The sequence below is a fragment of the Schistocerca piceifrons genome, chromosome 9 (assembly GCF_021461385.2).
Source record: "Schistocerca piceifrons isolate TAMUIC-IGC-003096 chromosome 9, iqSchPice1.1, whole genome shotgun sequence".
Taxonomy (NCBI): domain Eukaryota; kingdom Metazoa; phylum Arthropoda; class Insecta; order Orthoptera; family Acrididae; genus Schistocerca; species Schistocerca piceifrons.
Genome location: NC_060146.1, coordinates 83,078,692 through 83,367,049, shown reverse-complemented (window position 1 = coordinate 83,367,049; position 288,358 = coordinate 83,078,692). Strand labels below are relative to the sequence as shown.

Below are 288,358 nucleotides of genomic sequence, written 5' to 3'. Positions count from 1 at the left end.
GCTACAAGAACGTCGTCCACATAGACTGTTACCTCATTTAAAAGTTCAGGACCTAGTACATGGTCAAGGGCTGAAATAAAATTTCCGGAACTCACATTTAGTCCAAACGGTACAACGTTGAAATGGTAAGATCTACCTGCAAATATAAACGCAGTGTACTTCCTAGACTCCTGCGCAAGTTTTACTTGCCAGTAACTGCTTTTCAAGTCGAGGGTGCTCAAATACTTAACTCCATGAAACTTCTGCAGATGCTCTTCAAGAGCCTCAGGTCTCGTTCTTATGGGTACTATAATTTTATTGATTAATCTTGCATCTAGGACTAGCCTTACGCTACCATCTGATTTTAGTACAGACAATAAAGGACTCTAATAAGGTGAATGAGATACTTCTATCACATTCCAGCGTAACATTTTCCTGATCTCGCACTTGATAGCTTCGTGTCTCGCATGTGGAATGGAATAGCTTGTTCTATAGTAGATTGAATGGGGCAGGACATTCATTCGATATTCAAAGCCTTTTATTAGTCCAGGCTTCTTAGAAAATACTTGATCGTAATCTGTTAACAAATTGTAAAGCTCATTCTTCTGTTGTTTAGATAATTCAGTGGACTCACTAGCTTTACCGTATAAATCATTCTGACCGGGAATTAGGTCTTTATACTCATCGTCATTAACACTTTCAAGATCTGTCATGTCTTCTGTCTGACTGTACTGTTGTCTTTTAGTCCATGGCCGTACTGCTATTTGAAACACACCAAAGTTTGTCTTCTCCTTACTTCTTAACAAATTTACTGTTACTTGTTGCTGATCCGCTACTAGAATACAGATTCCACACTCGATGTCAATTTTAGCTTTCGTCTGTCTCAAGAATTGCGTACTCAGAATACATGGCACTGATAGATTTTTAACAATAAGAAAAATGCATGTTACTGAAATAGACTCTATCTGGGTTTGAAGCTGAGTGTGAAGATTTACACGTTGTGTTAGAGGACCAATTGCTCCCGAAACGATGCAGCCTTGAATTGGAAGTGATAAAACTTTGCATACAGAGGATATTTGCTTAAATAAACATAAAGACATTTATATTAGCTCCTGTACCTACAATGGCTGTTACTGATATGTTGGCAATTGATACTCTTATGGAAACTTGAACTTGTTCGTCCCATGCGGCATCATTGTCTTTCGTCTCATTGTCTGCTTCTAGGTCATCACGAAAGTTTGTCTCTTTGTCATACCTAGTTGCTTTAATTTCATGTGGACTAATGGACAGGGTGCCCCCATTCAAACCTGCAGCATCCTCTAGGAGGCTCAAAGGTGCTGCTTTTAATTTTCCGCTCGACGCTTACTTTCCTACTGATTTATATTTCTTAAAGTTTCTTCCGTCTCGAACTGGTGTTGGTTTTGTGGTACGAACTCGGGTGGAAATGGATCTTGTTGTCCTGGCGTATTCGCTTGCACATAATAAATTTGCGTATTATGCGGGCGTTTAGGCTTCAGACTTCCCGAAGGTCCGTTCGCTTGTTGCGTGAAGTGTATATTTTGTGGCTGAAAAGTATTTTGCTGTGGCTTGTGTTGATTGTAACCGTTACTGAAAGGTGTACGTTGGTCTCCACCTTGATTATGCCACTTATTTCCTTTGCACTGACGATTCGAATCGTAAGACTCATTGTTTTGATAATTACCGTCGATTGGTTGCGTTTTTCCATATTGCTGGGGCTGTGTATTATAATGTGCATTTCCGTATTGATGTGGTGACGAATTATATATTGGATTGTATCTCTGGCCGTTATTGTACTTATTTTTCTATTTACAGTTGGAGTACGTAGTGTGTTTATTCTTGAAACCGTTGTGGGGTTGGTACTGGCCGTCGCTGTGACGCGCTTTCTCTCGGCCACCGTTGTTGCCTGCGTATTCTGTATTGTGCTTGCCGCTGTACTGAAGTGGGCGTTGCCAATATCAACTCTAGCGTCCTCGTAAATCAGATCTAATGAGTCTAACACAGATAGGAAGGTGTCCGTATCGTCCTCAGACACTTTTACTAACTTTTCTCTGATCGCAATCGGTAGCTTGGTTTTTAGAATCATAATAACGTCTTTGGCGGTGATCGGCGAATCCCAGAACTTGATTGTCGTTAAATACTTTTCAAAATATCTCCTCAGACTACCGTGCTTACTGTTAAACACTTCGGCGTTGTAAACCTCTTTTCTCGGGCGCTGCTGCACACCAGAACTCCAGAATTTAGCTAAAAACATCGGTTCAAACTCTTTGTAACTTTTACAAGAGTCGACCATTTCGGTTCCCCAAAGGGCAGTATCGCCTACGATAAATCCAGTAACCAATTGAATTCGCTGGCGGTCACTCCAGCTATTCGGAAAAATTCCTGAAAACTTTCGGAGGAATACTATAGGATGAATTTCTCTTTTCTGTGAGTGAAAGGTCGGAAAAACACGATGTTTGATCACACTTTCCTCCTGCATCAAACTGACAGAAGTGGGTGCGCTGGTACTCTGGTTAAATTGTGCTTCTATAGAAATATGAGTTTGAGCGTTATCAAGTGGTGAACGGTAATGTACCTGCTGTTGTTCATTACATCGTGGTGAATTATTCCACTCTCCTGACACGGGATGTGGGGAATTTTCAACTTGACATTTTAGTGTACGAACTTCATGAACTATTGTCGGCGCCATTCAGGTAAATCTTGAGCTGACGTTCGTCTTAACTGGCCTAATTCTGACATGACCGTGTCTCCTGTTTTTCCAGGGGCTGCCAATATTTCAAAGGTTACATTTTTGACAGTTTCCCTGAGTTCGTTCTTGACCTTGTTTTCTATGAATCCGTCTTTGTTTTTAATCCACTCTTGGTAGTGGTCGGACAATGCTTCAGCATGTGCCTTAACAGTATTCTTTATTTGATCCTCTACAATCTGTTTGGAAAGATCATCAACAACATTCTCGATCGTGTCTACTGCGGTTTTAACTCCCTTGACCTAATCAGAGATTGCATTATAATCTTTTAAGGTCGCAGCTTGTTGTTGATATTCCATCACTTTTGAATTTATCTGTCCCTTGGCTGCTTCTATTTTTTCATCTAACCGTTTTGAAATATCCTCTATTTTTGTCTCTACTTGTGTGTCAATTTCTAACCTCATGGTCGTGATCTGACTACTGATTTGGTTTTAGACATTATCCAACAGGGTATTTAAATCAGCTGTTATGTCTACCTTTAGTTCGGCCGAATTTAACCGAGCATTTAGGTCATTTATCTCCATTTGCAGATCTGTTTTTACTGAATTTATGTCTGCTTTTACTGAATTTATGTCTGCTTTTACTGAAGTGTACAGATTTGTAAGGACCTGATCTTTATTATGCCGTCTTTCGGCCTTCTCTTTTTCTTCGCGGGCCTTTTTATCTAATTTTTCCTATTTTTCACGTTGCTTTCTTTGCGCTTCTCTCTGTCTTTGACTTTCGAACTTGCGTTCCATTACTGCTTCGATCATTACGGCCAAGTCATTTTTTTCTAAAGCGGGAATAGTTTGCACACTAGGACCGGCTTCTAAAATTTCGGTCGAGGCTGCTTCTGCCTCCGCTCGCGTACCTATCGCGCGTGATCGTAATGGATAGTGAGGTCCATTCGCATCACCGCTGTCGTCTGCTTTTGTCTGTGTCCGCTATTTACCGTGAGCCATGTTCTTGAATTATTTGTCAAACGTCAAAATGCTACAGATATTGTTTGTCACTGCCGTCAGTCGTTTGTCTGTGACGTAGTGCTATGACTTACTGGGACCTAAGATGAAATTTTAACTCTGGGTAACAACTGACGTTCACGTACACCAAGAAGACAAGATGGTTCCAACTAATTACAGACAAATGTAATATCATACAATTTTACCAGTTTTGAGCGTAATTATCCGCCATATTGTAAACATTTTTTGATGCACTGACAACTGTGGTACACTTTCACTGAATTTAACTACATAAGAATGGACTATGGACAAATTGAAGTAAAGCTATTTCAAGGCAAGGAAAGACAGGTTTACGTTCTGATCAACTCGAAAGATGCAACGTCACTACGAAAGCTTGGCTACTGCGTATAAAAATTTCGCTTACTATGGCTGTCTTGATGGTGATACGGCTGGATACTCGCGTTTTTTGGTAATTTCATCAATCGTTCTTCTGAATTAATTAAAAGGCTTTCCCACTTCTCTTTCTTGGTTGAATTGCATCCACATGAAAAAATGAAACAATTATCAGAACAAGCACTGAAAAATTTTTAAACACATACATGAAATGATTTCCATTTGAGTCCCTGTTCGGGCGTCAAGTGTAGCGTTGCTCTTGGAGGGCAAAAAGAAAAAGAATTGTTATTTTGCATTTTTTTTGAAAAAATGTCGAAAAAGTGAATATATTGGTGGGCCACTTGACAACAGAATCAGGGATTGATTATACTATTATAATAACATACGTTGCGCATTAAATACCTGAATAAGAGAAACATTATCATTTCTGTGCAACACTAAGGGACCAGAAGATTTATAGACCTTAAAAGAAATGCAACACTACACGATTTAAAAAAATGGTTCAGAAATAATAGGGAAACGATAATGTTCCTTCTGCCTCATGCTGCGTTCGGCGCATCAGCGTGATCGTAATATTTGGTGATGAACTAACACAAAATAATTATCAATTGAGTAAATGAGGAGATGGAAATCATCAAGGTTAATTTACTAAAATAAGCACACTTAACTTTAACACACCTTTTTTTTAATGCTACATACCTTTTCATATTAAATTACAATTGATGACGACTGTGGTTAAATACTTTACACATAACAGTCAAAATGTCCTCTTGATGCTGTCTGTTCGTAATCAGTTACAAGAAACTACATGTTTTCTTATTGGAAAAATAACAGTTAGCATATTCACTCAATATTTTCACATGAAATATAAAAGACCGTTGCGGAACGCAGCAAGTCCGCGTCCGCCTTTTATGGAATACAAACAGTAAAAGGTGAGGCGCCAAGTGCCTCATTTGTCTTGAAACAACAAAATTTCTTTTTTATATCATTGATCGATACATGTACACAGAGATTCACAGGCACCACACAAGAACGGCAAAGATAAAGAATTATAGATTCTGTCGCTGCTATGGGATGGTTCATTTCTTTTACTTTACAATTGTTCGATAACTAGGCCATCAGGCGTGTACTATTGAGCGTATATTAATGTTTGTTATGCGAAAATTACTAATATTACAGCTCCCAAAACGATAAATGCGAAACAACAAATAATGGCTTGTGGTCTGGTTTGAAGGAGCAACGCGCAGCACATTGGTCAGCGGCGCAAACCTATAAAACACACAGACGAAAACACAACTCGTGACACGAATGGGTCCTCTGCTACACACTGTTTCAGAGGTTTTCATTGGAGCCACTTACAGCGCCATGGATCTAGATCTGTCACTGGTACTGTGAATGGCTGTGCTGGTTGATCCTCGTATTCTGGTCTGTTGCTGCACGATCTTCACTACGATAGGCATCATAACTAGTCCCTCCCATTGAAGTTTGGTGATCGTCGAGTGAGTCTTCAGTTTCCTTGAACATCGTACCGCCGATCTACGCTCACAGACTGCAGTTAGGTTTCGAATGGAGGATTAGACATTTTATCTTCTAAATGAAGGGTCATAATCCTTGACTTCACAAACTGAAGAGCCAAAGAAACTGGTACAGCTGCCAAATATCGTGTACGGCCCCCGCGAGCACGCACAAGTGCCGCAACACGATGTGGCATGGACTCGAGTAACATCTGGAAGGAATCGATATCATGAATTCTGCAGGGCTATTCACAAATCCGTAAGAGTACGAGGGGGTGGAGATCTCTTCTGAAGAGCATATTGCAACGCATCCCAGATATGCTGAATAATGTTCATGTCTGGGGAGTTCGGTGGCCGACGGAAGTGTTTAAAATCAGAAGAGTGCTTCTGGAGACACTCTGTAGGAATTTTGGACGTGTAGAGTGTCGCATTGTCCTAGTGGAATCGCCCAAGTCCGTCGGAAGGCGCAACGGATATGAATGGATGCAGGTGATCAGATAGTATGCTCACAAACATATCTCTCATACTCGTATCTAGACGTGTCAGGCGTCCCATACCACTCCAGCTGCACACGCCCCACACCATTACAGGGACTCCACGAGCTTGACCAGTCCCCCGCTGACATGCAGGGTACATGGATTCATGAGGTTGTCTCCAACCCGTACACGTCCATCACCTCAACACAATTTGAAACAAGACTCGTCCGACCAGCCGTAAGTAGGCTGTTTAGGTTTTTATGTTGGTAGCGCCACATAGCGCTCTTTATGAAAATCACTGACTGTGCTGTGTGCAATCTGTGGCTGGTTGACATTGTTGGAATATTCGCTATTGTAGTGTTGGGCAGTTGGATGTGAACAGTGCGTAACGTTGCGCAGTTGGAGGTGAGCCGCCAGCAGTGGTGGATGTGCGGAGAGAGATGGCAGAATTTTGAGAGCGGACGATCTGGACCTGTGTCCGCCAGAAAAAGGAAAGTTGTAAAGATGGATGTCATGCAATGATAGATATGACTTTTGAACATTATTAAGGTAAATACATTGTTTTCTGTCTATTAAAATCTTTCATTTGCTAACTATGCTTATCAGTAGTCAGTGCCTTCAGAGAAGTTAGAATCTTTTATTTAGCTGGCAGTATTGGCACTCGCTGTATTGCAGTAGTTCGAGTAACGAAGATTTTTGTAAGTGATTCATGAAAGGTATAGTTTATTGTTAGTCAGGGTCATTCTTTTGTAGGGATTATTGAAAGTCAGATTGCGTTGCGCTAAAAAAAATATATTGTGTGTCAGTTTACTGTTGATCAGAATAAGTAAAGATAGAAATGTCATTACTTTCAGTTTTGCTCAGCTGTTTGAAAATCAAATAACGTAAGAGGTCTACCAGCACAGTAATTTATAATTTTCCAAAGGGGACGTTTCACAGCCATCATGTTTCCAGTCATCAACAGTCCAACATCGGTGTTGACGGGCCAAGGCGAGGCGTAAAGCTATGTGTCGTGCAGTCATCAAGAGCACATGGGTGGGCCTTTGGCTCCGAAAGCCCATATCGATGATGTTCGCACTCTGACACTTAGTGATGGCCCAGCATTGAAATCTGCGGCAGTTTGAGGAAGGGCTGAACTTCAGTCGTCGTTGGTCCCGTTCTTGCAGGATTTTTTTCCGGCCGCAGCGATGCCGGAGATTTGGTGTTTTACCAGATTCCTGATATGGTTCAAATGGCTCTGAGCACCATGGGACTTAACACCTTCGCAGGTGTCGTCAAAATTCCGAAGGCGACTTTTCTCCTTTTTTTTCGCCTTGTAGTGCTTGTTGGATACGTCGTTCCACAGGCGACGTAGGCAGTCCAGGAGTAACTGTTTAAAATGCCTACACTTAGGCATTGCGGGCCGGCGGATGATTGTATACCTGCACTAATCGTTAATATTTTATTGTTGAGCGTGCTAAGGGGATCATAAATTTGGTATCTTCGTTTGTAAAGTCAGATCGAGCATTGCAAGTCCTGATTCTGGTCTATCAGGAATGAATTGTTGTGGGCGTATGTTCATCTTGCTGCTGTTATCCACTGAACGGCCGTTCTTTGATGCAATAGAAAAGTTCAAAACAGCGTTTTCCTGGTTTTCAACATCGCGTCGTAAATCTTCGATGTGCTTCAACAAAGCGTCGCGCCGATGCGTAGTACTCAGCGTGTCTGCGGTAGACGATACTGAACTGTGCCGCGTTTATTCGTCTACAACGGAATCCAGTATACGAGGTCACCACTTTAGCCGACTACAGCTTATCTCTGTCCACTATAGAGATTCAGCGAAGTAGTTAGGCAATAACTTTTTATTTTAAGCTCAAATACCACAAACTGGAAAGTCTGAGTCAGTACAAAGAACAATTACAAAAATAAAACGGTAAAGGAGATTGTCTGCGCGCTCGTCGTCACAGAATAAATCTGCGCTTCACTGTGCATTCACAGATGTTCTTCTGGGAATTCCTACGGCAGCTTGTGATTACTAACCTTCATTCACGACGTATTGTTTACGCATTTATCACCTTTGTCAAGTACCTACGGATACAATTTTGGTGAGGTCGTGTGTAAATGTGTGATTTATGTTAGTGACTATATTGTACTCACGTGTAGAATGATGTGACGTCCGTGTTACATCGTTTTTGAATTGTCTTATAACTGTTAGTGTTTTGATAAGACAGCAAATGACGTAAATATATTGATATAATATGTTAATTAAGGTGTTAAAGTAGTATAATAGTTCACTCTTACGACGTATAACGTTTACAAAGATTACATTATTTTATCAACTAAATTTTGTCACGATTATTTTTGGTTATTGCCACAGAGTAGAAAACTCTTGCGTTCTGGGCTTGTTGTCAACATACACTAAGGATGGTCATTTGATCTCTGGATACCGCAGTTTGTTCGTGCTGTCTACATATTTCTAAACTTATTACGCGTAATTGTTGCGAAAGGAAGTACACCACACAAGCGTTGTGGGCTTGACTAAACGGAACTTATTGTCAGTCACTTCCAGCCACTCATCCTCCCAGCGACGCATGACTCGTGAGCTCAACAGCGAGTTGAGTGCGTGCGGGGGGATAGCACACTGAAATATTTGTAGATAGAGACACCCTTCCTTGGCTGCTAGATCTGCCCTTTCATTCCCAGCAATGCCGACGTGCTCTGGAACCCAGCAGAAAGCCACCACCTTCCCCAGTCGCTGTAATTGGAGGAGGGCATCCTTGATGGTCTGGACTATTTTTCCTGCTGGATACAAACGTTGCAATGAGTGAAGGGCACTTAGTGAATCGGAACAGACAAGAAATTTAGGACAGGAAGAATGTCTCATCTGCTCCAGTGCCCGTAATATCGCAGACAATTCTGCATCAAAGACAGTAAAAGTCTGAGGCAGTCGAACCTTGAGGACACGATCCGGAAAAACAACAGAGCAACCAACGGAATCCCCTTGTTTCGACCCATCCGTAAAAACAGCTACATTTTGTCGCGGTGCTCAGATAAAATGGCAGACAATGCTGCATTAAAAACGGTGACAGGAGAGCAATCTCTCCTGTACTGCACCAAATATAAAATCACTCTGGGCCTCTCCAGTAACCAGGGTGGCAGGTGGTTAAAACCCAGGATTTGGGGGTGTACAGACTCCACACCGAGGGACTCTAGCACACGATGCACACGGATCCCAAACGGCAACGTAGCCCGGGGACGGTGGGGAAAAAGGCGGTCCAGAGGTGGATGAGCAACAATATGGTGAGCAGGCGAGGTTGGAGCTGCAAGAAACTTACAAGCCTGGCGCACCAGCGGAAGCTGCCGCCGGATGGTAAGTTGCGGTTCGCCAGACTCAGCACAGAGGCTGGGTATGGGACTGGTCCGATAAGCACCCGTGACCAGTCTAATCCCTGCATGGTGGACAGCGTCAAGGATCCACAAATAAGACGGCCTCGCTGACCCATGCACTGTGCACCCGTAGTCCAGCCGTGAACGCACAAAAGCTCGATAAAACCGGAGGAGACGCGCCCTGACCGCCCCCCAAGACCTGGGGATGAGGATGTTCAGTGCCTTCAGGGTTCTGGCTTTCGAGTCTCGTAGGTGTGGCAGCTATGGCAATCTGGACTCAAAAATTAGGCCCAGAAACCGCACTGTATCCCTAAAATGTAAGACAGTATCCCCCATATGCAAGGCAGGCAAAGAAAAAAGACGACGAGGACGATTAAAATGAACACACTTATCGGCAGAAAACCTAAAACCCGTCTTTGCAGCCCACTCCTCTAACCACCGCACTGTTAGATGTAACTGACGGCTAACGGTAGCAGCACTGGAGGAGGAACAGAAAACAGCAAAGTCGTCCACAAATAAGGAGCACTGGACTGGACTCCTCACTGTAGACGTTATACTGTTGATGTCTATGGCAAAGAGGATGACGCTTAAAACACTTCCCTCCGGGGGGGGGGGGGGGGGGGGTACCGTTCTCTTGCTCGAAGCGATCAGACAGTGTGTTACCAACTCGGGTCCGAAAAAACCGCTGAGACAGGAAAGACCGTATGAAAATGGGGAGGCGGCCACGAAAGACCCATTGATGCAGTTGTGCAAGAATACAGTGTCTCCAAGTAGTATCGTATGCGTTACTTACTGATATCAAAGAAAATACCGATACAGTGATGCTGACGGAGGAAACGATACACATGTGGAGAACGGTGGGTAGTGGTATCGGTCACAGGCAGGCACTGTAGCGGAAATGCTGAGCGCTCGAAGGGAAGAGCCGTTCTAACCTCAAGCCTACACTCATATTTTCTGTAAATATTAAGTGGGGGCCCTCCACACCAACACTTGGATGGTGGCTGTTCAACAAGATCTACTGTCACCCCTGCTTTGGTTAGCATCTAAGAAGAATTTCGTCTACAAAGCAGCGATCTATTTTCGCCTGGCATGCTAACCATTTGTACCTTCCAGAGAAGTATCACGAATGGCGAAATCTGAGTAGAACCTACACATTTCTTCTAGCTGCCATGTTAAAATTTGCTTCTTTTGCCAAAACACAGCGGAATTAACACCGTCTCACCTCACTAACATATTATGCAGTTGCAAAAGAAGTCAGACAAACCGGTTTATTAAGTTTATTAAGTGAGGAACTGAGGAAAAGTAAGGTCAGTAGCTAACGAAAAAGCATGTTCTCGGGACAAAAGAAATATGTAATTTCTTCAGTTATGTTGTTCCAAAACCCAAAGCACTTCTGGTTTCACCAGTTGTCAATGAACCTTAAAAATCAAATTTTTTTCATCGAAAAAGTTTGCAGTTAGTGGAATAACACAGAAGATAATCAATTTTTGCACAATAGCTATGTCGCAAAACGCTCTCCTCTTTGCGTGCTACTATTTACCAAATTCTCGTTTCGGTACCTGAAACCGTTTATGAAAGCTGAGGAATTGTAGGTATTTCACTCCGGCTTTATCAGTGGCGCAACGCGATCGCAAAATGTGTGTGCTACATCAGATCAGTTTTCTCGAAATTGTTGACAGATAGAGACCGTAAACCAGGTCTAAAGAAAAATTCAACACGAGGATGGTTTGAAAAGTGCTCGGAATCACCACGAGAGGTCAGCGCTAGGGCAACGAGTTGTTGACGTAATATACACTGGACTGTTGCCTGTAAACACGTGCCACGTCAGAGCTCTTGGCAGACAGTTCTGGCGGTGACATTGCTCTCGTGTTCCCGCGTAGTGATTTGCGAGGATGGAAAAGATCGAGATTCGAGCAGTGATTAAGTACTCCGAAAAGAAAGGTCTGAAAGCAGAGGGCAGTCAAGCTGATTTCCAGAATACACTGGGGGACTCTACTGCTTCACATTCAACTGTTACCAAGTGGATAAATGAATTTAAATTTGGTCAGGAGAGCTTAGATGATGATCCGCGCAGTGATCGGCCAAAATGTGTCAATACTCCAGAAATCGTTGAAAAAGTGCACAAAATGGTCATGGACGATCGCCGATTGAAAGTGCGTGAAATTGCTCACGCTTGCCAGATGTCATCTGAAAGGGTATATCACATTTTAACTGAAGAATTAGAATTGGAAAAATTATAGGTGCCGCGACTCCTAACGCTGTATCAAAAACATATGCCGTCGCCATAGCAAAATCACACGAACTAGGTGTGAATTTTTGCCACCCCTCACCCCTCCTTATTCACCTGATACGGCTCCGCCAGACTTCCTTTTCTTCCCAGAACTGATAATTTTTCTTGGTGGACGAAGGTTCGCACCAAACGAAGAATTGATAGCCGGAGTTGACAACTATTTTGTAGGCCTGGAAGAAACTCATTCTCGAGATGAGATCAAGGCACTGGAACATAGTTGAGCCAAGTGCATTAATCTACAAGGAAACTACAATGGAAAATAAAAAAAAATTAAGGGATGTAAGTACTTTCTTTCTATTCCGTTCCGAGAACTTTTCAAACTACCCTCGTATTTTAGCTAAACTTCGTATGCAAGAACATGTTATGTAATAAGCACCAAACGCAAAATCATAGCGACCTCTACTTTCCATTTCAAACTTTTACGAATTTCATGCAGTATCTTACTTCCGCGTACATATCATATCACCATTAATGAAATGATGGGTTCGCCATAATGAACCTAACATACAAAGCTATACGAAAAGCACAAGTGAATTTTTTTTACCGATTACTTTCTGTAAGGTCGTTTCAGAGAGATTGCAGGGCGTGCGCCTTGATCCTGTCATCACTGACCAGCCGAAATGTTTCAGACATCGTCGACCTTAACTTCTGCACAAAGGAAAGAACGCGCCCAGCGCTTTGGGCGAAAACTGGTCACTGCACACTGGCCACCGCATCCTGCGCAGGCTGTACACAGCAACTGCTTTGTTTTTGTCATCACAACACTGGAATACTCAAGCGTAAATTGCATATTCTGCGGTGGCAATAAGTCAATAAGAAATCAACAGACTGAATGTGAATCGTAATAATGGGGAACAAAAATCTGACAAAGACACACACACACACACACACACACACAACGTAACGAAACTACAAAACCAGCTGCTTTGTTGAATTTTACTTTCGGTTTGTTGCCTTAACGATCTGATCTACCGAGCACAAAGTAATGTTACATAAGATGCCACCCATGTGTATCGCCCACTTCCCTTGATGCTGTTAGATGGTCCGACACTGCAGAGCTAAAATAAATGTTACAGGACCTATGGTTAATAAGTTCAAGCAGTACACGGTGTTTTAAGGGGAACTGCGGGGTAGCTGCGAGAGCAGAGCGCAACTTGTCATATACGAGTGGGATACATCTGACATTGAAGTGCATTTAACCAGCGATCGGATTTTTCATTCACTTATTACTTAGTCTGTAATGTGGTGGGAAGCAAATGCGTGAAATATATATGCCAAAGTGTTACCGGCAAACAGAACTGTAGGCTAACCTACAAGAAAGAGGAAAATAAATCTACAGAAACTAGAAAAAATCGATGAAGCAGATGGTATAATTGTTAATACGTGGCAGATTACGTCGTTTTCGGACACTTTGAAAGTCACTGCCCTGGTATCAAGTCGTTTTGCAATATTATCACATTAAAATATACTACATCAGACTCGGTAATACGATTAAGTGTCTTATAATTCCGAAAAATTACGAGGCTGACCCGGATACCAAAAAATGGTTGCATCCGAGCTGAGAGATTGGTCGCAAAGAACCTCTTCAGACTTCATCTCCTTGGATTCCTTAACCAGTTTATTCCAGGTATAAAATACAAATTTTTGTCATGTTTACGAAACATTTAAGCTAAATCCACGGCACTTAGGAAGATAATCTGCCTGTACTAGTGATGTAATGACATTCTAAACGTACAACGCCCTTCACAGACAAACCTACAGCGTATCGAGATCACTTTACCAGGCTGGCAATGTACGCTAACAACACAAAATCTGTACTACGATTCCGAATTCTCACTATCGAGATATTTGTGCTCAATGGGTGTTGCGCTCGTCATTTCCGATTTATCCATTTTCGTGTTCCAGAAGCTCAATAAAGTATTTGAGATAATACTTCTGTCTCAGTTCTGCATTCTCGTTGGTATTAGTTGTCGGTATTTTCTCGCCCATATACAGATTTCCATTTCTTAAAGAACGACGATTGCTAATCCTTTTAGTATTCTGTGCAGATTTTGGAGTGTAATTTCCATTGAATCAGCACTGCGGTTTTGATTTTGCAAATGTGGAGAGAAGCTAGATTGATTATTCTCGCTGTCTACAATTTATTCCTTATATCTGGCTTTAAATGTGGTGTCACCACCAGACACCACACTTGCTAGGTGGTAGGCTTTAAATCGGCTGCGGTCCGTTAGTATACGTCGGAACCGCGTGTCGCCACTATCAGTGATTGCAGACGGAGCGCCGCCACACGGCAGGTCTAGAGAGACTTCCTAGCACTCGCTCCAGTTGTGCAGCCGACTTTGCTAGCGATGATTCACTGACAAATTACGCCGAGACGATAGTTAGCATAGCCTTCAGCTACGTCATTTGCTACGGCCTAGCAAGGCGCCATTATCAATTGCTATTTATCTTATGATGCATGTACTGTCAGACCGATGTTCACCAATTATGGATTAAAGCTAAGTATTCCAGAAGCTCCGTACTTTTTTTACTAGACTCAACGCCTTTAACTGTTCCAGACCTCACGCGTGAGCTTAAATGCGTGCGTTTCGGCTACCTCCTAGTGGCTTGGCTGTCTTGCCAAGTCACAACATTAAAAATGCTTCCTGTTTGGCCAACGTCATAGCTGCAGTAGACTAGTTAGTAGACTAGTAGTCTAGTTAGTAGACTAGCTGCAGTACGCGAGTGTACTTGATCGGAACATCAACCAGAGTCACAACTACGTCCTACCCCAAATTCTGCATCAACATAAATTTTGTTACTAAACTTGTCATGACACTTAACTGTTTTAAACAGTATACTGCTGTGCAACTGCAATTGAGGTATTATTTCAATACATTTATGTCATTTACTATCTTACCAAAACATTGATAATTATAAGACAGTTCACTAACGACGTAATATGGACATCACATCATTCCAAACATAAGTACAATACACTCACTTTAATATAAATGATAATCACATTTATATACGGTTCCAACAAAATTTTATTCGCAGGTACTTGATAAAAAAATGCAGAAACGTTATGTTGTAAATGAATATTAAATATTATAACCATCTTTCTAATGATCATGTCATTATCTGATGTATTATGCTGCTGGCCCTAAAGAAGGAGAATTGTTGAACTCGCTGATGTGGTTGAAAATTTTTCCGTTCTATGCCTTATGACTTATGAACTGAATCCTGCTCATTATATTACTTCGCCAGGTTTCGTGTGGACCTCCACTGAAAACTACTAAAGCAATTGCGTCTTACTACCAGTACTGAAGAACTTGTGATTGTTGGCGTTACGGGTGGTACTGTCCATTGTTCTTACAGATATGTCGTTGTCAGCAAGGGATACATGGCCACATAAGACGATAAAACTGACGAATCTTACATAACAAGTTCTGATTTGAATAGCCATTACAGCAGACTATTCCAAAATAGAGCACGTTTTGGAAGTGAATGCCCAATATCTTGAGAGTATTCAAGCTATTCTTTCAAATTTGCTCTTATGTCCAGCAAAAATGTCATCAACACTCCACGGTAACAAACCTAAGAAATTATTTTCGACGTTTATTTAATCATTACAGAACTCTGAAACACTGTTTTCAACTTCAATTGATTTCAAAAAAGATTCATCGAATTTTATCATTTAGGTAAGCTCCTTGGGTGAAGTCATACTCTGAGATCAATGTACAAACACGCATGAGTGCAAGCAACAGTGTGTTTCGAAAAATGACGCAAAATATGTGAAACACACAGGACTTAAGACTAGCGACATCCAGAAGGCACATACAAAACAGGTGCATTAACTGCCGAAACAAATTTTCAGAGAATTGTTATTTTTAACGAATATTTTGTCAGAACTAAACTGATCAGGCTTATAAAGTCTCTGATAAACCCATTAGCAAAATGGTTCAAATGGCTCTGAGCACTATGGGACTTAACTTCTGAGGTCATCACTCACCTAGAACTTAGAACTACTTAACCTAACTAAATTAAGGCCATCACACACACCCATGCCCGAGGCAGTATTCGAACCTGCGACCGTAGCAGTTGCGAGGCTCCAGACCGTAGCGCCTAAAACCGCTCGACCACCCCGGCCGGCAAACCCATTAGCATTTTTGGATATTTTGAACACCATTCTTATAGACTGTCATTATCTATGCACATTAAACACGTTTCCAGTAAATCATGTAAAGCTGTGATAGACACTGATAATTTAATCTATCACATTACAACTCCAAATAGTTATGAGGATGTTAGGAATAATGTCCATGCAAGGTCTGATACTTCAAGTATCAGATATGATATCCCGCTGGAGAATAAGAAGGGGTTGGATTAATCAAAAATGGTTCAAATGGCTCTGAGCACGATGGGACTTAACATCTGAGATCATCAGCCCCTAGAACTTAGAACTACTTAAACATAACTAACCTAAGGACATCACACACATCCGTGCCCGAGGCAGGATTCGAAACTGGGACCGTAGCGGTTGCGCGGTTCCGGACTGAAGAGCCTAGAACCGCTAGGCCGCAGCGGCCGGCTTGGATTAATCAAAGACAAAATATATGTGTACCTATTGTAAAATTTGTTGGTCTGTGAGCTAAAATATAGGCACTTGTCACAGTATGGACGCATAAGGTGCAGGGAAAAGGGTATAAAAAGACTTCTCCTAATACATTGAATCCTGTCGGAGGAACATCCTTAACTGAGCCTTATACCAGAGGCTATAAATACCGCTACAGTTGTAAGTTCGTTTATTTAGAACACCACGGGTTTTGGGCTCTTATATGCTCATCTTCAGGGGTCGTACTGAAAATAGCAAGAGACGGGAGATAATTCTTATACGCATCAATATACATGAAAAAATGATTCCATAAGAGTTTTTTAAAAAACCACCGGTCGGTGTAGGTGCTGTAAAACCTAAGACAATGCCGAAGTGACACCAGACAGCACTACAGTCGACTGCCTGGGTAAATAAGTATGCGAGGAATACCAGGAGCAGTCTTAAACATGGTGCTGTGACTCCGAGCGCCGCGGTGGACCAGTACAAAACGCGGTGTACTACCAGCGAGCGCAGAGCATGGAGTAGCCTACGCGAAGGAAGAAGCAAACAGGCAAAAGTACTGCCATCTGTCGATGGGAAGAAGAACGCGGGACCACTAGCCCGGCGGTTCACAGTCTGAATTAGTGACTCACATTTAAAATTTTCATGTAACTTTGTATATAATGTTTCTTTTTTTCGATTTTTCATTTTAAATGTAGATCACTAATTCAAATAGTGAACGGCCGGGCTAGTGACCCAGTGTTCTTTCCATCGGCAGATGCATGGAGGTAGAATAAGGGGAGATGGCGCTAAAGACATCCGCTGTACGTTGTTTTGAAGCCAGTGGGCGGGATCTCTCGCCATCTTAGATCCCCCAAAACACTAGCAGACGCGTGTTTACAATTGCTTCTTGTTCGTTATTTCTGTCGTGTGTACACGATATTTGTTTTATATAGTAAATGATACACTGTTTTACTGAAAAACACAGCCTAAGGAACGCAACTTCAAACGTTTTTCTGGTCTTAAATGCGTATTCGATACAGTGATACGACACGAAAATATGACGCTTCTGGCCTCAGTACTTTAATTGATTTTTGTTAAACTTCGAATAACCTAGAAGAGAAGTATGTGCTATGAAGAGTGTGCTTTCGCAATCTATTTCTATTCACTTTCATTGTGTTTGTGTTGATGATTGATAAAACCAGAACTCCAAAAGCAGTGACTGATAGTTTAGAGGCACCTGTTTGTATTCGTTGCTTTTTCAAGTCAAATCCAAATTTTAAATGTTCAAGAGTGCAAGAAACTTACCTTATTCCCTTAGATATATGCAGGGATTATGTAAACAAGCCAGCTGTCATGTCAAAAAAGTGAAAGAGTCGTGAAATTACGAAGGAAAAGAACTGAATTTAAGCTTGTCAGGTCCTTTGTAGTTTACACGTCTGCTTTGTTTTTAAATTGTACCTACCAAGTGATATTCAGTGTGGCAGATAACAGCCATTTACAGGGTAACACGACAGCACAGCGATTAATGTAATAATCTAAATAGCCTGGACTTAGATAGGGAACTTCGCTTTAACAAATATGTAAAGCTTTAAGTACTTATAATTCAATCACTGTAACAGGCGTTCACCCAGATAGCTCTTCGCGTTGGATTGATAGGAAATCTAAAGTCAAATCACAGAAATAAAACCATACAGTAAAACTTTACAGTGCATTAGAATTTCAAGTACATATAAGAAAATAGCGCTTAAGTAAGTCCAATTACGAATGAAATGTGTTTTGTTTACACTTTAGACTACGATCAGAATGATTAGTACACCCGTAAGCAACGCAAGCCGGCATTTTTTTATCAAAACACTTCACGACTGCACGGAATCAAACTACCAGAAGCAAATGTTTTGGGGTAGCTAACATGGCGGACATTCAGTTGGGTCGGCTTCAAGTTTGTGACGTCATGACAAATCCTTTTATTTTTACCACCGTGGGTAGATGGCAGTACTTTTGCCACTCTGGTTTAGCAGTTCGCTTCCTCCTTCGAGTACGCTACTCCATGCTCTGCCCTCGCTGGTAGCACACCGTGTCTTGTACTCGTCCACCACGGCGCTCGGAGTCACAGCACCAAGTGTAAGACGTGTCCTGGTATTTTTTGGAAATTTCTTTACTCAGGCAATCGTCTGTAGTATTGTCTGGTGCCACTTCAGCATTGACTTAGGTTGTACAGCACCAACTTGTCCTGTGGTTTTTTTAAGAAAAAATTGTTATGGAATATATTTTTTTTGCTCGTTTTTCGTGTGTATAGCTGCGTGTAAAAATTATCTCCCACCTCTTGCTATTTTCAGTATGACACCTGAAGATGGACGTATAAGAGCCCAAAACCAATCGTGTCCTAAATAAACGAACCTTACAGCTGTAGCGGTAGTTTCAACCTCTGGGCGTCTGCTAATAGGTTAACCATTGATAGTAACAGGAAATTTGAGTTGGTTTCAGAAGTTAAAAAAAATTGCACAGTATGTAATTCAATCAAAGCACTATGTAGCTTCTACTTTTATCTACACTGAATGATGTACTTCAGGTTAAGGTGAATACATTGTCTTGGGATCAGTGTCACATGAAAAATGATAGTGAGGAAGGTGACAGATTTTATTGTAAATACATGAAAAAATGCCAAAAATGTTACTAGCTGAAAAATGTAGAAAATTTGAAATGGGAGAGTACATTTAAAAATGTGAATAATGAAAGACATGAAAAACTTGTGTGTGTGTGTGTGTGTGAGCGCGCGCGCGCGGGTGTGTGTGTGTGTGTGTGTGTGTGTGTGTGTGTGTGTGTGTGTGTGAAAATGTAAACAACTGACTGCAGTTGTAAATTTTAACTGATGTGAATTATGTACTTAACCTGATCGACTAGATTAAACTCGCTAATACCAGTTTAATATGGCGTATTTTATCCGTAATGTATATGAGTGAACTCCTTGACTGTTCCTTTGTAGGGTGTTGAATAATAATCACTGCCAGTCACAATAGATGGTAATTTTTTTTTAAACATATGACCGTTTTCGAGCTTGTGTGCATCTTCAGGTGACTTACATTCATGTACATGTTTCCATACTCAGTGTTGGAGATCATTGTTTAAATCCAAAACAAACCCATCATACGACTAAACATTTAGATGTGGCTAAGCGACATGTGTTGTAAAATACAATATTCTAGTAATTACATATACCTGGTGTATCCACATCATTTCCACATTCATTTTTACAAAAAGTGTTTCGTTTTTCACTTATTTATTATATATTAGTACTACGTTAATTATTGGTACTTCCCCTGAGCAGGACTTTGTTACACAATTAAGCATAGCTCTGAAGAATGCTCTTCTGTATTTTATTGGGTGGCAGGAAGAGTTGTTTATGGCAACATGACTGCTGGTGAGTTTTCTTAATTTGAAAGACAGGTTTGTTTTTTACATTTGAGATCTTAAGAGCAAGAAAATGCATTCCTCTATCTTCTTGATGTTCTACAGTGAAAGTAATGTTTTTGTACATGCTACTGAGAGAATTTGCAAGTTTTTCAATCTGTTCGGTTGGACCCCTGTACAAAGTTATGACATCAACATACCTTTTGTTATAAATAATTCTTTTCTTTAAATAAACTTCATGACTGAAGAATTAATTTTCTATATGATTACTGTGGTGTCACCGCCAGACACCACACTTGCTAGGTGGTAGTTTTAAATCGCCCGCGTGTGGCCACTCTGTGATCGCAGACCGAGCGCCACCACAAGGCAGGACTCGAGATACGGACTAGCACTCGCCTCAGTTGTACGGACGACTTTGCTAGCGACTACATGGACGAAGCATTGCTCATTAGCCGAGCCAATAGTTAGAATAGCCTTCAGCAAAGTCAATGGCTACGACCTAGCAAGGCGCAATTAGTAACATTGCATGTATCTAAAGAGTCTCACTTGTATCGCCACAATCTCCAGGTGTACAAAAAGGATGGATTAAAGTTAAGTATTCCAGAAGCTACGTACTTTTATTTATAGCATTCATTACGTATCCTGTTTCAGACCTCACGCCATCCTGCTTTAACTTAGCGCATGCCTTTCGGCTTCCTCTCATTGTGTCTAGGCTGTCTTGTCTAGACACAACAATTACTGTAAGGATTCCTGCCAAATTACTGCCTGTTGCAGGACAATCTGCTTGCTTGTATATTTTGTTGTTAGAAGTGAAATAATGGTGTGTCATGATTGTTTCTAGTAACTCAATGACATCATATGTCTCAGCCTTTGATAACTTTTTCTGTTTCAGTAGGTTGTTTGTAATTATTTGTATTCTGTCATGATTAGGTATGTCAATGTAAGGATTTACTATCTCCATTGAGGCAAATTTTTCATGCACTAGAGTTCGTGCAACTTTGATATCTTCCATAAGCCAACAGTTACTCTCAATTGAGAAACTCTTTTCGTAATTAAAAACATTTCTGAGAACGATTTTTAGCTTCCTGCTGATAAAATACGGTGGACTATTTCTTGAGTTAACAATAGATCATGTAGGAGAATTAGGCTTATGAATGTAGACCATTTGAAGATAGGCACGAGCCTGAAACCAGTCACATGTTAAATAATGTCATTTTCTATTGTGTCTGGTAGCAGTTGTTATTCTACACACAGTATAATATGTTCACATTATCTTGAAACTGTCTGAGTTCAAGTACGTTGTATACATTTGATAAATTGAAAATTTATGTAATTTTGCTTGTTCACATGGGTTTGTGATCAAGAAATGTCCATCATAATTGCTCAGATAGTTTACATGTGAGAAATGAGAAAACATTTTACTATTCAAACTCTGAATATATCTTATCAAGTAAGAGCGTGTGTAATAGGCTAAAATGTAATGTAAAGACACTGAATAAAAACATTGTGTGAAAATTTAGAAACATGTAAAATTTCAACTACTGTGATGTACTGGTACTGTATGAAAATACACACATCAAACACAGTCTTGCATCATCCCGGTTCCCAGAACTCCAGAAGATAGACGTTCACTGTGGAAATTGTATCACAGTACCTTTGACTGTTCAGAGATGCCACTAAACCAGCCCAAAGATGTAAACAACCATGTATAAGCAGCGTCAGTTAGATGGAGGGGGTATGACAGTCATTCAGTTCCAGTCATTCCACCAGGAAGGACGTACACGGCTAGTATTGTCTGTAGTTAAATCATGTCAAGACGGTGAGTAACACGGTTCGATAGCGTTCGTATTGTCACTTTGTGCAGGAAGGGCTCTCAACAAGGGAAGTATCCAGGTGATGTTGTTCGGACATGGAGGTGACACACAGACATGGGAACTGTCTATGACATGCCTCGTTCAGGCAGTACTAGGACTGCTATACAGTGGCTGACCGCTACCTACGGATTATGGCTCGGAGGAACCCTGACAGCAATACCAGAATTATGAATAATGCTTTTCGTCCAGCCACAGGACGTCGTGTTACCACTCAAACTGTGTGCAATTGGCTGCATGATGCTCAACTTCACTCCCGACGTCCATGGCGAGGTCCATCTTTGCAACCACGACACCATCAGCGCAGTACAGATGGGCCCAACAACATGGCGAATGGACCACTCGGGACTGGCATCACGTTCTTTTCACCAAGGAGTGTCGCATATGCCTTCAACCAGACAATCGTCACAGACATGTTTGGAGGTAACTCGGTCAGGCTGAACGCCTTAGACAAACTGTCCAGGAATTGCAGCAAGGTGGAGATTCCCTGCTGTTTGGAGGGGGAGGGGGGGCGTTATGTGGGACCGACGTACGCCGCAAACATATCGGCAGCATATTGGCGAGGCATTCGTCTTCATGGACGACAATTCGCACACCCATCGTGCACGTCTTGTGAATGACTTCCTTCAGGATAAAGACATCGCTCGGCTAGAGTGACCAGTATGTTCTGCAGGCATGAGCCCAATCGAGCATGCGTGGGATAGATTGGAAAGGGCTGTTTGTGGACGATGTGACCCACCAACCACTCTGAGCGTTCTACGCCAAATCGTCGTTGAGGAGTGGGACCATCTGGACCAACAGTGGCTTGATGAACTTGTGGACAGTACGCCATGGCGAAAACAGGCATTCATCAATGGAAGACGACTTTCTTTTGGGACATGCAATGTGTGGACTTCATGGGCAATAAAAAGGGTGAAAATGATGTTTATGTTGATCTCTATTCCAGTTTTCTGTACCAGTTCCGGAACTCTCGGAACTGGGGTGATGCAACACTTTTTTTGCAGTATGTATATCAAATATTATAATAAATTTTACACTCATGTTCAGAAGAAACAGAACACCTTGAATGAATAGAGGGAGGATTATCATATTCGTATGCCATGTGCGTTAGTATGTTCTGTAGAAATGATTAGCATTTGAATCATGTTGGCCCGCAGGTTGAAGGTCAACATCGATATTGCAGCCCAACGTCAGCTACTGGTAAAATGTTCCTCCGACTCATCGCTATAAATCTGATATAATGGATCTGCGTGACATGAGCAGACATGCAGGAGACCTCGCAGACGTATGCGCGAACCGTACCGTCATATCAGTGAGTTTGAAAGAAAACCCATTATTGGCATGAGAGAATGTGATGCGTGCATCGGGAAATTGCTGGTCATATGGGACGAAGTGTTTTGTTAGTGAAACAGTTGTGTGCAGCATGGTTCACGGAAAGCCGTAGAACACGACGTGTCAGGTCGCATCACCTAGACCATTCCCCAAGAAGATGGGCACCTCATCTGACTGACACTGCAGGACAGATCTGCGTCCTTCTCGGCTCTGGCACAACAGTGGAACACTGAAACACTTCGTACACTATCAGGGCTGAGAGTCCGTCGCCATTTATTATGGCATGGTTTACGTGTGCGTCGTCCGCTTCTGCACTTACCATTTACGAATGTGCAGAAACATGCTAGACGGCAATGGAGTATGGGACGACGTGAGTGAGGACGGGAATGGCATCAGAGTTTTCGGAGGAACCCAGGTTCTCTATGTGTGAAAGCGATGGCAGCATTATGGTTCACCGTAGACGGGAGGAGCGGTGTCACTGCATTCACACAAGACATTCAGCACCAACTGAAGACCCTAGGGTGTTGGGTGCTACTGGGTAGAGCCACAGATCACAGGTAGTGCATGTCCAGGGCACTGTCACCAGTGTGACCTACGTGAATGACGTCCTGCCACCTGTAGCCCTGCCCTCTCTACACTACACCTCAGACGCCACGTTTCAGCAATATAATGCAAAACCACATGTTGCAGCACAAACATGTACCTTCTAGGTGTCATAGTGTGTGACCCGCCAGATCACCAGACTTGTCGCCTACCGAAAATAAGTGGGATGTGGTGAAACGACTGGTTCAGTGTTGTGATCCAATGACAACTACTAGAGATAAACTTTGGAGCCAAGTGAAGGCAGCATGGGTGGCTATACCAGAGGAAGCCATTTGCAACTTATACACATTGATGTCATCGCGGACAGAACAAGTTATCAGCGCCCATGGCGGGCCCAGCGCCTACTAAGCAACAGGACACATGCTCAGCTGAGGTGACTGAAATGCTAATCATTTCTTCACATCATACGAATGCACATGTCCTGTGAATATGAATGTCTTATCTCTAGTCGTTAAAGGTACTCTGTTTCTCTTAAACCTGTGTGTGTATCTAGAGGATTCCCTCTGTAATATGTTGCTCATGCTTCATGCGAGAGATATAGATGGAATGTGACACAACATTAGCAGAGTTGACTTCTGTTGTCTCTCTTAGCAGGCTGGCTAGAGATACAACAAGACATATAAACCTCTCTCACACATTAGCCTCCCCAAGGTTTCTCTTTCTGAGGCAAGTAGCAGCACTGACACACTTAGTATATATCTCACATGCGTGTTTGTTTTACTAATGATGAAGCTCATGTACTTATTCGTTTCTGAACATGGGGAAAAATGTTGAAACTTAGAGAGTCAAACTTGTTCCCACACTGCCAGGTGTTGGAGATGTTTACTACCGCAGGTGTAGGGAACTGTGGTGGTGTCAGCTACCAGAGGTGTCAAACACTGGGAGTGAGGAGGTGTCACCTGCATTAAGTGTGTTTCTGGGGAAAGCAGTCCTGCTTTCATTCCTTCTGTAATATAATGTTGTTATTTCTCTAAATTAAGCATTACAGGGAGATAGAGAGAGAAAGAGAGAAAGAGGGAATATATATACTGTGGTGTATAAATCAGAGAGATGTGAAAATATTGTGCATAACCTTTTGATTTTTTTGCGTGTAAATGAGATAGAATTTAATGATGAGGCAGTACAGCATTCACAGAGACGAACGTTGTGCAGTGTGTGTGTGTGTGTGTGTGTTTATGTGCAGTAAAGCTATGGAATAAAGATGCACTTTTACTGGGTTACGTTTACTGAGTTACTTTGTAATATAGAGCGAGGTAACATGTAAAAGCAGTACTGTATTTGACATATGAAAACACAGAAAAACATGAAACACCGATGTGTGCGTGTGTGAGCGCTTGCGCGCGTTTGTGTGTGTCTGTGTGTGGGTGGGTGGGTGAGTGGGTGTGTAGGTGTGTTTGTGTGTTCGTATGTGTGTGATGGCGCCGATTTACACAATTCAAAATCAAATCTCTTTGATCTTAGCGTCCGTTTTACTTACTTCATACGAAGCTTACATAATTTGACAGTAGCTGTTCTGATTGTCTGCTTCATTTTAATCATCATCATCATCATCATTTAAGACTGATTATGCCTTTCAGCGTTCAGTCTGGAGCATAGCCCCACTTATAAAATTCCTCCATGATCCCCTATTCAGTGCTAACATTGGTGCCTCTTCTGATGTTAAACCTATTACTTCAAAATCATTCTTAACCGAATCCAGGTACCTTCTCCTCGGTCTGTCCCGACTCCTCCTACCCTCTACCGCTGAATCCATGAGTCTCTTGGGTAACCTTGCTTCTCCCATGCGTGTAACACGACACCACCATCTAAGCCTGTTCGCCCTGACTGCTACATCTATAGAGTTCATTCGCAGTTTTTCTTTGATTTCCTCATTGTGGACACCCTCCTGCCATTGTTCCCATCTACTAGTACCTGCAATCATCCTAGCTACTTTCATATCCGTAACCTCAACCTTGTTGATAAGGTAACCTGAATCCACCCAGCTTTCGCTCCCGTACAACAAAGTTGGTCGAAAGATTGAACGGTGCACAGATAACTTAGACTTGGTACTGACTTCCTTCTTGTAGAAGAGAGTAGATCGTAGCTGAGCGCTCACTGCATTAGCTTTGCTACACCTCGCTTCCAGTTCTTTCACTATGTTGCCATCCTGTGAGAATATGCATCCTAAGTACTTGAAACCGTCCACCTGTTCTAACTTTGTTCCTCCTATTTGGCACTCAGTCCGTTTATATTTCTTTCCCACTGACACTACTTTCGTTTTGGATATGCTAATCTTCATACCATAGTCCTTACATTTCTGATCTAGCTCTGAAATATTACTTTGGAAACTATCAATCGAATCTGCCATCACAACTAAGTCATCCGCATATGCAGGACTGCTTATTTTGTGTTCCAATATCTTAATCTCACCCAGCCAGTCTATTGTTTTCAACATATGATCCATAAATAATATGAACAACAGTGGAGACAGGTTGCAGCCTTGTCTTATCCCTGAAACTACTCTGAACCATGAACTCAATTTTCCATCAACTGTAACTGCTGCCTGACTATCCATGTAAAGACCTTTAATTGCTTGCAAAAGTTTGCCTCCTATTCCATAATCTTGTAGAACAGACAATAACTTCCTCCTAGGAACCCGGTCATATGCCTTTTCTAGATCTATAAAGCATAGATACAATTCCCTGTTCCACTCATAACACTTCTCCATTATTTGCCGTAAGCTAAAGATCTGGTCCTGACAACCTCTAAGAGGCCTAAACCCGCACTGATTTTCATCCAGTTGGTCCTCAACTAATACTCGCACTTTCCTTTCAACAATACCTGTGTTCACATATCTTAATCTCACCCAGACAGTCTATTGTTTTCAACATATGATCCATATATTATATGAACAACAGTGGAGACAGGCTTCATTTTAATATCCAGTAAAATACTACCTTGTTATTGGCTGTCTCATTTTAGCGCCCCCTAAAATGTAAGGAATTCACTGGCTTTGGAGTAGAAGGGTCGTGCTTGAGGGTCCCACTTGCTGACGTTTTCCCTGTAATAAATCGGTCAGGACGGCCATAGCTGTACTAGTTACGGCACAACTTGATTGAAAGGATGTGGACCTTGAAATTATGTATCCTGAGGCACCCAGGAATCATAAAGTTGCTTGTGGAAGATAGTGTTTGAATGGGGGAGGGGAAGAGTAGATCGAGGCTTGAGCACGACAAACTGGTTAAAATAAACGCAGCTTTACGCAGAGAATAAATTAGCTAGCAGGGCTGCACGAAACTAGTCTTCGGACGGAAGAAAAAAAAAAAAAACTGTTACATCAAAAAGAAGTACTTGAATTTTCAAAGATTAAGTTTTTTCAATACTTCTTGTATATACACTCCTGGAAATTGAAGTAAGAACACCGTGAATTCATTGTCCCAGGAAGGGGAAACTTTACTGACACATTCCTGGGGTCAGATACATCACATGATCACACTGACAGAACCACAGGCACATAGACACAGGCAACAGAGCATGCACAATGTCGGCACTAGTACAGAGTATATCCACCTTTCGCAGCAATGCAGGCTGCTATTCTCCCATGGAGACGATCGTAGAGATGCTGGATGTAGTCCTGTGGAACGGCTTGCCATGCCATTTCCACCTGGTGCCTCAGTTGGACCAGCGTTCGTGCTGGACGTGCAGACCGCGTGAGACGACGCTTCATCCAGTCCCAAACATGCTCAATGGGGGACAGATCCGGAGATCTTGCTGGCCAGGGTAGTTGACTTACACCTTCTAGAGCACGTTGGGTGGCACGGGATACATGCGGACGTGCATTGTCCTGTTGGAACAATAAGTTCCCTTGCCGGTCTAGGAATGGTAGAACGATGGGTTCGATGACGGTTTGGATGTACCGTGCACTATTCAGTGTCCCCTCGACGATCACCAGTGGTGTACGGCCAGTGTAGGAGATCGCTCCCCACACCATGATGCCGGGTGTTGGCCCTGTGTGCCTCGGACGTATGCAGTCCTGATTGTGGCGCTCACCTGCACGGCGCCAAACACGCATACGACCATCATTGGCACCAAGGCAGAAGCGACTCTCATCGCTGAAGACGACACGTCTCCATTCGTCCCTCCATTCACGCCTGTCGTGACACCACTGGAGGCGGGCTGCACGATGTTGGGGCGTGAGCGGAAGACGGCCTAACGGTGTGCGGGACCGTAGCCCAGCTTCATGGAGACGGTTGCGAATGGTCCTCGCCGATACCCCAGGAGCAACCGTGTCCCTAATTTGCTGGGAAGTGGCCTTGCGGTCCCCTACGGCACTGCGTAGGATCCTACGGTCTTGGCGTGCATCCGTGGGTCGCTGCGGTCCGGTCCCAGGTCGACGGGCACGTGCACCTTCCGCCGACCACTGTCGACAACATCGATGTACTGTGGAGACCTCACGCCCCACGTGTTGAGCAATTCGGCGGTACGTCCACCCGGCCTCCCGCATGCCCACTATACGCCCTCGCTCAAAGTCCGTCAACTGCACATACGGTTGACGTCCACGCTGTCACGGCATGCTACCAGTGTTAAAGACTGCGATGGAGCTCCGTATGCCACGGTAAACTGGCTGACACTGACGGCGGCGGTGCACAAATGCTGCGCAGCTAGCGCCATTCGACGGCCAACACCGCGGTTCCTGGTGTGTCCGCTGTGCCGTGCGTGTGATCATTGCTTGTACAGCCCTCTCGCATTGTCCGGAGCAAGTATGGTGGGTCTGACACACCGGTGTCAATGTGTTCTTTTTTCCATTTCCAGGAGTGTATTAATCACAAAACTTCTTCCTTTCTTGTTATTCAAATTTGGATTAATCAGTTTAATTGGCTGGGAACAATGTTAAGTATCACACTTACAGAGATTTTGGAATCATTTTCTCGTAATGATAATACATCCAGTCAATAGTCAAAATAATTATTAATAACATGATGATTTTGTGGACTACGTGATGACAACTGCACAAACAGAATTCTAGTGTTTCTCTGCGCATAACTCGAGGTATGCGAGATCAGCGCACCTATTTTGTGTTTAGAATTGGGCGTGAACACACTCAGTCGCACACTTTGGTTCAGCAACATGGAGGATTTAAATGACAATTAATTGAAACGCTCAGCTGCCGACAGGTGTTATTGATACACCACGATGGGGACAGCTAAAAATGTGTGCTCCGACCGGGACTCGAACCCTGGATCTCCTGCTTACATGGCGGACGCTCTATCCATCTTATTTTTTCATTTTGTTATCTTTACTTCGTTGGTTGCATCTGCTCGGGGCGGACGTCGTAAGACATCCATTTAAGTTCGTTGTTGATCTTTTAACATTTTAAATGTTCGGATAATAAGTTGCCGTCTCTTTAATCTAAGAATAGATGATCAATGCAGCTAGCCGCTATCTCTGTGTAATGTCTTGTCTGTATAGACGTGTGTCTGTTGTCTTTAAGATCCCTTCACCTTCACACATAAGTCTATACAGTAACGTAAGGCCCTCCCAGTTCTTGGCTGATCCGTGATAAGACAAGCGAAAAATTAGACTAATGGAGGATTATTAGTATTATCTCTACTTTCATTCGCTCTTTCTCTTTCTCCCCTTTATCTATGTATAGTTTTTAATATAAGAGTTCATTACGTGATAAATAGAATCAGCCAAATAGCATCTTTGGTGGAGTCCTTCGTCTTGGTAATAAGCGGCTGGCTTGCTGCAAGAGATCTTTACATTTATTATTACTGTTAAACACTGCAGTCAGTCGGGAGAACCAATCGTTTGGACAATTTGTTCCTTTTACGAAAGATTGCAATTTCCAGATGTGTACGAAGCCTTTTTGGACGATTTAACACAGACTTAGTGATTGCAGGCTCTCTTCGACACAGCTGAAACTTCCCCACTAATTACAGGGCCAACGTGATCAACAAATGATTCAGAAAAAAACTCACTCCAGAACAAAAAAGTCACAAACCTTATTTATGGAGGAAATCGTGTATTAAACCCATCTCCATTACATGTCCAGATCTCCGGTGATTCCACGCCCTAATTATTTTCCTTTTACAATCTCTGTCTCTTCAAAACAGACCGCCAACGGCACAAATGTTAATAGTGCTCAGAGCCATTTGAACCATTTTTTACATATATGCACCTCTGTTATTTCAAAGAATAAACGCACTAGAAAATCCTTTGGCGTCGACGAGCTGTCGAGCAGTTCAGATAACTTTTCCAAAGTGAATGAATGTGGATAGTTTGATTGAAAATGATTAATTGGTGCGTGGTAGAGGGTATTTTCTGTGGGGACATTGCAATGCCCCTCGCAGCGAGCGAAGTTTGTGAGCCTAATTTTGATTTACCGAACACGCTTCGCGAGCTATCTATTAGTGTGGTTAACCCGGAAGTGATGAGTGTCAGTCCTCCGACTGGAAAAAGAATAATTATGTTTAAGACAGACGAAGAAAAGAATCATTGAAAACAGAAGAAATGAAGAGACAGGTACCGCGGCTGTATTGCTTTTAGGCCGGCATTACACTGTCAAATTTCTTTGTCCAATATCTTTGTCCAATATCTTTGTCAAAGATTTTTGATAGTGTAATAGGGACTTTGTCAAATCTAGGGCCTCGCTGTATATTTGATCAAAGAAACCGCTTGTCTTCTGTTCACTGCAGTGTGACATGTTACCACATCGAGCGCTAGCATCGCTGCAGCGTTCTGTCGTCTGTAGTGTTTTTATAACCATTGCCGGTAAATACAATTGGTGTGTGCCGACAACTACAAAATTAATAGAGATGTCTGAAGCTGATGAGGCGCTTTACAACGTGTGGCACCCTGAATACAAAAATAGATTAAGAAGATTGGAGACCTAACCTGACCTAACCTAACATAACCCTCTCCTGTAGCAAGGAATCGGAGTGTTATAGTGAGCCTGTCTTCTGAAGATGTAGCAGTTCTTAAGTGAATATTGTGCTTTGTGATATGAGGATACACTTCACTGAGCACATACAGAAATGTATGCTCATCCATTCTTAAGTAATTGATGTACGACTTGACGTCTTCCAGTGTAAGCTCACGTAACAAGTTTTGTTGAATGCTTTTATCGTGTCGTCGTAAAATCCACGGCTTCACCCAGATTAGATTAGTTTTTCGTTCCATAGATCCGTGCTGAGGAGATCCTCGTGGATGTGGAACATGTCGACTTTTTTTAAGCTGAAATAACAATACTAATAGTATGAATAAATACATAATTTGTTTCTATTAAAAATTTCGCCAATGGAGTAGAAGGAGTTGGCCAGTAGTAAGTCTTTCAGGCTCCTTTTAAACTGATCTTTATTTCTAACTAAATTTTTTATGTTTCCTGGCAAATTATTGAAGATGAGTGTTCCTGAGTAGTGGACCCCTTTTTGAACTAAAGTAAGTGCTTTTAAGTCCTTGTGCAGATCATTTTTGTTCCTGGTATTGTATGTATGAACTGAGTTGTCTGTTGGAAAAAGAGATATATTATTTACGACAAATTTCATTAAGAAGTAAATAAACTGAGAGGCAGTAGTTAGTATACCCAGTTCTTTGAAGAGGTTTCTGCAGGAGGCCGTGAATTTACTCCACAAATAATACGTAATACACGCTTTTGGACCTTGAAAACTTTTGTTTGACTTCAAGATTTACCCCAAAATATTATCCCATATGACATTATGGAATGAAAGTATATAAGCTTTTTCATTTTTATGTTGCCTATGTCTGCTAACACTCGAATTGCAAATACAGATTTGTTAAGGCCTTTCTGCAGTTCTGTGGTGTGCTCCTCCCAACTGAATTTATTATCAAGTTGTAATCCCAGGACTTTTAAGACTGTCAACCTCGTATGTATGGTTCCATTTTTTTCCCCCACTTCTTTTCCGCATGTGCACACAACGCAATTGGAGTACGTAGAACTGCTGCGGTTAATAACAAGTTGTTGTCAGCCATCTTGAACTTTGACGAAAAATTTGATGACAGTGTAATACCCCTTGTACCGCTACGTCAAAGATCTTTGTCAAATATATTGGACGGAATATTGGATCACATCTTTGATCAAATCTTTGACAAAGAAATTTGATAGTGTAATACCGGCCTTACGTGCATCAAGGTGTTATGTCTGCTGTGCACAACCAAGGAAGATGATCTTTCATGAGACTATTATCATTGTCTACCCATTCGGGAACTTAATTAAGCAGGGAAACCTTGGAAAACCTCTTAAGCCTAGACTCCCATCCTACGGTACATAGAAGATAGGGAAGCCTACAGAAGAAAAAATAATAATTTTGAAATTGATCTCTAAAGGAAAGATAGGGGCAGATTTATATAACGATTTGGAGCAGAGTGATTTGTGCCTCTAGCTAAAAAAATTTTACAATCAATAACTCGAGTATATTTTTTTTTTTTTTTTTTTTTTTTTTTTTTTTTTTTTTTTTTACAATCTTGTTCCCAGGACAATATCTTGCGGTGCTGAAACTCCCCCGGACCTTGCATGTCCCCGACGTCCACATTTGTAGTCGGTCTTGTACGCGGCCCACAATGGGAAGAGTAGAAGGGACAGGGATACCAGATTTTACATGCAACATTCATTCCAAAAGAATTAGCAATGACCGAAAGGGAAACTATTCCTGTAAAAGAACTGCTTAGGTTGCGCCGTCCAAGATTCTCCTTTTCTTCATGCATCCTTTTTCTTACGATGTGCTGCAAGGAATTTAGCCATTGACTTAAGGTTTCCATTTATCCATTGACTAATACTGTTGCCGAAAACATCATAATATTTACTCTAGTTTGAATTTTCTTTTGGACTTCACATCATCACTTGTGCTTATAAGTCCAAAAATTCTGGCACGTTTTCTGTCAATGATTTATTCTTCGTAATTTAAAGGATTCATGCAACTTGCAGTAGATTTTGGATTCAAATCATCGAATAATGGAAAGTGTGGTTCATTTTATACAAAGACATAATCCATCATTTCCTTGAAAAGTCATATCATTTATCTATACTCATAAATATTTTATCCTAAATACATACATTTCTCCGCTTGATTGCTGTAATGTAAAAGTTATTAGTAGTGAGGAATGTGGATTCACTTCTTTCATTTATTCTCTGATTCATCCGGCATTCATACATTAGTACCTTCTCTCCGACGTGGTACGCCTTTACCCTCTTGATTAATTTGTCATATTGTTGTTTTCTCTGATCAGCCTTTTGCGTTTATTTATGGTGGCTTGTCTTATTTTTTCTTCCCAAGGCATCTCAGTTTCCTGAGCTTTGGGCATATGTTCAGTCCAGAAGTTTTCTTCCTTTGCCTCGAACATCAATTCATGAAGTGTATAACCAGTGGAGGAGTGGGGCATGTTGTTGTATATCTGCTCAAATTCTTCCACATAATTTGCACACGCAGACTGCTTATTATGGAAATAGGTCCTCATAAAGCGATTGAACTCTCTAAAAATTCTCTCAACCAAATTGCCTTGTGGGTGGTAAAATGATGTTAGTATGTGTTTCACACCGACTTGAGACCCAGTTTCCATCGGAGTCTCGTGAATATCTTAGCATTGTCTGTTATTATCGCCTTAGGTATATCAACATGTGGAAGATAATCCCTTGTCAATCTTATTAATATTACTTTGGCTATAGCCGCCTTTGTCGGGTATAGCTTTACGTATTTCGTACACACATCAAGAAATGCCAACACATATCTAACACCTCCTCTTGAAGTAGGTAACGGTCCACACAGATCGCACGGAATTAATTCTTTTGGTTCTCGGACTAATACAGAGCATAATGGGTGCTTACTCCCTTTTGAATCCGGCTTTGACAGATTATGCATTTCTTCAAGACCTCATTGCACTCTGCGCTTTATGTTGGGAAAATAACAGTACACACTTATCTTGTCTGCACATTTTGTCGCACCGAAATGTCCCCAGGTTAAATGGGTGAACCATACGAGTTTCTCTATTTGCGCCTCAGGTATACAAACACACCAACGTACTTTGTTTGGCCTTCCACAGCGGAAGAATAATACGCCACTTACCAGCTTGTAATAATTTGCCATCTGATCCGAAGGTTGCTGTTGTAACCTTTGAATGACACTTCCCCATTGAGCATCTCTATTCTGCAACTGTGCCATAGGCGCACACAAATTGACGTAGTACGTCTTATGTGGCTTTTCCTGCAGCAGCAATACAGGGAATTCTGAGTTATTATTTACTTCGATCTCTTTAGTCAAACCCTGTGGTGACCTTGATAGAGCGTCAGCAATAATGTTTTGCTGCCCTGAGACATGCACGATCTTAAATTGGTATTGTTGCAGTGCGAGAGTCCATCTAGCTAGTCTGGGGTGTAACAGTTTACACATCTGTAAAAACGTTAATGATTGATGATCGCAATATACGACAGTCTTTGACCCATATAGATAATAATGAAATTATTTAAATCCCCAGATGACCGCAAGAGCCTCTAATTCTGTCGTCGTGTAAGATCGTTCACAGTTGGACAAAACACGACTAGCAAACGCAATAGGACAGAAGGTGAGTTGTCCATTTATCTTGCGTACTTGGAAAAGGCACGCTCCAATACCCACATTCGAAGAATCTGTTGACAAGTAAAATTCTTCTTGCATGTCCGGATGGTACAAAAGCGGTGCATTTACTAATTGCTTCTTTATCTCTTCGAATGCTTCTTGATACCCTAATGTTCAGAGCCAGGGCACATCCTTATTCAACAGACTATTTAGAGCTGCTGCGTTCATCGCCTGATTTGTTATGAATCTTCTAAAAAATGAGGCAAGGCCCATAAACCCTTTTAATTGCCTCCTATTCCTGGGTGTTGGAAACTTACTAATTGCAATTAGCTTCTCCTTGGTTGGTAAAATTCCCTTTGCGTCAATTATATGCCCCAGGAACTTGATTCTGTTTACTGCAAAATGGGATTTCTGTAGGTTAGCAGTTTTCCCGTGGTTTTGAACACGTCCAACACTCGGTTCAGTAAGGTAATATGCTCCTCCCAAGTTTTCGATGCAATAAGCGGTGCATTTACTAATTGCTTCTTTATCTCTTCGAATGCTTCTTGATACCCTAATGTTCAGAGCCAGGGCACATCCTTATTCAACAGACTATTTAGAGCTGTTATCCTGCTTCTGAGTTCTGGGCCTATTGCATAATCTAGAGCTGCTATAAAGATTCCAGCACTAATGTTGAGTCCGAAAGGAACTACGGTAAATTGGTAACTTCTTCCGGAATAAATGAAAGCCGTATACTTCCTTGATGACTCATCCAGCTTGACTTGCCAATAAGAGCTCCGCAAATCAATGCTCGTCAAATATTTGACATCCTGGAACCGTTGTATAAGTTCATCTATGTTTTCCGGATGTGTTCTCACTGGAATTATGATTTTATTTATTTCTCTGGCGTCGAGTACCAGTCTAACAGTCCCATTTGCTTTTGGCACGACTAACAATGGGGAGCAGTATGGGCTTGTAGAGGGCTTGATCAAACCCCATTTCAACATGCGATCTATTTCCTTTTGAGCTTGAGCCTTTAACCTCCAGGGAACAGGATAGAACGTTCTACAATACGTTTCGTGCGGCTTAACGTAGAGATGGCATATGTATCCGTTAATAACTCTTGGCCTTTCATCAAAAACGTTTTCATACGTTAATAATAATTTATTGAGCTGCTTCTTCTGATCTTCGACAATGCAGTCAGATTCATTTAACTTTTCAAACACTAATTGACTGAAATCTTCTTTGACTTGGAACTCATTAATTACTTGCTGTTTAGAATTTTGGGCAACAACTCCAACTCAATTTCTTGTTTATTAACTTTCAACCAAATTTTTCCTGTTTTGTAATCTATTTTGCATCCATATTGACGTAGGCTGTCGACTCCGATAATGCAATCTACCACCAAATTTTTCACAACAAGGAATGTGCTTAATATTGCTACATTTCCGAATTCCACACCAAGTAGTGACTACCTTTACATTAGCCGATCGAGCCCCAACGGCACCTATTATTTCGCAATTTTGAACTGGAACGACTGGTACTCGTCTTATATTTCTGATCCTATTGAATAGTGCCTCCGAAATAACATTTGTGGTTGCAGCTGTGTCTAAAACCGGCACTATAGGTATGGTCTCCATAATGACTTGCACTTCGGCTACTGCCACCTGTTCCTTATCCTCATCTTGTGGTTCTAAGTCCTCGGTCAGTTCATCTGCCAGTTATCGTCCATCATTATACGTTAGCATGGGTACACATATCCTGTTGCCCGTCAACCAATTGTTGACCGCACCTCCGGGGCATGAGTGAGTCCTTACGAGTTTGTTGGATTTTGATTTGTCTGCTGGTTGACATCATCCGTCACTTCAGTAATTACCAGTTGATTCGGAGATGTCCGTCCCCACTAATGTTGGCTATTTGAATTCATAACTCCCAGTTGATTCCAATTTCTATTATTGTTATTATTCCAGGCTTGGGGTCTGAAATTTCTTTCGTTCCCCCACACGGGGTTGTATCTTTTCCCGTCCCTGTTGTTCCTTGAATAACCCCTTGCAAGACCATTGCCGGGATTACTATTGAGATTTTGAGGGGTTCCTCCATTATTTAACGATCTCTGTTCATTCCTTCTAAGTGTCGATTGATGGCCATTGGTATAACCCATACTTCCACCTTGCCTACCTTTTGGCAGAGGTTCTATCGCCCTATATTGGAATCTGTTATTACGGGCTTTCTGGTTGTTCTCTTCGATAATATCTATGTGGTCTAACGTCGTGAGGAACGACTCCCAGTCTTTGTCGTTGCCGTAAATCAATTGATTCCGGATGCTAGTTGGTAGTCTTGCCTTAAGAATGTTTATTATGTCTGGCAAGGGCATAGGTCTGTCCCAGTATCTCGTTTTATTTATATATTTTTCGAAATACCTTCTAAGGCTTCCTTTCGAAAAGGGGAAAGGCTCTGGGTAGAGCACCTCCTGCCTTAGGCGTTCCTGTACCCCTTATGACCAGAACTTTGCTAAAAACGCCTTCTCAAAATCGTCATATGTCGGGCAAACAGAAGTCATGTCCGAGGCCCAGATAGCCCCCGAACCTTGTATATATCCTGTAACAAAACTGATCTTCTGCCACTCCGACCAATTTCTGGGTAGCACTCCTCTGAAACTTCGAATGAAAACAATTGGATGGACTCCCCTTTTGTCAGGGTTAAAAATCTGGAATTGCCGATGCTTTATCATTTTTTCTTCAACATGCCAAAGGCTTTCGTAATCTCCGGTAGATAAGAATTCACGCGAACAACCAACTTGTGGCAATTTAATGTTTGCATTACTTGCTCAAGTCGATATTGTGTGCGAATGGGCAGTAACTGGCTCTATAGTCGTTGCCAACTTCTGCTGCTGCCCTGTACTCATTTGTTCTGAGCTTTGTTGTGAAGCTCGCATCGACTCTTCCATCGTTTGTTTTCAATGCTCAAAATCAGCACCTAACTGCTGTCGCACCTCCTCAAGTCCTTTCGCAAACAAATTCTCTTCCTGTTTGCCAGATATATTCGGGAATGCTGCCTTAACATTTTGCTCAACGTTTTCACACATTAGCCTTTTGTTTTCTAATGTGATTTCGGATGATTTACGCGTTAATACGTTAATTTGGTGGTCTATAACGTCTTGACGCTCTGTCAGATGTTCAACGCTTTCCTTTAGGTTTTCAGATTTTCCTGCCCTTCAGTAACTAATTTCGTATTCAAATCATTTTGCCCTTCAGTAACTGAGGCAAATTTCGCATTAATGTCGGTTTTCAAAGTACTCATGCTCTCGGTTATCATCTGCATCTGTCTCATGATAATTACCAATGGATGTAATCCCTGCTGCGAACTTGCTGTTACACCCGCAGCCGTGTCTACAGGGCGTTCTGTTGCGCCATCTGTAGCCATCGGTCCTACAACACTTCTTACTGCTTCATTATTTCAGTGCTAACAGCTGAAGGCTGATGCGTGCTGCTTTGCTCTGCTTGACTCGTCCTAAACATTGCCCTCGTTAAAACTATATAAATGTTCTGCTGCCACAATATGTAACTCTCTTCACACAAGAGTACTTATGTGTCTAATTTGTTAATGTACAGTCGTGCTCAAAAGTATCCGAACGACCTGAACTGCATTTCGCCTGATTCGCATGCAACTGGTATAACGCGGCTGTCTAGCAGGTCCTCTAATCGCTCCTTGGTACAGTCGTTCGACTATTGAAAATGGTTCCAACATGTCACCACTAGAAAACACTGCTCTGTATCGCAGTAACTCAAGATGTAAAGTAGTACCACGATGCTACAAATACCACGCAACACCTTATCACAGATAAGACTGTCCTTAAAGCTTGTAAGCTCACATTTATTACAATAAATGACATACATGAAATGTTACCACTCTCATTATTACGTCAGATAGGTAATGCACGTAGTAAGTTCGTCGTATTCTTGATTTCCTCTTCAAAGTAACATACAGTACTTATTATTTAACACAAAATGACATTAAAATTTAAGTTATTCACGAGCAGATAGTTGAGAATATGTATGAACTTCAAATGACACGACGAACCGTCTCGTACTGCATATGGATTCAAACCCAGGTCAGGCAGACTAAGCAAAGATTTCGTGACCGACGCAAACAAACAGTCATTCCTGATAAGGCATACAGAGAGTGATATATCTCGATTTTAGACAGTATCAGTTAGCAAATATCAACCTTAAATTACATAACGCAAACATTTTTAACGGACACGAATTTCTACCCAGCATCTATTGTCCCTGTTAACGAACTACGAGAGATGTTAAATATTGCTTCTTCACATGTAACTTACTTGAAAGGCCTTGCGGCAAAGCTTTATGTTCGACAGGGATTAGAACCCAGAAACTAATCGGATTGATATAGAAGCACAACCAACTGTGACATATCGGATTTTCTCGGCAGTAGCTAAATGTTTTAACTGAAATGACGAGACGAAATATTAATTTTTTCCTTCCCAGGACTCCAACCCGGCACCTATCGCTGTTATATTCTAGAGAAAACGAACATTAAATATGGGTTTGTTGCACCAGCAGCGACATGTGAGCGTGTTTGAACTAGAAATAATATGACGAAGAGTTCAGTGCTCACTGGGAATAGAGCCCCACACATATCATTGTTGACTGCACACAAAGAGACGTCAGCTACCGAATTTTTCTCCACCAGCAGCTCGGAATAACATCTTGAGCTTGCAGTGATCTCGCAAATAGTTCTGTGTCCCACTGGGAGCCAAAAACGTCAGATATCGTTAGTGCTGAAAACGAATGAAAAAACATTAAAAATCAAAATTATTATCCACTAGCAGATAGGTGTTCTCATGCTAGAGCTTGAAAATACATAATGAAATCTTTAGTGCCGGTCCAGGATTCGAACCCATTCACACGTAATATGTGGAGATGTTGAGGAATCTGCAGTTTTGAACAAACAACAAATTGTTGCTGAGCTGTATTGTCACGAAGGGATCAAATTCTGCGTTAAGGGCGGTCTGAGTTGCATTCTCAGTTCAGAACCAATTTTATCGACATACAGAAGCTCAGATAAAAGATGGAATAAGTGTCCTGTGACCCTACATAGCGTTTCTTTCGTCACTAGAAATAAATAACTAGTATAAGAAAGGTTACTGGTGATAGAGTTTCTACATGTCGCCACTCCAGACTTTATTGTGGTTCAACCTAACGGCAGAGAAGGAATATCATCTTCAATGTGCATTTCAGACCACACTGCCGTTATATCTTCTTCACTTGGTGTAGTCAGAAGAGAATGGAATCTTCCTCTCCCTATCTAAAATCATTGACAGAAGTGGGAATCGAACCCAGACCATAGGTATAAGAAATTACCAGCAGTCCAACAGACCACCAAACACTCTTCTCTGTGGCTCATTTTTCTATCGTAACGCCATTGCGCCACACTGGATGAGAATTCTGACACACAGGCTCCCTGTAGTAAATTGCAGAATGTTCAGTAAATTCATTTACTTGGTTGACCGAATCACCATGAACTAGCTGCCTCGGCTACCCAGTGCATACATTCGACTCTATTTTGTAACCACTGAAATAAAATCACGTAACTGCCACCTACACAGAACTGCCAATAGTGTAGGATGCAGAAATGTAAATAGGAAGTGTTTCTTTCCACTTGAGCTATTCTATTGCGCTATCTGTCTGTAAAAAACGTCATGCAGCGCAACAGAAAAGCTGTAACTGTTTCTCTCAGAAGTCTAGACCCGGCCATTTGCATTATCTCGCAGCGCTGTGGTATGCAGAAGTTCTGGAGGAATTGTTGTTCAGCTCTGGAGCTGTTGTAGCTACGTATCAGCTAGTAGCGGAATGCTAAGTGTCGTACACCATAGATAAAATGTCGCGAGTTCGAGTATATTTACTGCTAATTTGTTTCAAAAAGCAATTTGCTGTTTGCTGAAGTTACCAATCTAATGGAACTTTGAACATAATTCCCTTCACTTCTCAACCCAAAATAGTCACATGTGGAGAAAGGGCTAACTTCTGTGACATTTTGTTCTTTTCAGGTTTAATAGACAGCCAAGCAGCAGATGCATCTCGAAGCTTTTGTATTATGTATGGAGAGCGCGCATCGTGCCCAAATACGTCAAAAAAGTATTTTCTACATTAGCTGTCGTGTGGTAGTGGCATTTTATTCTTCTTCAAACATTGTTTGACAGCTTTAACTCAGAATGAGTTTTCTACATGCATGTAATCGATAAACTGAATGTGCATCGTCAAACTGTTATAGATAACATCAGAGAATTCGCATATATCGTTGATGATTAATTTCGCTCTCATGTTTACCATTGTTTCAACAACACTAAAGGAAACCATACGAAAATTGTGCACTGTAGTATAAGAAATGAAATAAAACTACCCACGATAACCTTACGACGAAAGTCTGTTTTAATAAAACCGAGTATCTGTACACAAGCATGCCTCATCGACACGAGTTAGTAAAATACTACTCACTTAGATTTTGATTGGGTCTGTGTTTAATTGGTATGCTGTTTCATACTCAAAAGTTATGCAAATGTGGCATTTCATAAATATAGTTATGTATTTCTAGAAACCCAAAATTTGCTTGTCAGCAGCGGAAAGAGGCGTTACCTGTTGTGCTCCATTGTAAGTTCTTCACCATTGCACTATGAGCCGAAAGTATTTTCTTGCTATTTCCTTATTGATGTTTGATCTGACTGCTTGTAGCTCTTTCACAGAAGGGGTAAAAATGTTGAAGTCAGTGAAACTTGAACGGCGAACCATAACAGACGTTTTTTCACAGTACAGCACGTTACCACAGAGCTGGCGAAGAGGCATGTCTCTAACCTTCCTCTTACGAGGCCAATAGTGGCTAGAACTGATAAACCGCTATTTAATGTACGAGATTAGTTGCGATTTCCACCTGCAACGACTTTCTACATCTACATCTACATTGATACTCCGCAAGCCACCCAACGGTGTGTGGCGGAGGGCACTTTACGTGCCACTGTCATTACCTCCCTTTCCTGTTCCAGTCGCGTATGGTTCGCGGGAAGAACGACTGTCTGAAAGCCTCCGTGCGCGCTCTAATCTCTCTAATTTTACATTCGTGATCTCCTCGGGAGGTATAAGTAGGGGGAAGCAATATATTCGATACCTCATCCAGAAACGCACCCTCTCGAAACCTGGCGAGCAAGCTACACCGCGATGCAGAGCGCCTCTCTTGCAGAGTCTGCCACTTGAGTTTGTTAAACATCTCCGTAACGCTATCACGGTTACCAAATAACCCTGTGACGAAACGCGCCGCTCTTCTTTGGATCTTTTCTATCTCCTCCGTCAACCCGATCTGGTACGGATCCCACACTGATGAGAAATACTCAAGTATAGGCCGAACGAGTGCTTTGTAAGCCACCTCCTTTGTTGATGGACTACATTTTCTAAGGACTCTCCCAATGAATCTCAATCTGGTACCCGCCTTACCAACAATTAATTTTATATGATCATTCCACTTCAAATCGTTCCGCACGCATACTCCCAGATATTTTACAGAAGTAACTGCTACCAGTGTTTGTTCCGCTATCATATAATCATACAATAAAGGATCCTTCTTTCTATGTATTCGCAATACATTACATTTGTCTATGTTAAGGGTCAGTTGCCACTCCCTGCACCAAGTGCCTATCCGCTGCAGATCTTCCTGCATTTCGCTACAATTTTCTAATGCTGCAACTTCTCTGTATACTACAGCATCATCCGCGAAAAGCCGCATGGAACTTCCTGGGCTTCCTGGGCTGAAAACCGTAAGTTTACAATCTTTTGCTACACCTCAAACAATAATAACTGAGATTATTCAATGGAAATGACAGGTAAAATCAAGTGAACTTTGAGGCTTAATTCCGTGCACACAAGGAAGTAACTCGTCGATCACTGAGTTGCCAAACATACGTTGCCTTGTAGCCAAATCTCAGTCACAGTGCCAGCAGGAAGAAGACGAACCGATGTGATCCTACAGCGGGCTGGGAAGTGACCATAGCTGGTGTCTCCAAGTCGCGGCTGCTACGGCCTGGAATACGTAATGCGTCTGATTCGCATTTCTGTAACTAGGTTTAGGGACTGGAGCGTAGGTACTAAAAAAACTCAGAATTGACTGCAAACTCAGAATCATAAATCAGTAACTCTCATAGTTGTTTTTACTTTTCTTTCGTAAGTGTACTCAAAACTAAGAAACTCATTCACAGGCATTTTCGTGCCTCGCCGATAGTCGAGCACAACAAACAAATAAAAACAAAAAAAGAATGTGTGTGTGTGTGTGTCTGTCTGTCTGTCTGTCTGTCAGAGAGAGAGAGAGAGAGAGAGAGAGAGAGAGAGAGTGAGGGAGAGAGAGAGAGAAAGATAGAGAGGGAGAGAGGAGAGAGAGAGAGAAATAAAAAAGAATGAGAGAGAGAGAGAGAGTGTGTGTGTGTATGTGTAAAAAATTGTTGCAAAGGAATTGAATCATGGTATGCAAAGAAATCTTTCATTTAAAATGACACATTCCACACCATTACGAAATGTCGTATTCATGATCTATGGAACAAGAATTAATCTAATCTAATCTAATCACATCATATTGATGACTAGCCATGAAGAGTCATGAATTACCGATATATTTACCAATACCAGTAACCAAAACTAAACTTGAAAATAAGAGACGACAATTTTTGTAATAAACCGGGACTCCTATCAAGACCCTTTCGTCCCTGTTAGCTAACCACGAAAGATGTCTGATATACCTCCATTCTGAAGTAACAAAGTGTGCATGCATTTAAAGATGAAGTGCATGATGTGAAGTTCTGTGATGGAGATACGAACCCAACACGTAATCGGATTGTTAACTAAGAAAAATGTTACGTATCGTTGTTTCTTACGATCTGATAGGTGTTTGAATCTAAAGTAAGGATAGAAACTTTTGTGCCTAAGCGACAATCGAACTGCACACCTACCGTGCACCCACGAATATAGCGTAAGTATCAGTTGCCTACTCACCAACGGTAAGATGTGTGCGTGTTTGATCAGAAATAAAGACACCTATTGCGATTGTTGGCAACACATGACATTAAAAATGTAGGTTAATTTTCACTAGCAGGTGGGTGTGCACTCGATAGGGCTTGATATGAAATTATGAATTACTGGATCCTTTGGAGTAGACCTAGAGAAGATTGAAATCTTGGGAAAAGGTATCTGTTCTTTCGAGAACAGTTCTATCTTCATATATATGGAGGGTTTAGATTTGTCCCTGTTGGGCCTGTTATCTACCAGGACGGGTCACTAAGCTGTTTTTGGTACTATTCGGAGCAAGCTGCACACAACAAGTCACAGATGGCAGCACTGCGGCCAGCGGCTTCATCCTAATATCGTGCACCAGGTGAACGTAAACTGGAATCATCACACAGAAACTGTTGTGGGCAGGGCGAATGAAAGACTGCGTTTTATGGCAGAGCACCTAGAGTACTCAACAAATCTACTCTACTGTGAAACACTATTGAGAAAGTGCTTATATCTCGTCAGATATAATTTAACAATACAAGTTAGCCAGACATTTTTTCTTGTTTTGGCTCATGCTACCAACTGAAGTTACTCATATAGTGTAAGCTTTCACGGCCTTTTGGGTTGAGAGGCTGTGGTCGATGTATAAAATTTCCACCTAACGTTTCGTCTCCATCTGTGGAAGGCATCTTCCGAGGTCGTCCGGCTACTGCAGGAGGCAGGGGGCAGATGAAGACGAAATGTTAGGTGGAAACTTTGTACATTGACCACGGCCTCTCAGCCCGGAAGTTTCAACTGAAGAAGTCTGATGTTGCCTCCACTCCAATCTTAGCAACAACACTACCGGTACGTTTATTTCACTTTCAGAGGTATCAGAATGGATTACGGTTATAACTTTCGACTCGTTCGTTTCCGGTGCAGAGACCCTTACCTCAAATTGATACATTTCTCCATAATCCTAGAAAGCTTGTAACATCCTCGCGTAATCACCTTGTATACACAGGGTGCCAGTTATTGAACCATATGAAATAAAATCGTCATAATTTCTGAACGGTTTACCTTAGGAGTTCAAACTGCACAGTTGGCCAGGGGGCATGTATGGAATTTGAATGGTTTGGTTTAGCCACGAAGCCTACTTTCATCTGGATGGGTTTGTCAATAACCAAGACTGGCGCATTTTGGGCGACAGACTCCTCATCCTCAATGGGCGACTGTGCAGTGTGCAATGTTCAGTCACGGAATAATCGGTGCGATATTCCTCGATGGCGCGTTGACTACCGAACGGTACGTGAAGGGCTTGCACGATAATTTCATCCCCATTATCCAAAGTCACCCTGATTTGGACAAGATGTGGCTTATGCAAGACAGAGCTCGACCCCGTCGGAGAAGGAGGGGTTTTGATGTCCTGGAGGAGCACTTTGGGGACCGCATTCTGGCTCTGGGGTAACTAGAGGCCTCTGGCATGAGCCTCGACTGGCCGCCATATTTTCCGGATCTGAACACATGCAACTCCTTTTAGTGGGGCTATATTGAAGACAAGGTGCACAAAAATGACTCCAAAACCACTGCTGAGCTAAAAGCAGCCACTGAGAAGATCATCGACAGCATCGATGGTCCGACACTTCAGCGGGTCCTGCAGAACTTCGCTATTCGTCTGTGCCACATCATTGCCAATGACGACAGGCATATCGAACATGACATAACCAAGATCCGAATATCTGTAGCGACGTCTACATGTTGAATAAAGCGTGTGCACCCCGTAGTTCGTAACTAATTTTTGTTTACATATATATCAGTTATTGTCCCTCTGTACATACCTTCACAGACACCTGCGCCTGTAACTTCGACGCTCTGTAGCGCCGTTGCATCCACACATGTAAAACTTGATCTACTCAGTCCCCTCTACAACCTCCAGAAGTGTGACCATGAATTACGGAACACCCTGTAGAAAAGTCTTGCCCGTGAGTACATACTGACAGACTTTTCTCCATGACCACCCACTGCCACGCACTCGTCGCTCTGGTGGCACATAGACCTTAGTCTCATGCTGTTATTAAGCGACTTTGGTTGCGGCACGTGGCAACGGGCGAATATGGGGAGCAAAACTTGGCGAAATACGTAGCAATAAATCTTAGGATAAGTTATGCACTCTTTGATTTACGGAATTTACCCTACATGTAAAAATTCGTTTATTGTTTCATTCACCCGACATAATACGATGATTGCTCGGATTCTTCATTCAGGCCGGCAGCTGTGACCGAGCGGTTGTAGGCCCTTCAGTCCGGAAGCGTGCTGCTACTCCGGTCGCAAGTTCGAATCCTGCCTCGGGCATGGATGTGTGTGATGTCCTTAGGTTAGGTTTAAGTAGTTCTAATACTAGGTGACTGATGACCTCAGATGTTAAGTCCCACAGTGCTTAGAGCCATTTCAGCCAATTTTTAATCTCTCACCGCGTTTTCATCAATCAAACTTTACCAACGATGAACAGACACAAAGAAAGATAATAATACTCGTAACTAATAAATGAAAAATCGAGCGGTACGCTACAGTAACTTCGGATAAAATTTCGCTTGTTCTTCATAAGCATAATCCCTTTCGTAACTTAGCCCATTTTCGTAAATCAATTAGCTTATTCGTCATTTGCATCATTCTTCGTGAGTATAATGACCCAGCAAAGTCTGGATGGAACACGTTGAGGACTCTGTCACCATTACATTGCATCGTAAATTAAACAATAAAAAAATGTTCAGATGCGTGTGAAATCTTATGGGACTGAACTGCTACGGTCATCAGTCCCTAAGCTTACACACTACTAACCGAAATTATCCTAAGGACAAACACACACACTCATGCCCGAGGAAGGACTCAAACCTCCGCCGGGACCAGCCGCACTGTCCATGACTGCAGCGCCTTAGACCGAATGAAACTATAAATAAATTTCCACATATGCGGTACGGTTTGTAAGTCATTTATCATTTAGCTGTGCCTCAGAGTACTTTTTGCCCACCACACGCGCACCCACTACCAAGCACCGCGAGCAAACTACCTTCCTAACAGAATAGCTGCATTCAGAATATCCTTAGCGAGGTGTACGTCTGTAAGCATCTCGTATCTAGAATGCTACTCGTTCCTTCTCTCACGTAATATTATTCTGCCCCAGGCAACTCCCGGTTTCAGAACAAGTTCTCAATAAAAAAAACTTGCTGACCTCGTCTGCCACGCGCCCTGACAGCGATTCCAGTGCACAGTCTCTCTCTCTCTCTCTCTCTCTCTCTCTAGCAGTTCCAAGACTAATTCACTCTCTACGGCCTAACACACGACTGCTCAGATTTTTTACCATACCACGTCAATGATATTGCTAGGTTTCTAGTAGTTCGAAGAAAACACAGATCCCTTCAACAAGAAGGCTAGCAGAAGTTATCCATAAAACTACTGTCCAGTATCCTTGATATCCATTTATTGTAGAATCTTAGAACATATTCTGAACACAAACGTAATGAAGTATGCTGAGGTGATAAAAGTATAAGAAATGTACATATGGCGGAAGTATCGCCTACACAAATTATTCACGGGATAAGGTTTCCGACGTCATTATCGCTGCACGACTGCGATTAACAGACTTTGAACGCGGAATGGTTATTGGATCTAGGCGCATGGGAAATTCCATTCCGGAATTTTAGGCATTATCTCTCACCACGGACAACGCAGTGGCCGGTAACCTTCAGTAAACGACCGACAGCAACGGCGTTTGGGTAGAGTTGTCAGTGCTAACAGACAAGCAACACTGCGTGAAGTAACACCAGAAATCAGTGTAAGACGAACGATGAACGTATCCATTAGGACAGTGAGCGAAATTTGACGTTAATGGGTTCAAATGGATCTGAGCACTATGGGACTCAACTGCTGTGGTCATCAGTCCTCTAGAACTTAGAACCACTTAAACCTAACTAACCTAAGGACATCACACACACCCATGCCCGAGGCAGGATTCGAAACTGCGACCGTAGCAGCAGCGCGGCTCCGGACTGGAGCGCCTAGAACCGCACGGCCACCACAGCAGGCTGACGTTAATGGGCTATGAGTAGCAGAGGACAGACACGAGTGCCCTCGCTGACAACAAGACATTGCCTGCAGCGCTTCTCCTGGGGTCGAGACCATATCGGTTGGACCCTAGGCGACTGGAAAACCGCGGCCTGGTCAAATGAGTCCCGATTTCAGTTGGTAAGAGCTGATACTAAGGTTTGAAAGTGGCACGGAACCCACGAAGCTAGGGACCCAAGTTGCCAAGGAGGCAATGTACAAGCTGATGGTCGCTCCACAATGGTGTGGGCTGTGTTTACTTGGAATGGAACCGATAATTGACTGGAAATAGTTACGTTCGGCTTCTTGGAGACCACTTTCAATCATTCGTGGTCTTCATGTACCCAAACAACGATGTCATCTTGCCACACTTCTTTGCAATTAGTTTGGAGAAGATCCTGAACAGTTCAACCGAACTCCCCACTCTCAACCTTGTTTCCTTGTGTAGCCGCGTCAACTCCTTTGGGGACCCATCTTGCACATTTTTTGCGGTACTAGCTTGTTACAGATAATGTTATGAACTGTACCAAGACTAACCTGAAACTTATCAACTATCGTTTCCACAGTCACACGGCAGTCGGCACGAATCATGTCATCAATTCTACTTTGAAGTCACGCTGCTGAAATTGCAATTGGTCGGCGAGAACGATGTTCGTGAGTCACTGAGTCGCGACCACTTGTGAACTGCTCTATCCACTTGCAAAAATTTGCACGATTCATACAGCCTTCACCATAAACTTTAGACGTTGTACAGTATATATTCACTGGTTTCTCGCCTTCAACATGTTAAAACCGAATAACAACGTTCTCCAACTAATGTGGAAATTTCAAGCGGATTCGCAATCTTGAAATGTATTTATGAGGTTATAAACAAAACAATGTTGACACATTAACTGATCAGGGCTCCTCCCAGTGACACCAACTTAAAGCCATAAAATATCAAACTTGCTCTACTAACAGTTTTTCCCCAGCCCAATTTGTTTCTCTACTTATTGAATGACCCTCGTACAATCGTATGCGGTATATGTCGAAATTTTTGACAGGGCTGAGGAGGTCGCAGTATGTTAGGGATTCAGAGCCAGAAACAAATGTAGAAGTAACTTCAGCTGTGCACCTGAAAAGTGTGTTGGGACTGTTATTGTTCGTGTTGTATATTAATAGCCTTGCAGACAGTATTGATAGCAATCAAATACTTTGCTCAGATGATGTGCCAGGGGGCAGATTTCTGTCCATTGGTAGAATACTTGGAAAGTGTTGTAACTGCGACCGGGACGGTAGCGGGGTAGAAATGACGGAAAGTGCGGTGGGACCCGCGGTGAGGCCCACGAACAACAACACAACGGGGGAGGACAGACACGACCAGCGGAGGACAGAACGAACAACAACAAGATAGAACAAAGGAGTCACAAGGAAACCTAACAAACACGTCCACTCGTACACAAAACAAGAAAGTAGGCTGTCTAACGCGAGGCGATATGTCAACAGACGTACGCGAGATTAGACTGGCTGGCTGAGCTTTTTTTTTATTTCTTTATTGTTAATTTCACACCTGATACAGGTAGGCCAGCAGCGGCATACTACGCCGCTCTTCGTCCACAGATAAAACTAATGATACAAAAGAAGACAATCGCAGAACAGACATGGTGGATATACAAACGTAAACACACAAAATTAAAACACACGGAGCCGTTCATGGGCGCAGAGTCCAAAATAAAAATGTTCAGACGCATGGACACGTACAGAGATGACAGATGACACACGCGAACGGTGGAGCACAGAACGATTAAACACTGTAACACTTGAGCACGAACGCGATGGCACACACAAACACTAGGTGATAATCTCCGGCGCGTGCAAGTTCACTATATGTGTACGAGTCCGGGGACCTGCCAAAAGGAGAAAAAAGGGGGGGAGAAGGGAGAGGTGAGTGTGTAGATGCCAGTGGCAGAGGAGTTGGGAGGGGGAGGAAAGAAGGTAGGGGGGTAGGGGAAGCCTGTGGGAGGAGGGAGGGAGGAAGGGAGGAGGGAGAGAAGGGAGAGAGGGTGCCAACGGGAAAAAACACAGGTTGCGGTAGAGGAGGATCAAAGTTGGTAGGAGGGGATGAGGGCATCATCAGAGAGGGGGAGTTGGTGGAAGCCATCTTGGGCGAGGGTATGAAGAGTGGAGAGATGGAGAGCAGGTGGGATGTGGGAACGCAGGCATGGCATCGGACAGGGGCGGTAGAGGATGGGACAGACAAGCGGGTGAGGGGGATCAAGTTTTTGGAAGGTGTATCTGTATCCATTTGAGGAAGAGAAGGAGTTGCAGGAACGGAATAAGGTCATATAGGATCCACGTGGGGGACAGGAGAGGGATGCGGCACGCGAGGCAGAGCGTATGGCGTTCTAGGATTTGAAGGGATTTGTAAAAGGTCAGAGGGGCGGAGATCCAGGTGGGATGAACGTAGCAGAGGATAGGGCAGATAAGTGATTTATAGGTGTGGAGGATGGTGGAAGGGTCCAAACCCCATGTGCGGCCAGAAAGGAGCTTGAGGAGACAAAGTCGGGAGCTTGCCTTGGGTTATCCGGAGATGGGGGGTCCAGGAGAGGCGATGGTCAAGGGTGACGACAAGGTACTTAAGGGTGGGGGTGAGGACGATAGGACGGCCATAAATGGTGAGATAGAAGTCGAGGAGACGGAAGGAAGGGGTGGTTTTGCCCACAATGATCGCCTGGGTCTTGGAAGGATTGACCTTGTGCAACCACTGGTTACGCCAAGCGGTGAACCGGTAAAGATGGGATTGGAGAATGCATTGGGAGCGTTGTAGGGTGGGGGCGAGGGCAAGGAAGGCGGTGTTATCGGCATACTGGAGAAGGTGGATGGGGAGTGACGGCGGCGGCATGTCCGCCATATACAAGAGGTATTGGGGCACACCGGCGGAGGGGTAGAAGGTGTAGGAATCCGTGTTATAGATGGTGACATATGAAGGACGTTGGGAAAGAAAGGACCCGCTCAGACGGACGTAGTTGATAGGAAGGGGGAAGGTTTGGAGCTTGAAAAGGAGACCGAAATGCCACACATGGTCGTAGGCGTTCTAGGTCGAGAGAGAGGATGATGGCGGAGTGACGGGAGTTGAGCTGTTTGGAGAGGAGATGAGTGAGGTGAAGGAGAAGATCATCGATAAAGAACGACGGTCAAAAGCCACACTGGGTATTGGGAAGAAGGTGCTGGCGGAGATGCTGGTGGATGCGTCGGGTAAGGATGGATTCCAGGACCTTGCTGAAGACTGAGGTAAGGCTGATGGGACGGTAGGAGGTGGATGGCAGTTTGTCGGGTATGAGGATCATCACGATACGGGAGGTATTCCACAGGCCAGGGTAGCAGCCGGTGGACAAGACCACATTATATAGACTGGCCAGGGTGGAGAGGAAGGAGGCAGGAGCATCACGGAAGTGGCGATAGGTAACACGATCGTGACCAGGAGCGGTGTTGCGTTTTGTGTGGAGTGTAGTGATGATATCCTGAGTAGTGATGGGGCCATTGAGTTCAGTGGGTGTAATGTTGTCCAAGTACTGGAAGCCAGGGCGAGGGGAGGGACAGAGGTGTCAGTTCGATCGTGGACGTGTGGGAAGAGGGAGTAATCGAACTGAGGATCGTCAGGGAGGGTAAAGATATCGGACAGGTAGGAGGCAAAGTGATTGGCCTTACTAAGGTTGTCAGGGAAGGGTTGGTCATCATGAAGGAGAGGGCAGTAGGGGGGGGGGGGTTTAGGTCCGGTAAGGCGGCCGAAGGCAGACCAGTACTTGGACGAGTTGACAGGAAGTGTAACATTAAGACGGGTGCATGTCTGTCGTCAGTCCCAGCGTTTCATAGCCGCGAGCAAGTTTCAGATGTATCTTTGTAGCTACCGATGATGTCGTAGTGTGTCCGGGTCACGCGTGTGAAGGAAGGCACGGTAGAGACGGCGGGATTCACGGAGGAGGAGGACGGCCTGTGGGGGTAAAGTGGGACGGTACTGGTGGATGGCCTCAGACGAGGTCTGCTGGAGAAAGGAGGCGGCGTGAGTAACATCATTAGGGTGGTGGTAGGTGAGGAGGTGGCTATCGACCTGGGTAGAGAGGGTCTGGTTGGGCGAGAGGCAGGCGCTTAAGTGCGCTATCGGGGGCGCCGCTACTGGCCGCTGGAACCCTGTGTTCCACTGTGGCGCCCTCACACTAAATGCGGGCCAGGAGGCGCGCCGCCACAGCTTACGGCACGATGGTGCAGATACCTCTATGGGTCTTCGACGTCCATGACGTCTGGCGCGGATTCAAATTCCGCGGCGCGCGCTACCAGAGAAATTATAATCAGCTTCCAAAGGAAACTGCTTACAAAACAATCGTGCAATCCATCCTAAAATATCGTTCAAGCTGGAATGACACAATCGGTGCCATTGTGTAATGGAAATGGCACTTCTGTGCTCGTTCCTGGCGGGCACTCACTATTTGTATGTTATTGTTAGTACAAATTCAGTATTCGTGTGATTAGCTAATTATGGTCTGGCGTGTCAACCCCGACCGAACCCCGTGGAATAAACATCAACATGCCTATGAAATAATAATGGTTCAAAGCGTTTCTTTTACCGAATATTGTGCTCGTTCTGGGCCCTCTTCTCTTTGCTGCTCTATCTTGAAGCATGTAGTCGGGCATGAGTGGTTTTGAATGTGGCAGCAGACGAACAAGAGAGGTGTGGCGGGAATCTGAGTCTTTTATCAACTGAACTTCTGTCTGGGGAAGGTAAAGAAAAGGGCTGTCAAACCAAAGACGAGAGAAAGCTAACGGTTTGGTGTGCAGAGGTCGATAGGAGCGCTGGTTAGGCTGGTCACAGAGAGGTCATCGTGGCCGCTGAGCGGGAGAGTACAAGGAGACGGGTGAATGGTCAGGCGTTCCCTCAGAACGCCTGTGTCGAACGATTGGACATGGGTATCCGAATGCTCTATTCAGTTCCTTTGCCTAAGTATTTATTGTTTTACAGCTCTGTTAACATTCAGCAAAGTGAACAGATGTCATAATTTTAATTACTTTGGAGCAACTGACTTAGGTTTATCGCATAACGAAATCTGAGAGCGTTTTGTTCAGGTTTAACGAATTTTACTTTGTTCTTGTTGTGGTCTGCAGTCCAGAGACTGGTTTGATGTAGCTCTCCATGCTACACTATCCTGTGCAAGTTTCTTCATCCCCGAATAATTACTGCAGCCTATATCTGTCTCAATTTTCTTAGTGTATTCATTTCTTGGCCTCCCTCTACGATTTTAACCCTCAATGCTGCCCTCCAATACTAAATTGGTGATCCCTTGATGCCTCAGATCATGTCCTATCAACTGATTCCATCTTCTAGTAAAGTTGTGCCACAAATTCCTCTTCTCCCCAAATCTATTCAGTACCTCTTCATTCATTACATGATGTGACCATCTAATCTCCAGAATTCTTCTGTAGCACCACATTTTGAAAGCTTTTATACTGTTCTTGTCTAAACTAGTTATCGTTCATGTTTCACTTTCATACATGACTAAATTCCGTAGAAATACTTTCAGGAAATACTTCATGACACTTAAATCTATACTCGATGTTAACAAATTTCTCTTCTTCAGAAACTCTTTCCTTGTCATTGCCAGTCTACGTTTTATATCGTCTGTACTTTGATCATCATCAGTTATTTTGTCCCAAAGAGCAAAACTCGTCTACTACTTTAAGTGTCTCATTTCCTAATCTTATTCCCTCAGCGTCACCTGATTTAATTCGACTACATTGCATTATCCTCGTTTGCTTTTGTTGATGTTCATCTTGTATTCTTCTTTCAAGACAGAAAGACTTCCTCACACATAAATCTATACTCGAGCCGGCCGCTGTCTCCGAGCGGTTCTAGGCGCTTCAGTCCGGAACCGCGCTGTTGCTACGGTCGCAGATTCGTATCCTTTCTCGGGCATGGATGTGTGTGATGTCCTTAGGTTAGTTATTTTTCTGTAATTCTAAGTCTATGGGACTGATGACTTCAGATGTTAAGTCCCATAGTTCTTAGAGGCATTTGAAACATCAATACTCGATGTTAACAAATTTCTCTTATTCAGAAACGCTTTTCTTGCCATTGCTCTTCTACATTTTACATCCTCTCTACTTCGTTAGTGATCAGTTATTTTGCTTCCCAAATAGCAAAACTTATTTTCTACTTTAAGTGTCCCATTTCCTGATCTAATTCCATCATCTGATTTAATTTTACTACATCCCATTATGGTCGTTTAGCTTCTCTTGACGTTCATCTTATACCCTCCTTTAAAGACACTGTCCATTCCGTTCAGCTGCTCTTCCAAGTCTTTTGCTGTCTCTGGCAGAATTACAGTGTCGTCGGCCAACCTCAAAGTTTTTATTTCTTCTCCATGAATTTTAATTCCTACTCTACATTTTTTCTTTTGCTCCATTACTTTTTGCTCAATATACAGATTGTATAACATCGGGCATAGGCTACAACCATGTTTCACTCCCTTCTCAACCACTGCTTCCCGTTCACGCCCCTCAAATCTTATAACTGCTATTTGGTTTCTGTACAAATTGTAAATAGCCTCTCGCTCCCTGTATTTTACAGATGTTACCTTCAGAATTGGGAGGAGAATATTCCAGTCAACATTGTCAAAAGCTTTTTCTAAATCTGCAAATGCTAGAAACGTAGGTTTCCCTTTCCTCAACCTATTTTCTAAGATAAGTCGTAGGGTCATTATGGTCTCGAGTGTCCCAACACTTTTACGTAATCGAAACTGATCTTCCAGAGATCGGCTTCTACCAGTTTTGCCTTTCTTTTATGTGCCTAAAAAGCAAGCTTCTATCAATTAAAGAAATACATGTTAAATATTTCTTGTTCAAGTCATTTCTTCATTTACAGTAAGAGAATTCTCAGCGATTGCTGCAAATCAGCGGGAAGAGACAGAGAAAGAAAGCTTCCATAAATCTGAATGAGCAGTAGTTCTCATTAATTTGAACATTGAACATCTATGTTACTAAGTGGCTAATCCTGTCCGAGTTGCAGGCTGCCTGCCTGACGTCACCCAGGGACAACAGAATTTTGACTTTCAAATAAATCATATGATTGCAGACCGAAAGCGATGTTGTTCGGACATGGAGGATATACAGAGAGACAGGAACTGTCGATGTCATGCCTCGCTCAGGTCACCCAAGGGCTAGTGCAGCAGTGGATGACCGGTACCTAGCCGGCCTGGGTGACCGAGTGGTTCTAGGCGCTACAGTCTGGAACCGCGCGACCGCTACGGTCGCAGGTTCGAATCCTGCCTCGGGCATGGATGTGTGTGATGTCCTTAGGTCAGTTAGGCTTAAGTAGTTCTAAGTTCTAGGGGACTGATGACCTCAGAAGTTAAGTCCCATAGTGCTCAGAGCCATTTGATCCATTTTTGAACTGCTACCTACGGATCATGGCTCGGAGGAACCCTGACAGCAACGCCACAATGTTGAATAATGGTTTTCGTTGAGCCACAGGACGTCGTATTACGACTCATACTGTGCGCAATAGGCTGCATGATGCGCAGCTTCACTCCCAGCGTTCATGGCGAGATCCATCTTTGGAACCACGACACCATGCTGCGCGCTACAGATGGACCGAATAACATGCCGAATGGACCACTCACGATTGGCATCACGTCCTCTACAGCGATGAGTGTCGCATATGCCTTCAACCAGACAATCGCCAAAGACGTGTCTGGAGGCAATCCGGTCAGGCTGAACTCTTTAGACACACTGTCCAGCGAGTGCAGCAAGGTGGAGGTTCCCTGCTGTTTCGGGGTGGCATTATGTGGGGCCGACATACACCGCTGGTGGCCGTGGAAGTAGCCATAGTGGCTGTACGATACGTGAATGCCATCCTCCGACCGATAGTGTAACCATATCGGCAGCATATTGGCGAGGTATTCTTCTTCATGGACGACTATCCGCGCTCCCATCGTGCACATCTTGTGAATGACTTCCTTCAGGAAACGACATTGCTCGACTAGGGTGGGCAGCACGTTCTCCGGACATGAACCCTATCGAACATGCCTGGGACAGATTGAAATGGGCTGTTCAGGAATCACGTACCCACCAGCCATGCCGAATCGCCGTTGAGGAGTGGGACAATCTGGACCAAGAGTGCCTTGATGAAATTGTGGACAGTACGCCACGACGAATACAGCCATGCATCAATGCAAGCCGAGGAGCTACTGGATATTAGAGGTACCGGTGTGTACAGCAATGTGGACTACCACCTCTGAAGGTCACGCTGTATGGTGGTAGAACATGCAATGAGCAATAAAAAGGGCGGAAATTATGTTTATGTTGATCTCTATTCCAGTTTTCTCTACAGGTCCCGGAACTCTCGGAACCGAGGTGATGCAAAACTTTTTTTGATGTGTGTATTTTGCAACCGTTGATTATTAAACTGATAGATCAGTAGTTTTCAAACCTGTCAGTATCTGCTTTCTTTGGAATGTGCAACATGAATTCCTTCGCGTATCACAGTAAGTGTAGGTGCGTCACACACCTAGACATAATTCGCCATAGCCGTCATATGATTAATAAATTTACTCTGGTTGTTTACGCCATTTCAAGGAAAATATTTGTTCACAATTTTGGTCTGTGCTTTTGTGTAATGTCTTTGTGTTGTGGGGGGTACACGAGGTGGAAAGAGGGCACTGGATCTACAGTGTTTCCTTCTCTGAATTGAAACATGGTATACCGCCAAGAGTCATTAATAATTGTTTGCCGCATATGATAAAAGTAACCGAAATAAAATGTCTTTGGTGAATATTCTCTCTGAATCGTCAAGCTTGTCATCGGGTTCAGTATGTGACTCTGGGCTTCATCCGCACGTATATCGCCGTTCAGCATTTCGTGAAATCAATCATCTGTAATGCTTCCACTTCGTCGCGTCTAATGGTCTCCGAAAACGCAAGTCATAATCAAACCAGTGATTTGGCTCTGAGCACTATGGGACTTAACTTCTGAGGTCATTAGTCCCCTAGAGCGTAGAACTACTTAAACCTAACTAACCTAAGGAATCACACACATCCATGCCCGAGGCAGGATTCGAACCTGCCACCGTAGCGGTCACGCGGTTCCAGGCTGAAGCGCCTAGAACCGCTCGGCTGCACCGGCCGGCAAACTAGTGATTCCTGAAGCGCTTCATGCTTATAACCACCACCACCTGCTCAATGCCTGAGCCACTGAATTTTAACATCCGTTATTCATTAATCTTCTCGTTTTTTTTTTTTCCTTTTCGTTTGTCGTTCAGCAGTACATGTGACCGTATGTTAACGAATCCGAAATGAGACCACATGCTGTCTCTAATCCACTACTCTTTCCTGTTAAGAATTGAGCCAGATTAAAGCAACAGTGAGCCACCAAAGAGTTCTTGCTTATTCATTCTCCATTGTCTTATTTTACAAGTTAAAAATACAAGTCATTATTGTGTGAAAAATTAAATCCTCTTCTCGTCTAATCATTTGAACCTCAATGCCTGAAAGAAAATCCTTTGAGCAACTGTGACTAACAATGAGAAGTAGAGATCTGCAGGCTGGTGAGGCACCAGAGTTTTGAACTAACTGTACACGACAGAGAGTGAAATGACAGGCATTGTTTCAGCTAAACAAGTACGTTCCTTTCTCTGATGGCCCTCAGATTTCTTCTGCGCTATCCGTCGAATATCTTATAACATCTGTAGGAACGTAATGGTACCAACGACAAAATTTCAATAAGTTGTAGACTGTACTAATCATATCCACGGGCCTCGTTTCCACTAAAACCATGTTTGCACTCAACTCAGAGAACGGTGTGTCAGTGACAAAGCAAGGTGCCTACGATCTTAGGCATGCAGGTCAACTAAGTGTGTAAGTAAGGAAATCAAAGTAACACGGCCCAGTATAGCCTACCACAATACCTTTGACTATTTTAAAATCAGTGCGGGTGTTTTACGGAGTGTACGGGACCCGAACCAGACAGCACTATCGGGGGTGTCAAACGTAAACACAGAAGATCAGTACGTTTGTGTGACCCATGAGACAGGCCGATGGGACTGAATTGGCATCGAACTACCCCGAGAAAGCCTACCGACAAAGGTCTAAGAAAAAATGTTTAAATGGTCAGTCTAGCATGTACCAAACCTCCTGACATATCACCCTGGCTGTTATGTCTCGTTGTCCACATAATGGTGGAATTACAAAACAACAAAGTTTCACAATTACTTTGCAATATTTATCCAGTAATATCGAACTCGGCAGTTCTTCGCAGTTGCTAATGCCTTAGCTTCTCAAGGCACCTTTTTGTCACAATCTGTCCCAGGTGCTGTCTGACAGACCGCCATATTTAAATAGCCATATGAAAATTGCATACAGCAATTTCAGAGAAACAGTTCAGTTTCATATGCAAAAGGTTGTATTAAAATTCATTGAGTGTTTTTTGTGGTATCACAATTTTTACGAAAAAACGCTCTTAAACAGAAAACTGCACCAAATGCACATAATACTACATGATCTCTACATCTACACCACAGTGTGTGGGGTACCACTATCTGATCCCTCCAATCCTGATCCACTCGCGAACAGTGCGTGGGAACAATTTCTCGAATTTTCTCCTCGTGGTCAACACGCGATATGTATGTGGAGGGAAGTAAAATGTTGTCCGACTCCTCCTGAAAAGTGCTGTCACGAAATTTCAATAGTAAATCTCTCCGTGATGCACAACGCCTCTCTTGTAACGTCTGCCAGTGGAGTTTGTTTAGCATCTCCGTAACGTTCTCTCGCCAGCTAAACGATCCCGTGACGAAACGCGCCGCTCTTCGTTGGATCCTCTCTATCTCCTCTATCAGTCATGCCTGATAGGGATCCCAGATAGATGAACAGTACTCAAGAATCGGGCGAACGAGCGCCTTATAAGCCAATTCTTTCGTCGATGAGTAACATTTCCTTAAGATTCTTCCGATGAATCTGAGTCTGGTGGCCGGCCGGTGTGGCTGTGCGGTTAAAGGCGCTTCAGTCTGGAAACGCGTGACCGCTACGGTCGCAGGTTCGAATCCTGCCTCGGGCATGGATGTGTGTGATGTCCTTAGGTTAGTTAGGTTTAATTAGTTCTAAGTTCTAGGCGACTGATGACCTCGGAAGTTAAGTCGCATAGTGCTCAGAGCCATTTGAACCATTTGAGTCTGGTGTCTCCCTTTCTCACTATCTGTTTTATGTAGTCATTGCACTTAAGGTCGCTCTGGATAATTAAACCTAGATATGTTACGGCAGACGCTGTCTCCAGCTGTTTTCATCAATAGTGTAGCTGTACGGTAGTGGATTTCTTTTCCTATGTACGCGCAATATGTTACATTTATTTACGTTCAGGGTCAACTGCCAGAGCCTGCACCAATCATCTGTAGGTCGTTCTGCAAATTCCTACATCTTCTGGCGTTGCTACTTTCGTATAGACAACTGCATCATCTACGAATAGCCTCATAGAGCATCCGACGCTTTCTATTAGATCATTTATATTGTCACGTAGAAGAAGGTGTAACTACATGAATGACGAACACTAACTTCACTTAACGAAGGTTTATTCAGCACTTGCACGTACAGTATATATACGTATACAGCTACAGAACATTCTAGTCCAACGATTATTGACATTTGTGGGTACTTGTAGAGTGTACTCGAACCAAATATAGAAATTAAAATCATACTGTCCAGGAGCGTTTTGAACTCACGACCCTCCATTCAATAGTTTAGTACCATAACTACTACACCACAGGGCTACTCAGCTCCAGCTTCGACAACATATGTTGTAAACATCAACGGTCCTAACAAACTTCCCTGTGGTACTCCGGATATTACCTTTACACCTGTCGATTTTGTTCTGTTAAGAGCGACGTGTTGACTTCTCCCTGCAATAAAGTCTTGAATCTAATCGCAAGTCTGCTTCGATACTCTGTAACCGTAGCGGTCGCGCGGTTCCAGACTGAAGCGCCTACAACAGCTCGGTATACTGGCCGGCCACTGATTTTACGTACGACCAAAATCTCTTAGGAGTTTTACTCAGGTCGATTGACAACGTCTTACTTTCGAAATCATTGAACGCTTCTCTCATTGCTCTCCTTACGCTCATTTTCGCTTCGTTCAGTTTTTGTTTGTCAGCTAGGTTCTTACTTCTCTTGAATCTGAGATGAAGTGCTCTTTGTTTATGTATCGCTTTTCTAACACGGCTATAAAACCATGGTGGATCTTTCGCATCCCTTAAAACCTTACTCGGAACATACTTGTCTAGGGCGTATTAAACGATGCATTTGATTTTTTTTCCATTTGTTCTCCACATCTTCCTCCTCATCACTGAATATTTGATGCTGACTTCTGAGATATTCTGAAAATTGTACCTTGTCATCCTTGCTGAGCAAATATATCTTCCTACCTTTCGTAACATTCCTTGTAGGACCCGTCGTCATAAATGCTGTCACAGCTTTATGATCATTGATACCTTCCTCTACGTTAACTGATTCGATAAGTTCAGGTCTGTTTGTTGCCATGAGGTCTAAGGCGTTAGCCTCTCGAGTTGGTTCTTCTCAAGGTAATTTTCGGACAAGACATCCAGAACAATGCCACACGATTCCCTGTCTGGCATCAGTTTTGATAGCATAACACTCAATACCTGGTAAGTTGAAGTCACCCCTTATTACAACGGCATGATCATGGAAAATACTAATGATATTCTGCAAGCTCTGAAGCTCTATACAACTACAGATCCTGACCCAGGTGGTGTATAAAAGCATCCGATCACCGTTTTTGTCCGTTCTTTGATACTCAGTGTCACCCAGATTATTTCACTTTCGCGATCCACGGTAACCTCGCTAGATTTTATTTCAATTTTTTGCTGCAATAAACACGCCGCCACCATTGGCGACTGACCTGTCCTCTGCCTTCAGCCGTGAAATAGTTTGAATTTATTGTCATTAAGACCTTCAGCCGTGGAACACTTTTTAATTTATTGCCATTTTTTATTTGTTGTTGTTTCCAAAGAAAGTGTACGTGATTGAAAAATAAAGTAACCAACAGCAATTGATTACAGCTCCGTCCACAATCGTAGCCCAATCGTGCCTTCCTTGGTACCAGGTCTCATAAGCATTCCTATCTGAAATTCGGATTTCGTTGTCATTGGCGTCGGGTTTCAACCAGCTTTCTGTTTCCCAATACTATCTGAGCATTATAACCTTCAGTAAGCGGTACTAATTCTGGGACCTTTCCTTGGATGCTCCTGCAGTTTACTAAAACCATATTAATATTTTCTATCTGGGGGGTGGGGGGTGGGGGGTATTTCTCTGACCTAAGAAACCCCAAGTGCATGCCACACGTTCTCCGCTACTCTAGTAGCCGCTTCCTGCGTGTAGTGAACGTCTACCCTATTAAGGGGAACCCTACAATTCTGCACACGATGGCGGCTACCACCAGACGCCACGACCGCACCAGATTTTACTCCACGGATGTCGTCTCCGTTTTCCTCGGACGGTACGAAAACAGCGTCTTCGACGGCGATTTTAATGGCATACTTCACCACAAGGACCAAATCCCACACTACATGCCCTGTCCGAAACTGTGTGCGATGATCCAAGAACTTTACTTGTGCGACGCATGGGAAAAAGTTCACTCATCTTACCACTCATTCGGCCAGCCGAGTACATCGCATATACACTACTGGCCATTAAAATTGTTACACCAAATTCGACAAATTTATTATACTAGAACTGACATGTGATTACATTTTCACGCAATTTGGGTGCATAGATCCTGAGAAATCAGTACCAAGAACAACCACCTCTGGCCGTAATAACGGCCTTGATCCGCCAGGCCATTGACACAAACAGAGCTTGGATGGCGTGTACAGGTACAGCTGCCCATGCAGCTTCAACACGATACCACAGTTCATCAAGAGTAGTGACTGGCGTATTGTGACGAGCCAGTTGCTCTGCCACCATTAACCAGACGTTTTCAATTGGTGAGAGATCTGGAGAATGTGCTGGGTAGGGCAGCAGTCGAACATTTTCTGTATCCAGAAAGGCCCGTACAGGACGTGCAACATGCGGTCGTGCATTAGCCTGCTGAAACGTAGGGTTTCGCAGGGATCGAATGAAGGCTCGAGTCACGGGTCGTAACACATCTGAAATGTAACGTCCACTGTTCAAAGAGCCGTCAATGCGAACAAGAGGTGACCGAGACGTGTAACCAATGGCACCCCATACCATCACGCCGGGTGATACGCCAGTATGGCGATGACGAATACACGCTTCCAATGTGCGTTCACCGCGATGTCGCCAAACACGGATGCGACCATCATGATGCTGTAAACAGAACCTGGATTCGTCCGAAAAAATGACATTTTGCCATTCGTGTACCCAGGTTCGTCGTTGAGTACACCGTCACAGGCGGTCCTGTCTGTGATGCAGTGTCAAGGGTAACCGCAGCCATGGTCTCCGAGCTGATAGTCCTTGCTGCTGCAAACGTCGTCGAACTGTTCGTGCAGATGGTTGTTGTCTTGCAAACGTCCTCATCTGTTGACTCAGTGATCGAGACGTGGCTGCACGATCCGTTACAGCCATGCGGATAAGATGCCTGTCATCTCGACTGCTAGTGGTACGAGGTCGTTGGGATCCAGCACGGCGTTCCGTATTACCCTCCTGAACCCACCGATTCCATATTCTGCTAACAGTCATTGGATCTCGACCAACGCGAGCAGCAATGTCGCGATACGATAAACCGCAATCGCGATAGGCTACAATCCGACCTTTATCAAAGTCGGAAACGTGATGGTACGCATTTCTCCTCCTTACACGAGGCATCACAACAACGTTTCACCAGACAACACCGGTCAATTGCTGTTTGTGTACGAGAAATCGGTTGGAAACTTTCCTCATGTCAGCACGTTGTAGGTGTCGCCACCGGCGCCAACCTTGTGTGAATGCTCTGAAAAGGTAATAATTTGCATATCACAGCATCTTCTTCCTGTCGGTTAAATTTCGCGCCTGGAGCACGTCATCTTCGTGGTGTAGCAATTTTAATAGTCAGTAGTGTATGTATCGCAAGGCCTCACACAAGGAGTGGTGGCCCCCGAAGTATGGCCTCAGGCCTTTTCCGATCACAATGCCTATATCTGCTCCATACATCTCCTCCCCCGACAAGTCTGGTTCTGCAAGGCATTTTGGAAGCTTAATATAACTCACCCGCAGGACCTGGATTGCCGTCGGCAAGTTGAAGCCACTTGGACTGACTGTGAACGCCGGCGCACCTCGACTACCTCCTACGAGTGATGGACCGTACGGGATTTTCCCCGGGCCTCATTGACACCCTCCGCCGTCTTTGGACCGCAGCCAACTCACACGTCCAGGTCAATCGAAGGACGGTAGGGCCAGCACCCAGTAAGAGGTCTCTACGACAAGGTTATCCACTTTCTGCCTACCTTTACGCAATCACAGGCGAACCACTCCTCGGGGGGCCTTAACCACAGGCTCTCAGGCAGCACGCTGCGAGACGTCACCTTTCGCTATAGGACGTACGCTGACGACCTGCTACTGCTGGTTCGTTCCAATGACGAAGTTGAAAGAGTTCTAACCTGGATGGAGCCACACGGACAGGCCGCAGGCAGTCTTCTGAACATCCACAAGTCGGCGGCGTTGGATATTGGGTGTGGTCTCGGACCGGAAGTCCTCGCTCCCCTCCCGCCAGTTTCTGATCTGCGATATTTGGGACTCACGTTCACGAAGGATGTACGCAAAACAGCAGCAGCAAACTATCAACTGTTACTACAGATCAAACACGCGATGGTGCGCCAGAACCTGCTCCGGGACTTGAATAAACTACAACGTGTTGAATATCTAACCTCTACGTGGCATCAAAACAAAACTATGTGGAGCCAGTCCTCCCACTACTGCTGCAGATAGGTCGCCAACTTCAGGCGGCCTTCAGTTACTACGTTTCTGCAGGTCATATATTTAAAGTACTATACCACACTGTTACCCTCCCATTACACAAGGTGGTGGGGTGGGGGGTGGGGGAATTGGTTAACGTCAAGGCAAGAGTAGTTGCCCTTTGCAAGAGCAACATCTGGAAACGATGGAAAAGCTTCTCTCAAGGGTCGTTTACTACTGGTTCTGATGCCAGTCTCTAACGTCCCGCTGGTGTTGGTTGCGCAAGTCACCCCACAACTCTCCCATGTGTCGACCTTCATTCTTAATTACAGCTATGTCAGCTCGAATCTCCCCGCTGCACGCCCACCAAAGGCGAAAGACTTTTATATCAACCTTCTGCGGGCTGTTCCACATAACGTGGTGGAAACCAAGTACCCTACGGTTCATTGGTCAAAAGTGTGGAAAACGATACACTACAACTTTCTGTCGACCACAGTGCGTTCGAAATGGTATCAGATCGCCAACAAAAATATGCGACACGACTCCAATTATTGACCACATTGTCAGCTCTTGAATACCGATGAACATCGTTTTACATGCGTGTCGTCGTCTGGAGTTTGGCGACATTAGTAATCCATCTTCTTGTAAATAAAATTCGTTATTGAATTGGAAGTAATTTTGTTCTGTTATGAGTTTTATTAGTGTGCATATTTCCTTAATCTGTTCATCAGGGAGTTGACTATAAGATTTCAGGTTCTTATCTATAATTTCTATTGTTACTGGTACCGGTATGTTGGAATACATGTTTTCTATATCAACACTCCTTTCATTTGATTCAGGTCCAATACTGTCCAATATAATAAAAATAGAACCCAACATCTTTACACTCACTCTTCTACGAACCTCTCCACAGAATATTGAAACGAAAAGTCAAATCAGCTGTCACCAAAGTTTTCAACCACTCGCTAACAGCTAGTACACCCCCCCCCCCCCCCAAAAAAAATACCTCATGCACTCTATCCCCCTCTCTCTCTCACTTATACTCACACACGGTATAAACATCATAAATAGAAGTTAGTCTCAAAAATATACTTCGTTAGCTTGGCAACAAATAGGTAAACATGCTAAAGAAGATGAAACACGTAATGGAGTCGAATATTTACGTTGTGAAAAACAGTGTATGACGAAACAGATGTATCGAGTGACAGAAGAACAATAGTCTACCACAAAAAAGAGTGAGAAACATGGTGAACAGTGTATGGAAGACCAGAACACAAAGATACGATTATATGGCAGTGGTAACCGTGGTAGTGCGACCTCCAGACCAGATGTGAGGTAGCGCAGATCAGAAAATCGTAAGTAATTACTTTTTTACAGAAAAATCGCGAAGTGAACTGTTTAATAATCTAACAAAAACGTATTTTCAAAGATCCCACTGATGTCTTAGAACCGGATAAGGCGAAATCTGTATAGGATAAATAAAGTAACGAGCAGCAGGAAAAGGCAGTTTTATTTGTAAAACAAGTATTTAGAAAACTGTTGGTTTGCACATTTTTACATGGTTTTTGCATTTTCGAAAGTACCAGTTTTCACTATGTTACGATGATTTGAAAATGCGTCCCAGCCCGAGAATAGACATCCAGTGTATAAAAATAGTGAAATTAGCAACTTTGACTGGTTCTCCGTTGTACTGATTAACTGAAGTCGCTAACGCACAGCTATTCCAGCAAGATGGAACTTCATGAATGCTAAGCGACGCTTGTTGTGGTGTAAAGAGCGGCGTCGCTGGCAGGTGGGTGACTTGAAACGTGTGATCTGGAGCGATGAATCAAGCTATGCCCTGTCGTGTGTAAGGGATTGCATTTGGCGAAAACCTGGAGACCGCTACCTGCCCACTTGCGTAGTGCCTCACGTTAACCAGGGAGCAGGTGCTGATACGTTACGGAGGTGTCTCGCGTGGTTTAAGTGTGGTCCCCACCTTGCGCTTAACAAAATACTAAATGCGGAAGGGCATGAACACATTTTCCAGTCACGTGCACTGTGTGCAGCAGACAAACAGTTCGGCGACGATGAGTGCTAACGTCAGCATCACTGTAATTATATCAACACTTATATATATTTTTTTAAAGCATCACAGTGCACTCTGCGGTAAAGCAGCGTTCGTTAGGCAATGGTCCTGGAGACAATGTTGCTGTTTGTTGTTATAGTCTTCAGTCCAGAGACTCGTTTCATGCATCTCTCTGTGCTACTCTATCCTGTGCAAGCCTCTTCATCTCCGAATAATTACTGCAGCCTACATACTTCCGAACCTGCGTAGTATATTCATCTCTTGGTCTCCCTCTACGATTTTTACTCTCCACGCTTCCTTCTAATAGTAAAGCCATGTCTCAGAACGTGTTCTACCGACCAATCCCTTCTTCTAGTCAGGTCGTGCCACGAAAGTTCTCTTCTCCCCAATTCTATTCAGTACCTCCTCATTAGTTGCGTGATCTACCCATCTAATGTTCTGAATTCTTCTGTAGCACCACATTTAGAAAGCTTCTATTCTCTTCTTGTCTAAACTAGTTATCGTCCATGTTTCACTTCTGTACATAGCAACTCCACCCAAATACGTACAGAAAAGACATCCTGGCACTTAAATCTATACTCGATGTTAACAAATTTCTCTTCTTCAGAAACGCTTTCCTTGTCATTGTCAATCTACATTTTATATCTTCCCTACTTCGATAGTCATCAGTTAATTTGCTTCCCAAATAGCAAAGCTCGTTTACTACTTTAAGTGTCTTATTTCCTAATCACTCCAATATCATCGTTTTGCTTTTGTTGATGTTCATCTTATTTCCTCCTTTCAGGATAGTGTTCATTCCGTTCAGCTGCTCTGCCAGGTCCTTCGCTGTCTCTGACAGAATTACAATGTCATCGGCAAACCACAAAGTTCTTATCTCTTCTCCACAGATTTTAATTCCTACTACAAATTTTTCTTTTGTTTCCTTTACTGCTAGCTCAATATACAGACTGAATAACATTGGGGATAGGCTACAGACCTGTCTCATTCCTTTATCAGCCACGACTTTCCGTTCGTGCCCCTCGACTCTTATAACTACCATCTGGTGTCTGTATAAATTGTAAATAGGCTTTCGCTCCCTGTTTTTACACCAGCCACCTTTAGAATTTGAAAGAGACTATTCCAGTCAACACTGTCAAAAGCTTTCTCTAAGTCTACAAACGTTAGATATGTAGGTTTGCCTTTCCTTAACCAATACCTTTCGCGAAATGGACTTGCCCGCCCAGACTCCAGCCCAGAACCTAATGGATCACCTTTGGGAAGAGTAAGAACGTTTAATTCGCCCCAGACACCAGAGTCCAACATCCTGCTTCCTCTGTCCTCGTGTCTTGAGGAATAATTAGCAGCCATTACTGCAAAGACATTCAGACATTTCGCTGAAATTATCCATATCCGAATATAAGCCGTCATAAAGGCGAACGTTGAACATACCCCATATTAATATCCACTTATAAGAGTCGACGAGAGCAAGAATCATGGCACAACAGCACATCCATCCAAGTTGCTGACAAGAATAGCACACAGAAGAATGGAAAAGAAACCTGAGGATTTGTTAGATGATGATCAGTTTGGCTTTAGGAAAGGTAATGGTTCCAGAGGGGCAATTCTGACGATGCGGTTTATAATGGAAGGAAAAGTCGAGAGAAATTAAGACACGGTGGTAAGATTTGTCGGCCGGGAAAAAGCGTTCGACAGTGTGAAGTGAAGCGATATGTTCGAAATTCTGAGAAAGATAGGGATAAGCTATAGAGCGTGACTGGTAATATACAATGTACAACAACCAAGAGCGGACAATAGGAGTTGAAGACCAGGAGCGAAGTGCATGCTTTAAAAAGGGTGTAAGACAGGGATGTAGTCTTTCGCAGCTGTTCAATCTGTCCGTCGAAGACGCAATGACGAAAGCAAAATTGTTCAGGAGTGGAATTAAAATTCAAGGTCAAAGTATATCATTGTTAAGATGCGGTGGCCACTTTGCTGTCCCCAGTGAAGAAGAATTACAATCTAATGGTCTAATGACTATAGAATAGCAGGCACGGATCTGGTGGCTGGGGTAAGAGGAGGATGGGGGGGGGGGGGGGGTATCTTCCCCCGGCGGCAATTTCAGGGGGCACCAAATTCATATTTTTGAAGAAAAGAAAACTTTTTTCACAAAGCGCCTAGCATCTACCGTACGTTGGTCTATCGAATGTTCATATGATTTTGAAACGTAATACTGTTGGTTTTTGAACATTTTTGAACACATTCTCTCATAAAAGTTTTCTGGGTGTGGTACCGCGTCATAATGTACACAACTACTGCTGCTGGAGAAAAACCAACGTTTAGGCCTCGGTTGCAGCTGCCGTCTTCTGGGTCTTGACCAGTAGACCTTGAAGAAGGCAGATGCAATCGTGGCCGAAACGTTGGTTTTTCTCCAGCAGCAGTAGTTGTGTACATTATGACGCGGTATCACACTCAGAAAACTTTTATGTCGACTGACTCTGGCCGCGGTAGCGTACGCAATTAAATTGTAAGTTGATTTCTGAACGAATCGTAAGCAGATTTTTGAGTGCGTGATGTCTCTGCCAGTGGAATCTCCGTCGCATCTAGAAATAAAAAACTTTCCGCAGACAAAAGGCGAGGGGGCTGACCGAGTTGAGTCGAATAAACCCGAACGGGTGAATGCCATCCGCTTAATGTGACTGACTACATGTGCGAATGATAAGCGTGATTACAATCATTAGCGAGATACGTAGATTCAGACTACCACAGTGAAAATAAACGACTAACAGGAATGACAGGTAAGAAAGATTACGAATTATCTTCTCGGTGTATCCAAGAAAGTGAAATTTTGACAGAAAATTTTGGCCAGATCGCTACACTACTAATGGGGAGCTGCACAGCCCTTGGTTAGCAGCCGCTTAATTGTATTCTCGGAATAGCGCGGAAAACGCGTTGTACGTATACGTAATAACGTCTACGTGAATAGTTACGGAATTAGTGACGACATGATGGTTTGTTAGAACGAGGAAAGAGAGGACACGGGGACATTACACAAATTACGTGGAAGAATATGACAATTGCCAATTTATATAAAAATTTCGTACTACTAGTATTTTTCGATCTCATGCTTGAGAAACTGGAGCATATGAATGAAATGTAAAACTTTTTCCTAACCTAAAACTTTTTGCATGTAGTATCCTTAACAAGCATTTGATATTGATATTTCGTGAATTATATTCTGTCGTGTTATTTTTGTAAACGAGGTAGATAAAAACGACCATTTGTGCCAAAACGGTTTCGCTTATTTGGCATGTTTTAGAATCGCTGCAATATTAGAAAGACCTATTTCGTTTTATCTAGTTGACAGTGACAAAATAAACGTAATCAAATGAAGAAATCACACTAGTCTTGGGTACTATTCGTTTCGACAGCTTTTTCAGTATTATACAATGACATTTTTATTTTTAATATAGTAAAACGTTTGATGAGATAGTAGATTCTTTCACAGAAAGGAAAGCACGCCGTGTAAAGCTGCAGCATGATTAGATACAAAAAAAAAAAAAAAGAAGGATTCAAGAAATGTGTACTGTTACGCTTTCCTCTGGTTTTTACTGCTCCACCCCCCCCCCCCTCCCCCCCCTTCGCCCTCCCGCCACACGTCGGCTGTGCTGGGGCCGTCTTATATAATGGGCTCCTCCCGGGCTCCTGCCAGCATTAGTTGTGTGCTCGCGTCAGCCGCTCCAAGTATTGCGCAAGTTTCTGTCTAGGCGGCGAGCGAGTGCGTCCCAGGTAAGTGGTGGCGATGGCTTGGAAGCTGCTTGCCAAGCGACCATCTCGCTAGATTGTCGCACTTCTCTGCCTCGCCAGTGTACAAACCAGCTATTGCCTGGGCATTCATTTTGTCGGTTTTCTGTTACATACGGGAAAGAAAACTGGCCAGTTGTGAGTAGGCCTCGCGCTGTGAGGGTTCTGTACAAATTTCGTTGTGTACAAAGACAGTTCATCCATCCCGAGATCCGAGAATATGGAGAATCTTTGCCTGTTAGCGACACTGATACTGGCCAGGTATCAGTCCCGAGAATTCCAAGACTTCCGAGAATCTTTGAATTTTAAGTCTGCTCGACTATGAAAGTAACATTACTGTGTATTTTACTAAAGACGCTTGCAAATCCGTCAATTGCTTGTTGTGAGTCGCGAAATGAGATGAGAACATCATCAACATAATGTTTGTAGTATACTATACATGCGGTAATTTCAGAGCGACGTTTGAAGATTTTTTTTTTTCATATTGTTGACGAAAATATCTGACAGCGTGCCTACTAACGGAATCGCGTTTGAAGGTAGATCTGGTTTTTAAAAGTAAAGCAGATGTAGTTTAGTATAGTTTCTATTAACTCGAAAATTCCTTTAATTTCCCAAGATGGAAACGTCTTTCCTTTAATGACTGCTACAGTTTCGTGCGTAGGATTGATACACATGTTTGGCATGCCAAGCAAAGCGAACGTCGCATTAGTAGGGTTTCATGCATGTCTAATTTCTTCCGCAAATTTGTAACTGTTTTTTTACAGAGCAATTGTTTCGAAAGGTATGACAACCTCTTATAAGGAACCTCTCGAGTGGGGGGCTGCAAGTTCAGTATTTAGGAAAGTTCGTTCTAAAGTGTTGTGCTACTAATTATGAGAGAAAAGTATTCGCTGCTAATGACTCACCATGTGCATTAGGAGAACGACAGAAAATGAGTGTCTGGGAGGTGCAGAGATCAACCTGACGAAATGGACATCGTTGACATTCAAGAAATATTCGGAACAAACTATTAACTTGCACCATAAACACCAAATGAAAAATGGCGCTTCACAGTGATCACAAAGGTTCGCACCATCAACGTCTGAGGTGAACTCCTTGGCAGTTAGTGCAGGACGTCCAGCTGGATATCCACTCCTAAGGACTGCATACAGAATCACATTGGTGTAATGGGGTGACGAGAAATGATGTAATGTGACGGTATGCAACTAAATGCGAAACAGAGTATCGTCGAGTTTTTCGTGAAACTATGCTTTAAGGCGTAGCTGCAGATAGTGTGATAATATGATTTATAGGCACGGAAAAAACGACCATCCAGAGGCGGAATTTATCAAGTGGTTCCAGGTGATATGAACTGCAATGTCGCACTCTTTTTTGGGAGGGATCGCTTGCTCTATAGGAGTATGATTTTTATGTGCAGACCAGTAATCAAGCAAGTTATTTTGACCGGCTATTGGCCAAAAGCAGTGCTCATCCCATTGCTGTAGTTCTCGTATGCCCATTTTCCCACTGTTGCTTGCTGTCACCTAAATACTCCCTACTGCCCTACTGGAAGATCACACACACGAGGAAGAATCGCAGGGGGCAGAGCACCTCCAACTTCTCGCAGCATTATAAATAACTTCGCAGTCAATTTTCCATGCATCTTAACAGTCAGCATATCTGTGTACGAATGTGTTAAGGCACTGATGTTACTTGATCTTGATACAAATCTCTTTGGTACCTCTGATTTCCAGGATTCACTTCGTATGCATTCCTCTACAAACCCGATTTGTCGGAGTTGAAAACAAATTATTTACTGAACGATGGTATAACTTTGTTTATCTCATCTGCCAAATTTCGGACGATTCCGCAGTCTGCTGTGTATCGTCAAGTTGACTCTTTGAGATTTCTTTATCTTACGTCTACCAATTCTGTAGCACTGTTTGAAGTTATGCAACCATCCACTGCTTCCCTTCAAATCACTGTAATCTATATCGCGCTCAATTTGAGGTGCGTAATGTAGATGGTCGCTAGCATTTACACTATGTGATCAAAAGTATCGGGACACCTGGCTGTAAATGACCTACAATTTCGTCGTGCCTTCCGTCGGGAATGCTGAAATTCAATATGGTGTTGGCCCACCGTTAGCCTTGATGACAGTCCAAAAAAGGACTACAGCGACTGTCATCAAGCTTCCACTCTCGCAGGCATACGTTCAATCTGGTGCTGGTAGGTTTCCTGGGGAATGGCAGCACATTCTTGACGGAGCGCAACACTGAGGAGAGGTATCGATGTCGGTCGGTGAGGCCTGGCACCAATTTGGCGTTCCAAAACATCCCAGAAGTGTTCTATAGGATTCAGGTCAGGAATCTGTGCAGGCCATAGCAGGGATGTTATTCTGTAACGACTCCACCACATGCCGTGCATTATGAACAGGTGTTGGATCGTGCTGAAAGATGCAATCGCCTTCCCCGAATTGCTCTTCAACAGTGGGAAGCAAGAAGGTGCTTAAAACATAAGTTTAGGCCTGTGCAAGCACCCTCCGTAAGAAACACGACCACACCATAACACCACCGCCTCCGAATTTTAGTGTCACTACACACGCAGGCAGATGACGTTCACCGGGCATTCGCCATACCCACACCCTGCCATCGGATCGCCACATTGCGTACCGTGATTCGTTACTCCACACAACGTTGTTCCACTGTTCAATCGTTCAATGTTTATGCTCCTTACACCAAGCGAGGCGTCGTTTGGCATTTACCAGTGTGATGTGTGGCTTATTAGCAGCCGCTCGACCATGAAATCCAAGTTTTCTCACCTCCAGCCTATTTGTCATAGTACTTGCAGTGTATCCTGATGCAGTTTGTAATTCCTGTGTGATGGTCTGGATAGATGTCTCCCTATTACACATTACGACCCTCTTAAATACGACACCACATATTGCACTGTCTCATCTTGCAGAAACGCTAATACTTCATCTGCCACTTCTTACTCACTCTCCGAAATTCCTTGGGTTCCTTTCTGAAGGAATGTCAACTTCGGCAACTGTCGTTGTAGATATAACGCAATGTGTGTTTTGTTTATCGCCGCCTTTGCTCTGCTTTGTCAACACCTCTAACAAAGTAGCACCGTCCTGAGTTACTCGTCGACGAAGCAGTTCAACTACGCTCCGTAGCCTAAGGCTGTGTTCACCATTGGACACCTCCGGTCCCGCCCACTGTTGCCATTGGCAGCCAATGTTGTGGTTACCTGGCAGACAATATATGGGGCGTCGAATGCCGTAAACATCATCTGCCTTTTGCGACCGCACACACAAGTGGTTCCTCGTTGGTAGATTATTGATCGTTTTCTGCATGATGTAACTAGGTTTTATCTATAACGTTAACTGTTTGTCTGGCGGCATTGTTTTTGTGCGTTCTAATCTATAGATGTAGAGATGGTGTTTTGAGATTCATTATTTTGAAACTGTCTTTATCTTTCTTACCGCTGAATAGAAACCAGATTCTGTCTACACCTTTCCCGAGTTTATATGCTGGGTTATTACCAACTTCCGTAATATTTTCCGAAAATAATTTGCTAAACGTGTCAGTATAATCGCCGTATGTATATGTACACAGGGTGCTCCAGTTCCGATAGGACCGCTTGTATGAAATTCCTGACTGCAATGCTGTCACATGGTGATTTGTGGCGCTACGACCGTTGAAATTTAATAAAGAGAAAGCCGAAGTGCTAACACGGCTGCAGCACGCATTCTGGTCGCACATGTAAACAGTACGTGTCTAACGCTCGTTGGAAAATGGCACTGCAGCAGTGAGGCCACATCACGTTTATGAGTCCTCCACTGTTTTTGAGTGAGAATTCGCCGAATTTAACCTAAATACCACCGCTACGGTCGCAGGTTCGAATCCTGCCTCGGGCATGGATGTGTGTGATGCCCTTAGGTTAGTTAGGTTTAATTAGTTCTAAGTTAGATCTAAGAAGTTAAGTCGCATAGTGCTCAGAGCCATTTGAACCATTTAACCCAAATACCGAGAGGCAGGTTCCCTGTCCCTCCTCCATGACGACATCCCAGCCCACAAAGCGAAGACCGTGAGCGAGTTTATGGCCAGCATACGGATCGCAGTCCTGTATCACGCATCGTAACCGCTGCATTTGGCCCCAGACGACTTCTAGTTGTTTCACAAATTCAAGTGGGCAACGAAAGTACACTGCTATGACGCAGTTAAGTTCATTCAAGAAAACTGTACTGCAGTACCAAACGCAAATCCAAAAAAGGACTACAGCGATGGTTTCAAAATACTTTTAAAACTATTTCGGCTGTGGTTTGGTGCAGGGGGAGGCTGTTTTGAATGAATAAAGTGATTTTGCGAACATAATCCATGACTCTTTTTATTCATTGCCACACTCCTGGTGCACAGTGTGTAACGACCAAAATTTAAAGATTAAAAACAGTCTTGATCGCAACTTTTTATTTTTATTGGAGTAACCGGTTTCGATTCTATTTAAGAATCCACGGCAACCCTCGATGTATCTTTGCTAGTAGCGTCTCCCTGTCGATTTAATAACCTTTGGTGCATCTTCGCAGAATAGACGTTGGAGAGCAGCATACTTTTAGCTGATCTTAAACCAAGTAACTTTTATAGTTTATATTTTATGACAAATAACCATTTATAATGATGTTACGATGTAATTTAACTATAACGCACTTTATATCTACTTCTTGTGCTTACCTAATCATAGACGTCTTTCTGATTGGCTAGCAGTGATGTCACACTCAGGACGGTGGACGTGACCAGCCTATTTAATAACCGTTCCCTCATTGTTCGATTAGCAGTTATTCCGGCGTCGAGGGTCGGCGCAACTTGCTCGACGGAGTCCACCCACTATTCTGGGTATATTTATTTATTAGTTCTACATTTTGTTGTATATACTTACTATTATAACGAGCCCTCTATCTGGTAATGTGTTTCTTCGGAGTATGAAGATGGTTCTTAAATAGAATCGAAACCAGTCACTCCAATAAAAATAAAAAGTTGAGATCGAGACTGTTTTTAATCTTTAAATTTTAATCTTAAGGGTGACTGATAATGTTTTCAAAAAGTTTGATGTTCACTGCCTATTCAGGTACTAGGAAACCTTAAGAAATTTAGAGGGATAAGAACTAAAATCATGAAGCTCAACATGAAAATAAGCTTCAATAAACAGTGTATTGCAAATTTTGTTGTTCCTAGTTGTGTCAAGATTAATATTAAAGCAAATTCTCCTGTAATTCCATTTGTACAACGAAAGAGCAGCTTTTTATGGATAAAATCAGAAATCCGATATACTTTTAAGACGAAAGATCGTTTAAATAATGAAATGTACTGGTTACAACTATCGCTGAGTAGTCAATTGCCACATCTTTTCTAAAGAACTATTTGTCATTGATGAAAAGATAAATTTTATGCATGAACATGTTCTAGATAAACATTGTACAAAAATAGAAGTTGTCATTAATAAACAACATGCAAGCTCGTTTGATCACCCATATAACTTACATAACTTTTATCCCAGAGTTTCAAATCTCACCGACATCCAATTTACTACAGGTGAAACATTATTACTAAATAAAGGTCTAAAATATAATTTTAAAAAATGGTTCAAATAGCTCTGAACACTATGGGACTTAACATCTGAGGTCATCAGTCCCCTAGAACTTAGAACTACTTAAACCTAACCAACCTAAGGACATCACACAAATCCATGCCCGAGGCAGGATTCGAACCTGCGACCGTAGTGGTCTCGCGGTTCCAGACTGTAGCGTCTAGAACAGCTCGGCCACTCTGGCCGGCAAAACATAATTTAAAGCATAATTTAAATCATGATAATACGAAACGGATAACTGCAGAGGTAAAGGTTGCCACGAAAAGTCCTAGAGCTAACAAATCAGAAACATGTAAAATAGTTTTAAAAACGAAAGATTTCATTACTAATGAAGAAGTAGACATAAAACGAATAAGGAATCCAATATAATTAAATATATTAATAGAAAATTGCTTTCAGGTTATGCTATTGTCATCAAAGCAGATAAAGGAAACACATTAGTAATTATCAATGAAGCCGATAATATTTCGAAAACTCTAGCATTTTTTCAAGAAAATGAAATAGATGAAATCAATAGAGATCCAACCCCAAAATTTCGAACTAAGGTAAGAAAACTGATTGATGACAATAATATGCTATTTTCACCTAGTGAAAACATGGCTTAGAAGGTAATGAATCCACAATTACCCAAATAGCGATCTCAAGTGAAGATTCATACATAAAATAAGCCGATCCGCCCAACTGTGAATAATATGAGTTGTCCCTCACAGAAACTTAATTAAAAATTTAATGAGATCTTAAAGTCCTTCTACGTCTATCAAAAATGCTTAACATTAAAAACTGTTATGAACTGGCATAGGAAATTTACAATATAGATATACCCGATGGTACCACATTTGCCTCACTTGATGTTAAAAATAAAACATATCAATAAATTAAACAATTGGTATTATTAAAAATAATGTCTTACAACACAAGATTATAGATACAGAAGAGATTATAAAGTTTATTAATCTGCTTGAACAAACGTTAGCTTTTAACTATTTCTCCTTTAACAGTAAGATCTATACTCAAAAATATGGCCTAGGAATGGGTAATTCCCAAGCTGGTACTATGGCAGACATTTTTGTCGATCATGTTGAATTACAGTACTTTGAAAAAACCCTGAAATTACCAATAAAATAATCTACTATAAACGATGTTGTTGTTGTTGATGTGGTCTTCAGTCCTGAGACTGGTTTGATGCAGCTCTCCACGCTACCCTACCCTGTGCAAGTTTCTTCATCTCCCAATACCTACTGCAACCTACATCCTTCTGTATCTGCTTAGTGTATTCATCTCTTGGTCTCCCTCTACGATTTTTACCCTCCACGCTGCCCTCCAATGCTAAATTTGTGATCCCTTGATGCCTCAGAACATGTCCTACCAACCGGTCCCTTCCTCTCGTCAAGATGTGCCACAAACTACTCTTCTCCCCCATTCTATTCAATACCTCCTCATTAGTTATGTGATCTACTCATCTAATCTTCAGCATTCTTCTGTAGCACCACATTTCGAAAGCTTCTATTCTCTTACTGTCCAAACTATTTATTGTCCATGATTCACTTCCATACATGGCTGCACTCCATACAAATACTTTCAGAAACGACTTCCTGACACTTAAATCTATACTCGATGTTAACAAATTTCTCTTCTTCAGAAATGCTTTCCTTGCCATTGCCAGTCTACATTTTATATCTCCTCTACTTCGACCATCATCTATTACTTTGCTCCCCAAATAGCAAAACTCCTTTACTACTTTAAGTGTCTCATTTCCTAATCTAATTCCCTCAGCACCACCCGACTTAATTCGACTACATTCCAATATCCTCGTTTTGCTTTTGTTGATATTCATCTTATATCTTCCTTTCAAGGCACTGTCCATTCCGTTCAACTGCTCTTCCAAATCCTTTGCTGTCTCTGACAGAATTACAATGTCATCGGCGAACCTCAAAGTTTTTATTTCTTCTCCATGGATTTTAATACTTAATCCGAATTTTTCTTTTGTTTCCTTTACTGCTTGCTCAATATACAGATTGAATAACACTGGGGAGGGCCTGTCTCACTCCCTTCCCAACCACTGCTTTCCTTTCATGCCCTGTCATCTGGTTTCTGTATAAATTGTAAATAGGCTTTCGCTCCCTGTATTTTACCCCTACCACCTTTAGAATTTGGAAGAGAGTATTCCAGTCTACATTGTCAAAAGCTTTCTCTAAGTCTACAGATGCTAGAAACGTAGGTTTGCTTTTCCTTCATCTTTCTTCTAAGATAAGCCGTAAGGTCAGTATTGCCTCACGTGTTCCAATATTTCTACGGAATCCAAACTAATCTTCCCCGAGGTCGGCTTCTACCAGTTTATCCATTCGTCTGTAAAGAATTCGCGTTAGTATTTTGCAGCCGTGACTTATTGAACTGATAGTTCGGTAATTTTCACGATATGGTTTACTATTGCTCTATAACGGGACGAAAGATGAAATAGATACATTGAAAAACTGTTTGAATAGTATACATCACAAATTGATTTTTACAGTTGAACATGAAATCGAAAGAAGTATACATTTTGTAGATCTTACCATCACAAACAGGGAGAATAAACATCTTTTTGCAGTTTATAGAAAACCAACCACAACAGATGTAATCATTAACGCCACCTCTTGCCATCCATATAAATATAAAAAAGCATTCTTTCAATCAATGATTCACAAAATTAAAAAAAATTACCGTTGACGCCAGATGAAATCCAGAGAGAGAGAGATTAATACTAAATCAAATTGCTGCTGTAAATGATTTCAATCCCAATGACACAGACTTATTGCTTAATAAGCTACAACATTCGTATCACTCATCTGACTCGAGCAATCGAAAATACTCTAAAATGACATACATAGGGAATATTTCCGATAAAATAAATAAATTGTTTAAAAATACTGAACTCACAATAGATCCCACCACCAACAATTTGCTTCATAACAGACATAATATTGATCAAAAAGATACCAGATACCAAAACTCTGGAGTCTATAAGTTACTATGTGATGATTGCGAGAAACAATATAGCGGACAAACTGGCCGCAACTTTGCTGTTAGTTTCAAAGAACATACATCAGGTACTAGTTATTATCCTTATTTGGCCAACATTTGAATGACTGCGATCATTGAGAAGGATCAATTCAAAATAATTTGAAAATTTTTCATAGTGCCCCAGAAGGACCGTTATGAAATTCGTTAGAAGAAATAGAAATTTAACACATTATAAAAACAAGCCTCTAGCCTTACTCAACGAGCAGCTCGACTTCAGAGAAAAATTTTTCTTTGATCTTTTTGAAGACTTATTATAAGTAATACTGTTCTTTCGTTCTTAAATACGTTATGTCCTTGTTCTTTTTATAAATCATGTTGACTCTTGATTTTATCATTAACGCTTTTATGATCAAAAATAATTTTGTTTTTACACTTTTTACATATTTCATATTTTATATTTTGATATAACCATTGCTGTTGCCTCATTACGTTCATGATAAAACTTGGATTTACTGTATGTCAATTCTAGCAAATAATACCCCATTTTTCCTATATTGCTAATGGTCTCCTTGTAATAGAGGTTCTATCCTCTAAATGCTATACGTAATGTAACGTTTATGTCACATATTTGTGTCAACTATCTCTCATTACGGAATTATTTCCCTTAGCGTACACGAATAGTGCCACCATTCTACCTAATAGCATCATAATTCTACTTTTTAAGTTTCTCGTAATTAATACTAGATAGAATAGAACCTACGTCTAGTAACTTTATCTTACCCTATAATATCTATGTCTTCCACTATGCACTAATGTGAAGATTTCCTCCTCACGCACTCATTGTAATGACTGATAAAACCATCACATAAGGTTATTTCCAACATGTTATATCGACAGAGGACGCTGATCTTCATCTATAGCAATCTTTGACAGCTCTGTAGACTGTCGCATCGGAATAGGACGCCGTTTCCACGGCAACTCTCGATGTACCTCCACTAGTACCATCTCACTATAGATATAACAACCTTTGATGCATCTTTCCCAGAACTGACATTAGAGGGCTACGTACATTTGGCTGATCTCAAGTGTTTAACCGTTACAGTTTATGTCTCATGATGAATAAGGAGACTTACGTGATGCTACGATATAATATAACTATAATTCAACATGTTATATCGACAGAGGCCATTGGTCCTCGTCAATTGTAATCTCTGACAGCACTGTAGGCTACCACATCGGAATAGGACGCCGTTTCCAAGGCAACCCTTGATGTATCTTTGCGAGTAGCATCTCCCTGTCGATTTAATAACCTTTGGTGCATCTTCGCAGAATAGACGTTAGAGGGCAGCTTGCTTTTAGCTGATCTTAAACCGAGTAACTTTTATAGTTTACATTTTAGGACGAATAATCATTTATAATGATGTTACGATGTAATTTAACTATAACGTACTTTTTGATCTACTTCTTGTGCTTACCTAATTATAGACGTCTTTCTGATTGGCTAGCAATGATGTCACACTCAGGACGGTGGGCGTAACCAGCCTACTTAATAACCGTTCCCTCCCTGTCCGATTAGCAGTTATTCCAGCGTCGAGAGTCGGCGCAACTTGCATCACAGAGCCCACCCACCGTTCTGGGTATATTTATTTATTAGTTCTACGTTTTTTAATATATACTTGCTATCCGGTAATATGTTTTTTCAGAGTCTGGTTCTTAAATAGAATCGAAACCGGTCACTCCAATAAAAATAAAAAGTTGAGATCAAGACTGTTTTTACTCATTAAATTTTAATTTTAAAGATCGCTGATAATGTTTTCAAAAAATTTATGTAACGACCAAGATATTCACCTTATCCGCTTTGGCGGTCAATGCATTATGCTGTTTCAGTTTACGGTTAATGTCGTGACATACTGCAAGCTCAAAGTAGTTACCTCTACTGCGAAATAAAATTCTTCTTAACTGAACCTACAGTTGCGCAATCAGCGCCCTGTGGACATGGAGAAACTACGAGTAGTAATGTCTCATTTGTCAGAGTCTTCTCTGTCAGTGTGTTTCCCAAAAAGCGACCCGCATCATCGCTCTAATGACTCCCCGTTCCTCTCTGTTAGGCTTATATGTCGTCCTTCGCGCGTCATTTTGTTCTCTCCAAAGCATCGTGGTCCGTTGTGCCACCAGGTGGTTTTATGTCACGTTGGGCAGTGTTCTTAATATTTTGGTTCACTGGCGTACGTAGATGTAACTAACGAAATACACAGGAAAGGGGGGGGGGGGGTTGTCATAACGTCTCGATCCATTTATAACAAATAACATATGCATTTACATAATAAATAATTCTAAGAGATTTCTGTGATAATGTTAGCCTACCCTTTTCTTCAGGTAATTCGTTTAAAAAGTAATTAAAAAGAATCCTTACGATAGATGAACATATGACTGATGTTAGTATGTGATTATGCAGTTTGTCTTATCTGGAGGTACAGCTAATGACAGTAGAAAGAAGTCTAATCGCATCAACGCGCCAATTAAGCAACTAGTTAGACGTATCAAAATCAACGGTTTTGGATGTTTTACACTTTACGCTAAAGAAAAGGGTGTACCACGTTCAGGTTGGTCAGAAATTAGACCACGAAAAGTACGCATCTTGCAAAGCTGCCTGTTAAGATCTGATAGAAGCTGTACTAAAAGGACACCTCACGGAGCGCGTTTTATTTACTGATGAGGCCACATTCCACATCTGTGGAAAAGTTAATGAACGTGATTGTCGCATGTGGGGTACGGAGCCACCTACGCTGCCACTGAACGGAACCAGCCAGAAGTGAGAGCACCACTGGCACTCACGAACATTGCAATCTCTGTGAACTCTTCATTTTTGCGCCGGCCGAAGTGGCCGTGCGGTTAAATGCGCTGCAGTCTGGAACCGCAAGACCGCTACGGTCGCAGGTTCGAGTCCTGCCTCGGGCATGGATGTGTGTGATGTCCTTAGGTTAGTTAGGTTTAACTAGTTCTAAGTTCTAGGGGACTAATGACCTCAGCAGTTGAGTCCCATAGTGCTCAGAGCCATTTGAACCATTTGAACCATTTTTGCGCAAGAGACAGTTACAGGAAACAATTAACCTCGAAATCCTGGAAGCACAACTTGAACAAGGACGCATCGATGGCGATATCGTGTTCCAACAGGATGGAGCTTTCCCTCATTTTACGCTCGCAGCAACAAAGTACTGCTACCCAAATCGAAGATTCGCCAACAGATTGACAGGCAGCGATGCAAAAAGACGGTGGCCATCGCCTTCACATGACTTGATAGCCATACATTTCTTTGCTCGAATGTACGCAGAGTCAATGGCCTACAGTGTTGTGGGTTGGCAGGAGAGCCAACACCGGTATGAGAGGAAGCCGAAAGGCACGCGTTTTAGCTCACGCGCGCTCGCGTGAGGTCTGGAACAGGACAAGGAAATTAGACTGTATAAAAAACTGACGTAGCTGGTGGAATACTTAACTTTAATCCATAAATGGTGAACGTCGCTCTTGACGGTACATGTTTTACAGTATCAATAGTAACTGGTAATGGCGCCTTGCTAGGTCGTAGCAAATGACGTAGCTGAAGGCTATGCTGACTCTCGTCTCGGCAAATGAGAGCGTAATTTATCAGTGAACCATCGCTAGCAAAGTCGGTTGTACCACTGGGGCGAGTGCTAGGACGTCTCTCTAGACCTGCCGTGTGGCGGCGCTCGGTCTGCAATCATTGATAGTGGCGGTACGCGGGTCCGACATATACTAACGGACCGCGGCCGATTTAAAGGCTACCACCTAGCAAGTGTGGTGTCTGGCGGTGACACCACATACAGGACAAAGCTAAGAGATCTCAGGATCTAAGAGCTGAAATCCAGGATCCGGTGTCACCTGTTTCACAGAATGTATTCATTTCCGTTCTTCAATGATGAAAGCAATGCTTTAAAATGAACGCAAGCCCTGTAGAAGTGCTGTGAAAATTTATACATAGACTGACTATAAACATAGGTGCAGAGAGCTATAAGACTACCATACCATCAGAAATAAGCATGGACTACGGTAGTTTTCCTAGTAGCGTCGGTCAGTTAAGATCGTAACCGCGTTACCTATATGTTAGATTGTGTTACATACCTGTCAGGCGCTACTTCGTTTCGATCGTTTTGTTTGCGCATCCAATCAGTGTTTCACTAGATTGCCTTATCAACCGGAAGTAGTAAACTGTCTAGAAACTGAGTGAGGATACCTAAAGGGCTGCGTAAGTTACGGAAGAATTTTGTTCTAGATAGTTATCCTCTTGTCTGTTATTTAAAAATAAATAGCATTTAAAACAAAATTGAAAATGTCATTCTATAATTCAGATTTTATTAAAATTGTTAATTTATAATGGGAAACAGACGTGGTGTAGTAAAAAATACAAAATACATATTTATCATACAGCGCTACCAAACAAAAATTTCTCAAAAGAAAGGCAAAATTGAAAAAGGCAAAAGGGAAACATAACAACCTTTCGTAGAATACATCGTTGAGCTTATATAAAATACACTGATCACCTAGAACTTTGTGGTCACAGATCTGCTATCGATATAAACCAGTCTAGTCGATGGCAGCGTGACCTGGCTAGTCAGACACATAAACAGTGCATGTAGTATCAGTGTCAGCTCCATCCGAGAGCAGAACGAACAACACGCGCGATCGCTCTGAGTGTGACAGTGGGTAGATTGTGATGGCCCGGAGGCTCCGCACAACCATTTCGGAAACTCGTCGGGTGTTCGTGGTGTTTTGTGGTGAGTGTGCTCAATAGGTGGCGTAACAAAGGTAAAATCACGTCCAGACGTCGTGGGGTTGGGCGGCCACCCGTCATCACAAATGTGGGACGTCGTAAGCTGGCCAGACTGATAAAACAGGACAGGCGGCGAACTGTGGCGGAACCAACATCAGACTTTAGTCATGGGCAGAGAACAGGTGTGTCTGAACACACAATGCATCGAACACTCCTGACGATGGGCCCACGCAGCCGACGATCCATCCATGTGCCAATGTTAACACGACGCCATTCAGCAACTACGACTGAAATGGGCACGTGATTAGCAGCACTGCACATAGGCACCGTGGTGAAGCGGTGCACGGTCTGATGAATCCCGATGTGTTCTTCATTCCGATGGGAGGGCGCGAATCTGTCGTCTTCCAGTGGAACAGCTCCTTGACACTTGTACTGCGGGATGGGCAAAAGCTGGCGGCAGGTCCATTATGCTCTGCAGAACATTCACGTGGGCATCTGTGGGTCCAGTGGAGCTCGTGCAAGGCACCATGACGGCCAAGAAGTATCGTACACTGGTTGCAGACGTACACCCTTTCATGAAGACCATGTGTCCCAATGGCAGTGGCATTTTCCAAGAATATAATGCCCCATGTCCTAGGCCACGAGTGTGAAGTAGTGGTTCGAGGAACACAGTAACGAGTTTCAATTGATGTGCTGGCTCCCCCAACTCGACAAATCTGAACCCAATCGAACACATCTGGGATGTGATTGAACGTGGCGTCAGAGCTCATCATCCCCTTCCCTGTAATTTACGAAGATTAGGTGAGTTGTGTGTGTGTGTAGATGTGGTGCCGACTCCCAGCAGCGACCTACCAAGGCCTCATTGCTTCCACACCACGACACGTTGCAGATGTTGTACACGCCATAGCTGAACAGACCAACTATTAGGTAGGTGGTCATAATGTTCTGGCTGAGCAGTGTATGTTTCTGTTATTAATACGTAATCTTCCCACTTGTCAATAATAACAGGAAACACTTGCCCTGATCGTGATAAAGAACGTTTTATTGATACTAAATAACAACAATAATTCTATAGATTTTTTTATGTTTGTTGGTATAAACTGTAGTTGCATGAAAAGTTATTACTTTGGTTACGTAAAAGCTCATAGTTATCACTATTATCTAATTTTTATTACTTACTAGTGAAGCTGGCAATGCTTCGCAATTGCTAAATACGTATGGGAATTGGGTATACGTCATAGTCTTCTTCTGTCGCCCACCCTCTCTCTCTCTCTATCCCTCTGGTGTTGCCCACTCCCTTCTTCCTCTTCTCCTCCTCCTCCTTCCTATTTTTGTTTCACCTTCCCCCCACTGCCAGTACTTCTCTTATCCCACACTCTCTCTAACGCATCTCCTCATTCCTCATCTCTCTGTCCATGTTCTCCTTCCCCTTCTCTCTGACTTTATTCATTTTTATTGCCAATATTATGGAAATGGAAGAGGATGTAGATGAAGATGAAATGGGAGATACGATACTGCGTGAAGAGTTTGACAGAGCACTGAAAAACCTAAGTCGAAATAAGGCCCCGGGAGTAGACAACATTCCATTAGAAATACTGACAGCCTTGGGAGAGCCAGTGCAGACAAAACTCTACCATCTGGTGAGCAAGATGTATGACACAGGCGAAATACCCTCAGACTTCAAGAAGAATGTAATAATTCCGATCCCAAAGAAAGCAGGTGCTGACAGATGTGAAAATTACCAAACGATCAGTCACGGATGCAAATGCTAACGCGAATTCCTTACAGACGAATGGAAAAACTGGTAGAAGCCAGCCTCGGGGAAGATCAGTTTGGATTCCGTAGAAATACTGGAACACGTGAGACAATACTGACCCTACGACTTATCTTAGAAGCTACATTAAGGAAAGGCAATCCTACGTTTGTAGCATTTGTAGACATAGAGAAACTTTTGACAATGTTGACTGGAATACTCTTTCAAATTCTGAAGGTGGCAGGGGTAAAATACAGGGAGCGAAAGGCTATTTACAATTTGTACAGAAACCAGATGGCAGTTATAAGAGTCGAGGGGTATGAAAGGGAAGCAGTAGTTGGGAAGGGAGTGAGACAGGGTTGTAGCCTTTCCCCGATGTTATTCAATCTGCATATTGAGGAAGCAGTGAAGGAAACAAAAGAAAAATTCGGATAGGTATTAAAATCCATGGAAAGAAATAAAAACTTTGAGGCTCGCCGATGACATTGTAATTCTGTCAGAAACAGCAAAGGACTTAGAAGAGCAGTTGAACAGAATGGATACTGAAACTTCCTGGCAGATTAAAACTGTGTGCCCGACCGAGACTCGAACTCGGGACCTTTGCCTTCCGCGGGCAAGTGCTCTACCAACTGAGCTACCCAAGCACGACTCACGCCCGCTACTCACAGCTTTACCTCTGCCAGTATCTCGTCTCCTACCTTCCAAACTTTACAGAAGCTCTCCTACGAACCTTGCAGTACTAGCACTTCTGAAAGGAGGATACTTCGCAGACATGGCTTAGCCACAGCCTGGGGGATGTTTCCAGAATGAGATTTTCACTCTGCAGCGGAGTGTGCGCTGATATGAAACTTCCTGGCAGATTAAAACTGTGTGCCCGACCGAGACTCGAACTCGGGACCTTTGCCTTTCGCGGGCAAGTGCTCTGCAATCTGAGCTACCGAAGCACGACTCACGCCCGGTACTCACAGTTTTACTGAGAGCACTGGCAGAGCACTTGCCCGCGAAAGGCAAAGGTCCCGCCTTCGAGTCTCGGTCGAGCACACAGTTTTAATCTGCCAGGATGTTTCATATCAGCGCACACTCCGCTGTACAGTGAAAATCTCATTCTAGAATGGATAGTCTTTAAAGGAGGATATAAGATGAACATCAACAAAAGCAAAACGAGGATAATGGAATGTAGACGAATTAAGTCGGGTGATGCTGAGGTAATTAAATTAGGAAATGGGACACTTAAAGTAGTAAAGGAGTTTTGCTATTTGGGGAGCAAAATAACTGATGATGGTCGAAGTGGAGAGGATATAAAATGTAGACTGGCAATGGCAAGGAAAGCGTTTCTGAAGGAGAGAAATTTGTTAACATCGAGTATTTATTTAAGTGCCAGGAAGTCGTTTCTGAAAGTATTTGTATGGAGCGTAGCCATGTATGGAATTGAAACATGGACGATAAATAGTTTAGACAAGAAGAGAATAGAATCTTTAAAAATGTGGTGCTACAGAAGAATGCTGAGGATTAGATGGGTAGATCACATGAAGTATTGAATAGAATTGGGGAGAAGAGGTGTTTGTGGCACAACTTGACTAGAAGAAGGGATCGGTTGATAGGACATGTTCTGCGGCATCAAGGGATCACCAATTTAGTACTGGAGGGCAGCGTGGAGGGTAAAAATCGTAGAGGGAGACCAAGAGATGAATACACTAACCAGATACAGAAGGATGTCGGTTGCAGAAGGTACTGGGAGATGAAAAAGCTTGCACAGGATAGAGTAGCATGGAGAGCTGCATCAAACCAGTCTCAGGACTGAAGACCGCTACAACAACAACAATTCCAAACGGAACATTGATTAGGAAAAGAAGTCAAAGTGTGTGGGTAAATCGATTGGGGTCGCTAGTGCACGAGTTAGTACCTTGCCAGCTGCTGAATCTGTGAGGATAATTGCTTTAATGACAGTGTTTCGCGTTGTTTTAATCTACGAAGTGGATCATAAATTTAGCCATAAACACTTTCTCCTGTTTTATGTAAAAAATTGACTGCGAAAAGGAAAACAAAACCGCACATTTCTCACAGCTTAACGTGTTCTTTCTCGCAGACGATAAAACAGTTTGTATTTAGTATTATATGACACCATTGTCTATATCTACAATGGTTGAAGCTGTACCTTGTCTGCCGATAGTTAGTCGCGAAGGCATTCACCCAACCGAATCTTTCCTTCAAATCGTGTAAACTGAAACAAAATAATTTCTGTAACATCATGAATTTATTGAAATAGAATCAATCTGAAATCAAAGTTCCGGAGTCGTAACGGATCGCGCTTCAGATATTTGTATTCCATTTGCCTCCAAGCGCTGTCTACGCTCTTCGTCAGTCTTGTTGACTCGGCAACCATGTAGCTGGCTTGCGCTGCGCGTACACCTTCCGATATTCCGACGTCTCACTGGCGGCATTTTTTCCACAGAAATAAACCACGAACTGAAGTCAATTCAGTGTTCGCAACACCACATTACCACGAAGCTCCATCAGTTCAATCTTTTTTTTTTTTTTTTTGGTCATCAGTCTACTGACTGGTTTGCTGGTTTGTTGCGGCCCGCCATGAATTCCTTTCCTGTGCAAACTTCTTCATATCAGAGTAGCACTTGCAACCTACGTCCTCAATTATTTGCTTGACGTATTCCAATCTCTGTCTTCCTCTACAGTTTTTGCCCTCTACAGCTCCCTCTAGTACCATGGAAGTCATTCCCTTATGTCTTAGCAGATGTCCTATCATCCTGTCCCTTCTTATCAGTGTTTTCCACATATCCCTTTCCTCTCCGATTCTGCGTAGAACCTCCCCATTCCTTACCTTATCAGTCCACCTAATTTTCAACATTCGTCTATAGCACCACATCTCAAATGCTTCGATTCTCTTCTCTTCCGGTTTTCCCACAGTCCACGTTTCACTACCATACAATGCTGTACTACAGACGTAGAAATTTCTTCCTCAAATTAAGGCCGGTATTTGATATTAGTAGATTTCTCTTGGCCAGAAATGCCTTTTTTGCCATAGCGAGTCTGCTTTTGATGTCCTCCTTGCTCCGTCCGTCATTGGTTATTTTACTGCCTAGGTAGCAGAATTCCTTAACTTCATTGACTTCGTGACCATCAATCCCGATAGTAAATTTCTCGCTGTCCTGCCTTATTTGACTGTAAGTCCTCCAAAGCTCTTTTAAATTCTGATTCTAATACTGGATCCCCTATCTCTTCTAAATCGACTCCTGTTTCTTCTTCTATCACATCAGACAAATCTTCACCCTCATAGAGGCATTCAATGTATTCTTTCCACCTATCTGCTCTCTCCTCTACATTTAACAGTGGAATTCCCATTGCACTCTTAATGTTACCACCGTTGCTTTTAATGTCACCAAAGGTTGTTTTGACATTCCTGTATGCTGAGTCTGTCCTTCCGACAATCATATCTTTTTCGATGTCTTCACATTTTTCCTGCAGCCATTTCGTCTTAGCTTCCCTGCACTTCCTATTTATTTCATTCCTCAGCGACTTGTATTTCTGTATTCCTGATTTTCCCGGAACATGTTTGTACTTCCTCCTTTCATCAATCAACTGAAGCATTTCTTCTGATACCCATGGTTTCTTCGGAGCTACCGTCTTTGTACCTATGTTTTCCTTCCCAACTTTTGTGATGGCCCTTTTTAGAGATGTCCATTCCTCTTCAACTGTACTGCCTACTGCGCTATTCCTTATTGCTGTATCTATAGCGTTAGAGAACTTCAAACGTATCTCGTCATTCCTTAGTACTTCTGTATCCCACTTCTTTGCGTATTGATTCTTCCTGACTAATGTCTTGAACTTCAGCCTACTCTTCATCACTACTATATTGTGATCTGAGTCTATATCCGCTCCTGGGTACGCCTTACAATCCAGTATCTGATTTCGGAATCTCTGTCTGACCATGATGTAATCTAATTGAAATCTTCCCGTATCTCCCGGCCTTTTCCAAGTATACCTCCTCCTCTTGTGATTCTTGAACAGGGTATTCGCAATTACTAGCTGAAACTTGCTACAGAACTAAATTACTCTTTCTCCTCTTTCATTCCTTGTCCCAAGCCCATATTCTCCTGTAACCTTTTCTTCTACTCCTTCCCCTACAACTGCATTCCAGTCGCCCATGACTATTAGATTTTCGTCCCCCTTTACATACTGCATTACCCTTTCAATATCCTCATACACTTTCTCTATCTGTTCATCTTCAGCTTGCGACGTCGGCGTGTATACCTGAACTATCGTTGTCGGTGTTGGTCTGCTGTCGATTCTGATTAGAACAACCCCGTCACTGAACTGTTCACAGTAACACACCCTCTGCCCTACCTTCCTATTCATAACGAATCCTACACCTGTTATACCATTTTCTGCTCCTGTTGATATTACCCGATACTCATCTGACCAGAAATCCTTGTCTTCCTTCCAATTCACATCACTGACCCATACTATATCTAGATTCAGCCTTTGCATTTCCCTTTTCAGATTTTCTAGTTTCCCTACCACGTTCAAGCTTCTGACATTCCACGCCCCGACTCGTAGAACGTTATCCTTTCGTAGATTATTCAATCTTTTTCTCATGGTAACCTCCCCCTTGGCAGTCCCCTCCCGGAGATCCAAATGGCGGACTATTCCAGAATCTATTGCCAATGGAGAGATCATCATGACATTTCTTCAAATACAGGCCACATGTCCTGTGGATACACGTTACGTATTCAATCTTTAAAACACACCAAAGATATCACCACTGATAGTGCACTGCAATATCGCTTTCACTCGTATTGTTTGTGGCAAACTATCAATATTCAGTTGTTATTGTCATGGAAACTTGTGACACCAGAACTGTCAAACAGACAGTCATACTTCTATAACTGAGGTTTTCATATAAAAATAACATCCACATTTCCGACTTTGCCGGTGGATTTTGCAAAAATTTTCTTTCATACAAATCTTGTCACGACAATTACAACACAACATAAACAACGACAACAACAATAACAACAAAATCAGCCAGATCGGTCGAGCCGTTTGATACGTGGTACTTAATGCAATTAAGGATAACGTTGGAGGGTGGACCCACCAGTATAACTTTCTTTTCACACAACCTGTTTATTTAACAATACAGGGTGGTCTATTGATCGTGACCGGGCCAAATATCTCACGAAATAAGCGTAAAACGAAAAAACTACAAAGAACGAAAGTTGTCTAGCTTGAAGGGAGAAAATAGGAAGCCCCATTTTTTATTACTTATTTGCGTAGTACGTAAATAAATATAAACTGTTTATGTGATCGCTCTAAGCTTGTTGATACCAGTGCCTACCAATTTTAATTGTATAGTACAGCACTGAGAATGGTCACCAAGTGACCGAAAATCGATTTTGCGGATAATAAAACAAAAAAAAAAAAAAAAAAAATACGACCAATGCTGTTTCTCCTTCCAAATATGTTCTGGCTTTATTTACGGCCAAGAGCTGATTAATTAGAACATTAATTATCGGGAGCAAATGAGAAAGGAAAGGCCATATAATAGCGGGAGAAACCACAAACGACCACTAGTGTCTTAGTACAATACCACTGCCTATATCTACGACCAAAGAGCCGATCGAGTGAAATTCTGATGGTCCAGTACCGATATGATAATAATAAGGAGAATAGTGAAACAAATCACCACGAGGATTACAGAAAGTTGCTCCCCTTTAAAGCAAGCAGTTCCATGGATCCACGGTACGTCGCAGCAGTTACTGAGTGGTGCCGATGAAAGCAAGGCAGAAGGGGGCAGCCAGCGCACGAGCGGTCGTCCGGCACGAATGTTGCCAACCACCGACGGGATGTCGGCCTGCTGCTTGTAGTCGACACTGACCCCGGTCAAGTACCCCGGTATCTTCGCTCTGCGCAGGCCCTCCTTGTGCAGCTCGTAGCTTCGGCCGCTCGGACCTCGTGACCACCTCTCGTCGCGACGCTACCACCAATCCCCAAACTTCGTGCCTCCCTCTCGGGCCAGCGAACGTCGTATATATGTAGGCAAGCAAAGACTCTCTGACTCTCCCCCTTCCATCCTGTTTCTTCCCCGCCTACCCTCTCTCTACCTCCCTTCTCTCCCCCGAGTCCTTTGCTCACCCCCCCACTGTCTTTCCCACTCCTTCTGGCGTCCTTCCAGCCCCCCTTTTTTCTATGTCCCCTCCCTCCAACCCCTTTTCTTCCCTTTCCTCTCCTCCCCGCTTTTACCCCTTCATCGGTCCGGGTGTCCCCTCCCCCCCCCCCCCACCCAAAGAAAAAACTGCCGCCGTGTCGCCTCTACAGTGCTGGTTAAAGTGAGTGTCCAGTGTTATGTATCCCATGTCAGTGTTGCCAACAGCCACCACACTGTCGCTAGTTGTGTTTTTATCTCATACGAAAAGAAAGCAGACTTTCGCCGTGTTTTTTAACTGTGCATGGCTCCTCCCTGTGTGTCTTCACACGCATCGTGAACGCCGTGTTTTTGTATTTTACATTCCGCCACTGTCTGCTATTTTACTGTTTTTAACAAAGTCACCGTTTTGTCGCATTTTTTATATATACCTTTGTTCTCTCACAATTGTTTGTTTAACTTTTCTCTCGTCTGTACAGCAGCGTATTACGCAGCTGTCAGCCTGTTCTCCCATGGTGGGGGGGGGGGGGGGAGGGAGTGGGGATCGAAAATCAATAAAGGAAAAAAAAAAAGACTTTCTGACGACACAATCCACAGATACCAACTCTTCCTCATAGATATTGTCAATGGGGCCCCAAGAGGGATAGTCGATACTACACCTGAGCCAGTGGCGCCAGACAGAACACTCTACTAACTCAATGGTGCCACGGCTCACCGTTCCCAAGTGAAGTTCCTTCCTACATCGGAACTTGATTTTTAGTTATGTAAACAAAATACAACTTTTGTAATCATACAAAATACACAATAATTATGTGGAAAACAAACAAACAACAAAAGAAGACATGGACTCCAAGTTCCTCTCTCACACATTGATTTTTGTTTCTTCCCATAGCAGTACAACCGTTAATCCTGCTATTAACTGCCTCATTTATGTGCTGCACCAAAACTACCGAACCGCACAGCGGAACTGTATACATGCGTATTACACAAGTGGATGGATTATTTTTTAGAAACTGGTCGAGATTTTTTGACCACCGTCTAATACGGCAAAGCAACAGCGACTGTGGATTCGACTGAGGTTCAGGCGATCTTGTGACGCAACAATGTTACCCGCAGGGCGTCCTAACTGGACACCTCAGGCAGGCCCGTGGGCGAAAGCAGGCCGTGTCTGCGTGTGCTGGAGAAACTTGCCAGACGAGTTTGTCGGGTCTGTCGCGTCCGTGCGTTCCAGACCACTTATAAGTGAATAACAGAGGATACATCGCACTGTACCTCGTATTTACCTCCTGCTTTTGCGTACGGAGCGCGAAAAGAATGACAACTGTCATCTTCTTTCGGTGTACTCAGTCGGAAACTTGCCTTCGCAGTCCCTGGAGGAAGGATTTGTTTGGCGTTGTATTACACTCTTACGGCGTATTACTCGCTTGGTATTGGTTCAAATGGCTCTGAGCACTATGGGACTTGACATCTGAGGTCATCAGTCCGCTAGAACTTAGAACTACTTAAACCTAACTAACGTAAGGACATCACACACATCCATGCCCGAGGCAGGATTCGAACCTGCGACCGCAGCGGTCGCTCGGCCCCAGACTGTAGCGCCTAGAACCGCTCGGCCACTCCGCCGGCGGTATTGGTTCTTGCAACATTTTGAGTCCGCCTCCGCGGCATACTATGTCTCTTCTCCTACACGGTACATAAATATACAGAAACATAACTAAATAGTATTACGCACATATATTAATCTAATAAATAAAAAGGCCGGCCGCGGTGGTCTAGCAGTTCTGGCGCTGCAGTCCGGAACCGCGGGACTGCTACGGTCGCAGGTTCGAATCCTGCCTTGGGCATGGGTGTGTGTGATGTCCTTAGGTTAGTTAGGTTTAAGTAGTTCTAAGTTCTAGGGGACTTATGACCTAAGATGTTGAGTCCCATAGTGCTCAGAGCCATTTGAACCATTTTTAAATAAAAAGTTCATGCCGCCATAAAGGCGGAGGCAGGACACAGTACCACTACATTAACATCCGCTAACAGCTGATCAGACACTTTTTAAGCAGACAGTGTAATTACTAGAAATATCTACAAACAGGGATACGTTGTGCCATATCTGCATAAATCAACCCACAGAATTTTAGAATTGGAGTAAGAATTAAAATCCATGGAGAAGAAATAAAAACTTAGAGGTTTGCCGACGACATTGAAATTCTGTCAGAGACAACAAAGGACCCGGAAGAGCAGCTGAATGGACAGTGTCTTGAAAGGAGAATACAAGATGAACATCAACAAAAGCAGACGAGGATAATGCAATGTAGTCGAGTTAACTCGGGTGATGCTGAGCGAATAAGATTAGGAAATGAGACACTTAAAGTAGTAGATGAGTTTTACTCTTTGGGGAGCAAAGTAACCGATGATGATCAAAGCAGAGACGATATAAAATGTAGACTGGCAATGGCAAGGAAAGAGTTTCTGAAGAAGAGAAATTTAGTAACATCGAGTATAGGTTTAAGTGTCATGAAGTCTTTTCTGAAAGTATTTGTATGGAATGTAGCCATGTATGGAAGTGAAACATGAACGATAAGTAGTTTGGACAAGAAGAGAATAGAAGCTTTCGAAATGCAGAGCTACAGAAGAATGCTGAAGATTAGATGGGTAGAACACATAACTAATGAGGAGGTACTAAATAGAATTGGGGAGAAGAAGAATTTGTGGCACGACTTGACTAGAAGAAGGGATCGGTTGGTAGGACACATTCTGAGGCATCAAGCGATCATCAGTTTAGTATTGGAGCGAAGCGCGGAGGGTAAAATTCGTAGAGGGAGACCAAGGTACGAATACACTAAACAGATTTCAGTAGTTACTCAGAGATGAAGAAGGTAGCACAGGATAGACTAGCATGGAGAGCTACATCAAACCAGTCTCTGGACTGAAGATCGCAACAACAACAGAATTTCAGACCCTCATTCCTTGCAGTTCGTGTGAAACAGGTACCTAAGTGCTGAAAAACTGTCATTTACAAGATGGCACTGAAAGATTTCTTTGTACTTTGCTCGCATGTGTGCTGCCCTGTCTCCTACTAACCACCACATCCGCAGGCTAGATCCTCTCCATAACCTTCTTCCACTCTTGTTTTGCTTCTCTTCAACCTGTCTGGCAGTTTTCTTCAGCTAAGGAAGCATCTGATTTCTCAGTCCTGCGCGAGCCAATTTGTTAAATGGTATTAATTGCAAAAACTACGATAAGCGGTCGAGCCTTCTTAAGTATTACGTCTGTTGTCTCCATTATACAACGTAGTTACGTTGATGTCCTATATATCACAGGATGATGTTGTTGGGCACCAAAGCCAGACGAGCTTATTGAATCTTTGATTACTGTGTCGCGAATCGTAAATAGTGGGCATAAAATCGTACTGAATGCTTTCAACGAAAATTATTTTGAACTATTGCACTCGGAATATAAATGGTTGCGAAAACATACTTCACCGCTCAGCGACAAATAATGTTGTGCAAATAGGGAGCACCATGACTGATGCAGGGATCAGTGACCACACGGTCGTTGTAGCAAGACTGAATACAGTAACATCCAAATCCACCGAAAACAAAGCCAATGATATATATATATATTTTAAAAAGCGGACAAAAATTCTCTCGATACCTTCCTAAGAGACAGTCTGCACTCCTTCCAGTCTATGTAAGCGTACACCAGATATCGTTTAGAATTCAGAGAAATTATGTCGACGGCAATCGTGCGATATGTACCAAAGACATTAATAAGAGATGGTACTGATCCCCCATGACACACAAAACAGGTCGGATCACTGTTGCAGAAGCAACGAAAAATACATGCCAATTGAAAAGAACGCAAAATCTCTCAGATTGACGATGTTTTATGCTGAAGCTCGAAACTTAGTGCGGACTTCAATACGAGATGCACTTAAAAGTTTCCGCAAAGAAATTCTGTCTCGAAATCTGAAAAAGGTTCTGGTCGTACGTAAAGTGCACCAGCGGCAAGACACAATCAATACCTTCGCTGCGCTATAAGAATAGTGATGTTACGGATGACAGTACCCCTAAAACAGTTTTCCTAAACACGCTTTGCCGACATTTCTTCGCCGATGAAGGTGAAATAAATATTCAAAAATCCCAATCAAGAACAACTGCCAACATGAGTAACTTCGCGCAAGATATCCTTGATGTAGGATATCACTTAACAAAGGCAACGTCTTCGCCTCGATTTCCATTAGAGTTCCGGAACGTACAGTGTCTTCGGACACTAGGAATTACTCAAAGATAACGGCCTATCGACACATAGTGAGCTCGGATTCTGAAAACATTCTTGTCAAACACAAATAGCTCTTTATTTTCACGAAGTAATGAGTGCTATCGGTAGGGGATCTCAAATTGCTTCCATATTTTTACATATCGAGAAGACTTCGCCCCTCACAAGCGACCTCTAATCAAATTGGTGCCTATGCAGCATCGTCTCAGTTGTGGCAATGGAACTGCCGTTTTGTGTCACAAAGGTTACGGTCCGTAATAGTTTACAGAAAGTCACCGAGGAAAACGAAACTAATATCTGGTGTTCCCGGCGAAGTGTTACAGCAGAGGCCCTCTGCTGTTCCTTATCGATACAAACAATTTAGGAGACAGTCTGAGAAGCCGCCTTAGTTTATTTGCTGATGATGCTGTCGTTTATTGTACAGTCAAGTCATCAGAAGTTCAAGACCAATTGCAAAACGATTTAGATAAGATATCTGCGTGGTGCGGAAACTGGCAACTCACCGTAATTAATGAACAGTGTGATGTCATCCACATGAGAGCTACTGCAGGGAATCCGCTAAGTTTCGGTTACACGATAAATCTCACTAATCTAGAGAATGTGAATTTTTGGTAAACGATTTAAAGTAAATGACTCAAAATGGAACTATAGCATACATAATGTTGCGGAGTAAGAGAAGCGTCGTGGCAGAACACTTAGAAGATGGGGAGAGACTGACTATGCTACGCTTGTCCGTACTATCTGGAGTATTGCTGTGAGGGTATGGCATCATTACCAGATAGCACAGACGTAGGCCGTCAAAAAAGTCCAAAGAAGGGAAGTACGTTTTGTTTTACCACGAAACACCTTTCTTGTATTTGTAAATAATACATTTCAGCTATCATTCATCCTTAGGAATTTTTATTGGCAGATCTATATTTAAGCTAGAAACTAGCCATTATCAATGCACTATCATTTTTGATCAATGCATGTAATGCCTGTAGGACGGACTTCATCGACTGTTCATCGAATACTTTCTTGTATTTCCGTCGTTGCTTCTTCGATGTGTAGCCTGAACAGTAGGAGGCTAGGAATACATCCCAGTCTTACACCGTTTTCAACCCGAGCATTTTGTTTTTGATCGTCGACTCCTATTTTTCCTACTTGGTTCCTGTGCATACTTTATATTACCCGTCATTCTCTATAGCTTACACATATTTTCCTAGGATTTAAGAACATCTTCTACAAATTTAACATGATGAATGCTTTTTTTAGGTAGATAAATACTATGAAGATTCCCTGTTTATTCCTCACTTTTGTTTCCATCGGCGAGCCCAACGTTACAACTGCTTCTGCAGTGCCTTCGTCTTTCCTAAAACCAAACTGATAGTCACCTAACAAACCATCATCATTCTTTTCCGTTCTGATATGAATTATTCTTGTGAGCAACTTGGATGCATAATCTGTTCAGCTGACTATACCATAGTTGTCACATCTATCTGCTCTTGCTGTCTTCGGGATTGTGTGGATGTCATTTCTCGGAAAGTCTGGTGATGTGTCTGAAAACTTACAGGTTCTTTTTACGGATGAGTATTATGTAAGAGTTTCCGCAGTAACATTAAATAAATTTGTTCGTTTCTAGTAAGTAATCATGTAAATAGTTGTCGGTAGTTCCAAAATGCGAAAAGTATTAGACAGAAAATCCAGCGCTTGCGGGTCGCATACGATTCGTGTAGAATTTTTTCTCCTTTTTCCTGGCGTTTGTTGAACATTTCTCTGGTGTTCTCGCACTCGCAAAATAAAATCGTGACGAATAGCGCAGGCCTTATTTGTAAATTCTGTATCTCTCCCACTAATCAACTTGCGAGAGCATTCTGACTGGTTGAAAACACTCAAGAAACAGTCGAAGGAGAAGTTTATGAGCGACTCGCTTTCTGGCTGAATTACGAGTACTCTCTGGCAATATTGAGGACACTCTTGGATGCGTAACAAGACGCCTGTCGTGTGAAATAATTCTCGATCACCATGTAATCATTTAAAAGCTGTAACTTTTGCAGTATCAAATATTTACATCTACATCTACGTGATTACTCTGCTATTCACAATTAAGTGCCTGGCAGAGGGTTCAGTGAACCACCTTCAAGCTGTCTCTCTACAGTTCCACTCTCGAACGGCGCGCGGGAAAAACGAGCACTTACATTTTTCGGTGCGAGCCCTGATTTCTCTTATTTTATCTTGCTTATGTAGGTGGGTGATAACAGAATGTTTTCCCAATGGCAGGAGGAAAGTGGTTACTGAAATTTCATGAGAAGGTCCCGTAGCAACGAATGATTGCCACTCCAATTCACGTATCATGTCTGTGGCACTATCTCCCCTATTTCGCGATAGTAGGAAACGAGTTGCCCTTCTTTCAACTTTTTTGATGTCATCCGTTAGTCCCACCTGATGCGGATCCCACACCGCACAGCAATACTCCAAAGCCGGACGAGTGTGGTGTAAGCAGTCTCTTTAGTAGACCTTCACGCTTTTACAAGTTGTCCTGCAAAGCTATTTTCATCCCAATTCCGTATAGTACTCCTCTTCAGTTATTCGATCTACCCATCTAATCCTCAGCAATCTTCTGTAGCACCACATTTTAAAAGTTTTTAATCTACATTTGCCTCAACCGTTTTTCGTCAAGTTTCTCTTCCGTTCATGGCTACACTCCAGATAAATTCCTCCAGAAGTGTCTTCCTAATACTAACATTTATGTTCAATATTAATTAATTTCTCTTCTTGAGACACGGTTATCTTACTATTGCTAGGTTGCAATTTGTATCCTCTGAACTTCGGCCACTGCCAGTTTTTTCCTGCCGCGATATGAAAACTTGTCCGCTACTTGTATTGTCTTATTTCCTAATCTGATTCCGTCAGCGTCACGTGATTTAATTCGATTACTCTCATTACCCTCGTATGTGTTGATATTGATCTGGTGGACTCGTTTTAATACACCATTCGTTCCAAGTTCTTTGCTGTCTTTAACAGGCCGGCCGGAGTGGCCGAGCGGTTAAAGGCGCTACAGTCTGGAACGCACGACCGCTACGGTCGCAGGTTCGAATCCTGCCTCGGGCATGGATATGTGTGATGTCCTTAGGTTGGTTAGGTTTAAGTAGTTCTAAGTTCTAGGGGACTTATGACCACAGCAGTTGAGTCCCATAGTGCTCAGAGCCATTTGAACCATTTGTCTTTAACAGAAATACAAAATCTCAAAATTTTATTTCTTCTCTTTGAACTTTTGCTCCCGTTTGCAAATTTCGCCTTATAATGGAGAGATCAAATAACATCTGGGATTGGTGAAACCCCTGTCTCACCTTCGTCGACTACCGCTTCCCTTTCACATTTTCAACTCTCGTGACCGCAATCTGGTTTCCGCACAAGCTAAAAACACCTTAGTTCCCTGTGTTTTTCCCTGTCACCTTCGGAATTTTAATGGGCATAATTCGTAGTCATACTTCAATCAGTATTGTCAAACAGACTTTTTCTAAAAGTACAAATGCTATAGATGATTCTTCGTCTTCTGAGATAAATAGTAGAGTCGTATTACCTCTCATGATCCATCATTTTTCTAGAAACCAGACTGGTTTTCACCGAAATCGTCTGTTACCAATTCTTCCAGTCGTCTGTAAATAATTTAGGTCAGTATTTTGCCGTTATGACATATTAAACTGTAGATTTGTCACTTGACTTCTTTGGAATTGAATTTATTACATTCTTCTTCAACTATGAGGACATTTTTATGAATTTAAGAGTTCAGAGGAACTACATAGCTTTGTAATTTCGACACCATTTTTCGGAATATTTGATATTTAGCGATATTTATTAAACACCACATGCATTGATTCGAAACGATCCCAGCATACTATCTCTTTGGTTTTCTCTGTGTGACTGATTCCCTGTTTCATGGGTGTTTTACAGAATTGTTGTTTCCATTTCCTGAACAATATTGCGACGAACGACGCATCCACATTCTGCAGGTTCTGTGAGTTTTGCTGTACTATCCTCACTGCCTGGATCGCAGTCAAACTTCCAACTATTATCGCTTGCGCTCCACTGTTTATAGCACAGTTCGGCTTCCGAAGCCCACTACGCCCTCGGAGCCTTTCTTTTTCTTTTTTGCCAGATCACGCGCTGATAGTCCGTGAAATACACAAGTCTCTCAACGCCTCACAACTATTGTGAATGGGATAGTCGGCGAGATTTTAATAAATTGAATGTCGAATCCACTACTGTGATGGAAACCACGGTCTTGGACAGCGTCGTTAAGAATTCTATCGACATAAAGATTTTTCTCATTTTAAGAGTGGTGAAGGGCAACCCCATTTTAATTGTTAAAAACCATTCAAAAGCCAAGATCGCATAAAATATTTCTTTATCGAAAACAATTGGTTTCAACAGTTTTTACTGTCATCTTCAGCTCTTAAACATCTTTGGGTGGTAAAATATGACCATTTTACCCGTAACCTCACACACAAGATGTCAAGTGGATAAAAGTCATAAACGTTCGCTAAAATATTTAAAAACAAAAGCACCTTGTCCAAAAGACCGTGTCCATATACATATTACTCACAGATGCTTATTACATCATACAAACACGGTACACAATAGCACATCTGTTTACAAATGCTGGACACATGCTAAATAGTGCGAATTCGCAAGATGACGGGTAGTTGCCTGGTTTTTAATCGGCCCATCTTAAGTGCTTAGTGTTTGAGAATGGTATTCTGTCTTCACAGACCTGGCGGTACGAAATGCGTTAGACGTCGTGTTAGTGAAGAGGAATAAACGTGGGGCAGTCTGTTATTACCCTCACTGCTGCGTCTGGCTGAACTTGGATTCTACTCATACGTGTTATGCACACTATACGGCAGCAGAGTAGACAAGTCCTAAAGAAGAACATCGAAGCGTTGTGGTTTTGCGCCACATAAAGAACCAGTCGGCTTCTGTGTGATGTTACTGCGCGATCTCAGTTTTGCTGCGAAGTTTTGTATGTTTCTTGTACGACAAGCTCCCGTCTTGGGAAGCCTTGGCGGTGGAGGACGTGACCATTAAAGGTTCCATTTAGCTTTGCATTCGCCATTCTATTGTGAAGACGAAAGCAGCTAACTTCAGTATTCACTGGACTCGTTGTTAATCTCCACTTTTTGAAATTTTCATGCCCTGGACCACTAAGATGTAACTCTCACATAATATGTTCCTTATGAGCCTAATTATATTATGGCAGTATATAAAAGAGTTTCCTCGTTTCCATACTACATCATAAGCGGCTGTAACATCAATGAAAGCGTCGTTTAGTAGTTGTTGGAGCCCAGCTTTCATGTGTGAGTTTAAGGTAAGTACTTGACATGTACAGCTTCTGAATACTGCTTATTGCATGGGAGTATCTTCACAGACCTTTGGACCGATTCTGTTAAGGCTGCTTCTTTCCAAAATCTTGTATCAGCATCTCAGGGATACGCTTGGACTACAACTGACAGCTTTATTTATTCGCTGATTTGCCAGGCTTCAGTATAGCAATGACTCGTTATTTTGAAGGCTTTCTGAAAGTTACCCAACCGCATAATACTGATGAAGAAGATCGCAAATCACTTACGAGTCTCATTCACACAATTGATGAGGAACTCTGCGTGTATCCCATCCAATTCTGGAGCTTTGCGTTTTCTCGTTTCTTCGAATGCTGCACTGCGTCATCTAAGGTGAAGTCCCTGGAATACTTTGATTTGTTGAATGCCTTGTGCTACAGATTGCTAAGCTTTTACTTAACAACTCTTGTATGTGGTTTATATGAGGGGCTATGGAGGGAGATCTATTTGCAATCTGGTCTGGCGTTACTCCGGGGTCTTTGCAGGTAGGAGATCGACTTCCTCCTACTTTTTAAGAGACTCCATGGCTCTCTGCTTGACCTCGTAAAATACAGACTCTCGGTTTTTTGTTCCCTCATTCTTTACGAGCTTCATCATGGTGCTTTAGTAATTCCTTACCTGTTTCTCACTCATTGGTGGTTAAATTGGACATATATTTCTTCACAGTCATTAGTCCAGTGTCGAATGTATTCCTTCCAGAACCTTCAAGGCGCACACTGTTTGCTATTGGTAAAACTGCTCCAGCGGATGCCTCATAATTTTCTCTTAATGGGGCTGTCCATCTGATCAATTTATCACGTTTTTTGTAGAATTCAGTCCAGTTAGATTTTCTAAAGTTCCATGTTGATCTAGAGATTGATCTAATTAGAGGTATTTGCATTCCTACATCAAGAACTACTTGATCTAATTATAGGTATTTGAATTCCTGCATCAAGAATTACTGGCCAGTGTTTGCTGTTTGGGAATCCTCCAATGATCTTTCTTTATTGAGAAGTGGTCCCTGGTAATCCTGGGTTACAAAACATAAATTGGTGTTGGAACACCCCTTCGAAGTTATATTTACTTTCAATCAAAAACTAGGCTTATTTTGTTATGTTCAGCCCTACTTATACCATTAACACGACTACATCCAACTAAGCTACTCACTGCAGGTTTGTTCTCAGGCGACCACGATAGCAGTTGAGCCATGGCATGGTGGGCGTGGCTGTTGGTGCAGTCGGCGGTGTGGTGCTGCGCCGGCGTGGTGGCGGTGCTGTGGTGGCTGTGGGTCACCAAACCCCACGTCGACATCCCAGGGCCGCCCACACTGCCCATCATCGGGAATGCTCTGAACTTCCTGGAGCATCCAGTGACTCTCCAAAAGATTCGAGACTTCCACCGCCAGTATGGAGACTTGATGAGGTGAGCTCACGGCGTCTGTTGGGAGAGTGATTAAATCCAACATAGCATACAGGCAGAAAATCCCACTGTCTAAGAGGCTGGCCCACACTGGGCATTGCCAGCTGTCTAATCTTTGTATAGCAATAACGTAACAGTGGGCCAAGCGAAACTTCTGCAGACATAGGAGCATTAGAGAATTGGGGCAACAGTTGATCAGTGGTCCATAACACAGGAAACTAAAGGTTGCGCTCCTTCAAGTTACAAAAACCAGGAACACGTCTGAGTGAGCCTGCGGTGCTGTTAAATGAGGTACCCAAAATCCAAGCTGGGGATGGGAAATAACAGGCCAAAACGGACAGGTCAGAAGTCATCAGACTCTGCAAACTTGGACACTGATGTCTTCCTGATGGCACTAGGATGGGTTCAGGATACACGTGGAGAAAGTGCAACTAACAGCGTAGACCAGACCAATGCATCAGAAGCCTCACCTTAAGTTATCTGTTGCCCATTAGCAACGTGGCTACATTCTCTACAAAAAGGACAATCTTAGCGAGAGTGAGCTAAAGGAGGAGTGACTAACATCTACCACTCCTCGCTTCTCTCCATCGCAGCTAGCCTACAAGCAGTCACTGTATCGGTTCTTGTTGGCCATCGGTTTGTAGCGGAACTGAAATGATGTTACGCTGCCAGTAATTTGGAGCCCACGTGTCGGAAACGGGAGCGCTGTCGTGAGACTGTCAGGGAGCACACACTGATGCCATCTATTGGGAATTAGCGTGAGCTGACAGTAGCGGGAACTAGCCGAAAGGCACCACCACGCTATCCATCAGACAATGCACTAAGCTCTCGGACTCAAATGTATTCTTTTTCTTGTTAATTATAAGTTATTTAATATTGTTAAGCGATACTAGTAAATCATTATGACTGGTATGAACTCCAGGGTAATAAATATAAAATGTCTTAAACACTAAATGATTTCGATAAAAATGCAGGGTAAGGGCCCCACTCTTGGTGATACGAGCGTCGCTAGTGGTAGCTGGAGACAGAGGGACAGAACAATAGAATGGCCTGGGGAGTGTTGACGTGATCGGACGTTTGTAACTGTGATCACGCAAAAGTGTGCAATGGCGAAGTGGCGAATATCGTCGCCGTTTGTGGAGTAAAACGCGACGAATGGTTATCGAAGCCGCCTCTAAGCCACTGGGGCCGATTGTAAGAGTTCCTGCACCCAGATTTTATGGCGAACGTGCATTAGCTTGTACGAGTGCTACGGCTCGTGGTTCCAGCCGCCATTAAGGGCATGAGGCGTGAAGAGTTGCGTTATCCACATACATCTCACCACCAGCACCGGCACGTCCATCCAAGGCAAGACTGCTCGTAATTGTTAATTCGAACTTTATAGAAATGTAAAAGGAGAAAACCAGTTTTTCTTTTTATGCAAGTACAGAGGACAGAACACAGTTATGAGTAAAATTACGACGCATGTTGTTCATTGTAAAGTGTAGTAACCTCAAACATAGTATAGTGAAATCAGACTGAGGCCACCATCGCCTCTTTCACTTACAATTATTTTTGTTGTAGAATACTTTAGCGTACAAGAAGGTTGAAAATAGCAATGGTCACATCAGAAAGAGTCGCCATTTTATAGTTAACTTAAATTTTTCTGAGTAACTTTTTAAGTAACGTCACTTAAGCAATTCTACATCAATTGTTCAAAGAGTAATATCCAAAATCATTACATAAAGTCCAAGGATAGAAATTTGTTAACCCAAGTTGCATAAATAGTCTTGGTAGTAATTACCAAGGCAACACACAGAAATTGAAAGAGTATTTGCTTTGTTGAATCACCTTGAATGCTCAGTAATAGTAATATTCAAAATTAAGTTTAAATTCAATTCAAGCTGTTTTACTTTGAAGCGAGCCAAAAACTGATTTATTCTTTTGCTCCTTCAGAGCTGGCGACCGTAGTTATAAGTATTTTCTGGAGGATTCGACGGTAAGTCTGGTGCTCTCGCCGTGCTGATATGATTATCCATTGCTGCTAGCAGTGATGATTGGATACATAACCTCACCACCAAGTTAAGTGGTTCAGGTAGGCAGTGCTACCATGTGAACTATAGGGCACTGTAGGCCGTGGATCGAACCCGTTCAATCATCACAGGCCATTTGGGAAACAGTCCGGTAAGGAGTGTGCTTTAATCATTAGGTAAATACTGGCTAGTAACGGTCAAAATGTACATGCAAGTGAATTTAATAGCTTAGCAACGTCCAAGTAGCACATAGTTAATGTTGTGCAATGGCGAGGGTAGGAGTGGAGTAAAAGTGAACTGAGTGTGTGGCAGCTGTGCTGTATTCAAATATTAACAACTTGAATTCACTAAAACCCCTCACCATTAGGACTGAGCTATTTACCGTTAAAATACGTAGCAGTAAGCGCAAAGGCGTGACAGCTACAAGTCCGTATTGGTGATATACGTACGGAATTAGGAAGTGGGTCATTCTGTCAGGGGTGGGGGTGGAAATGGAAATGAGCGTTTGGCGTCATTGGCCGGGAGGCCCCTCGCGGGGCAGGTCCGGCCGCCATATCGCAGGTCTTATTACATTCGGCGCCACATTGGGCGACCTGCACGCCGGATGGGGATGAAATGATGATGAACACAACACAACACCCAGTCCCTGAGCGGAGAAAATCTCCGACCCAGCCGGGAATCGAACCCGGGCCCAGAGGACGGCAACCCGTCACGCTGACCACTCAGCTACTGGGGCGGACAGGGGAGGGGGTTAAAACAACTGAGTCAGTTGAGAACATACCCCGTTTACTGATGGTAGAGTTCGGCAGTTCATTCGCATTTGGCGACTGTGACAGGACTTACCAAGCTTCTAGAATAGTGGCTGCAATAAAAGTGTTTTATGTAAACTTGTAGTTTCAAGAAAATTTTAAAATTAAAATTCTGTTGTAGACAAATACACCACAATTGATAAGTTCAAGACGACAACCTGTAAAGCAGCAAAAGGAAGTCCAATAGTAGTAGTTAAACAAGTAATACTTGATTTAATAAAAATCTGTATTAGTGAACCCAATGTATCTGTGGATGCAAGTCAAAAGGGAGAGGATATGGAATTAACAAGTTTGTTAAATAGGATGATGGTACAAATTCGAGAAGGGAATGTTAGCTTGAAAGCAGAAATGGATGAAATCCTATCTGGAAAAATAAAAGCCAATTTAGATATTTTGAATACGCAAAGCCAACGTATCACAGAGGTAAACAAATCAGTAAATAGCATTAGGGCTGAAATAACAAATGTTCAGAGAAAAGTCACAGAAATAGAGAAAAGATTTGATACCAAAATCCAGAAAAATAGAGAAATCAGTGGAACCTTTGGTTAGTAAAAAATTAGAACCGATAATTGAAAGTAAATTACAGGTAATAGTACCAGCTGTGAAGACAGAGATTGTAAAGAAACGGCAGCTGATATTGAAACACTGCGCAATACCACGTCGAGTTTTGATGCAGGTGTGCAGAAGCAGGAAAGTACACTGCATAGTGAGATAAAATGGTTAAGTCAGCAAGTTCAGAATCAGACGTTTCCTAACTGAAGTGGTATCGCATTGGTAATGAATAAATCAGAAATACTGAGTAGGGAGGAAAAACACGATCCTCAAAAGAAACAAGGTGGATGGCATCCAATGGATTTTATAAAAAATTGCGAATGTGTCTTATCAACAGACATGTCGGATAAAGAAAAAATTAATTTAGTAATAGACGCTTTAGCAGGTCATGCTAAACTTTGGGGATTGAATTTGGATATGGACAATTTGAAGTTTACAGACTTCATAGAAAAGTTCCTAGAGGAATTCTGGGGCACACAACAGAGAGATAGGTTGTGGAGAGAATTCGTTGTATCCAGAATGCCAGAACTTGGCGTGGGCTCATGAAAGAATACTATGAAGGATGGTTCAAGTATTTGGAGTATCTTAAAGATCATAGATCAGAATCAGAGATAGTGTGGGAGTTGTGGAAAAGCTACGTGACGATTCAAAGCGTTATGTAGGAGGCACTCGTCGAACATTCGATGAATTTTTAGAAAAAATCGAGAATGAAGATAGGTGGCGTGAAACTAGAGAGTTTCGAGGTTTCAGAAATCAGAATGCAATAGTATAAGGTGGTAGGAGTGAACAGCAAATTAGTATGATGAGAGGAAGTGGTCAAGGAGGTAACAATCAGCGAGGGAGAGGAAACTATCAGGCAAACAGGGTGCAATATCAAAATCAGGAAAACTAAATGCCGCGCAGGTCAAGGGCCTAACGCGAGCGGAAAGAAAGAAATGGCCCAAATATAGGGAAGATCGGAGTATTCATTACTATAGTAGGATAGTGCGTCGTTCGCCTGAAGAGCAGTTTCATAAACGAAACTTTGCGAAGTATAATGCAGGGATGCAAACAGAGGAGAGAGAGCGGGGAGGAATTATTAAGGGAAATGATGTAGGAAAAGAATATCGGTCGGATTTGAAGGATCAGGTGAATGGAATAAGTACAATTCGAGGTCAGAGTGACGAATTAATGAGGGGAGAGTCAGAGAAGGGATTGTTTGTCGGGAGGGATGGCAACTGTGCAGAGAGGCAGGGGCAAGGGAGGAGTGATGTTGATTATGGTAAAAGATTCGTACAAATAGCCAACGAATCAAATCGAGAAGTAATTAAAGAGGAAAGGGTGGATAAGAAAAAGGGGCATAGTGCAGATACGCATGCCGATTCAGAAATTATCTTGTATGCAGAATACGTACATCAGCTCAAAAGTCAGCCTGCACAATTAGAAAGATCTTCCGCTCAAGTGATTAATTCGGACGCGAATATGACAGTGTTAGAGAGCCATACCGATTATAATGTGTGTCTAGTGACAGCAAGAGTACACGACTGTGATGAAGATTCTTTTAAAGAAATTAGCGAAAGTGTATCTAACCAAGAGAAAGAGTGTTGTGATCCCTGTAGCACTGAAGCAAATGAGTTGAGTGAGAGTGGAATTCCATTAGTAGGCGAAAATAATGAAAGTAAGAGTGGTGGATGTACTATCCAACGAAGGGAAAGAAGAGAAATGGATTATAATTTGCGAGAATTATTTGAATCAGAAGAAGGTCATATTTCTAAGGAGGAGGAATTATCGTCAAAGTCATCAGAAAGCATCCAGGGAGAAAAAGAAGTAGAGGAAGTTTCCGATTCTGCAACCGAGAGTTCAGGCATGACAGATTCGAATGAGGAAGAGACAGCATTAAAGAGCCTAGATGTAGAATTATTGGAAAAAGTGGTAGAAGAATTTAGGATGAAAAGGAGAAAGAAACCTCCGGATAAAATGGTCAGAATAAAAACCGGAAAAAGAATATGGCAAGACCTAGCAGTGGAGAAGGGTTTATTATGGGAAGATAAAAATAGCATGAAGGAGGACAACAGGATGCAAACAATCATACCCATTAATGTATGTGAGTACGATTTATATGTATTGTTGGATACGGGTGCTCAAATAAGTGCTATTTCGCACGCATTTTTTGAGATGATCAAAGAGCAACGAGGAGTAGTCATGATGCCAGTAACCGATGTTAAAGTGATAGGGGCGACAGGGAAGTGTAGTAAGCCCGTTAAGCATCAAGTGATGATGGAATTTAAGATAAAAAACAAGCTATTTTCGAATGCATTTTTAGTAGTTCCAGAGCTCAGTTCCGAAATCATTTTAGGCATTGACTGGTTAATAAAACAGGACGTAATTATAGATCGTGAGAAAGGGATAATAGTTTGTCAAGTTGATAGTGCAGTATTATAAATACCATTTGAATCATCTAGAGTAATGGAAGAGAACCAGCTGAGATGGGCAGAATTTAGGGATGATCATGATTCAGGAATAGGTAAAAAATTCGATTGGTTTCCGGTGAGGCAGATAGTTGAAGATGGAGATAAAGAGACAATCCTTCGAAAGGTAGTGGATGAAACGGAAGGATTATCTGATACCCAAAGGGAGGATCTATGGCAAATTCTGAAAGAAAATCAGGAGGTATTTTCGGACAAACCGGGTCGACTGATAAATTATGAGCACTGCATGGAGGGCGAGGAACATGAACCTTTCTTTAAACCACCATATAATGTACCCTTGTCTAAGAAAGAAGCAGTTGAAAAGGAAATAGATAAAATGGTTTCATGTGGGGTCATTGAACGGAGTTCTAGCCCATATAATAACCCATTGGTGATAGTAGGAAAGAAGGATGGAAGTGTGCAAATAGTGGTAGATGCTCGTACACTGAATAAAGTAGTGAAGAGGAAGTTGGATCGTCCTGAGAACATAGCTAATTTATTGCAGAAGTTTAATGGTGTAAAGTACATGACTAGTTTAGACCTAATAGCCGAATACTGGCAAATCCCATTAAGTGAGGAGTCTAAGAAGTACACAGCATTTTTGTTCAATGGCAAATGCTACCATTACACAGCGGTACCATTTAGCCTAAATACTTCCGTTTCAGTGTTCATTCGGGCTTTAGACAAAATTTTAGGGAGTGAACTTAGTTCGTTAATCACAGTTTATGTAGATGACCTGTTAATTGCTACAAGGACATGGGAAGAGCACATGGAGTTATGCGACAGGTTGTTCAAAGCTTTAATTAAAGGAGGAATGACCCTGGACCTGAAAAAATGCGAGTTTGTGAAGAAACAAATAAAGTTTTCAGGTCACATAGTAACACCAGAGGGAATTGAAAAGGATCCTGATAAAGTCAAAGCAATAAGAAATTGTTTGACTCCCAAGAATAAAAAACAACTAAAGTCGTTTATAGGACTTTGTTCCCTTTATCATAAGTATGTGGATGATCAGGTGTTCAGAAGCCCACATCTGAACAACCTACTTAAGAAGAACAGTGTGTATATATGGACTGAGGGATGTGAAACAGCATTCAACTGGCTAAAAGACAATTTGGCTAAAAATATAATGTTATGGCAACCTGACTTTTGTGAACCATTCCACATGGAAGCAGATAGTTCAGATTATGGATTGGGAGTATCCATGTTTCAGGAGGTAATGATAAATGGGGAAAAAACTCATAGACAGATAGCATTTGCGAGTAGAACCATGTCTAAGTACGAAAGAAAGTACACGGTTTCAGGGAAGGAGGCCTTAGCTATAGTATGGGGTTTTAGGAAATTTCAACTTTTCTTATGGGGACATAAGACTGTAGTCCATACAGACCACAAAGCTTTAATATTTTTGAAGGATTGCAGATTGTTACATAACAGGTTGACCATACGGGCGCTGTTTTTACAACAATTTGATATAGAGATCAAGTATGTTAAAGGGAAAGAACATTCAGTACCGGATGCTTTGTCGAGATTACCGGAAGGATGTGAGACACTAGAAAGTGGAAAGAACAGGGAAGGTGTTTTTGAGGTGAATTACTTCAAAAAAGAGGAAGGAAGAGAAAAAATTAGGGAATTATGTCGGAATATGCGAAGTTATCAAAGTGATGATGATGCACTCAAGTTGGTAAAGATAGAGTTTGACAATCCGGATGCAACTAACATAAGGGCTTCATATAAAATACATAAAGGTGTACTGTATCTTCAAAGATTAAGTAATCCAGGGAAGTGGAGGGTATGTCAGCCGGAACAACACACTGAAGTGCTGATAGATCATGTTCACTTGGCATATGGTCATTGTGGTGCACGGAAGTGTACCGATAAGTTAGATGAATGCATTACCTTTAGCAACATGGCATGAAGGGTAGCACAGAGGATAAGATCTTGCGATCTATGGCAAAAGGCGAAAGTAACAAATGCCACTAATCAAGGGCCCATGCAATCAATAAGACCTGATGAAGTATGAAAAATAGTAGCAGTAGATATCTTTTGACCATTACTGAAAACCATGGGGGGTTTTGTGCACATATTTGTAGCAGCTGAACTTTTCTCAAAGTGTATAAAGCTATATCCCTTGAGAAAAGCTACTGCCAAAGCTGTGTATGATAAAATGGTGTGCGATTATTTTGTGAAAGTAGGGAAGCCAAAGAGAATACTATCAGATAATGGTGTTCAGTTTTGCTCAAAAATGTGGAAGGCTGGAATGACTGAGAAACAGGTAGAAGTGGTACATATCTCAGCTTATCACCCATCAAGCAATCCGGCAGAAAGATATATGCACGAGATAGGTCAGTTATTTAGGACGTACTGCCATAGAAACCACAAGAAGTGGAGCATGTACGTGAGTGAATTCGAAGAAATCATGAATTCATTTACTCCAGAAAAAATCCTGAAAAAGACAAGAAGTAAAAGTCTAGTAGAAGACCTACTAGAATATCCAGATAGAGTTGAATTACATTGTGATAGTAAAAAGAACTAAGTAAAAGACAAGATGAGGAAACAAGCAGATGCGAGAATTCGTTGTCACGAAGAAAAAGTAAGGAATCCTAAATTCAAAATAGGTGATCTCGTTCTTGTAAAAACACATGAAAAGTCAAGTGAAATTAATAACGTGATCATCAAATTTACACACACACACACACATATATATATATATATATATATATATATATATATATATATATATATGGATACATAGTGGATATCAAAAGGTATGAACCACGGATTCTACCAGATTGAAAATTAAATAAATAAATATATAAATAAATATTAAAGTAAAGCAATATGTAAACAGTTTTGTTTCTTTTGTTCTATGTGAAAGGCAAATGTTCACTAAAATATGCTGCAGTATTCTAATGAATCCTCTAGTTTAAGTAGAGACTAAACAGATAGGGACAGACTGAGCTTCTAAGAAAGCCTTAATGGATGTGTAAATAAGTGTTGTGGAAGATGTAGAAAAATGAGGAGGTAAAGTGAAAAGGACAGGCTATAAAGCAATAGGTGCATTACATGTGTTTTACTTGCCTGAGATAAAAGAAGTGTATTTAAAGTTTTTGTAAAGAAATGTTTAAAGTGTACTGTGTTTAGAAGTAAGAAAATTGGAAAGAGTATATTTAAATCATTTGTGTAATGTTTAGTTGTAAAGAGAGAAAGATTTGGTGTTGAATTTTAAATATGTAATATAAGTGTGGAGGTGTACCAGTAAGAAAGGGAAAAACCCTTTGTAAAAAGCTTAACGATCGTTTTCAGATTCATTATAGGAGAGACTTCATTTTGAATTATCACTGTTAGATACTTCAATAAGATGTGGGGCGTGTGTAACTGAACTGAAATGATGTTACGCTGCCAGTAATTTGGAGCCCGCGTGTCGGAAACGAGCGCGCTGGCGTGAGACTGTCAGGGAGCACACCCTGATGCCATCTATTGGGAATTAGCGTGAGCTGACAGTAGTGGGAACTAGCGGAAAGGCACCACCATGCTATCCATCAGACAATGCACTAAGCTCTCGGACTCAAATGTATTCTTTTTCTTGTTAATTATAAGTTATTTAATATTGTTAAGCGATACTAGTAAATCATTATGACTGGTATGAACTCCAGGGTAATAAATATAAAATGTCTTAAACACTAAATGATTTCGATAAAAATATGGTAGGGGCAGGGCCCCACTCTTGGTGATATGAGCGTCGCTAGTGGTAGCTGGAGACAGAGGGACTGAACAATAGAATGGCCTGGAGAGTGTTGACGTGATCGGACGTGTGTAACTGTGCTCACGCAAAAGTGATTGGGTAACGGCGAAGAGGCGAATATCGTCGCCGTTTGTGGAGTAAAACGCGACGAATGGTTATCGAAGCCGCCTCTATGCCACTGGGGCCGATTGTAAGAGTTTCTGCACCCAGATTTTATGGCGAACGTGCAGTAGCTTGTACGAGTGCTACGGCTCGTGGTTCCAGCCGCCATTAAGGGCATGAGGCGTGAAGAGTTGCGTTATCCACATACATCTCACCACTAGCACCGGCACGTCCATCCAAGGCAAGACTGCTCGTAATTGTTAATTCGAACTTTATAGAAATGTAAAAGGAGAAAACCAGTTTTTCTTTTTATGCAAGTACAGAGGACAGAACACACTTATGAGTAAAATTACGACGCATGTTGTTCATTGTAAAGTGTAGTAACCTCAAACATAGTATAGTGAAATCAGACTGAGGCCACCATCGCCTCTTTCATTTACAATTATTTTTGTTGAAGAATACTGTAGCGTCTAAGAAGGTTGAAAAGAGCAATGGTCACATCAGAATGAGTCGCCATTTTATAGTTAACTTAAATTTTTCTGAGTAACTTTTTAAGTAACGTCACTTAAGCAATTCTATATCAGTTGTTCAAAGAGTAATATCCAAAATCATTACATAAAGTCCAAGGATAGAAATTTGTTAACCCAAGTTGCATAAATAATCTTGGTAGTAATTACTAAGGCAACACACAGAAGTTGAAAGAGTATTTGCTTTGTTGAATCACCTTGAATGCTCAGTAATAGTAATATTCAAAATTAAGTTTAAATTCAATTCAAGCCGTTTTACTTTGAAATGAGCCAAAAATTGATTTATTCTTTTGCTCCTTCAGAGCTGGCGACCGTAGTTATAAGTATTTTCTGGAGGATTCGACAGTAAGTCTGGTGCTATCGTCGTGCTGATAGGATTATCTACTGCTGCTAGCAGTGATGATTGGATACATAACCTCACTACCAAGTTAAGTGGGTCAGGTAGGCAGTGCTACCATGTGAACTGTAGGGCACTGTAGGCTGTGGATCGAACCCGTTCAATCATCACAGGCCATTTGGGAAATAGTCCAGTTAGGAGTGTGCTTTAATCATTAGGTAAATACTGGCGAGTAACGGTCAAAACTAACATGCAAGTGAATTTAATAGGTTAGCAAGGTCCAAGAACACATAGTTAATGTTGTGCAATGGCGAGGGTAGGAGCAGAGTAAAAGTGAACTGAGCATGTGGCAGCTGTGCTGTATTCAAATATTAACAATTTAAATTCACTACTACCTCTTACCATTAGGACTGAGCTACTTACTGTTAAAATACATAGCAGTAAGCGCAAAGGCGTGACAGCTACAAGTCTGTATTGGTGATATACATACGGAATTAGGAAGCGGCTCATTCCATCTGGGGAGGTGATTAAAACAACTGAGTCAGTTGAGAACATACCCCATTTACTGACGAAAGGATTCGGCGGTTCGGTCGCAGGTTGATGGCATTTTCAGCTTACCCGCCAGTCAAAGACGCTCTCAGTGAATCCATTACTCAGCTCCCCGACCCTTTACACCCTGGTGGGTATCTTAATGCACACGAAGAGCTTTGGGGCTCTGCAACCACCTGCCCCACAGGCCAGTGCAATTGTGAGCTTCTCATGTTGTCACTTGCGTGTTTCTTGAACGTGGTGGGAGCACTGTAGTAGGGTTGTTCGTTTAGTATGCTCTTTGATCTTTGCATGCTCCACTTAGTGGAAAACGTTCAATCACCCAAGTGATGAATTCCGGATCTGGATTTACCTGACAGACATGCTGGTGACTGACAGAAAGCCCCACAATGGGCACTTTACGGCTTTCTGTCTTTGAACCCCGTGACAGTGTTCAGAAATGGGTGGATCATATTAGCAAAGGATCTATCCCGCCACCAGGTATCCATTCTACAGTCTTCAGGCGTGCTAGAAACGCAGCCCATTCTATGGTGGAGCGACGAACACCACCTGTCGCCGGTTCTAGGCGCTTCAGTCGGTCGCATGTTCGAATCCTGCCTAGGGCATGGATGTGTGTGATGTCCTTAGGTTAGTTAGGTTTAAGTAGTTCTAAGTTCTAGGGGACTCATGACCTCAGATATTAAGTCCCATAGTGCTCGGAGATCTTTTTGAACCACCTGGCAATCAGGCCCAGGCAGGTGGTTATGCGCAGGCTCAAGTGCCAGCCAGCTGCAGAGAACCTCGGAGACATCTCAGTAGCGAGGGTGAAATGTCGCCGACTATTAGAGACAGCAAAAAGATATCTCGGGGACAGCTTCTAAACGGTATAAACCGTCCCACTAAGAATAGAAGACAAGCAGGAGAGTTCTGAGAGAGGAGGGAGGGTCCCAGTGGCTGACGTGAGGGGAATGTAGGTCTCAGACAAACCTGCGAGACACTGCCCAGACTATGGCCGAGTAGTTTTCCACCGTTATCCTCAACGCCAGTTGAGATCTAGTTTTCTGGCGCAACGCAGTGACTGCTGAGAAGGTCTGCTGGGACTTCAGTTCCACCAGTTGTGAAAGATACGAGCACCTCCTTTCCATGCATCACCTAGATTCTGCATTATGTTCAACTGGCGACAAATCGTCTGGTTACTGTTGGCTCCAGTGAAGCATGCTGTGGCACCTGATAGGGCGAAGCGAAATAATCATCCTCAACCTCTTTAACTTGATTTGAGCGTCACAGCCCCTTCCCACCCTGTGTAAAGCCACAATTTGAATTTTAACACCTGTGAAGGGAAGTAAAGTGCACATAAAATAACGCGGCCGGTAGATGCGCAGTTGGCAGGGTATATGTGGAGAGAGCGGTAGTGGGGGGGGGGGGGGGCTGGGGGGCAGGCTGTGTAAAGGAAATACCAAGCGCTGGAGGGGAGGCGTCGTTCTCAACTGAAGCCTGCGCTCACATTTTTTGTAAATATTAAGTGGAGCCCCTGCACTCCTACCCTTGCATGCTGGCCACTGGAAACGATCTGCTTTTGCTATTACCCAAAAAGAATGCCGCTGAAAATGTAACAAAAGCAGAGGATTATGTTCGCCTGTCTTGATAACCATTTGCAATTTGCAGAGAAGCACCATGAGTGGCGAATTTCGAGTAAAACTTACATTTCACTTGTTGCCATGTTAAAACATGTATCTTTTGCCAAAGCACAGCACCGTTTGCACAATGTCACCTCACATACATATTGCGCAGACGCAACGGCTAGAGAATTCTGAAACACTGGTTTATTAATGTTATTAAGTGAGGAATTAAGTTCAATAGCTTAGGAAAAACTACGTCCTTGGTACAAAAATAATGTGTAGTATCTTCCGTTGTGTTGATCCAAAACACACAGCATTCCTGGCTTCACCTATCCATCATCCTTAAAAATTACAGTCTTTCTTTAGTGGAACGTGACAAGGGAAATAGGGAAGTTTTGCATAATAAGCATAAGGCAAAGTACACTCCTCTTTGAGTGCTATCATGTGTATTGTTTAATTATGAATGTTTATAGACAAGGGACGTTCAATAAGCAATGCCCCATTTTTTTTTCTCGGAACATATTTGTAGTTAAGAATGAGAATTTAGTGACAATACACATCAACACGTCTTGTCTGTGTACTATTTTTCTACGTAGTCTCCATCAGCTTCTATGGCCATGTGCCAGCATCATGGAAGAGCATGTACTCCCTGCTAGTAAAAGCTCTTGTCCTGTAGGTGTAGCCACGTTTTCACTGCATGATTGACACTCCCGTCATCTTCAAGGTGTGTTCCCCGTAGGGAATCTTTAAGTGGCCCAAAGAGATGGAAGTCCGAGGGTGCCAGGTCTGGAGTGCAGGGTGGATGAGGCAATGATGTCCAACCCAATTTGGCGATGTGTTCCTGGATTCTCATTCTTGTGTGTGGGGGTGCATTATGGTGTTGGAGCAAGATTTCTGCTGGATTCTTGTCGATGCCATTATAATGGGAATGATCCCATTATAATCCCAGAAGACTGTCATCGTGACTTTTCCAGCAGAGACGGTTGTCTCGAATTTATTCTTTTGTGGTGAATGATAATGATGTCACTCCATGGACTGCCTTTTTGTTTCCGTCGCAAAGTGGTGCACCCAGCTTTTGTCCCCCGTAACGAACCGTCACAGTAAAACCTCTCTGTTGGTCTCAAAGCGCTCAAACGAATCAGATGAAATGACCTATCTTTGAATCTTGTGGTCCGCTGTGAGCATTTGTAGAACCCATCGTGAACACTTCTTTGTATATCTGAGAGTCTTGATGATTTCAGACGCACTTCCAATGCTGACTGACAACTGTAGACCCAATTGTCGAGTTGTGAATCGCCAGTCGGCATGAATAATGGCATCCGCACGATTCAGCATGTCTGGAGCAGTGGCTGTGACAGGACGTCCCCAGCATGGCTGATAAAGGGGCTCTGTTTCTGCATTTCCTGAGGCTATAACTTTCTTTACCTATCGTCCAACTGTACTCCTACCAACTGCTGCATCGTCATACACTGCAAACAAATGTTTACGGATGTTTACCACCATTTCTTTTTCTGCACACAATGATTCAATAACAGCACGCTGCTTGTAACGTGAGTCGTGTGTAGACGCCATTTTGACGCTGTAGAACGGCCCTGCCATATGTCAGGACGGTTCTAAACTTCACCGGCGAAGAGAACAAACATCAAATGTGAAGCACCAACAAGGACGTTTGTTATGTATAGTCATGGCTTTTTTAAAAAATGTCGGACATTATTTATTGAATGACCTTCGTAAATAACAGGAATTTTTATGAACATGCTGAAGTCAAATGTTTTGCTTGAAAATATACTGTGTTTTTAGTCGCACAATATTTATGGTAATGTGTGTGTTATTTGATTAAAAAGGTGATATGTCGGTCATTTTCTATTATCATTTTCTATTATTTGCCTTTATTCTATGATTCCAGGTTTTGGTATAAGAGTGTATTCTTCCTGATGAGCGTGTGGGAGTAACTATAGGGTTTGTGACTAAAACTGCTCAAGATTACGAGGTTGCTCAGTACATCTCGAAAGCGCCATGAAGCGATACGCTCCTGATTTGACCGCAACACCTCAACTGCAAGCGCTACTCATTCAGATTAAGTGGAAAAAACGTGGCAGGGGCATAGTTCTGAACAGCATACTAAAATTCCTAACCGGTGAGATGTGCGGGTTGCGGTGGAGGGCGGGGGCACCATGTAAAGATCACTTTCATTACATTTTTGCCAACGGCCTTGCCGCAGTGGTAACATCGGTCGCCGTCAGTTCATCGAAGTTAAGCGCTGTCGGGCTGGGCTAGCACTTGGATGGGTGACCACCCGGTCTGCCGAGCGCTGTTGGCAGGTGGGGTGCACTCAGCCCTTGTGAGGCAAACTGAATAGCTACTTGATTGAGAAGTAGCAGCTCCGGTTTCGTAAACTGACATACGGCCGGGAGAGCAGTGTGCTGACCACATGCCCCTCCATATACGCATCCAGTGACGCCTCTATGTTGAGGATGAGACGGCGGCCTTCCAAGGCCTGTTCGGATGAAGTTTAGTTTTTTAGTTTTATTTACATTTTTACTCGAATATCTCAAAACCCGTGACTTCTAGGGAAAATGCTTCTCAGTACAAAATTAGACTACAATAAATATCCCATAAAGATAGTCCAATTGATTTCTCATCTTCGAGTAATACTTTCCGCTTTGCATGCAAAAATCGCATATTTCTGAAAATAGTGTTTTAATGGCATAAAATTAATATCTACGGTTATCTCAAGTGCGTTAAGAAGAAATTTTAAATGGTGTGTGCCACCTATGAGTCCAACAGAGCCGTATTCGTGGATACATGGTGTCCTCGATGTGTAAAAGAGTGAAGGCGGAGCGGAAGGTTGGGCGTCGGATTCTGGCCCTGCGCTCCCCGCCTTCGTAGGTCACAAAACGGAAGAGCGAACAGGTGGTCCGCCGCTCTCGTACCGCACTGTAGCACAAAGAGCGACTGCGCGGTGTTTCAGAAAGCTACACCGACCTCCACAGGGCGCCTTATCACCACTGCCGACGGAGTGACCAGTCATGCCCGGGGAGTGATTTTTTTTTTCCCCACAAAGTGCATCAACACTGCATGGAATACGCACATGAGCTGCCACTGATACTAACGCAGATGGCTGGAACCCACGTAAACGTCTGCAGACTGTTCTGTGTTACTAGAGGCGAAACTACTTCTTTGACTTCTGGTACGGCAGCCGCAGCGTTCTTCAGGGAAAAATAACTTCCCCCACTATCACAATGCTACTCGGTTTACGTTTTGTAGACACACTATACCTGCACAGCATTTCCTGTCCAGTTCTCTTACGTCAGTGGGGAAAATAACGTCACTGAACTCGTGTTTACACAGTGGAGTTACCAGAATAACCAAATTAAGTTTCTGGATAGAACGATCAATAAAACAAAACCGTAAACATATGTTTGAAATTTACCGTAAACCCATAGGAACGGACATTAGTATTCCCAATCTTCGAACCACCCACACTTACAAAAGCAAGCAGCATTTCGACCCATGCCCCATAGACTCAACACAGTGCCACTCACCAAGTAAAATTACCCAAAAGAACTGGACATAATAATGCAGACAGCAAAACAACGATTACAATAGTAACAAAGTCACAAAGCTAAACAACAAAATTAAAAGTAAAACAAAAGCAGAAAGCACCAAACCACAGACAAAAACGCAACAGAACCAAACAATACACTCAGTACCATAACAACAACACGGAATAATCAGAAAAATATGATAGAAAACACAAGATGTTGAACAAAACGTACAAACAGATACTTGCACATAAAATCACCAACATTTTCAAATGACAGGAAATAATCATAGCATACACAACAGACAGTTCTAAACAAAAATACACCCCCAAACCAACAAAAACAGATATCAGGTATATATCAACTACAGTCTAAGTCTTGTAATGGCAGATACATAGAAAAACAGAACATTTGATGCCAGATACAAAGAACACATGAGAGCCTGGAAATATGGGACAAACTGCTCAAAAATTGCAGAAGACTTGAGAGAATGTAACAGCAAACAAGCTGCTAGAGAAGGAGCCATGAAAATAATAAGAATCGACAGTAAGAAAGACCTCCTAACCTACAAGAAATTTACCACATACAGAAAACTAAAGCAGAAATGATAAAGTACACATGTCAAACAATTCATAGTTTACACTAAGAGATAAAATAATAGAATAACAGTCCAAATGAGGATTATTGTCATAATAATAATAACACTTCTTCACTCACTTGTCCATGAACTCCTCCACAGAACATTTAAACCAAAACTCAAGTTAGCCAATCCAAAGCTTTCAGCCAGTCTCTACTAGCTATTACATTCACTTTCAACATTCTACAACCCAAACTATCAATTCCCCGCCCTCCCCATACACCCCCTCCCCACACACATAGACATAAAGGTAGTTTACAACATATACATTGCTGGAATGAGCGTTTGGCGTCATTGGCCAGGAGGCCCATTACGGGGCAGGTCCGGCCGCCTTGGTGTAGGTCTTATTACATTTTGCGCCACATTGGGCGACCTGCGCGCCCGATGGGGATGAAATGATGATGAAGACAACACAACACCAAGTCCCTGAGCGGAGAAAATCCCCGACCGAGGCGGGAATCGAATCCGTGCCCCTTAGGCCAAGACAACACAACACCAAGACCCTGAGCGGAGAAAATCCCCGACCCAGTGTGAAATCGAACCCGAGCACCTTAGGACGACAGCCCGTCACGCTGACCATTCAGCTATCGGGGGGACATATACTTTTTCAGATTGCTAATATGTAGGTTAACAAACCAAACGGGAGGAAACACATAAATAAGTCACAATGTTTACTATCTTCAAAAGCTCAGTGTTCGAACTAATAGCTATATCCAGAGGCAAAAGAGTAATAGTGCAGCACAAAGAAGAAGGAGAAACATGGTGAACAGTGGGAAGGAAAAGTTCGGATTACTAAATAGTGCTTACATTTCGCAAATGAAGTGGCAGACCAGATGAGAGGAGACGAAGGTGCCAACAAACTACTTATTTACATAAAGAACGCGACGTGAACTGTTTGATGATCTAAAAATAACAAACCTAAATCACTCTAAATCCCACTGAAGATACCTTAGAGTAAGAAAAAGGTAAAACGCGCCTTGGGAAAACAAATTAAGTTGTAGCATGAAAAGGAGGTTTCATTCACAAAACAAGTATTATTAAATGAGTGCTTATTTATTGTGAGTGACCAGAAATATATTGTCCTCTCACCATTAATTGCATTACTGATAGACTGCATAAGTCTCTTCCTTTCAAAAACTGCTGGCACTTGTCGTGTGGGCTGCACTGGGTGGAGTCGCTTGTGACTTGTGTACAAAGAGCTTTTATACAAAACCGTTCAAGAGCTGGAGCTGTCAATTGTCTAACACACTGAAGATCTTCGCAAGTGTGACACGCAGTCAGTAAGTATTCGACAATGTCTATTTCACTGTCTGCACTACCATTGCCTGGAATATTTTTCACGGAATGATGGCTATCAGATGCATCACCCCAGCCCAGCTCTCCAAACGTCTGAAGAGGCGCGGAGGCTTAAACCGTGTCGCTCTGCAGCAGAAGCAGGTCACCTGCATGTTACTGAACTTTGCACACAAGTTAAGGAATGCATTACAACAGATGAATTTTCTGGGCTTCAACACAATCACTCCCGTTGTATCAGACCTACTCACACCCACCCCGAATATATACTGTGGATATGTGGCAAGAGGCTCCACACAGCGCAGCTAGTGGTTCCTGTGTCAACGGTGAGGAGAGGTGGGCTGCAGAGTGGTGCAGCAAATGCCGTCGTACGAAAGCTGAATGGGAGCGGAAATGATTAGCGAATGGGGTAAACCATTAAACAGCAATAGCAATATCAATGTCAACAAGAGTCAGGCTCCCTGTAGTAAGCACAAACGGTGGTGTCACAGCGCAGTGGCTCTGAGAGCGAGTGGGCGGAGCGCTTGCCGCAAGCCGTGGTAAAGAGCCGCTGGGGGCGTGGCTCCGTGGGCACACGCCATTGGCTCCGCCACATCCCGTGCGTCCCCTGTCAGTGTCTAATGGAAACTTGCAGTTCTGTTGCCAACTTGGCGAAGCTCGTGGGGTGGTATCGATATCTGATACCACATCCCTCCCCGCAAAACCTCCTCTTCATCACTGGGCAGTGTAGATGACCGAGCGACGACAGGGAGGGAGGAGTGGGGGAGGGTTCCAGGTGGCAATGAGGAGATGGGAGCCGAAACAGAGACTGGCGCCGAGCTCTTTGCCGTCTACGAAAAAGTCAGAAATCAGCTGTAGCAGAGCATGCTCTTCAGTCAGGAGACCACGAAGTGAAGTTTCCTGAAACAGAAGTTTTATCTACAACATCAAATTATTACCCAAGACTATGTAGGGAAGCCACCGAAATTCATAAGCACCAGGATAATTTTATTAGGAAAGAGGAAATGAAACTTAGCGACATATGGACAGTAGCTCTGCAGAATCACTATACAATTTCATCGTTGACAAGATGACAATCGATAGTTAAGTATTATCTTTCACAAGGACTATCTCTGCTCATGACGTGTTATTTCGACTATGTCCCCCTTTCCTACAGTATATATGTCGCTCGGACCGGTCAGTCGGTAAGACTCAGCCGAGGGGCGTCTCTGAGGATGTCCAAGCAGTCCTGGACGAAACGTCAGGAACAGAAGCATCTCTTGGACCACGATCTCGTATCCGGAAAGGTTTACGAGCAGCTATGTCATCCGGTCGTGAAAGCCCTAATTCTTTAATTACCATGTACAAGTTTATGCTTGCTTTTCATTAAACACGTTATTCATTGGTTAGCTGTACCATCACATTCATAAACCCTTAGTTTATCTATGAGTATTAGATGTATCTGCCACCGGCCTTGCCACAGCGGTAACACTGATTCCTGTCAGATCAGCGAAGTTAAGCGCCGTGCTTGGCCAGCACTTAGGTAGGTTATGGTACGGGTTTGGTGACCCCTCTTGGCAACCAGGGTGGTCGGTCGGTACACCCGGGCCTTTCGAGGCCTGTTTGGACGGAGTAGTGGACGTCTCTAGAGCAGTACAGTAAAGCTTCTTCTTGCGTGCTTCAGCTTTTCTGTGACGTTTTGTTCCAGTGAGTATCGCAGTTTCTGCAGACTTCAGTGTACATACAGCTGTTTTCCCGCCATGCCAGTAAATAAAAAGTCTGGATGCTGTGGTTGTGGTGGCAGGTTCTACGCGGGCCCGAAACTGGTGATAATGGTCGCTCACCCAGACGACATACAACACATCCTGGTGACGTCCAAATTGGTAGAACGAGATCCCCTGAGCACGAGCGCCATGTGGCCCTTCGTCGGCGACGGATTACTCACCCTCAATGGTAGCCGGTGGAAGACACATCGCAAACTCATCAACCCCACGTTTCACTCTGAGGTGAGTCAAAACCAACATGTCAAGACTTACAAAGCATAGCTAAAATACAATAGTGGAAAATAATAAAGCAGCATCATCATGCTACGGTCGCACATAAAGGGGCTTTCACTGTCATCCCGAGCAAACTGTAGGCTTTTTGTGATATTTATCTCGGAGACAGAGGCGGTTCGTGGTTTCAGTACTAGGGAAAGCTGCAAAACTGTCGTGAATGTGTGACGGAATGTTCTTTGATTTTTTCCCTCCTTTTCATTTATGCAATCTGTGCTACGTAACATTAGTAAACTAATATATAAAATACTGTACCTCTATAGTTTCTTTTGCATGAGTACAATACCCGGAGATGTAGCAAGAAGGTGAAATCAGAGGAAGACAAAGACAGTTGAAAGATTACTGAATGGAGAGGGACAAGTAATGGCATTCGTTGAACTAGTTGGGCGAGAAACGCAAAATGTTACGTTACAATACACTAAGAATTAATTATTGGTGTGAAAAGTGATGTACAGTGAGAGGAAATTGTCGGAGGTCGAGTTGTAATTTTTAAAAGTGACTGCTACACAGCGAGTTTTACGTTGTGCTACACTTACTTAGAGAAAAGAAAGATACGGTTTGGTAAGTCTTCGATATAAATGTTGTTAATAATAAACTTTTTCTCATTTGCTTGAATATAAACTGAGAGTGCGATCTCATACGAATGAACACAGAGGATATGAGCTTTTAATCTCCGACCCACTCGCACATCTTCCAATTCACTGTTCAACATAAATTGAATTTCAAGAAATTACTGTATTAGAGCGGACCATAAGTCATATCGTTCCATCAATAACATCAAGGGGCGAATAACATAATATTCAAGAAAGAGTACTCGCCACACTGAATACAGCTCCAGGGATTGCAACGTCACTCGTCATTTCATACCTCGCGAAGTGGGGTGCAACTTACTTGCATATATCTTTGGATATCGAAACCATTGACAGCAAAAATAAACATTAAACAACAGTCTCACTTGTACATAGCTAGAAACAACATACTGCTCGATATTATATTTATTTGGTTGTCCTGACGCCCATGTGTTTAAAAAGTAACGGTGCAAGATACCTTGCAGGAAGCAATATGTTAACAGACAAAATATTTTGGAACCAGTAATAAACTGATTAACAACGGGCAATTGCTGTATTACAATTTTAGTTAGTAGCTATGTCTGAAGCCAAAGGCGACAGCATGTGTTTTGTTTATTTTATTGATTTCGCAGTTTAGCTGCAGGGCTTAACTACGTGTAAACAGTTGTTTGATGTAATGCTAAAGTTAAAATTACAGAAAAGACCACACAGGGAAGTAACGAGCGATTTTCATTGGGGGACTGTCAGCAGCAGTACATGAAAAAAAATAGTTTTCCTGTTTCCTCCTGTAAACAATGAAAGCTCATTAAACTGTAAAAAATACTGTATGTAAATGAAGCAAAGCTACATCAACTACTGAATTTGAGGTTCTCCTTTTCCTTTAAGATATTAAAAAAGACATGCTTCGCATTTGCGCGCTTTCTTCACTAATGTATACAATATCTCTCATTCGAGTCTGAGGAAACTAACTGGCACACATAATGGTTCCTTTCATATCTTACAGTTTCCTATCACGGCTCGATGATGAGAAATGTTTTTACGATATTGGTCATTCTTACTGTGATACTTCTTAGAACCCTGCAGGCCGGCCGGAGTGACCGTGCGGTTTTAGGCGCTACAGTCTGGAACCGCGAGACCGCTACGATCGCAGGTTCGAATCCTGCCTCGGGCATGGAGGTGTGTGACGTCCTTGGGTTAGTTAGGTTTAAGTAGTTCTAAGTTCTAGGGGACTGATGACCTCAGAAGTTGACTCCCATAGTGCTCAGAGCCATTTGAACCAAGAGCTGTGCACAATAACATTTGAAGGGTTTCAGCGAGAAATGTGGCCATTGGATTCTTTACGTTTGGCTCATTTTAACTGATACGTTGCTGTGTACTAAACGTAGCTTAAGTATTGGGACTGGTTTTATAGTTGGTAGTGAAGCCACACGTGACTAGAGTATGGAGGAACAAGAAGTTAAAGTGTTTTATCTGAGCACAATTCCCGACTGCGCCACGTGCAACCAGCGTGTACCTCTGTCGTGAACAGTTCGCGCGAGTTAACGCATGTCTCCCAAGTTAGTGACCACGATCTATTGTTGTTGTTCCTGTTGGAAGAGAATAAAGAACTAGTAGACATTCCACACCATAGTTACGTAATCTAAATGCCGAAACACGTCTCGTATTTAGGACGCAGCTTGACAAAAGTTTCTTTGCGACATGTCTCAATCGGCATTTATTTAACGAATAATATTACTCATATTAAACGTCTACTTCTCGCCTACTGTCTTCATTTAAAGTACTACCTAGGTAATTTCAAATAAATTCGCAGACTGCCTATATCTTAGCATCAGCTGTGTTAGGTGCAGATATATTAACTAGTATAATCTGTTCATCATAAGAGTAAACCTGTTGTAAACATTGCTCTATGTATTCCCCGCGTTTGCTGGAACCTCTTTGGATTTCCGTTTCACGTGGGACTGCAGCCAAGCTGTCTCGGGTACTGTCCAGTGGAGAATTTTAGAAATTTTATGCGGTGGGTGGGGGGTGGGGGGTGGGGGAGGAGTGGGTGATTGCCTCGAAAAGAAAAAGAACCTGGGGTGTTCCCTAGAAAACAAAGAAAAAAAGGTCTTTAAAATGTAGCATTTCAAGCTTTTTGAGACTAAAAAGACATATCAAAGACGCGGGAAAGACGTGCTTTATTTTGGGGATACAGACGTCTGGCCTTCAAAGTCGTTTCATAGTTACTTACATTTACATAATTGTTAACAGGAAAGTATCATCTTACATAAGCGTTTTGTAAACTGAAATACTTTATTTTAAAACACTATTAGTAAAGTCATAAATAAATCCATAGTTCTTTTTACGTTTTCAATTTTTAAACAGTCTAGAATGATACCAGTTCTGAAAAAAAATTCTATGAGCAATAGTCATTACAAGCTTATATAAGAGATAAAAAACAATAATTTTGAATATAATATGATATATTTCTGTGTAGTGAGTGATTTAAATTTTGGTAGAAGTTACGTTAACACTTTTTGTATTGGCTCTCTATTTGTAAAGTTCATATTTGATCCGTTTTATGCACATTAGCAGGTGGTTTGTAGTCTTTACAGTTCTTATAAAAGCGCAAAAACTAATATATTTTCGTAATTATTAATTATTTTCCCATCAGCTGGATTAACAACATCTAGACCTCAGAAAGCATACATCTTCTCCTCATTTCACCCTTTGCAATAAATTTATCTAATATTTTTTGTTAATAACAACGTCCCTACGTACTTACGATAAAGCATGCCCAGTTAAGTGGTTTTACTCAGAACGATTTCATAACCAAGTCTTAATCAATTTCATTGTAGAGAAAGATCTTTCGGCTGTTGCAGTTGAGACAGGAAGACAAGAAAGGATCGACATTAAAGATTCCATTTTGTCACCCACAACTTGACTTCTGCCCCGAAATTAGAGATGCAGTCACTTTCATCCATTCTAAACAGTTTATAATACTTTCTAGCCACTGAAACTTCCTGCCAGATTAAAATTGTGTGCACTACCGAGACTCGAGCTCGGGACATTTGCCTTTCGCGGGCAAGTGCTCTACCATCTGAGATACCCAAGCACGGCTCATGCCCCATCCTCACAGCTTCACTTGTGCCATTACCTCGTCTCCTGTCTTCCAAACTTTACAGAAGTTTTCCTGCGAACCTGGCAGAACTAGTACTCCTGAAAGAAAGGATACTGCGGAGACATGGCTTAGCCATAGCCTGGGGGATATTTCCAGAATGAGATTTTCACTCTGCTGGGGAGTGTGCGCTGATATACTTCCTGCCAGATTAAAACTTTGTGCCATACCGAGACTCGGTTTTAATCTGCCAGGAAGTTTCATATCAGCGCACACTCCTCTGCAGACTTAAAATCTCATTCCTTCTAGCCACTGTTTCGGTATCACTAATCACTGACTCCACGGATCTTGTCGACGAAGAACAGACTTTTGGTAGAAGAGTGTTCAGGTTGAAGAGAATTAGGACGTTTTTAGAGAATCTGCTTCCAAGATCGTTGCTAATTGTGTCGAGAATGGGAATGAAGACATTAACCCTAAAATAACTTTCTGGATTCGATGGAGCAGCATCAGATCTGTTAATTTGGTGAGATGTAATTCTGGGTGTTCAGATGGTGCTTCCAACAACATCTGCGGTTCTCTTCGCTTCATCATAAAGGAAACTGAACTCTGCAACTGCGTTATCTCGCTTTGTTTTTAAGACTGATAAAGTGTCGTTTACGGTATTAGTTGCTTCTGTAACGTCAATAGTTTCTTTTTGGAAAAAAATCTACTGAGAGGCAATTTTTGACGGAGCACATCAGCAAGACACACTAGAGTTAAGATAAATTCTTCATTACTGATAGCATATAAAAGCGTCGTAGCTGTTACACTAGAGGTGTCACTTGAAAAATGTGACCATTGTGAAATTTCCTCAAGGCACAACACGAATTTTTAAATTTTTAAAGTAACGGCACTACAGGTAACTTCCTTTCTACCCATCTTGTTTCACACTTGGAGACAAGCTGACTGCCTGTATGCTTAACGTGTACAGTATTTCTTTTTGGAGGGGCTGTAAAAAATGAAACAACCTCCTTAACGATACCAACTGAGTTTCTCACTTGTTGCACACTTAGAAATAGATAAATGCGAAGAATGGTTGAAACATTGGGCTCTGTCAGCATTAATACATTCTTTCTTTATTGTGGCAACTGCTCCAACATCTCGGAACTCATGACAGAGCAGCCATCGGTTGCAATACCAATACATTTACTAAGGTCGAGATTAAGATGTCTCATAATGTTTATCACAGTTGTACCTAACTGTATTCCAGTCATTTTGAGATCTTATGCCTCTTCATCTGCTCTACCTTTATTACATTTATTAGAATCACAGCCATCTTCAAAAGGCTCAAGTTGATCATTTTCATCGTCAGATGTTGAAAAGAAATCTTCGTTTTTCTTTAGTTTGGATCAAGCTTTGAAGTTTTGTTTCCACAGGTTTGTCTGCGGCTCACGTGGATTGATGAAACACATGAAATCTTCTCTGATCACATCTTTATCAACATATCTTTAAAAAAATTTACACCTGAGTTTTGTGGCTGATTTCAGTTATCTCATCACACCCAATACTGTAGAATTTGTGTTCTTCGATTCTGTTTACTATCTCAGAAATAATTTCTTTGCCACAGCTTTCAATCAACTCATTTTGAACAGTTATACTTAAAAATGTGCGTCTTTTATTACCAGAGTTATACTGTGCTTCTAATTCAGTTCCCTCACATTCTTCGGCGCGAAATTTCATCAACCCTTTAAAGCTGCCTTTATTTGATAGTTCAGGATCATTAGAAAAAACTGAGTCCTCATCTCTATGTCCTCTAAAAGGTGTATTCTGCCATCCAAGAAATATTACGTTTTGAAAAGGAAAACAGTTTTCGTTTTTTTTTCTTTTTTTTTTTGTATTCTCTTTAGTCAGTAGGTGTCAACTTGATTTTCAACCGATATATTTGGATTTTGATGAGAAACCAAAAAGTCTTGGGCACGTCCTAAAGCTTGCTGATGATATAATGCTCTACTGTGATTTTCCAGGTCACCATCTTTACCTAATAACTTAGCAGATTTTGTCTGAGGTACAGTCACTATTGTGTTTAACTTCATTTCCACATGATACTCACCCTTAAAAGTAGGCTCAAAGAAAGGACACACTTTGCAAAATAGACCTTCTTTGGATGGAGACAAAACTAACCATGGTTTATATTTATCTAAGTGCTCTTTTTTCAGAAACCTTCTTTCAGTCTTCCCACCGTTATTATGAGTAGAGTGTGGGTAACTGTATTCAACAGGAGGTTCCCAGAGCTTTTCTGGTATGGTGGCAAGCACACTACCAGATGGTTTAGTCCCAATATGCAGACCGATGTCGTTTTCGGAATGTACCCCCTGAAACGTAAGTGTTATCTGCAGGTAATGTAGCTGAAGCGCAGCTCACCTGATCACCTGGACCATTCGAAGTGGCAGGCATTGGCGGTGCTGAGTCCTCATCTCATTATGCTCATCTGATGTGGAACCTGAAATGAATACATTGCACCAAAGACATAAATGATATGTGTTTAACCCTCCTGCCTCACAAACTTACATGGCATGCCACAGGTTAGAATGCACAAGCACCTGTTGGTATAAATGAATGTTTGGCTGCTCACTCTGCTACTAGACTTTTGGCCTAAATGCACATCAAAGGTTTAATACAATCTACATCTACATCCGTACTCTGCGAGTCACTGTGTTGTGTGTGGCAGAGGGTACTTTAGGGTACCATACGTTAAGGTTTCTTCCTATTCCATTCACGGACGGAAAGAATCACTGCCTCTGTGAGAGTTCTTAGTCTCTTACTTACCATATTTTGTCTTCGCGAGATATATGCATAGGGTGGAGAAGGAAAAGAAGAATATGCATCGCTTCTGCCACAATTTTGCCTCTGGAATTTTTCAAGGTGGTTCTGGCGTGATATACGTCTTTCTTCGGGTGTTTGCCAATTCTGACTTCTCAACATGTCACTGACGCTCTCTCGCCAGTCAGACAAGCCTGTTATCATTCGTGCTGGCCTTCTTTGTGTTTGCTATACGACTCCCGTTAGTCCAGCCTGATAGGGGCCCCGCACATTTGCTCCATATTACTGGGCGAAACGTCTGTGGGTCGGTTCTGCTTCCCTTTTTGAATGTCCTTGTGACTTGTGCCCTTTTCCATTCACTCCTTGTTCGAGAGACACGCGGTAAATTACGGTCAAGAATGGAGCTTATTCGGAAGCAAATTACGTGACAGAAATTCCGTCGGGCCCTGGAGCTTTGTTGCGTTTTAGAGATTCAAGCTGTTTTTCGAGATTTTTTAATCTAGATCTTGCTGAAATCTTTAATTCTGTACTGCGCAATTTTATATACAACCTAAGGTTTACGCAGCGTACCACAAAAGAGTACACTGGCTGACTGGCGTCAAATTTTTGGCCGGCTTGATTGACTATAATCGACATTGCTTCTTCCGTTTGTTACCTAAAATTGCAAAATAAATACTAGAACACAACCAGAGTATTTATCTATTAATTAAAAAGATTCCCATCAGTCGCATAAGTGGTTCCAAATTTGTGATAATTTTTTTTATAGATTATAGTGATGGAATAAAGATTCGTGTCAGACATGTGACACAGAGCTTTACGCAATAATTTAGTAGATCTGGAAGTCCTCAAAGACCATTCTGTTTGTGAATTTGTGGTTAGTTGACTGAAATAAGGGGGCTTATTTCGAAAACTGCGTGTTATTTTGCTTAGTTGTAGGGGTGTAAATATCTTTTTCCAGGTAATACGGTTTTATTACAAAACAAAAATCACCTATAACCACAGGAAATGTGTTCTGTACGAAGACGGTACAATACAAATAAAAATCAAATATGCACAAAGGCGGGGGCGGCCGCTATGGCCGAGTGGTTCTAGGCGCTTCAGTCTGGATCCGCGAGACCGCTACAGTCACAGGTTCGAATCTTGCCTCGCACATGGATGTGTCTGATGTCCTTAGGTTAGTTAGGTTTAAGTAGTTCTAAGTTCTAGGGGACTTATGACCTCAGATGTTAAGTCCGATAGTGCTCAGAGCCATTTGAACCATTTGAGCAAAGGCGGAAACGCAGAAAAAAAAAGTAAGCGATGTGTGTCTTCTCCAAATTCAACAGGAAACCTCATCTCCCAGCATTATAACAAGTCAACTATGATACACAGTCATTTAATATTTATGTCTAATATAATCTATCTTAAGGTCTGGAGGTTGCGGATGTGAAGATAACAATGATCATGTACCGTAGCAGGCAGACTAGTCGGGAGAATTCAGTGGTTGGCTTATCTTGATTTCGTTAATCTGGGCTACATTGTTACACCCCTAGTAGTTATTGCTAAACACATAAGGAACTGGTTGAGCAACCTCGTCAATTTGTAAACAGGACTCCCTCCCGCATTAATGACTAATCTAATTGGGTGATTCTCTTTGTGAACTTTTAATTTTGATGTTAATTTAGGTGTAGTGGGGTTCATATTATAACACTTCCTCGAATACACGAACGCTTGAGGACGTTGTTCAGTGATTATCTTTTTTTAATTTTTTAATGTCCATTTCGAATTCCAAGTGCAAAAGTTCGTTAGATATAGTTAAAAGCGGTGGCCCGTGTTCTTTTTTCTGGTTACTATCCCTTGCTTTAGGGGCTGTAATTTTTGTATTTTTTTGTAAACCAGCACGGCAAGGCAAGGCAAGGCCACTGCTTCCACCACATCCAGTGGATTTAGTGCTCACGTACTCACACTGAGCCGTCAACACTTCCCAGTTTATCAACGGGGGATGACTGAAAATTATTATTACTATTATCGGTGCCATGCGTGCAACGGTCGTGCCAGGCGCGCGATATTGAATCTCTATCCTATCATTATAGGCGGGAGACCTGAACGACCTTATAGCAACCGTTATAGTTCTGCATTATTCTACTGCGATACTAAAGGTTATTTCACGTACTGAAAGGGAGAATGTAAAGATTAAAGGACTCATTTATTTAACACTTGAATATTGAACTATTATACAATCAAATGGAGGTGGGGGAAGAAAGAATTGAGTTCAGCAACCCGCCCCAACGTACGTTCATAATAAGCCACGATAGCAGGAGAAAAGGAATTTTAGGAACGGTCGCCGTATTATCAAATGGTGCTCAATTTACTAAAGGAAGGGGTTGCAGGCATGCAACTACCACCGCCATGAAACAGCCAAAGACTGTACTAAAGGAATAAAACCAGCTAGACGCGAAACGATTCATACAGGCGATACTAAATAACTTAGGCTCGCGGTCCGACTACGTTAACGAAACATGAAGGGGCGCAAGACACTCACCACGTGGCGTAAGACAAATGGTTCAAATGGCTCTGAGCACTATGGGACTTAACTTCTGAGGTCATCAGTCCCCTAGAACGTAGAACTACTTAAACCTAACTAACCTAAGTACATCACACACATCCATGCCCGAGGCAGGATTCGAACCTGCGACCGTAGCTTTACGCCATAATTTAGTAGATCTGGAAGTCCTCAAAGACCATTCTGTTTGTGAATTTGTGGTTAGTTGACTGAAATAAGGGGGCTTATTTCGGCTCCAGACTGTAGCGCCTAGAACCGCACGGCCACTCCGGTCGGCGGCGTAGGACAAAGGGCACAGGTTTCCAAGATAGGATGACCTAAATTCTAAATTTTGCGCGAGAGAACTGAAAGAGCTACTGCCAGTCGAAGTGGAAAAGTGAGCACGAAAGCATACAGTTTAGTACCGAACTGCAAGCTACTGTGACTAACCAACACATCGCTTATATTATGCGTAACTGTACAAGGAAAACCTACAGTCTTAATAACCGGAAAAATTGCGTAAACCGTAATTTAAGGGATGCTCATCAATAAAATGACCTATATGGTTTCCTCTGGGCCTCAGGGCGCGAAGCTACAGTGCACGTCGGTGCTCATGATTGGCGAAACCTCATCTCCTGGAAGCAGCACCTGCGGCCTCAGGCACGGTCACACTAGAAGTGACTACTGCCCCTTTGTCCACTATCCACCCCGCGGAGGGCGGTTGGCGCCCACCCGCGATAATCGAGCGCGCACCTGAACTGGCGAATCAGAGGGCCGTAATCTCACAGGGAGGCGACCTCGCGACGTTAGCAGATAGAAGGTTGGTTAGCCAGGTTGGGGAACTGAGAACAGGAGAAACTTTGGCCACTACTGAAAGTTCAAACGATACCACCTGCTACCTTGGCGAACGGAAAAAGGATGGGAAACGGGAAGCCATCGTGGCTGCTAGGGAGACTGCTGCCCTTGCCCATAAATGAAGAATATTCCTAGCACCGAGCTCCTCTCACAGATCAGTGTGAGACAAACTGATAACATCGTCAAATAAATTAGGCAACCCATAGAAATTATTAACAGGGCCAGAATTATTATATTACCGAATACCAGAATGCTGGGATTAGAAATATGAAATAGGAGCACTGAATGGTAAATGAAGTGAACGGCTTCCATAGTTTTAGGCATTAATTCAGTAGCGGGAAAAATGAACTGGAATAAACAGTGTTGTATGAAATGAAAAACAGCGTGAATCAAACGACGTGAGGGACGTAGGACAGACAGGATGATAATTTCCAACAATGTGCTAAGAGCACAGTGACGCTTCAAGGCTGACTGGACAGTTACGGTATGTCTGCGGTAGACAAACACACACAAAAAAAGCACTGAAGAAGATTTAAAGGTCGCGCGCGTAGCGAAGAAAGGAAGAAACGTTGATGTACTTGCAGAACTAGAAATATCAGGTCACTGAGGTAGATTTGATATTGTGCTTAATGTACAAACGAGGGGGAGAGGTAGCACGTTCTTTAAGGCATAATAATTTTTTTTTAAATTTAGCAGTAATATACATACGAGAAATTTGTATGGATAGGTATGGGGAATTTTGTGTCCATTTGAAATACCGTGGGGTGTATTGAACGATTACTGGCTGTAACTCCTAAATTTGTTTGAACATTCAGTTCACCGGGAAAATTTTAAAATCGCTTCCCTGAACCCTGCAACATCTCTGGAATGCATTTGAACCATTGTTGTCTCACTGCAGTCAACTGGAGCCATATAGTTGCCTACGCAACCTGACAGTTTACGGCAGGGCAGTGTTACCAGCACTACACACAGGAGGCGGCTGCACGGGTAGCGGGGGCGATCTTTTAGGTTAGAAGGCTTCAGGGAACCACAGGAAGGGCGTCCGTCTAAAAGGGGGCAGGTAAAACACAGTAAGGTAGTTGTAGAAACGACGGGTATTGTAGTTGTAAATTGTCGTAAATGTGTTCAGAAAGAACCAGGGCTCCAAGCCCTAATAGAAAGCACTTAAGCTCAAATAGTTGTAGTTACAGAAAGCTGGCTAAAGACGGAAATAAGTTCAGCAGAATTTTTTTCTAACGATCTAACAGTGTTCAGAAGAGATAGATTAAATAAATTGGTGGTTGAGTATTGATTGCTGTCAGAAGTAGTTTGGCTTGTAGTGAAATTTAAGTGGGTGGTTGCTGCGAAATTGTATTGGTAGACCAAGAACGACGTGGTCGGATTACAAAGCGTATAAGACAGGGACGCAATCTTTCGCCCCAATTTTTAAGTCTATGCATCGAAGAAACAACGTTGGAAATGAATGAAAAGCTCAAGAGTAGAATTAAATTCGAGGTGAAAGGATATCATAGTTAAGATTCGTAGATGACATTGCAATCCTGTATGAAAGCCATGAAAAATTACAGCATGTGTTCAATGAAATGAACGGTCTAATGAGTACAGAATATGGACTGAGAGTAAATCGAAGAAAGACGAAAGGAATGACAAGTAGCAGGAATGAGAACAACGAGAAAATTAGTTGGCTCAACTGCTGAGGTCATTAGTCCCCTAGAACTTAGAACTAGTTAAACCTAACTAACCTAAGGACATCACAAACATCCATGCCCGAGGCAGGATTCGAACCTGGGACCGTAGCGGTCTTGCGGTTCCAGACTGCAGCGGCTTTAACCGCACGGCCACTTCGGCCGGCAGAAAATTAGTATTAGGACTTATGATGACGAAGTAGATGAAGTTATGGAATTCTGCTGCCTAGGCAGCAAGGTAACCCTCGACCGACGCAACAAGGAGGACATAAAAGGCAGACTAGTACTGACAAAAGGCCTTAACCTGAGGAAGAAATTTCTGAGAATGTACGTTTGGAGCACAACATTGTATGGCAGTGAAACATGGACGGTGAGAAAACCGCGAAGAAAGAGAATCGAAGCATTTTATATGTGGTGCGCCAGCTGTTACCTCACTTATCAATAAAGGGACCTTGCCCCTAAAGGTGTTTGCATTTCCGCGCAGGAGTGAACTTGCCCTGTGTGAGTTTGCTGTCGACGAGAGCTCTGTTGCTGCCACGTAGCCGGGTGTGAGACGTGGCTCAGTCCCACGCACAGCATGTAGCGATCCTGCCCACTGCTAGGTCAGACAGCAGTTCCTGTCTGCATAAAAACGCTGTGACACGAAGCGGCCACTTTGATGCACTTTTACAACTTTTTTATGTCTTGACCACACTTTTACTATTTCGAAAAGCACCTTACGCGTTTCGACATTCCGTCATTTTGAAATGCTATAAAACACAACGAAATCTGGCATCAGAAGAAATGAAAGTATGTTAAATTTCACCATTGCTAAGAGACATAGTAGAACGACTAGACTATGGCTTTCTAGTTACCAGTTTGTGTTAATCACATAAAACTGTTCTTTTGGTACCTTGTGTCACGTCAAAATTCTCAGTCACGAAACAAGTGCAAACTGCTAACACGGGAAAACTTTGGTAACCAAGTGGACTAAACCGTTACACGTCGCTGGATGCGTGGTAGCCGCTGCATTGCCGCGCGGTCTCAGGAGCCTTGCCACAGTTCAAAAATGTTCAAATGTGTGTGAAATCTTATGGGATTTAATTGCTAAGATCATCAGTCCCTATGCCACAGTTTGCGCGGCTACTCCCGCCGGAGGGTCGAGTCCTCCCTCGGGCAAGGATGCCTGTGTTGTCCTTAGCGGAAGTTAGTTTAAGTTGGATTAAGTATTGTGTCAGCCTAGGGACCGACGACCTTAGCAGTTTTGTTCCATAGGAACTTAGCACAAATTTCCAATTTCACGCTGCATATTGTTTTGTTTACAACCACAGTTTTCATCTTTACATCATTCAAAACATTTTCATCAGTAAACATGGAAATCATTTTACAATGTTTTACAAAGAAGTATTTCCTTATAAAAAGACGTGCAACAGAGTATGGAGTGGTCGAAATAAATACGTTGGAAAAACGCGCTGATTGGCGCTGGGGTGAAAAGTCTGGAAATACCAGCTGAGTCATGTAGCATTCACGTTTGAGGAACTCGTGGCGGCTGTGTGTTGCTCTTTCCGCCAATGGAATCAAATGCACATCTGTACAGGAAATTCAAAGAATTTTAGAGGCGCGATCTTGGAAGCCCGTACATTAATTTCATCAGTAACATATGGCAACCATGCCAGATTGCCTACGTAATTGAAACACATTAACCCTTAGCATCAATTTAAAGCACCATCTAAAAAACGATCATGTGAAAACCAGTGTGGTATTAAGGCTAATGATTCACTGGTAATTGTGCTACATCACGTGACTCGTTCCACTTTTACTTATGTTACATCTTCCACAAGAGTCTCCGGACGTCACTGTCCGTGTATCCATACAAAATGTCGGTCGTGCTAAGACTGAGACACACCTTTCGTCCGGCGCCTGTCAACTTTTGCTACCTGTTTCTGCCCATCCTCCGGTCTCGTAAACCGACATACGGCCGGGAGAGCGGTGTGCTGACCACATGCCCCTCCATGTCCTCATCAAGTGGTGAGGGGATTCTTGGCACAACTTTGTTCACGGATGAGGCATGGTTTCACCTCTCGGGTTACGTGAATGGACCACGGAGAATCTGCACAAATTTAAGGTGTCCCCCCTGCATGATCAAATGTTTGGTGTTTAGTGCGCCGTGACGCAAACGCATCATTGGGCGGATTTTCTTTCAGGACACGATAAGTACAGGACGGTACAGCCCTTTGTAGGTGAACTGAATGAGGACGAAATTGAGAATACGTGGTTCCACCAGGATGGGGCGACTGCACACACCGCCCAGAAGGCGGTGAACTTTTTAAAGGACATCTTCGGTGACCGAATCGTCTCTTGAGGATTCTGGCCTCCGCGTTCACCCGACTCGGCTCCACCGAATTACTTTCTATAATATATGTTGAGGGGAAAGGCCTATGCGGCCGTCCACACAGCATACTAGAACTCCAAGCTGCGCTGCCACGTCACATTCGGAACACCACTCCCGATGTTCTGCACAACGTCTTCACGAACATGCAGAAACGTGTGCAACTGGGTCTTCAAGTTCAAAGGGATCACTTCCAGCATCTCTTCCATGACTTTATTACGGCCAGTTATGAACTGAATGGTTACTTATTGAACACCCTGTACAATTATATCACGACCATAAGCTGCGATTGTACGTAAGGGTATTGAAAAACTGAAAAATTAAAAATTATAGAGTTTACTGTAGCGTGGGAAAGGATTTGGTAAGAATTGGCACACTTGAAATAACGTACAAGACATATTCTGTGATTGTATGACCATAAAACCCTTTTCTGTAAAGCGTCATGACCCAATTAAAGAAAGGGGGAGGGGGATAAAGGGTACACAAGGTTAATCTTGACATATTAAAAAATCTTGTAAAACTATTTGTAATAATGTGAAAACAAAAGCTTGTTAATAAAATTACGCGAAAGCGTTATGGAATAGCTACAGTAGCGCTGTTGACAAGAGTTTTCAGTTTGTGCCCTGCAGAGTGAAGCGCTGAGCAACCACTTGTGAAAACTCTACCGCCCTTTGACCAACAGTAGCGAATGACCCTAAATGTGTAGTGAATTATTATACTTTTACTCATCTTGTCCACAAAACAAAACACAGGACGAAGTCACGCAAAGTTGTACAGTCTTGGGGGTAATACACTACATTACATTTACCGTTTTCCACGGATCCCTTGAGTTCCTGGGATGTGGAAAGAGTCAAAGCTTTTTTTCTTCTTTTTTTTCTTTCCTTTTCTTTTTTTTTTACTCAGATACATAGATATTGTACAATTACGATGCAGACAGAGTTATGAGCTTGTGAAGACACTCATCGATGGAGTAGAAGGAGTTGGCCAACAGGAAGTTACGTAATTCACTCTCAAACCGATCTTTATCACTTACAAGACCTATGATGTGCTCTGGTAAGTTATTGAATACTTGAGTACCCATGTATTTGACTCCTTTTTGTACTAATGTTAAGCTTTTATAGTCCTTATTCAGATTGTTTTTGGTTCTGGAATTATAATCATGTTTTGCACTATTTTGTGTAAAAAGAGACATGTTGGAAATGACAAAGGACATCAGTGAGTCTATGTAGTGAGAAGCAATAGTTAGAATACCAAGTTTCTTACAGGCGTCTCTACATGATGATCTAGGACTGACACCAGATGTATTCTAATGGCTCGTTTCTGAATTTTGTGAGAGGGGTTTCCCCAAAAGATGATTTCATAACTCATTAGTGAATGGAATTTGGCCGAATAAACTAACTTCTTCATTTTTAATTCACCTATTTCTGCTATCATGCGTACTGCAAACGTAGCTGAACCAAGGCGTTTCATTGAGTCTAGAGTGTGAGTTTCCCAGTGTGCACAATGGCACGCCATTTATCGGAAAAGATTAGTCTTCTGTACCCTTTATCCCATTGCCTCATTCTTTAATTGGGTCATGCCGTTGGACAATGCTTGTTGTTCACAGAAAAGGGTTTTATGGTCATACAATCACAGAATATCTCTTGTACGTTATTTCAAGTGTACCAATTATAACCAATTCCCTTCCCACCACATAGTAACCTCTATAATTATTAATTTTTCAGTTGCTCAATTACCTTACGTACGATCGCCGCTTATTGTGATATAATTATACCTATTTCTGTAAGAGTTTTCTTTGACACTTGGAGAAAAAAATAGGCCAAAAAGAAAACTGCGACATGTAATATAAGTAAGAAGGGAGCGAGTTACGTGAGGTAGCACAATTACCAGTGAACCATTAACCTTGATACCGCACTGGTTTTCACGTGATTGTTTTTTGGATAGCCGCGCGGGATTAGCCGAGCGGTCTCAGGCGCTGCAGTCATGGACTGTGCGGCTGGTCCCGGCGGAGGTTCGAGTCCTCTCTCTGGCATGGGCGTGTGTGTGTGTGTGTGTGTGTGTGTGTGTGTGTGTGTGTGTGTGTGTGTGTGTTTGTCCTTAGGATAATTTAGGTTAAGCAGTGTGTAAGCTTAGGGACTGATGACCTTACCAGTTAAGTCCCATAAGATTTCACATACATTTGAACATTTGTTTTTTGAATGGTGCTTTAAATTGATGCTGAGGGGTAATGCGTTTCAATTACGTAGGCAATCTGGAATGGTTGTCGTATGTTATTGATGGAATTTATGTATGAGGTTCCAAGTTTGCGCCTCTAAAATGATTTGAATTTCCTGTGCAGACGTACATTTGCTTCCATTGTCAGAAAGAGCAACACGTGGGCACCTCAGGTTCGTCATATACAAATGCTACATGCCTCAGCTGGTATTTCCAGACTTTGTAAATTACTATAAAATGATATTTATGAATTTCTACTGATACTAGTAATTTATGTGCTTTAAGTTGTCAAAACTCAAAACATCTCTTACACACTTTTTTGTAAAGATTAATTTTTTGTAAAATATTGTAAAGTGATTTCCACATATACTGATGAAACTGTTTTCAACGATGTAAAGATGAAAACTGTAGTTGTAAACAAATCAAAATGCAACGTGTACCACGTATCCAGCGCCTCCGAGTGGTTTAGCCCAATTGGATTCCAAAATTTTCCTTCGATAGCAGTTTGCCCTTGCCTCGTGACTGAGAATGTTGACGGGGTACAATGTACCTAACGAACAGTTTTATGTGACTGACGTAACACTGGTAACTTGAAAGTCATATTGTAGTCGTTGTACTATGCCAATTACCAATGATGAAATGTAACATACGAGGTGTGTTAAAAAAGTATGGTTACTTTATATTTTTATGAAAAAATATTTATTATTTATATTTCAATGTAAGCCCCCTCAGATACAATACACCTGCGTCAACGCTTCTTCCAATCCTCGAAGCACTTCTCATTAGCACTTTTTGGTACCGCCTTGAGTGCTTCCACCGATGCAGTTTTTATTTTCTCAATCGTTGAAAATGTTCGTCCTTTCATAGGTCTCTTCAGTTTTGGGAACAGAAAGAAGTCACAGGGGCCAAATTCGGTGAATATCGTGGCTGAGGCATGATTGTCGAGTTGTTGTTGGCTAAAAGGTCTCTCACAAGTAACGATGAATGAGCTGGTGCACTGAAGCCCATGAATTGTTTTTCCACAATTCCGGAAATTTTTTGTGTATTGCTTCTCGCGGACGGCGATAACGTTAAGGGACGTACGACCTTGAGGCAAAAATTCATAATGCACTACGCCACGGTAATTGAAAAACAAAAACAGCGAGCAAAGCTTTGACGTTTGATGGAGTGCTTTTTTCGGTCTTGGGTCTCTGGGGTGCTTCCATTGGGACAAGTGGGCATTGGTTTCATCACCAGTTATGACCCTTTTGAGCAAATCAAAATCATTATTGAAGACATTCAAGAGCTCCTGTGACGGTTCTTCTGATCAAAATTGAGAAGTTGGGACAAACTTGGCTGACACGCGTCTCATAGCCAAGATATCCGAAAAAATTACATGAAACGAGCCGACCGATATGCCAACATCCTCAGCAACCTCTCTTACGGTAATTCAGAGCTTGGACGTTATCATCTGTTGTTGATGTCCTGGGGCGACCAGAGCGAGGTTCATCATTGGCATTTTCTCGGCCATCTTGGAAGTGCCTGTACCACTTGAATTCTCTCTCTTTTTGAGCACTTGATTCCATTTTCCGCATAAAATTTGATGCAAATTCTGTGCTCCATGTCGTATAATAATTGAAAATCGCCGAGCACACTAAAACACGTCTAACCCTTGTATCTGTCAAAAACAAAAGACATACACTTGAAATTGTGAACACATGTTCGGGACATGCGAATAACAGAAAAAAAAGATCGATTATCGAATGTACGTCGCCCGCGCAATTCGAAAAGCCACTGGGGACCTAGAAACGACGAGAGGTTCGTCCCGCTATAGCTCTCAGCGGTTCACAACCCCACAACAGGCCACAGCAGTTCACCCACTCCACCGCCGCCCCACACCGAACCCGGAGTTATTGTGCGGTTCGGCCCCCAGTGAACGACCCCCCCACTCCGCAACCCCCCCCCCCCATCCACCCACCCACCCATCCACACACACACAGCCACCCACCCACACACAAACACACACACACACACACACCGGGAACACCTGTTACCAGACGAATGTAACCCCAAATGTTTGCGTGGTACAGTAATTATGGTGTATGTGTACGTAGAGACAGTGTATGTGCAGCTATCACCGACATGGTGTAACTGAGGCGAAATAAAGGAAACCAGCCCGCACTCGCCGAGGCAGATGGAAAACCGCCTTAAAAACAATTCACAGACTGGCCGGCACACCGGAACTTGACACTAATCCGCCGGGCGGATTCGTGCCGGGGACCGGCACGCCTTCCCGCTCGCGAAACAGCGCGTTAGACCGCGCTACTAGCCGGGCGGGACGAAAAGTCACATTTTCTGGAACAGCCCTCCTACTTTCATATCTTCTGATGCCAGTTATTTTGTTGTACTTTATAGGATTTGAAAATGACGGAATGGCGAAACACTTAAGGTGTTTTTGGAAATAATGAAAATGTTGTCAGTACATAAGAGAAGTTATTAAAGAAGAGCGTAGTTTTACAAACTGCCAGGTCGGCGCAGCATCAGCTTTGTACCAGCTCTGCGGGTGGGCTCAGTACAGTGAGCGCGGGCTCGCCGTGTTGCAGCTGCTGGAGAACTTCCTGGAGGCGTTCCACGAGGGCGGCCTCTACTTCAGCGAGCGGCTGGCCAGCGACAGCGCGGGCGGCGCCGCCCCCATAGACGTGCACGTCGCGGCCTTCATCGGCGCGGTGCGGAGCTTCTGCAGCGCCGCCTTCGGCGCCGACCCCGACTGGCTCATACCGGACATACCGGAGCACGAGTTCACTACGGCGTTAAGACGCGCCTTGGCCCTCGCACAGGTAAGCCCGATTAAGGCACTGAATTCACCCACTAGCTTTGCGGCAATGGCACTGTCTGCTACTGCATCTGATTCTTCACCTTCTAGGTTACAACTTGTATCGTTTGCCGAAATCTTAAGAGGATGGAAATATAATGGAAGTTAAAGATCTTAAGATTAAATTTTCCCCGAAACATTTAAGTCTCATCTTTATGAAGAAATGAAGGCCTCGACTGGAACCCAGGCATTCTTGCTTCCTAGGCACAAATGCTGACCATTACACTACCGCAGCCACACGCGGGATGTTGCTACACGAATTACCCCAGCCGACTATCTCCCCAACACAAACTTCAATTCACATTCTCAGCCTATTTTCCCCCTACATTTTCACTATTGCCAGGCCTCTCCGGCATTTGAATAGCACCCCAGCGTTGCAGGAAACACAGTATCGTAACTGGCGGCCTATACCGCGAAGGTATCACAGAGACGGAAAAAAGTAGAACGTAACAGCCTCAGAAAAGGTTTTGAAACAATACGGGGGATGGTATATATCGGGTGGTTATAATGAAACTCTCCCTATTTAACATGTTATAACACGGAAACTAATTACCATACGAGTACCAGATTTGGTAGCATAAATGTCAAGGATATGGGGAAGTGAAATAATGCAGAGTCAATCCAACTGAAACACTTCCAATGTGCTGCTAAGGTGCTACACACCCTTACATACCGGTCTCATTACTTCTACAAAAGGGGCTCAATAGGGGGCCCTTCAGTGTCCAGAAGAGACCAAAAGCGCAGGATTGCATTCGGCACAGCAGAACCAAACATGTCTGTAGGTATGCTGGCTACCTCTTTTGATATGCTGCGCATCAGATCAGTACAGGCGTGAATGTTCCCCTGGCGAGACGCGTCCTTCAGGTGGCCCAACAACCAGAAATCACAGGGAGTGACATCAGGTGATCGTGCCGGCCCAGCATTTCGAAACGACCGGCTGATAACTCGATCGTTTCCAAGTTCGAAACTTCCTGGCAGGTTAAAACTGTGTGCCGGACCGAGACTCGGACTCGGGCTGTGAGGACGAGTCGTGAGTCGTGCTTGGGCAGCTCAGTTAGTAGAGCACCTGCCCGCAAAAGGCACAGGTCCTGAGTTCGAGTCTCAGTCTGGCAGACGGGAAGTTTTATATCAGCACACACTCCGTTGCAGATTGAAAATTTCATTCCGATTTCCAAATGTGTCTCGGAGAAGGATGTGAACGTCAGGAGCAATGAGCGGTGGGTCCCATCCTGCATGCAAACTGTTGAGTTCAGTGCGTCTGTGTCCTGTACGACGGGTCCGACAGGCTGGCGAAGCGTATCGCAGTAATGCTGGCCAGTCACACTGGACGTCTTTGGTTCTTGAACGCCAACCTGTTCAAAGAAGAATGTGCCAATGATGAACGTAGCCTTGAAGCTGCACCACATGGTGATATGTTCACCTTATAGAGGTACGTCGTGCACAGTGACTGGAGGCGAAGATCCACCCACTCGGCAATTCTGTGTATTGACCTCGCCTGTCAGAGAAAAATGAGCTTCGTCTGTCTATAGATGAAGAGACAAACCAATCAATCACAGGAACACACAGAGACAGTTGAAACATTCTTCGACACTTCCTCTTGTATTGTACGTGTAGAGCCAGCCCTCATCAACTTCAGTCCTCGTGAGAAAGTAGAGAGCAAAGTTCAAAATGTGTGTGAAATCTTATGGGACTTAACTGCTAAGGTCATCAGTCCCTAAGCTTACACACTATTTAACCAAAATTATCCTAAGGACAAACACACACACACTCATGCCCGGGGGAGGACTGGAACCTCCGCCGGGACCAGCCGCACAGTCGGAGAGCGAAGTCAACACGCCATTGCGCATCCTGTGGTGCGAGCTGCTGAACCATATGGACCTTGTACGGATACCGTTTGAGAATAGTTCGAAACACCTTCCGCACGGTGGAGCACGGCATGTTCAACTGTGGTGACGCAGCACGCGCACTGCCTGACGGTCGGGAATTGCGCTCAGCGTTGTCTGCCATGGCAACGGCGTTTTCATCAACCACCTGTGGTGCAACCGGTCGTCGGCCTCTTGCCGGAGCGACGGCCAGTTCTCCATCTGATTCTAACTTCTTCATAGTGCTGCACACAGCAGATGGAGGAAGAGGACCCTTCCGTAATCCTTTCAGCTGGCAATATTCTCGAAGTGCAGCTGCAGCATTACTGTTATCTTGATAATAGTGCTTCTACAGTAATGCCCCGCTCATCTTGCCCAAGCTCATGTTGACACGTCAAGTACACTGCAACGGGTCAGATGTGTGAGACTATGAATCACGATGACTGATCCCGGCACCCGGTGGCCATAGTTGTAACTGATGGTGGCGTTGTGACGCATCGAAATCGTGCATCCCATAATCTGGACATTAGTGTTACCAAAATTTGTACTCGTATGGTAATTGGTTTCTGTGTTATAACGTGATAAACAGCCGAAGTTTAATTGTAACGACCCTGGAGTTGAAGAGACCAATCAATCAATCACAAAAACACACAGAAACGCTTGAACCATTCGCCGCTACTTCCTCTTGTACTGTACATTAATTTGTTTTGTGGCTGTTTAGTACCAATCGAAACAAAACACATCGGTTGAACGTGAGAGAAAATAATGTGTGTCCAAACCGTAACGGACAACGTACCGTAAACAAACTGACTGTACAGGGGAGCGGAAGCGAAACCGGCGTGTGCGGCCCTGTTGACCGGCAGCCGTGCCCGCCGGTCCGCCAGCACCGGGGTAGCATTCATCTCACGCTAGGTGAGGAGAGCCCTACGTCAACGTGACGTAGGTACGCGTCATCATGAGTTTCACGAGTTGTCCTATCGACTGTTGTGTCCATTCTGTATACATCGACTGTTGTGTGCGTCTCGAATCTGCACTGTTCATTGTTCTTAGTTGATTTACAACATGAAGGCAAAATTAAATGGAACTAGGTGGTTTAATATTTCCAGCAACATTCGGAATTACTTCGAACTTCAGTTTCTTAGTTTAACGTTTCTGCCCACATGAATTATGTACAATTCATTGGCTGTTATAAAAATACGAAACACTTTAATTTCTCCCTATTTCACGTTTTTATCCACATGATTTACGCACCATTAATCGGACTAAAAAATGCCTAGACACTTTCGTGATGGTTTGATTCCTTCATTCAGAAGGACATTCCATATTCTTTGGATTCCAGCTTAATAATTAATTATTTCATGTTTCTATCCACAGGATTTAGACACGATTCATCGGATTTTTTTAAAAAAATAGGGTAGCGTTCATTTCAGGCTAGAAAAATAACAAGACACTTGCGTTACGGTTATGATTCGTTCATTCAGATATTCGTTATGTTCATGAAACACACAATAACATCCCATATTCTTTGGATTGCAGCTTAATAATTATTTCACGCTTCTATCCACGCGATTTATGCACGATTCATCGGATTTTTTTTTTTTTTTAGTTGACTAAAAGCTTTTTTTTTACTTTCGTTATGCTTCCTTCGTTCAGAAATTAATTATGTTCCTGAAACACATAATACCATCCCAAATTGTTTCGATTACAGCTTAATAATTAATTGAACTGGGATGAGCTTAACAGATAACTCCTGTCACTTCGTTTGTACACATGTATTTACATTTAGCTTTGACGTTATCGGTACAACCACAAAGATCGATATACGCACTCATGTAGTCGATTTAGGTTATTTACGTCACGATGACGTAGGGTTTTCCTCACCTAAAGTGAGATGAATGCTACCCCCAGCACCGCCTCTCCGACGTCCAGCCCCACCTCCGCCTCCACCCGTGCGCCTCGCCTGATCCCATCTCTACGCAGGTACTGCAGCTGCTGGCACGAGGCCTCGCTTCACCGTATGCGGCATACGATAAGAGGCCTCTTCTAATAAGAGGAGCGCGCCGACTCCGTTTCCCAGATTTTGTCCAAATTTATATTAATGCAGGGGTTGGTCAGAAATGCAAGTCAATAGAGGTGGGAGCTTGATGGCCCTGCGTTTAGGGGAAAAAAAAAGAAAAATAATGAACCAAGCACACATTGACAGTTATTGAACTATGTAGAACAAAATCGTCATAAATTCTGAACGGTTTGTGTTAGGACGTTCAAACTGCACAATTGGTCGCGGGATACGACGGGAATTACTATGCGCTGTACACTTTGGTTTAGTGACGAACCCCACTTCCATTTGTATGAGTTCGTCAATAATCAATCATTTGGGGGACTGAGAATCGGCATTTCGCGATCGAGTAGTCTCTTCACCCTCAATGGGGGACTTTATGGTGCGCAATGTCCAATGTCCAGCTGATGAGAGATTAAATTGGAAGAAACACATTGATGATCTGCTAAAACATTTGAGTTCAGCTACTTATGCAATAAGGGTCATTGCAAATTTTGGTAATAAACATCTTAGTAAATTAGCTTACTACGCCTATTTTCACTCATTGCTTGCATATGTCATCATATTTTGGGGTAATTCATCACTGAGGAATAAGATATTTATTGCACAAAAGCGAGTAATCAGAATAATAGCTGGAGTCCACCCAAGATCATCCTGCAGACATTTATTTAAGGATTTAGGGATACTCACAGTAGCTTCTCAGTATATATACTCTCTTATGAAATTTGTTATTAACAACCAAACCCAATTCAAAAGTAATAACAGTGTGCATAATTACAACACTGGCAGAAAGGATGATCTTCACTATTCAAGATTAAATCTAACTTTGGCACAGAAAGGGGTGAATTATACTGCCACTTTGACCAAATAGTATCAAAAGTCTGACAGATAACCAACAAGTATTTAAGAAGAAATTAAAAGAATTTCTGAATGACAACTCCTTCTACTCCACAGAGGCATTTTTAGATATAAATTAAGAAAAAAAAGATTATTAAAAAAAATTTAAAAAAAACAAAAAAGTAAAAAAGTTGTTATATTAACTTAATTATGTTATTAAATTAACTTAATTATGTCATGTATTGGAAAATTTGACTCGTTCCACATCATTACGAAATATCGTATTCATGATCCATGGAACTAGTATTAATCTAATCTAATCTAATCTAATCTCACGCAATAATCGTTGGGATATTCCCCGATAGCAAGGTGACTCCGGGGTACACAGAAGCCATTGGTACGGGCCTCGATTGGTCGTAACGCATGGCACTCCTTTTTGTGGTGCTCTTTTTTTTTATCAGCCAGCCAAATAAAGCCCTGCAGAGAAGCCCTTTTGAAATTACGTGCGGTGCTGATAATGTTGTCTCACGTTGCAGCGGCATCTTCACGTCCCACGTCCTTCAGTGATCACTCAGCATTTAATGCTGTTCGTATGCCTTGTCAGCGCTACCAGGTCTTTTTTTCTCTCTCTTTTTAGGCGTCAGTCTTCTCACTGGTTTCATGCGGCCTGCCAACCTCTTTATCTCAGAGTAGCACTTGCAACCTATGTCCTCAGTTTTTTGCTGGGTGTATTCCAATCTCTGTCTTCTTCTACTGTTTTTGCCCTCTACAGTTTCCTCTAGTACCATGGAGGTCATTCCCTCATATCTTAACAAATCTCTTATCATCCTTTCCCTTCTCCTTATCAGTATTTTCCTCATATTCCTTTCCTCTCCGATTCTGCGCAAAACCTCCTGACTCCTTACCTTATCAGTCCACCTAATTCTCAAAATTCGTCTGTAGCACCACATCTCAAATGCATCGATTCTCTTCTGTTCCGGTTTTCCCACAGTCCATGTTTCACTACCATACGATCCTGTACTCCAGACGTACTTTCTCAGAAATTTCTTCCTCAAATGAAGGCCTATGTTTGATACTAGTAGACTTCCCTTGCGCATGAATGCCCTTTTTGCCATTGTTAGTCTGCTTTTGATGTCCTCCTTGCTCTGTCTGTCCTTGGTTGTTTTACTGCCTAGATAGCTGAATTCCTTGATTCATCGATTCCGTGACCATCAATCCTGATGTTAAGTTTCTCGCTGTCCTCATTTCTACTACTTCTTATTACTGTCGTCTTTCTTCGATTTACTCTCAATCCATATTCTGTACGAATTAGATTGTTCATTCCATGAAGCAGATGATGTAATTCTTCTTCACTTTCACACAGGATAGCAATGGGGCTATATTAAAGACCAAGCTTACAGCAAAACCATTGCTGAGCTGAAAACAGACCATTCAGGAGGTCATCGTGAGCATCGATATTCTGGCACTTCAGCGGGTCATGCAGAATTTCACTATTCGTCTGCGCCACATCATCGCCAATGGATATTTTGTGGTAATTTCTATGGGACCAAACTGCTCAGGTCATCGATCCCTAGGCTTACGCACTGCTTAATGTAACTTAAACCAACTTACACTAAGGACAACACACACACCCACGCCCTAGGGAAGAGTCGAACCTGCGATGAGGGGGAGCCGCGCAAACCGTTGCAAGGCGCCTAAGACCGTACGGCTACCCCGCGCGGCCATCGCCAATGATGGAAGGGGTATCTAACATGTCATAACCTAAATCCGAATATCTGTTATTTCCCGTATTCAATAATGTGTGTGCATGCCGTATGTTGTAGCTAACTCAGGTCTTTTTTCGTATAGTTCAGTAATTGTCACTTTGTATGTTAGCGTGAAGTTCTGGCAATGCTTGGAGCAGCAGAAGGGGCGCAGAACTGTAATCCGAAGGTTTTGTGACAAAGTCCAAATTAGGAAACATACTATTATTTCCAGTTTTTACAGAGCAAATAAACCGTGATTATGCTCAACATATACTCCTGGAATTTGAAATAAGAACACCGTGAATTCATTGTCCCAGGAAGGGGAAACTTTATTGACACATTCCTGGGGTCAGATACATCACATGATCACACTGACAGAACCACAGGCACATAGACACAGGCAACAGAGCATGCACAATGTCGGCACTAGTACAGTGTATATCCACCTTTCGCAGCAATGCAGGCTGCTATTCTCCCATGGAGACGATCGTAGAGATGCTGGATGTAGTCCCGTGGAACGGCTCGCCATGCCATTTCCACCTGGCGCCTCAGTTGGACCAGCGTTCGTGCTGGACGTGCAGACCGCGTGAGACGACGCTTCATCCAGTCCCAAACATGCTCAATGGCGGACAGATCCGGAGATCTTGCTGGCCAGGGTAGTTGACTTACACCTTCTAGAGCACGTTGGGTGGCACGGGATACATGCGGACGTGCATTGTCCTGTTGGAACAGCAAGTTCCCTTGCCGGTCTAGGAATGGTAGAACGATGGGTTCGATGACGGTTTGGATGTACCGTGCACTATTCAGTGTCCCCTCGACGATCACCAGTGGTGTACGGCCAGTGTAGGAGATCGCTCCCCACACCATGATGCCGGGTGTTGGCCCTGTGTGCCTCGGTCGTATGCAGTCCTGATTGTGGCGCTCACCTGCACGGCGCCAAACACGCATACGACCATCATTGGCACCAAGGCAGAAGCGACTCTCATCGCTGAAGACGACACGTCTCCATTCGTCCCTCCATTCACGCCTGTCGCGACACCACTGGAGGCGGGCTGCACGATGTTGGGGCGTGAGCGGAAGACGGCCTAACGGTGTGCGGGACCGTAGCCCAGCTTCATGGAGACGGTTGCGAATGGTCGTCGCCGATACCCCAGGAGCAACAGTGTCCCTAATTTGCTGGGAAGTGGCGGTGCGGTCCCCTACGGCACTGCGTAGGATCCTACGGTCTTGGCGTGCATCCGTGCGTCGCTGCGGTCCGGTCCCAGGTCGACGGGCACGTGCACCTTCCGCCGACCACTGGCGACAACAACGATGTACTGTGGAGACCTCACGCCCCACGTGTTGAGCAATTCGGCGGTACGTCCACCCGGCCTCCCGCATGCCCACTATACGCCCTCGCTCAAAGTCCGTCAACTGCACATACGGTTCACGTCCACGCTGTCGCGGCATGCTACCAGTGTTAAAGACTGCGATGGAGCTCCGTATGCCACGGCAAACTGGCTGACACTGACGGCGGCGGTGCACAAATGCTGCGCAGCTAGCGCCATTCGACGGCCAACACCGCGGTTCCTGGTGTGTCCGCTGTGCCGTGCGTGTGATCATTGCTTGTACAGCCCTCTCGCAGTGTCCAGAGCAAGTATGGTGGCTCTGACACACCGGTGTCAATGTGTTCTTTTTTCCATTTCCAGGTGTGTATTATACCTGATGTGAACAAACCCAATGTGCAGGAGAAAAAAATTCTTCTGTTAACTGACTCCTGGTGAGGATTAACAAATCCACAGTCATAAAACGCGATTTTTCAAGATGAATAATGATTGCCATTGGGCAGTGTTGAAAGTATTAAATTGGCCGTACCCTCCCCAAATGCACTCCGCCAGGGCAATCCTGCGACGTCCAATTTTATAGTAAGCTAAACGTTAAGAAGCTTCCAAACTTCCCTATCTCGTCGAGAGAGAAAAACAAATCACATCCCAAAAAGTCTGGATCGAAATACACTCCACGAACTATCCCTGCCAATATTTGGCGAAATGATGCGTTACATGTGGTTTGCTACCAAACTATTCCATGTGTGAGTACATTTTATTAATGTAAACGAAGTTTGTACTGGGTATCGATTCGTGTTGTTTGCACTGTAAAAATTGATAAAAAAAAAGGAAGTTTCAGCCTAGGAATTCAATCCCACGACTCTCTGGTTACTATTTTGTTCTCTTTCCGTTGTACCAAACTCTACGCTAAACCCACGCTATCATAGATGGCTCATGCCTCACCCACGTCTCAGAAAGAATAAAAGCCATTTCTTTTAAACACATAGCCATCTGGAGTTACCACTTCTGTCACTTACGCTTCTGGCTTAGCCCTGCATAAACAAAAAATTTGGACGCAACTGGTGATGATGTGTAGGCTTGGCCGCCCTTGTAAAATAACAGCACTTTGGAGGAGGTTGGTACACCCGTAAATGAATAACAGACATATCTGGTAAAGTGTCCTCGAATGTTGTAGACGTTATTCTTTCACATTACCAATCGCGGGAGAAACGTGATGTGCTGATTTAAAACATGTGTGGATAAAAATCTTACGTTAGGGTCCCAAATTGTCCCATTGTTTCGGCTCATTACCGAGCCATCTAAAGATCAATCTGAAATGTTGTTCAGTGTGGGAGACTCCTTGCAAATCATTTTTTTTTTTTTTTTTTTTTTTTTGTAGCTAATTGGTCCTAGTTAAGTAAAATCCTAAAGTGAACATGTTACTTGGTTATGTTATTATCGATTGATGTCAATTTACGCAACCAGTTAAGATTTTAAGTTTTGGATTTCATTTAACTAGGCGATTTGGCTCTAGAAATACGACGTTGTGCAAGGAGCATCATACACTGAAAAACATTTTAGATTGATCTGAAGATGGTTCGGAACTTAGCAAAAGCAGGTAACTCAGTAAATAAAATTTGGCATCTTGGAATAAGATTTTTACGCACACATGTTTTAATTTTGTAGATTTTCATTAGTTGCGTATGTTGAACAGAGATATATGATGCTTTATCCGAATTCAATGAGCTACCGCGACCGTAACTTCTTCCTATGAGTCTGACATTGCTGAACTCGTGCATTTCCACCTGCTACATGGGATGTCAAACTACAACGTCAGTATTGTCCAGGAACTGCTGGTAATCAATCTTCCAATATTCTCCAAAAAACATAAAGGTAAATAAACTAAGCCCACTGTCAGAGCTATGTGTTCATCAGCGATGGTAAAACAACGTCTCTCTGAGAATGCACACTGGAATAGTGAAGGCGTCCCACTTACCAACATCAACAAAAGTGACGGCGTCTCCTTACGGAATCAAAGTTGACCTTGGCGTCTCACCTGACATAAACTTAAACTTTGTGCATTGTCTGCCATAGTCTAAGTCTGCGTGTGTCGTCACGTATACATACTTTGAAAACATCACAAAAATTCGCTCCCGACGCGATTTTACTAGATTAGCCACTTGACATTTTTTTTTTTTTTTTTTTTTTTTTTTTTTTTTTTTTTTTTTTTTTGTGTGTTTGATGCGGCCCGCCACGAATTCCTTTCCTGTGCTAACCTCTTCATCTCAGAGTAGCACTTGCAACCTACGTCCTCAATTATTTGCTTGACGTATTCCAATCTCTGTCTTCCTCTACAGTTTTTGCCCTCTACAGCTCCCTCTAGTACCATGGAAGTCATTACCTCATGTCTTAGCAGATGTCCCATCATCCTGTCCCTTCTCCTTATCAGTGTTTTCCACATATTCCTTTCCTCTCCGATTCTACATAGAACCTCCTCATTCCTTACCTTATCAGTCCACCTAATTTTCAACATTCGCCTATAGCACCACATCTCAAATGCTTCGATTCTCTTCCGGTTTTCCCACAGTCCATGTTTCACTACCATACAATGATGTACTCCAGACGTAAATCCTCAGAAATTTCTTCCTCAAATTAAGACCGGTATTTGATATTAGTAGACTTCTCTTGGCCAGAAATGCCTTTTTTGCCATAGCGAGTCTGCCTTTGATGTCCTCCTTGCTCCGTCCGTCATTGGTTATTTTACTGCCTAGGTAGCAGAATTCCTTAACTTCATTGACTTCGTGACCATCAATCCCGATGTTAAGTTTCTCGCTGTTCTCATTTCTACTACTTCTCATTACCTTCGTCTTTCTCCGATCTACTCTCAAACCATACTGTGTACTCATTAGACTGTTCATTCCGTTCAGCAGATCAAATAATTCTTCTTCACTTTCACTCCGGATAGCAATGTCATCAGCGAATCGTATCATTGATATCCTTTCACCTTGTATTTTAATTCCACTCCTGAACCTTTCTTTTATTTCCATCATTGCTTCCTCGATGTACAGATTGAAGATTAGGGGCGAAAGGCTACAGCCTTGTCTTACACCCTCCTTAATACGAGCACTTCGTTCTTGATCGTCCACTCTTATTACTCCCTCTTGGCTGTTGTACATATTGTATATGACCCGTCTCTCCCTATAGCTTACCCCTACTGTTTTTCAGAATCTCGAACAGCTTGCACCATTTTATATTGTCGAACGCTTTTTCCAGGTCGACAAATTCTATGAAAGTGTCTTGATTTTTCTTTAGCCTTCCTTCTATTATTAGCCGTAACGTCAGAATTGCCTCTCTCGTCCCTTTACTTTTCCTAAAGCCAAACCGATCGTCACCTAGCGCATTCTCAATTTTATTTTCCATTCTTCTGTATATTATTCTTGTAAGCAGCTTCGATGCATGAACTGTTAAGCTGATTGTGCGATAATTCTCGCACTTGTCAGCTCTTGCCATCTTCGGAATTGTGCGGATGATGCTTTTCCGAAAGTCAGATGGTACGTCGCCAAACTCATATTCTACACACCAACGTGAATAGTCGTTTTGTTGCCACTTCCCCCAATGATTTTAGAAATTCTGATGGAATGTTATCTATCCCTTCTGCCTCATTTGACCGTAAGTCCTCCAAAGCTCTTTTAAATTCCGATTCTAATACTGGATCCCCTATCTCTTCTAAATCGACTCCTGTTTCTTCTTCTATCACATCAGACAAATCCACCCTCATACAGGCTTTCAATGTATTCTTTCCACCTATCTGCTCTCTCCTCTGCATTTAACAGTGGAATTCCCGTTGCACTCTTAATGTTACCACCGTTGCTTTTAATGTCACCAAAGGTTGTTTTGACTTTCCTGTATGCTGAGTCTGTCCTTCCGACAATCATATCTTTTTCGATGTCTTCACATTTTTCCTGCAGCCATTTCGTCTTAGCTTCCCTGCACTTCCTATTTATTTCATTCCTCAGCGACTTGTATTTCTGTATTCCTGATTTTCCCGGAACATGTTTGTACTTCCTCCTTTCACCAATCAACTGAAGCATTTCTTCTGTTACCCATGGTTTCTTCGCAGCTACCCTCTTTGTACCTATGTTTTCCTTCCCAACTTCTGTGATGGCCCATTTTAGAGATGTCCATTCCTCTTCAACTGTACTGCCTACTGCGCTATTCCTTATTGCTGTATCTATAGCGTTAGAGAACTTCAAACGTATATCGTCATTCCTTAGTACTTCCGTATGCCACTTCTTTGCGTATTGATTCTTCCTGACTATTGTCTTGAACTTCAGCCTACTCTTCATCACTACTATATTGTGATCTCAGTCTATATCTGCTCCTGGGTACGCCTTACAGTCCAGTATCTGATTTCGGAATCTCTGTCTGACCATGATGTAATCTAATTGAAATCTTCCCGTATCTCCCGGCCTTTTCCAAGTATACCTCCTCCTCTTGTGATTCTTGAACAGGGTATTCGCTATTACTAGCTGAAACTTGTTACCGAACAAAATTACGCTTTCTCCTCTTTCATTCCTTGTCCCAAGCCCATATTCTCCTGTAACCTTTTCTTCTACTCCTTCCCCTACAACTGCATTCCAGTCGCCCATGACTATTAGATTTTCGTCCCCCTTTACATACTGCATTACCCTTTCAATATCATCATACACTTTCTCTATCTGTTCATCTTCAGCTTGCGACGTCGGCATGTATACCTGAACTATCGTTGTCGGTGTTGGTCAGCTGCCGATTCTGATTAGAACAATCCGGTCACTGAACTGTTCACAGTAACACACCCCCTGCCCTACCTTCCTACTCATAACGAATCCTACACCTGTTATACCATTTTCTGCTGCTGTTGATATTACCCGATACTCATCTGACCAGAAATCCTTGTCTTCCTTCCACTTCACTTCACTGACACCTACTATATCTAGATTGAGGCTTTGCCTTTCCCTTTTCAGATTTTCTAGTTTCCGTACCACGTTGACTTAATGGGAGCAAAAACAAACTATTTTTCCAGAGCTGTGGAGCTGACGTTCGCCCCATGGCCGAGCGCTCGTGAAACCGGTCGCTTTTCCCCCTGACAGCGCCGCATCACCCACAGTCCGGTCCGTCCTGCGTATCAGCGACATAACTGTGAACACTAAGAATCGTTAATGACATTAGTGCAGTGAGTTCGGGCTAGAGGTATGCGAAAACATCTGTTCATATTTCAGTACCTATATCGGTTTACAACTTTATTTGTTCAACACCAAACCTAGGAACTAATTATTATGCATATTGGTGCAATTCAATGTGGGCACCGTGTATAGCTCGAAAGATGGTGTAATGGTAGTCCACTTCTCGCCACATGTTCGTAATCCTTATATGTGTCATAGCTAGGGGCAAAAAATTTCGCGAAAACAATAACGCTTAAAATAACACAAAATTAATGGTTTTCACGACGTATTGCGAAATTTGTAATTTTCCATTGTCTAAAACTGTCATAAAAACAAGGACGGAAATGTACTAATATTCTGATAGTTACTGAATGTTGAAACCACATTTTGTCTTCCAATCTCCTTAAGACTGAGGTTCGTGTATGATCTTAAAACAAAAGTTCATTTACTGTGTAACAAACTCTGTTTTTACGACGCAAATAGCACTGAATTTAGCAAAAGAACACCACCATATTTGGCGAAAAACTCCAAAGAATTTGGCAAAAATCTAATTCGGTAAAAAACATCGTCTTGGTTTAAAAGAACACCGAGTTTACAAAAGATAACAAGGAATTTCGCAAAAACCCAATACAGAATTTGGTAAAAAACACCAGATTTGGTAAAAACACTAAATTTCCCAAAAACAGCAAATTTTGCAAAGATAACAACACTGAATTTGGCAAAAAATAGCACCAAATATGGCAAAAAATAACACCGAATTTGGCAAAAAAAACACCGAATTTATCAAAATATAGCACCAAATTTTGTAATGAAATAAAACAATTTTTTGCTGTCGCTAGTTATGGTCTTGACTGCAGTGTAGATCCATTGACTCAGATCTACCAGATCTCGAAGCTTTTTTTCTGTAAACAATATCCTGACAAGACCCCATGCACTGAAATCCACTGGAGCCAGACCGGGAGACCGAGGGGAGCAATGGGAGCAGCATACCCATTCAACGGTCAGGAAGTCTCACGGAGAAATGTGGTAACAAACCCTCGATAGTGCGGTGGGGCACTGTCCCATTGGAAAACGACGTCGGGAGGTACCTGTGGAGCTGCACAGTTTGCCGACATGTCGGGATAGGTGTGCCCCGTCAGTGAAGACTCAATTTAAAAAAAAGGACCAATTGCACCACGTTTATGTACTAATTCCACCTACATATTAACTTTTTGTGTGTCCCTTTCGTACTGAATCACTTTTCCCAGAGTCTCACTTCGCCTTATTAGACAGTTGTGTCCGATAACTTCGCCACAGACGTGGGAGGCAGATCCATCACTGAACAGCACTGCATTGCAGTATTCGTTGTTTTCGTCTACACTCTACACGATGCAACATTTCAGCAGCAGAATCACGTCGTCTGCGATGCTCCTTAGATTTAACGTGATGCAAAATGTGGAGTTTGTAAGCATATAACCGGAGACATTTTGTACAAAATATCGAACGGGATACAAGCTTGTCTAGTGGATTTTTATGAGGGCTTCTAGCTCATGCTTCACATATACGTTCTCTTCATTCGCTTGTGTTTTATGTTGTTTTCCAGCTTTTGAAACCAAACTTACCGTTTCTCAAAGAGTTCTGTCAGACTGATAAATGGATTTATGCGTGATAGGATCCAAGTTCCATTCTCTTCTTGCACGCCACTGAACACGTTTTACAGACTGTAACTCTGATAACGGTATCACACACTGCACCATTCGTTGTGCCGTCCACACCGATGACTGTCAGGAGTACGTTTGCCTGCCGCACAGTAAACATTTGTGCGCATGCGCCTACGCCATACAATACAGTACTGTTCATGAAGGTCACATCGTGGACTGTGTCGCTATCTATTTTGAATTCACAACAATGTAAAATGCGGAGTTCTTACATTATAAGCATTCGTCTGGGTACACCTCTAGTTTTTTTTTTTTTTTACTTTATTGTTATTTTAAAACCTGTACAATTCAGGTAGGCTGGCAGCGGCACACTACGCCGCTCTTCAGCCATAGCGTTTTACAAGAGTATAAAACATGGTGAATGACAATGAACAAAGTGACGGGCAAAAGAGAGAGGTCACAGAGACATAAAAAACACGGAGTCGTTCACATGTGACGATAACAACACTGAAAACACGTTGGCACGGCGCACAAAACACTGGTGAGTCCAACGGCACAAGTGAACGTAGGAGTGGGACGGCGGACACCAAAAACACTATATGACGTCACACACACGAATCACAAAAGGCGACGATCTCCGGCACGCGAATGTTCACTATACGTGTGCGAGTCCGGGGACCTGCCAAGAGACGAGGAGGAGGAAGGGGAGTGGGAGAGCGAGAGGGGAGAGCAGAGATGCCACAGGCAGGGGAGATAGCGGGGAGGGAGGAAGGGGGAGAGGAAGCCCGGGGGAAGAGGGGGAAGGGAGGGGACAGGGAGATGGAAAAAGAAGGGAAGAGAAGAGAAGGGAGGGAGGGTGCCGAAAGGAAAGGACACGGGAAGTGGGGGTGGGGCAGGGTCAAAGTTGATAGGAGGGGTAGATGGAGGGGACGAGGACATCATCAGGGAGAGGGAGCTGGCGGAAGCCACCTTGGGAGGGGGTATGGAGGGTGGAGAGATGGAGACCGGGTGGGACGTGCGAATACAGGCGCGGCAGCGGGCGGGGGTGGGAGAGGAGCGGGGAAACGAGCGGGTGAGGAGGATCAAGTTTACGTGAGGTGTACATGATACGTATCCTTTCAAGGAAAAGGAGGAGGTGGGGGAAAGGGATGAGATCATACAGGATCCGCGTGGGGGAGGGGAGACGGATGCGATAGGCAAGGCGGAGAGGTACACCTCTAGCCTAGAGTCCCCGTATTATGCTAGTCTATAACATCTGCACCAGTGGAGATGCTCTCAGAACTGACAGAATTTCTTCTCCTTATGAACTGTGACAAGCCTAACTTCATCACGCACTGTTTTCCCACTTCTCTTCTCCCCTATCTTGGGCTCTTCCACCAGGTCCCACCAAATGGTTGTCTGCCTGCATGAACTACGCTGTCTTTTTAGTCGGATCCCGGTCAGTACGTGTTGTGTACATACTTCCACATAGTCAGCGCGTACACAACTTTCCCACCAGAGGGCGCCCCGCAAAGCACAACAGCGCAGGCGCAGCGCTCGTCCGTCTCCGCACTACGAGATGGCGCTGCCTTAGAGCCGGACCAAATTCTGCTTCCGCCGATCCGAGTATTAATATGTTATGCAGCCAATGACATTGCTGCTAAAGTAGAACCTTTTCTCCTCGCGGATCACACTCGCGCAGTGATACCTGAACGCGCGAGGTATTATACGAGTGTACAGACCTCCGATTAGTCAATCTGCATTAGTCTGCATCAGTCTGTAGTCAAGTTTCAGTCTGCACCTAATAAGATTATCATATTCCTGTACACAGCCATGAAGAGAAATGTATAGACACTTTGTCAAGTATCAGAGATATGTGAGAATAAGATTAACGTACCAAGACCAAAGGAACTTCAGATTGTCAATTGTAAACAGCATCCAGAATCAAGTTACGTAATATCTATGATTATTATTATTTTAATAAATGTGTGTGAAAATTAATCAAGTTGTTTAAAGTTGGTCACCGTCAATCTGCTATTCTAAGCGTGCAAGTGGCATTTCTATCGTCTGACCTAACGGCAGAAGATAAACACGCCACGATAAGACCACGAAACATATTGCTGACACTCGCCTACTACGTCAGAGCGACAAGTCAAATAATCTGATGGTATGTGTACCGAAGGTCTTACAGTACGCACACTACAGTGCGCCTCCTCCAGCCTTCCAAACTTCTGGACGCCGTAACCTGAGTGCCAGACACTCTGACTTGCCTTCGTGTGGACACCGTGGCCTTACTCCACGAGAATGGCGGTCATTCAGATTGTTATGCTCAATTAAAACTAAAGTATCTTGTGAGCGTGACCATGATGCGGTTTTCACCAAACTCACTCGAACTAAATTCTACGTACTTCTACAAACGATTCCACCTTATTATGTCTCTCCTTCAGTATTTTAATTTATGAAGATACTACAGTGAGCATGCAAAGTGCAATGAGCTATAACTGCCATGTCTCTGACTCGCAGACTTACTTACTTTATGTGGCCGTAGGCATAGACTGAACAACAGTCACAAAGAGTTTTGATGTAGTGAGCAGGTTAGTCAAAAAAATCAGTTAGCTTCAAGAAATAGAAGAAAACCTAAAACATGCAGGAATCAATGGGGAGATAAATTTTCAGAAACAGTTAAAAGAAAAGAAGAAGGAAGGACAATGGAAACAGGAAAACAATTAAAGGACTAATTGAATTTCCACTGAGAAAAAGAAGGGAACATGAAAAAAATTAGTATACACGTAACATTCAGTTTCAGACCGTAACATTCAGTTTCAGACGTTAAGTCCAAAATTGTTTAATAATAATAATAATAAAATAATGCCTCCTCTTCCTTCTCATTCCTCACATCCTCCCTCAAAACATCAACCACCTTGGTCGAAGCAGATTTTTGGCCACGAACAGTGCGTTAGCTCTTATACCTCTGTGCCTGATTTCCCAGAGTCAGCACTTCAACACACGTCCTTTTTGTCAATATACAGGGTGATTCAAAAAGAATACCACAACTTTAGAATTTAAAACTCTGCAACAACAAAAGGCAGAGTTAAGCACTATCTGTCGGCGAATTAAGGGAGCTATAAAGTTTCATTTAGTTATACATTTGTTCGCCATTTCAGCCAATAAAGTTTTTGGTCCCTTTTTCTTCGAAGGTGCTACTGTAACTGGACTACAGTATCTGGAGATGTTAGAGAATTGGCTGTTCCCTCAGCTCGAACAAGAAGCACAACAATTCATATTTCAGCAGGATGGAGCGCCACCACATTGGCACTTATCTGTCCGTAACTACCTGAACGTCAACTACCCGAGGCGATGGATCGTCCGCCAGGCATCCCGTGACAGAGCACTTCATCACTGGCCTCCAAGAAGCCCTGATCTTACCCCCTGCGATTTTTTCTTATGGGGGTATGTTAAGGATATGGTGTGTCGGCCACCTCTCCCAGCCACCATTGATGATTTGAAACGAGAAATAACAGCAGCTATCCAAACTGTTACGCCTGATATGCTACAGAGAGTGTGGAACGAGTTGGAGTATCGGGTTGATGTTGCTCGTGTGTCTGGAGGGGGCCATATTGAACATCTCTGAACTTGTTTTTGAGTGAAAAAAAACCTTTTTAAATACTCTTTGTAATGACGTACAACAGAAGGTTATATTATGTCTCTTTCACTAAATACACATTTTTAAAGTTGTAGTATTCTTTTTGAATCACCCTGTAGTATACTGTCTGGAGGACATCCATAACTATTGCTACAATTTTTCATAATGGATAAATCTGCTCCATTTGTGATATATTAATTCCTTTATTTGGATCAAATCGTACACACAACCTGACGTTCACAACGTAAATCTTTCATGATGTAAATCCCATCTTCAGGCACTACAAAAAACAAAGGAATCTAAGAGTGATACTATATAAAATTTAACATTAAAAGGGTCCATACAAAGGTAAATATCGTGTCGTACCTTTATTTCGTATGAGAAACTCGTGTCGGTCATACAAAGAAATCCAGCAAATTTATTAGGTTGCGTGAGTCATCCCCTGCGGGATGAACCAGTAGCACACTGGCTAAATGGGGCCTAACCTAAAAACCGTGAACGTAACAGCGAATTAGCACACATTTCAAGCTTCATGTAACCTATGAACGAACTGTAAAAACAGAGCATATGTCAGTGCTAAGGAAGTAAAATGAAGGCATGTCATTGTAGAAGGATGATAGAGTACATGTCTCTTTCTTGTCCGTCTGAGGATGATATATTGGCCTCCGCAGGTATCTACACCGCTTTTAAGCTTTTAATAACCTCCCCTCTTTTTCAATCGCGTATGACCGTGAGAATAATTCTAATTACGTGCGATCTTAAGAAATCTGGCCAGTTGAGACTGTAGTCTGTCAGTGGCATCTTCACGTAAGTAGCGTCTATAACATATCGTACTCTAATGTAGGAGTCTGCATGTCATATCAATCTATCAGCAGGATGGGTTTCACCAGACATGGCCTGCACCTCAACAGGTATGGGAAGGGGAGATTGGCAAAACTTATAGGTGACAGCATAGGTGGGGGTGGTGGGATCACTCATGGGAAAATTCCGGTAGTTGTGGGTGTTAGAGCTGTACCTTTTTTAGATTGAAGTCAGCTGATAGGTATTCCTGCTTAAGGGAAGTCTCTCTAACAAAGAAACCACTTTCTACAATGCTTGGGTATCCGACTAATGAGGGAATTAGTATATTTCATCAAAATATACAAGGTATTAGAGATAAAGTTAGTGAACTGCTTATAGATGTTGACTCTGAAATTATTGGTATATCTGAACACTTCTTAAATAAGGAGATAATTCAGAGGCTTCCTTTACCAGGATACACGTTGGCTGGCAGCTTTTCTAGGAGCTCTTTGCGGTGTGGGGGAGTAGCCATGTATGTGAAAAACGGTATCCCATTTGAGTCAATTGATGTTTCAAAGTACTGCACTGAAAAGGTGTTTCAATGTTGTGCAGGTGTGGTTAAATTTAGTGGAGCTAAACTTCTTACTCTTGTTATTTATAGATCCCTAGACTCCGATTTCACAACATTTTTGCTAAAGCTAGAGGAGGTTCTTGGTTCACTTTACAGGAAATACAAAAAGTTAGTTATATGTGGTGACTTCAATATTAATTGTATAAGTGATTGTTCAAGGAAAGGATGCTGGTAGACCTCCTTAATTCATATAATCTTATGCAAACCGTATTCTTTCCAACGAGAGTGCAAGGGAACAGTAGAACAACCATAGACAATATTTTTGTTCATTCGTCATTATTAGAAGGGCATTCTGTTAGCAAAAAGGTGAATGGCCTTTCAGATCATAATGCACAAATTTTAAGTCTAAAAGATTTTTGTGCTGCAACACATGTTAAATATACACTCCTGGAAATTGAAATAAGAACACCGTGAATTCATTGTCCCAGGAAGGGGAAATTTTATTGACACATTCCTGGGGTCAGATACATCACATGATCACACTGACAGAACCACAGGCACATAGACACAGGCAACAGAGCATGCACAATGTCGGCACTAGTACAGTGTATATCCACCTTTCGCAGCAGTGCAGGCTGCTATTCTCCCGTGGAGACGATCGTAGAGATGCTGGATGTAGTCCTGTGGAACGGCTTGCCATGCCATTTCCACCTGGCGCCTCAGTTGGACCAGCGTTCGTGCTGGACGTGCAGACCGCGTGAGACGACGCTTCATCCAGTCCCAAACATGCTCAATGGGGGACAGATCCGGAGATCTTGCTGGCCAGGGTAGTTGACTTACACCTTCTAGAGCACATTGGGTGGCACGGGATACATGCGGACGTGCATTGTCCTGTTGGAACAGCAAGTTCCCTTGCCGATCTAGGAATGGTAGAACGATGGGTTCGATGACGGTTTGGATGTACCGTGCACTATTCAGTGTCCCCTCGACGATCACCAGTGGTGTACGGCCAGTGTAGGAGATCGCTCCCCACACCATGATGCCGGGTGTTGGCCCTGTGTGCCTCGGACGTATGCAGTCCTGATTGTGGCGCTCACCTGCACGGCGCCAAACACGCATACGACCATCATTGGCACCAAGGCAGAAGCGACTCTCATCGCTGAAGACGACACGTCTCCATTCGTCCCTCCATTCACGCCTGTCGTGACACCACTGGAGGCGGGCTGCACGATGTTGGGGCGTGAGCGGAAGACGGCCTAACGGTGTGCGGGACCGTAGCCCAGCTTCATGGAGACGGTTGCGAATGGTCCTCGCCGATACCCCAGGAGCAACAGTGTCCCTAATTTGCTGGGAAGTGGCGGTGCGGTCCCCTACGGCACTGCGTAGGATCCTACGGTCTTGGCGTGCATCCGTGCGTCGCTGCGGTCCGGTCCCAGGTCGACGGGCACGTGCACCTTCCGCCGACCACTGGCGACAACATCGATGTACTGTGGAGACCTCACGCCCCACGTGTTGAGCAATTCGGCGGTACGTCCACCCGGCCTCCCGCATGCCCACTATACGCCCTCGCTCAAAGTCCGTCAACTGCACATACGGTTCACGTCCACGCTGTCGCGGCATGCTACCAGTGTTAAAGACTGCGATGGAGCTCCGTATGCCACGGCAAACTGGCTGACACTGACGGCGGCGGTGCACAAATGCTGCGCAGCTAGCGCCATTCGACGGCCAACACCGCGGTTCCTGGTGTGTCCGCTGTGCCGTGCGTGTGATCATTGCTTGTACAGCCCTCTCGCAGTGTCCGGAGCAAGTATGGTGGGTCTGACACACCGGTGTCAATGTGTTCTTTTTTCCATTTCCAGGAGTGTAGTTACCAACTCTTTAGGAAAGCTGATCCAGTTGCTGTACAGACTTTTGTAAACCTTATCAAGGATCAAGAGTGGCAAGATGTTTATAGTGCTGATACAGTAGACGATAAATATAATGCCTTCCTCAAAACTTTTCTCGTGCTCTTTGAAAGTTGCTTTCCGTTAGAACGCTCAAAACAGGGTACTAGCACAAACAGGCAGCCTGGGTGGCTGACTAAAGGGATAAGAATATCTTGTAGAACAAAGTGGCAATTATATCAAAACGTTAGAAACAGTCAAAATCTAAATGCAGCAGCCCATTACAAACAGTATTGTAAGGTGCTTAAAAAAATTATTAGGAAGGCAAAAAGTATGTGGTATGCAGATAGAATAGCTAAGTCTCAGGATAACATTAAAACCATATGGTCAGTCGTAAAGGAAGTGGCTGGTCTGCAGACACAGGTCGAGAATATAGAATCAGTGCGTAGTGGGGATGTCCGTGTTACTGATAAGTCGCATATATGTACAGTACTTAATAATCACTTTCTGAATATAGCAGGTGAACTAAATAGAAACCTAGCCCCAACAGGGAATCATATAGCGCTCTTAGAAAAAAGTGTTCCGAGACTGTTACCTGAAATGCTCCTCCATGATACTGACAAGAGGGAGATTGAGTTAATAATTAAATCACCAAAGACTAAGAACTCTCATGGATATGACGGGGTATCTAGCAGAATACTGAAGTATTGTTCCACGTATGTTAGCTCAGTACTTAGCCATATCTGTAACTTTTCCTTTAGGAGTGGTCGGTTTCCTGACCAATTAAAGTACTCGGTAGTGAACCCACTTTATAAAAAGGGAGAAAGGGATAATGTGGACAATTATAGACCTATTTCTATGCCATCGGTGTCTGCTAAAGTTATCGAGAGGGTTGTATATACAAGGTTACTGCAGCATTTAAATTCACATAATTTGCTGTCAAATGTACAGTTTGGTTTTAGAAATGGCTTAACAACTGAAAATGCTATAGTCTCTTTTCTCTGTGAGGTTTTGGACGGATTAAATAAAAGGTTGCGAACGTTAGGTGTTTTCTTTGATTTAACGAAGGCTTTTGACTGTGTAGACCACAAAATATTACTGCAGAAGTTGGAACATTATGGAGTAAGGGGAGTAGCTTACAATTGGTTCGCCTCCTACTTTAAGAACAGAAAACAGAAGGTAATCCTCCGCAATATTGAGAGTGGTAATGATGTTCAGTCCCAATGGGGCACTGTTAAATGGGGCGTTCCCCAGGGTCGGTGCTGGGGCCACTGCTGTTTCTTATTTATGTAAATGATACGCCTTCTAGTATTACAGGTGATTCAAAAATATTTCTGTGTGCTGATGACACCACCTTGGTAGTGAAGGATCTTGTCTGTAATATTGAAACATTATCAAATAATGTAGTTCATGATATAAGTTCGTGGCTTGTGGAAAATAATTTGATGCTAAATCACAGTAAGACTCAGTTTTTACAGTTTCTAACCCACAATTCAACAAGAACTGACATTTTAATCAGACAGAATGGGCATGTTATAAGCGAGACGGAACAGTTCAAGTTCCTAGGCGTACGGGTAGATAGTAAGCTGTTGTGGAAAGCCCATGTTCAGGATCTTGTTCAGAAACTAAATGCCGCTTTATTTACCATTAGAACAGTATCTGATATAAGTGACATTTCAACTCGAAAAGTAGTATACTTCGCATATTTTCATACGCTTATGTCATATGGTATTATTTTTTGGGGTAATTCTTCTGATTCAAAAAGGGTATTTTTGGCTCAAAAACGGGCTGTTCGATCTACGTATGGTGTAAGTTCGAAGACCTCTTGTCGACCCCTATTCAATAGTCTGGGAATTTTGACATTGCCCTCACTGTATGTATTTTCTTTAATGTCGTTTGTTGTTAGCAATATTAGCTTATTCCCAAGAGTTAGCAGCTTTCACTCAGTTAATACTAGGCAGAAATCAAATCTGCATGTGGAATGCACTTCCTTGACTCTTGTGCAGAAGGGAGTGCAGTATTCTGCTATATCCATTTTCAATAAGCTACCACAAGAACTCAAAAACCTTAGCAGTAGCCCAAACACTTTTAAGTCTAAACTGAAGAGTTTCCTCATGGCTCACTCCTTCTATTCTGTCGAGGAGCTCCTGGAAGAGCTAAAAAATTAAGCAAATTCCAGTGTTACATTCTTGATGTTCTTTATTTAAACTAACGACTTGTCGCCTGAATATGTTTCTTATATTTCATTTTATCTGTTTCTACAATCGTGTTATAATTTCATGTATTGACTCGTTTGACCGTAAGTCCTCCAAAGCTCTTTTAAATTCCGATTCTAATACTGGATCCCCTATCTCTTCTAAATCGACTCCTGTTTCTTCTTCTATCACATCAGACAAATCCACCCTCATACAGGCTTTCAATGTATTCTTTCCACCTATCTGCTCTCTCCTCTGCATTTAACAGTGGAATTCCCGTTGCACTCTTAATGTTACCACCGTTGCTTTTAATGTCACCAAAGGTTGTTTTGACTTTCCTGTATGCTGAGTCTGTCCTTCCGACAATCATATCTTTTTCGATGTCTTCACATTTTTCCTGCAGCCATTTCGTCTTAGCTTCCCTGCACTTCCTATTTATTTCATTCCTCAGCGACTTGTATTTCTGTATTCCTGATTTTCCCGGAACATGTTTGTACTTCCTCCTTTCACCAATCAACTGAAGCATTTCTTCTGTTACCCATGGTTTCTTCGCAGCTACCCTCTTTGTACCTATGTTTTCCTTCCCAACTTCTGTGATGGCCCATTTTAGAGATGTCCATTCCTCTTCAACTGTACTGCCTACTGCGCTATTCCTTATTGCTGTATCTATAGCGTTAGAGAACTTCAAACGTATATCGTCATTCCTTAGTACTTCCGTATGCCACTTCTTTGCGTATTGATTCTTCCTGACTATTGTCTTGAACTTCAGCCTACTCTTCATCACTACTATATTGTGATCTCAGTCTATATCTGCTCCTGGGTACGCCTTACAGTCCAGTATCTGATTTCGGAATCTCTGTCTGACCATGATGTAATCTAATTGAAATCTTCCCGTATCTCCCGGCCTTTTCCAAGTATACCTCCTCCTCTTGTGATTCTTGAACAGGGTATTCGCTATTACTAGCTGAAACTTGTTACCGAACAAAATTACGCTTTCTCCTCTTTCATTCCTTGTCCCAAGCCCATATTCTCCTGTAACCTTTTCTTCTACTCCTTCCCCTACAACTGCATTCCAGTCGCCCATGACTATTAGATTTTCGTCCCCCTTTACATACTGCATTACCCTTTCAATATCATCATACACTTTCTCTATCTGTTCATCTTCAGCTTGCGACGTCGGCATGTATACCTGAACTATCGTTGTCGGTGTTGGTCAGCTGCCGATTCTGATTAGAACAATCCGGTCACTGAACTGTTCACAGTAACACACCCCCTGCCCTACCTTCCTACTCATAACGAATCCTACACCTGTTATACCATTTTCTGCTGCTGTTGATATTACCCGATACTCATCTGACCAGAAATCCTTGTCTTCCTTCCACTTCACTTCACTGACACCTACTATATCTAGATTGAGGCTTTGCCTTTCCCTTTTCAGATTTTCTAGTTTCCGTACCACGTTGACTTAATGGGAGCAAAAACAAACTATTTTTCCAGAGCTGTGGAGCTGACGTTCGCCCCATGGCCGAGCGCTCGTGAAACCGGTCGCTTTTCCCCCTGACAGCGCCGCATCACCCACAGTCCGGTCCGTCCTGCGTATCAGCGACATAACTGTGAACACTAAGAATCGTTAATGACATTAGTGCAGTGAGTTCGGGCTAGAGGTATGCGAAAACATCTGTTCATATTTCAGTACCTATATCGGTTTACAACTTTATTTGTTCAACACCAAACCTAGGAACTAATTATTATGCATATTGGTGCAATTCAATGTGGGCACCGTGTATAGCTCGAAAGATGGTGTAATGGTAGTCCACTTCTCGCCACATGTTCGTAATCCTTATATGTGTCATAGCTAGGGGCAAAAAATTTCGCGAAAACAATAACGCTTAAAATAACACAAAATTAATGGTTTTCACGACGTATTGCGAAATTTGTAATTTTCCATTGTCTAAAACTGTCATAAAAACAAGGACGGAAATGTACTAATATTCTGATAGTTACTGAATGTTGAAACCACATTTTGTCTTCCAATCTCCTTAAGACTGAGGTTCGTGTATGATCTTAAAACAAAAGTTCATTTACTGTGTAACAAACTCTGTTTTTACGACGCAAATAGCACTGAATTTAGCAAAAGAACACCACCATATTTGGCGAAAAACTCCAAAGAATTTGGCAAAAATCTAATTCGGTAAAAAACATCGTCTTGGTTTAAAAGAACACCGAGTTTACAAAAGATAACAAGGAATTTCGCAAAAACCCAATACAGAATTTGGTAAAAAACACCAGATTTGGTAAAAACACTAAATTTCCCAAAAACAGCAAATTTTGCAAAGATAACAACACTGAATTTGGCAAAAAATAGCACCAAATATGGCAAAAAATAACACCGAATTTGGCAAAAAAAACACCGAATTTATCAAAATATAGCACCAAATTTTGTAATGAAATAAAACAATTTTTTGCTGTCGCTAGTTATGGTCTTGACTGCAGTGTAGATCCATTGACTCAGATCTACCAGATCTCGAAGCTTTTTTTCTGTAAACAATATCCTGACAAGACCCCATGCACTGAAATCCACTGGAGCCAGACCGGGAGACCGAGGGGAGCAATGGGAGCAGCATACCCATTCAACGGTCAGGAAGTCTCACGGAGAAATGTGGTAACAAACCCTCGATAGTGCGGTGGGGCACTGTCCCATTGGAAAACGACGTCGGGAGGTACCTGTGGAGCTGCACAGTTCGCCGACATGTCGGGATAGGTGTGCCCCGTCAGTGAAGACTCAATTTAAAAAAAAGGACCAATTGCACCACGTTTATGTACTAATTCCACCTACATATTAACTTTTTGTGTGTCCCTTTCGTACTGAATCACTTTTCCCAGAGTCTCACTTCGCCTTATTAGACAGTTGTGTCCGATAACTTCGCCACAGACGTGGGAGGCAGATCCATCACTGAACAGCACTGCATTGCAGTATTCGTTGTTTTCGTCTACACTCTACACGATGCAACATTTCAGCAGCAGAATCACGTCGTCTGCGATGCTCCTTAGATTTAACGTGATGCAAAATGTGGAGTTTGTAAGCATATAACCGGAGACATTTTGTACAAAATATCGAACGGGATACAAGCTTGTCTAGTGGATTTTTATGAGGGCTTCTAGCTCATGCTTCACATATACGTTCTCTTCATTCGCTTGTGTTTTATGTTGTTTTCCAGCTTTTGAAACCAAACTTACCGTTTCTCAAAGAGTTCTGTCAGACTGATAAATGGATTTATGCGTGATAGGATCCAAGTTCCATTCTCTTCTTGCACGCCACTGAACACGTTTTACAGACTGTAACTCTGATAACGGTATCACACACTGCACCATTCGTTGTGCCGTCCACACCGATGACTGTCAGGAGTACGTTTGCCTGCCGCACAGTAAACATTTGTGCGCATGCGCCTACGCCATACAATACAGTACTGTTCATGAAGGTCACATCGTGGACTGTGTCGCTATCTATTTTGAATTCACAACAATGTAAAATGCGGAGTTCTTACATTATAAGCATTCGTCTGGGTACACCTCTAGTTTTTTTTTTTTTTTTACTTTATTGTTATTTTAAAACCTGTACAATTCAGGTAGGCTGGCAGCGGCACACTACGCCGCTCTTCAGCCATAGCGTTTTACAAGAGTATAAAACATGGTGAATGACAATGAACAAAGTGACGGGCAAAAGAGAGAGGTCACATAGACATAAAAAACATGGAGTCGTTCACATGTGACGATAACAACACTGAAAACACGTTGGCACGGCGCACAAAACACTGGTGAGTCCGATGGCACAAGTGAACGTAGGAGTGGGACGGCGGACACCAAAAACACTATATGACGTCACACACACGAATCACAAAAGGCGACGATCTCCGGCACGCGAATGTTCACTATACGTGTGCGAGCCCGGGGACCTGCCAAGAGACGAGGAGGAGGAAGGGGAGTGGGAGAGCGAGAGGGGAGAGCAGAGATGCCACGGGCAGGGGAGATAGCGGGGAGGGAGGAAGGGGGAGAGGAAGCCCGGGGGAAGAGGGGGAAGGGAGGGGACAGGGAGATGGAAAAAGAAGGGAAGAGAAGAGAAGGGAGGGAGGGTGCCGAAAGGAAAGGACACGGGAAGTGGGGGTGGGGCAGGGTCAAAGTTGATAGGAGGGGTAGATGGAGGGGACGAGGACATCATCAGGGAGAGGGAGCTGGCGGAAGCCACCTTGGGAGAGGGTATGGAGGGTGGAGAGATGGAGACCGGGTGGGACGTGCGAATACAGGCGCGGCAGCGGGCGGGGGTGGGAGAGGAGCGGGGAAACGAGCGGGTGAGGAGGATCAAGTTTACGTGAGGTGTACATGATACGTATCCTTTCAAGGAAAGGGAGGAGGTGGGGGAAGGGGATGAGATCATACAGGATCCGCGTGGGGGAGGGGAGACGGATGCGATAGGCAAGGCGGAGAGGTACACCTCTAGCCTAGAGTCCCCGTATTATGCTAGTCTATAACATCTGCACCAGTGGAGATGCTCTCAGAACTGACAGAATTTCTTCTCCTTATGAACTGTGACAAGCCTAACTTCATCACGCACTGTTTTCCCACTTCTCTTCTCCCCTATCTTGGGCTCTTCCACCAGGTCCCACCAAATGGTTGTCTGCCTGCATGAACTACGCTGTCTTTTTAGTCGGATCCCGGTCAGTACGTGTTGTGTACATACTTCCACATAGTCAGCGCGTACACAACTTTCCCACCAGAGCGCGCCCCGCAAAGCACAACAGCGCAGGCGCAGCGCTCGTCCGTCTCCGCACTACGAGATGGCGCTGCCTTAGAGCCGGACCAAATTCTGCTTCCGCCGATCCGAGTATTAATATGTTATGCAGCCAATGACATTGCTGCTAAAGTAGAACCTTTTCTCCTCGCGGATCACACTCGCGCAGTGATACCTGAACGCGCGAGGTATTATACGAGTGTACAGACCTCCGATTAGTCAATCTGCATTAGTCTGCATCAGTCTGTAGTCAAGTTTCAGTCTGCACCTAATAAGATTATCATATTCCTGTACACAGCCATGAAGAGAAATGTATAGACACTTTGTCAAGTATCAGAGATATGTGAGAATAAGATTAACGTACCAAGACCAAAGGAACTTCAGATTGTCAATTGTAAACAGCATCCAGAATCAAGTTACGTAATATCTATGATTATTATTATTTTAATAAATGTGTGTGAAAATTAATCAAGTTGTTTAAAGTTGGTCACCGTCAATCTGCTATTCTAAGCGTGCAAGTGGCATTTCTATCGTCTGACCTAACGGCAGAAGATAAACACGCCACGATAAGACCACGAGACATATTGCTGACACTCGCCTACTACGTTAGAGCGACAAGTCAAATAATCTGATGGTATGTGTACCGAAGGTCTTACAGTACGCACACTACAGTGCGCCTCCTCCAGCCTTCCAAACTTCTGGACGCCGTAACCTGAGTGCCAGACACTCTGACTTGCCTTCGTGTGGACACCGTGGCCTTACTCCACGAGAATGGCGGTCATTCAGATTGTTATGCTCAATTAAAACTAAAGTATCTTGTGAGCGTGACCATGATGCGGTTTTCACCAAACTCACTCGAACTAAATTCTACGTACTTCTACAAACGATTCCACCTTATTATGTCTCTCCTTCAGTATTTTAATTTATGAAGATACTACAGTGAGCATGCAAAGTGCAATGAGCTATAACTGCCATGTCTCTGACTCGCAGACTTACTTACTTTATGTGGCCGTAGGCATAGACTGAACAACAGTCACAAAGAGTTTTGATGTAGTGAGCAGGTTAGTCAAAAAAATCAGTTAGCTTCAAGAAATAGAAGAAAACCTAAAACATGCAGGAATCAATGGGGAGATAAATTTTCAGAAACAGTTAAAAGAAAAGAAGAAGGAAGGACAATGGAAACAGGAAAACAATTAAAGGACTAATTGAATTTCCACTGAGAAAAAGAAGGGAACATGAAAAAAATTAGTATACACGTAACATTCAGTTTCAGACCGTAACATTCAGTTTCAGACGTTAAGTCCAAAATTGTTTAATAATAATAATAATAATAAAATAATGCCTCCTCTTCCTTCTCATTCCTCACATCCTCCCTCAAAACATCAACCACCTTGGTCAAAGCAGATTTTTGGCCACGAACAGTGCGTTAGCTCTTATACCTCTGTGCCTGATTTCCCAGAGTCAGCACTTCAACACACGTCCTTTTTGTCAATATACAGGGTGATTCAAAAAGAATACCACAACTTTAGAATTTAAAACTCTGCAACAACAAAAGGCAGAGTTAAGCACTATCTGTCGGCGAATTAAGGGAGCTATAAAGTTTCATTTAGTTATACATTTGTTCGCCATTTCAGCCAATAAAGTTTTTGGTCCCTTTTTCTTCGAAGGTGCTACTGTAACTGGACTACAGTATCTGGAGATGTTAGAGAATTGGCTGTTCCCTCAGCTCGAACAAGAAGCACAACAATTCATATTTCAGCAGGATGGAGCGCCACCACATTGGCACTTATCTGTCCGTAACTACCTGAACGTCAACTACCCGAGGCGATGGATCGTCCGCCAGGCATCCCGTGACAGAGCACTTCATCACTGGCCTCCAAGAAGCCCTGATCTTACCCCCTGCGATTTTTTCTTATGGGGGTATGTTAAGGATATGGTGTGTCGGCCACCTCTCCCAGCCACCATTGATGATTTGAAACGAGAAATAACAGCAGCTATCCAAACTGTTACGCCTGATATGCTACAGAGAGTGTGGAACGAGTTGGAGTATCGGGTTGATGTTGCTCGTGTGTCTGGAGGGGGCCATATTGAACATCTCTGAACTTGTTTTTGAGTGAAAAAAAACCTTTTTAAATACTCTTTGTAATGACGTACAACAGAAGGTTATATTATGTTTCTTTCACTAAATACACATTTTTAAAGTTGTAGTATTCTTTTTGAATCACCCTGTAGTATACTGTCTGGAGGACATCCATAACTATTGCTACAATTTTTCATAATGGATAAATCTGCTCCATTTGTGATATATTAATTCCTTTATTTGGATCGAATCGTACACACAACCTGACGTTCACAACGTAAATCTTTCATGATGTAAATCCCATCTTCAGGCACTACAAAAAACAAAGGAATCTAAGAGTGATACTATATAAAATTTAACATTAAAAGGGTCCATACAAAGGTAAATATCGTGTCGTACCTTTATTTCGTATGAGAAACTCGTGTCGGTCATACAAAGAAATCCAGCAAATTTATTAGGTTGCGTGAGTCATCCCCTGCGGGATGAACCAGTAGCACACTGGCTAAATGGGGCCTAACCTAAAAACCGTGAACGTAACAGCGAATTAGCACACATTTCAAGCTTCATGTAACCTATGAACGAACTGTAAAAACAGAGCATATGTCAGTGCTAAGGAAGTAAAATGAAGGCATGTCATTGTAGAAGGATGATAGAGTACATGTCTCTTTCTTGTCCGTCTGAGGATGATATATTGGCCTCCGCAGGTATCTACACCGCTTTTAAGCTTTTAATAACCTCCCCTCTTTTTCAATCGCGTATGACCGTGAGAATAATTCTAATTACGTGCGATCTTAAGAAATCTGGCCAGTTGAGACTGTAGTCTGTCAGTGGCATCTTCACGTAAGTAGCGTCTATAACATATCGTACTCTAATGTAGGAGTCTGCATGTCATATCAATCTATCAGCAGGATGGGTTTCACCAGACATGGCCTGCACCTCAACAGGTATGGGAAGGGGAGATTGGCAAAACTTATAGGTGACAGCATAGGTGGGGGTGGTGGGATCACTCATGGGAAAATTCCGGTAGTTGTGGGTGTTAGAGCTGTACCTTTTTTAGATTGAAGTCAGCTGATAGGTATTCCTGCTTAAGGGAAGTCTCTCTAACAAAGAAACCACTTTCTACAATGCTTGGGTATCCGACTAATGAGGGAATTAGTATATTTCATCAAAATATACAAGGTATTAGAGATAAAGTTAGTGAACTGCTTATAGATGTTGACTCTGAAATTATTGGTATATCTGAACACTTCTTAAATAAGGAGATAATTCAGAGGCTTCCTTTACCAGGATACACGTTGGCTGGCAGCTTTTCTAGGAGCTCTTTGCGGTGTGGGGGAGTAGCCATGTATGTGAAAAACGGTATCCCATTTGAGTCAATTGATGTTTCAAAGTACTGCACTGAAAAGGTGTTTCAATGTTGTGCAGGTGTGGTTAAATTTAGTGGAGCTAAACTTCTTACTCTTGTTATTTATAGATCCCCAGACTCCGATTTCACAACATTTTTGCTAAAGCTAGAGGAGGTTCTTGGTTCACTTTACAGGAAATACAAAAAGTTAGTTATATGTGGTGACTTCAATATTAATTGTATAAGTGATTGTTCAAGGAAAGGATGCTGGTAGACCTCCTTAATTCATATAATCTTATGCAAACCGTATTCTTTCCAACGAGAGTGCAAGGGAACAGTAGAACAACCATAGACAATATTTTTGTTCATTCGTCATTATTAGAAGGGCATTCTGTTAGCAAAAAGGTGAATGGCCTTTCAGATCATAATGCACAAATTTTAAGTCTAAAAGATTTTTGTGCTGCAACACATGTTAAATATACACTCCTGGAAATTGAAATAAGAACACCGTGAATTCATTGTCCCAGGAAGGGGAAATTTTATTGACACATTCCTGGGGTCAGATACATCACATGATCACACTGACAGAACCACAGGCACATAGACACAGGCAACAGAGCATGCACAATGTCGGCACTAGTACAGTGTATATCCACCTTTCGCAGCAATGCAGGCTGCTATTCTCCCGTGGAGACGATCGTAGAGATGCTGGATGTAGTCCTGTGGAACGGCTTGCCATGCCATTTCCACCTGGCGCCTCAGTTGGACCAGCGTTCGTGCTGGACGTGCAGACCGCGTGAGACGACGCTTCATCCAGTCCCAAACATGCTCAATGGGGGACAGATCCGGAGATCTTGCTGGCCAGGGTAGTTGACTTACACCTTCTAGAGCACATTGGGTGGCACGGGATACATGCGGACGTGCATTGTCCTGTTGGAACAGCAAGTTCCCTTGCCGATCTAGGAATGGTAGAACGATGGGTTCGATGACGGTTTGGATGTACCGTGCACTATTCAGTGTCCCCTCGACGATCACCAGTGGTGTACGGCCAGTGTAGGAGATCGCTCCCCACACCATGATGCCGGGTGTTGGCCCTGTGTGCCTCGGACGTATGCAGTCCTGATTGTGGCGCTCACCTGCACGGCGCCAAACACGCATACGACCATCATTGGCACCAAGGCAGAAGCGACTCTCATCGCTGAAGACGACACGTCTCCATTCGTCCCTCCATTCACGCCTGTCGTGACACCACTGGAGGCGGGCTGCACGATGTTGGGGCGTGAGCGGAAGACGGCCTAACGGTGTGCGGGACCGTAGCCCAGCTTCATGGAGACGGTTGCGAATGGTCGTCGCCGATACCCCAGGAGCAACAGTGTCCCTAATTTGCTGGGAAGTGGCGGTGCGGTCCCCTACGGCACTGCGTAGGATCCTACGGTCTTGGCGTGCATCCGTGCGTCGCTGCGGTCCGGTCCCAGGTCGACGGGCACGTGCACCTTCCGCCGACCACTGGCGACAACATCGATGTACTGTGGAGACCTCACGCCCCACGTGTTGAGCAATTCGGCGGTACGTCCACCCGGCCTCCCGCATGCCCACTATACGCCCTCGCTCAAAGTCCGTCAACTGCACATACGGTTCACGTCCACGCTGTCGCGGCATGCTACCAGTGTTAAAGACTGCGATGGAGCTCCGTATGCCACGGCAAACTGGCTGACACTGACGGCGGCGGTGCACAAATGCTGCGCAGCTAGCGCCATTCGACGGCCAACACCGCGGTTCCTGGTGTGTCCGCTGTGCCGTGCGTGTGTTCATTGCTTGTACAGCCCTCTCGCAGTGTCCGGAGCAAGTATGGTGGCTCTGACACACCGGTGTCAATGTGTTCTTTTTTCCATTTCCAGGAGTGTAGTTACCAACTCTTTAGGAAAGCTGATCCAGTTGCTGTACAGACTTTTGTAAACCTTATCAAGGATCAAGAGTGGCAAGATGTTTATAGTGCTGATACAGTAGACGATAAATATAATGCCTTCCTCAAAACTTTTCTCGTGCTCTTTGAAAGTTGCTTTCCGTTAGAACGCTCAAAACAGGGTACTAGCACAAACAGGCAGCCTGGGTGGCTGACTAAAGGGATAAGAATATCTTGTAGAACAAAGTGGCAATTATATCAAAACGTTAGAAACAGTCAAAATCTAAATGCAGCAGCCCATTACAAACAGTATTGTAAGGTGCTTAAAAAAATTATTAGGAAGGCAAAAAGTATGTGGTATGCAGATAGAATAGCTAAGTCTCAGGATAACATTAAAACCATATGGTCAGTCGTAAAGGAAGTGGCTGGTCTGCAGACACAGGTCGAGAATATAGAATCAGTGCGTAGTGGGGATGTCCGTGTTACTGATAAGTCGCATATATGTACAGTACTTAATAATCACTTTCTGAATATAGCAGGTGAACTAAATAGAAACCTAGCCCCAACAGGGAATCATATAGCGCTCTTAGAAAAAAGTGTTCCGAGACTGTTACCTGAAATGCTCCTCCATGATACTGACAAGAGGGAGATTGAGTTAATAATTAAATCACCAAAGACTAAGAACTCTCATGGATATGACGGGGTATCTAGCAGAATACTGAAGTATTGTTCCACGTATGTTAGCTCAGTACTTAGCCATATCTGTAACTTTTCCTTTAGGAGTGGTCGGTTTCCTGACCAATTAAAGTACTCGGTAGTGAACCCACTTTATAAAAAGGGAGAAAGGGATAATGTGGACAATTATAGACCTATTTCTATGCCATCGGTGTCTGCTAAAGTTATCGAGAGGGTTGTATATACAAGGTTACTGCAGCATTTAAATTCACATAATTTGCTGTCAAATGTACAGTTTGGTTTTAGAAATGGCTTAACAACTGAAAATGCTATAGTCTCTTTTCTCTGTGAGGTTTTGGACGGATTAAATAAAAGGTTGCGAACGTTAGGTGTTTTCTTTGATTTAACGAAGGCTTTTGACTGTGTAGACCACAAAATATTACTGCAGAAGTTGGAACATTATGGAGTAAGGGGAGTAGCTTACAATTGGTTCGCCTCCTACTTTAAGAACAGAAAACAGAAGGTAATCCTCCGCAATATTGAGAGTGGTAATGATGTTCAGTCCCAATGGGGCACTGTTAAATGGGGCGTTCCCCAGGGTCGGTGCTGGGGCCACTGCTGTTTCTTATTTATGTAAATGATACGCCTTCTAGTATTACAGGTGATTCAAAAATATTTCTGTTTGCTGATGACACCACCTTGGTAGTGAAGGATCTTGTCTGTAATATTGAAACATTATCAAATAATGTAGTTCATGATATAAGTTCGTGGCTTGTGGAAAATAATTTGATGCTAAATCACAGTAAGACTCAGTTTTTACAGTTTCTAACCCACAATTCAACAAGAACTGACATTTTAATCAGACAGAATGGGCATGTTATAAGCGAGACGGAACAGTTCAAGTTCCTAGGCGTACGGGTAGATAGTAAGCTGTTGTGGAAAGCCCATGTTCAGGATCTTGTTCAGAAACTAAATGCCGCTTTATTTACCATTAGAACAGTATCTGATATAAGTGACATTTCAACTCGAAAAGTAGTATACTTCGCATATTTTCATACGCTTATGTCATATGGTATTATTTTTTGGGGTAATTCTTCTGATTCAAAAAGGGTATTTTTGGCTCAAAAACGGGCTGTTCGATCTACGTATGGTGTAAGTTCGAAGACCTCTTGTCGACCCCTATTCAATAGTCTGGGAATTTTGACATTGCCCTCACTGTATGTATTTTCTTTAATGTCGTTTGTTGTTAGCAATATTAGCTTATTCCCAAGAGTTAGCAGCTTTCACTCAGTTAATACTAGGCAGAAATCAAATCTGCATGTGGAATGCACTTCCTTGACTCTTGTGCAGAAGGGAGTGCAGTATTCTGCTATATCCATTTTCAATAAGCTACCACAAGAACTCAAAAACCTTAGCAGTAGCCCAAACACTTTTAAGTCTAAACTGAAGAGTTTCCTCATGGCTCACTCCTTCTATTCTGTCGAGGAGCTCCTGGAAGAGCTAAAAAATTAAGCAAATTCCAGTGTTACATTCTTGATGTTCTTTATTTAAACTAACGACTTGTCGCCTGAATATGTTTCTTATATTTCATTTTATCTGTTTCTACAATCGTGTTATAATTTCATGTATTGAATCGTTCCATGACCATGGAGACTTCTCCTAAATGTGGTCCCACGGAATAATAAATAAATAAATAAATAAATAAAATCAACTGACAGGTGTCACACAACGTTTAGGGAACTAGATTCAGTTTTACTTTTCAGGGGTTGTACATATTACACTGGTGTCCAAAACTGAGCAACCGAAATTCTGCCAGGTTTTCGTTTATTGTGCGACCAAACAGTATAATCAGGTGATAGTAAATTAGGAACAATACAAAGAATACAGAATGTAAACAACTGCACTATACATAACGGTAGACGAAAAATGGTCTTCGTTTTTCCCAACTTAACGCATTTGGACACACATCGAGACAACTGGTTAATGTGCTCAGTGTGGGTGTAGCCACATCTGGCAGCAATATAGGCGTGTCCCCTTTTTTATGTTACACTACGACCTTATTACTTTTAACTTCATGACAATGTCATTATAAATGTTTATTATTTTGTTGTTCGAGAATTTCATAATAGATTTTTAGTATTTTTACTCCTTGCCAATCGGAATACGCATTGCGTATTTTTCTTTTAGTATTTGTTCTGTATCGGCTCTACCTTAATTAACATCTTTCTTAAAGTAATGTGGTGTTAGCGCAGTTAGTAACGGGTGGTTCAAATGGTTCAAACGGCTCTGAGCACTATGGGACTCAACTGCTGTGGTCATCGGTCCCCTAGAACTTAGAACTACTTAAACCTAACTAACCTAAGGACATCACACACATCCATGCCCGAGGCAGGATTCGAACCTGCGACCGTAGCAGTCGCACGGTTCCGGACTGCGCGCCTAGAACCGCGAGACCACCGCGGCCGGCAGTAACGGGTGGCATTTGGGAGAAAACGTGGGGATGCGGCCGTGTTTTGAGCTACGATTTCTTCTGTCGTCATTCGCGTCCTCGATGCTCGTTCTGGCGGCTGCCACTCTGTGACGATCTGAGCCACATTGTTGCTGTCAGCCCGTCAGTGTGTCGACCGGTCTTGCTGGGCGTCCATAACGCGGCGCGGGATCGACACTTGTACGGTAAGGTACTTCTGAGGTCCAGAAATTGGCGTTCAACGGCATTCATGCCTTGATCTTACTTTCTTAGGCCGTGCCACATATCCTGTCGTTTGCAGTAAGTTCATACGTTTCATTAGGCTGACCATGAGTGTTTATTTGCTGTTATGTTCATGGTTTTGCCACTTAGGTCACGTTGAGCTAGTGAAGTACTGCTTATATAAAAGAATCTTTTCATGCTTCACCCACACGGAATCTCGTACGTTACTTGATAAATTTGCTGGATTTTTTAAATGTCCAGCACGATTTTCTCGTACGCAATCAAGGTATGACATAATATTCACATTTTTATGGACCCTTTTATTGTTAATTAATTGTATACTGGATGACTCACAAAGATATGCAAAGATTATAATATGTTATTCCACAAGTAAAACTAAAGAAAAAAGTTCATATAAACACAGGTCCGCAAAATGTTTGGTTACGGGGTTACGGCTAATAAAATATTTTGCCTGACGTTTAGCATCTTCGCTAATATGAAGTCATCCCAAAACTGTACGAGGTTAAAGTAAAGCACGATTTCTATTTACTATGTTGTTATTGGTCTGGTGAATCTAATAAAACATGTCCCAGACGTGTGTCTGCAGTAGTTTTCCAGAACAACCAGAGAAGCAAACACGTAATTTCCTAAAATTTTTAATTTAATAACTACTTCAGTAAATAAAAAGTATTTGTGTAACTGCCGATTAGTGTTTAACCAATTGCACCACTCCAAGCGAAGGGCACAATCCCCCGGATGTAAATGAGGCACTTTTTGTTTATGATCATGATACACATTAATGTACTTCAGCGAACGCCATACCTTAAATTGTGAAGTGCCTCATCGTTGAAAGATACGTACCCGGACTTCGTTGAATAGCATCCGTATTATCGTCATCATCGTCTTCACGTATCGAGCGCTCGTAGTGATTATGAACGCTAGGTAGAGAACCTGTCTCCCGTAACATTCTAAATACTTAACTAATGGTTCGTGCATTCGGAATCCTCCGAGCTGGATAACGTAAGCGATATTCGTTAACTGCAGCCATAACATTACCGTCACATTTGCCATAAATAAACGCCATATCGACGTATTCCTCTGTCGTAAATTTGAAAGGCATCCCTATTTCATAAATAATCTACAAACTACAACAGTTACTACGTGCTTTGACACACTGTTCTTATTATACTCCTGCACTGAACAATACAGAAAACCAACTCGTTTCAAGATTAGGAAACGACTGAAACAACTCACTACCGGCTGCCAACAATGACATAAAGGTTTCTACATTCTCAATGGAAAGCAAACAAATTTAATTGTATAAGAATCTTTGCTCCTCTGCAGGTTCTGGAAAACTACTGCAGGTACACGTCTGGGACATATTTTATTACATTCCCCAGACCAGTAACAACGTTCTTTACATTAACCTTGTATAGTTTTGCGATGACTTCATATAGGTGAAGTTGCTAAATTTCAGGCAAAATCTTTTACTAGCCGTAACTCCGTAACTAAACATTTTCGGACCTATGTTTACAAACCGTCTTTTATTTGCCGTAACTTCGTAAATAAACATTTACGGACCTATGTTTATACAAGCTTTTTTCTTTAGTTTCGCTTGTAGAATAACTTATTAATATATTTCCATATTTTCGGGAATCACCCTGTACATCCCTTTCAGTTTCCCTTTTTTTATGGCGCCTGAAGATGAGATTCACATCCTGAAATTTGCGTTATCCAAGTAAAGCATTTGTGATAAAAAGTTGGAGCAGATCTGTTCATCATGAAATACCTGATTAGTGGGGACCAGTCTTGCAAGGGCCCCCAGAGAGTACCCAAACGGGGGCTATGTTTGACAAATGCCGGTGTTGTTCACAGACGATGATGCTGCAGCCGTGGCGGCGGAGCAAGTTGCTGCTACGGCTGAGTTCAGAGGGCCGCGCCGTCTTTAAGTACTACGCGCACCTGCGGAAGTGTGTAGAGGAGGTCATCGCCATGAGGTCGGCGGCCACAGAGGAGGGACCAGCCAAGACGCGGCGGCGTCTGCTCGAGACTCTGGTGAAGCCTGGTGGGCAAACCGCCCTCCCAGTCTCGGAAGTCCGGGACGAGGTAAGGCGTAAGCGGCTGGGCTGGTGCCGTGCTGTTCTAATTACTCTCTAATCACACCTTACAATGCTTATCCTCCACTGACTTCTCCTTCTTCACTTCACCCCTTTCTTGTCGTCCTCTTCCTTCCCCATGCAGTCTGCTTTATTCTCCCATTTGTTTTTTTTTCTTTCTATTTTGTTGACCTACCTCTTCCTCCTCTTCTTCTTCAACCTGACTGTATTTTCCTGCTTTCTTTCCCCACAATTATTCTTATTATTACAGGGTTAGTCTAAAGGATTGGTCCATTTTCCAAAATTCGTATACATTGAAGTACAAATCCAAAATGAACAAGCTTTATACCAATGAAAAGCCGGCCGGGGTGGCCGAGCGGTTCTAGGCGCTACAGTCTGTAACCGCGCGACCGCTAAGGTCGCAGGTTCGAATCCTGCCTCGGGCATGGATGTGTGTGATGTCCTTAGGTTAGTTAGGTTTAAGTAGTTCTAAGTTCTAGGGGACTGATGACCTCAGAAGTTAAGTCCCATAGTGCTCAGAGCCATTTGAACCATTTTTGAACCAATGAAGAGAGGAACTTTGAAAGTTCTTGGGTGGCGGCGGCGGGCGGGCGGTGATAGTTTCAGAAGCGGCCGGTAGAGTTCGCGCGACAATAGGGCCGTCATTCCGTTTCACTGTCAGCTGTGAGTGAGATGGCGACTGTGGACCATAAGGTTTTCTGCGTCCTCGAGTTCGCGGAAAGTGAGTTGCAAATTGTCGAGCAGCAGGTATTTCGTACCAAGTTCGGTATCCAACCACCAACTCGCAAAAGCATTAGCCGTTGGTTTGAGCAATTTAAACAGACTGTTAATGTGTGCAAAGGAAAAAGTACATGCCGACCGCGTGTGTCACAGAATGATGTCCGACGGATTCAAGTATTGTGCCCAGTCCCACTAAGTCTACAAACAGATCCAGTCGAGAGCTTGTAATACCACAACCAACTGTATGGAAAGTTCTGAGACGGCGTTTGGTGTACAAGCCCTACCGATCACAACTTGTGCAGGCTGTCGACCCCAATGACGAAGAAGCGACTCGCATTTCGTGGCTAGGTGCTAGCAAAGAAGTAGGATGACGCATTTCTACAGCGTGTAATTTTTAGTCATGAAGCGACGTTCCACCATAATAGAAAAGTCAACAGACACAATGTTCGCAATTGGGGTTTGGAAAATCCACACTTAGCACGAAAGAGACTCGCCGAAGAGCAACGTGTTCTCTGCCGTATTACGTACAAAGGTTTACGGACCATTTTTCTTTGCGGAAAGAACTGTAACGGGAATCGCCGGCCGGAGTGGCCGTGCGGTTCTAGGCGCTACAGTCTGGATCCGAGCGACCGCTACGGTCGCAGGTTCGAATCCTGCCTCGGGCATGGATGTGTGTGATGTCCTTAGGTTAGTCCTTTCCAACCACTCTGAACGATCTGAGGAACCGGATCACTGTTGCCGAGCTCTCAGTAACAGCAGACACATTCTTTCTCAGTTCTAGGCGACTGATGACCTCAGAAGTTAAGTCGCATAGTACTCAGAGCCATTTTGTAACGGGAATCACATACCTGGACATGTTGGAACAATGGCTGTTCCCTCAAGTTACGGAATATTCTCAGGCCTTCATTTTCATACAGGATGGAGCTCCGCCCCATTGGCACCATGATGTACGAGGCTTTTCGAATGACTCCCTTCCTCAGCGCTGGATCGGCCGCAGGGGGCTCGAGGATGGCTCTGCACTTCTGGCCACCGAGATCTCCCGATCTCGCACCCTGAGCCTATTTCTTATGAGGTTGTGTGAAGGAAGCTGTTTACGTCCCGCCTCTACCAACCACTCTGAACGATCTGAGGAACCGGATCACTGTTGCCGAGCTCTCAGTAACAGCAGACACGCTTTCGCCCATGTTGGCCGAGTTTGGCTCCCGCGTCGATGTTTGCCGTGCAGCCAAAGGTACCCATATTGAACATTTATAACATTTATAACTATAAATAATTATTAAAAACTAATTAATTACAAATTATTAAATTTATTAAACTGATATTAAGCATTATGAAAAAAATATTTGGAACTTCCTCTTTCCATTGGTATAAAGCTCGTTCATTTAGGATTTGTACTAGCACAAATGCGACGTTTTGAAAATGGCGCCATCATTTAGAATAATCCTGTATTTCCCTTCTTTTCCTTCACTTCATCCTGATTATTAGTCTCTGCCTTCTTCCCCCTTACGATTCCATTCACCCATGTTTTCCAGTTATTTCCTATTTTACACATTTGAATTTGCTTTGCGATCTTCTCTTTGTTCATGCAATACTCATTTTTATCTTCTACCTTCTTATTCCTACTTAGCCATGTTTTTATATTTTTTATTTTTTTTTAATCAAAGACTCCTTAGGTTGGTGCATAAGTCCGTAGCGTTTTCGGTTTGCATGTTGGTATTCCGCTCGCTACACGTTTATTTATCGATTGGTCTTTTTTTTATTTGCAGTTCACTGTAGCTACTTGAGTTTACATGTTGTCATTTGGAGTTAGTGAGTGGAACATCGGATGCTAGCAAATAGAGTGCCAAGCGAAGACATTGGAACATTTCTGACATATTCTCCTGTTCAAGTTTAATAGGCGAGTGACAGAAACGGAGGCAGCCAGAAACGTTAATTTTAGCGCCTTGTGCCGGTATAATGCCATTGGACAGAGCACGACAAGGTAATGGTTTTCTCGTTTTCAGCAGGATGGTTTTGACGTTTGTGGCTCTGCACACTCAGGAACACCTTCGCGGTTTGATGAATATCGTTTAAACGCATTAATCCACAATCATACGCGTTATTGTACTCAATGAGTGGCAATTGTGGTGAACTGTGGTCATTCCACCACCGTGACACATTTTCAGGCAGTGGGGAATATTTGAAAATCGCGTGTATGGGTAGCTCACGCTCTAAGCCAGAATCACAAAAAATCTGTGGGCAGCTGTATGTGCGTCTCTTCTTCCTCGTCATGAACAACACCGACTGTTCCGTTCCTGTGACGAGGAATGGTGTCTTCATGGTAACATAAGGAAAAGAAACGAATGTTTGAGCCCAAACAAAGCAGCAACTCGCCGTACAAAGACCTCTGCACATCCGCTAAAGATAATGTTATGCATCTGGTGGAACAGCGACGGCCTGGTGTACAACGAATTGTTTAGCCGCGGTGTAACCACCACAGCTGACATCTGTTGTCAAGAACTGAGACGTCTTACAGACGTAGTTCAAGGACGACGACCAGGAAGAATGCTCGAATCGATACTGCTCCCCAGTGACACCCGCCAATTTTGTGCTAGGCTGACAAAAAACAGTTTACAGGGATTGCCTTGGAAAGTCATTCCGAACACACCTTATTCACTTGATTCTGCGCCCTCAGATTTTCATCTTTCCCGATCTCTAACATCCTACAAGGGCCTACCTTTTCGGACGAAAATGCGCTCCCGACGTGGCTAGCCGAGTTCTTCGCCTGCAAGCCACGTGACTTCTACAGTCACGGAATTTAAAAGTTAACCCAGCGTTGGCAGACCGTTGTAAATAGTGAAGGAGAATATATTATTGATGACTAAAGTCTCAATTATGTGTATTTGTTGATAAACTTTTCTAAAAACTCTACGAACTTACTGACTAACCTAATATTTATGTGGACCCACTATCAGCTGCTTCCAAAAAGTTTAGTTAAAATGTGCTAGTACACAGTCGGGTGTCAATGTAATTGCGAACACTTGCGCAACATCAGCAACCGTGTAAAGGGTTGGAGTTGCAGTTCTGTGTGACTGCCGCAACGGCCACCAGGCTGCACTGTTGTTGTCCGTGTTTAGTGCCGTCGCCAGGCCTGGCAGGGTATGTAGGGGACGTTGCACAGCGGCAGGTGCTCGGTAAATGCTGTGAAGGGTACGGAGATGCTGCGCACACGTGTGAGATGGCGTTATCAGCACCCGAAAGCGTGTGGCAAATGCTCGACTCATTGTCTCCGTTTGATGTCTAATCGAACGGTGTGGTATCCAGATTTGTGGAGCATTCGATTGTGATAGTGTCCGTACTAATAAGTTCTTTGTAAATTCGACTTGATTCTGCAGTCACTGAAATGACGGCATAGAACTTACCATCTCACTTCGTTTCTCTGTCCCCTCCTGGGTGCTTCGCGCTCTTGCCCCGCAGTGCCTGAGAGGCCACACCCGCGAGGCGTCTTGTGAACACCAGCCTCGTGCAGTCTCAAGCCACCTTTGACTTGACTCACCTCAAAATGGCTGCCGTCTTCGATGGAGGGCGATCAATCATTTCAACCTCGTTCTTGGTGAAGATTCGACTTTTTCTTTAACGCCATACTGTCCACATGTGGCAGGAAACCCTTCGATGCGAACCTCTCTGTATCAGCTTCCTCAACCATATATATATTGTTATTATAGTTAGCAACGAGTACAAGAATAAATTGCGAAAAAGTAAACACTTAATTGCTTTGAGGGGGTAGTTGCACTTTGGAATATAAAAGAATAGTTTTACAGAAAATTACTCTTCATTATGGTAGCATACTATACAATACACGATGGTTGCCAAGAAAGTAATGCACCGCATTTTCTTTTTTCTCGGCCGAAAACAGTGCTACGAATGCGGAACGTTCCGTATGTATTATTTGAAGTCTGCTGAATGAGCGCACCAAGTTTCCGTCACTTCAGACAGATAGCGTAGCTCCAGGTTAGTTTCAAGATGGTGTCTGTAGGTGATGTACGTTACAAGGAATGTCCCGTCATTGAATTTCTCACTACAGAGAAACGAACTGTGGGGAATAGTCACAAACGCTTATGCAAAGTCTGTGAAGCATCTACTGTCGACAGAAATACAGTTAGTCGCTGGGCACAGAGGGTGAGGTCATCAGAAGGCGGTTCGACAGAGCTCCACGATTTGCACAGGTCGGGGAGACCATCCACAGCTATCGCACGTAATACGTTGCAGCGAGCTGATGTTGTCATTCGCCATTAAAGGACGCCATTGGTGGAAGACATTCTCAGGACGATAAGGAGATGATTCACACAGTGAAGCACTGGCTTCGCCACCAGGACAAGGATTGCTACAGACAGGGTATACACGCCCTTGTTTCACGCTGGAGGAAGGCCACAGAAGGGGATGGAGATGACGTGGAAAAATAGGGTGTGTGGGTAACACATTATTCTTTAGTTTTGATTAGGTTCAATAAAGAATTGTTGAAGAAAAAAGTGGGGTACATTAATTTCTGCGCAACTCTCGTACGAAAGTGGTCTGGTAAGACCGGTAAAAAAGCAAGCAAAAAAGGTTTCTTTCGTAGACAACTCACTTTACTTCTGCACATCGTCTCGCTTGAGGGATATGCACTTGATCCTTCGATCCTCCAGCTCTTTCTTCCCATCGAGAAAAATAGATTCTCGCAAACTCGGTAAAATACTCGTTGACTACAAGTATCACTTAATGATTTGATGAAAATTTCTTCGCAGCAGGCAAAAGTTTCAACTTAAGAAACAGGAACAAGCCACTGGGGGCTAAGTCTGATGAACAGGTTGGGTGAAGAAACAATTCAAAACCCCATTCATGCAGTTTCGCCATTGTTATCGCCGATGTGTGGGATGGTGCTTTTACCTGGTGAGAAAGCACTGTTTTCCCTGCCAGCCGTGGTCTTTGTTCAGCCGACGCAAGTTTGAAACGATTCAGCAATGAAGCACAATAGTGTCCAGTTATGATTCCGTCATTTTATAAGTATTATTCCTTCGGAATTCCAGAAAGCCATCTTAACAGCTCACAAAAGTCTATGTGTTCATCGGTGCACTTTCAGCACCTTTTGCCACTTGTCTTGACTACAATTTTGAGTCTGATGTGTAATGACAGACGTGGGTTGCATCAATATTCGCATATCGGCGTAAAAAATCTTGCGGATTGCTATTAAACGTTGCCAGACGTTGTGACGAAATATTGTGCCACCTGCGCTTTCGGTCGACTGTGAGCAATCGTAGCACCCACCTCGCAAACACCTTCTACGTAGCCAATTCTCCGTTTAGGATATTATGAACTCACTCAGTTGATATGCCTAACGAATTTTTATGCGTCGCTCGTGCACTACCACACCATGGATTTTGTCAGTGGTTTCCTTTGTAGTGATCTCAACTGAACGGCTGGAGTGTTTGTCTGACCACGTTTAAGATCGTTATTCCAAAAATAAATGTCTTCAGTGATGGCGCAGAGCCTGCGTGAACTTCATCCAGTTCTGTATTGATTTGTGCGGCAGTCTAACTCTTCAAATGAAAGTGTTTAATAACAGTATGAAACTCGATTTTCTCCATTTTCAATCGCAGGAGACACAGCGGCTAGTACAGACGGCTGTCATCAATGAGCCGTTTGCTGTGCATTATTCCGATCCTTGGATTAATAAAGCTAATCGCCGAAGACAAATTATAGTCTGAAATAACAAGCAAAAATGGGCCTAAAAATGTAATAAATTTTGTATCGCAACTGTATGCTGTCCCAGCTGTTTCATTTCGATAATTATCGTGAAAGCAGCAGTACAAATCAGATTTACGTTACAATAATTTTAATTGTAAATGATCTACTCAATATGGCCGCTGTAAGTACAAGCATATCAGAATCTGCTAGAATCAGGAAGCTCAATTTCCACGCTGACTGTTGCTTTGAATGCTATATGTGACTTCTATAGTGCACTGTATTCGTATAAGTTCTGCAGTACATCACTAGAGTTCTCTGTTTTGAAGTAGCATCGGCAAAGCCACTAGTACCTGCGCCCCCCACCTACCAAAAAAGAAAGAAGGCTGTGGTATGACGCAGGAACGTCTGGGGCCAAAAGGGTTCAGGTACACCCGGCTCTTACAGCCCAGTGAATCAGCAGTGACGCGGCGCTGCACCGACGCTGGTACAGTACGAACTCCCTGGCGTTAGTGTGCGTGGGGCGGCACGTGCGGGGTCGTAGTGCGCGGGTTTAAAACGACGGAGCAACTGTTGTACCCGAAATACTGGGGGCATAGGGTTTCCGTGGTTGCACGCCCGAACTTAAATGACTCCTCAGTAAGTAATGTGTTCGGTCTTCTCTCTGCTGTTCCTTCTGATGCGACACTTCCCCGTGGTTCTGCTTCCATCGCCCTGGGGGGCGGTCATTGGTTCCCACACAGCTCTTGTAGAAGGCACGCATAATGTGCCCATTGTGGATTTAAGACATGCAACACTGTGGGCTATGCAGCACAAGAAACAACAGTCTCGTCCTCGTCTGATATCTGCACGAGAAACAAGGGACACGCACTCTCCTTGGCCCCGGAGAGTTGTAGGATTCGGTAGGTTCCGAGGATAAACAGTTGACAGACAGTCATATTACGACTACTTTGTTGGAACTCTTATGGCAAAGTAAGATCATCGGACAAAATGTTAGTCAGTACCTAAAAAGATCAAATTCGTTTCAGGGTAGCGTGTTGGGACTCCTGCTCTTCATGTTGTATATTAATTACCTTGCAGACAGTTTTACAGCTGATACAGTTATTTAGATTGAAGTACTGTTTAAAAAAAAAGCTTCACAAATATTCGGTTAGATCTTGGAAAGGTTTAAAAGTGTTCCAGAGAATGGCAATTTGCTTTAAATGTTCAGTAATGCGACATTGCGTACTTCATGAAACAAAAATGACTAATGTTGAGACGCGGCACACACCCTGACGGATACTTCAACTCAAAAAGACAAGGCAATAATTACCAATCAAACACGAACTATGGTTTGTAATATCCAACAGATTTCACTTAACAATTGCTTGATTACAGCAAACTGCTGTTACCCCAGGACAATATACATAATTGTCCCAGAATTTGAAACATTACTAAACAGACAACATGTCTACGGGCGGCAATGACAGCCCCAAACAATAAATAATTTTTAGGCCATCTTTTCATAAATCTTAAGAACCATACAAACAGTAAGTGGTTTACTGACAAAAACTCCCACAGAAGCAGGATATCTTTTAAGATATAACTACAGAAACAACTCACAATTTCTCTTTCTAAATAAGACATTAAAAACTCAGTAAAATGAAAGGCATCCTTCAGGTATTACAAAATGTCAGTGCCAAAAATAACACATCCGTGAACGGAAACTAGGACTCGGATCGGTCCTGAATGAAAGCTGAAAGGAACGCTGAAGAAGGAAAGACGGAAGCCTCGGCGTTACCAGGAACAAATAATAAAATGCTCAACTTAAATTCACCGAAGAACTGAGTCTACTGATAAAGAAAGCGACCGCGCTATCGGCTACAATTCAAACTGGCCGCCGCCGAGGCGTCGCCCCTCAGTTAAACGGCCAGCTACAACTGATGACGCGGACCGCTGATTGTATCACTGAAAGAACAACATAAAACCACACAGCAACAGGGCGCATCCAGGGTAACACAATCCTTAAAACATTAGAAAAATTTAAAAACTCTTTGCAGCCAAATTAAATCTCTTCCAATCATTGTCTGCAACAACAGTTAACACTCCCTTTGCACAGGAACCACGATACATAAAAATTCACCATGAGAACTTTTCAGACAGTGTAGAAACCAGAACACAATAATAATTACATGCAAGAAGAAAAACATTGTCATAAACCCCTTAATTTTACAAAAGAATGCCACTATATGTGGATTACACTTAATAGGTAGAGGCGGAAAGAATTGCCAGAAAATCGAACCTGTGGCTATTTCGGAGGGCACAGACACGCACTTAGATGTCCACTCCTTGCCAGTACCTCAAGTGCGTCCAAAACAGCCAAACTCATTCACACAGGTAACCACTGTTCAATAAATTGTGCAGCAACGGCGTCCAAACACTGAGATAGCCGTTATCTGCAAACAGTACGAAATTCAACATACATATACTCAGCAGGACTTTCAGAAGCTGAACAATTTCCACCGTCTGATTTTGTAGTGTATCCGGTTGCGGGCTGATACCTTCCAAAGCCACTTTCTCACGTTCACACCGTCTGGCAGCACAGGCGATGCCGTCGCCCCCTGACTAGACCCATCACGCAGTCGCCCACCGCACGCACGTCTCCGCCCGCGGCCCCACAGCCCACGTGACAGGAAGAGGCGGAGCTTGAGCGCAGAGCGGCCAACCGACCGACCAAGACCAGCCTTCTCCCCGCAGCGCCGGTGCGCTTAAACAGCCGAAAAGCGACCAAAGGGGAAAACCGCGGGCACGCGACACAGAGATCTCAAACGAATACCGAGAAGTGACTAGCGTCACGTATCAAATGAATCGATGAGACACAATTGCAGTCAGTCAACTCATACAAATGCCAAGGCGCAAGAATTTGTATTGTATGGACGCATATGTGAAGAATATGGCAGACTTCGTACGTTAGAAAAGCAATTAGTATACAAACATCTTGGTTACAAAACACTCGCGCCACCCTTCCTCCAGTATTGCTCATGTGTATGGGGCCCGTATCATACCGGACTACCAGAGGATTTTTAACACATACACGGTCCAGTCACGTTAATGTGAGCACCAGGAAGTCTGGTACCGCGCGCCGCGGAATTTGAATCCGCGCCAGACGTCATGGACGTCGAAGACCCATTGAGGTCTCTGCACCATCACGCCACCTGGCCCGCTTTTAGTGTGGGGGCGCCACAGTGGAACACGTGGTCCCAGCGGCCAATAGCGGCCGATAGCGTACTTAAACGCCGGCCACTCGCTCAGCCAGCCTTTTCCTCAAACGGATACGGATCCTTTACACCTGCCGGACAATATCCTCCTCAACCGCTTTTCTCCCACATCCTCTCCCACCCCCGTTCGCTGCCGTGCCTGTATTTCCACGTCCTACCTGCTCTCCATCTCTCCACCCTCCTTACCAAGGTGGCTTCCGCCAGCTCCCCCTCCCTGATGATGCCCTCCTCCATCTACCCCTCCTATCAACTTTGATCCTCCCCTCCTCTGTTTTTTTCCTCAGGACACCCTCGTTTCTCTCTTCCTTCCCTCCTTTCTCCCTTCCTCCCCCTTCTCCCCTGGGCTTCCCCTACCCCCCATACCTTCATTCCTCCCCCCATCTCCCCTCCCATTGGCATCTCTGCTCTCCCCTCTCCCTCCCCCACCACCTTCTTCTTCCCTTCTGGCAGGTCCCCAGACTCGTACACTTTAAGTGGACATTTGCGCGCCAGAGATCATCGCCATCGGTTTAGTGTATGTGCGTCATGTTTGTGGTTCAGTGTTTTGCCGCCCACGCTCCTTCGTTCGCATGTGAAGTCTAAATCATCAGTGTTTGTGCACAGTGCCGACAGTTTTCTTGTTTATTCGTCTAGTGTGAATGGCTTCATGTTTTTAATCCTTGTATCTCCTGTTTTTTAACCACCAGTCTGTTACTTTTCCGTCTTCATTGTTTTTCTCTTTTATTGTACTGCTTGTGGCTGAAGAGCGGAGTAAAATTTTCCGCTGCCAGCCCACTTTGTATGAGGTGCAAAATAAAAAAAAAAAAAGCTCAGCCAGTCTGTCTAATCTCGCTTACGTCGGTTTACACCTCGCTTTGCGCTAGACTGCTTACTTCCTGGTACACATACGAGTTTGTTACCTTGTGCCTCTGATGTTCGGTCTTCTTGTATTCTTTCTGTCCTTCGTTGGTCGTTTCCGTCCTCTTCCGTTGTGTTGTTGTTTGCGGGCCTCTGCGGGTCCCGCCGCGCCTTCCGTCATTGCTACCCCGCGACCGTCATGGTCGCAGTTACAACAGGCAACAGGAAGATACCGATAGGGCCGTGGAGCCATTCACGAGGTGCCGCAGATTCTCGAATGGGTTTAAATACAGGGAATGTTGTGGCCAGGGAAGACCGGTAAACTCACTCTCGTGTTGTCTAAAGCGAGCACGTACACTGCGAGCTGTGTGACACGTTGCATTGTCCTGCTGGTAGATGCCAACGTGCTGAGGGTAAACAAACTGCATGTAGGGGTGCACAGCGTCCGCAAGGATAGATTCATGTTTTTGTTGATCCTATGTGCCTTTTAGATTGACGTGATCACTCAGGGAATGGCAAGAAAAAATTCCCCAGGCCACAACACTCCTTCCTTGTTCACTTTCAGACATCACATGTCTTATACACCAACGGCCATCTGATAGATGGAGCAGAGTGACGGTCATTCATGTGAAAAGGTGCCTGTGGCCACTCAGAGGACGCCCAGTTGCACTATTGTCATGCAGATTCCAGCCTTCATTGACAGGAAACAGCAGTCAGCACGAGTGCGTGAACCATGCACCTGCTAAGGAGGCCGATACGCAGCTGCATCTAGTGAACGGTCGTTGAGGAGACACCGTTGGTAGCCCCCTGGGCAGTCAGTTGCTTGATGGTTGAAGGTCCATTCGGCTGCACGTATCTCTGCAGCCGTCCCTCACCCCTGTCATCTGTGGCCCGTGGTGCACCACAGTTGCCTCGTCACCTGTTTTGGATAGCACCATTTCGCCATGCACGGTATACATTAAGCAAAGCGTCACGTGAACAGTTGTCCACCGCTCGTGGTCCAGTGATGCCTCTGGATCACAGGGTCTCGGGTTCGATTCCTGGTCTGGTTGGAGATTTTCTCTGCCTGGGGACTGGGTGTTTGTGTGTCCTGAACATTTCATCACCATCTTCGTCGTCATCATCATTCGTGACAGTGGCTAAATTGGATTCTGTAAAAATTTGACTGTGTACAAATTGAGACTTTGTATGGGCTCTGTTGACCGTGCAGTTGAGCGCCCCACAAACCAAACATCGCCACGTGAACGATTTACAAAGTTAATCATTTCCTCCATCCTTGCACCCTTGATCCTAAATCCCACGACCATGGCCATTTGAACGTCGCTTCGCTTACGCATGACGATTGCGCTGTTTTCCGCGTCCCGCCCGACACACTTTATAGACCATCCACTTCGCCGTCCGTCAGTGGTTATTGCACGTCGGAGTCGGACGTAGGCTGTTGGCACATTAAGGTGACTGGACTGTATACAATATGGAATGAGGAAGTTCTGTGCAGAGTCGTCGAGAAAAGAAATATATGGCAAACACAGAGAACAAGGACAGGGTGATAGAATATACGAATGACTAATGGTACTAAAGGCAGCTGTAGAGGGAAAAAACTGTAGGGCAAGACAAAAATTAGAATACACGCTACAAATTTTTGAGGTCTTAAGGTGAAATTGCGACGCTGAGGAGGAGGCGTTGGCACAAGAGAAATTCGTGACGGATCTAATCGAACCAAAAACAAGGCTTGTGACTGTCCCCTTTGTAGTGTTGGCAGCGGAGCCAACACCGTGTTACTAGAGAACGCCGAAATGCACGCGTTTTACCTCACGCAGGCTGGCGTGAGGAGGGAAGAACTATACTGACGTGAGGTGTGGAACATGACAAGGAATTAGAATTCAGACATAAGTAGTTTGATACTTAACGTTAATCCATTAATGATGAACGTCGCTCTTGACGGTACATGATTCACAATATTATCTGTTCAAAATACATTCTTGAAGATAGTAATTATAGTAACTGAATATGGCGCCTTGCTAGGTCGTAGCAAATGACGTAACTGAAGGCTATGCTAAACTGTCGTCTCTGCAAATGAGAGCGTATGGAGACAGTGAACCATCGCTAGCAAAGTCGGCTGTACAACTGGGGCGAGTGCTAGGGAGTCTCTCTAGACTAGACCTGCCGTGTGGCGGCGCTCGGTCTGCAATCACTGACAGTGGCGACACGCGGGTCCGACGTATACTAACGGACCGCGGCCGATTTAAAGTGTGGTGTCTGGCAGTGACACCACACCCTTTGTTTCAGATCTCTGACGTTATCTTCAACAAGACAACGGTGGACTACACGCTGGCCTTGCTCTCAGGACCTGAGTACAGAAGATGTTCTACTTTCTCCAAGGCCAGCACGTTCTCCCGATCTCCCACCCTGTGAGAACGCCTGGTCAAGCATCGCCTTGAGGCTATCAAGTCACCATTTGCTAGTCAATATGATGATTTCTGACATGAAATTGAAGCAATATGGACTTGACGCAAATACATGTGTCATCCAAACGCACTTCTGGTCGATCAATTAAGTCGTATGCGCGACTGATTGGCGGATTAAGCCATCAGATTCTTAAGGTTTTTCCTATCCTCCACGTGCCCTGGCACCCCTTCTTCGTGTCGTGTTTGTGTTGGATGAGAGACCTGAGAAGGCGAAATCCAGTGCCAGCAAACACGTGGCTCCCATACAGCAATAAGAGGGCCCCTGACAACGGAACCATACGAACTTCCCCTCATCGATTTTATTCGTAGTGAAAGGTTGTGTGTGAGACGATTTGGACTTCAACAAATGTAAACAGGAAAACGCAAAACTGAACCGATTCCGAGGAAATTCAGTTTGAAAATTATGGAGGTGCTCATTGTCACTGTATGGTCGCTAGCATTCGACGATCCTGCAGCCGAATTGGTATAGAAGCATACTTATTGCCGTTGTGTAGAAGTACTGCTTCTAACCCCTTTCCCTTCCGTCCTCCCCCTTCCACCTTCTATTTACATAGAACGCCAACTTACAACAGCTGTGAAATGCAACTACAGAGCTAACGTTTATCTCGCTCGGCTGCGAACTCTTTGGGGGGGGGGGGACTAGCGACCGTACAAGTTATGCAGCGTGTTTCGCAATTCGTGTTACGGACTTCTGGAGGTTGTGGTGGAGGCTCAGTAGATCATGTTTTACACAGGAGCCCACGTCCATAACGGTTCGTCTCCATGTTACAAGGAGAAAAGAGCTACTCACAAGGGAAGCTCCCCATCGCACCCTCCCCCCCCCCCCCCCAACCACAGATTTAGTTATAAGTTGACACAGTTTCCTGTTTTCTCGATTGATCTGTGTTCAGTTTACCAAGGCTATGCACTGTGCCAACTTATAACTAAATCTGAGGGGGGTGCGATGGGGAGGTTCCCTTGTCAGTCGGGCGCTAGATGTTTCTTAGGCAAGTACTGTAGTGACAGGATGCCGGAGTACACGTTCGCAGAGTGCACAGATACGGTGTTAATTTACAGAAAAGCTCGCAGTAGTGGAAGAGTAGCTCCACGCCTAAGCCACGCGTACTTCTCGAATCGTGACACTCCATCACACGCCATGTTTGCCACAGAAGAACAATTGCTGGGTGAAAGTTCACAAGCGACAGTGCAAACTGGGGTGTTACAAGGTGACGGCGCACTGTCGTACTGGAAGAGGAGGTGCTTCGTAACGTTGAAGAGAACCCATCGACGAGTACTCGAGTCACTGCACGTTACGTTGATGTCTCTCACTCGCCTGTCTGGAGAGTTCTGCACGGACACCAACACCTGCCGTATACCGTCAGAAAGCACACGCTATGCTCCCGGCGGATTTCGTGCCATTTGTCAATCTCTGTACTTGGTTTTTACGCCATTGCGTGGATTTACCTCAGTTTACAAGGCGAATTTGTTCACCGACGAAGCGCCCTTCAAGAGGGAAGGTGTTTTGAATGTTCAAAACAACCACATTCGGGATTAAGAAAACCCCAAAGGCACCTGTACACAAAGATTTCGTGCCATTTGTCAATTTCTGTACTTGGTTTTTACGCCATTGCGTGGATTTACCTCAGTTTCCAAGGCGAATTTTGTTCACTGACGAAGCGCACTTCAAGACGGAAGGTGCTTTGAATGCTCAAAACAACCACATTCGGGATGAAGAAAACCCCAAAGGCACTTATACACAAAGATTTCAGCATACCTTCGGTGCCAGTGTTTGGGCAGCTGCTCGTATCCGCGAAAGTCGTGTGACTGGCCCCGTATATCCTTGTTCCCCACCTAACGGTGTCAGGTTCCCGATATTCCTACAACAACTGATGGCGGAGTTTATGGAAGATGCGCCACTGGACATTCAGCACGAATTGTGGTCCCAGCCCGATGGCGTGGCAATTCATTTTGTAGTTCGCGTCCGAAATCACGTGAAAGCAGTTTACGGGGGCAGGTGGATCAGTGGAGATGGATCACATGCTCGACAACCGCGGTCCCCAGATTTAACCCCTTCGGAGTTCTTCTTGTGGGGCCACATGAAGAGTCTTGTCTACGAGACCCCTGTCCAGTCGAAGGAAGATCTGGTTCCACAGATCGTGGCTGCGGAAGGAGTGATCAAACTTACACCACGCGTGTTGGACACAGTTTATGCAAACTCACTGTGCAGATACACTGTGCGCACCCAACTTGGTGGTCGTCATATCGAACAGCTGTTATAACACCACAGTAAACAGGAGTGAAATCTGTATATACTGTTTTCCTTGTGACATAGAAAGAACCATTTCTGGACTTTGGTTCCTATGTCTAACTTGATCTACTAAGGCCATCTACAACGTCTGGAAGCGAGCAACATAAATTGTGAAACTCCCTGTATAAGGACGCCTAAAGTTTTCAAATCAGAATCTCATGAAAACGGTTGAGAGTTGCGTCTCCCTATTTGCACACGCTGACGTCCTATTTGTGCCCTACACATCCTGTCAGTATGAATCAAATCGGTAGGGGGAAGTTCCTAGTCCCCTCGTGAGCTTAATGTCCCCATCCGACGAACGGTTCACATCACCAGTGTCAGATGTTCTCAGTTTATAAGACTATTTGGAGAGGTTTGGAATTTCAGCCAGGATATCAGCGCAGAGACTGATGAAGTGATGATCAGGGGCTTTACACCACCACATTATCCCTTTGCTGTCAGAACAAAGGGAAGGCAGGCGACAACAAGTGGCGGACCCACGCGGCTACTTCGACTCGATAACAAGCCCAGTTAGGGCCACTGTTGTGAAAACTTCCTGGCAGATTAAAACTGTGTGCTGGACCGAGACTCGAACTCGGAACCTTTGCCTTTCGCGGGCAAGTGCTCTACGGACTGAGCTACCAAAGCACGACTCACGACCCGTCCTCACAGCTTTACTTCCGCCAGTGCCTCGTCTCCTACCGTCCTGACGACGCGTCGTGAGTCGTGCTTGGTTAGCTCAGTTGATAAAGTACTTGCCCGTGAAAGGCAAAGGTGCCGAGTTCGACTCTCCGTCTGGCACACAGTTTTAATCTGCCAGGAAGTTTCATATCGGCGCACACTCCGCTGCATAGTGAAAATGTCATTCAGGGCCACTGTTGTTGCCAGAGTCGGAAGTTCTGTGTGCTAGATGTCACACTGCTGTGTCCACAACTCACTTACAACTTTGAACGTGTATTCAATGCACTATACTACAAACGTAAAATAAGCAAACCTTTCTGAACTGCTATTATTCCTTGTATAATAGTTTATACAGTTTTCCTCTCCTCGTTCACTGCTGGCTTTGGAATGGTGTTGCAGTCTGTGATTCCAGTGGCGCTCTTTCAGCTGGTGACTATGACAATGACCGCCACCGACACGACGGCTGTGTGCATGAGTTACGCGCTGGCGCTGCTCGCGCTCCACCCAGAGTGGCAGGACGCGGCCCACCGGGAGCTGAAGGACGTCTTCGGCGAGGGCGACGACTACCTGCGTGCTCCTAGCCTCGCAGAGCTGGCCAGCCTCAGGGTCCTGGAGAGCATCATCAAGGTGAGCCGCCACCCACTGATCAGTGAGGTCGCAAATCGTGCCACTAGAGGACGCCACCAAGTTTCATCTGTAGACCACTGTTCTGGGACTTCAGACGATTCTTTGTTGGTGGTCGAAGCAGCTCTGGAGATCACCATGAAGGTGGAGAGGTACCCACTAATTTCCATGTGCCAGAACTGCATACAATCATCACGCTATGGGAGTATGCGCATAAGGGTCTCCATGTGTACCTCTATTTTGAGACTTCCGGTTTGATTTGCTGTTGATGGTGGTAGTAGTGCTGTAGAGCACTACTGAGGTAAACAGTCAGCCAGTAATTGCTGGGTCTCACAAACACAGTCAAAAGATGTCCCATCAGAGAATGTCCCCAGGGTTGCATATGTGGACTACTGTTATTGAGACTTCACGCTGAATTTGTTGATGTCGGTGGTAGTAGTGCTACAGAGCACCATGAAGTTGTTATAAGGACGTTCTTCTTCATGTTCCATTTGGGACACACATCTCAGATTTTCTTCTTACAGAAGTCTCCCCAAGGCACTAATCGATGACTAGAGGAGAAAAAAATCTGTAAACTGATCTCTGAAAAAATTTCATCTTTCCTATTGATACATACTAGCTCCCATGTCCCACAGCTACAGACACAACTCATTATGAGAGGATGCCCTCTAGGCTCTCTTTGTGACGCTGTTTTAAAACGTTAGCTTCATTGTTGATGGTGGTATAGTACTGGAGAGCACCATTGAAGTAAATTTCTAATTACTACCTGCCATGTCCCACAATTGGAGTCACTGGGCAGTGTACAACAACATACCACCTACGTGTTATTGTGGCATTTAGATTTGCTGTTGGTGGTGGTGGTAGTGTTGGATAGCATAATCGAGGTGCCTTAGAGACAAGTTCTTCTTCACGTAGGGTAGTAGGAGTAATCCATCGAACTACAGACCTATATCATTGACGTCCGTTTGCAGTAGGGTTTTGGAGCATATACTGTATTCAAACATTATGAATCACCTCGAGGGGAACGATCTATTGATACGTAATCAGCATGGTTTCAGAAAACATCGTTCTTGTGCAACGCAGCTAGCTCTTTATTCGCACGAAGTAATGGCCGCTATCGACAGGGGATCTCAGGTTGATTCCGTGTTTCCGGATTTCCGGAAGGCTTTTGACACCGTTCCTTATAAGCGACTTCTAATCATGCTGCGGGCATACGGTGTATCGTCTCAGTTGTGCGATTGGATTCGTTATTTCCTGTCAGGAAGGTCGCAGTTCGTAGTAATAGACGGCAAATCATCGAGTCAAAATGAAGTGATAACAGGTGTTCCCCAGGGAAGCGTGCTGGGACCTCTCCTGTTTCTGATCTATATAAATGACCTGGGTGACAAACTGAGCAGTTCTCTTAGGTTGTTCGCAGATGATACTTTAATTTACCGTCTAGTAAGGTCATCCGAAGACCAGTATCAGTTGCAAAGCGATTTAGAAAAGATTGCTGTATGGTGTGGCATGTGGCAGTTGACGCTAAATAACGAAAAGTGTGAGGTGATCCACATGAGTTCCAAAAGAAATCCGTTGGAATTCGATTACTCGATAAATAGTACAATTCTCAAGGCTGTCAATTCAACAAAGTACCTGGGTGTAAAAATTACGAAAAACTTCAGTTGGAAACACCACATGGACAATATTGTGGGGAAGGCGAGTAAAAGGTTGCGTTTCATTGGCAGGACACTTAGAAGATGCAACAAGTCCACTAAAGAGACAGCTTACACTACACTCGCTCGTCCTCTGCTAGAATATTGCTGCGCGGTGTGGGATCCTTACCAGGTGGGATTGACGGAGGACACTGAAAGGGTGCTAAAAAGGGCAGCTCGTTTTGTATTATCACGTAATAGGGGAGAGAGTGTGGCAGATATGATACGCGAGTTGGGATGGAAGTCATTAAAGCAAAGACTTTTTCATCGCGGCGTGATCTATTTACGAAATTTCAGTCACCAACTTTCTCTTCCGAATGCGAAAATATTTTGTTGAGCCCTACCTACATAGGTAGGAATGATCATCAAAATAAAATAAGAGAAATCAGAGCTCGAACAGAAAGGTTAGGTGTTCGTTTTTCCCGCGTGCTGTTCGGGAGTGGAATGGTACGGAGATAGTATGATAGTGGTTCTATGAACCCTCTGCCAAGCACTTAAATGTGAATTGCAGAGTAATCATGTAGATGTAGATACTAGTTGGAGCAACGATTTAAGTTTTAGTTCTTACAGCAGTTTTGCCAAGGCACTGGTCAATAACTGGAACAGAAATAGTCTGCAAAGTGGTATATGACAAATTTCCCGCTTGTGTTGCCTCTAGATCCCCAAGAACACAAAGTAGGAGTAGCTGCCATGACCCACGGTTCCATTAGTGGACTGGTATTTTAACACTTCAGATTTGTTGGTGATGGTGGTGGTAGCGGTGGAGATCACTACTGTAGTGCGCTGCCACCCACTAGTTTCCAGGTCGCACAACTGCAGTCACAAGGCACGCTATGCTAGGGTGCGTCAATGTTTCCTTACGTGGAGCACAGTTTGAGGCTTCAGATTGGACTTGTTTTTGGTTTGTTTTGGTTTTAGGGCGCAAAACTGCTATCGTCATTAGCGCCCAGTCCGTGACTTAGGAAACAGTAAAAACCGAAAATGGAAACCAGTAGCAATGGGAACGAAACTCAAAAAACTGGAGAAACTAAAAGCAGAAGCAAGGCTTAAAAATCCACTAGAGAAAGGGGTTGCTTGTCCCCAAAAAAAGCTTCAAATGACTGGCGTCATTTCACTATCACTAATTAACTCGAGAACGCGATCGGACGAGCGCGTGTCATCTGCTAAAATTGACGATATATCAGGCGACAGCTGTAGACGGGCGCGTAATGGAGTAAAATAGGGGCACTCAAATAAAAGGTGTCCTACCGTCCACAGCTGAGAGCAGTGGGGACAGAGTGGGGGAGGATCGCCGCTTAAAAGATCTCGATGGCTAAAAAGACAGTGCCCTATCCGGAGTCTAGTTAGAATTACCTCCTCCCGACGACGCGTTCGGGAGGAAGAGGTCCAAGCACAAGGAAGAGCTTTCACATCCCGCAATTTATTATGGGGAAGTGTCGACCAATGTGCGTGCCATAAAAGCACAACACGACGACATAAAACGCTCCGTAGATTGGTGAAGGGAATCGATTGAATAGCTGGCCGAAGAAGAGAGACTGCAGCCTTGGCCGCTATATCGGCCGCCTCATTTCCACAGATACCAACGTATCCCGGGAGCCAGAGGAACGCCACCGAGACGCCCCCCAGGTGGAGCAAGCGCAGACAGCCCTGAATCCGGTGGACCAGAGGATGGACAGGGTAAAGAGCTTGGAGACTGAGGAGAGAGCTGAGAGAATCTGAACAGATAACATACAGTATCCGCTGATGGCGGCGGATGTAGTGGACAGCCTGGAGAACAGCGTAAAGCTCCGCAGTATAAACCGAACACTGGTCGGGAAGCCGAAATTGATTTGGGGTGTCACCAACAATATAGGCACTCCCTAAACCTAACGATGTTTTCGAGCCATCAGTGTAAATAAATGTGGCATTCTTCATTTGTGCACATAGAGCAGCAAATGCCCGACGATAAACAAGTGAAGGGGTACCATCCTTGGGAAATTGACAAAGGTCACGGAGCAGGCGGATCCGGGGACGGAGCCAAGGCGGTGCTGTACCCCACGTTGTTAAGAAGGTTTTAGGAAAGCGGAAGGAAAGAGAATGGAGCAGTTGACGGAAGCGGACTCCCGGTGGTAGTAGGGAGGAGGGGCGGCCTGCATACCCTACATCAAAGGAGGCGTCGAAAAAAATGTCATGGGCTGGATTAGCAGGCATGGAAGACAGATGGCTAGCATAACGACTCAGAAGGACTGCTCGCCGATTGGACATCGGAGGTTCAGCAGTCTCAGCATAAAAGCTTTCCACAGGGCTGGTGTAAAAAGCTCCAGACACTAAACGTAATCCACGGTGGTGGATAGAGTCGAGACGACGAAGAATAGACGGCCGAGCAGAGGAGTAAACTATGCTTCCATAGTCCAATTTCGAGCGCACTAAGGCGCGATAGAGGCGGAGAAGGACGACTCGGTCCGTTCCCCAGGAGGTACCATTCAGGACACGGAGGGTGTTGAGGGATCGCAGGTAGCTAGCCGAAGGACAGGAAACGTGGGAGGACCAGCACAGTTTTCTGTCAAACATAAGACCCAAGAATTTTGCGACGTCCGAAGACGGAAGGTTGACAGGTCCTAGATGTAAGGAGGGTGGAAGAAACTCCTTACGTCGCCAAAAATTAACACAAACGGTCTTACTGGGAGAAACACGGAAGCCGGTTTCGATGCTCCAAGAATGGAGGCGATCGAGACATCCTTGAAGACGTCGTTCAAGAAGGCTGGTCTGTTGAGAGCTGTAGTAGATCGCAAAATCGTCCACCAAGAGGGAGCCCGAGACATCAGGAAGGAGACAATCCATAATTGGATTTATGGCAATGGCAAACAGTACAACACTCAGCACGGAGCCCTGGGGTACCCCGTTTTCTTGGGAGAAAGTACAGGAGCGTGTAGTGTTCACCCGCACTCTAAATGTGCGCTCTGCCATAAATTCGCGAAGAAAAAGGGGCAGCCGACCTCGAGAGCCCCAAGAGAACAGTGTGCGGAGGATGCCTGTCCTCCAACAGGTATCGTATGCTCTCTCCAGGTCAAAAAATATTGCTACTGTATGGCGTTTCCGGAGAAAATTGTTCATGATATAAGTGGAGAGAGCAACAAGATGGTCAACTGCAGAACCATGCTTTCGGAATCCGCATTGGGTAGGTGTTAAAAGACTGCGGGACTCCAGCCACCAAGCTAAACGGCAATTCACCATACGCTCCAGAACCTTACATACACTACTCGTGAGAGAAATGGGGCGATAGCTAGAGGGGAGATGTTTGTCGTTTCCAGGTTTCGGAACAGGAATGACGATAGCTTCCCGCCATCGTCTGGGAAAAGTACTGTCGGTTCAAATTCGATTATAAAGGCGAAGGAGGTAACGCAGACTATGGGTTGATAAATACAGCAACAGTTGGACGTGGATACCATCCGGTCCTGGGGCGGAGGAGCGAGAAGAAGAGAGTGCATGTTGGAGTTCCCGCATGGAGAAACAGTATTATAGCTTTCGCGACTTTGAGAGAAGAAAGCAAGAGGTTGCACTTCCGTTGCAGGTTTCTTCGGGAGAAACGCTGGCGGGTAATTTGAAGAGCTCGAAATCCCAGCAAAGTGTTGACCCAATGAGTTAGAAATTGCGATGGGGTCCACTAATGTATCATGCGCGACAGTGAGCCCAGAGACTGGGGAGAAACTAGGCGCGCCTGATAACCGTCGAATCCGACTCCAAACTTCCGAGGAGGGAGTGAAGGTGTTAAATGAGCTAATAAAGAATTTCCAGCATGCCTTCTTGCTATCGCGGAAGACGCGACGGCATCGCGCACGAAACTGCTTATAGCGGATACAGTTGGCCAAAGTAGAATGGTGGCGGAAAACACGAAGAGCACGTCGCCGCTTACGTATTGCGTCATGGCATGCCTCGTTCCACCAAGGAACTGGGGGGCGCTGGGCAATTCGGAGGTGCGTGGTATTGAATGTTCCGCAGCTGTAAGAATAACGTCTGTAATATGTGTGACCTCATCGTCGACGCTAGGAAAGTGACGGTCATCGAATGTCGCTAGAGACGAAAAAAGTGTCCAATCGGCTTGGGCAAACTTCCAGCGTCGCGGGCGCATATATGGCAGTTGAGGCTGCAGTCTAAGGACACATGGAAAGTGGTCACTCGAGTGTGTATCATCAAGGGCGAACCATTCGAAGAGCCGAGCTAGCGGAACAGTACCGACCGAAAGGTCCAAATGAGAGAAATTTGTCGTGGAGGCAGACAAAAATGTAGGGACCCCAGTGTTGAGGCAAACTAGATCCGCTTGGTGGAAGACGTCTAGCAATAGTGAGCCACGTGGATAAGGATGTGGAGATCCCCAAAGCGGGTGGTGGGCATTGAAGTCGCCAACCAGCAAATAGGGGGGTGGAAGCTGACCAAGAAGATGAAGGAGATCAGCTCATGCCATTGGTGTGGACGATGGAATGTATACAGTACAAAGAGAAAAGGTATATCAAGAAAGGGAAAGATGGACAGCAACAGCTTGGAAGGAAGGGTTTAAGGGGATTGGGTGATAATGGAGAGTATCATGGAGAAGAATCGTGAGTCCTCCATGGGCTGGATTGCCTTCAACAGAGGGGAGATCAAATCGGACGGACTGAAAATGGGGGAGAACAAAGCAGTCATGGGGACACAGCTTTGTTTCCTGAAGACAGAAGATGGCCAGCGAGTAGGATCGTAAGAGGATCGACAATTCATCCCGATTGGCCTCAAATGCCGTGGATATTCCAGTGGATAATGGACATAGGGTGAATAGAAAATGGAGGAATGTGACCAAGGTTGCTATCAACTCAACGACCGCTCAGAGCTTGCGACCGACAGCATGGAATGGCATTCAGCCGAAGGCAGAAGATGGTGATCCATAATTTGTTCAGGAGCAGCTCCTGCCACAAGCGATCGGCTGGTTGATCGGCCGCCACCAGTGCGCCTCGGCGACACAGAAGACGGCCGAGGGCGATTTCCGCCAGGCGGTGCTGTAGATGAGACACGCCTTGGTGGAGAAGGAGATGAACAGGGTTTCTTATTAGCCTTCTTCGAAACATGATGTTTAGATGAAGGAGTAACCGATGGTTGTGAAGTTGGGGTACGTAAAAAATCTTCACGAGTATGCTCTTTTTTCGAAGTCTTCGTGTCTGACTTTTGTGCTCGAGATTTAGCAAAACCCGATGAAGGGTGAGCCATAGAGTGGGCAGGCGAAAGTGAGGTTGAACAGGCGATCTTTACGCTGGCCCATCTGACGACCATGGCACTGAAGGTGAGGTCGCAAGTCTGCGTGGCCGCCTCCTTTGTTGGCCGAGGAGAAGCAAGGACAGTGCTGTATTTTCCTGTCTGAGGCACAGTGGGCTGTCGACTGGCGAATAATTTTCGAGCAGCAAAGGTCGACACCTTTTCCTTCACTCTGATTTCCTGAATGAGCTTTTCGTCTTTAAAAATGGGGCAATCTCGAGAGGAAGCAGCGTGGTCACCCTTACAGTTGATGCAACGAGGGGATGGAGGTGGACAAGCACCCTCATGGGCATCCCTGCCACATGTAACACATTTGGCCGGATTGGGACAGGACTGGCTGGTGTGACTGAACTGCTGACACCGATAGCAACGCATAGGGTTTGCGACGTAAGGGCGAACGGAAATTCTCATAGCCTGCTTTCATTTTCGATGGGAGTTGAACTTTGTCAAATGTCAAGAAGACAGTGCGGGTTGGAATGAGGCTCGTGTCAACCCTTTTCAGAACTCTATGAGCAGCCGTTAGACCCTGGTTAGACAGGTAGTGCTGAAATTCCTCGTCAGACAATCCGTCGAGGGAGCGTGTATAAACGACTCCATGTGAGGAATTTAAAGTGCGGTGCGCTTCAATCCGGACAGGGAAGGTGTGGAGCAGTGAAGTACGCAGCAATTTTTGTGCCTGGAGGGCACTGACTGTTTCTAACAACAAGGTGCCATTCCGTAATCTGGAACAAGACTTTACAGGACCTGCAATTGCGTCAACACCTTTCTGAATAATGAAAGGGTTGACCATGGAGAAGTCGTGACCTTTGTCAGACTTCTGAAACAACAAGGAACTGTGGCAACGATGGAAGAACTGTCTGTGGCTGAGACTCAGTGAACTTACGCTTGTGAGCAGACATAGTGGAAGATGAGGAAACCATTGCGGAAGAATCCCCATGATTACCGGCGTCTCCGATGGCGCTCTCCTCCCTTGTGGGGCCCCTCTCTGAGGACACTCCCGCCTTAGGTGATTGTTCACACCTCAGGTCACACCTCCGCACAACCGGACGTAGGGACCAATCGGCACTTTCGGAAGGTATCAGCTCGGGTAATCACCCCTCCCTGGGCCTGGCCGTTACCAGGGGGTACGTACGTGTCCTACCTGTCTACCCGGGGCGGGGAATTACGCGTTACCCCGTCATCGGCTACGCACGAAAATGCGTGGGTCGGCCTTCAGACACGCACAGGGAGGAAGAAAGGGAAAGGGAAAGGCGAAGAATGCGTTACATTTACGAGCGTCCGTCTCTGGACGTAGGCACAAACCATACTCCCAGAGGGGGAGAAGGGGAAGGAAAGAGCCAGAGGTGAGGGGAGGGGGGCGAAGATGGGGGATAGGGAAGGATGCGGAAATGGAAGGTATGCAGCCCGGAAAGGAAGGAGGGCCACATTAGCTCGGGGTCCTGTGCTCGCTACGCACATATCCACAAAAAGAGTTGCGGACCCCCTGGGGAGAGGTTGGACTTGTTGATCATGATAGCTGTGCTGGAGAGCGACATCAAGAAGCTTTCCAAACAAGTATTTCAGTTAGGGCAACCATTTAACCCACTACTGCACGGTTTCTTTAGGAAACCAGTTTTATTGAAAAAAATATTTGACGGTAGGGTCAGATAGACAAAATACTATGTAACAGCTTGAACACTGAAATTTTGATTTATTCATTACTTTAGATTTGGTGCCAATAACAGACAGGGAAATAAACTCTTTCCTATCATTAAGCATCATTTTACACACCTTAAAACCTAACTAGTTGTAATCCAACAGGTAGAAATGCATCACTCTTTGAGCTGCTGTCGCGTGTGTTTAATTACACTCGACCTTTAGCAAAGATTATTATTGATTTAACTATTTCTACCAACATTACGATGCCTAACGAAGTCTAGCTCGATGGTGTGAGACTGTGTGTGTTGCCATATGGAAACATTACGGACATACAAGTGCTATCCTTAATTATTGTACATAAATTTACAGTTTGTTGCAAAATGGCAACAGCATGCAATACAGGATTATGAATTACTCCTTAAAGTAGTTTCGCCAAGGCACTGATCCATAACTCTACTGTCCTGCGGCCGGCAGGAAAGAACTAACGGTGAAGATCGAATACGCTTTATTTAACTAAAACGCCCTGTTGGCGTGCACTAATTTCCAAACTCAACAACAACAAGAAACAATATAATTCTTGTGGTGGTGGCGAAAGCTCGATAAAAGTTACAAGACAATGAAAAGAAAAGATAGCAACCAAAATACTACGCTACATAGTTCCAAAGTGGCGTTACGCCCAACAAGATACAAATTTCTACAAAAGACTACGGCGAGTGTTTACTGGGATAGAGCTGGTGTAGGTATTGGCCAGAGCTGTCCTAGCTGTAGGTACATGTGTACATAGTTCCGTGTAGTCAGCGCGTACACAACTTTCCCAACAGAGCGCGCCCCGCTAAACACAACAGTTCAGGTGCAGCGCTCGTCCGTCTCCGCACTATGAGATGGCGCTGTCTTGGAGACGGACCAAATTCTGCTTTCGTCGATCCGCGTATTAATATGTAACGCAGCCAGTGAGATTGCTGCTAACGTAGAACCTTTTCTCCTCGCGGATCACACTCGCGCAGTGATACCTGAACGCGCGAGATATTATAACGAGTGTACAGACCTCCGATGAGTCAGTCTGCATTAGTCTGTAGTCAAGTTTCAGTCTGCGCCTGATAAAATTATCATATTCCTGTAATAGCCATGAAGATAAATGAATAGACACTTTGTCAAGTATCAGATATGTGAGAATAAGATTAACATACCAAGACCAAAGGAACTTCAGATTGTCAATTGTAAACAGCATCCAGAATCAAGTTACGTTATATCTATGATTATTATTATTATTATTTTAATAAATGTGTGTGAAAATTAATCAAGTTGGTCACCGTCAATCTGCTACTCTAAGCGTGCAAGTGGCATTTCTATCCTCTGACCTAACGGCAGAAGATAAACACGCCACGATAAGACCACGAGACATATTGCTGACACTCGCCTACTTCGTTAGAGCGACAAGTCAAATAATCTGATGGTGTGTGTACCGAAGGTCCTACAGTACGCACACCGCAGTACACGCTGACGGTCTGACTGTTCTGGCATGCTTATAACACCGATTCTGCGGAGCGCTACACTTAGTTACATTACTTCCAATTGTTGGCTCTCCGTCAAATGGCTTTTCACGAAGTAGAACCGTGTTTATGAGGAAAGTCTTGATGTTTACATTCACTGGCGATATTTTGATACGAACTGTTGAAGGGAGGTCGGCAGCCCACCTTGCGTGTATGTTGTGCGGGCCCTCTAAGTGATAAGAGGCCGTTACGACAATAACTAGATCAGAAATAGTATTCAAAGTGGTCTATGACAAATTTTAGTCCGCAGCTCGTGCGTTCTCGCTTCCCACGCCCGGGTTCCCGGGTTCGATTCCCGGCGGGGTCAGGGATTTTCTCTGCCTCGTGATGTCCTTAGGTTAGTTAGGTTTAAGTAGTTCTAAGTTCTAGTGGACTGATGACCATAGATGTTAAGTCCCATAGTGCTCAGAGCCATTTGAACCATTTTTGAGAAATTTTACGCGAAATTCGCCTCTAGTTCCCCATGCAGACATAGTAGTTTACTTTCCCCACAAATGCAGTCACAAGTCGTGTTAGAAGAGGATGGCCCCTAGGTTCCACATGTGGTCCACTATTCTGGGGCTTCGTATTAGATTTGCTGTCGTCTTCGGTTGTGGCACTTTTAGAGAACACCATCAAGCTGAGCTGTTTGGTATGAGCTGCGGTATTCCAAACTGCAGCGTGAGAATGTTCCCCTGCCTTCCCCTAGCCTCAAGTTTCCGTATTGCTCTGGACTTCATTCTACATTTTTTTATGTTCTCGGTTGTGGTAGTGCTGGAAAGCACCACTGAGATGAGGATTACACACTAGCTTCCACATTTCGCGACTGCGATCACAAAATGTACTACGAGAGCGTCCATAGAAGGTAGTCAATATTTTTGAAATTTTTATTGAATTTATTGTTGGTGATGGTGCTGCTATTGGAGAGCACCAGCAAGTTGAACTATTGGCCTGTAGCTCTCGTGGCTTGCAACTGTATTAACAAACCAAGCGCCCTAGAAGAATCTGCAATACCTAAATACGCTGATAAACCCTAAAACTGTGACCAGATGTGTATTGGCGCACCTTTAGAATGCAAGGGAGCAGCGACTCTACGTGGCACGTACTCAAAAACTCCCTCTGTAGGTACATGGTAGTGCCAGGTTCATATGCAGGGGCTGCGCCCGGTAGTTAGTGTGTGCATAGCTGGTGGCTGCAGTGTGTGCCATCAGCTACAGACCAGTCTCGACGAGTCCGCGTCCACAGTAGTCGCAATTGGCGATGTCGGTAGTCAACATGGGAGCACACAGGCGTCGTCTGCCGCGTGCTCAGCAACGCGCGCTGAACAGAGAGCACCGGAAAACGTGCGCCTGCGCCAGCGTTGAACTCTGCCGTCACACCTGCCACACGTCGTTGCCCATCGTGCTTTAGAGAGCGATCTTTACGTTCTGGTTTCAGGAACTGATCTCCAACAACTTGTCTCCTACCCGCGATTTCACCGTCCTTCATCCACTTTTCGTGGTTGCTGAAGACAGTAGCAAGCGAACGGTCGCCCGGCTTCGCCATTTCTGAGATGCTGGTTGCCTGCTGCCACGTCATAACAACCTTGTGTTTGTCGAAATCGCTTATGTAAATTAATTACTAGGTCTGTGGCACGTATCGTGGCTATAATGATTCCCCATTTGTGTCCGCCCGGCTTATATACTTTACAACACATCTCTGTGGTGGGAAGGCGCGTGGGCATCTCTAACGAAACTCTACCACTCAGTTTATCTGAGGTTTTTTATTTTTTTTTTTTAAAGTCATAAGTCTTCCGAATGGTTTGCTGCGGCCAGCCACGAATTCCTCTCCCGTGCCAACCTCATGTCAAACTAGCAGTTGCAACTTAACCCTCAATTAATTGCATGTATTCCGATCTCAGTCTTCCTCTACTGATTTTGCTCTCTACAGCTGTCCCTAGTACCGTTCAAGTACTGAAAAGGTGTCTTATCATCCTGTCCCTTCTACTTGTCGTTGTTTTCTACATATTCTCCATAGAACCTCGTCATTCCTTTCGTTATCAGTGAACCTAATTTTGAGCATTCGTCTGTAGCACCACATGTCAAATTCTTCGAAGCTCTTCTATACCGGTTTTCCCCACAGTCTACGTTTCACTGCCATAAACTGCTGTGCTCCAGACGTACGTTCTCAGAAATTTCTTCCTGAAATTAAGACCTATGTTTGATACCAGTAGACCTCTCTTGGCCGGAAGACTTTCTGCCAGTGCTCGTCAGCTTTTGTTGTCCTCCTTGCTCCGCCCGTCATTGGTTATTTCCCAAGGTAGTAGAACTTCTTAAATTCATCTACTTCGTGACCATCAATCCTGATGTGAAGTTTCTCGCTGTTCTCATTTCTGCTACTTCTCATTACTTTCGTCTTTCTTCAATTTACTCTCAGTCAATATTATGTACTGATTAGACTGTTGATTCTATTCAGAATATCACGTAATTCTTCTTCACTTTCACTCAAGGTAGCAATGTCGTCAGCGAGTAGTATGATTGACCCCTTTCAGTGACACTACTGTGAAAATTATACAAATTGCGTTTAACCGTGGATGACTATAAAACGTGGCCCTGTATAGCGGAAATTAAGACGACACAATATACTTTTCCTGTACTCCAAGAATTCTCATTTTGTTTCCCACATAAGTAAATAAAATTATTAAATCTGTTGCCATAGATTATCTGTCTTCAGCTGACTGCAGTCTGATTAAAAAGAATTACACCAGACGCGTTCCTCTCCTATTTACAAAGTATCTTCTGTGGTTGTTCTATAAACTGAATACACACGTGTATATTTTTTTATTGTTTTACGTTAAAAACATTGTTTTCTTTATAAAGTTAGTGTGCAAGCTACTTACGTAGTTTCTTTACATAATCTGCTTCTTCTCCTCTTGCTACCAGTGATTGATGTCGATAGGCTTCATTCGACACCTGCCCTTGGCATTTTTTGGCATTCTGCGCTATTCCTTGTGCTGCACTATTCACAGTTGGCTTTCTTAACTGTTTTTCGTTCGCCACTGCCAGAGTGTCTGCGCCCATTCGTTTGTGCTGAATGTTGCCAACATATGAAACGAATTTGCGTGTGTGTGTGTGTGTGTGTGTGTGTGTGTGTGTGTGATGTGTGAGACAGAGAGAGAGAGAGAGAGTGAAACTGTCTCGTTTGTAGGTAGAGACGTGAGACGACTGTTTTTTCTTTTCGTAATCACTGTGCAATGCCATTCCTGTCTTTCCTCCCTATCATCACCCTCCACCGCCCCCCTCTCCCCCAAACGCCGCTTGCAAAAAAACCACTCCTCTCACGTCTCTACCTACATACGATACAATTTCACTCTCTCTCTCTCTCTCTGTCTCACACATCACACATCCCACACACGAAAATTCGTTTCATACGTTGGCAACATACGTTGGCAACACTCACCACAAATCAACAGGCGTTAACACTGGCAGTGAAGAACGAAAATCAGTGACCATGTTATAGAATATAGATTATTCTTTGTTTTAAATTCTGAAGAAGACACTCCTAGCAGTGTTGAAACCAGGTTAATTTGTTAAAATTATAGTGAAAGAGGGCTGTTTCTCTTTCAGTTGTAACTATTTACGGTCTCTGAACATGCAGCCATGTACAAAATTTTGCTTTTCAGTCCATCCCAGGCATGTTCGATAGGGTTCATGTTTGGAGAACATGCTGGCCACTCTAGTCGAGCTATGTCGTTATCCTGAAGGAAGTCACTCACAAGATGTGCACGATGGGGGTACTAATTGTCGTCCATGAAGACGAATGCCTCGCCAATATGCTGCCGATATGGTTGCACTATCAGTCGGAGGATGGCATTCACTAGTCTTACAGCCTTTACGGAGCCCTCCATGACCACCTGCGGCGTACGTTGGCCCCACATGAAGCCACCCCAAAATAGCAGAGAACCTCCACCCTGCTGTACTCGCTGGACAGTGTGTCTAAGGCGTTCAGCCTCACTGGGTTGCCTCCAGACACGTCTCCGACGATTGTCTGGTTGAAGGCAAGTGCGACACTCATTGGTGAAGAGAACGTGATGCCAATCCTGAGCCGTCCATTCGGCATGTTGTTGGGCCCATCTGTAAGGCGCTGCATGGCATCGTTGTCGCAAAGATGGACCTCGCCATGGACTTCGAGAGTGAAGTTGCGCATCATGCAGCCTATTACGCACAGTTTGAGTCGTCACACAACGTCCTGTGACTGCACGAAAAGCATTATTCAACATGGTGTTGTTGTTGTCAGGGTTCCTCCGAGCCATAGTCCATAGGTAGCAGTCATGCACTGCAGTTGTAGACCTTGGGTGGCCTGAGCGAGGCATGTTATCGACAGTTTTTGTCTCTCTGTATCTCCTCCATGTCCGAAGAACATCGCTTTGGTTCACACCGAGGCGTTTGGACACTTCCCTTGGCACAAAGTAACAATACGGACGATCGAAACGTCGTATTGACCGTGTAGGTACGGTTGAACTACAGGAAAACGAGCCGTGTATCTCCTTCCTGGTGGAATGAGTGGAACTGATCGGCTGTCAGATCCATCCGTCTAATAGGCGCTGATCATGCATGGTTGTTTACATCTTTGGGCGGATTTATTGGCATCTCTGAACAGTCAAAGGGACTGACTGTGATACAATATCCACAGTCTACGTCTACCTTCAGGAGTCCTGGGAACTGGGTTGATGCAAAACTTTTCATGCGTGTATATTCATGATAGGAAGTCTGCCTGATGGGTGGGCAACCTCATGGCCACGGCAGCCACAGAGAGTCTGAACTCACATGGAAAATTCCCACTTCAGTTCCCAGTAGCAGGCTGTCGACAACATCTCGCTCCCTTTGGCATCAACTTCCTCAAGTATGCACGAATTGTTGCCACATTCTGACGGTGTCAGTGTTCATCCAGGCAGTTTCTACTTCTGGTAATCGCCACCGCCCGCAACCACACGAACAGGTTTGTCCGTGGGTATTATTTGTGGTAAATCGTGACGGGCCCATCAAATAAGTCAGAGGACTGATCACCAAAGAGACAGGCCTCCATAAATTATTGAAAAATCTTGTATGCTAGCTGCTCCGCAACTTGGGTCTATTCCATAAAGGACAAGTAACTGCACGCCATGAGATTCACTTCCGAAGCGTTTATTAGCCATACTTGTATTCAGGCTTACAGCCCATCATCAGTGGCATCTGGTACAGAGAATAAACAAACAATGTACCAGAGCTACACCGATAACGTAATTACACTTATTGTACATTAAGGTACAGACAAAAGATTGCTTACATATTGGCATGTGAACAGGAAACGATGTATGAATAAAGTGTAAGAGTTTTTATGAAGATTAAAAATGATGGCGATCTAGAAAACAAAAAATGCCCCAAATCTTTATCATCTAACTACAACGGGAAGTCGAAAATAAAGGGGACTTTTGAGAAAAGGAATATCTGTTCTGATGATAGAAAAGTGAAGCATACATTACTTTTCTACATGTCCCGATGTAAGCGAGAAATCAAGGGAAAATCACCATTGGTAACATATTGTTAACGAACTGTTTTTCGACCTTAAAGCAAATCAAAATGTAAACAACTTAATTACAGACAACTGATGATGCTTTACCTCAATAAAGTGAAATGCGTCTGGTGAAAAAACAAAAAAGCCACTCATTTTTGTAGTTGCAACGACTGGACAAAAGTACCCTCCAGAATTGTAACGTGGCCATTTTGAAAGGCGTTGTTGTGTTTGATAAAGGATAAATACATGCCTGATACATTTAGTTGCTTTCCTTTTTTTTCCCTGAGAGTTGTTTGAGATCACGTTCGTGGTACAGTTGGTCACGTCGGTCCCAAATCACTTGTTCACTTCATACTCCTATCAAAGCGCTTTTATTCATTTTCAGACGTTAATTCTCCTTTAATGCCTTCACTGAACTCTGCGATCTCGGACCGACTGCTGGTGCCGAAAGAAACACGTCTGGTCGGGTGAAACCCTTCGCAGGAAGTCGCCCCGACGGCGCCGGTGCGCCGGTCCCGACAGTCCGCCCCGGCCGTGCTGTGAGGGTGGTGCCTGGGGGGGGGGGGGGGGGTGATGGGAAGGGGGAGAGGGGAGGGAATGGGGGTGAGGGGTGGCTCCTCTCGCCGCTGCCCGTCTCACTCTGAACGGCGGACTCGCGGCGGGTCGGAGGACCCCGCGTAAGTGCAGCCCCAGGTGCCTCGAGCAGTGCTGAGCAGGCTGTAGTCAATTAAGGAGTGTAACCGAGGTCTCAACTATGACAACCACATCTCGTGGTTAATTGGTTCGAAACAAACCCAACCGGAACGATATAAAGTTTGTTAACCACGAAGCTGACGCAGCGCAATAAATCAGTGGTATGTGCGGAAACGAGGAATACAGTTTCTCTATTGTGTACTCATTTGTCTTAACATTAGAATAACTAATAGTTACAATAACATAATTCGTTTGGGAGTTGTTTCCGCAGTAATCTGTAATGTGATCTAGGACGGTATGAAGCCCAACTTCCTATCGTTCTACTCAGAAACCACGAGAGTAAGCATTCGCCTCTGCGGCCGAAGTCTCGCCGGCCGGGTAGCTCAGCGTGTTCGGTTAGAGGGCCGATTGTCCTCTGTAACAAGAAAACTGAGTAAAGGAATAAACGATCAACTTGAACGCATGTCATGTGACGTCCACCCACACCAAACGAAACGAACAATGAAAGCCGGCACTGTAGCTCAGCGTGTTCGGTCAAAGCGTTAGCTGCCCTCTGTAATAAAAAAAACTGAGATAATGGATCAGTGTTGAAGTTGAACGGATGTGAAGGGACGTCCACCCCGAACAAATGTAACGAACCACAATGAACAAAATGAGGTTAAAAAAAGGTAGTTTTCCCAGTATATCAAGGGCTAAGGAGATGTGAAGATGTCATGGGTTCGATCCCAGTTACTTCCTATATGTAGCCGGCATGTTAGATCAGTATGCTCGGTCACAGGATCAGCCGCCCCCTCTGTAATAAGTAAACTGGGTTAACGAAACGACGATGAACTTGCACAAGCCTCATGGGATGTCCGCCCAGAGCAAACAGAACGAAAAGCTGGCACGGTAGCTCAGCGTGTGCGGTCGGAATGTTAGCTGTCCTGTGTGATAAATAAACTGAGTGAATGGATCAACGATGAGCTCTAATGGGTGTCATGCGACGTCCACCCCGAACAAATGTCACGTAACGAACAAAATGAGATCAATAAAGAAAAGTCACTAAGGCGCGCTTATGCGGTGCCGCTCGACCGGGAGCGTAAGCGGGTTCGAATCTCTGTTTCTGGAAAGAAAAATTATTGGCCGTATTTGGCCGACAAGGCGAGGAGAGGTGGTGGCATAAAGTTGCTGACCACCAGCCTTGGCGTCAGTGCCCTGGTTTAAGTACCAAACCTCTTCGCAGTGTGTGATGAAGTGGGGGTGTGCAACACAGTAGACGGTGATCCGTCCGTCAGGTGGGGGCGTTATGTTCGGCAGCCACCTTGGTGCAGTTCGCGAGCAGTCTGTGGGCCGCCGGCACCAGGGCTGCACCCTCTGCCTTCTCTCATCACCACCACCATCATCATCATACAACACAAACACTACTAACACTACACACACAGAATACATACATGTCGTATTACAGATAGTGTGTAATGGAGCATGTTGTAAATAAACAAAAACAACAGTAAGAAGCATCCGGATAAAAAGCAAAAACTCTGCATGACAGTATGAAAAAACAATGACAAAACGCCACGCTTGCAGTTCTTAAGTACAGAAATTTAGGTGAATATTTTATTGTATATCCTCCATTTTTATGTTTCGTTAATTACGACTGTCTTGTATGTCTGGTCGACGACGCTCTGCTGCTAAAACTTTGTGACGTAGAGAAGTGCGCTGACTGTAGCCCCTGTACGTGAGTCTGTAGCTACCTTCACACCGAAAACCAACTCCAACCACCTCAGTTGACACCTGTTTCCAACACGATGTTTGACTTAGTCTTCAACAGTTGTCAACAGTTGTCTGAAGTCATGAGTCTGAACAACTAGTTGAGGGAAATGTTGTCTCGTGTTTGTAGTTTATGGTCAGTGAGCAAACACGGTAAGAATTGGGTGACTTGCGCATGTGCATTTGCCGTGTCGTCTGCAGTGTTTCTTTCTTCGTCTGCTGTGTTTATTTCAACAATGGCGACTCACGCGTCGTCAACAAATCTAACAATTCAGTTTCTGTTAGAAAATGAAATGAGGGAACCCCTGTGGGATTCTTCTGATTCTGCGTATAAAGACAGACATAAAAGGAAAGATTTGTTGAAAGAAGTTCCGGATAAAATTGGTGTCCCGCTTGGGGACTGTGAAAGGAAATTGACAAATATGAAAACATAGTACAACCGTGAGCATTGTAAAACGGTCAAAACTAAAAGTGGGTCTGAGACAACAGAATTACGTTCCCAAATGGATATTTTACGAGCATATGAAGTATTTGGAAGGCGTGAAGAAGCCAGGGGATAAAAATACTTACAATCGTAAGTAAAATGTCATTCTCTAGTGTAACTGAAGCTGTAAGACTTTTGGTCGTAAATTTTGTGATTACAACTGTGCTTTCACCGGTAATTTGTTTATTTCTCTTGTCATCATTTTGTCAACATCTCATAAAATAGTTTGAAAATTAATGGCTTACATCGTTAATAACTAAAGCTATAAGGGTTTTCTTCAGAAGTTTTTAATTACATGAGTCTTTTCACTCGATATCTATTTATTGATATTTCTCTTGATATTTCACTGTACCAACACCCGATAATTCATCTCTTATATTCTTTTCGGTTCTTCCTGTGTTGCCCCCCTTTCTCTGAAGACATTTCTTTTGCGGAGGCATCCTCCAATTGCCATACGAAACCCTGCCTGATTCTGGATCTTCCACATCAAAAGTGCCAGGTGGTGAGTAAATTATGGCAATTTCTTTGTTTCCTCTTAGAAAACTGCAAAGGCAGTTGCAGAAGTGACTATGTCCCTATTTCAGGACCCAGTGCATAGTTATTCTAAGACGCTAGAAGACTGCTCACAATATTCCAAAAAAATTCTCCACAATTATTCTAGCGCGAGATATTCGGTAATCTCGCATTCTTTCCTGGCTGCCTTTCTCTTGCCATCCTGCGTATGGTTTCATCATGTACTCTGAAAGAGCAAAAGCGTCACCACCCACAATAACAAATGGCAAATTCATTGTCAGAGTCCATTTCCTCTGCTTTCCTGTAACAAAAAATGAAAATTTCAAACGTGTGTTTACAAGAGTTTGAAACCGTTGTCAACATTTTTCAACAGTTCTCAGCAGTTGTAAGTTTGCCAAACTTAAGACAGTTGTATGTTTCTGTTTGTTGGAGTTGTTTACCGATGTGAAGCTACCTTAACGGCTTATACCTTCAAAGTTCGCTTTTTATTCCGTCGGCTGAAAATACAGGGTCGTTTTTTAATTTGTAATTTAATTATGTCATATCTGACATGTACCGCAGATCCTTGTGAGTAGCTACACAACCGAAACCACCTAGCAAACAATACGAAATGATTCGGCACCAGTCAGTATTGCGAACTGATGTAATCCCATAAAATACGGCGATCTGTACTACAAAACACATGAGACGGCGCACATTGTAGGTAGAAAGATGCACGTCTGGCAGCTTATAGAGGAAACAAAACTTGAATTCAGCGTTTCATATGATCATTGACCGAATTAAAATGCTATCCTAATCTGCTCATTAAGGGATACAATTGTATGTTACAAGTATTACAGTCAGAAACCGTGTACAAGCCTCGAGGCAGTGTAAGTCTTGGTGCGCAAATAATCCAGATTAATTTCATCTAGTATTTGAGAAAGAGAGCAGTCAGTCACTTCAAGAAACGTTAAACATAATTAGAAACACTTTCCAAACTTTGTCTCGCTGACGGCCTCCGGAAAATGGTGAAAGGAAAATTACTCCATTTGCGCTCTACATGCAGTAAAACTTGAGCATCAGGAAGGACGTTTTTAATTCATTTCCTCCTTACTACTGACACTGTTCGGGACACTATTTGCAGTCAGGATTCACATACACCACCGAACGCACCTGCAAAAATACGCCGAGGTGACGAAAGTCCTCTGATGCCCGCTAACATCATATCAGACCTCCTTTTGGCTCCCGTAGTGCAGAAATTCGACGTGGGGTTTACTCAACGAGTCGTTGGAACTCCCCTGAAGAAATACTGAGCCCGCTACCTCTCTAGCCGTCCACAATTGCAGGATTTTGTGCACGAACTGACCCCTAGATTATGTCCCACAAATATTCAATGGGTTTCATGCCAGGGAATCTGGGTGACCAAATTATTCCCTAGGACTGTCCACAACGTCCTGACTATCGCATTGTTATCAACAGAAATTCCGTTTTTGTTTGGGAACATGAAGTCCATGAATGCCCGCAAATGGTCTCCTAGTAGCAGAACGTAACAATTTGCACTCAGTGATAGGTTCTGATGGACCAGAGGACCCAGTCCATTCCGTGTACATACAGTCCACACTGTTATGGAGCCACCACCTTGCAAAGCACAATTTTGAGAACTTGGGCCCGTGGCTTCGTGGGATCTGCACCACACTCGAACCCTACCGTCAGCTCTTATCAACTAAAATCCGCGCTCAACTGACCAGTCCACACTTTCCCTGTCGTCTGGGGTTCAATCGATTGGGTCACGAGCCCACAGGAGGCGCTGCAGGCGATGTCGTGCTGTCAGCAAAGTCACTCGCGTCGGTCGTCTGCTGCCAGAGCCCATTAACGCCAGATTTCACCGCACTGTCCTGGCGGATACGTTCACACAGTGTTGCTTGTCTGTCAGCACTGACAACTCTATGCAAAAACTGCTGCTCCAGGCCGTTGAGCGAAGGCTGCCAGCCACTGCGTTGTCCGCGGTGAGAGGTAATGCCCGAAATTTGCTAATCTCGACACTCTTGACACTGTGGATCTCGGAATATTGAATTCCCTAACGATTTCCGAAACTTACTGTCCCAAGTTTCCAGCTCCGGATGCCATTCGGATTTGGAAGTTGTACATTCGCGTCGTGCGGACATAATCACGTGTGAAAAATTCTTACATGGAACGCCTGAGCACAACTGAGAGCTCCGCCAGTGCACCGCCCTTTCATACCTTGTGTTCGCGATTCTGCCGCCATCTGCATATCAGCATATCGCTATCCCATGACTTGTCTCCTCAGTGTAAATCATAGCAAGAAAACAATAACGGTACGTTTTATGGTATGTCTTAGGCTGTGAACGTCGACTGAGCGATAATACGAAACAACTGCGTTTCCGGTGCATTTAATCTGGACAGCATTGGGTAGCCAGCTAGTGCAGAGATGTGAGCCGTTGCAGAGAAATAATATAGCTCCGGATGTCATTTAATTTTTAAAGTGAATGAAGTAATATTCGGCAGAACTCTAGCAAACACCGCACATTTCTTAAGGGACCAGACAGGAAACATATGGTCTCGTTCTTAGCTAACATAAGATTGTAGTAAAACCAAAAATGTCGCAGATTCGTAACTTAAACATAGGATAATTTTTCTGCGCGAGATACGTGACGCTAAAATATGTTATAGGATTTCACCTTATAGTTAAATAAGGAAGTCACTGAACGTATTACGAGGGTGCCTAGAAAGTAATGCACGACATTTTTTTTCTTCAACAAATCATTATTGAACATAATGAGAATTGCATACACGAAAGAATGCTGTCTTATCTACACACCCTATTTTTTCATGTAACCTCCATTCCGTTCTATGGCCTCCCTCCTGTCCAAAACATGGGCGTGTATGCCCTGTCGGTATCAATCGGTATCAATCCGAAAACAATTTATTGGACTGTTCAATTAACCCAAACAAATTCTCGAAGTATAACACTAACACAAAATAGTGATCCATCTTCGAATCACAACTACATACAAGAATAATATAGAAAGCAACCGAAATAATTCCCTACTAGTCACCGCCAAAGAATTCTCCGATATACCAGGCCTAATCCAAAGATCAGCGAGAAGATTCAAGCCCGGCTGCCGGGGCGGCAGCTATCCACGTCTGCTGGCGGTCGATGAACTGCCGATGTGCGGCTTTTTTTTTTCCTTTATTGTGAATTTAAACACCTTATACAAAGGCGGGCTGTCAGCAGCACAATACGCCGCTCTTCAGCCTTGAGTTTGACAACAAGTAGTACATAAAGGTGGCACAGAGTAGACAGCAAAAACGGTGGGCAAAAAATATAGACACTAAAAATCGAAAAAACATGGAGCCGTTCACGCTGGACGAGAAACATCACTAACACGAGGCGACACGGTGCACATAACATGGATGATGGCGACGGCACGTGAACGGTGGTGGTGTGACGGCGAACAACACTACACACAAACGAATGCACACACACGAAACACTGACGGCGATGATCTCCGGCGCGCGAATGTCCACTGAGCGTGTACGAGTCCGGGGACCTGCCAAGAGAGGAGGTGGAGGAGGAGGAAGGGGAAGGGGAATGGGAGAAGGGAGACCAGAGATGCCAGTGGGCAAAGGAGAGAGGGGGATGGAGGAAGGGGGAGGGGAAGCCTGGGGGAGAGGGGAGGAGGGAGGGGGGAAGGGAAAGAGAAGGGAAGGGAGAGAGGGAGGGTGCCTAAGGGAAATGACACAGGAGGTGGGGGGAGGATCAAAGTTGATAGGAGGGGTAGATGCAGGGGAGGAGGACATCATCAGGGAGGGGGAGCTGGCGGAAGCCACCTTGGGAGAGGGTAAGGAGGGTGGAGAGATGGAGACCGGGTGGGACGTGCAAATACAGGCGCGGCAGCTGGTGGAGGTGGGAGAGGATCGGGGAGACGAGCAGGTGAGGAGGATCGAGTTTGTGGGAGGTGTACAGGATCCGTATCCTTTCAAGGAAAAGGAGTAGGTGGGGTAAGGGGATGAGATTGTACAGGATCCGCATGGGGGAGGGGAGACGGATAGGTGAGGCGGAGAGCATGACGTTCAAGGATTTGATTTATAAAAGGTAGGGGGGGGGGCGGAGATCCAAGCCGGATGGGCATAACAAAGGATAGGGCGGATGAGGGACTTATAGGTGTGGAGGATGGTGGAGGGGTCCAGACCCCACGTACGGCCAGAGAGGAGCTTGAGGAGACTGAGTCGGGAGCGTGCCTTGGCTTGGATTGTCCGGAGGTGGGGAGTCCAGCAGAGGCGACGGTCGAGGGTGACGCCAAGGTACTTAAGGGTGGGAGTGAGGGTGATAGGACGGCCATAGATGGTGAGATAGAAATCAAGGAGGCGGAAGGAAGGGGTGGTTTTACCTACAATGATCGCCTGGGTTTTGGAGGGATTGACCTTGAGCAACCACTGGTTGCACCAAGCAGTGAACCGGTCAAGATGGGATTGGAGAAGGTGTAGGGAATGCTGGAGGGTGGGGGCAAGGGCAAGGAAGGCGGTGTCATCGGCAAACTGGAGAAGGTGGATGGGGGCTGACGGCGGCGGCATGTCCGCCGTGTACAAAAGGTACAGAAGAGGGGAGAGGACGGAGCCTTGGGGCACACCGGCAGAGGGAAAAAAGGTGTAGGAATCTGTGTTATGGATGGTGACATAGGAAGGACGGCGGGAGAGGATGGAGCTGATCAGACGGACGTAGTTAATGGGAAGGGCGAAGGTTTGGAGCTTGAAGAGGAGACCGGAATGCCATAGGCTGTCATATGCATGTTCGAGGTCCAGGGAGAGGAAGATGGCGGAGCGACGGGAATTAAGGTGTTCGGAAAGGAGATGAGTGAGGTGGAGGAGAAGGTCGTCGGAAGAGAAGGACGGCCGAAAGTCACACTGGGTAACGGGAAGGAGGCAGTGCTGGCAGAGATGCTGGTGGATGCGTCGGGTGAGGATTGATTCCAGGACCTTGCTGAAGACCGAGGTAAGGCTGATGGGATGGTAGGAGGAGACAGCGGACGGCGGTTTGCCAGGTTTAATGAACATGAGGATACGGGAGGTTTTCCACAGGTCGGGGTAGTAACCGGTGGACAGGACTACATTGTAGAGCCTGGCCAGGGTGGAGAGGAAAGAGACAGGAGCTTCACGAAGGTGACGGTAGGTGACACGATCGTGACCAGGAGTGGTGTTGTGTTTTGTGCGGAGTGTATCAATAAGATCCTGTGTAGTGATAGGGGCATTGAGTTCCGTGTGTGCAATGTTGTCCAAGTACTGGAAACCAGGAGCGAGGGGAGGGACAGAGGTGTCAGTTCGATCGCGGATATCCGGGAAGAGGGAGTAATCGAACTAGGGATCATCGGGGATGGAAAATACATTGGAGAGGTAGGAGGCAAAGTGATTGGCCTTACTAAGGGTGTCAGGGAAAGGGTGATCATCATGGAGAAGAGGATAATAGGGGGAGGGTTTAGTTCCGGTAAGGCGACGGAAGGCCGACCAGAACTTGGACGAGTTTATTGGTAGGGTAGCATTTAAACGGGTGCATGTCTGTCGCCAGTCCCGGCGTTTCTTAGCCGTGAGCAAATTACGAATGTGTCGCTGGAGTTGCCGGTGGCGTCGTAGGGTGTCCGGGTCACGCGTGCGGAGGAAGGCACGGTAGAGACGACGGGATTCACGGAGGAGGAGGACGGCCTGTGGGGGTAAGGTAGGACGGTGGGGGTGGATGGCGACAGTAGGGACGTGGGCCTCCACAGCCTCAGACAATGTCTGCTGGAGAAAGGAGGCGGCACGGGTGACATCGTCAGGGTGGTGGTAGGTGAAGGGGTGGCTATCGACCTGGGTGGAAAGGGTATCCCGGTAGGCATTCCAGTCGGCACAGGAATAGTCATGGACATACTTAGGGGGAGGGTCATGACGAGGGTCGGCGCGGGGGCGACGACCGTCTGAAACGGTGAGGAGGACAGGGAGATGGTCGCTACCAATAGGCTCCAGGACATCCACCATTATGCGGCCAAGGAGGTTGGGGGAGGAGAGGATAACATCAGGAGTGGAATTGGATTCGGGACGGGTGTGCTGGGGGATGGGGATTAGGTCACCTTGAAGAGAGGAGAGGAACCGATGCCACCACCGTAACTGGGCGGTGGAACGACTATGGATGTTGAGGTCGATGTGGGAGAGGAAGTCGAAGGGAATAGGGGCGTTGGAGCGGACATAGATGGTGGCGCAGGTAACGGTAAGGCCGGGGAAGAAGAGACTAAGGATCAGGTGTTCGGTGGGGTCGGGAAGGAGAGGTTGGAGCCGAATGGGGATCTGGCAGTGGTGACCAATGGCTACTCCGCCACGCGCAATTGGGAGGGGATTATCGGAGCGGTGGAAGAGATAGGGCGAAATGTGGATGGAGTGGTGGGGTTGGAGGGAAGTTTCATTAAGGAGGAAGGCATCCACGCGGTGGGTGGCAAGGGTGTGCAGGAAGAGGTTCTTGTTGGCGGGAAGGGAGCGGATGTTGTTGAAAAGGATAGGTTGCTGTCGCGCCATGACAGGGATTTAGACGAGGGTGTCAAGGCGGGAGAAGGTGAAATGGGTCTGGTTGTTGGAGTAGGTGGCGTACATTTTGAGGTGGAAAATGGAACGGGCGGCGAGGGATACCTGTTGGAGGGTGTGGGGGCGCTGAAAGGGATGGACATTCTGGAGGACGATAGTGAGGAACTGGATGATGTCCTCAGCAGTGGGGGGGGGGGACGAAGGGAATTCCCAGGAGGGGTGGGGGCATCCAGAGGACGGACAGGGATGGTGAGTTCAGGAGTGGACGGAGGGGGTCGGGCTTTACACTTTTGGGAGTAGGTGGGATGGGGGAGATTGCAGGTATTGCAGGAAGGAGGGGATTGGAGGTTAGGGCACTGCCTGAAGAAGTGCGCCTGCCTACAATGCGGGCAGGTGAGGGCCTCATGGCACTCAGCTGTGGGTTGCGCATTATAGTGCAGACACCTCTGGCAGCGCAGGGATTGAAGAGGGGAACGGGAAGGGTCGACCTTGTAACGCTGGTTGAAGAGGAGGGCACCCTCCTTCAGGAGACAGTCAATGGGGAGGGCGTCCTCGGAGAAAACCCGCAGAAGGCGGGTGGAGCCGGCCGAGTTGAAAATGCGGCGGACCGTTCGCACCTCCAGCATGGGATGTGCCTTGAGCTCCACCAACACCTCCTCCTCCATGATCGACGGACTGATCCGAGTGATCACGGTGGTGAGGGTCGGTGGGCGACGCGGGGGTTGGGGTTGGCGGGTAGGAGATGGGGAAGGAGCAGGGGTGAGGGAGGCATTGGGGCCAAAATGGGTGATGGGGAGGTGGGAGAGGATGTCAGTATGGAGGGTGGGGCTGGGGGAGGAGATGGGAACAGAATCCCATATGGGAGTGAGGAGAGAGATAGGTGCACCAGGGAAGTGTTGGCGGAGGAGGAGGGAGAGATTCCGGGCCTCAAGAAGGGAAGGATCGGGACGGGAGAGGAGGTATTTGTAGAAAGAGGGGGGGGAAGGAGGAGGAGGAGGAGGAGGAAGAGGCGGAGGGAGCAGGGCCGGGTGGGGAGACATTCATGGCACCCTGGGGGAGGGAAGGAGGATGGGGCGGGGCCTTTTTGGGGGCGGAGGAGGTGGTGGTGCCACTAGGGCGCTTAACGGCGGCAGAAGGGCGGGTGGTGACAAGAGGGACGGGAGCTATAGGGAGGTGGTGGGAAGGGACAGGTCACGGCGTGGACGCAGCAGGCGGCGCCGGAGACGGCGACGGCGACGGTGACGGTGACAGTGACGGCGACGGCGAAGGCGACGGGGAGAGCTGGGCATGGACAGTGGCCCGACGGGCCACCATCCTAGACGGAGCTGCAGTGACAGGCTGGGGGAGTGGGGGGAAAGGATCAGATCGAGAGGAGTGGGAGGAAGAAGCTGGAGAGGGGCCGACAAAGAGCGAGGGCGAAGGGAGAGTGAGAAGAGGTGGGATGGAAGGAGGGGGGTGGGATTGGGCACACCACGTTATAGTGGTGGAGGCGGCGGAAGGGGAATTGTAAACTATGGCGGTGGTGGTAGCGGTGGCGGTGGTGGTGGGGGTGGACATGACGTCAGGGAGAAACAATAACGCACAGAACGAAAAGGAAAGGACACAAACAGGGGACAGACGAAGACAAAGACGGAGGAAGACGAGGACGGAGGAAGACGAAGACGGCCAAAGACCAGGGTCGTTCGGCGACGGCGGCGGCGGCGGCGACCAGGCGCCGGCGACCAGGCGACGGCGGCGACGGCGGCGACGGCGGCGAGCACCGGCTGGCGGCGACCAGGCGGCGGCGGCGGCGAACAGACGGACGGATGGACGGACAGCAGGCAGCAGCGGTAGCGGCGGTGATGGACAGCGAGCAGGCAGGCGGACGGACGGACGGACGGACGGACGGACGGACGAACGAACAGCTACAGCAGTAAGCGGCGGGCAGACGGGCAGACAGACAGACAGACAGACAGACAGACGGACACAATCTTCGAAGACGGAGATTCCAACCTGAGAGTAGCCCAGGCTTTGCAATCTGACGCCTTCGAATGAGGGGATCCAACCCTCTGATCCGATGTGCGGCCGAGCGCCGGCGTTTATAGCGCTTCGGCGGATGAGTACCTCGGAACTATTTTCCATCACGTGGTTTGACGTGTGAAAAGAGTTCTGGGATCTGCAGCGACCTCTTCCTTATGTTTGTGTGGTCCGGCAGTGGCCCCTGGTGGCCGCTGGTGTCTTTGCTGTTTTGTTATTGTTGTTGTTGTTATTGTTGTGGCCTTTCATCAATATTGTCTGTCGGTTGTGTAGTGCTTCGGTGTGCCTGCGACCGGGCAACCCGCGGCTACAGGCTGTCAGTTTGATTGCTTATACTGTAGGCGCCGTGATGTCTGGTGGAGAAGGCCACAGCGCCTTGTCCTGGTCACTGTGTGAATCACCTCCCCATTGTCCTCAATATGTCTTCCACGAATGGCACCCTTCAATGGAGAATGATACCAGCTCGCTGCAACATGTCAGCTGTGACAGCCGTGAATGGTCTCCCCGACCGCTCCAAATCGTGGAGCTCCGCCGAACCGCTTTTCGATGACATCGCCCTCCGTGCGCAGCAAGTAGCTGTACTTCTGTCGACAGCAGATGCTCCATTGATTTTGCACAAGCATTTGTGAATATTCCCCACCGTTTCTTTCTCTGCAGTGAGAAATTTAATGACATCATGTCGCTTGTAACGTACATCACCTACTGACGCTATTTTGAATCTGTCCTCCAGCTACGCTATCTGTCGAAAGTGACGGAAACTTGTGTTGCTCACTGACGGGACTTACGTACGTAGCGTTTCGCATTCGTAGCTTTGTTTTCGGCTGAGAAAAAAGTATGCGGTGCATCACTTTCTGGGCGACCCTCGTACTTACAATTAGTCGTTCAATTCCTTCCGTATCCGCATCCGAGAAATACATTTCTGCTACGTTGATAATGATTCGATCAACAACAGACTCCACGAAGCCACCCAAGAACCACATTTTCTCTTCTTCTCTTTTAACGTGCCGTTCTATACCCCGCCACTGCTTGACAGTGACGTGTGGCAAACCTTCGAACTTGATTTCCACTACGTCTGGCAGCTTAAATGTGTTGTCACTTCTTCTGACAAAGCCCATAACTTGGCTCTAGGGTGGCAACCGTAAGAATGCAGCAGTTGTATAGTGTGCTCAGTGCTGTGAAAATTATTGTTTTCTTTGTTTCCACGACACTTATCACCCTTGCTAGTGCGAGACCACATCTGTGGTATAAAACAAAGAATAAGGTCCAAACAAAGAGGACATCACGTTCCATTTTGTCAAAAAAATTTAATTTGTTATGTTTTCTTAGTTTAAATAACCTTTATAACAATTTCACAAGCTTCGACATTGTCGCGCATAAAACAGTGACCCGTATATACAATAAGTTTCCTTTAATTTACGTCTATGGTCACAAACTTTTTGTTAACAGATTACCGGTTTCGGTCGATAATGACCATCATCAGATCTGTTTTATAAAAACAAAATCCTAATGTACTGCAGCCATAGAGGCATTGTCAAATGTTAAATGCTGGTGCTGATTCTGCATTTAACATTTGACGATGCCACTACGGCTGATGTAAATCAGGATTTTGTTTTTATAAAACAGATGTGATGATGGTCATCAACGACCGAAACCGGTAATCTGCTAACAAAAAGTTTGTGACCATAGACGTAAATTAAAAGAAACTTTGTAAAAATATTTCATAAAATATCGACAGTAAACAGCCTATGTTTGCAATGGGAAATGGAATTTTTCGAGCAGTATGTAATTATTAGGTCTACAACTTTGCTTTTACCGTTTTCCAGCAGATGGCAGTAGGGGCAAGTGGTTTTGTGTCGTGTCGTACAGTAAGCGTTAGCATTTTTTAGTCGATTTGTGATTGCATCCTAAAGTTTTTCTCGATTGGATATATCGACTTACAAGCCCAATTCTCATTATTTGCGTGAAGTTTTAACTTTTGGCTTCAGCATGAAGAAATCTGCGGCTGAGGCTCATTAAATGCTGTGTAGAACCTGTGGTGAGGCATTTATTAGTGAAAGAACGTGCAGAGAACGGTTTCAGTCTTTTATGAACGTTGATTTTGGCGTGGAAGACCGGCGCAGCGGTGGAAGAGAGAGAGGTTTTCGAAGATACTCAAACGGACGGCAACACTCACAGGATATTGTTAACGAAAGCAGCTGATGCGTCTGTGCCGAGCACTGAAAGACAAACGGCCGCAACGCAGCGACATATATGAACACGTGATTTTGCAGCATGTCATTGATCGATTCCATGTCACAAAACCCATCAGGACATACTTGCAAACGTTGAAACGGGGAATCCTACGCCACCCGCCGTAAATCTTGCTCCCTCTGACCGCCCCCCTAACCGTCACTTCCGGTCATGTATGAACAAGGCAGAATACAATCGGGTCATGGACCTCCTCCAAAGTCGACCAGTTGTGCCGCCGCGGGATTCTTATGGTGCTCGAAAGCTGGGAAAAAGTTGTTGCCAGCGATGACCAGTACTTTGAATCGTCAATTTTTTGTTAGTTTTGCGCAACAGAGCTTCGAACTTCGAGGAAAGAACGGTGGGAGCAAAGTTGTAGATCTAATAGGAACAAGTTGTTGCGTTGTTATGGTCTTCAGTCCTAACACTGGTTTCATGCAGCTCTCCATGCTACTCTTAATCTCCGAGTAAATATTGCAACCTACATCCTTCTGAATCAGCTTAGTGTATTCATCTCTTGGTCTCCCTCTATGGCTTTTACACTTCGCACATCCCTCCGGTACTGAATAGGTGATCCCTAGACGCGTCAGAACGTGTCCTACCAACTGGTCCCTTATTCTAGTCAAGTTCTGCCACAAATTCCCCTTCTACCCAATTCTGTTCAGTAGCTCCTCATTAGTTACATGATCTACCCATCTAATCTTCAGCATTCTTGTGTAGATCCACATTTCAAAAGCTTCTATTCTCTTCGTGTCTAAACTGTTTATTGTCCGTGTTTCACATCCATAAATTGCTACACTCCATACTTTCAGAAAAGCCTTTCTGACACTTAAATCTATATTCGATGTTAACGATTTTAACAAATTTCTCTTCTTCACTAACGCTTTCCGTACTATCGCCAGTCTACATTTTATATCCTCTCCACTCGTACAACTCCCAGTTATTTTGTTGGCCAAATAGCAAAGCTCATCTACTACTTTAAGTATTTCATTTCCTAATCTAATTACCTCAGCATCACCGGACTTAATTCAAGAATTTAAGAAGACCCGGTTATTTCACTAAGAAATGTCCATTATACATGTGTTAACTAGCACATATTTTATGACTTTTACATTTAAAAGATGTAGCTACTGCAAACTTTACGAAGAAAGAGGAATAATCAGAGTGAGATTCGAACCCTCGATCCATGAAGTGTACTGAAATCCCAGACTTCAATGCTACCGGTTCAGCTGTACATCCCGCAAGTGTACTCAACTTTAGTAAATACAGTTCCTCGGAAAAGTTCAAAGCTAAATTTTTTCTGTAGACTTTTGTAAAACATAGAAGAGCAGCTTGTATGGGGCCCCTTTTTAACAGGCAGCGGCGCCAGCGTATTGGCAGTGCGACAATCAGACCACAACAGTACGGGCTGTACACGATTTTAAAATGAAAACTACGAAGCTAAAGTACGCTTAAGAAAAACACTGATGGTTGTTAAGGCATCAGAATATCTTAAAGTTTCATTTAACGTAACGTTGTAATAAGATATCTAACACATACGTGAGACCTACTTCGAAGAGTATATCAACATTTTGAAATCTCACACAAGCACACATCAGCATTAATTTTTCCTGTCTGTTCAAAAGTTTCGAAAGCTTCGAGAGGCGTAAGATTCCTGTTGATCTGCATAATTTTTGAAGATTTGCCTGTTTTACTCTTGAATTTTATTTTTTGTCACAGTTTTCAGTATCACACAGTCTTTAAAATTTTCACTTCCATAACACCACAATTTACATTGTTAGTGTCATCAGAGGCATGCCCACTGCTCCTTACACTCTGCGTTGCTCACAATATTCCAAAGAGTTTGAAAAGCAAAAGAGTTTACAAACTTTCTTGACAAAAGAAGTATCATCACCAAGATATAACGTTATTTTATAAACGATACCAGAAAAAAATTTAATAATTAGGTTAGATTGTGCAATTAGTAATATGTATTTTAAGCATGGCAGATATTTCGTAATTTCAAATACCTCTAAAAGAAGAGTAATTTTAACTGTATGTATGGAGTACTAACAAATTAATTTCTTTTTATACGTTTTAGCCTGAAATATAATACATTCTATTCAAAATCATATGAAATTCTTTTAGTGAAACAGCTGAGATAATTTTAACCTATACAAGATTTAAAATATCTTTTGATATCGCCTATTTCTATAAAAAAAGGTTAGGAAAGGTGTCTCATTACAACCTGTGTACGGCTGCTGTCCAATCATCGCGTATGTGTTTGCGTACATCATGATTATTCTTAGGACGTATAAAGTATATACTTATCCAGTGTTTGATAACGAGAGCGCCCAGCGACTCTCAACAAACATCAAATATAATTCCAAACCTGTTCTAAATTTTTTCTCGCTTGCAGCCCCGCTTACTAAATTTTGTTTATTCAAGCAGTTTACTTCCCGCATCAGGCACGACATTTCAGTGTATTATTTCTTTTCTGCTAACTCAAAGCGGTATCCAGGTTGCAAGCAGTTTCACATATACCACTGAAGATACCTACAAAATTTTATCATTGTACGACACACAGCTTAGGAGAGGAACTACGTTTCCAAATAAATGTAAATAGGTCTGAATATCGTTGGTATAAATACTTACGGAATTTAAAAATTTATGTAGGAAGGTAATTCTGATATGCCTCTACCGGGTACCTTCCTGGATTATATTAGAGAACTGAGTAACATATCTAGCTCCAGAAGACAATTAATGACATATCTCCTGGAGCAACAATAATGACTACCATTGTCCTCGTACACATTCTTTGCCTCTGTACATCCTTGTTTCCAACCAGACCTTCCTCATTTCCCCATGCGCTTACGTGATGCAGTCTTCTTAAATTTCCTTTCCTCAGAGCTCAGTGTGTCAAAAAACATCTATTTTGTACACCTATACATTCTATTTATATGTGCCACTATCATGATTGTTATTATTATTATTATTACTATTATTATTTATTATTATTATTATTATTACCATTGGCATCAAGAGCAGTAGTAGCAGCCGAGAGTTCATTGTGTTTCTTACTGATATTGACTCACACACTGTCATATTAAAATTGTTATTTCTTAGGTAACTATGACATAAAAAGGTACTGTATGTGTGAAAACCTGGTCTGATGTAAGAGAGGGAATGATGGCCCTAATCAGATCAGGTTTCATAAACAAAGAAAATGTATGGCCTACGCTTATCTACAGAATTAAAAAAAAAATGATATCAGCTTTTCCACTATTCTATGGGTGAATAATTAGAAGCTAATAAAACCGACATAACTACTTTTTGTGTTTTCAACCCTAAAGGTTTTACCTGCTTAACATCATATATTTAACAAGTCAGATGATTTGCAAAGCAACAGACGTCTAATTAACTTTTCATAACTGGGATTCACATTCATGTAAAATTTTTTTGAAAGATATCGTGTTTATGCCAGTGACTGTTATACTTTATATTTCCACAACTGCAATTTCGGCCTTAGGCCATTATCAAGTGAAAATGTTTTCGCTTTAAGCCATGTCAACTTTATACAGGCTGCCAAATTTATACGTCGTTGTCATTTTCTGCACTTGATAATGGCATAAGGCCGAAATTGCAATACTGAAAATAAAAAGTTTAACAGTCACTGGCGTAAACATGATGTCTTTCAATGAACAGATGTCTGATGCTGTTTTATACATGGGTCTTCAATTCCTTAAAGAATCTGGGGTAGGGTGTTGTTGGTACCTTAGGAAAGTAGAAGCCTGTATACTCAATCTGGATCTCAATGCCTGGGATGATACCACAGGAGACGCTGCGGCTGTTCCCGGTGGTTCCGATGCTCTCTCGGATGGTCAGGGAGGAGATCTGGTTGTCCAAAGGACGGGTACGAGTCCCGAAGGGCGCGATGCTATTCGTGACGCCCTTCCTCACGCACCGCCTGCCGCAGTTCTTCCCAGACCCGCTGAAGTTCGACCCTTCGCGCTTCCTGGAGGGTCGAAGTGGCGAGGAGCACCCCTGCAGCTACGTGCCGTTCGGATTGGGCTCACGCAACTGCGTGGGCTCCCAGTATGCGCGCCTCGAGGTCAAAGTCTTCCTGGCGACCGTCTTGAGACGCTTCCGGTTTCTGCCGCACAGCCGCTGGGAGGACCTCGAACACGCCGCGCTCACCATCACCCTACACACCATCAAGCCGATCGAGGTCTACTGCGTGCCTCTGCAAGAGTCTGGCCTATAGCGCCACCACCCGACACGTCCTCGGACTTAATTGGGTTCCTGGTCACTGCCACTAGGAGGACTTGGAACGCTACATCCTTTCCATCATCTGTCACATGATACACATCAGGAACTCCGCTCCTGAGAGCACTTAGGATTGCTCTCATGGCACTAATAAAGCTCATTGTTTCCTAGTCAGTATTCACAGGAGATTCATCATTTTGATGCACAGCCATTGAGAGGACCTGGGGCACAATATATTCTCTTTCAGCCTGCACACTGCCCAGATGATAAGGGTTTCCTGTGTGCCTCTGCAGATGTCCACTCTGTAGGAGCACAATGTGCCCCTGGACCTCAGTATGTTCGTGGTGAACAGCGAGAGTCACTTCTGTTCCTGCTAAACAGCCACTTGGAGGACTTGCAGTGCTACACCCTTTTACATCGGCCTTCACATCAAGCAATCACAGACACATGTATGCTCCTCTTGGACCTAGCACATCGAACTGCTCTTGTGACATTGTCTTCCTAGCCAGTTCTCACAGGAGATTCAGCTTCCTGTTACACATCCATTGGGAGCACCTGGAAGACAAATACATTCTCCTTAAGACTTTACATGGTTCATGCAAGTAGATTCTGCTGCATGGCACTAATCACATAATAACACATTTTACATTGCTGGAACTCATTCTCTTTGAGGCCATCATCCTAAGGCACTTCAGTTTCCTACTGCACAGCCATTGGGAAGACCGAATTCATCCCACTCTCCACCAACCTACATACTATTGTCATGGCCTCCTGCATGCCCATAAACAAACCCAGCCTGTAGCACTGCCAACACACTGCTGGCATATCCAGGAGGTCATGTGCTTTCTACTAAACAGCCACTGACAGGATAACTTCGCATCTATCAGCCTTCACGGCGTCTGATCAGGGACTCTTGAGCACTTCTGCAAAGGCCTACAACATAGAGTTACTCCCACGACATACTAAGTTTCAAGGTTTTCCTACCCAATACCCAGGTGATGCACAACTGTTGGGACGAGCTGGAGGATAGGCCACTGAGGACAATGCATTCTCCTTGAAACTGTGCGCCATCCACCCAGCCTTCAAGCACGTGATCAGGTACTCCTGCATTCTTCTGCAGAGGATGGCTCTCATGACACTGCTAAACCTAAAGCCCTTCCTATCCAAAATTCAGGTGCTAGACAACCATTTGGACTACCTCGAGGATAGTTCATTCTCTTTAAGACTGTACACCATCCATACATGCAGGATCTACCGCATTCTAGCAATCACATAGCATTGCACTCTACACTGCTCGAGCTCATTCTTTTCCTGTTCTTCATCCTGAGGCACTTCTGCATCCGGCCACACAGTTATTGTGAGGACCTGGAGTACATCCTGTTCTCTATCAGCCTATAGATTACAGGGTGATTAGGGATACCAGTGTGTCTCTGCAGAGGCCCAGAAAATGGAAAAACAAGATGGGCCTGGTCTGAGGCACTGCCAGTTCCTGCTACACAGCAGCAGGAAATGGATGGCAATGCACTCTCCTTCAGATTATATACACTTATCAGCCATAACATTACGACCACGTGCCTAATAGCCGGTATCTCAGCCATTGGATCGGATAACAGAGGCGACATATCATGGTATGGAAGCAGTGAGGCATTGGTAGGTCATTGGAGGGAGTTGACACCACATCTGGACACTCCAGTCACCTAATTATCACAAATTTCAAGAAGGCCGGCGATGAGCTCTGACGCCACGTTCAGTGACATACTAGGTACGTTTGGGCGAGTTATTGCGCCAGCACGTCAATTTGAGCTCACAACTGTGTTCCTCAAACCACTCCATCACACTCTTGGCCTTTTGACATGGCGCATTATCTTGTTGAAAAATGCCACTGCTGTCAGGAAACATGATCGTCACAAAGAGATGTACATGGACTACAACCAGTGTATGATACTCCTTGGTCGTCATGGTGTCTTGCACAAGGTCCATCGAACCCATGGATGCCTAAATGAACGTTCTCCAGAGCATAGTGGCGTCGCTGCCAGCATGTCTCTGTCCCACAGTATAGGCATCAACGAGTTGTTCTCCTGGAAGATGGGCCAGCGGGGGTGGCCGAGCGCTTCTAGGCGCTACAGTCTGGAACCACGCGACCGCTACGGTCGCAGGTTCGAATCCTGCCTCGGGGTCCTTAGATTAGTTAGGTTTAAGTAGTTCTAAGTTCTAGAGGACTGATGACCTCAGCAGTTAAGTCCCATAGTGCTCCGAGCCATTTGAACCTGGAAGACACTGATGAACACTCTCCCATTGGCATGATGAAGAAGGTATCAGGATTTATCGGGCCATGCTGTGCTCCAACACTGCGCCAATGTCAAGTACCAATAGTCATGTGTCCATTTCATTTGTAACTGTCAATGTTGTGGTTCAAATGGTTCAAATGGCTCTGATCACTATGGGACTTAACATCTATGGTCATGTCCCATAGAACTTAGAACTACTTAAACCTAACTAACCTAAGGACATCACACAACACGCAGTCATCACAAGGCAGAGAAAATGTGTGGTGTTAACATTGGCATATGCATTGGTTGTCAGCTGTGGAGACCCACCGTTAGGAGTGTTCAGTGGACTTAGACACTTGTTCTCTACTCAGTATTAAAGTCAGATGTTAGTTCCACCTTTACTATTTTTCCCGGCTGCTCATCCTACGATGTTCGACATATGTGATGAGGGTTGGTCGCCAATTTTCAGGAAGTCTGGATGTGGTTTCACCTTGTTTTCACCACATGTTGAAATACTGACTGCAGCACTCCTCGAACACCAGAAAAGTAAGGCACTTTCCAAGCAGACAGACAGATCGCTTGCCTTCCTCATTCTTCACATGGACAGCATACTCATACTCCATGCACCATGTGTGTGTCAGCCTAGCAGTCATTCATCACCAGGAGACGCTGCTATTGCCTCGAGGGGTTTATATCAATAGTAAATCAGTGATGATTATGTTCTACCTGATCAATGTTTAATCCATTCAATCAGGGTCTCTTGTTTGCCTATGCAGGGTCTCATCACATAGAGCACCCACCAAATAACTAGACCCGTCAGTCTCCATAGCCAGTACCCAGAGGAGACTTTGTTTCCTGCTACATGCTCACTGGAAGGATAATACAATTTTATCACCATATAGATCATCTATCTGATGACCGTCTCGTTTGTTCCTACGAAAAGCCTAATATCATCACTGTCCATTCTGCAGAAGTTTAAGTTCTTCCTGGCCAAAATTTGGAGTGTTTCCCTTTACTACAACAGGTCTTTTGGGACGACATGGCATACAATGCATTATCCACTGGGATACATAACATCCAGTTAATCAGTCTTGAGATGCTTAGGCCCACAATAACAAACACTGATGCTGGTCAGAGTCTTCCTGGCCAGTGGCCGAAGGTTCATCCACTTCCTGCTGTGCAGCTGCTGGAATAGGCCTGGCAGTCAATGTACCCACTATCAGACAGTACACTATCCAGCTGATCAGGGCCTCCTGTATGTCTTCTGCTTATGCAAGAACCCAGTGTAAGCTGTCCATGCAGGTTGAGTCTTTTGCATACTTCTATACGAGCCCACTGCATACCATAACACTCCACACTATTAGAACTCAGGGTCTTCCTGGCCACCATCCTGAAGCGCTCCCACTTCCTGCCACACTGGTGCTGAGATGATCTGCACCACAATGCCCACTCAGTGCCCTACACCCTGGTCAATCAGGGCTTCCTTCATGTCTCTGGAGAATCCCAGCATATACTACCACCATTCGCACGGATGGAGCTGAAGGTCTTGCTGGTCATTGTCAGGAGGTGATTTTGTATTCTGCTGCAGAGCAGCTAGAATGATGTAGGGGACAGTGCACCGCCTGCTAGCCTCCACACTGTCCACCACATGTCTCTGCAGGTGCCCCAGCGGGCAGCACATATGACTGCTGTCCACACTGATGGGCAACAAGCTGCAGCTTATCTGATGAGTGGTTTCTGATGAGCACTTCGAATTGAGATTTCTCTATTAAGATGCACATACTGATCTATATATGCAATAATTTGTTGATACTCCAATTTTATTGTGTAAAATATCGCTTCTGTTGTTAATGTTTGTCTTCTGACAAAGTGTAGAACTGTTTCTCTTATTGATGTGTATGGGTATTGTCTAGGTTGTAATTACTGAGATAATCTGGAAGCATTATTCTCTACGAAAAGTAATGCTATGGTTAATTAGGGATATATTTTATCTATGTAATATTTTGTCAATGTTGATTATATTTGGTGGAGAAACAAGATAATATGCATTGCTGTGTCAGGAATAGGACGTGAGAATATATACAGAGCGCTATGTGGATATTATGATATGACCGTTTTGAGTATTTTGCTAAGTGAAAGCGACATGAAGACCGTGGTATGCTGCATTATAATGCAAATGGAAGTTACTGCTGTTTTAAACTCAACTACTATTAAAGGAGTGTGCTGGTGCACTTGAGCTGTGCGGGAGATGGAGTTTTGATAAGAGGGAATTCTTAATAAGAACTGTGTGAAATGTATTAGTTAAATCCTGAAACTGTAATTTTGTTCCTCAGAGATTTTAAGCAATCAACTTTTCTGTGAGCATTGAAATGAAGTTCAGGCAGACAATATCTGACCGATTGTATGGGCCATTCGCTCATTTTGCACTTTGTGTGTGTTTGTGTGTGAACTAAAATAAATGTACACAATCTAATAAAATAAACCTGGAAATTGTGTGTGCTGTTGACAGTATTATCCGTGTTATGTCCTAATTAAACATCAAACTCCACTCCCGAAACGGTGGACAGCCAGTTTAGAAACTCAGCACTTTAAATTTTAATTTTATGCTTTCTGGCATGAAACTTTGGAGTAAAGTCATTACCAAGATCGTCCGTTTGGTCTAGGTGTACCGGCGGTCGCAGATTTTATTGCAGCATCAGCAAGGCCACACTATCCTGAGGGTGTGTCACAACAAGTTTAAATTTCGGAGGGTGGCTATACATTCTCCCAGTCTGAAACAAATCGATTTCCCGTCCTCGATTTTTTCTGTGGTCAAGGACATCGTGTGCTTTGTCACACCTCCATGAACTCATAACCACTTCAAATAGCTCATCATAATTTAATTTTTTCTCAGAAAACAGTAAACACCAGCGATTTATGTGTAAAAATAGCAGCTATAAGTAAAATATTAATCGAAAAACCGCAAGACAACTCAAAACATGTTCGCCTACTCACGACAACGTCTCGTTACTCGCAAACTGGAAATAAATCTGTGCAATTTCAGTAATTACCACATGAAGATTATGTAGTAATCTGCCAAACGCTTTAATGATTAGCTAACAGAAACGGCGATTATCGCAGAAATTTTGTAATTTTGTTTGTGTTTTAATCAGCAAACCAGACCACCATCAGTGATGATATCTTTGAAAAAATTGTGTATTTTCGGTAATTAGTACAAGTAGTGCAATAATAATAATAACAACAATAATAATAACTTACAAGACAAACGAGTAATTCACTGCCGTTGCATTTTACAATGTTTTATTGATATTTCATTTCTACAGTGATTACTTCGGCATTTAGTTTCTACAGTGTTTTCAATGACGTTCTACTTTTTCTCTAACCTTTAAAAAAATAAACTTGGTATGTAGTATTGCAACTTTAACTGTCTACTCAAAAGATTTAGATGCACACAAACAATTTACTCTTCAGATGAAATAGTGCTATAGGTGAACATTTTTGTTACACATAATGGGCTTTTTTCCCAAATTCAGTTGCTGTAAAAATATGGTCACAGTTTGTAAATAACTAAATTCTCAGTAAGTGCAATGAACTGTTCTTGGATGAGGTAATTTCACAAACCTTCGTAAGTAGCTATACGTCTTAACAGAATAAAAATATAGGGCCTGAGCCAATTTCCTTGTTTTCCGAGACTATTGAGTTACTTTACCAATGGTTTGAAGTTTCAAAACGTCCTGCGACAAATCTGTTACTTTTTTATAATCAACACATCAGTAGCACATTGTCTGCTTGAACTGTCATATTGTGCTTAGAGCTATGTTTGGATTTGGAAGACCGTAACAATGACCATTACAAACAGATGCATTGAGCATCAAATGAAAGAAATGCCACCATAAGCTTATAATAAAAATTTTACGGAACAAAAATAGAAATTATGGGGATGCGTCAGTTTCTCCAGACGTAATGAAAACCAGGAACTCTTTGGGCCCCCCCCCCCCCACCCAGTGCCGGAACGGCCGTGGAAATGGCAGCTGAGTTAACATTCGCAGCGCCGCGACTCTTGTATTAGCCGCTCTGTGGAATTTTAACTCGTCGGTATGTCATCTTTGAGTTTCCTCTCATCTTTGGCGGAACTCAGCAGTGACAAGAAAAGATGGGGCTGCTATTAACAACAGCGTACATAGTTATGACTTATGAACGTACAAGTATTAGAGCAAAATTATGATTAAAGCTAGATGATCAGTGTAGAGAAAAAACTCGTTTATAATTGATTAATTAAATAAAACAATCTTTTAGCGTGGTTTCGATAACCTATGTTTTGGGTTTTAAGTTCATTTTCTAGTACATGACTGATCCTAAAGATGACAACGAAGCAAAGGCAAGCATGTCAACTATCTAAATCTATCGATTCTTGACTTAAACTGTAAAAGATGTCTCTGTTGACAGTTTTGACAAATTAAATATTTTTACAAAATTCATTAGGACAATATTACGAAAGAGATAAGTACAGAATTTACAATAACTGTGAGTAAACGTGCATCGAAGTAGATCTATGCTCTGCAATGGAATTTTTTGTTATTTTGATGAAGGAAACAAGGTTTTTCTGATATCTAGGAGTTGCAATATTGTCTAGAAGGGATGAATAAATGAACTGAGTTTGTTCATTCAGTCATATATATGTTTCTTAATTGCTAAAATTTCTAACTGAGTGAGTTTTGCAGCCTTTCCTTTTATTTGTAGGACTTGTACGTACATATTATGTATTTGTGGTTTTCATGAATGCTGTGCGAGGCAAAGGATGCACATAATGTGCAGCGTCGGTGCACTCTCTGAACCCAGAGGAGGCTGACGTTCCAGTCTGTTCACTATAGCAGGACTAACAGCCCCGGGAGATGACTTTACGAATTCCACTTTCTATGACGTCTGGTTCTTTGCCTTTCGAAATTAACAGACATTTACCTACTATCTGTGGGACATAGAAAACTTTTAAAATTTTGATTATCCATTTCACGTTTTCCTCGTAAAAGGTAGACTCCACTATTTCATGTTCCATCTGTTTATACATTGTTCACTGTGAATAGTAAGGATGTGGCTTGCGTCTTCAGTTTTCTTTAATGAGAATTCTGTCAGTAATGTTGGAATAAAATTGATTATTTGCAGCTATTATTTTTATTGTATTGAGTTCCAAGTCACAGTCTTCTCGGGACATGAGGATAGAAAGGACACGATGCATCATGTGGTAGAAGGGTGCGACTTTGAAGACTGGGATTAATGTGTCAGTAAAGGAGTATTTTCGGTGAATTTTAAATTTATGGTTGCTACTTTCTATCTGTAAGCTGATGTCTCGGAACATAATGCTGGAAAACCCTAAAGCCGTCGGCACACGGACCCTGCGGTCGAACGTCAACGTTGAACGTGCCGAGTTCAAGGTGCTGCTGAACGCTCAGGAACGATGCGACTTCTGCCTGCGGTAAGTGGGCCCCATGTGGAATGCGCGATCACAACGCACTCCAGCGGCAGCTGCTGGATATATCTAGCTCGTCTAGCTCGTACACACTGTTTAATAAATGGGTGCGCGTAAAATTCCCGCGTTAACTCTATGAAAACGCACATTTCCTCCATTGTCCATACGCTAGTCACGTTTTTGTACATGTAATATACACAAATAAAAACTTCAATATCCATGTACGTATTTTAAGATGAAAAGAAAACTACCATGTCCTATAAGTAAGGACAAAGGCTTATAAGACTTCTATTACAAACAGTGCAATACAAATTTTCAGTAGTTCTCCACATAAAGTAAGCATTATGTCATCATTCTCACATTTTAGTAAAACCCCAAGGTCATTTTTACTTGATCACTGTTCGTACCCAGTAGGAAAATCTTTGCAACATGTGAATTAAGAAACGTAAAAGAAAAGGGAGCAAAATATTTTTATGCAAGTAGCGCAAGCTGTCCTGTAGATTAAGCCAATCGAACAAACTCACTCTTCAAAAAAAGGTGAACTTGTATTTACATAACATCAAATACTATAGTACATACACATATTAAAGTAACAATAAAGCGTCAGAAACTATTACGCGAATGTTCGGAAAAAAAATTTGACGAGACGCCAACCACCGCCATATCACGCATTACATTTGGGGTCGATAACGCTACTCACTGCGCTAAAATGATAAAAAAACATGTATTAGCCAATCCTACGGTGTGACACGTGGTAAGAGCTTTGATCGTAGCTGTGTTACTAACTGAAATTTAATTGTAATAAACTATGCCATAAACAATCCGTTTTTGTGGATCTTCAGTGTGTCGTTGCCTTCAAATGGCATACCATCGTAACACGCAAGTTACAATAATATTTTTGCCACGAATAAGATAATTCTCATTATTTTATTGCAACGAATCATTCAGTTAACAACGGGTTTCCGAATGATTCTCAATTTGCTGGTTCTCAGAAACGGCAGATATAAGTATGTTGTTGTTGTGGTCTTCAGTCCAGAGACTGGTTTGACGTAGCTCTCCATGCTACTCTGTCCCGTACAAACTTCTTCATCTCCCAGTACCTACTGCAACTTACATCCTTCTGAATCTGTTAGGTGTATTCATCTCTTGGTCTCCCTCTAAGATTTTTACCCTACATACTGCCCTCTATTACTAAACTGGTGATCCCTTGATGCCTCAGAATATGTCCGACCAACCTATCCCTTCTTCTGGCCAAGTTTTACCACAAATTTCTCTTCTCCCCAATTCTATTACCTCCTCATTAGTTATGTGGTCATTTCTCTTCTCCCCAATTCTATTCAATACCTCTTCATTAGTTATGTGATCCACCCATCTAATTTTCAGCATTCTTCTGTAGCGCCGCATTTCAAAAACTTCTATTCTCTTCTTGTCCAAACTATTTATCGTCCATGTTTCACTTCCATACATGGCTACACTCCATACAAATACTTTCAGATACAACTTCCTGACACTTATACCTATACTCGATGTTAACAAATTTCTCTTCTTCAGAAACGCATTCCTTGCCATTGCCAGACCGCATTTTATGTCCTCTCTACTTCGACCATCATTAGTTATTCTGCTCCCCAAATAGCAAAACTCATTTACTACTTTAAGCGTCTCATTTTCTAATCTAATTCCCTCAGCATCACTCGACTTAATTCGATTACATTCTATTATCCTCGTTTTTCTTTTGCTGTTCTTATTATTTACTCCTTTCAAGACAGTGTCCATTCCGTTCAACTGCTCTTCCAAGTCCTTTGCTGTCTCTGACAGAATTACAATGTCATCGGCGAACCTCAAAGTTTTTATTTCTTCTCCATGGATTTCAATACCTACTCCGAATTTTTCTTTTGTTTACTTTACTGCTTACTCAATATAGAGATTGAATAACATCACGGAGAGGCTACAAACCAGTCTCACTCCCTTCCCAGCCACTGCTTCCCTTTCATGCCCCTGGACTCTTATAACTAACCATCTGGTTTCTGTACAAAATGTAAATAGTCTTTCGCTCCCTGTATTTTACCCCTGCCACTTTTAGAATTAGAAAAAGAGTGTTCCAGTCAACATTATCAAAAGCTTTCTCTAGGTCTACAAATGCTGGAAACGTAGGTTTGCCTTTCCTTAATCTCTCTCCTAAGATAAGTCGTAAGGTCAGTATTGTCTCACGTGTTTCAGTATTTCTACGGAATCCAAACTGATCTTCCCCGAGGTTGGCTTCTACCAGTTTTTCCATTCGTCTGTAAAGAATTCGTGTTAGTATTTTGCAGCTGTAGCTTATTAAACTGATAGTTCGGTAATTTTCACATCTGCCAACACCTGCTTTCTTTGGGATTGGAATTATTATATAATTTTGTCAGGTCTGAGGGTATTTCGCCTGTCTCATACCTCTTCCTCACCAGACGGTAGAGTTCTGTCAGGGCTGGCTCTCCAAGGCATTCAGTAGTTCTAATGGAATGTTGTCTACTCCCGGGGCCTTGTTTCGACTTAGGTCTTTCAGTGCTTTGTTAAGCTCTGCAAGCCGTATCATATCTCCCATTTCATCTTCATCCACATCCTCTTCCATTTCCATAAAACTGTCCTCAAGAACATCACCCTTGTACAGACCCTCTATATTCTCCTTCCACCTTTCTCCGTTCCCTTCTTGCTTAGAACTGGGTTTCCATCTGAGCTCTTGATATTCATGCAAGTCGTTCTCTTTCCTCCATTGGTCTCTTTAATTTTCCTTTAGGCAGTATCTATCGTACACCTAGTAATATGCACCTCTACATCCTTAAACTTGTCCTCTAGCCATCACTGCTTAGCTATTTTGCACTTCCTGTCGATCTCATTTTTGAGACGTTTGTATTGCTGCATTTTTATATTTTCTCCTTTCATTAATAAAATTCAATATCTCTTCTGTTACCCAAGGATTTCTACTAGCCCTCGTCTTTTCACCTACTTGATCCTCTGCTACCTTCACTATTTCGACTCTCAAAGCTACCCATTCTTATTCTACTGTATTTCTTTCCCCCATTCTTGTCAATCGTTCCCCATTGCTCTCCCTGAAGCTCTCTACAACCTCTGGTTCTTTCAGTTTATCCAGGTCCCATCTCCTCAGATTCCCACCTTTTTGCAGTTTCTTCAATTTTAATCTACAGTTCATAACCAATAGATTGTGTTCAGAGTCCACATCTGGCCCTGGAAATGTCTTACATTTTAAAACTTGGTTCCTAAATCTCTGTCTTACCATTATATAATCTGTCTGAAACCTGTCAGTATCTTCAAGCTTCTTCCATGCATACAACCTTCTTTTATGATTCTTGAACCAAGTGTTAGCTATGATTTTGTTGTGCTCTGCGCAAAATTCTACCAGGCGGCTTCCTCTTTCATTTCTTACCCCCAATTCATATTCAACTACTACGTTTCTTTCTCTCCCTTTTCATAGTACCGAATTCCAGTAACCTGTGACTATTAAATTTTCGTCTCCCTTCACTATCTGAATAATTTCTTTTATCTCATCATAGATTTCATTAATCTCTTCGTTATCTGCGGTGGTAGTTCGCATATAAGCTTGTACTACTGTGGTGGGCGTGGGCTTCGTATCTATCTTGGCCACAATAATGTTTTCACTATGCTGTTTGTAGTAGCTTACCCGCATTCCTATTTTTTATTCATTATTAAACCTACTCCTGCATTACCCCTATTTGATTTTGTATTTATAACTCTGCATTCACCTGACCAATAGTCTTGTTTCTCCTGCCACCGAACTTCACTAATTCCCACCATATCTAACTTTAACCCATCCATTTCTCTTTTTAAATTTTCTAACGTACCTGCCCGATCAAGGGATCTCACATTCCACGCTCCGATCCGTAGAACGCCAGTTTTCTTTCTCCTGATAACGACGTCCTCTTGAGTAGTCCCCGCCCGGAGATCCGAATGGGGGACTATTTTACCTTCGGAATATTTTACCCAAGAGGACGCCATCATCATTTAACCATACAGTAAAGCTGCATGCCACCGGGAAAAATGACGGCCGTAGTTTCCCCTTGCTTTCAGCCGTTCGCATACCAGCACAGCAAGACTGTTTTGGTTAGTGTTACAAGGACAGATCAGTCAATCATCCTGACTGTTGCCCCTGCAACTACTGGAAAGGCTGCTGCCCCTTTTCAGGAACTACATGTTTGTCTGGCCTCTCAACAGATACCCCTCCGTTGAGGTTGCACCTACGGTACGACTATCTGTATCCCTGAGGCACGCAAGCCTCCCCACGAACGGCAAGGTCCATGGTTGATGGGTAGGAGGGGGGGAGGAGTAGCTGGAAATGAACGCCAATATGGCGCCTGACAACTCTGTGCTGAAGGGATATGGTGTGCATGTGACGTAGGTGTCGTTGTGCCATCTGATTGGTCAACGCTCAGACGCACGCTCGGAATATCTGACACGCTATATATTGCCCTGCGCGTTAGGAAAGACTCCCGAACGTGCTATTCCACGCTATGACGTCAGAAACTCGGCACGCTCAACGCTCAACGTTCGGATGTACGGCCCGTGTGCCGACGGCTGCATACTGATCTTTGTGCTAGTGTGCCTTTGATTCATATTTTTCATGACCTTGTGAGTTGTCAAATGGTTCAAATGGCTCTGAGCACTATGGGAATTAATATCTGAGATCATCAGTCACCTAGAACTTAGAACTAGTTAAACCTAACTAACCTAAGGACATCACACACATCCGTGCCCGAGGCAGGATTCGAACCTGCGACCGTAGCGGTCGCGCGGTTCCAGACTGAAGCGCCTAGAACCGCTTAGCCACACCGGCCGGCTGTGAGTTGTCTTGTGCAACCTTTCCACATACAGGAAATATCATCGATATATCTGTACCAATCCACAACCTGTTTTGCCAGTTGTTCACTCGTAAGAAAATCGGTTTCCCACTTGTCCATGCACTTTTCTGCTAGCAAGAGGAATAAGAATGAACTCGTCGCCTGACCATCTGTTTGCTTATAATAGGTTTCTTGAAAGCAGAAATAGTTGTGACTTAAATAACATTCCATTGTACTAAATATGCTCAGCTGTTCTTCTCGATTAGTGTCACGTAAATAAAATGATTGAGACACAGCATCTACTGAGTCTTTAAAAGGAATGCTTGTGAGCAAGCTGTGTAGATCCAAAGAGACTAACTTCCATTTGCTGTAATCTTAGCATCTGTTAACGTGTTAAATAAATCGAAACTGCTCTTAATGCTATATTTCCCTGTGAAATTCACTGTTCTCATCAAGATGGTGATCTGCCTCCTGGCAATATTGTGTACTGGAGCTAATAATGCAGGTACCACTGGACGGTACTGACTTGTGGAATATGGGTAAGCCATGCAGTTGTGGAGTCCTTAGATTCATGTCAAGGATGCTCTAACAAACATATTCTCAAAATTGCGGGAGCACTAGTTAACTGACTGCTTAGACTAGTCACTGTATTTAGCTTTTGGGTCTGTCTATAGTTTTCGTAACTGTACACAATGGAAAAATTCTTCCACTTTGCTGATATACACCGACAAGACTAATGTTACGGGACAACGATGTGCACGTATACACGTGGCGGCTGTATCACTTTCACAAGGTATGAAAGGGCAGTCCATTGGCGAAGCTGCCACTTGGACTCTGGTGATACCTGTGGAAAGGTTTCCCATGTGTTATGGCTGCACGAGCGATTAACATACTTTGAAAGCGGGGAGGTAGCTGCAACTGGACACATGGGATATTCAATTCGGAAATATTATGGGAATTTAATATTCCTAGATCCACAATGTCAAGAGTGTGTCGAGAATGCCAAATTTCAGGCATTAGCTCTCACCGTGGATAACGCACTGGCCGACGGCCTTCACTTAACGTCCAACAGCGGTGGCGACTGCGTAGAGTCGTCGGTGCTAATAGACAAGCAAAAGTGCGTGAAGTAACCACAGAGATCAATGTAAGACGTACGAATAAATTATCCGATAAGACAGTGCGGCATAATCGGACGTTAATGGGCTGTGGCAGCAGACGACCGATGCTAATACACTACTGCCCATTAAAACTGCTACACCACGAAGATGACGTGCTACAGACGCGAAATTTAGCCGACAGGAAGAAGATGCTGTGATATGCAAATGATTAGCTTTTCAGAGGAGTCACGCAAGGTTGGCGCCGGTGGCGACATCTACAACGTGCTGACATGAGGAAAGTTACAAACCGATTTCTCATACACAAACAGGAGTTGACCGGCGTTTCCTGGTGAAACGTTGTTGTGATGGCTCGTGTAAGGAGGAGAAATGCGTACCATCACGTTTCCGACTTAGATAAAGGTCGTATTGTCGCCTATCGCGATTGCGGTTTATCGTATCGCCACATTGCTGCACGCGTTGGTCGAGATCCAATGACTGTTAGCAGAATATGGAATCAGTGGGTTCAGAAGGGTAATACGGAACGCCGTTCAGGATCCCAACGGCCTCGTATCACTAGCAGTCGAGATGACAGGCATCTTATCCGCATGGCTGTAACGGATCGTGCAGCCACGTCTCGATCCCTGAGTCAACAGATGGGGACGTTTGCAAGACAACAACCATATGCACGAACAGTTCGACGACGTTTGCAGCAGCATGGACCATCAACTCGGAGACCATGGCTGCGGTTACCCTTGACGCTGCATTACAGACAGGAGCGCCTGCGATGATGTACTCAACGACGAACTTGGATGCACGAATGGCAAAACGTAATTTTTTCGGATGAATCCAGATTTTGTTTACAGCATCAAGAGCGTCGCATCCGTGTTTGGCGACATTGCGGGAAGCGTGTATTCCTCATCGCCATACTGGCTTATCTCCCGGCGTGATGGTATGGGGTGCCATTGGTTACACGTCTCGGTCACCTCTTGTTCGCATTGACGGCAGCTTCAGCAGTGGATGTTACATTTCAGATGTGTTACGACCCGTGGCTCTACCCTTCATTCGATCCCTGCGAAATCCTACATTTCAGCAGGATAATGCACTACCGCACGTTGCAGGTCCTGTACGGGCCTCTCTCGATACAGAAAATGTTCGACTGCTGCCCTGGCCAGCACGGTCTCCAGATCTCTCACCAACTGAAAACGTCTGGTCAATGGTGGCCGAGCAACTGGCTCGTCACAATACGCCAGTCACTACTCTTGATGAACTGTGGTATCGTGTTGAAGCTGCATGGGCAGCTGTACATGTACACGCCATCCAAGCTCTGTTTGACTCAATGCCCAGGCGTATCAAGGCCGTTATTACGGCCAGAGGTGATTGTTCTGGGTACTGATTTCTCAGGATCTTTGCGCCCAAATTGCGTGAAACTGTAATCACATGTCAGTTCTAGTATAATATATTTGTCCAATGAATACCCGTTTATCATCTGCATTTCTTCTTGGTGTAGCAATTTTAAAGGATAGTAGTGTAATACGACATCACCAGCAACCATCATGACCATATTGCTTGGATCTTAAACGACTGGAAAACCGTGGCCTGGTCAGACGACTCCTGGTTGCAGCTGGTAAGAGCCGATGGTAGAGCTCGAGTGTGGTGCAGACCCCACGAAGCCATGGACCCAAGTTGTCAACAAGGCACTGTGCAAGCTGGCGGTGGCCTCGTAATAGTGTATGTTGTGTTCACACTGAACGCACTGGGTCCTCTGGAACATCTGAATCGATCTTGGTTATATTCGCCTACTTGTAGACCATTTGCAGCCGTTCAGCGTCTTCATGCACCCAAATGAAAATGGAATTTTTATGTATGACAATGTACCATGTCGGCCGCAATTGTTCACGATTGGTCTGAAGAACATTGAACTGTTCTAGCGGACGATTTGTCATCGCCTGACATGGGCATAATCGAGATGTCAGTGTGCACACAAAATCCAGCACCGGCAATACTTTCGCAAGTATACACGACTATAGAAGCAAAAAGGCTTAATATTCCCATCGAATAGTAGAGTCCGTGCCACGACTAGTTGCTGCCCTACGCCAGGTAAAAGAAGGTGCGACACGACGTTAACACTTTGCCGTCCGCACGTCGCGTACAAATGCATTCGCTTGGCGCCGGCAGCGCTAATTCGGATTACTTGGCTTGTCGCCGGCCGGTCTTGACATTATCGGGAGATTATTAACTGTTAAGTTCTACTAATATCATCTTTACTTCTCATAAGTTCTCAACCCCCTTCCCCTACTTTCATTAAATGTCGAAGATATACATACGTAAATAAATAGCCGCGCGGGGTTAGCCGAGCGGTCTATAGCGCTGCAGTCACGAACCGTGCGGCTGGACCCGCCGGAGGGTCGAGTGCTCCCTCGGGCATGGGTGTGTGTAAGCTTAGGGACTGATGACCTTAGCAGTTAAGTCCCATAAGATTTCACACACATTTTTTGTAAATAAACACAAAATTTGTTTGTTTCTTGTATTTGTTTATTTGCATTGTTTTCGGTACTTAGTATTTCTCTTCCATGTGAAATGCAGCAAAACAGTTTCCAAGGTGTGACGCAAGTGCACAACACTTACACATTAAGTTTGTTGTTCTTCTTTTTTGTTTTTGGAACGTACGTGGTAGTTTCTCCGTTTTCGTTTATTCGTTTCGCAAATAAGTATTAGTTGATGTTGGTTTATGTGAACGGAAAGTCTGTTAACCGGATCATGATGAGACGTACGCGATGTAGTGGCAACCTCCAAGTTTTGCTCAGAAGTAGGTACATGGTCTTTATCCACGAATCAGACACTTTCAATAAAAAATCTTGAAATCGGTGACTCTTGTGTTCTGTATTGAAATATTGACATGTACGGAATGCATTAAATAATGCGCAATGACAGAGGTACATGAAAATGTTTTTTGGACATTTTATCGTTTTTCTGTATATAGTGTAATGTAGTGGACTGACCCGACAGCCAATCCACCATGACTTGTAGCCGAATAGCACGCGTTAAGCTCACGCAGACTGGCGTGAGGTCTGGAACAATTAAAGGAGTTGAGTCTAATAAATAAAGTACGTAGTTGATGTATTACTTAACTTTAATCCATAATTGGTGTACATCGGTCTGATGGTTCATGCTTCATTAGATACATAGCAAAGGATAAATGGCGCCTTGCTAGGTCGTAGCAAATGACGTAGCTGAAGGCTATGCTAACTATCGTCTCGACAAATGAGAGCCTATTTGTCAGTGTAGCATCGCTAGCAAAGTCGTCTGTACAACTGGGGCGAGTACTAGGAAGTCTCTCTAGACCTGCCGTGTGGCGGCGCTCGGTCTGCAATCACTGACAGTGACGACAAGCGGGTCCGTCGTATACTAGCGGACCGCGGCCGATTTAAAGGCTACCACGTAGCAAGTGTGGTGTCTGGCGATGACACCACATTCCTCCCCCGCAAATCGGCGAACGGTTGTGTTATAAGGTTTTCGCCCGCCGTGGGGAGGACCCCATGTTGACGTATGCGACGAGGTGGGGAGCCTAACAACAGGCGAGGCTGTGCCACCCGCAACCGGCCATTCGGTCCGAGGGGAGCTAGGAAACGCCTGAAAACCTAGTCCAGGGTGCACGCCAACATGCGGTGTATGCGCCCGTAGATAGTCAGGAGGGGCCGAAGGGTCGACCTCCATCGAGTCGGAGCACCCGACGGGCGAAGACGACAGATGGTCTGTGATGATGGTAAAGTGACGACCATACAAGAAATCATGAAACTTTGTAACACCAATTACGAGAGCCAAAGCTTCTTTCTCGATCTGTGAATAATTTCTTTGCGCAGACGAGAGCAATTTGGACGCTAAGGCAATAGGGCGATCGTGCGAACCATCTTTGTGCGCAAGCACTGCACCGATCCCGAAATCCGATGCATCTACCATCAACAAAAGGGGTTTCTGGGGATCGAATGGCGTAAGGTAAGTATTAGAAAGCAACGCCGATTTCAACTGGCGAAAGGCGCGTTCGCATTCCGTCGTCGAGACGAACGGAACACCTTTACGGCGTAAGCGACGAAGCGGAGCTGAAGTGGAAGAGGCGTGCGGCACATATTTGTTATAATAATTAATTTTTCCCAGCACACTCTGTAGCTGCTTCAATTTCTGCGGCGAAGGCAAGTCTTGTATGGCACGGAGGTGCTCTGGACTGAGATGTATGCCTTGGGAATTGAGTACATGTCCCAGATATGGCAATTCACGTGCAAAAAACACACATTTGCCCTTCCGCAAGCGAAGACCATTTTGTCGCAAGACCTGAAATAATGTTCGGAGATTGGCTAAATGTTCTTCTTCCGTCTTTCCGGAGATCACAATATCGTCCAGATACACTCCTTGAAATTGAAATAAGAACACCGTGAATTCATTGTCCCAGGAAGGGGAAACTTTCTTGACACATTCCTGGGGTCAGATACATCACATGATCACACTGACAGAACCACAGGCACATAGACACAGGCAACAGAGCATGCACAATGTCGGCACTAGTACAGTGTATATCTACCTTTCGCAGCAATGCAGGCTGCTATTCTCCCATGGAGACGATCGTAGAGATGCTGGATGTAGTCCTGTGGAACGGCTTGCCATGCCATTTCCACCTGGCGCCTCAGTTGGACCAGCGTTCGTGCTGGACGTGCAGACCGCGCGAGACGACGCTTCATCCAGTCCCAAACATGCTCAATGGGGGACAGATCCGGAGATCTTGCTGGCCAGGGTAGTTGACTTACACCTTCTAGAGCACGTTGGGTGGCACGGGATACATGCGGACGGGCATTGTCCTGTTGGAACAGCAAGTTCCCTTGCCGGTCTAGGAATGGGTTCGATGACGGTTTGGATGTACCGTGCACTATTCAGTGTCCCCTCGACGATCACCAGTGGTGTACGGCCAGTGTAGGAGATCGCTCCCCACACCATGATGCCGGGTGTTGGCCCTGTGTGCCTCGGTCGTATGCAGTCCTGATTGTGGCGCTCACCTGCACGGCGCCAAACACGCATACGACCATCATTGGCACCAAGGCAGAAGCGACTCTCATCGCTGAAGACGACACGTCTCCATTCGCCCTCCATTCACGCCTGTCGCGACACCACTGGAGGCGGGCTGCACGATGTTGGGGCGTGAGCGGAAGACGGCCTAACGGTGTGCGGGACCGTAGCCCAGCTTCATGGAGACGGTTGCGAATGGTCCTCGCCGATACCCCAGGAGCAACAGTGTCCCTAATTTGCTGGGAAGTGGCGGTGCGGTCCCCTACGGCACTGCGTAGGATCCTACGGTCTTGGCGTGCATCCGTGCGTCGCTGCGGTCCGGTCCCAGGTCGACGGGCACGTGCACCTTCCGCCGACCACTGGCGACAACATCGATGTACTGTGGAGACCTCACGCCCCACGTGTTGAGCAATTCGGCGGTACGTCCACCCGGCCTCCCGCATGCCCACTATACGCCCTCGCTCAAAGTCCGTCAACTGCACATACGGTTCACGTCCACGCTGTCGCGGCATGCTACCAGTGTTAAAGACTGCGATGGAGCTCCGTATGCCACGGCAAACTGGCTGACACTGACGGCGGCGGTGCACAAATGCTGCGCAGCTAGCGCCATTCGACGGCCAGCCAACACCGCGGTTCCTGGTGTGTCCGCTGTGCCGTGCTTGTACAGCCCTCTCGCAGTGTCCGGAGCAAGTATGGTGGGTCTGACACACCGGTGTCAATGTGTTCTTTTTTCCATTTCCAGGAGTGTAGTTTGCTGCAATAGGGACCGACGCACAAACAGTTTGTAAATATTGCTGAAACAATGCAGGGGCGGATGCACGCCCGAATGGCAGTCTTTTGAATCGGTACAAACCAAGATGCGTGTTAACCACCAAAACGCGCTGGGATTCTTCGTCCACCGGTATTTGCAAGTACGCATCTGTTAGGTCCAACTTCCAAAAATATTTATCCGGGCACAGTTTGTCAAAAAGATCTTCTGGGCGGGGTAAAGGAAAAGTTGCAATCACTAGTTGTGGATTCACTGTTGCCTTGAAGTCCACACAAAGTCTCAATTTTCCCGAAGGTTTTGGCAAAATTACTAAGGGTGATGCCCAGAGAAAAGCCTGGACATGTTCAATTACACCTTGAGATTCCAAATCGTGTAATGTTCTTGCGACCTCATCACGCAATGCGTGGGGAACATTGCGCGCACGGAAAAATTTCGGTTGCGCGTTTACTTTCATTTCCAAACGTGCTTGATAGTTCTTAGCGCAACCAAGGCCCGGTGCAAAAATGTCTGTAAACTCTTCACATAGACGATAAACACTGGCTGAAGGCACAGTCTGGTTCACTGAGAGGACCTGATTTACTATAGACAAGCTAAGCAACTGAAATAAATCTAAACCATACAAGTTCACTGCAGAGGAAGAACGAAGGACGTAACATGACACAAGTTTTGTTTGTCCCTTGTATGTTGCACGAAGGCTGCACTGTCCTAACACAGGGATAGCTTGTCCTGAATAACTATTGAACTTAACATTTGCGGCACGCAACGGAGTTTCATGCTTCATTAGATACATAGCAAAGGATAAATGGCGCTTTGCTAGGTCGTAGCAAATGACGTAGCTGAAGGCAATGCTAACTATCGTCTCGGCAAATGAGAGCGTACTTGTCAGTGTAGCATCGCTAGCAAAGTCGTCTGTACAACTGGGGCGAGTGCTAGGAAGTCTCTCTAGACCTGCCGTGTGTCGGCGCTCGGTCTGCAATCACTGACAGTGGCGACACGCGGGACCGTCGTATACTAGCGGACCGCGGCCGATTTAAAGGCTACCACCTAGCAAGTGTGGTGTCTGGCGGTGACACCACAGGTAATAACTGAAATATTGGTCTGCCCGACCCAATACGTTCATGTATTTGTTGTTGTGTAATACACTTTCAGGTTTTTTATTGTGTAATTGGTTTTTCTACATTTTATGTGAGTGCCAGTCAAAGTGGCATTATGTATTGTAGAGATCGTTTTTATCGTTTTAGTTTTCGAAGCTCTCCATACCTGTGCGAATACTTCACCTTTCCGTTCATCAAAAGCTTCAAACGCATTGACTCTAGCGCATTTTTTTACGGAAATCCTCTATTTTGCCGTTTCGTTCCACAAACTCGAATTTTATTTTCAAGTAAGTTCTGCACTGTTATAATAACCATGTAGAGGTGATGCCATTTTCCATAAGAAGAAGTCAATTGTTACATCAGTGTTTTTGCTAAAGGCCTGTCAGCGCCGGAGTATATCTTGAATGAGGAAATGTATCCCGTACTCACACCTCATCCGAAAGAGTATGCCATATTTCGTAGTTTTCGACGGATTGTAAACTTTAAAATTTAACCGTCCACGCCACAGTATCATTCCTTCGTCAGTTGAGATTTTTTGACTTAGATTAAAGGTTTCTTTAAACTTTTTGAAAAAATAATCAATGACGAATTGCACTTTGTGAAGCCTGTCGGCCTTATCCAATTTATAGCTGTTGTCGGAAAAACGTAAATATGATAGTATTTGCGGGACATCGTTTTGCGAAATATCGGCGTGTCTATCATCGGATTCGTTGACCAATAATTATCGATCCTTGCTTTTTTTACAATTACCATAAGGATAGCAAGATGAAACCATTTTCTAAGTTCGGGTCCTGTAAGGTTGACAAATTTGGCATTATTTTGATCCAGTTTCCTTCTATCGGAATTCTGACTGTTGTACTCGTTGGTTCAATTGCTAATATATTCAAATTGATCGCTCCCAGTATATAATTCTACGATATCCTGGGCACTCTGAGTATCTTTGGGAAATATGTTTGGACCCGGGGATCCTTCAAATTTATTATTGGTCCTCGGTAAATCAAAGTCTGACTACTGTACACTGCCTTCTTTGATTCATCCGAATCAGTTGGCAACCGTAGCGTTCGCCCGATTCTTCTTGGACGTATTCCACTATCTTCCGACGATTCTGCTTCACTTTCATGTTTTTGATATCCAGTGTCTTCTTCTCAATTGGCCAAGTCGTCCGGAGCGTCAGAGAAGACATCCGCGTATTCATCGTAAATAATAGTATCGTCTCTTTCGTCTGTTACGATGAAAGGGTACATGTACTTATAAAAACAAACCATGTTGTTGACGTGTGTAACTTATTGTTAGCTAAACAAAACACCAACAGAATGCAAAAGACACTTAAGTGCTGTCGCTGCCCACTGTGCGATACTATGCACACGACACCACTGTGGTGTCGCCGGACGGCATAGTGTTAAGAGGTAGCCCAGACTTTTGTCACCTCATTGCATGTAGCTATTGGGTACTTCCGTAGTTTTTGTATCCCCACTGACTGGGAAAATTCTTCCACACTGCTTGTGTAATCTGTTTTATTTAATAGCACTACAGCGCCTCCTTTACCTGCTCTGGTCACTTAAAAATAGGACCCAGAGCAGTAATGTGACTGTGATAGAACAGATCCTGACGACGGGTGCGTGCCTATACGAAGTTACATTACCATCCGACCACGTCTGCTGGGTGCTTCACGATTTGTGCAGGCAGTGTACACTGCGAAGATAAAAGTCATGCGATACCTCCTCATATCATGTCGTACCTCCTCATTCCCGCCGGCCGGTGTGGTCGAGCGGTTCTAGGCGCTACAGTCTGGAACCGCGCGACCGCTACGGTCGCAGGTTCGAATCCTGCCTCGGGCTTGGATGTGTGTGGTGTCCTTAGGTTAGTTAGGTTCAAGTAGTTCTAAGTTCCAGCCTCAGCAGTTAAGTCCCATATTGCCCAGAGCAATTTTTTTCCTCATTATCGGGGTAGTCCAGAAACTCGACGTGGCATAGACTCAACAGCCGGCCGGAGTGGCCGAGCGGTTAAAGGCGCTACAGTCTGGAACCGCACGACCGCTACGGTCGCAGGTTCGAATCCTGCCTCGGGCATGGATGTGAGTGATGTCCTTAGGTTAGTTAGGTTTAAGTATTTCTAAGTTCTAGGGGACTTATGACCACAGCACTTGAGTCCCATCGTGCTCAGAGCCAGCCATAGACTCAACAAGTCGTTGGAAGTCCCCTGCATAAATATTCAGCCATGCTGCCTCTATATGACTGAGAAAATGTTGCCAGTACAGGACTTTGTGCACGAACCTACTTCTTGATTACGCCACATACATTTATTGCAGACGGTCTGGGTGGTGAAATCATTCAAAATGTCCAGAATGTTCTTCAAACTGGTGACATGGCGTGCTGTCATCCATAAAAATTCCACCGTTGCTTGCGAACATGAAGTCCGTGAATGGCTGCAAATGGTCTGCAGGTAGTCGTACATAACTATTTCCAGTCAATGATCGCTTCATTTTGACCAGAGGATCCAGTCCACTTCATGTTAACGCAGCCCACACCACTATGGAGCCATCACCAGCTTGCGCAGTGTTTTGTTGACAAACTGGGTCCATGGCTTCGTGGGGTCTGCACCACACTCGAGACCTGCCATCGTCTGTTGCCAGTTCAAACCGGGGTTCATGTGACCAGGCCACGGTTTTACAGTCGTCTCAGTCATCGATATGGCCACGAGCCCAGCAGAGGTGCCGCAGGCGGTGTCATTCTGCTATGAAAGGCACTCGAGTCGGTAGTCTGCTGCCACAGCCCATTGACGCCAAATTCCGTAGCACTTTCTTAATTTGTACATTCGTTGTACGTCCCACATTGATTTCTGCGGTTATTTCGTGCAGTGTTGCTTGTCTGCTTAGCACTGGAGCCATACGCAAATGCCGCCGCTGTCGGTCAAGTAGAGGACTTCGGCCACTGTCTTGTCCGTCGTGAGAGGTGGTGCTTGAAAGTTGACGTTCTCGGCAGACTCTTGACTCTATGGATCCTAAAACATTGAATCGTCTAACAATTTCCGAACTGGAATCACCAATGCGTCTAGGTCCAACTACCGTTGCGCGTTTATTAATTCCCGTCGTGCGACCAAAATCACGTCGGAAACTATTTCACATGAATCACTTGAGTACAAATGATACCGCTCCGACAATGCACTGTCCTTTTACACTTCTCGTACCGCCGTCATCTCTGTGTGTATATATCTCCATTTCAAAACCTTTGTCACCTCTCTGTGTAGTAAACTGAGTCGAAACATGGTCTGCACACTATCTTACAAGATAAGCACACCGCCAGAGAACCTCGCCAAGGTCGTGTAATTGCGCGTAATTGGCTAGAGGCTCCGGAAAAATTGGTAACAGCGGAAGAGCTACTGTGTAACGGATCGCAAAGTAGCTATGACGTAACAAAACGCGAGCTTGCTGTTGCTAGTGTTACTAGAAGGAGAAGAAGTGGAACCGCTTTGGGAATCTGACCGCAACTACCGAGGGCTGTCTGTGCTGTCGACACAGCCCTCAACTTTGAGATCCATCGGTGAAGCAGCGACGGACGGCGTCACCTGGCGCTGTACATCGTGTTGCCCGATACTGACGGCCTGTCAAGGGAACAACATTCCACCTACCTGTTACTACACGCTGGTGAGCCAACCACTGTAACCGCCTGATTAATTGCGTATTGCTTCACCTTCGGTACCCAGAACTGCAGCGATTCTACTACCCGGGCACTGACAGAAATCCGCAAGAACTGGCACCACACATATAAATATATGCTCGTTGACCTTCAGTGCACTGTTCGTTCGACCTCTTGAGGGAATAAGGTGAGGCTGCGAGCAATGAGGATAATGGAGGAGGGACACTGTGTCTGTATTGGGCGACGTGTGGGCATCCTGGCTGGACGGGAAACGTGCTCAGATAGCCAAAGGTGATAAGGAAACCGCTCGAGCACAAATTTTCGCGTCTCGGCAGTGGATTTATTTCAATGCCCGATTGCGGCTGATGTCGAAATACCTCTTCCGTGATGTTTTCATACGGCTGAAGGGCCATGAATGCTGCCCGTCCTTTCAGACATGTCCGAAACGGCAGATGCCACACACATAAATCATTATGCTCCAGATTTCATTGTTTACAAAGTTTTTAAGTTTGCACCATCAAACCAAGTAGTTCTTGGCTAACATTCAATCGTATAAACCACAGTATTCTGTAATAAGTTCCATTTGCAAAGAAGAAAACAGACATGATTGTAATAATGATAGAGCCTTCAGTGTAAACTGTTCTGTAGGAAGGTCGTATGGTCGAATTCTGTGGCACACAATCGAAGCAGATATAGTAGGTATAGAAGAACAGCATAGATTAACCTCAGAATATTAAAAAAAGTATTTTCGAAAAATCGATTTTCGAACCCAAATCCATGACATCCCTCTTAAGGGCTGAAAATTGTGACAATATGAAAATATTTTGATTGGTTATTATGGTGGTTTGAAGTAGTTTTTGTGGTAATATAAAAGTATTTCAGACCGAATCCTAATTTAAAGATTCTAATCTTTAGTTTAAATGACAGAGCGAGATACCCCCAGTTTTTGCTCTGTGTGTCCAATGTTCTTAGAGTTTCTTCCGTTGCTTTGAGCGTTCACATACTGGCTACGCTGTTTCAAATCTTCATTTCAGTGCTTTTCTATAGTAATAAAATGAACCCGTGCGTTTTTTTTTCCTGAGCAAATAAATGCTATGATCGACCCACTGGGTTTACAATAAAAGTTCTGAAGGACCCGGATGAAAAATATAGTGAACATAACGTTTATAAATACAAGATAAGTTGACAGCCATTTATCTGATGGTAGTTGTGTAAGTTTAAGGTTAGGTGATGCTAATACTTCTGTGAGCACAGAATCAAATGGAAGTGCTCTTGTAGGAACAACCTGCTTTCCGCCTTCTACATATAGTGGTGCAGCAGAACACTCTCAAACCAGTAACCAGAATGTTATATTGAATATTACAGTACTTTTAGAGGATATCTGCATCAAAGTGTACGTGATTAAACTGCAACTCGCAATTCGGTGCCTGGCACAGGGTTCATCGGCCCACCTTTAAGCTATTTCTCTACTTTTCCTCTCATGAACAACAAGCGAGAAAACACAATGAAAAACACTATTTTTTTAATGACTGACACCCCAGTTCGTAGATAATATCGTGACACCCTCTTCCCTATTTCGCGGTAACACAAAAAGAGCTCCCCTTCATTGGACTTTTACAATGTCCTCCGTCAATCATTTCTGATATGGATCCCACACCGCACAGCAGTACTCCAGGAGAGGACGGACAAGCGTGATATAGGCCGTCTGTTTAGTAGACCTGTTACATTTTCTAAGTACTTTGCCAGTAAGTCACAGTCTTTGGTTTGCCCTCCCTACAATGTTGCTTATTACGATATTCGTAATTATAGCCCCTAAGTCTTTAGATTTGATTGATTTGTATTGTAAACGGAATTTAGTGCACTTGTTTTAGTATTCCTGAGGATCACATCACACTTTTCATTATTTATATTCAACTGGCACTTTTCACGCCATTAGATATCTTGTCTAAAACATTTTTCAATTAGTTTTGATAATCTCAGGAGTTAACAGGACGGTAAAATAACGGCATCATGTGCAAACAATCTAAGAGAGCTACTCAGATTGCCTCCTAAATCATTTGTGTAGTTTAGAAGCGCCAGATATGATTTCCGTTTTACTTACTTTTCGTAAGTTACCAGGAAATGTGACCTTGCAGACAGTCACGAATCCAGTCTCACAAATATGACTACATTCCGTATTCACACAATATCATTAGCAGCTGCTTCTGAAAAGCGGTATCAACAGCCTTTTGAACATCTAGAAAAACGGAATCGACTTCAATTCCCCTGTTGGTAGTACTCATTACTTCATGATGACCTAGTTGTGTTTCACAAGAACGACATTTTCTAAATCCGTGTTTTTTTTCAATAAATCGTTTTTTTTTTCTTTTTTCGAAGCGTTTCATGATTTTCAAACTACACAAATGATTTAGGAGGCAATCTGAGTAGCTGTCTTAGATTGTTTGCACATGATGCCGTTATTTTACCGTCTTGTTAACTCCTGAGATTATATGTTCTAGAATCCCACTGGAAATCGACGTTAGTGACTATGGGACTGTAATTCAGCGGATTACTCGTATTTCCCGTCTTGGGTATTGGTATGACTTGTGCAAATTTCTTGTCTTTGGATACGGATCATTCTACTAGCATGTTGTCGTATTTTATTGCTAAGTATGGGGCTATTGTATCAGCATACTCTGAAAGGAACTTGATTTTTATACAATCTGGGCCGAAGGTCTTGTCCTTGTACAATGATTTAAGCTGCTTCGCTACAGAGATAACATCTACTTCTTCTTAGCTACTCAGACTGGCGGTTCTGGATTGCAATTATGGAATATTTATTTCATCTTTTGTGAAATAAGAAGTCATATGTTAGTTTTGAACATAAAAACATAGCAGGAATCCATTAAACAGAAAACTTAGGTTTTCGTAAGCTTTGTTTTTCCGAGCTTAACGTACCTTTCCTCTGAAAGCCTTTATCCCAGAACAGAGAAATTATAACAACGAATTGTCTTAGTACTTAGAGATGAAGTGACATTGTTTCAGCTCTCTGGCTGTATTATAAAGGGCACCCTGTTGGTTTTTACTTTTTAAAAAATTGCCCAAAAAATCGTCATTATTAAAAAAATTTCCTCATTACAGTTTTAATACATCATTCTTAAAAAATGCCAGATTGTTAGCAAGTAGTGTTAAGGTACCTGAAAAAATTTCCCTGTTCTACTGTTAATACATCCGGAGAAAAGATACATTTAAACCGATCAATATGGGGGAGATGGGAGGTACCTCCTGCCCTTAAAGTGGTGACTAATACTTTGTCTGGTGAGATCACAATGATTGTGCCACCTAAGTCACACAAGGGACTCAGCTCCACAGGGGTCATCCAAACGGCCACAGACTGCAACACACAGGCGCTCTGCGGGCGGCCTAAACATAAAATTTAAGGCGCCACTGTACAGAAGCTGACTCGCACTCGATGTTAGCGGAAGGGAACGGAACGAAAGGCGAAGTCACCGTCAAACGGATTTGACTTCGCACAAAGCACAACGTTAAGACAATGTCTCTTCCCTTAGGCCCGTACGGAATGGTGAAACAGAAATTATAAGACAATATGCGGGATAAATGTTAGAGAACAGTAGCAGCGTGACGTGAATATTTTATAATCTACAAATAGCGCATATGAAAACAAAAGTGTATTATTCTATATTCCATTGAAAGTACCTTAAAGTGAAAGACGAAACTTGTCTGGAACAAGTAAAACACACTGCAGGACGGAAAAGGCGTTTGAAGAGGAGCTCATTGAACATTCATTTTTTTATTTACTGTCTTTTCTCTTTTCTGTAAATATTATATTAATTTTCAAACAGATTTATTTTCAAAGATGTATGTACGTTGAAGGAAGGGATAACGCGGAAAAGCAGAGAACCGCTTCACCATGAGTTTTTCCTCGACGAAGAGTCATCCTTCGTTATCTGTGAGTCGAATGGTAAAAACGTATTAGGATGTGTTGTATGCAAAATGCTCAATAATTAGCATATAAAAACGTAGCGACACTGTATTTCATTGACGGTCCAATGAACCCACAATCTTGGAATCCCGCGAAGTTATTCCTTTGAAATTTTCTTTTCAAAATCTCATAAAAGTCTGGGCGCCGATCTTCGGTACGTCGCTACATAGTAACTGAGGTACGTGAATCCGCTTATCTACCTCCTTTTGTGGCCACCATATTTAATTTTGCTCTTAGCTCATGGTAAGCCGCGACCAGGAACCTGTAACTATCTTCTTTCACGAAGTCCGATCTAGTCTATTTCTTTAAGGATAAAATGAATGTATTTTCACCCAGCTTTTCTTTACATAGGCTACAAGGCACAGGCCGTGCGTACCTCTGAACGAAATGTACTTTCGTGGGTTTCACATACGGACACGTAACCAACCAGCACAAATATTTGAGAAACAGGATTACTTTTTTTTGTGATCTGATTTTGTTTCGAATGTACGCTCTCTCTTACTCTTACAGCCACTCCGGTGACATATTGTAGTAACTTTTGTTCCATATTTTAATCGCACTGCCGCTTTACAGCGGAATTTATTACGCAATTTGTCGGAAAACTTTCTGTTTCCAAATTGCCGCGCCTATTGTCCGAAATGTGCAACAATAAACATTACCAGAAGCTAAAGGGAGATCTGAAAATGGCGTCCGAATGACATGGCCATTGTTATTACAGAATTCATAAGTAATTATTCGCCTGAAGTACTGAAGTAATTGCCGCGCGGTGTAGCCGCTCGGTCGCAGGAGACTTGTCGCGGTTCGCGCGTCTACCCCCGCCGGAGGTCCGAGTCCTCCCTCGGGCAGGGGTGTGTGTGTGTTGTCCTTAGCATAAGTTAGTTTAAGTAAGATTAAGTAGTGTGTAAGCTTAGGGACCGATGATCTCAGCAGTTTGGTCCCATAGAACTTACCACAAATTTCCCAATTTTTACTTAACTAATGTTTGTTCAACCATTAATGTGGCTGTAACAAATTTGTTCTTGTTGCATGTTACGCCAACCGCATACAATACGAGGCAACTAATACCTTGTACGCAAACTAAATTTAAAGTAAATTTAAACAGAGAAAATTTTGTAAAAGGAATATTCATTTATCTTTTACCAACCAAAAGAGCTGACCAACGCAGGAGAGTTTGTAAGGTAAGGATAACAGCACTATTACGCTTTTGTTGGCAGTAAACGTGGGCCACTATTTAATTTTTTCACATCCACTCCAAGAACGCATTAATTTTTCCAAATTTTTTTGAATTGTATTTGCGTAAAATTTAGCAGTTTTATTACACTAAGGTACATCACAAGATGGCGGATCATTTGCATTGATTGTGCGTGCAGAAGCCACTTGTCAGTCTTTTGTTTCAACAGAGAGATATTTTACTACACTGAATTTCACGAACGAGCGCGACGTAATCTGTGATTTGTTTACGTCTAATACGAGCCGAAACAGTAGTGAAGTTCGGCTGCATGCTGATTTTCGGCTTCATACAGCTATGGTGAAATTAAGATCACAAACTGAAACTGTGGACAATTCATCCGATGAGGAATCAGTTTCTCAACCTATGCCTAACACAGAAGCACAAAACATTGCAGATACTAATTCCGCAGTCACAGTGACTATTGGTACTCAGTCTCAAGCGACAGACGATAATACGTCAACTTTGAAAACTGTACCAAATTTCGCAAATGTACAAGTTTCAGACATTATGCAGACGTTTAGAGTAATGCAGACAGATTTGATGTCACAATTTACAACATAGATAACAGCCCAAATTAATACACAGATAGAAAATAACGTATCATAGATAAGCGATGTCACAACACAGGTAGACAATGTCACAACACAGATAGGGACTGAAACCACTCAAATGAACAAGCTAGACAGTGACGCACAAAGACTTACTGATGTGCACAATAACGTGACAACACAGCTGAAACAACTAAAAACACAAGTAGCGGATCAGATAATAGAAGATTTAAATTCCATGAACCAGGATCTTGATGATTTGGAAATTACAGTTAAGTATCTGCTAGATCAGATACGTAAGTTAACTGAAAATATCAACGCTATGAGTGTTCAGCAAACCGAGCTCAACACAAAAATGTAGGAAGCCGTAAATCAAGTCGACGAGGTGACAAAACAACAAAAACAGCAGCTTGAGGACTTTCTAGAACAAAAAGACACACACATAAACCATACTCTAGAAACAGAGTTACAAAAAGCAATAAGTAACACAACGGAACAAGTATACACTACACAAAACACATCTGTAGCTAAATCTCAAACTGACATAGGTCAGATAGAGAGAACTTCGAGACAGGACTTACCAGGCTGGCAGAATCCAATAGTCCATCAACTTAACAGGAAAAATAGTACATTTATAAAACGACACCAAGACGCAGAAGAAGAGCTTGACAACATACCCACAGGCAAGAGCGATAGTGCAATTAGTGACTATCCTATCCCGAATGTACATGTGTGTTCACCAAATTATGAGTTGTATGGTAACCAACGACACCGTGATGAAACAAAGAAATAGCACTTAACTGAACTCACTTTGACATCAGTTTTGTTGAACAGAATCTTAAAAAACATCAGAAATTTCATGTGTTTATCACAGCAAAGAAGTCTTTGCATCCGGTAATTAAAAAATGTACTGCTAAAACGTGGTCGGAACAGCTAAAGATACAATATGTTACACGTTACATGCAAGGCGATAGAGCGTTTTGAGCGATGGAAATGTCAGAAACTTGTCAGACATTAGAACAGTTAAAAATGCGTTTCTTTCAATGTACACTATGTGATCAAAAGTATCCGGACACCTGGCTAAAAATGACTTACAAATTCGTGGCGCCCTCCACCGGTAATGCTGGAATTCAATATTGTGACATCTTCCACTCTCGCAGGCATACGTTAACTTAGGGATGGAAGGTTTCTCGAGGTATGGCGGGCTTTTCTTCACGGAGTGCTGCACTGAAGACAGGTGTCGACGTCGGTCGGTGAGGCCTGGCACGAAGTCGGCGTTCCAAAACATCCCAATAGGATAGGATCCAGGTCAGGACTCTGTGCAGGCCAGTCCATTACAGGAATATTATTGTCGTGTAATCTCTCCACCACAGGCCATGCAATACAAACAGGTTCTCGATCGTGTTGAAAGATGCAATCGCCATTGCTCTTCAACAGGGGGAAGGAAGAAGGTGTTTAAAACATCAATGTAGACCTGAGCTGTGATAGTGCTACGCAAATCAACAAAGGGTGTAAGCCCCCTCCGTGAGAAACACGACCCCACCATAACACCACCGCCTCCGAATTTTACTGTTGGCTCTACACTTGCTGGCAGATGATGGCATTCGCCTTACCCGTACCCTGACATAGGATCGCCACACTGTGTACCGTCATTCGTCACTGCACACAACGTTTTCCCACTGTTAAATCGTCCAATGTTTACGCTCCTTACACCAACCGGAGCGCCGTTAGGCATTTACCGGCGTGATGCGTGACTTATGAACAGCCGCTCGACCATGAAATCCAGGTTTCCTCACCTCCTGGCTAAGTGTCATAGTACTTGCAGTGGTTCCTGAAGCAATTTGGAATTCCTGTTTGATGGACTGGATAGATGTCTACCTATTACACATTACGACCCTCTTCAACCGTTGCGGCCACTGTCAGTCAACAGACAAAGTCGGCCTGTACGCTTTTGTGCTGTACGTGCCCCTTCACATTTTCACTTCACAGTCACATCGGGAACAGAGGACCTTGGAATGTTTAGGAGTGCGAAATCTCGCGTACAGACGTATGACACAAATGACACCCAATCACCTGACCACGTTCGAAGTCCGTGAGCTCTGCGGAGTTCCTCATTCTGCTTTCTCGCGATGTTTAATGACTACTGAGGTCACTGATATGGATTACCTGGCGGTAGGTGGCAGCACAAAGCACAGAACACGAAAAACAGATGTTTTCAGGGGTGTCCGGATACTTTTGGTCACATAATGTGCTGGTCACATGGCGTTCAATGGAGGTTAAGAAAAGCCCTATTCGACCCTGAATAATATAATAAAAAATTTGGATCGTTGCAAATTTGTTTTGAGAAATATTTAAATAAGACAAGGTTCTGGGACGAGCCAGTGACACACACTGACGTCCTACGCATTCTGAAAGCTAAACTACCACTTAATTTTCGGGTAAAGCTAGTACAAGTACCCGAAAGCAGTTTGGAGTATTTTCTGTCTGTTTTTAATTCTATTGCCTTAATTAAGATGCAAGGTAGAGCCACACCAACCAAAATAATTTCCGTAGCAGTGGTGGCGACCAATCTCCGCAGCGCCAGCCGCAGTACGGCGTCAACAATGTAGCATGCGCGGCTGAGTCACGACCGGCTTTCGTCGATCCCGCATCAGCAGCGCATATGTGAGGCCCGAGTTCGGGAGGCAATTTTAGTAACAACTATAACCAAAATTTTAACCCAGGGTATAAAAGGAAAAGAAAAAAAGATGGTGACAGAAACTACTCTGGCTACTCCAGTAACCGGAAACGAAATTGGAATAGAAACGACAACAGGAATCAGTGGGGTAACGCTTACAGTAAATTTCAGCCTCAATTTAGCAACAACAACAAGGCTGACCCACGAACTGTGCAATGGCAGTGCCCGATTGGTAATTTACCCTATCAGTCAAATGGTTAAAGTGGCTCTAAGCACTATGGGACTTAACATCTGAAGTCATCAGTCCCCTAGACTTAGTACTATTTAAACATAACTAACCTAAGGACATCACACACATCCATGCCCGAGGCAGGATTCGAACCTGCAACCGTAGCAGCAGCGCGGTTGAGGACTGAAGCGCCTAGAACCGCTCGGCCACAGCGGACGGCTCCTTAAGAGTCCCAAGTGCAAAGTAACATTACGCCTATAAACTCAGGGCAGAATCAGGATCGGAATACGCAACAGAGGAACAACATGTTGGCAGAGAATATTGTGGAAGTAACAAACGAAACACCTACAAACAGTATTAATGGGGCCTTAAACTAAACGTGGCCTCATTATACTCCCCAACATTGGCCATGGATAGTCGTGGGGGTTGATCCATGCTATTGTGGTAGTAATTTGCTAAGGTGGATGGAGCGGACATGCGTGGTTTGTTGACCATTGAGGAAGAACCACATTTGTATGAAGAGGATGGTATGATGCAAGCTATTTTACAGACTATGCTTGTGGATATTGGTGCAAAAATTAGTGTAATGTCGAAAGCATTGTTTAAAGAGATTGACAGCCACACAGCTTTGCCGACCTATCCAGTGTAGAATTGCAAGATATTAGGAGCCATATGTGGAAAATCTAATCTAATTAAGGTACAAACCATGACAAAATGTAAATTGACGATATTGTTTTTCAGTCAGTTTTTCTAGTAGCGAAGGGATGACGGAATGGTGTATTTTCGGCATGGATTTCTTCAGGGAAAAATGTGCAAAAATTGACCTAGAAACTGGGTAGTGTCATCTGTTTATTAACGGGAAAGAACTTTACTGTAGATCTGATAAAAGTCAGAAGCAGCAACGGCAAGCCTTGTCAAGCTATCCACATCCAAATATTAAAAGTCAATAGATTGCTATACCATGACTCGAACTATCTGTCATGTCAACAAGTACAGCAGAACGAATTTGAAAATAGAATATCAGAATGCACAGAAATCTCTCAGTAACAAAAGAATGAACACAGAACTTTACTATTAAGTTATGTACGCGTGTTCGACAAGTAACCTGGAGATATTAGAACGTATCAATATTGCATGGATGTCTGGCCTCACGACACATTCTGTAAAAACACTTATTCCATACCATGGTCGCAAAGAGAGGCGGTGGCCCAGCAGATTAAGAGGATGCCGCATGGAATATTATGGAGACCTCATTAACGCCATATTTCAGTCCGCTACTTGCAGTAAAGAAAGCAAATAATTCGGTGAGACTTGTTCTCGATGCCAGGGAGCTCAATAAAATTATTGTCCCAGTAACCACCAGACCGGAAAACCTAGAAGAACAATTATAGCGGTTTCATGGACTACAATATTTATCACCTGAAAGTAAGAAATACACAGCATTCGTATCTGCAGGTAGGTCCTACCAGTATTCCGTTTTGCCTTTCGGGTTAAACGTGAGTGCTGGGGTTTTCATTACTGTACTCAACATTGTGTTATTGCCTGACCTCCTAGACAAACTCACAGTGTATTTAGACATCTTAATAGCAACACCTACTTGGAATGAACATCTAGAGCTTCTAGATAGGATGCTACAGAGGTTTTCAGCAGCTAGTGTCACAGCGAACCTCAAGAAATCTAAATTTGTAAGAAAAAACATCAGAATTCTCAGTCACACAATCTCGCCCGCAGGGATACAACCTGACCCTGAGTAGCTGTTGGCGATAAAGAATTTTCCAGCACCTTGCACAAAACGACAGTTAAAGGCATTCGCAGGTTTTTGTTCATTTTTCCGTCGGTTCATACCGAACCAGTTATTCAATAGCCCTGCATTATTAGTTCTATTAAAAAAGGACAGGTAGTGGATGTGGACGTGCCGAACCAATTATTCAATAGCCCTGCGTTATTAGTTCTATTAAAGAAGGACGCAACTGTGCCAAGCTGATTTTGATGAAATAAAACATTCTCCGGTAAATTGCAATATCTTAGGACATTCTGATATGAGCAAAGATCTTTGTATAGTGGCAGATCCTTGATTTTCGGGATTAGGAGCCTGTCTGTTTCAGCTGGACGAAGGTGGGCCACCGACAGTGTTGAAGTGATTAGTTTTGCTAGGCCCACACTATCAGAATGTGAACGCAGATATTCCACAACAGAGTTAGAAGCCCTTTCTATTTTGTGGGAATTTAAGAAGTTTAATTATTATCTGTTTGTCAGGTATGTACTAGTCTACATGACCTCCAGGTATTAAACTTTTTACTCACATGTAATCTGTCAAATAATCGTCTTGCGCGGTGGACTTTGTTTTTGCAGTCCTATAATTTTGAAATTATATATGTGAATGGCAACGAGAACGTAACTGCTAATGCACTGTTATGGTTACCCCAAGGGTTGCCTGAGTTTAAACAGTTGATAGAACGAAACACTGAATTTAAGGTTATGCTCACTGATGACTTTAAATTTAGAAAGTATTTTTTGGAAATGTGTAACGACATGACGAAATTGCAGGAGGAAGATGAGTGGTTGAGGGAAGTCAGACTTCATTTAAACAATAACCCACCTGCATCTGTACGACAGCATTACCTGTTGTATAAAGGTGTGTTATTATATAGGAGAAACCCAAGCAACGATATATGGTGCGTTTGTATACCCGAAGCGTCTGAGAAAATTTGGCATACTCATTTCACTTTGGGACACTACAGTACACGCAAGTGCTGTAAGAAGTTGAATATGTACTGCTATTTTCCCAATATGCTTCGACACACACAACAAATTTTGAAAACACTTGTTTGTCAGCAGGCTAAGCCTGTCAAAAAATGGTTCAAATGGCTCTGAGCACTATGCGACTCAACTGCTGAGGTCATCAGTCGCCTAGAACTTAGAACTAATTAAACCTAACCAACCTAAGGACAGCACACAACACCCAGCCATCATGAGGCAGAGAAAATCCCTGACCGCGCCGGGAATCGAACCCGGGAACCCGGGCGTGGGAAGCGAGAACGCTACCGCACGACCACGAGATTCGGGCAGGCTAAGCCTGTCAATCTGAACTGTGAGACAGCTGGTATGTACAGATGCTATTGGACCTTTACCCTCTGCACTAGGAGATTTGCAATATATAGGTGGTGTATATGATGTATTTTTAAAATATGTGAAATTGCATGTCACAAAAACAACCGCAGCTAAGCCTATTATTAGACGTATGCTAAATGACTACTTTCCGTCTGTTGGCAAACCTCAGGCGATCTTATCAGATAATACAACCAATTTTACATGCCATGCTTGGAAACAATTTCTAAAACAGCAGCAGGTTAAACAGATTTTAATATCCAAATATAGCCCACAATCCAACCCGATAGAAGATTTTCCGAGAATTGGTTTATGAGGACGTATGTATCCAACAAATGGTCTAAATGGATTGAGTACTTAAACATATTTTAACTGGTGGTAAATAACCTTCCGATTTACTATACAACAGTTACACCGTCGGATTTAATACACAATAAGGAAGAAAACAATGAATGCGTGAACCACATCCTAACTGTTCAAAGACAACTTGTAGATTTTAACGAAAAGGTAAGACAGGAATTGATCGCTATTAGAGAACATGCTCAACGCTGTAAGAAACACTTTGTGGTTAGAGAAAAAGGATTACTTAAGACCCATGCGAAATCTTGTCTGTTAGCCAAGAAAAACGCAAAGTGGCAAATGAGGTATGCTGGTCCATACATTACTGTACATATTTCGCATAATGGATGTCATTTACATGCGTATCTTTACAATGGTAAAATCAAAAGACGCTATGCATATAGAGACTTCAGGAAATTATACCATATTTAAGTATCACACTTCACATCTGTCTATACACACGAGTGAAAACAGTAACCTATGGTAAAAAGAAGGAAAACGATTATGGTAAAATAAGTGTATTTTACGCAGCTACGTGAATCAGAGCATTTCAATACCTTTGTTTACGTTTTTCAGTGGCTGTGGATATAATACACAAACAAGCTAGGACATACACATCAATTGCTGACTAGCACTGTTAGGACAGTGTGTACTTGGAAGGTTTGACTGAATACTTTATGATCATAGTGGTATTTCAGTCTTTAAGTTCATGCACTAAGGGCTGTGGAGCGAACAATTAGCACAGACGTCAGAACAAAGTAGCTGGTAGGGGATGAAACGGTTTGTAGCTGCTAATGTAAGTTTAGCGTGGTATACACCATATACGACAACCTAATCTAAGTAAAGTGCATCTAAAGATATAACCTATAAACAAAAACTAATGTGATCTTACTGAAATAAAAATAATTTTTTAGCTTTTTACACACGTTAGAATGCAAGTACACAGTTGAGGTACGATTTGTAAACGTTATCTGTGGCAAACTTAACAGTTTCGTAAAATAAAAATAAAGAAGTGTGTACGACGTACGTTACAGGAAACTGACCAGCAGAGAAATCAGGTAATGCCGAAACAAACATATTTCTTCTTCACGTGGCGTTCATAGAGAAGCTACGAGACTTCAACCGGCGCTGAGAGGCAGCTAAGTTACAGTAATGTCACTACGATTTACGATCAGCGTTATGAAATATTACCAAGTTCGCTGAGAAATACACTACTTGATGCTCAGTAACACCAGTTATTTTGAGTAATTTGTCTTCTCTTCGACACTAAAGTTGTTATAACCGCGGCCGTTCCGGTCGCACGCTGGCCGGATAGAACGGGAGCGGCCCGCGAACATACAAGACGGACGAACGGGGAAGAATGGACACACACAACGACAGGCGACCGAGCACGACACCAAGAACAGAAACACGCAAGAAGCAACGGAGTCACAAGCGAAAACCTCACGAAACCCTGCTAGGGTGTGCAGGAAGAGGTTCTTGCTGGCGGGAAGGGAGCGGATGTTGTTGAAAAGGATACGGTGCTGTCGCGCCATGACAGGGATTTAGACAAGGCGAAGACGGGAGAAGGTGAAATGGGCCTGGTTGTTGGAGTAGGTGGCATACATTTTTAAGTGGAAAATGGAAAGGGCAGCGAGGGATATCTGTTGGAGGGTGTGGGGGCGCTGGAACGGGTGAACATTTTGGAGGACGATGGTGAGCAATCTGATGATGTTTTCAGCGGTAGGGGGTGGGCGAATGGAATTGCTGGGAGGGGTGGGGGCGTCCAGAGGGCGGACAGGAACGTTGAGTTCAGGGGTGATAGGAGGGGGAATAAGTAGGATGAGGGAGGTTACAGGTATTACAGGAGGGAGGGGGACTGGAGATTGGGGCACTGCCGTAAAAAGTGGGCTTGCCTACAGTGCGGGCAGGTGGGGGCCTCGCGGCACTCAGATGTCAGGTGTGCATTATACTGCAAGCACCTTTGGCAGTGGAGGGATTGAGGAGGGGAACGGGAAGGGTCAACTTGGTAGCGTTGGTGAAAGAGAAGGGCACCCTCCTTCAGAAGTCGGTCTATGGAGGGGGCGTGTTTGGAAAAGACCCGCATAAGGTGGGTGGGGCTGGCTGAGTTATGGATGCGACGAACCGCACGCACCTCCAGATGGGGATGTGCCTTGAGCTCCGCCAACACCTCCTCCTCCATGATCGCCGGACTAAGCCGAGTGATCATGGTGGTGAGGGTCGGCGGGCGACACGGGGGTTGGGGTTGGCGAGAGGGAGGCGGGGAAGGAGCAGGCGTGAGGGAGGCATTAGGGTCAAAGTGGGTGACAGGGATGCGGGAAAGGAGATCTGTGTGGATGGTAGGGGTGGGGGAGGAGATGAGGACTGAATGACTGTGAGGAGTGAGGAGGGAGATGGGGGCACCAGGAAAATTCTGGCGAAGGAAGACGGCGACGTTCCGGGCCTCAAGAAGGGAGGGGTCAGGACGGGAGAGGAGGTAGCAGTAAGAGAAGGGGGTGGAGGAGGAGGATGGGGAGGGGGCAGGGACAGGTGGGGAGACATCCATGTCATCATGGGCTGAGGAAGGGGGACGAGGTGGAGCCTTTTTGGGAGTAGAGGAGGCAGGGGTGCCACTGGGGTGCTTGACGGCGGTGGAGGAGGTATGGGGGATGGGAGCGACTGGAATGTGGTGGGGAGTGGCAGGTCCCGGTGCTGGAGTTGGCGCCGGTGATGGTGTGGGCGATGGCGAAGGCGACGGTGATGATGATGATGATGATGAAGGCGAAGGGGAGAGTTGAGTGTAGGCCGTGACCCTCCGGGTGACCACCCTAGTGGGGGCCGCAGAAACGGAAGGAGCAGAGGGAGGGAGTGGAGGGAAGAGATCAGAGGAGGTGCGGGAGGGAGGAGCCGAGGATGGGGCGACAAGTAGTGAGGGAGATGGGAAAGTGAGGAGTGGGGGGATGGACTGAGGGGGGGGGGGGTGATGAGGCACACCACGTGATAGTGGTGGCGGCGGCGCAGCGGGATGTGTATATGATGGCAGTGGTGGTGGCAGTATTGGAGGTGGTCGGGGTCGACATTACGATAAGGGGAAAAACACAGGACAGGACAAAGAAGCAAACGAGGGATGGACAAGGCGATGAGGGACACAGAGTACAAGGGACGGAGAACGATGAAGGAGACTGGGGCCGAAGCCCCACCCTGCTGCTGCTGGCGGGGGAGGCAACCTGGCTGGCTGGCCTGTGGGGACGCTGCTGCTGCTGCTGCTGCTGGCTGCTGCTGGCTGCTGGACGCTGGCTGGGACCACTGCTGGACGCTGGACGCTGAACGCTGGCTGCTGGCTGGAACCACCGCTGGCTGCTGGCTGCTGGCTGCTGCAGGCTGCTGGACGCTGGCTGGGACCACTGCTGGACGCAGGCTGCTGGCTGCACGCAGGAACTGCGCTGGCTGCTGGCAGGAACCGCTGCTCGAGTGCTGGCTGCTGGCTGCTGGCTGGACCGCTGTAGGGTGGCTGGCACCTGCAATATACCTAACGCTTCGATTAGAACCGAAAGTCCAATCGAAGGGCGGTATCCTTCCGGATTATCGCCGAAGAGGCTCGCTGAGTGAGAGACAGGAGCTTAAATACACGATAGGGTACGTCGCTATTGGCCGCTGGGACCACGTGCTCCACAGTGGCGCCCTCACATTATACACAGGCCAGGAGCGCGACCAGCCACAGCTTACGGCGCGACGGCTGCAGGGAACTTTGGTGGTAACCGAGGTCTATGCCATCTGGCGCGAATTCGAAACCCGCGGCGCTCGATACCAGAAAAGTTTTAAGAATTTACGTTGACCTTAGAAGAATAATACACTGATTTTTCTCTTATGTTTATAATATTTTAGCCAATCTGAGTTGAAGATATTTTGTGGAAGAAATAAAGTAAGGAGCGACTAATGTCATGTTTAATATGAAAAAAAATGGTGCCCATACCAGTGATACAATGATGAACACAAAAACATGAAAACATCTACAAACATAGCTAAAGACTTAAGAAACAGTATAGCGTACAGCAGCCAAGTCTCATTATCAATCAGATGTTTATATTACCTAGCATTTCAGTTTCCTATTTATGTGTGAATTTATGTATAGTGATTTGTTTATTTATGTGTTTTTCTTTCATTCTACTTGTTTTTGATGTGTGTACCACGCGTAGTTACAATGTTGGGTGAGGTAAAGATGAAATCCCCCCCACCCCAGAAACTCGCCGGTAGAGTCATTTCGGTGGTCTTGTGCATTTGCAGGAAGATCGCATATTAGAGGGGTGCTGTTATTCCTGAATTACGCATTCTCTTGTGCCCGTGAAGTGTAGAATTTTACTCACAATCACGAATTAAATGCAAGTGGCACGCATATGCTGGGATTGCATTCACCTACTAGTAATTTGTATTTTGAGCTATAAGGAGCAGTGTCATTATAAACGAAGTCATGTAACTCATTTTCGGAAATCAATAATGAACGCGGGCATAAACTCACACATATGAGCTGGTAGTATCATGAGCTACAATATTAATGTTCAACTGATTAGGGAAAGTGAACATTTTTGCGAGTGACAATGACATACTCAGTGATAAGTGAACTCTAGGGGTAAGTGTAAGTGAGAACAGTTTTTGTATCACGAACCACTTACTTCGAACTGAAAAGGACTTGGTGACTAAAGGAAGCTAGCTACCTCATGAGTGTTTGTACAAAGACGCAGTGTGCTGTAGCTGCGCTTAAAGAGAAAAATGCAGTACTTTTTTTGTGCAGCGAATCTGGGCGGTGCCTGTCGCTCTGTCCTGCAGCCAATTGTGATTGTCGCGTAGGCCTCACGCCGCGCTACTGACATTTTATTGACTGACGACGTATTGTGAGAGTGCAATTTAAATTCAAAAGTGAAACACAATATTAACTGGACAGCCAATAAAGCAAACAAAAGAGGAAGGGTGAATATTAGAAACTCGAAAGAGACCAGCACCACTACAGCTCATGATATCTGGCCCACGTCCATAATTAAACGCGACACACAAGTTCAGTGAACCTATCCATGGAACTTATCCGTGAATTTATGTATATAATTAAGTCAACTTAAGTATTAATCAACAAAAATTTTATCTGTTTCATGTAAATGTGTCTGTGATGAGGGGCTGATATGAAACCCAGTAGAAAATAAAGGAGTAGTGAGAAATAGTGAACTGATACGTGGACACAGAAAGAGAGCCTCGGAAAATACATATATTTGGACCGAATGTCTGTAGAGTTGGTACTACTCCAGGCATGCCTACCAAACATTCAGCCTGGATCGACACAGCGAACACACAAACAATTTTACATATGAATAATGTAAACTGTAATTTTGTCGCAACCAAAGACTTGAGAAATGGTCATATATCACGGTTTCTTTTGGTGTATAGTGTGATGCAAGAATGGATGTACACACATCAAACAAAGTTTTGCATCATCTATGTTCCGAGGGTTCCGGAACCTGTACAGAAAATTGGAATAGAGATCAACATGAACACCATTTCCGCCCTTTTTACTGCCCATGAAAATCACACGTAGCATGTCCCAGTGGCACGTCCTCTTGCATTGATGCATGCCTATATTCATCGTGGCATACTATCCACAACTTCATCAAGGCACTGTTGGTGCAGATTGTCCCACTCCTCAACGGAAATTCGGCGTAGATTACTCAGAGTAGTTGATGGGTCAGGTCGTCCATAAACAGCCCTTTTCAAACTATCCCAGGCATGTTCAATAGGGTTCATGTCTGGAGTACATGCTGGCCGCTCTAGTCGAGCGATGTCGTTATCCTGAAGGAAGTTATTCACAAGATGTGCACGATGGGGGTGCGAACTGTCGTCCAGAAGACAAATGCGTCGCCTGTATGCTGCCGACGTGGTTGCAGCGTACTTCGGCCCCACATCATGCCACCCCAAAACATCAGGGAATCTGCATCTTGCTGCACTCGCTGGACAGAGTGTTCAGCCTGACCAGGTTGCCTCCAAACACGTCTCCGACGTTGTCTGGTTGAAGGCATAGGCGACACTCATCAATGAAGAGAACGTGATGCCAATCCTGAGCGGTCCATTCGGCATGCTGTCGTTTTTGCAGATGGACCTCGCCATGGACGTCGGGAATGAAGTTGCGCATCGTGCAGAATACTGCGCACAGTTTGAGTCGTAACACGACGTCCTGTGGCTGCACGAAAAGCATAATGCAACATGGTGGCGTTGCTGTCAGGGTTCCTGCGAGCAATAATAGGTAGGTAGCCATTATAGATAGGTACTGCAGTAGTAGCCCTTGAGCGGCCTGAGCGAGGCAAGTCACCGACAGTTCCTGTCTTGTCCATGTCCGAACAACATCGCTTCGGATCACTCGGAGACGCCTGGACACTTCCCATGTCGAGAGCCGCTCATAGGACAAAGTAACAATGCGGACGCTATCGAACCGTGGTATTGACCGTCTAGGCATGGTTGAACTACAGACGACATGAGCCGTGTACCTTCTTCCTGATGGAATGACTGGAACTGATCCGCTGTCGGCCCCCTCTGTCTAAAAGGCGCAGCTCATGCATGGTTGTTTACATCAATGGGCGGGTTTAGTACATGTCTGAACAGTCAATAGGACTCTGTCTGTGATACAATACCCACACTCAACGTCTATCTTTAGGATTTCTGGGAACCGGAGTGGCGCAAAACTTGTTTTTATGTCTGTATTTTGTGCAGGCAACGATGTTTAAATGTTAGCAAATAGTACGTAGGTTTCTGTATTTTTAGTGTGTATATGTATGTATGTTGTAGGAAGGGAGAACCAGGAAAAACAAAGAACAGCTTCACCTTCAATTTTTTTTCCCCTCGACGAAGAGTCGCCTTTTGTTATCTGTGAGTCGAATGGTAAAGACGCATGAGAAGGTTGTGTGCAAAATGTTGAATAATTACTATGTAAAACGTATCGACACTGTTTTTGATTGACAGTCCAAGGAATCCATAACCTTGGAATCCCGTGAAGTTATTTCTTGGAAATTTCCTTTCCAAAATCTTATATAAGATTGGGCACCGAGCTTCGATACGACGCTGCATAATAGCTGAGGTACGTTAATGCTCTTACCTACTTCCTTTTGTGGCCACCATATTTAATTTTGTTCTTAGCTCATGGTAAGCCGCGACCACGAACCTGTAACTATTTTCTTTCACGAAGTCCGATCCAGTCTATTTCTCTAAACATAAAATGAATGTATTTTTCCCAAACTTTTCTTTGCAAAGGCAACAAGGCACAAGCCTTGCGTGCCTCTAAACGAAATGTACGTTCGCGAGTTTCACATTTTTATTTTTTTATTTTATTTATTTATTTATTTATTTATTTTTTTTTTTTTGTCATCAGTCTACTGACTGGTTTGATGCGGCCCGCCACGAATTCCTTTCCTGTGCTAACCTCTTCATCTCAGAGTAGCACTTGCAACCTACGTCCTCAATTATTTGCTTGACGTATTCCAATCTCTGTCTTCCTCTACAGTTTTTGCCCTCTACAGCTCCCTCTAGTACCATGGAAGTCATTTCCTCATGTCTTAGCAGATGTCCTATCATCCTGTTCCTCCTCCTTATCAGTGTTTTCCACATATTCCTTTCCTCTCCGATTCTGCATAGAACCTCCTCATTCCTTACCTTATCAGTCCACCTAATTTTCAACATTCGTCTATAGCACCACATCTCAAATGCTTCGATTCTCTTCTCTTCCGGTTTTCCCACAGTCCATGTTTCACTACCATACAATGCTGTATTCCAGACGTACATCCTCAGAAATTTCTTCCTCAAATTAAGGCCGGTATTTGATATTAGTAGACTTCTCTTGGCCAGAAATTCCTTTTTTGCCATAGCGAGTCTGCTTTTGATGTCCTCCTTGCTCCGTCCGTCATTGGTTATTTTACTGCTTAGGTAGCAGAATTCCTTAACTTCATTGACTTCGTGACCATCAATCCTGATGTTAAGTTTCTCGCTGTTCTCATTTCTACTGCTTCTCATTACCTTCGTCTTTCTCCGATTTACTCTCAAACTATACTGTGTACTCATTAGACTGTTCATTCCGTTCAGCAGATCAATTAATTCTTCTTCACTTTCACTCAGGATAGCAATGTCATCAGCGAATCGTATCATTGATATCCTTTCACCTTGTATTTTAATTCCACTCCTGAACCTTTCTTTTATTTCCATCATTGCTTCCTCGATGTACAGATTGAAGAGTAGGGGCGAAAGGCTACAGCCTTGTCTTACACCCTTCTTAATACGAGCACTTCGTTCCTGATTGTCCACTCTTATTATTCCCTCTTGGTTGTTGTACATATTGTATATGACCCGTCTCTCCCTATGGCTTACCACAACTTTTTTCAGAATCTCGAACAGCTTGCACCATTTTACATTGTCGAACGCTTTTTCCAGGTCGACAAATCCTATGAAAGTGTCTTGATTTTTCTTTAGCCTTGCTTCCATTATTAGCCGTAACGTCAGAATTGCCTCTCTCGTCCCTTTACTTTTCCTAAAGCCAAACTGATCGTCACCTAGCGCATTCTCAATTTTCTTTTCCATTCTTCTGTATATTATTCTTGTAAGCAGCTTCGATGCATGAGCTGTTAAGCTGATTGTGCGATAATTCTCGCACTTGTCAGCTTTTGCCGTCTTCGGAATTGTGTGGATGATGCTTTCCCGAAAGTCAGATGGTATATCGCCAGACTCATATAGGGACACGTAACTAAAAAACATAAATATTAGAGAAACATAGGATTATTTTTTGTGGTCTCATTTTGTCGCGAATGTACGTTCTCTCTTATTCTTACAGCCAGTCCGGTGCCATATTTTAGTATCTTTTGTTCCATATCTTAATGGCACCGCCGCTTTACCGCGGAATTTCTTATAATCATAATTTCTCCCTATGTAAGTATACACGAACAATAGTTTTTCATATTCTGAGGAGAAAGTTGGTGATTGGTGAGTAGATCCTGCAGCAGTGAAAAAAACACTGTTGTTTTAATGACTGCCACCCCAACTCGTGACAATCGTGACACTCACATGGCTTAGTTCTGCAAGGTTCGCAGGAGAGCTTCTGTGAAGTTTGGAAGGTAGGAGACGAGGTACTGGCGGAATTAAAGCTGTGAGGACGGGGCGTGAGTCGTGCTTGGGTAGCTCAGTCGGTAGAGCACTTGCCCGCTTAAGGTAAAGGTCCCGAGCGAGTCTCGGTCCGGCACACAGTTTCATTTTGCAGTTAGTTTTGATAATCTCAGGACTTAACAAGACGGTAAAATAACGGCATCATCTGCAAACAATCTAAGAGGGCTGCTCAGATTGCCTCCTAAATCATTTGCATAGTTTAGGAACGCCAGATATCATTTCCGTTTTGCTCGTTGACTTTCCGTAAATTACCACGAATTGTGATCTTTCGGACAGGAAATCACGAATCCAGTCACACAACTGAGACGATACTTCATAGGCACATAATTTGATTAGAAGCCGCTTGTGAGGAACGGCGTCAAAAGTCGTTTGAAAATCTAGAAACTCAGAATCGACTTGAGATCCCCTGTTGGTAGCACTTATTACTTCATGAGTATGAAAAGCTAGTTGTGTTTCACAAGAACTATATTTTTTGAATCCATGTTGACTATTTGTCAATAAGTCGTTTTTTTTAGGTGAGTCATAATGTTCAAACTCAGTATATGTTCCTGAACCCCACTGGAAATCGACGTTAGCGATTATGGGTCGGTAATTCAGCGTATTACTCGTACTTCTACAGTATTGGTATGACTTGGTCAAATTTCCAGTATTTGGATAAGGATCTTTCTACGAGCATGTGTTTGTGTATGATTGCCAAGTATGGGGCTATTGTATCAGCATACTCTGAAAGGAACTTGGTTGTTATACAATCTGGGCCGAAGGCCTTGTCCTTGTACAATGATTTAAGCTGCTTCGCTACAGCGAGAATATCTTAGTTACTCGGACTGGCGGTTCTAGATTGCAATTATGGAATATTTATTTCGTCTTTTGTGAAATAAGACGTCATATGTTAGTTTTGAACATAAAAACGTAGCAGTTTCTCGTAAGCATTGTTTTTCCGAGCTTAACGTACCTTTCCTCTGAAACCGTTTATCCCAGAGCAAAGAAATTCTATCAACCAATTGTCTTGGTAGTTAGGGATGAAGTACCATTTTTTCAGCTCTCTAGCTGTATTATAAAGGACACCCTGACGTGTTTAATTTAAAAAATTTGCCCAGAAAATGGTAATTATTTAAAAAATTTCAAATTACTGTTTTTATACATCATTCTGAAAAATTCCACACTGTTAGCAAGTGCTGTTAATGTAGTTGAAAAAATTTCCCTGTTCTACTGTTAATACATTCTGAGAAAAGGTATATTTAAACCGTTCAATTTAACATGGCGGATATGGGAGGTACCTCCTGCCCTTAAAGTGGTGACTAATACTTTGTCTGGTGAGTTCACAGTGAATTGTGCCTCGTAAGTCGCACAAGAGACGCAGCTCCACAGGGGCCATCCGAACGGCTGCAGACTGCAACACACATACGCTCTGCGGGCGGCCTAAACGTCAGATTTAAGGCGCCACTGTACAAAGGCTGACTCACACCCGATGTTACCGGATGGGAACGGAACGAAAGGCAACGTCACAGTCAAACAGAACTGTCTTCACACAGATTGCTTCGTAAAGACAACGTCTCTGGTCAAAGGAAAGTTACGAGGTGGCGTGCTGAACAAATGTTGGAGAATAGTAAAGTAAACGTGAACTGTTTTATAATCTACTAACACCACATATGAAAACAAAACTGCATCATAATAGGATCCACTGAAGATACCTTAACATAAAAGGCGTAACATATCTCGAACAAATGAAACACAGTGCAGCAAGGAAAAGGTGTCTTTTATTTACAAAAGGAATATAGTATTTATTTATGGGTAAACAAATTCTGTATCCTAGAGTATTGACGAAAGTAAACTGTAGAGAACTGGAAAAGTGAGGTTCAAACGTTTCAAAGAACTGGCTAGGTGCAAGTAAAACTCCGCGGAGGGTTCCGTAAGAACTCATTTAGGTATACAGACGGTTCACCCATTCCGAGAATGGATGATGTCGAAGATTTTTGCCTGTTATCGGTATTGTTACTGGCAAGATATCGGTCCCACGGACTGCAAGATTTTGAGAATTTTTTAGTCTCAAATATGAAGTAGTACAGCAAGTGGCAAAGGAAATATTTTCCTATGATACAATTACACTGTCTTGAAAGATGGATGTAAGATTAACATAAGCAAAAGGACGATAATGGAATGTAGTCGAATTAAATCCTGTGATGCTGAGGGAATTAGGTTAGGAAATGAGACACTGAAAGAAGTAGATGAGTTTTGCTATTTGGGAGAAAAATAACTGATGATGGTCGAAGTAGAGAGGGAATAAAATGTAGACAGGCTATGGCAAGGAAAGCGTTTCTGAAGAAGAGAAGTTTGCTAATGGCAACTACAGATTTAAGTGGCAGGAAGTCTTTTCTGAAAGTATTTGTATGGAGTGTAGCCATGTATGGAAGTGAAACATGGACAATAAATAGTTTAGACAAGGAGAGAACAGAAGCTTTCGAAATGTGGTGCTGCAGAAGAATGTTGAAGATTAAATGGGTAGATCACGTAAGTAATGAGGAGGTATTGAATATAATGGGGAAGAAGAGGAATTTGTGGTAGAACGTGACTAGAAGAAGGGATCGGTTGGGAGAACACGTTTTGGGGTATCGAGGGATCACCAGTTTAGTATCAGAGAAAAGCGTGGAGGGAGACCAAGAGATGATACAGTGAGCAGATTCAGAAGGATGTAGCAGTAGTCATTCGGAAATGAAGAGGCTTGCACAGGGTAGAGTAGCATCGAGAGCTGCATCAAATCAGCCTCTGGACTGAAGACCGAAACAAAAAGGTAATAATTTTCTGATTTTTTCCCTTTACTTGTACTGTAAAGAGAGCTACTTTGCAAATTTCGTGATTCACGGTCAAGGGAAGTACCCTCTAGGTTCTAATGAGTGAATTTCCGGATATATGTAACGTAAGTGGCCGTAGCTTTTCGTTTCACTGACTTAGATGCTTTAATTTTTTACATCGCCAGGAGACCGAAGACCGTAATATCTGACATAAATTTCCACTTGATACGCCCACCCTTTCCTCAGAAAAAAGGTTTTGAACCGTCGGACAAACAGACAAAGGCGAATAACGGAGTCATCCTATGAGGGTTCCGTTTTTACCGATTGTGCTACGGAGCCGTAAAAATCATTTACTAAAGATACACATAAGCACATCTTATTTTTATCCATTATAAACGGTTTTTGAAAGACTGCGAAAATGAAAACCAGTGGTTTACTTTTAATTAACTTCTAATTTTTTTTTTACTACGAGACACGATTTTGGTTTATTTCTTTCAGGCACGTCGCTTTTCAGGTAATGATTTGTATTTTTCACATTTTCATGCGGCATTTGTGAATGATGTTTCTGAAGTGTGTAGTGCTGCATTTTCCTGTTGCCTTTACTATAATACGCCGGTGTAAACAAATTTTTGCAATATACCACGGTGGTGGAGGGGAGTCGAGACCACCAAATCGTTATGCGGGACACTTGTGGTCTAATTTGTTGCCGACAAGCCGACTTAAATTGTCCTACAAAAGCCACCTAAGCCAAATCGCATGCCCGTCATGAGATAAAATCCTCCTTCAGTGTTAATAACTCTTTAGCCATGCACAAAATGCAAAATTGACGTTTGTGTGAACTGAGTAAATAGTTTTGTTTGTGTGCTTGTAAGTATTAAATTTAGATCTAATTCTAAATGTAATCAATTTTAGCATAATATTTATAAAAGTCTTTTTTCTTTCATTACCTTCAAGGGAAAGCTTAAATTAATGATATTAGAGATATAAGCCTGTACACACAACTATCTGTCGGCGCAGATATCAGCGCGAATGTGTGTACGTGTACGCAGAACACATATCTGAAGATGTGGTAGGTTCACACGACACAAGTTCCAGTCTACTGCTCGATCGCCATCTGTCGGTGCGAAAAGAAATTTCAGTGGCAAGCGACTACACTTCCGTACTGTACGTAACTTCAAAGTTTATTTCATTTATTCAAAAATTAAGGAAATTCTATTATGGTCTACGTTCGCAACCTGTGTTGCAAGAAACAAAAAGCAAACAAAACATCAGGGACAGAAAGACAGTTTGAAATGGTCCACAAAGTGGTTGCTTAAACAAAGGCAGCTCTTGCACATAAGTTTACTTCACGAGTTGCATGGCAAACTCTAAGGGTGGCATAATTATTTAAGGAAGGATTTAGAGACGTATGATTATTTTTTGACGCTCGTAACTCCCAGTATAATTCGGAAAAAGACTGGTATGACGAGAATCTGCTTCTGGAATTTCGAAAAAGGATTGAGTGAAAGAGTACCCAACACATGCGTGCTATTTACGCTCTTTTGAAGGAAGATTTTGTAAAAGCAAGTAAAGTTCGAGTCTGACAAGTTAGAGATCATATTTTTACAGTTTTAAACACGTCTGAGACACAGCATATTGCTAGAAGTCACATAAGTGGGCAATGAGCTTCAGTTCAGCTTGTTTCTAAGTCGACGTTTTTAGTTCCCTGGTTGAATTCTGCCAGCAACTTTTGCAGCAGAATATAAAGTTCCATTCTGAACTCGAGACATGGTTCAAACGGCTCTGAGCACTATGGGACTTAACATCTTAGGTCATCAGTCCCCTAGAACTTAGAACTACTTAAACCTAAGTAACCTAACCACATCACACACATCCATGCCCGAGGCAGGATTCGAACCTGCGACCGTAGCAGTCCCGCGGTTCCGGACTGTAGCGCCTAGAACCGCACGGCCACCGCGGCCGGCGAACTCGAGACATGGATTCATAATTTATCTGGAAGGTCTTACTTGTAGTACGGTGGTAGTGAATTATACAGTTCGCCTCTAAATCACTCTTGTTATTAACTACGTATTATATTGAGAAGTAAAACAAGTGTAATAGTAATTACTGCTACGTCCTCGAAGGTACTGTTCCAAGGTCTTCCATTATCAGCTTAACACAATAATCTAACTGCGCTCTTCTTTAGAACAAACAGGACCCTCTTTTCTCCGCAGCGTTTCCACAACTCACGTTAGATTATGGCACAGGACAGCACTGAGTGAGAGTATGCTAGCAATTCAAAGCTACCAGATCGAAAACATTTCGTTACTTTGCTTAACTGTTTGCAGTAAACGGTCCGCAGCGATTTTTTTATGACTACGTATCGCTTACCTGTTTGCCGTAGGGTCAACCGCTCGCAATTTCACCATTAAGGAATTATAAGCAGGTTACCTTCTTGTCCCTAACGCTACATTCCTTGCTTCTAATTTTCCATAAACATGAATGCCTCCTCCTGTACACTTCTATAAATTCGGCAATGAACAACTGGTATCTAAAACACTGACATGACGTCTGCCATTTTAAAAATCACTCTGCAGACACACACAGAAACACACACACACACACACATACGCGCGCGCGAGAAACAGCTGAGCGAACAGCGCCAGATTTGCGGCGACCTCCTGTCCACACTCTCCAGCTTGTCTGTGCAGATGTGATTTGAACCCACTGATTTCAGCAATTTCATCCAAACTTCCAACTCCAACTTCCAGGTTTGCTCACTTAACGATCTTTCTGCGCAGATGTGAGGCGCGTAGAAATTTGCGCAGACTGCGCGTGGACTGGCATTAAGAGAGCGCGCACGTCCGCCAGTTCGAGGTTGTTTCCCGGCCTAAGAGACCGCCAGTTTCCGGTTAGCAAGTAGCTCGCCTCGACTTCCCCTACGCCACTGTGGTACGCTGTAAACAGTTAAGGTTAACAGCCTTTATAAACACCCACAACAATGCGTAGTTAATGGCGAACTCGGAAGAAAATCTTTTCACTTATTTACGCGAAAACTCACATCAGTACGCGGTACACGTTGAAAAATGCAAACTACATTACCAAATTTTCACATAGATATTTTATGTACATAATGAACAGAGGTAACGCAGCAGACCGTCTACAGAGTGTGTGTATACCATTCTTTGCTGTGGAGGATATTTTTCACATTTATAACATGAGTCATTAAATGCGTTTATTTGTTTCGTTGGGAAAGATGCTTCCAGTCAAGGATGCTGTCGAAGAATCAGAAGAAATTCACTAAGTCACCTTCCAGTTTTTCACTCAACATTTTGTCATATTTTTGTGATATTAATATATATACAGTAGTTTCAAAAGATTCATCATACTAAAGATTTTCCCTGCATGATATCTCTGAGAGCTGAGCGTCACTGATCTCCAGAAGAATTTAATGGAATCGCCTATCAGAAAGATTCACCATACACGCTTCTAAACAATACCAGTTAGAGTAAGTGAATCCCAGAGATGGCGAATCACTCGGACAATATGGAACACTTGCACCGTTAAAATTCAGTAAACATCAACTCAAAAAATTACTAAACTAAAGCAAAGGAAACTCATCAATTTTCCATATTTCTTTTCAATTTTTTAAAGTTTCTTATACGAATCTAAACGTACACAAACAATCCACTGTGTAAAATTAAATAAAGAATAAAGCAGAAGGCGTCGTCAGAATAAAAGGGGCAGTCAAATGGAAACGAGACACATGGAATAAAGTAAGTAAACTGTTTGTTATTTCAAAAGCTATCGTCATAACGCTTAATATACAGGGTGTACCAAAAAGAATCATCCAATTTCGCATGTCTATATTCCTGAAACTAATAAACATATACAATGAATTTAGTTTATTAAGTAACAGGAAACTCAAAAAGTTTTTTCATTGCATTTCATAGCTGTTCAATATGCCCCCCTTGAGATGCATGGCACACGTCAGTGGTGTATTCAAATTGTTCCCACACTGCAAACATGCCTTGAGTTACAGCTTCCACAGCTGCTATCATGCGATGTCTCAGTTCATTCGTTGTTTTTGGAAGTGGGGGCACATAAACAGAATCTTTTATAAACCCCAACTAGAAACAATCACATACAGTCAGATCCGGTGACCTTGGAAGTCAGTAATGTAAGGCTGAATCATTTGGTCCTGTGCGAACGATCGATCTTTCAGTAATGCTTTGTTTTAAAAACTCCACCACTTCCAGATGCCACTGTATCGGTGCCGCATCCTGTTGGTAAATAAAGTCTTTCGAATCAGCCTCTAATAGGAAAAGAAAGTTCTCAAACATATCGATATATGTGGTTCCTGTAACAGTGTTCTCGGCAAAGAAAAATGGACCATACATCGTTTCCCGTAAAACTGCACAAAAGAAATCAAATTATGGAGACTCCCTCTCATGTTGTACAACTTCATGTGGTTGTTCTGTACCCCATATTCTCACACCATGACGGTTCACTTTTACATTTAAATGGAATGTTGCCTCATCACTAAACGCTAAGTGTGGAACAGAACTGCCATCCTCCATCTTGACAAGGATGAAATTACAGAACTCCACACATTGCAGTTTGTCACCTTCACGAGGAGCTCGCAGCGGATGAATTTTGTACTTTTTCATGTGTAAACTTCGACGCGACACACGCCAGACAGACATCGGGGGCATGCTGATCTGTCGAGCTGCTCGGAGAACGGATTTCTGCGGACTCCTTGTGAGACTATGGCGGATGAGTTCCACGCCTGTATCAGACACACGCTGACGGCCTGCCGATATCCCTTTACACAAACAACCTCTTTCTTTGAATTGTTCACTCCAGCGTCTAATGCTCTGTGCTGTAGGTGGATCCACGCCTCTAAATCACGCAAACAGTTATTACTGACCAGTACTTCGCAAAACGTGGAACGCAAAACACTTTCTGTTGTCCCGACACCATTTTTACTAGAACCATTTTACTGAAGTGGGCGCGCACTGCTGCTACTTAGCGGGAACCATATAAAACTCGAGAGTCTGCTCTTTCCAACGCTACGTTGTTCACGCACGTATCCCAAATAACATAATTGTTACGATTTTATTAAAAAGGATCAATCTTTTTCATACACCCTGTATTTCTCCCACAGTGAAATAAGAGGACCAGTGCCATCATGGAAAAGAATTTGCAGTTGCCTGTGGGACTACGATTGTTCCCAGTTGTGCACTTCTTCGTCCGAGGCACGAAAATCGCATGGGGAATAAATCGCAAGGGGGAGAAATCGGGACCGCATAGACGATGCGTACGGGTTTCCCATGGAAACTTGTGCAGCGTACTCGAGGCAACGGGCACTCCAGCTCCACGAAAGTGATAATGACGTTTTCCCTTGACTGCAAGCGTCCGCTGTTCGCTGACTGCGTGAAACACGATGCCACAATTAAATCACAACGGCACGCAGCAACTTCGCAAAAATTGATTATGGAGAATAGTTGGTCGTATTCCCTACACAACAAGGCTCGTGAACTGCGGGTCCATCTCCATCACCAAAAGCGACTCGTCTTAAAACCAGGCGGTATTCTGAGTTACTGACAGGTACAACGAAAGAGAAACCAACGAGGTGATGTGGAGTATGCATGACAAGAGGCCGCCGAAAAGAGACACTGGTGAGCTGAATTTGTTCTCCTCTGGTCACAGCCGTGTTTCGAAATGTTTCATCCAGAGGAAGACCTGTCACTATGTGAAAGAAGTTATAACCTACTCTAGCTTTGCTCGATAAACTAAAAGATGGAAATAAATAGTCTAACGAGTAAGTACGGCACGTGGCCCGGCTGAACCAGCCGGCGCAAGGGGAATCCCCCACTGAGGCCGGAGAGCGCGCGCGAGAAACGCGCTCCTAGAGAAACCTTTTCACGCGAGCCACTTGCTTGTCTCGATCCACTACTCGGGATAAGCCAGTCTGCTGCGGCGTCCTCGGGTGCTTCATTCCTGTTCTGAGTCTCGTCTGTTTGCGTTTACACAGCAGCTGTCTTCTGTATAGTTTGGCAGATGAACGCTCGAACTGAGGGTACGAACCACTAACCATTTTCCGAAAAAATCGAAATGTACGAAGAACTGCTGAATAGTAATGCATCCGAATTTTTTTCCGAAATATCTATAACCTTTCAAAATAAAGCAGACGTTACCTGAATGAGATTTTCACTCTGCAGCGGAGTGTGCGCTGATATGAAACTTCCTGGCAGATTAAAACTGTATGCTGGGCCGAGATTCGAACTCCGTACCTTTGCATTTCGCGGGAAAGTGCTCTACCGACTTTTTTCATTGTTGTTCGTTATTGTTCGCTTTGTTTGGTCGTAGCGGACGTCACATGACTTCCATTGCAGTTCGTTGTTGATCGCTTCACTCAGTTTTTGTAGTACAGAGAGCAGCCAGCTCTGATCGAACACGTTGCCGGCCGAAGTGGCCGTGCGGTTAAAGGCGCTGCAGTCTGGAACCGCAAGACCGCTACGGTCGCAGGTTCGAATCCTGCCTCGGGCATGGATGTTTGTGATGTCCTTAGGTTAGTTAGGTTTAACTAGTTCTAAGTTCTAGGGGACTGATGACCTCAGCAGTTGAGTCCCATAGTGCTCAGAGCCATTTTCTGATCGAACACGCTGATCGACTGAGCTACCCAAGCACGACACACGCGCCGTCCTCGCAGCTTTACTTCCACCAGTACGTCGTTTCCTGCTTTCCAAACGTCACAGAAGCTCTCCTGCGAACCTTCCAGTACTAGCACTCGAGTAAGAAGGGATACTGCGGAGACATGACAGCCACAGCCTGGGGGCTGTTTCGAAACAAACGTTATTAACATTCTACTACTCTTCACATCTGCACACTTATCTCTCAACTTAGTCACCATGGCGACAAACACATTTCTCCCAAAGAGAGGCCAGTTTGTTGACACTGTGGAGTATTTGACTTTGTTGACCGAGTTGCAACCTCGCCTCTGCTTGCACTGCTTCATCACTATGAAACTGAAATCCTCTAAGGTGTTCATTAAGTTACGGAAACACATGAAAATCGGACGGGGCCAAGTCGCGACTGTATGGAGGATGATCAGTCACAAAGAACGCAAGGCGACAAATTATTACAGATGTCACAGTGCTCATGTGTGGTCTGGCGTTGCCATCCTGAAGGAGAGGGTACTTCATATGTGGATGGACTCTTCGAATTCGAAACTGGATTACAGCACGCTTTTTATCACGCTCCGGTTTCGTTACGTTACACCCCGCCATGTTACACGATACAATCTGGACACCTCTAGCGGCAGAAGGTTGAGGATATGTAGGCTTGAACACTGAATATGTATAACGTTGAAACTACCTGGCAGATTAAAATTGTGTGCCCGAGCGAGACTCGAACTCGGGACCTTTCTCTTTCGCGGGGAAATGCTCTACCCTCTGAGCTACTCAAGCACGACTTACAACCCGTCCTCACAGCTTTCTTCTGCCAGTACCTCGTCTCCTACTGTGGCAAAGCCATGTCTCTGCAATATCCTTTCTTCCAGGAGTGCTAGTTCTGCCAGTTTCGTAGGAGAGCTTCTGTTTGGAAGACAGATGAGGTACTGGCGGAGGAAAGCTGTGAGGACGAGTCATGAGTGGCGCTTGGTCGCTCCTTGTACACTATGTGATCAAATGTATGCAGATACCTGACTGAAACTGACTTACAAGTTCGTGGCGCCCTCCATCGGTAACACGAGAATTAAATATGTTGGCTCACACTTAACCTTGATGACAGCTTCCACTCTCGTAGGCATACGTTTAACCAGATACTAGAATGTTTCTTGGGGAATGGCAGCCCATTCTCCACAAAGTGCTGCACTGAGGAGAGACATCGATGCCAGTCGGTGAGGCCTGGCACGAAGTCGGCGTTCCAAAACATTTCATAGGTGTTCTATACGACCCAGGTCGGGGGTCTGTGCAGGCCTGTCCATTACAGGGATGTTGTTGTCATGTAACCACTCCGCAACTCCGCTACTCCGCACTCCGCAACTGTATCAAGCGCTACACTACTAATGGAGTATTCAAATATTACGGGATTCTTTTTCCTATTCATCTGCATTAATTTACATTTATACATATTTAGAGTTAGCTGCCATTCTTTACACCAATCACAAATCCTGTCCAAGTCATCTTGTATCCTCCTACAGTCACTCAACACCGTACACCACAGCATCATCAGCAAACAGCCGCACATTGCTATCCACCCTCTCCAAAAGATCATTTATGCAGACAGAAAACAACAACGGACCTACCACACTTCCCTGGGGCACTCCACATTATACCCTCACCTCCGATGAACACTCACCATCGAGGACAACGTACTGGGTTCCATTACTTAATAAGTCTTCGAGCCGCTCACATATTTGGGAACCAATCCCATATACTCGTACCTTAGTTAGGAGTCTGCAGTGGGGCACCAAGTCAAACGCTTTCCGGAAGTCAAGGAATATGGCATCCGTCTGATACCCTTCATCCATGATATACTGTTCAACGAGCGAGGCCAAGACGTGTGAACTTAATGCAGCAATATCTTGAGATCTGGGTCTGCTTCCGTGGCCTGTACATTTTTTCTATAGTGCAAGGGAAAAGAGTCCAGCAGTTCAGAGTCCCGCGCATTGATGCGACAACAAGTGCTTTGCCGTAGCTCTCTACACGATTTCATACCAATACTGCGAAAGCAACAACGCCGAACGTTGCAACTTTCAAGCTGTGCGTGTAGGAACCGACTTGGAAGGGTAAAACAAAGGTTGCAAAGGCTTGTGATTTGTGACTAAATAGAACTTGCGACCGTACAAATAGTGATGGAATTTGGTCACACCATACACAGTAGCGAGATGTTCTTTTTCTATTTGAGAACAATTGCACTGAGTCTGAGTTAAAAACTTTGAAACAAAAGCAATAGGTCTGCCTTGTGCAGCAATTATGTGCGAAAGCACAGCGCCAATTCCGTAAGAAAAAGCGTCTATTTGCAAAACTACGGTCTTAGCAGCGTCAAAATGCGATAAACATTTGTCACTGAGAAAGGCATTTTTTAGTATCTGAAATGATTGTTGACAATGTTTAGTCCGCACAAGCCGGCCGGGGTGACCGAGCGGTTCTAGGCGCTACAGTCTGGAACCGCGCGACCGCTTCGGTCGCAGGTTCGAATCCTGCCTCGGGCATGGGTGTGTGTGATGTCCTTAGGTTAGTTAGGTTTAAGTAGTTCTAAGTTCTAGGGGACTGATGACCTCAGAAGTTAAGTACCATAGTACTCAGAGCCATTTGAACCATTTGGTCCACACAAAAAGTACCTTTTTTCCGACACAAGCGTCGCAATGGAACCGCGGTATGAACCGAATGTACTACGCAATCTTACCTAGCACTGACTGCATTTCAGATATATTGCGAGGGACGGGAAACTTATATGTTGCAAGCAAATGAGATTCTAGGGGGTGCACACTGTTTATCACGTGATCTACGTGCTGTAGTTCAGTTTGAAAAAAGTCACACTTTTCTAGACGACACTTCAGTCCTACTTCTGACAACACTCGAAAAAGAGTGAGCAAATTGGCAATATTTTCTTTTTGTGTACGACCTGAGACCAGAATATCGTCAAGATAGTTTGAACAAAATTGCACTTTTGCAGTTAGATGTTTCAAA

At 43.7% G+C, this 288,358-nt stretch overlaps 1 protein-coding gene across 2 annotated transcripts; it reads left to right on the top strand.

Annotated features, from left to right (window-relative positions):
• The first annotated feature begins 68,849 nt into the window (after positions 1-68,849).
• On the top strand, positions 68,850-235,172 carry LOC124716977 (cytochrome P450 4C1-like). Of its 2 annotated transcripts, none has more exons than XM_047243581.1 (7): positions 68,850-68,918; positions 101,065-101,302; positions 121,230-121,431; positions 140,167-140,400; positions 179,482-179,712; positions 196,076-196,276; positions 229,961-235,172. In XM_047243581.1, exons 2-7 carry the CDS (start codon positions 101,088-101,090, stop codon positions 230,387-230,389), a joined length of 1,512 nt encoding a protein of 503 aa, XP_047099537.1. In that variant the 5' UTR covers positions 68,850-68,918; positions 101,065-101,087; the 3' UTR covers positions 230,390-235,172. The 2 variants fall into 2 exon arrangements, with proteins under 2 accessions (XP_047099537.1, XP_047099536.1); XM_047243580.1 differs by having other exon boundaries at positions 68,852-68,918; positions 101,053-101,302.
• Positions 235,173-288,358: the final 53,186 nt, after the last annotated feature.

Excerpts from the sequence above, each read along its gene's own strand:
- LOC124716977 (XM_047243581.1), top strand. The coding sequence starts at position 101,088 with ATGGCATGGTGGGCGTGGCTGTTGGTGCAGTCGGCGGTGTGGTGCTGC. Across the intron at positions 101,303-121,229 it reads CAGTATGGAGACTTGATGAG|GTTCTACGCGGGCCCGAAAC; the intron begins GTGAGCTCACGG and ends TTGTGGTGGCAG. Across the intron at positions 179,713-196,075 it reads TCTCGGAAGTCCGGGACGAG|CTGGTGACTATGACAATGAC; the intron begins GTAAGGCGTAAG and ends GCGCTCTTTCAG.